General features: G+C 39.0%; 1 long non-coding RNA gene across 1 annotated transcript; it reads left to right on the top strand.

The window, feature by feature from the left end:
- Positions 1-105321: 105321 nt before the first annotated feature.
- Positions 105322-110198, top strand: LOC121499045. Its single transcript, XR_005989987.1, has 2 exons — positions 105322-106148; positions 110053-110198. It is a non-coding gene; the product is annotated as an uncharacterized LOC121499045 (long non-coding RNA).
- Positions 110199-288358: the final 178160 nt, after the last annotated feature.

Raw genomic sequence — 288358 nt, 5'->3', positions numbered from 1 at the left:
TATGATATCAGGGTTCTTGCCAAGAATAAGCAGTTTACAGGGACCCACTAGCAGTCAAGTTGTGGACTGAATGGGATCGCTAACATTATGTCTGTCACCAGCTCCATTCAACAAGTAGGAAAATGTCAGGACAGTGATGGGGCCCCTGGCGGTGACCAGAGGTGGGAGGTTGGGGTGGGGATGAAGGAATACTATTATTTCCTGCTTTTTCCACTAATGAAATAATAAATTATTCTCTTTCATATTAAAGAGCTTAACATTGAGCACTCATGTGAAGATCCCTTGTAGGGGGGTTTGGGAGAATTGACATTCTCTTAATTTCTCTAGCTAATTTCAAGGAGCAAAAAGACCTTTCACAAGGTATTAACCACTTTACACTTGAGTTAGTCATTTAAATAATATTTTTATGGGGATCCCTGTGTGGCTCAGCGGTTTGGCACCTGCCTTTGGCCCAGGGTGTGATCCTGGAGTCCCGGGATGGAGTCCCGCACTGGGCTCCGGGCATGGAGCCTGCTTCTCCCTCTGCCTGTGTCTCTGCCTCTCCCTCTCTCTGTGTCTATCATAAATAAATAAATAAATAAATAAATAAATAAATAAATCTTTAAAAAATAATATTTTTATCACCCCTACTAGACCATAACTCTCTTAGAGTAAAGAACAAATTATTTTGATGTTCCTTCAAATGCCTACTGCCATTTTTAGTAGAGAATAAGTGTTTGACAGCCATTATTTTTGTCAACAAATGAATAAACAATGAGTGTATCCATTTTCTAAATCTATTGTAACAAAATACCACAAAACTAAATAGCTTAAACAAAAGAAATCTATTTTTTTAAGGATTTTATTTATTTATTCATAAAAGACACAGAAAGAGAGAGGCAGAGTCATAGGCAAAGGAAGAAGCAGGCTCAATGTAGGGAGCACAATGTGGGACTGGAACTCCAGGATAACGCCCTGGGCCAAAGGCAGATGCTCAACTGCTGAGCCACCCAGGCATCTCAAACAAAAGAAATCTATTTTCTCATAGTTCTTGAAGCTAGAAGTCTGAGATCAAGATATCAGCAGTATTGTATTTCTGAGTATCTCTTCACACTTCTCTTTGGAGAAGAGGATGGCCATCTTCTCTCTGTGGTCTTTCATATCATCTTCCCTTTATGTATGTCTCTGTGTCCAAATTTCCCCTTTTGTTAAGGGAATGTCACATTACCTTAGGGCCCACACTAATGCCAACACTTCAACTTGATTTTCTCTATAAATATCTATCACCAAAAAGACTACATTCTGAGGTGCTAGGGATTAGGAATTCAACATAGGAATTTTTGAAGGGACACAATTCAACCTATAACAATGAATAAGTTCTCTAAGATTCCATACACTCTTCTTTTTTCTACTTTCTCCATTTATCAGAAATATTCTAGGGGCACCTGGGTGGCTCAGTTTGTGGGTCATCAACTCTTGATTTTGGCTGAGGTCATGATCTCAGGGTTGTTGGATTGAACTCCATGGGGCTCTGTGCTCAGCACAGAGTCTGCTTGAGATTGTCTTTCTCCTTTTCCCATTGCCCTTCCCTGCTGCTTGTGTGTTCTGTCTCTTTTAGATGAATACATTTTAAAAACCTTTTTTAAAAAAAGATATTCTAGAGCAGTAGAACTAGTTCCGATAGAATAGTTTCAATAAAACTTTCTGTGATGAGGACATGTTTTCTATATGAGCTCTTCTACATGGTAGCTGCTAGCCACATATGGCTATGGAGCACTTGAAATGGGATTATTGTGGCCAAGGAGTTAAATTTTAAATTTCATTTGATCTAACTTAAAAGAGCCACTTTTGGAGAGCACTGTTCTATAAACTGAGAGGTTGAACTAATTATTCATTAAAAGTAAAAAAAAAAAAAAGGTATATTTCTGTGATTTGAAATACATAGATACTATGTGAATTCATATTTGCATTTTTAAAGATTTATTTATTTATTTTAGAGAAAGGAAGAGCATGAGTGGGGTAGGGGGCAGAGAGATAGAGAGAGGGAGAGAGAGAATCTCAAGTGGACTCCCCTGCTAAGCGTGGAGCCCAACAGGGGCTCTAAATCTCATGATCTGGAGATCACAACCTCAGTCAGATATTTAACCCACTGTCCCACCCAGGTGTCCCTGCATGGTTTTTAATATCAGAGGTAAATTAGGAATATGAAAAAAAAAATTAAAAAAAAAATTAGGAATATGTACTCTTCACAGGGCTAAGAATGAGGCAAGGCAGAAAATGGAAGTTCCAAAGCTACAAGCCAGTAAGGGCCAGGTGTTAACAAGTAGATACATTGGCATCAGGGAAGCTGGAGTGCAGGCTTTCTCAAATGCAGCCATTAGACTTCAGTCAGACAAATGTTGGCATCAGGGAAGGTAGTTCCAGTATTCTTGAATCTTCTGATTTCCCACAAAAAGCTAGAAATCTAGGTTTTCATGTGGAATCTTCTGATTCTTTAATGTTGGTAACTGATTTTAAGATTCTCCAGGCAATCTTAATCTGGTTAAACACCAGCAAAACATCTGTTGGCAGGGTATAACCCTGAGACTCCCAGTTTGTGACTTCAGTTTTGGTAAAAACTTCAGAAATTTTCTTAGAAAGACTTTCCTTGATTTTATTAGCTGAAGATAATGGGACTCTCAGAAAACATCAAGTTTTACATGATACTCCTGAACAAAAGTTCTTTTTACACATTCCAATTTAGAGAAAACCAAAATGATGGACATTTGAAACAAATGTATTGTGAATTTCAGGCTTGGCTCTCTTCCAGAAGCTTCCAAAATTTGCACTGTGCTATGATATTCCCAGGACTAGCAGATGTGTTCCTGTCTCTGATCTTTTCCCATCAATTCAATTCAGAGAACAAAAAAGAGGAACCAACAGAAGGAAGATTGGCAATTTGCAGCTTTGCAGATGCTTAGATCTTTCCTTGACATATAAAAACTCTTTAAAAAGGCATAGGGTGGTAAGTGTAGTAAATTCTTTGTCTCCTATAAAAACATTTGTTTTTACTGAGAGAGAGAGAGACAGAAAGACAGACAAACCAAGAAACAGACTTTTAACTATAGAGAACAAACTGATGATTACCAGAAGGGAAGTGGGTAGAGGGATGGGTGAAATAGGTGATGGGGATTAAGGGGGAGCACACGTTGTGATGAGCACTGGGTGATGTATGGAATTGCTGAATCACTGTACTATACACCTGAAATTAATATAATACTCTCTACTAATAATATCAGAATTAAAATAAAATAATATTAAAAACACTGGTTTTTACTTAATTTTTTTTGTTCATAAAATTAGCTTTTCAGCCATTGAGCATTCACCAAGCACCTGCTTCCTGACAGGTCACAGGCAACACGCTGGTGTGGTACCCAGGCCAGGCCAGATATGGCCCCTTCCCACAGCAAGATTCAGAGTTGAGCAGAGTATTTGAACTTGAGCATATCTTCTTCAAGGCATTTCTTCCAATTAGGAGAAGTACTGTGAAATCAAAGTGTTGAGAGGTAGGAGATCCTGCAACAGGAAGCCCTAATGATATCTAGGGGAGTGAATGGGAGTGTGAGCATTAGCTCAGAAAAAGGGGAGGTGGGAGCAGGGAAGACATGGAAGTTCTAGGGAAGGAGATTAGTTGGCAGTATCCAGGAGCTGAAAGCATGCCCAGTGGCTGGCAGGTAGGTGAAAGTAAGCCAGAGTGGGGCTAGACAAGGCTGGTCATGTTGCATGGAGATTTGTAGCTCATGATCAAAGAAAATGGTCTAAGATGCACTCTGTGGCAAAAGCAATAGGCCAAGGAAGGCATCCTGTAGAGGCTATGGGAGAAGAATGGGGCTCTTGCAGCTAAGTGACATGTGAGTAAGGACTAGTCCTCCATGAAGTTCAATCTCAGAGCAAAATGTGCAGCTCCAATGCAAAGCTCTCCTTCTTCAGCAGTTTAGATCTCATTGTGCTGATTCTCACTGGAAGTAATTTTGCTCCCCTGGGAATATTTGACAATGTCTGTAGACATATTTTGTTGTCATGATTTAGGAGGGACGTGCTACTAGCATTTAGTTGGGAAGACGTCAGGGATGTTGCTAAACATCCTATAATGCACAGGGCAGCCCCCATGACAGAGAATGATCAGTTCCAAAACATCAATAACAACAATGTTGTGGAACACCAGGTTAAAGTGAACATAAAGGAATTAGTGGGGATGGGAGTAGGTAGGGGTGTCAGGAAGTAGGGGCAAGGACCATACCTTCAGCTTTATGGCTAAGTTTGCAAACAGAAAATTATATTAAGATACAAAAATTATGTGTTGGCTATTTGCTTCTTTCTTTTCAATCTACCAACTGCCAATGGCGTCTCCCAAAATATCTGGGTTAGGCCAATCAGCCTTATTTACCATAATAATCCTGACTATAATTCTGTCGGCTTTACCTCAAAATAAGAGTTTAAAATATTGACTGAATAAATAAATGAACACCAACTTATTCCCAGAAAATGAAATTTTGCATAATTACAATAACTATTGAGCTACTAATTTGTGCAAGGCACATTCTAAACTTCAACCAAAATCCTTATAAAACCCCACAAGGGAATTAAAAACTATAATTTATAGAGAAAGAAACAGAGGCTCAGCGATGGTAAGCCCCTTGCTGAAGGTCAAACAACAATTGAGTGTATTTGATGCCACAACCTGTTCTTCTTTCATTGTTCTAAAGGGGATTTTGCATTGAGAATGGGATATAAGCCAAATTTGATTTGTCTCACCCATCAGTGGAATCAGGTATGGCTGCATATATGAAAATCCCCAAAGAGTGACCTGCCACAGAAGGATTTTATTTTAATGCATATAAGTCAAGTCCAAGGTAGAATGATTCCAAAGGTATCGGAGGTACAGACTCCTTCTTTCCTACCTATCTGTCCACCTAGCTCCCATTCTCAATACAGGGAGGATCTACAGACCATCACATAGGTAACTGCCAAGCCATCATCCCCAGGCCTTACCTTTCCTCTCTGCTGCCTGCCTTCATCCTTCATCTCTGCTACTTTGTGGAAACCTGACTTGTGCCCTTTTGGAAACTCTCCCTCCTGACATGTAGTTTCCATGCAGATGATTGCAGCTGTAATTTCAGACGTACTTGAGGGCTGCTGGGAGGCAGTCTCCACACTGCCCCCATGATCCTGCCTCCCATGTTCTTATTCACTCAGCCATTCTTCATTCATTTCCGTGGTTATTGAATACCTACTCTATGCTAGGCCCTTTGAAAAGCCCAACAGGTTGTCCATGGTTCCTTTCTTGTGGTGCTTTGGGTCTAGTGGAGGAGCCACAGGCAAATCATAGAGCCATTGTTTATCCAGTTACAGATTTTGGTAAGAACTGTTAGAGAGTTATAAGCACATGAAACAGGAGCCACCTTGGTTGGAAGAGCCAAGAAAGTTTCTCCCAAAGAAGTAAAAGGGATGAGTGGCAGTTAGCTCAGTGAGGATGAAGAAGCATGTTCCAGCAGAGGGAATGATATATATAAGCCATACAAGACGAGAGAGTAGTTTTATACTCCGCATTGCTCACCAGAGACAATAACTCTGCCTTCAAAGAATTATATTTGGGAGAAGAGTATTGACAGTAAACACAAGCAGATAAGATATTTTCTATTACTTACTGATTTAATAGAGAAAATACATTTGTTTGAATGATGGGGAGAAGGTCAGTGTTGCTGGAGTGTAGTGAGCAAGTGGGGAATAGATGAGGATTCATTCTGAGAGGTAGCTAATGGCCACTTGAGTCTTGTGGGTGATGATAAGGTCTTCTGGAGACTCTAGGAAGCCTCTGGGTTTGTTTAAGTAGGAAGATGACATGAGAGGATTTATATTTTAGAAAAATCTCTGAGGTCTGAGTGCAAATCCACCGACTGGATGAGATCTCTGGGTAGCAGAGGCCAGGTGCCAGCCATGAATTCAGAGGACAGAGCTTTACTCTGTGACCTGGACAAGTTACTAAAGTCTAATTCTCCTCACCATATACTGGAGGTTATGATAAGTGCTCCCAGGTTCATGACACCACCTAATGAGATGATACTTTATGCAACATCACACAAAACCTTGCATATGGTCTACACATCAAATACCTCCTCTCTTTCCATCTGATGCCACTCTCCTCTGACAAATACCACAAGGTCTTTAGTGGGCATGTTTTTATCATGAGGTGCCAATTTACTTTTATTTTATTTTTCTTCTTTAAGATTTATTTATTTATTTGAGAGAGAGAGAGTACAAGGGGAGGGGCAGAGGGAGAGGGTCTCAAGAAGATCCTGTGCTGAGCGTAGAGTCCAATGTAGAGCTCAATCTCACGACCCTAAGATTATGACTAGGATGAGTGATGGCTCTATGAGCAGAACACAAGAGTTGATGCCCAATAGACTGTGCCACTGAGGCACCCCTCAAGGTGCCAATTTTAAATGGGGACATAATAGATTAGATGACACATGAGAATCTCAACAGTTTCTCAGAGTCTTAAATAATTCTTAAAAGTGAGGAATATGCTCCTGCTCCATTTGCACTTTGAACTTTCAAAATGTTTTGCAAACAACTTGATATAAGTTTCTAGTACTTCAAAAGCCTCAGCCACCCCCCACTGTCTCTGCAGGCATGTGAAAGGAAGGATTTCCAGAACTGGAAACAAAAAAAGGCTTGGAGGGTCACTATGGGGAATGTGAGATAAAGAATTTCTTCAGAGAGTCTTGTAAAGTCAGTTTCCTTTTATTCCTCTGACATCTCAGCTATATCTGAGCTAAATCTGGTGGGCTTAGACACTGGACCAGCTCCCCATCTTTAGCCCCTGGCTCCAGGTCCTATTATTTTTGTCTTACTCAGAATTCTTGTTCTAGCCTACAAGTCTCCTGCCTTGAACACACTCAAGAAACCCGATGAGCAACTGGCATGAAAAAAAGCAAACCACACTGGATGAAAGCTGCATATCCTATCCACTTGACTGAAATGTATCTTTTAACATTTGAAAGAAATAAAGAAGAATATTCTCTGTATGAAAGAATCAATCCGTTTTAGGGGATCAAAACCCATTATAACAACTACTGGGACCTTGCTTCTATGAAGAGCACTCTGAATGATAATGAGATAGTTCAAAAAAAGTAGGATGATTAGAAGATTGTGGTGACATAAAACTCATGGCCATGGCAATTTTTTCACAGTTGGAACAAGACGATCCTTGAGGGTTTTTTTTCTTTTACTGCTGGACACCAAAGAACACGCCATAATCCAATGTTTCTACATGAAGTTATGTTCAGTCCATGGAGGAGAAAGAAGGTAAAAAGTTGTAAGCAGGAGAGAAATATTTTTTAATTCATAAAGAAATGGAGCTCAATTGAACTGCTAGAAAGATCCTTCCCTGTGATGGGTTGTGCATAGTAAAACAGAGACACATGGAAACTTGTGGAATAGAAGGATTTCTCCAATTTAAAGTATTGTTTAGGGGTCTAGGGGAGGCTGGCATAAATAGATGGCTCTGCCCTCTGCATAGGAAAGTTTACCACACAAAGCCTGGATTATATGAAGAATAAATGAGATAATGCAAGAATCAAAGCTAGATTAAGCTGTGATTGATGATAATTGAAGTTTAGTATAGGGAAAAATTACCAGCCTGTATCTAAGTGTTCATATTTCTATAAATCTTGCTCTAAATTATGATGTATCATCTATACATGCTAGTAATGAACAGACACATAATTTATATTATTCCTTTCACACAGAGATAGATCTCATAGGGAACAGAGGTTTGCTAGTGTGCTAATTTAGGCTTATTTCTCCTGCTTGGTCTTACCTTTGAGCTTGGGAAGTCTGACTAAAGACATCACAATTCATCTGCTGGCAGTTTGCCAACCTGTGTCTTTGGAAAATATATTATGTTCCTTCCGGATAGATCCTGTAAACCTAAAACCTATTAACCATCATGGGCAGCTTGAGCAGTAGAAGAGAACTGCTGAAGTCCAGTATGTTAGAACTGCTCAAAGTCTGATCTGTGGGCCAGAGCTGATGAGAAAAGTGTTGAAAGCAAGCATGTGAGGGCTTTTATAATAGCTTGATTTTGCCATGATACTTAAATTCATTACACAAAATGAGACCAAGTATTACCTGGGATGATCTAAAAACTAAAACAAACAAATAAAAAACAAAATAAATAAGCAAACAAAACAATCACCCCTTCATCTCAAGTGTATAAGAAGAGCCAAGTTAAAGAAACCAACACATTTAGGTCTTTCATCCATTTTAAGTTTATCTTTGTGTTTGATGTAAAAGAATGGTCTAGTTTCATTCTTCTGCATGTGGCTGTCCAATTTTCCCAACACCATTTATTGAAGATACTTTTTTCCATTAGATATTCTTTCCTGCTTTGTTGAAAATTAGTTGACCGTAGAGTTGAGGGCCCATTTCTGGGTTCTCTATTCTACTCCATTGATCTATGTGTCTGTTTTTGTGCCAGTACTATGCTGTCTTGATGATCACAGCTTTGTAATATAGCTTGAAGTCAGGCATTGTGGTGCCCCCAGCTTTGTTTTTGTTTTTGTTTTCAACATCCCTCTGGCTGTTTGAGATCTTTTCTGGTTCTTCCATACAAATCTTAGGATTATTTGTTCCAACTCTGAAAAATGTCCATGGTATTTTGATAGGGATTGCACTGAATGTGTAGACAGTGCTGGGTAGCATAGACATTTCAACAATATTCATTCTTTCGATCCATGAGCATGGAATGATTTCCATCTCTTTGTGTCTTCCTCAATTTCTTTCATAAGTCTTTTGTAGTTTTTAGAGTACGGATCTTTTACCTCTTTGGTTAGGTTTATTCCCAGGTATCTAAGACCTAAATGTGAGACAGGAATCCATCCATCAAAATCCTAGAGAACACAGGATTTCTGGGTTCTTTTTGCAATCTTTTTGACCTTAGCCACAGCAACTTCTTGCAAGACACATCTCTAAAAGTAAGGGAAACAAAGGCAAAAATGAACTTTTGGGACTTCATCAAGATAAAAAGCTTCTGCACAGCAAAGGAAACAGTCAACAAAACTAAAAGGCAACCTATAGAATGGGAGAAGATATTTGCAAATGATATTTCAGATAAAGGGCTGGTATTCAAGATATATAAAGAATTTATTAAACTCTCAACACCCCAAAAAACAAACAATCCAGTCAAGAAATGGGCAGAAGTTGTGAACAGACATTTCTCCAAAGAAGACATACAAATAGCCAACAGATACATGAAAAAATGCTCCGCATCACTTGTATCAGGGAAATACAAATCAAAACCACAATGAGATACCATCTCACACCAGTGAGAATGGTTAAAATCAACAAGACAGGAAACAACAAATGCTGGCGAGGATGTGGAGAAGGGGGAACCCTCTTACACTGTTGGTAGGAATGCAAGCTGGTACAGCCACTCTGGAAAACAGTATGGAAGTTACTCAAGAAGTTAAAAATAGAGCTATCCCATGACCCAGCAATTGCACTACTAAGTATTTACCCCAATAATACAGATGTAGTGAAATGAAGAGGCACCTACACCCCAATGTTCATAGCAGCAATGTCCACAATAGCCAAACTGTGGAATGAGCTGAGATATCCTTTGATAGATGATTGGATAAAGGAAATCTGATCTATCTATCTATCTATCTATCTATCTATGTATAGATATAGATATATATAGATATAGATATAGATATAGATATAGATATATACACGATATATATATATCTATATATATACACACACAATGGAATATTACTCAACCATCAGAAAAGATGAATATCTACTATTTACATCAAAATGGATGGAACTGGATGGTATTAGGCTATGTAAAATAAGTCAATCAGAAGAAGAAAATTATCTTATGGTTTCACTCAAATGTGGAATATAAGAATAATGAAAGTGAACATAAGGGAAGAAGGGGAAACTGAGTAGGGAAAATCAGAGAGGAAGATAAATCATGAAAGGCTTGTAACTCTGGGAAACAAACTGAGGTTTGGGGAGGTGTGTGGGAGGATGGGGTAACTGGGTGATGGGCATTAAGGAAGGCATAAGATGTGATGAGCACTGGATGTTATATGCAACTAATGAATTATTGAAAACTACATCAGAAAATAATGATTTACTATGTGTTGGTAAATTGAATTTAAATTAAAAAGAAAAGAAACCAATATGGTTCACTTTGTCCTTTGATTCTAACACATGGGCAGCCTGATGGGAGTGGTCACCTACTTGCCTGGGCTGGAGTCTTTAGACCTCCACTTGGGAACATGCTAGAGGGAGAAGTAGACTCCCCACTGAGCAGGGAGCTTGACAGAGGGCTCAATCCCAGGACCCTGAGATCATGACCTGAGCTAAAGGCAGATGCTCAATTGACTGAGCCACCCAGGTGCCCTCCAGTAGTTTTTAACTGATTACTATGCACTGGCTATTGTGGGTTCTAGGGCTATAAATACAAAAAAGAAGCTTTCCCTGAATCAAAGAATTTAAAGTCCAGTTGGAAAGACTAATAAATGAGTGATTACAATAGAATTTGAATAAGTCAATAAAACTTTGTTCTATCTTTCCTTCCCTCCTAACCTGTCTTCCAGAAATACTTATTGCTTGCTATTTTAAACACCATGTGTTATGCTGAAGATACAGGGCTGAATAAGGACATTACCTTCCCTCTCACACAGGGATTTTATTTTTGTCAGAAAAAAAGCCATAAACTAGTTAGCCAGAGTTTAACTAATTACTTGTATTAATTGATTAATTATTCAATGAGCCACAATTATTGCAAGGTAAACAGAGCCATGAAACATGTGCTAGAAAAATCTGAACTTGATTCAACTTATGGTGAGGGCAAGTGGGCTGGGTGGGGAAAGTGTCCACGAGGATGGAATTTTGGGCTGAAATCCAAGGGTGAGGGAGATTTATCCCAGTGAAGAGGAGGACAAAAGAGTGTCCTAGGCACAGAGAGCAGCATGTTTGAAGATCCTGTGGCCCAAAGGAAATCAATGTGGCTCAGGTGCTATGAGAGAGGGGCTTATCTTGCAAGCCTAAGACTGTTACAGTCTACATCTTACTTATACCTCTTTGTTCGGCTCTCATTTTATGCTTTCTTTTCTTCTCCATAAATCAAGAAGCCCAAGTAATTGGATTCATCCCTATTCCCTTAATCAGGAGAATGTCTTGCTTTAACAAATGGGAGGCCTTTCTTTCTTCTGGGAACTTCCCTTCTCCCAGTCCATGGCTGGAACCATAGTGATGAATTTTACTACTTCATTCTTGATCACTGGATTAAATTCGAGCATTTAGGGCCACCTAGGTGGTTCAGCAGTTGAGCGGCTGCCTTTGGCTCAGGGTGTGGTCTCAGGGTCCTGGGATAGTCCTGCATCAGGCTCCCCACAGGGAGCCTGCTTCTCCCCCTGTCTGCCTAGGTCTCTGCCTCTCTGTCTCTTATGAATAAATAAATAAAAATCTTAAAAAAAAATAAATTCTCTCATTCAGAAAGGCACCACCTCCTCTGCCCTATCCTTCCTTTGCTTTGGCTAGACAATACTCCTCCTGGTCAATTGTCTCCAATACTAACTAATGCTGAGCCTCCCATCTCTTCTCTTAACAAACCATGTAAATAAAACACCAGGCTGGCCAAAAGAAGTCTTCCTCTCATTGCTGGAAGTGCTGCATTTAGCATTTACCCCAACTCAGGAATTCTAGCCTTTTCCATCAACTTCAATCATCATTTCTCTCTTCAAATATTTTCCCAATTTATAGCAGGTTTTTATGAAATATGGTGAAAAGAGAATATACCTTTGGGTCCAGATCAACAAGAATTCAAATCCAACTCTGACATTTCCTACCTGTGTGACCCTGGGAAAGCAAATCACCCTCTGAGTTTTAGTGTCCTGCTTACTTAGAGGCTTATGAAATGCTTAGTCTCTAGGCTTGTTGTACCCAATGAAGCATTGTAGTGAAAGCATCTAATACTCACTGAATGGTCCTTTTCTTAGCCACCTAGTTTGTGTTTTAAAGCCCATTTAATCGCGATAAAAACTCAGATAGAAAAGACTGCAGTGGCGCAGCAGACAAATTACTAGCAGCTCACATTGTTAATTATAGTCTCAGCCTTCCTCACTGAGGAATCTGATGCAGACACATGTTTTGTCTTTATTAATATTTCATTTAGCCAACATGCTATCACAGAAGCTAGTCTATCTCCATGAACTTCTCTTTAACTTTTTTATTAGCTTATTAATGGGATTGGGGAGATGGATATCATTTAATGGGACATTTCTCCCTCCCTATGAAAAGCATGACATTCGTAAATTAAAGAGGTCATGCATTTGCATCTGGCCGAGGGGGTCATCTGGCTGGCTCTGATTTGTAATTCTAAATTCTGCACTGCTTTGAGGTCTGAAAGTGAGAAAGAGAGAAAGAAAGATAAACCGAGGGCGGGAGAGAAGTCAGAGGGGTGGGGACCTATGGATGAGAAAGTAAAAGCAAAGCTGTCCCTAATATAAGGAGATTAACTCAGTGCAATGTGATCACGTAAGTGTGCATCCTGGAGAAGAAGGGCTGAAAGATCAGGACAATAACCAAGTGTCTTTGAATCGAGCACTTCTAATCTGAAAGGCAGGACAGAAGTTTTGAAGTTAGTACATATGGAGTGCTTCCTGAGTGCTTGTCACTGTGTGAGGGTACAGACTTCAAAAGACATAGTCCTTGACCTAAAAGAATTGCTGATCTGTTGGAGGAGAGGAAATGTCGATACAATATTATCAGAACAATGCACTAAGTGCCATAATGGAAATATATCCTATGATTGTTGATGATGAAGATGTAAAGTCTTTCTGGGGAAGCCAGGAATGACATCACAGAGGAAGTGCCTGACTTAGGTCAGTTCATTAGAAGCAGAGCCTGAGATGGTGACTTATTTAAGGTGTACTCTTAGAGGAACCAGGTAGTTAAAGGAAGTAGGATAGGGCAGGGGAAGCATCATGCAAATATGTGCTTTCAAATTATACCATAGAGGTTATCCTAACTAAGGCAAGGACCAGAGCTTTTATTCACTCTCATAGGTCAATCATTTGCCCTGGGTGGGTTGCTGGGTATATGTGTCACATCGTGGAAGTCTCTAGGGGAGGAGAAGTGGTTCCTAAAAGCCAAGGGCAAGCTTGGGAATAATTAGCATCAGCAGCCACTATCTGCAGCTGTTAATAGTTGAGTGCATCCCATGGAAAAGCAAAAACATGCCCAAATGCCCAAAAAAGTTGGCAGGATTAGTTCTCCTTTGAAGGCATCAGCAGTCAGGTGTGGGTAAAGGAGGGTATGGGCTAGGCAAAAGGGACAAAGCTGAGAGATTGGTGGTGAACAATTGTGGGCTAAGGAGTGAAATCTATCTGGGTTTGAATCCTAATGGTTGCTTACGGACTGACTATATGACCTTCGCAATATATATTACTTTGCCTGGCCTCAGTACCCTCATCTGTTGAATGGGCCTGATAAGACTACCTTTCAGGATTGTTGTGGGAATGAAATGGTAATCATCCCAATTATTACAAATACAAAGTTTTGAAAATCTTGAATCCTATTTTAAGGACTTTGGATTTGATCCACAAAAAAATGATGATGGGATTGATGATGGTGGTAATAATAAAAGCAACAAGAAGAACTAAGAGGTGAAGTAGTAAACCAACACAGTCTTAAAAGGTAGGAAATCTGGGGCAGCCAGGGTTGCTCAGTGGTTTAGCGCTGCCTTCAGCCCAGGGTGTGACCCTGGAGACCTGGGATCAAGTCCCACATCGGGGTCCCTGCAAGGAGCCTGCTTCTCCTTCTGCCTGTGTCTCTGCCTCTCTTTCTCTCTGTGTCTCTCATGAGTAAATAAATAAATAAAATCTTAAAAAAAAGGTAGGAAATTTGCAGGTCTGTACTTGAGAAAGATACTTCAGTCAAATCTGTGGAGAATGAATTGGAGTTAGGAAGAGACGATGCACAGAAGAATGAGCTATGGGGCTCTCTCAATAGATTAGGCAAGAGTTTGAGCTTGGTCACAAGCATGAGTCAGGAAGAGGCTAAACCAGGACCAGAGCAAAGACAACAAAATCCCATAACAACAGGGCTCAAACAGCATGCCTCGGGCTCTGCTGCCACTCAGATGAGCCACTCCGACTACATCTGGTATAAAGGCAATAGAGAGGGGTGCCTGGGTGGCTTAGTCGGTTGGGCAGCCAGGTCTTGATTTCAGCTCAGGCCATGATCTTGAGATCAAGGGTCCTGGGATTGAGGCCCATGTTGGGCTTCACACTCAGTGCAGAGTCTGCTGGAGATTCTCTCCCTCTTCCTCTGCCCCTCCCCCTTTCATGTGCACGCTCTTTCTCTCTCTCAAATCATTAAATAAATCTTAAAAAAAAATAAAGGCAGTAGAGAGTGGCATCGTGCTCTGGATAAGACCTTTTATTAATGGGAAATTGGTTTGTGGATGCAAGTTGCCCTTGGTAAGCATGATTTCAATGATGCTCCTAAGCCTTCTCTGTCACTTATATTGAGTTTCTGTGTACGCTAATTCATTAATAAAGGGACAAAGAAGAAATATGATCATACTTTACTCTCACCATTATCTGGAAGAGTTTTGTGATGAAACTCATTGAGCATAATGAAACTGCTGTTTCTGCAGAAAGCCCATCTCTATATAGATTGGCCTTGGTTATAATCCTTGATGAAAATGGGGAAACATACTGTATTAAGTTGGTTTTAAAAAGGCCCTCTAGTGTGACCCTGCTGTGGAGAAAATCAATAGACACATCTCAAAAGATAAATACAAATAAAAAAATCCTGCTCAACTTTGCTGAATTTCTACCTGTCCTCAGAAGTAAGATGGTTAGAAGAAATCTCATTACCTCTAGACTATACTGAGTTCAATTTAGTGATGTGCCATGTCCCTTCCAGCTCTAACATTCTGACTCTGTGACTTCCCAAACTATATTTATATAAGGAAGCTAACAGTTTTAACATTTACTGAGCCATTAGTCTGTGGCAGGCATTGTGTTAACCACTCTATAGGTGGTATCTTATTTAGATTTTGTGGTACTATAAATGCAATATGTATTATTGCAATTCCCATTTTACAGATGGGGATACTAAGGATAGATGAAGTCAAACAGAGAGGGAGGGGGGAGGACTGAGATCAGGAATCCAAACTATGAACTCTAATTTCAGTTCACTGCCTCTTCCTTTCACTCATTTCTAAAGATGCGAATCTGTTGATATTCAGAAAAAAATCCTCCACCTGGTCCCTTAGCAGATATTCATTAAAAGCCTTGGATGTTTCATAATCTCACTGGTGTTCCATGAACTGTCACAGTGCTTACTCTTGTGATGGGCCTCAGAGACATGATCTCTAGCATCCTGTGCTATTCTGTACTGGTTTAATGGGTGGGATTCATCACCTCAGTCACAGTAACAGCCTAAATAGTAAGACCTGTTTCCTACTTCTGTGTTTTCCTCACACCATCCATCAACAACTTGAGGCAGCAAGGACTCAAAAGTAAATATTTTTCTGTCAAATCAAAATTTTTTTGGAGTAATTTGACTGTAGCATGGCAGATCCTGTTGTAGTTTCCTCACTGTTGAAGGTAGATAACCCCAAGGATTTATCCTAGAGGGAGGGGTAGCCAACAAGAAATCGCTACAAACATTTTGAAGGATAGCACCCTACATCACAGGATCTTAAATACAAATCTAAGTAGAAAATTTAGATAAGTTTCCTTGATAAGTATAGATGTCCATTTATGTTGTAATTCCACCACTATGTAATGAGTGCCTATTTATGAGCTGAGGATGTTACTAAGAGCTGTCATGCAATGGTAAGTAAATACATACAGTATTAGCCTTACATAGCTTATCATCTAGTAGGCAAAAAAAATAAACAGAAAGTTACTTATATGTATTTTTTTGAATTCTATATGGCATGTTTGTATATTGGTGCATGCATCTTGATAGATAAATATGAATTTACCTAACATATGAAACATATAACACATACTAGTATATCTACTCATTCAACAAATATTTATTGATCATTTGCTATAGTAATTGTCTTGTAGACAATCCTTACAAGTGACATACTCTTCTGTTTCTGGGGCAAGAGGCTTGTTTTTATGGACACCATGTCAGATTAAATACAGAAATATGTGTACTGCCTCCAAGATTTAACTTCCATACACCTTTGTTTGCATCCTAGCTCCCAGAAGTTACTGGATAAGTGACTTTGGGTACATTATTTAATCTCTACTTCATCTCACCTGTAAAGTAAAAATGATAATAGTGCACATCTTAGAGTGTTTCTGTAAGGATTGAAAAATATATTCTATGTTAAAAGGCTTAGTTCAGGCACACTGAAAGCCTTTAATCCCTGCCAGCTATTATTATTTAAAACTGGAGAAGTTGGATGGAAAGGAGAGGAGTGGATGCCTAGCAGTAGTTACTGTCTGATGGTTTTTTGCTGGAGACCTCTCAGAGACAACTTCCAGATTCTTCACTTCATCCTCTCTCTCCAGGAGGAATACAGCACTCCAGTGAGTGGGATTTGAATAGGTACTATCTTTTCCACATTACCATGGAGCTACCACTCACCTATGAGCATACAGACAGAGCTCCAAGTGGTTGAAAAAAAAACCTCTATTTCTAGAAAGCTAGAAATTTCCTTGAGCACCTTCCACATTAGACTTTCAGAACTGGGTTGGTGGCAGATGTTAAGGGGAGTCCTAAAGGACAGGTAAGCAGATCCAGAACAACTCTCAGAGCTGGAGGTAAATGTTTTTTACCTGGGTGATTGGCTTGCTAGGTTTCTGAGACACGACATGAAGAACAAGGAGCCAAAATTTACTTGTTGAGCCTAGAAATCACTAACTGCTTTCTACAACCAGAGAAGTGAATTAAGTTCACGTTAGTGCAAGTTTTAATACTTGACACGCAGGTATATGTTTTCCTTCTTGCTGTCCAAAGCCATCTAACCTCTGAATGGCCATTTGGACTTCTCTTAATGCAGTTTGAACTTTGTAGATAGTAGCAGAGTTGTGTGTGTGTGTGTGTGTGTGTGTGTGTGTGTGACTGTATGTCTTAGCCCCACAGTAGGTCCCAGAAATAAGTTCCTTAAGCCTGTCCATCTTTGTATTTCTGTTGTTTGTAGTATGGGACTGGCACTTACTAGGCACTCCATAAGATGTCATTATTACTATTTGTTGAGTTGATGAAAAAGTGACTTTAACCCACAGTGGCTCTGTATTATTTATAAGATCAAGTTTAATGACCTCACTTTGGCAGTCATGCTTTCTTGTGGTTTGAGGAATGGGAAAGTCACGTCTTGAATATCTAGTTTTTCTACCTTTCCCACCCTAAATGAACCTTCTCTAAAGAACTTCCTCCCTTTTCAGATGCAACCAACTCACTCTCTCCTCCATGTTATTTTCTTCTTAGATTTGTCAGTTTGAAAAAGCAAACTGATCTCCCCAGCCTCCATCCAGGTACTCTCACATTTGGAAGGGAAATGCCACACCCTGATTTTTCAGCTCACACTGATCACCTCTTTTCTAAACTTAATTACTAAATATCTGTCTCTATCTCATGTTGCAGCATTTGTTAATATAGACCATTTTCTTCCCTCCTTAATATTTAAAATTATATTTACCCATCTAGATCGTAGGCTTCCTGAAGGCCAGAATCAATATTTCTTTTTCCTAGAACCTTCTTCCACTGTCCCCATAGCACCTAGGTAATATCAGGCATAGAGAAGCACAGTAATTAGAGATTTGTTAGAGATTCTTTCCTTGTGTAAAAATAAGGTGGAGGAGATAGAGATGCAAAGAGAGAGAGAAACATTTTCCTGGAAAAGAAAATATCCTATTTCCTGTGCCAAGTAGTTTTCTTGTTAATAGTATTCCACTCTCGAAACTCCCTATTCAAGGATGGAGTACCTATTACGATCATCTGCATAAATAATATATGCTAAAATGCTTCTCTGTGCCACAAATATTGACCTAGTTTAATAATTGATGATAGACTCCAATACTGCCCTGGAACCATGCTGACACAGGTTTATGCCCTTGCTGCGGGCTTATATTTATAGCTTTTGTTTTCTTAAGCCTGAGATTTACCTAAATTTCTTTATGGAAGGATATTTTTCCCCCGAGGCTCTAATATGATACTGGAAACTGAATTCAGTAAGGCACATATGGTACAGATGAAAGGGAGGAATCTCACTCCATCCTCATAAAGAGAGCTGAGCTTCCTTCCTTTAAATCATGTTCCTGACATGTTCCTATTTGTATTATAATTTTCAAGACCTCTCTATTGCCAAAAAAATAATACGAACAGCTGAAATTTCATGAACATTTACTAAGTGCCAGGTTCACTTTATAGCCTTTATTATATGGTCTCATTTAATCCTCAGAAGAATTCCATGAGGGAAGCACTATGATGATGTCTATCCTACAGAGGAAAAAAAAATGGAATGGAGGAGATTCAGTGCTATGTGAAACACACCTATCGAGATGCAATGTTTTGATGGCCATGTCAACAGTCTGAATCAAAACCTTATGTTCTAGATAACTATGATAAACTGACTTTGTATTTGTATATCCATGTAATGAAAAATGGCTGGTTTTTCTTTCTAATTGCCTATTCTTTTGGGAACAGCCCTTCGCTTTTCCTTTAGAAACCATCACTCTTGAGCTTTCTGTCCACAGTCAGTACTTAGTAAATAATTTAATGATGGGTCTTTGACCCAAGTCCAGTGTGAGAATGATTACCAAAAATGATCTAAATTTTCCACCTTCCCTGTATCCATGCCCTTTGCAATATGACTTTGAAGTTCTTACCACTACATCCCTCCCTTCAATATGCAATATCTTTGTGACTTAATGTGATCAATAGAACGCAGCAGAAGTGATGTGTTAATCTTTTTTAAAAATTTTTATTTATTTATGATAGTCACAGAGAGATAGAGAGAGAGGCAGAGACACAGGCAGAGGGAGAAGCAGGCTCCATGCACCAGGAGCCCGACGTGGGATTCGATCCCGGGTCTCCAGGATCGCACCCTGGGCCAAAGGCAGGCGCCAAACCCCTGCGCCACCCATCCCTGATGTGTTAATCTTAAATCTAAACCTCAAAGTAGAGAAGTCCGGGTGGTTCAGCGGTTTAGTGCCACCTTCAGCTCAGGGTGTGATCCTGGAGACCTAGGATTGAGTCCCATGTCAGGCTCCCTGCATGGAGCCTGCTTCTCTCTCTGCCTCTCTCTCTCTCTGTGTCTCTCATGAATAAATAAATAAAACCCTAAAAAAAAAAAAAAAAACCTCAAAGTGTCTTATGAATCTCTACCTTCTCTCTTAGAATCATGCCTCTGCCGTGAAAACCGTCTGAGCTAAGTTGCTGAAGGAGAGAGAATGTGGTTGTTCTAGTTACATTTACTCTAGGATACTCAGTCTGCCATTGCCCAAGTATTCAGAGAGCCCACACAAGATCAGCAGAGCCAGCTGTCCCATAGTCTATGTCAGATGTACCATGAGCCCATCTGACCCTAACAGAACCACCATGCCCATTTGCAGACTCATTAACAAGAATGAGTTATCATTGTCATTTAACGTTTTAGAGTGATGCATTATGAAGCAATAGCTAACTAATAATATATCTGCCTAGTAGAGATCTCCTGAAATTTTTGCTATAGTTATTAAGAATTATCATCTATTCACTGATATTGCTGAACTATTAGGATTTAAGCTGAAACTGTTGGTGGTCTTCTCCACCTGAGAAGAAAGAGATTGAAAAAAATTGCCAATGCCGAAGAAATAGATATAAAAGATTAATTAAACACATTTCTGATAATATTCTTTGATCACTTGGATCCACCAATGCCTGAAGCGAGTATATTCTTTTTTTTTTTTTTACATTTATTTAAGTTTTTAATTTAATTCCAGTTAACCTAAAGTGCCATATTAGTTTCAGGTATAGAAAGTAGTCGAAACAACATGAAGCCAGGATATCCTTGAATTTTCTTGTAACATAGCTAATAAATTCTCATTGTTTTCATTTTTACATTTTTGCTCAAAGAACTTTGATTTGGCTGTCTTTTATTAAGCAAGAGTTCTGATTAATATGATCACTGTAGACTTCACCATGGCTTTAATAAACATCATTCAATCCTTTATCTTTCTTTGTCCTTCTACTCACACATGTTTTCATCGGAGAATATCCTCTACTCAGCCTTATCCATATTTTTATCATTTGATGTCCAAACCTTACTTGAAAATCTTATGGAAATGAGCTGAAGGAGTCAAAATGGGGTTAATTAGCAAAAGCCAGAATGGAAGTAGTTAAGAACGAAGTAGGTGGATGCCATACCTGGAAACAGACATAAGCCAAGGTCTAACTCATTAATTCATATGCTGAACAAAAAGTTATTGAGTAACTCTGCATATTCAGGACTGTGCTAGGTCCTGGGAATATAGAGGCAAGGCAAACAATTTCCTGCTCCCAGGAAGCTATGTTTTAGGGAGGAGACAGATACACATAATGAATAAATAAGTGAATGGATAAGATAATTTCAGACAAGGACACATGGTTTATCATCAACACAGTGAGGCAGAAGAAGGAAAGTGACTCATGTGGGACTGGACTGGATGGAAGCCTCAGAGCCCCTTTCCCCCAAGGAGTGATTTTGATCAGAGACCAGGAGAATGAGAAGCAGTCAGCTTAAAATAATCTGGGGCGGGGATGGGTATTTCAGGCAGAGATAAATCTTCTGTGTTTGAGATGTTGAGATGGACATAAGTTTTTGTGTCTTGAGGACCAGGGAAAAAGTGTAATAAAGTGAAGGGAGTGTGGGAGGGCTTGCCAAGAGCTGAGACTGGGGACGCGACCACAGTCTTTCAGCCATAGTTAATGGGAGTGTGTGGAATTTATCCTGAGTATGAAGGAAAGCTGTGTAGGGTTTTTAGTACCGGAATGACAGGATTAATTTTATAGGTTTAAGTTATAAAAGCTATATGAAGAGTGGATTTTCAGGTCAAAATGATCACAGAGAGAGATTTGTGAAAAGGTTTTAAGGCACTTCAAGCAAGAGTTGTTGGTGCAAACAGACTGCAGAGGAAGCCAAATCTATAGATGAGATGAGGATTTGTATCAGGGCTGCCACATAGTAGAAGGAAGAGACAAGGAATTATCAGTAGAGCCTGACTATACACACACACACACACACACACACACACAAACACACCCAACACAGTCACACAAACACAGACATCCAGACACACAGACATGGACACAGACACACACACAACTAAATATCATTGCTAATCATATTGAGTTTATTTTTTTAAAGATGTTGTTTATTTATTCAGAGAGAGAGAGAGAGAGAGAGAGAGGCAGAGACACAGGCAGAGGGAGAAGCAGGCTCCATGCAGGGAGCCTGACGTGGGACTTGATCCTGATCTCCAGGATCACACCCTGGGCTGAAGGCAGTGCTAAATTGCTGAGCAACCCGGGCTGCCATCATATTGAGTTTAAAATCAAATAAAATCACCTACATTTTAAAAACTAACTAAGCAGTTATTTTAAACTTCTATTATGCTTTTTCATTTCTAGATGAAATAAATTTATGATAAATATCCGGGACATTCAGACTCATATATATACATATATTTAGCTTTATGAAATTAGAATGGTTATATGTCTATTTTTATCTAATTTTTCACATGACATTGAATTTATCCATTCAATGAATATTTATTGAATGCCTATTATCTGCCAAACACTTTCTTAAGAATTGATGTTGAAAGCAGGAGACAAAAGAAACAAAACTTATCATGACCCTCCTGGAGTATACATACCAGTTTGGAGAGACAAAAATAAAGGTGATAAATAGAATATATAGATTGTAGGTGGTGATAGGAGCTAAGGGGAAATGAGAGACTCCTAACTCTTGGAAATGAACAAGGGATAGTGGAAGGGGAGGTAGGTGGAGGGATGGGGTGACTGGGTGACAGGCGCTGAGGGGGGCACTGGACAGGATGAGCACTGGGTGTTATGCTATATGTTGGCAAATAGAACTCCAATTAAAAAATATACAAAAAAATAATGTAAAAAAAAGAGTATTGGGAAGGGTTGACAGTTTTAGAGATGGAGGCATGGAATATTTCCATTATCTTAAATAATTAACCAAAAAATACTTTAATGGTTCCTCAATATCCATATGCTAACTAAACTTTAAAGTCCTATTTTATTTTATTTTTTTTTAAATTTTTATTTATTTATGATAGTCACAGAGAGACACAGAGAGAGGCAGAGACATAGGCAGAGGGAGAAGCAGGCTCCATGCACCGGGAGCCTGATGTGGGATTCGATCCCGGGTCTCCAGGATCACGCCCTGGGCCAAAGGCAAGCGCCAAACCACTGCGCCACCCAGGGATCCCCTAAAGTCCTATTTTAATAAGAGTATATATTCATTATATTTAATATTCCTATTGAATTTGTACATTTTGATTGCTCTTAATTTTCTTTATTAAATACAATTATATATACTTTTCTACAGACACCTAGGTTTCTCATATTTCCTTAATCATGAGCTTACTTAAGGCTCTTGAAACCTGCACCAAACTACCTTCCACAGAGAAGTTATAATCTGTATTCCAAGTATCAGTATTTGAGAATGTCTTACTGCTGTATATTCAGCAGGGCTCTTGCTTCATGAGACTAGATGCAAGAAAACATTGTCAACTCAACTCTAAAAGGCCTTACTACCTGTTGAGTTTTGAGCTAGGAAAGTTTATACGATCCACCGAGCTCATTATCAGCATTTTATAGAGGGAAAATTGAGAACCAGGAGAAAGAAGTGACTTGGCTAGATCATCAGAGAATTATCAAATCTTTAGACTATATTCTGGATTATCTACTTCCCAGTCCAAGACTAGTTTTACTCCTTGATTTAATCATTCCCATCAAGCAGGCAGACCTTAAAGTATTCAAAAGAATTTCCCACAAGAGCAACAAAATTGCTTTTGATATAGCACCTCAAGGTCTATGTACAATGGTGCTTCTTACTCTTTTCTATGACAAAATAATTTATATTGAATGATCCAGGCAGCTATCCCGTGCTCAGCACCAAGGAGAGCTCCAGCAAGCCTTGGCCCTTGATGTTCTTCAGACTTCGAAGCTTGTTTCTTTAATAATTTAGTATTGTCAATCTTTGTTTCTGTCTTTGCGGAAGAATTTTCAAAGCCTTAAGAAAGATGATCTATTGATATTAGTCCTGGTCCCTTAGAATAGTCATAGATTTCAGAGACTGCTAACTGTTCATTCACGTCAGAGTGGGCCATGGAACTGGATTCCTGCTAATGGAATATGAGCAGAAACGATGTGTACCACCACCAAGTCTGAGACATAAAAATTCCATGAACATTCTTTTAAGCTCTTTCAGAACTTTTGTGGTGGTGGCACTCAGAAGAAACTTGGAAGTGGCATGTTGAACATGACAGAGCCATCGCAGACTTGGGCTCTAAGGTGGCTGAGTGTAGAAGAGCCACTGCTAACCTGGATACCCCACCCTGGGAATGAGAAAGAAATCTTATTCTGCAAGCCATTGAATTCTTGAGTTATTTTTATTGGAGTATTTTACAATAGTTTACAGACCTTTCCTTGACATGTTTCTCTTGTTTTCAATACAAATGCTTTCTGCATTTGTTTGAAATTCCCCCAAATATTTGATATTCACACTTGACTATTTTTCAAATTTTATCTCCTTCCTTACACTTCCTGCATATTTATGTCAGCAGGTAATGCATGTAAAATAGTGTAGTCACCTAACAGCCTCTTTGTCTCTTACCCCACACATTTATCATCACACCTATCTTTTAATTTCTTATCTTCTCCTTCCTTCTTCTTCCAGAAGAGATACACTTATACCCATACTCTCAATTCCATCTCTTCTCACCCCTTCCATCGAGAGAACTTGATATAACAATGATCTGCTGTTTTTATCATAGCACCCACCTTTCGTTCTACGTTGCACCCAAACTTTCTGTCTACCACAATGTTTTGCTTTTCATGGTCAAATCCATCTGCTGCCCTCTTCTTTCTCTTTTCACTGCTATCTTTACCTCTATCCTATCTCCATTCACCACCAAACTATGAGAAAGACCAATCCATGCCTCCTGCATTGACTTTCAACAGAATATTCTCCTTGTCCTTGAGACCTGGTGTGATCCATGCTTTCTAGGCTGGAATGGCGTTGCAGTCATTATTAGTGGCACTTTCTCAGCTCTACTCTTCTTGACCTTTCTCTGCCTTTTGACCTTGTACATCATTTTTTTTCCTAATAAGATCTCTTCTTTTGTCTTTAAGTTAATGTCACTCTCCAGTTTTTCTACATGTTTTTGTTTATTCTTGACTGTTCTTCACCCTCTGGTTTTATGCTAAGTGCATATGTTTTCTAAGGACAAGACTTCAGCACCCATGAGTTGTCCTCTCTTTCCAAGACTATTAATCCTGGTGCTCTGGTCATATTGAAGTAATTGTTGGGCTTCAAATTTGCACAATTTCTGTGACATTGCTTTTGTTATTTCCTCTTGCCTTCATTTCCCAAATATTTACTGTAATCATACCCCTTCTTCCACTTACCAATTAAATGTTATAGCCTCTATGAATCTTTCTCTGGGTATTCCAGATGAAAATCCTATCTCTGCCTGAATTTTTTTTTTGTATCTTGTGTATATCTCTATTATGAAATATTTTATAATGTGGTAATTTGAATAGAGCCAGACACATAGTTGGCACTCACAGAGTATCTCTTTCTTGAAAGAAATAATAGAACAAAAGAAAGATCCAAAGGTACTTTTTCCCAGGATCATTCCGTGAAATTGCAACCAAATAGCACATGCACAACCTGTGACTATCAGGATTCTGAGTTAAATTACAGTTTACCTCACAAGGCCTCATGCATCAAGCTCTGGGTGTGTTCTGTGGCATTTTCTCTCTCTCATTCTCTCTCTCTCTCTCTCCCTCTTTTTTTTTCTTTTTGAGAATGATGAATCAGACTCATCATGGTATTCAATTAATTCCACACAGCTGACTCCTGAGGGAGTTTGTTCCCAATGTCCTCTAACTGATGATCAATCATGCTCTTGTGGTTGGTACCCAAGGCGGCAGGCAGCAGGCTTGTGACATGCTCCAGGTTGTCGAACAGAATGTGTCCCCATCCAAGCAGGAAAGGTTCCTATGACCTTTGATGGCATTTGAGAGAAGTCATTTGCTCTGGCTTTTCTGAGGCCATATTGATCTCTGCCCAGGATTCAATTTTAGACAAACAGGCGACATAATTTATGTAAACTGGGCAGGTAATTAAACTCTCCTCCCAGGCAAAAAGGTCAGAGCAGAATATTTAAAGTTTCATTTCTAAGTGGAAGCAGTTAGCTAAAAAAAGAGAAAGAAATCTCACTGGGATTGTCATGTTGCCAGCTGATATCCTATAAATTATATGACCCAGATTATTTTCCTAAGAATAGGTCTGAATTCTCTTTACTGAAGGAATTATAAAAGGTGAAAATACTCATGAAGCACCAAGTTTGCATATTCAAAATGACTGAGGGTAGGGCGCTTAGTACTCCATTGTGATGAAACAGTTAATAACTTTTTCAAAATGATATCGAAAAAAGTTTCAAATTTAAGTAAAAGTTGTAAGTACAACATGAAGAATTTCCTTTATTTTCCCCTTGAATTAGTTGAGTATAATTTGTTTACATGGTGTCCCATTACCCTCAAATAGTTCAGTTTTCATTTTCTATAACCAAGAACATTCTCCTGTATAATCACAGAACAACTGTCAAAATCAGAAGGTAACATTGATATTTTCTGCCTAATTGTCAGACACCATTTAAATTTCTCTAATTACAACAAAAGGATGTAGTTGAATGTTGTATTTAGATATTGTCTTTTTTTGTTTCTTTTAGTCTATCACAATTCCTCAGTCTTCCTTTGACTATCATGACCTTGATATTCTTTAAAGAGTATAGACCGGGATCCCTGGGTGGCGCAGTGGTTTAGCGCCTGCCTTTGGCCCAGGGCGCGATCCTGGAGACCCGGGATCGAATCCCACGTCTGGCTCCCGGTGCATGGAGCCTGCTTCTCCCTCTGCCTGTGTCTCTGCCTCTTTCTCTCTCTCTCTCTGTGACTATCATAAATAAATGAAAATTAAAAAAAAATAAAGAGTATAGACCAGTTATTTTGTAGAACATCTCTTGATTTGATTTTGTCTGCTGGATCTTCATTATTAGGTTTGCAATATGCACCTTTGATGGGAATATCACTGAAGTGATACTGTGTCCTCATTTTTTCCCTCTTTTCTCAGGACATGCATGATTTGCACTTGTCCCATTACTAGCAATGCTACTTTGACCACTTTATTAAGTGGATTCTTCTAGACTTCTCCATTGTAAAATTATTCCTTTTTCCTTTATGGTTAATACATTTTTTGAAGGGACGTACTGTGTATGAAACTATGTAAATATCCCACTACTCATCAACCTTTCAACTTATTCATTGGTATATTTATATTAGTATAGACACTTGGATTCTTCTTTTATTCAATAGCTCATAATCCATTACTCTTATTAATTTTTGATGCTCTAATTGTCCGTGATTTGACTAGTGGGAGCCCTTTTAAGCTGGCTTATGTATCCTCTTGATATGTCCCCATCCATCTTTGAAAACTTTCATATGTTCTGGCTAATAAAGATGCTCCAGGCTCATTTTATATTTTTCTTGTGCCAACCCTGGAAACAGCCATTTCTCCAAGAAACTCTGACTCCTTTTAGTGAAAAAACTATTTATAAAGCAAGACAGGAGTGTTATGTGTGATAACTGTTGGAATGATGCTGTTGGAATGATGCTGCTCTTAGGTCTTTTGGGTGGACAGCACTGGGGATTATACCTATATACCCTAGATATGCATATGCACACATTTACATCTTATGCACTACTGTATGCATCTGTTTATATTAAAAACCATGGGATTGGGACGCCTGAGTGGCTCAGCAGTTAAAGCATCTGCCTTTGGCTCAGGGCGTGATCCGGGGGTCCTGGGATCGAGTCCCACATCAGACTCCCTGCATGGAGCCTGCTTCTCCCTTTGCCTCTCTATCTCTCTGTGTCTCTCATGAATAAATGAATAAAAAATCTAAAAAAAAAAACCCAAACAAACAAACATGGGATTACATCCATACCTACAATTTCAATTCAACACTACAGGGTTCATTGTGGTTTTCTCACATTTTATATATTGAACTCTCTTTTTTTAATAGTGAGAACCCTGACTTCATTTTTCTTAATGCATTTATTTATTTGATCTTGCCTATTATCTGTAGCCTATCTCCTGTGAGATTGACTCCCCTTAATTTTGCAAAGACCGTCTGTTCATCCTTGCTCTTATATCCTCCACTGGACCATGCCGTTGCCAATCCCTGATCCTTCATGGACACCCTTTTCAACCTGCCCAGGTTCTGACACACCTGTCTGCCACCATTGCTCCTCTCATTGCATAGATGCCCTCCTCATGTTGCTTGGGCTTCAGTACCCCAGGCTGTGCTACTACTGTTGCCCTTTCACTGCAGAGATACCTTCTCCTGGCTGCTTAGGCTCTGATACCCTGCATTGGGCCACCCTGGGCCCCCTATGTAGAAACTTTCTCCACCTCTTCCACGCTCTGATGCTGTGTAGAGGATAATCCTCTACATGAATGCTTCCTTACACTTCTCGAGCTCTGACATCCCAAGCCCAGTTGCCAATATAATTATCCCTCTATGCACATACTCCCCTTGCTCTGCTCAGGCTCAATAATCCTGAAGATAACATATACAAATGCCTTCCAGAACCCATTCATTTCTGACATCCCATTGTAAGCTGCCCCTTTATTAGAGTGTCCTCCAAAAGTTGAGTGAACTCCAGCCCTCTGCGTTGGGCATCCCTGCAAGGCAGACATCTTCTTTATTCTGCTCAGGCTCCACATCCTGTGTAAACCACCTCTCCCTGGCCCTTGCACCACAGACACTTTTCTTACTCAGCCATACATTTTCACTAAATCATTTAGAAAGGGAACAGGAAGAGAAATTGATATTTTTAGAGAAGTTATTATGTTTTTAATTTGAAAATGAATTTGACCTTTTTTTTCCAGTTAAAAAAATTCTGACATATTTGTCAGAACTTGGTCCTCAAAAAACTAGGATATTCTGGCATGGATTTCTATTTTCCAAAATAATTATTTTGTTATCTTATGGTCCAATAAAAGCATCTGGTTTCTATAATCCTCCTAGGTAAGTATGATCTTCTGACGTTATGATATTAAGATCTATAAAATCAGTGTTCCCAGCAGAAAACAGATGGCACATGGAAATTAGGAAAATTTAAGTAGAGTCTAATAAAGAGACTATTTGTAAAGCTGTGGGCTAGGCAAAAAAATCATGTGGACCTTGGAGTAGTAACCACAGAGAGACACCACTATCCTTGTGCCTTGTGTCTTCGGATACCTGCTCACAATCTTGTGGCCCTATCACTGCATCCAAATCTCAGCATGGGTGGGCTGTGCTAGCTCCCTTCTTAGTGAGCCACACAGCATCTGGTCTCATCAATGCTAAATCTTTCCAAGCTACTCTGTGTGATCAGAAGTCTTCTTTTCCTTAGAGAGTATGGTTTCTCTTGATTCTATTCCATTATTTTCCCCTGCTCTGTGATTTCCTCTGCAGTTAGTTCTCCAAGGTCCAGTTCCTCACATATTAAAAGAATAAATAAGGAGATAGAAAGGGGGAAAAAGCAGCTGTGCAACATCTGAGAAATCCTTTCCTCTTTCCTGAATTAGTCTGGTTTTCAAGGTGATCATGTCCCTGTAGACGTAAGCAAATAACACTCTATTCTGAAACTCAGAGCTTGACAGTGATGTCTTTCTTTTGAGCATCGTTAGGTAGAGAATGGCTGTAAGGCAACCAGAAGCAATCAGGGCTTATTAGGACTCAACATATGTTTGCTTAAAATTTCACATAAATTCTACATTACATGTAGAAGCTGTCAGGTCAGTATTATCATCTCTATTTCACAGGTGAGGAAACTGGGGCTTAAAAAAGCTCAATAATTTGCCTGAAGACACAGAGCTTGTCACAAGTCTGGGATTCAAACCTAGCTTTGTCTGACTAGAAATACATTCTTTTTTCACTCTAGCATGTCGTTGACCCATCTTCCTCAAAATATATGACATAGTATAAGAAACTGTAATTTACTCACACAATAAATGCTTTCATAATTGCTAACACAGATCACAAAATAATAGCTTATTGTGAAAACTGGAATCATTTTACTCCTGTGCATACAAGCTAATGACATTTTCTTGTCATAGCCCTTTATTTTGGCATTCTAATTTCAGCTGTTTAAAATGTGGAATAAGTAGTTCAGTTTGCTTAAACTGCTGTACACATTGCTGATTGATCTGGAGTCAAATTTCCAATAATTGGGAAGCATATCCATCCATATTGCTAACTCAGTGGTCACTAGCCAGAAGAAGGCACAGCCAAGTGTTTGAGAATTGGTGGCCACCGTTGAGGTGTACCACTGAGATAGCTCTTCAAGCAAAAATATGGTATTCAGTTATAAGGAGTAGAGTCAAATGATATCCTTCAGCTGTAACACTGGCTATAGGATTTTAGCGAGGTCACGCTCTTCTGGGAAGTTAGGACCAGGCCATTTTGCCCACTGGTGGCTGGTATGTATGGGGGAAGGGCATAACTCTGACAGTCTGTGCTCTGGAGCTCCGTAAGGAATGCTTGAGACTTTGTCAGGTCTGCATTGCAGTCCAAGGCACTACCTGCCTGCTCCTCCTTTCTCTTTTTATGTTTTATAGCCTTGCTCCCTACCACTCACTCTATAAGCTTCTGGCACTTGCAGCTTTGCCTGACAATCTCATTCCTAGAGATCTCATTCGGCACAGAGCTACTAAAGAGAACTTAAAAAAAAATCTAAGCTTTATATAACAATAAATAATGCTTCGCTTATTGAGCATATGTTGTGTTTCAGGAACTAAGTCCTGGGAACATGAAGATGGATGAAACATGGTTCCTGCCCTCAAAGATCACACATTCTAACAAAGAGGATAGACACGTACACACTAAACAATTATAATGTGAGAAGCATAGCAATGCAGGAAGGCTTAAGCTATGTGACATCATAAAGAAGAGAAACTCAACTCTCTTTAGGAGGAATGATTAGAAAATTTCACCAAGAATTCAGGGGTAAATTAACTTCCATCATTTTGCTACATGTTGCTCTTTTTTTTTTACCTATATAATGAAAAATTTCTTATTTATTTCTTTTTGTTTATTAAAAGTTTAGAAGCTGAAGTGCAAACTTGAGACAATTTACAAATATGTAATAGCTCATATTTGTAGGGTCCTAGAAATGTCTGTCTTTAATGGGGTCACCAAAATCCTTAGATGCAGATAGTGTCATTATGGGATATGACAGGAATTGGGATTGGGACACAAATCTTTGAGGAAAATTTACTGATTTTGTCAACTGGATTCAGTGCAAGTGATTCACATCTTCTGTATCCTAGTTTTCTTGTTGAAGTGAACAAGTGATGCTAGGCGATCACAATACCCAGTGGTTGAAGTGTCTGAAAAGTGCTCTGTTCATGAAGAAATAACACCCACATGAAGAATATTAAACCATTGTCAATCAGATCATGCTTTGAATCTATTTCCCCAATGACACTCTCATTAGAAGTTTAAAAATCATTAATTATGTTTATCCTGAAGAAATTATATATTGATTGATGGGAACACTTATTTCCCCAAAAGAGAAAAAAATATGAGGCTCTTAAAAAGGTTTATTTATGACTATATTTCAGTGAAGTAGAAAAGCAGCAGAAACATCTGTGTCTTGAGTGACTAGTCCACAGGACCAATAGTGAAGTCATAATAAAGAGAGATTTTACAAAGTATTTTTACTTTAAAATAAAGTTTTATTTTGGAATAACTAAATTTATAGAAGAGTTGCAGAGATGATACAGAAAGATCCATGTACTCTCTTCCCTGGTTCCCATAATGTTAACTTTTTACATTAACATGGTATGTTTTTCAAATTGGTAAAACTTCTATTAACTAAACTCCAGACTCTTCCAGGATCCATCTAATCTGTGGTACCATACTGTAAGTAGTTGTTGTGTTTCCTTAGTCCCTTCTGGTCAGTGACAGTTTTTCAATCTTTCCTTGTTTTCCATGACCATGACAATTTTAAGGAGTACTAGTCAAGTATTTTGTAGAAAGTACCCCAGTTTTTGTTAGATTGGACTTTCTCTCATTATTAGATTGGGATTATGGGTCTTGAGAAAGAATAGCACAGATATGAAACGCCCTTTTCATCACATCAGGGTGGATGATATCATTGTGATGTAACCATGATCATTTGGCTAAAGTGGTGTTTCCCAGATTTCTCCCCCAAAGTTACTACTTTCCCACTTCCTATACCCTGCTCTTCAGATCTGAGTCACTAAGTCCAGTCCACAGTGGGGGGGGGGGGGAGTAGAAATTAAGCTTCGTTTCCCTTGGTGGGGGAGGTATCTACTTAGTCTTTCACTTTAAAATATTTCCCATATTTTTTATTCAGAGCCACAAAGGGAGGAGTCGAGGATATCAAAATAGGTTCCTGGCAGTGCTCTGTGTCTCCTAAAGGTTCACCAGTGACTCAGGCTGTTCCTGCATGGACCTGACCATGGGACCTTTCCAGTTAGCCTAACTACAGGGTGGGAGCAGTAGGCACAGTCACACAGGGGTCCCTGCCACCTCTTGTCCCAAGGTATCCAGGTCCTCTAGGCATGTGTGAACTGGCTGCCTGAGCCCAGTGGGCCATCTTCCTGTAGCAAGGAGCTCCCTGCACTGCACTCCTGATGTGGAATGGGGAAGGACATTTGAGTTGGATCCCTATGGACCTGTGCTGGGAGGATATAGGGAACCTCCATGGGCGGCAGGTGTCTTAGGTGTGTCTCAGGTGTGGAATCTCAGCCCTGCCCTAGATAGCAAAGCTAAGGAGTTCCTTGGGATCTGGCTGTGGGAGACAAGACAAATGTGTTTTGGAACTGGGTAGACCTTGCATCACTATGTTTTCCCCAGACTCACAAAGGGAGGGTAAGCATCCATTCCTCAAGTCCTGGGGAACCATACCAGGTTGCCTGGATATTGAGGTTCTGTGGCTGGCACAAGAGCTGTTCACTTGCACACCAGCCCCAGGCCCTCTTGGCCCTCACCTACCAGGTCATCTTCTAGGGGCAGCCAGTTCCTCACACTGTGCCATTAATGAGGACGTTTGGATGGTGGTTAGACTCAAACTCCACTTGGCCCAGTTGTCCTTAGGGGACTAGGAGCCTGTCTGGTAATCCCCCCAAAAAGCAGGAACAGAGCATCAAAGTAGAACAACAGCATGAATCCAGAAATGCTGCATCATTGGAAAGATTTAGAATAATAGTAACGGTAAATGCTTCCATTCATTGAGGTGAGGGGGAGGTCTATTAAAATTTTGTAGGGTCTGTACCATATGCCTTGTATATATTTTCTCTAATTTTAATCACATGCTAAATGTTTCTAGTTATCTGAGGACATGGAGACTCAGGGAGGTCTCATCTTTTGAGCCAAAGCCTTTTAAATAGCGACCTAAGCAAGGGTCAAAGCTGGGGCTACCAGGCTCAATCTATCAAGTAACCTTATGGTATCAGAGGAGGTAAGATGAGTCAGTGTGATAGCCATGTGTCAGGAATCTAGAGACCCTACCCAGCAAAATCCAGTGGGAACAGGGCTATTTTGAAAGGTAGCGTATGTTTATTCTACAAACCTTACCATAGGGTTGAATTGAAGCAGCCAATTCAGGCTAGAAGCAATGACCTATCTAGAAGGAAAGTTAAGGCAGGCCAAACCTGCTTATTTTCCATGCAACTAGATCATTCCCTTTTCCCTACCCCCATCTTTCTCTGTTCATCTATCATCGCACTTATCAGATACTGTTATTTCAAACATCATGCCTATTTCTCTAACATACACCCAGGGGTGCTAAAACAGCAGTGTTCATGCCTTGTAGCCCTGTAGCTCACTGTGGCATAGCATGGGGCCAGTGCTTCCTAGCTGCTCAAGCAATGTTTACTGAATAAATGTATGAATAATTATATATGAAATTTATTGATATATCAGTGCCTAATTATATGTTCTAGTCCCATTAAATTATTTCTTTACATTTCACATCAAGTATTATTTATAGTGAACTGACATTAAGATCATGCAGAAGAGATCAGCCTTCTCTGTATTAGCTGTAGATAGAGTTTATGTGCAATCCACACTGGTACTTCAGGGTCGCCAGTAGAAGTGAGGTCTCAGCTGGCCTGGATGAGTGGGAGTTTGTCAGAATGGGTTTGCCCCTTGGAGAGTTAGCAGTAGTTATGTCATATTGGTGTTAATCACATGAGTAGCACTGTGGTTCTGCTTCTTAAAACCTCTACACTAGCTACCCCAGTGACCCCTCTTCCTGTTCATTTAACCTTCTTACCAGAAAATATGCTTTAAATATATGGTTATAGCATATCTTTGCATGTTTGGATTTAAATCAATTTAGATTCATAATCTGTAAAGTTTTTATTAGCATTGGTATAATTGCTGGACGTTATTCCATTCCCAGCACTAGTATTATTAAATGGTTAGGATGCATTTAATTTATTTTTGCTTACTTAATCTTAAGCATATTTGTGGATTTTTTTTTTTGGTCTGAAGTTGTAGTCATAGAAACAGTAATGATAATCCAATGTATGTATAGAAGATAGCATATTTTATAAGAACTATTACATATATTAGCTCTTGAGGATAGTAGTATAAAGCCATGTGCATTAAGAGATTTGAATGAGGTCATTATCAAGGTCTCTTGATCTGTTTAAGGATGGGTAATTATACTTTTTCATATAAATATACTTTGATGATAGTGATTATGAAGCCTCTTAAAACATTCTCAATATGCTAAGTGATGTGAAAAATGTATCCCTAATGAAACCAATTCCTGAAAATAATTTCTTTCTGTGGTGGTATAGTGTGTGCTCCACCTGTCTGATCATCCCTGGAAGGGGGAGGCTGAAGGACACTGCTGGCCTGGCAGGCTATGGGTGGAAGTTCCTAGCAGGTGCCATGGTAGCATGCTTCTTAGTCTTGGATATGAAGACTGAAACCATTGTGCTGCTATTAAGTACATTGAAGAGAAATGCTTTATAGCTTATAAAGCAAGCTCTTAATGTTTTGGTGGCCAAGTTAACTGGAGTGATTAGAAGACTCTCTGCTATGAGAATCAGTCAATGCAACGAGTTGATGGAAGCTGAGGCCCAGCTGAGAAGCATGTGTAGGCAGGCAGAGTTTGGGAGCGATTTCAGGGTGAGGATGCAAATGAGTGGTATTTGCATCCAGCACTAGGAGCCTCTGCTTTAGACTCTCCAGGAATACTTAAAGGCATCATCCTCAACCTGGTTTCATGTTAGAAACGGCTAGGTTGGTTTTGCCAATATACAGATTGCTGAGCTTCACCTCCTAGATTCCTGTCCAATTGGTCTAGGATTGACTATTGGTATTTTTGAGAGTTCCACAAGAGACTTGATCAGTTGAGAACCACTAATCAAAAATAACATTTAACTTACAGTACTTGTCAATTCTATCTGTTGTTTCATAAGCACATGGATATTTTTGGTGGTTTCTTGGGGAAAGTGGGTAATTAATAAAGTCAATATACTTTGCTGAATTTTTGATGCATCATGAGGTAGGTAAAATGGCAGTGAAGAACTCTTGCTTTGGTCCATTTAGTACTAATGACTTCTGGTGTGATGAGTTCTTAGTGTGTGAGCTCCTCAGGGAAAAGGGGCTGCTTCAGGCGGAATCAGGGTAGGGAACAGATGGTACACTCAAATTGGGTACTTCGAGGAAAGTTTAAATACATATTTACAAACATGTTAGCAGACTGCACAGAAATCCCAGGAATAATCACCACCTTGGGAGGTTTTGGCATTCTTGGGCTGATGGGGAAAAGGGAAGGAAAGGGCTATGACAGTCAGGAAAGGGCTATGACCCTCAGTCGAAGGAGGCACTTAGCCTCTATCTATCCTGAGGAGATAGAGCCATGGGAATGTAGTCCTTGACCACATTCTCCTCCTTTTCTCTAATCTCTTACTGATGCTCCCCATTGGTCAGACCCAATCAGAATCTAGGAAGCAAGAATAGCCATTGATACAGTACATGTAGGTTTACCTTGTAGGACACAGATTAGGGAGCATGTGGGGAGTGGGGGAAGTGAAACTAGAAGAGCCAGTGGAAAATAGCCATATACTTGGACCAAGGGCTTTTCATCTATGTGATCCCTTCCACCTAGATACCTATAGTGGTTCATATATATAATATCCTCAGCAAGAACCATGTGAATTATTGCAATCAATGGCAAATGAAGTTACAAGAGAAGGAAAAGTAACATTTATTGGCTACCTTCCATGTGTCAGGTGTCCTGTTTAGTTTCATTGAAGCTCACAAGAACTCAGTGAAATGAGTTATTATTATTGGCATTATACAGTTGAGAAAACAGCAAGTCAGAGACATTGAGTAAGTTAATGTAAGGCTGCATGACAAGTCAGTGGTGGAGCAGGAATTCCAGCCTAGAGTTGGCTGTCTTTCCACTATGTGGCCCTTTTACTCTGAATAGAAACACAGGTCATAACCACAGGAAATCTTGAGCAATCTCTCTGTGATGAGGCAGATGTAAAGACCTATTTATTCAATTCACTCTCTTAGGTTCCAGGGCTCCAGATGTTTAGAGATTGTTCCTGTCCTCACAGAGCTAGTAATCTCATATATATGGCCATCATCTGTGGCAAGGTTACTGTACAAGTGGCCCATGGTTTAAATAGAAGCCATAATTCGTAATTAATTCATCATATTCTTTCCATTTATTCATTCCCTCAGTAGTGGTAGGCATTGTTCAAGACCTGGGCAGTGCAGATGTACATAATCTAGCTGTACACAGAACCCACACCTTTGTCGGAACAAACAAACAATGAGATAAACAAGAAGAATAGAGGGTATGGTAAGTGTTATGCAGAGGGTTGAAATAGATGATATGATAAAGAGTAACGATGGGTCTCTAAGTCAGTTTGGGTAGTTAGGAAAAGCTCTTTTGAGGGGCTTTCATTTAAGGTAAAATCTTCATGGTCTGAAGGAATCAGTTCTGACGAAAATCAAGGGCAATATGATTTCCCACAGAGGGAACAGCTAGTGGAGAGTCTCTGAGGCACGAATTCTAGGGAACAAAAGAAGTTTGAAGAAGCTGAAGCCTGGTGAGCTGAGAGAAGAGTTATGACATATGAAATTGGAAAAGTATGCAAGGGCTAGATCACACAGAAGTGAATAACCCATCCAAGGCTGACAGGAAGCCACTGTAACACGTGGAGCAGAGGTGTGGTGGGGTGACCTGACGCACTGTTGAAAAGTATTAAGTTAGCTGCTGTCTTGATAGTAGACCACAGAGGGAAGGTGTGGGATGTGAAAGATCCTCTAGAGGATGATTGAAAGGATAGAGCAGGAGGACTGGAAGCCTGGTCTAGGGTGATAGTAGCAGAGGGAGAGAGAAAAAAGTAGATTCAGGCTGTGATCTACAAGTACGTGAGGTCAAGCAGACTTGGTGATTTATCAGATGTGAGAGATGCAGGAAACAGCCCTTTAGGATGAGCTCATTGCGATGTGAAAGATGAGGCAAGGAGTGAACTGAAATATAGTTCATGAATGAATGAGGACAGAAATCCGGAATTTTGGTTTTGCCATTTAACTTTGAAATGCTAGTCAGAAGTCTAAAGGGAGGTGCCACATTAGTAGTTGGATACAGATAGCTGGAAGGTTAGGGCTGGGGACACATTTTGGGGCTAGCTGACATACAGACCCTATGAGAGCCAGACCCTAAGGAGAAGACCCAAGAAGAGGTCACAAAGAGAGAAGACACAGAGTCATGGACCGAACCCTGGGGGGTTCCAACATTTTGAAGACAAGCAGAAGATCAACCAGCAGAGAATGACAAGGAGTCACTTTTATAAAATGTTTTAAGATCCTGACATTTCAGGATAGAGCAGATTTTTTACCTGCAGAAAGAACTATTGAAATCATACGCACAGACTTGGAGACAAGACATCCTTCTCTGCCCAGCACTGCACTGTGAGCTGTACAGGGGACTATAACTCCTTTTACTCATTTTCATAACACTGGATTATACTTGTAAGTACATGATAGTTTACAAGACATTATAGAATACATCAGTTTCTTTTTAACAGTCTCCGGTGTGTGGGAGTTAGGTGTCATAATCCTTTATTTCACATTTGGGAGAGGTCACATGACTCTCCTCACTTCTCCCCAAAGCTGGGAAGGGCAGCAGGAATTTAGATAGAGCACAGGATGCCAGTTTCCTTTCACCCCATTGTCTTTTCACCAACTCAAATTCTTCAATTCTCCCTTTAAGTGAGCTTTATGAACGGCATGCGGTGTGGGTTAACTGCATTGCAGAAGGCTCTGCTTGCTTTCTAGCTCCATCACAGAAAAGTGGACATGTGGGACTTGCCTTTCTAAGGCTCAATTAGCCATGCTGCTTCCTGTGCAGGCTACCATTTTGCTGTGTCACAGAAGAACAGTGAATGTCAGCTTTGAGGCACAGGGGCTTTGTTTCAATTCTGGTTCTGCCATTCATGATATGTATGATATCACAGGAGTCATTTAACTTCTCGGAGCCTCTGTTTCCTCATGGATGAAATAAAGATAATGCCAATCCGTAATGAATATTTATTGATATTGCTGCCTTGCATCCATTCTTTGCCCTCCCATTCCACTCTATGGCCACAAATCACAATTTTGTTTTGATGGTCCCAGCCCACTCTATCCTCAATTCTGGTGCTTTGGAGGAACCATCTCTAATCCTCTCCTCTAGAGTGCAACAAATGACCTGGGTGAAGGCTAGGTTTGAAGCAGTAAAACCAGGCTTTCCATCCCTCAGGCTTTGATAATTGGCTTAAGGCTGGTCAAGTGATTAAAGTCAGGCCAAAGATAATCAAGGGAATGTAGAGCTGAGGTGTCTTTTCTGGGCTAATGGAAAAATAAATTCCCGTTCCTGCTGGATTGGGTGCTATGTTTGTGAGTTTGAGCTAATGAGAGTCACCATGGCAGATCAGAAAATATAATCTATCTAGAAGATGCAGGTTGAGAAAGAGGTTTTGGGGTTGTCATTTGAGTCCTCGGTTGGGCCATGTTTGAAGACCTTGGATTCTGCCCTGGACCTTCATATAAGTTAACAAATTCTCTTTATTATTTGTATGTGTCTGAGTTGGATTTTCTGGCACTTGCAAGTATAAGAGTTTAAACTGATAAAATTATCTCAAAGAGTTGTATCAAGGATAAAATTAATAATTATGAGAAGCACTAATTCAAAGGACACTCTTGATAAAGCAATTATAGTGATTTCTTTTTTTTTAAATATTTTATTTATTTATTCATGAGAGACAGAGAGAGAGACAGAGAGAGAGAGAGAGAGAGAGAGGCAGAGGCACAGGCAGAGGAAGAAGCAGGCTCCATGCAGGGAGCCTGATGTGGGACTCGATCCTGGGACTCCAAGATCATGCCCTGGGCCAAAGGCAGGCACTAAACTGCTGAGCAACCCAGGTGAGCCACCCATCACAATCCCAATTATTATGATTTCATCTTTAGTTTCCTTTAAATACTACACTCTTTCCATGATAACAATTGTAGTGGTCTCAAAAATTAAAAGCAATAAAGAACCAGGTGGCACAGGTTTGTGGGTGTTTTTCAAAGTTCAAAGCATTGAGTCAAAATGCCAGTTACTCTGATGCAGACTGACTATCCATCATCAGAAGTACGTACACAGAGAACACACACGCAGAAATGTACAAGACTCTACAAATTTTCATCCTCATATCCAACGAATATGTAAGTCTCCCTGAGGTGAGAAAGAAAAGAACAAAATGGGGCATATCATATCAGATTAATTCAGTGGAGTGTCCAAAGTAGATTATGCTAATTCCAGGAGTAATTTTTAATATTTGTAATGTAATATGTTATTTGATAAGATTGTGAAACCTTCTGACAGCTTATTAGCTGATGCCATTAAAACCAAATGTCAACTTTATCAACTGCTGTCAGTGAAATTAGCAATGAAACAGTCTCCAAGGAATGGAGGTTCAATTTGTGTTGGCTAATGGTATGAATAATCACTTGGATTTATATAGCACCTTTCCTCTGAAGGGTTTAAAGAGTTTACATACATCTATCCTCACCATACCCCTGAATAGAAAGAAGGGACCAAATTTATTGCCCCTACGTGGTTTGTGGTCACTTTACAGCACTGAGTTCACAAAGCTAGTGCTCACAATAAGGTTTATATCGCCCCAGTTGCTTTGCTTGCAGTTAGGATATAATGCAATGAAATGTGGAGAGATGCTCACATAAAAGAATGATAATAGGAAAAAGAAGATGGAGTGCTTTTTCACTTTATTGTACCTAAAAATTAAAGCGTAACTGTTGTTAGGAATAATCACAAAGAGATAAGAAAATAAGCAGAAATAAGTGCGACATTAGAATGAATTTTGGAGAAATGGAAAGCAGAGTCAGAGACTTTTACAGCAGGAAGAGACTTTAGAGAAAATGGAATTCAGTGCTCCCATTGAAGCATTTAATTTGGTGCCCCTTTTTACATTTTTTCCCAAGTATTCCTTCAACCTCCTGGTGATGGTATTCCAGTTTTCATTTGGGAGTCACATTTTCTCACTCTCTGTCCATGCAGTTTGTTGGTGGGGGCAGGGGCGGGGAAGGGTGAAACGAATCCTGATTCTCAGAGTGGGACAGGACCCAGATGTGGTTGATCAGAGAACTGCACTCCCTGTCTATCCCTGTTTTAGGGATAAACATGCAATCCCATCAGGGCAATGAGAGGAATACATGCAACTTCTCCTGAAACTGTCAGGAAAGAGATTGTGTGTATGTGTATGTAAATTGCTAAATCTGTTAAAATGTAAGCCTGGTTATCTTGCCTCCATGATAGGAGAACCTGACTGGGAAAGAAACCAATATGGGTGAAAGAAGAGCTGTGAGGGAGAAAAAAAGTATGATTCTTAGTGACCCCATTTTAGCATAAGGGTCCAGCTCTGTGTGGACCCTTATGCCTTTCATATGAGCCAAACTGAATGGACTTTGAATATCTGCCTCAAAGAGAACTTCTACATGTGGTGCCTACTAAACCTTCAGTGTCAACCTAAGTTGTTCTTCTCCAGGAGAGGCACGTTATCAGGATGAGCTAGGGTTGGTTGTGATAACAAACACTCCTGAAATCTCAGTGCTTTAAAACTACAAGTTTCTTTTTCTTTTTCTCTGGTTTACACATAAAAGTCTCTAGTGAGTGGGCTAGAGGCTCCATTTTTGTATGTTCTTACCCAGGGTTTCAGCCATCATTCAAAGAATTTGTGATTCCTATAGCAAATGAAGAGAATGAGAGACAGAGACAGAGAAGGACAGACACACACACACAGAAAGAGAGAGAGAGAGGGGAGAGAGAGAGAGAGAGAGAGAGGCAGATAGCACATAGGCTTAAAGCTACCACTTGAAAGGAGAATAAATTACTTGTTATAAATAACTTACTGAATCTATGAGTATTCATGTTTAAAATCTTAGAATTTCAGGAGTTTGTACAATTTTAAATATCTATAGTCATAGAACAGTCCCTGGATATAAAATGTACCTATAGCGTGTTGTTGACCCATGATTTTTAGCTGTTAACATCACTAAAAAGACTCTTTCTCTGGCTACTGAGTTAGCCATTTTGCCAGCTGTCCTTTGCATTCCTTTCTAGCCACTCAATTTCTTCTTAGGATTAATGAAATAAAGAGAAGTCTCTGGACTCCCACATCTCAGTAAAAATAAGAAGTAAGGAAATTCTATAGCAGCATCTCACACTGGACTCAGCATGGAATCCTCAATTAACTTTTCCCAAATCAGAAAGTCATAGTTTTCCTTTTTTCAACAAGAGGCTGTCTCTACTTCCCTCAGGTATTTGCCTAAAGCATGATGCAGTGCTGAGATCTGCTTACACACTAAGAAGCAATTTCCTTCCAATTTCATATCCTGGATTCTATGTTGGATGGGAAAAAAAAATTTTTTTGTAGCTACAAATCCCAAGCTAATTATGGCATAAGTTTAAGAAGCATTTAAACACTGGATCAGATGGAAAATAAGTATCATATGTAGAATTTGTAAATGATCCTTAGGCAACATGTGGCTATTTCCTAAAGAGAGAGGAGACAGAGACAAAAAATTACCAAGACGCAATTTTTCATTGAATTGACTGTACTTTGTGGAGTTTGCATTTGGAAACTAGCCAGTGATTATCATGATCTGCAAATAAAAATGTACTTGAAGATGGAAACTAAAGGAAAGGAATATGAACCCATTTTTATTCCAAGTTAATTTTGGCAGAAACTGGTTTAGATGCTCACTTTTCCTGTTTTCATTTCAGAAAACAGGAAGATTATATTCCTATCCTCTTTTGCAATTCATCTGGGCCTACATGACTGATTTTTGAACAATGGAATGTGAACCAAAGTCGTGTATACTATTTGGGGGCCTGACCATAAAATTCCCCTACTAATCACATATTTTGTCCCCCACTCCACTGGTGATGGTGGAGGTCACATTTTCAAAATGGTGATACCTTGAGTTGCAAGGAGTTGGGAATCACTAAATCATTGTTTAGAGGAAAGCTACTCAGGAGAGCCACAGATCTCAGCAAGAAATAAGCCTATGTGCTAAGCCACTGAGTTTTTTTGTTTGTTGGTTTTAGCTTTCTTTCTTTCTTTCTCTCTCTCTCTCTCTCTCTCTCTATATATATATATATATATATATATATATACATACACATCTAGGGTAACCTTTTCCTCTAAATACATCAGAATATATAGAAACAATCTCAATCATTTTATAGTAATTGCTACCTTGGATTGCAATGACAGAGGAGTACCAAAAAGGGCACTTAAATCTGATGAAGTAGTCAGAAAAGTCATCCTGGATAAGGTGACAGTTCAGCATTCTTATAGTAAGAGAAGGCAAAGAGAAAGGGCATACCATGCAGAGAGAAAGCAGCCTGTGGGAGGACACGCAAGCATGAACTAGCCCAAGGGAACTTGGAGAATTGCTAGATGACTCATATGAAGAGAGACATTATTATCTCTTTCCCCATATAGGGATATAATGATGCTAGTAAGGAAATTATTATCATTCCCTTTTTGCAAATGAGGAAATAGAAGTAGATAGTAATAAAAAAAAAGTAAAAAAAAAAAAAGTAACAGGGTGATATGTGATGAAGCCAGGATCTGAATCCATGCCTAGAAAATCTGAGATGAAATTGGTGTTTGGGACATCACAAACAGGAAGGCTCCTGGAGTCTTTACCACTGATCCACAATATTTTCTGTTAATCCCTATTCCAGGGATAATCAGTTCCTTATTTTCAGACTGTTCTCTTGAAATTACAGTCTAGGAATAGTAAGCTTCTATCTTACCTCCAGAGTAGAGTATGTGTTAGTTTCCTTTTGCTGCTATAACAAATTATCACAATTTAGTGGCTTAAACAACATAAATTTATAATTGTACCGTTAGGGGGGTGATGAATTCAACCCAGGTCTTTCTGGGCTAAAATCGAGGTATCAGTAAGTAATGCTGGTTCTTTCCTTAAGGCTCTAGTGAAGAATCTGTTTCCTTGCCTTTCCAGCAATCCATGTCCTTTGATTCATTGTCCCCTTCATCCATGTTCAGAGCCAGCAATGTTGTATCTCCTTGACCATAATCTCCATAATCACATCTCTCTTTGATCAGAGCTGAGAAGGGTTCTCTGCTTTTAGAGTTCCATGTGACTAGATTAGGTCTACCTGTATAATCCAGGATAACCTCTCTACCTCAAGATTCTGGGAATTAGGCATCTTTGGGGGCAGTGGACATTATTCTTTCTATCACAGATATCAAAGTCAGTGTTTACAATGAATTTGTATATATAATAAAATTACTGTGAGAAATTCTATAGGAACAAGAGTACTTCTATCTATGAGGAAACTTCAGATCCCCACACTGACTCAGATTGTGATACTTTCCTCATAATTCATTACCCACAGCTACTCTACTCATCTCCTAGAAAACAACAATTGTTTCCTGAGCACTCAAAAGGTTTGTATAACAGTCCTGAGGACTAACTTAGGGACTAGTCTTTCTAATTGAACCCTTGAATCAGAATGAGCTTACCTACAATTTTCTCTATTTCCTAAAAACAAATCCTCTGTATTTCTTCATTCCTGTCCTTATAATTCATATTCAATTTAAAAAAAACCCTCTTCGGGGGTGAGGGTGACTGGATGATGGACACTGAGGGGGCACTTGATGGGATGAGCACTGGGTGTTATTCTATATGTTGGCAAATTGAACACCAATAAAAAATAAATTTAAAAAAGACAAAAAAAATAAAAAGTAAAAAACCCCTCTTCTTGTAGACACCAGGTATCAGAAGTCTAATTCACAGGAAGGGGTTGAGATTGCCTCATAAATTTTTTATTTATGAAAAATGCAATTTTGGAAGTGTCTGTGTGAATATGTGCCACTGTTTCAAAACATAGCAATTAATCCATGTAGGTGTAAGCACTGTGCATTTGGCTACCTTGGTGCATCAGAAAGGACTGAAGTATGAAAATCGAATTGAGGGCACAAATTAAAAATATGATAATGGGAATACAACAGGCTAATTTTGGGACATCTTTAATTAGACTTAATCCCATTCAATGGTAGTCTTTGAGCATAGCACTTTTTTGAGCTAGAGACTTTTTTCCAAGAAAAATGTTCATATTTGCATAACCCTAATACATTGCCTGTGATTCCAAAGGAATTATAATTTTTGAAGTCCACACATGGATTCCTATGTTTTAAGAACTTTCATTCTACCTTAACACCTGGGCTTGGATTTGCTTGAAAAATTCTATGTTGCAATCTAAAAATATGTTTCCAATTCTCCAAGATTTGTGAATATTAAATTCTGAGAACACAGGACTGGTTACATGATAATTCAGCCAAAAATGCAACCCACATGGCTTTTCACTTGAATAATGCTTTGGAAAAAATTCTGATAAAGTTTCTTCTGACATCCCCAGGGATGGAGTTTTGACAAGTGCTGCCGAGAATGACATTATTGGCAGATGAATTGTAGAATGAGTTGAGTAGCCATACTTAAAGAATATTAACAATGGCTCAGTGTCACAGAGGAGAAGCATCTGGAATGGAGACTGCGGACTAAGGACTACTTAATAGTTTTGTCTGTTGCTCAGGAGATGCCATAGAAGGGATGCATATGGAATATAAATATTATACAATTCAAAATGACTTTAACAAATTAAAGTGCTGGAAGAAACCAATGAGATGAATTAGAAAATTGGATTCCAACATTTAGGATGATGATATGAATTACATTAATGGAAACACATTGAATAGATTGCCATCTTTTGCACTGGCCAGACCACTTCCGAGGATACTGTTGGCATTTCTGCCCAAAAGACATCAATAAATTGGAGCATGTGCTAATGTGAGCATCTAATATGGTGTGTGGTGTGGGGTCAGGGTGAATCTGGTCTGGAAAACATGAAGATTGGCTTTAGGAAGCAGGGGATCTTTTCCAAAAGTAAAGAAAACTAAGGAGAGCAACAGACCTATTAAATAATTGCAGTGAATCTATGTTGTGAGAGGCTCTTGATGGTGAACCTCTAGCTTATGTAATGGAAGTAATGAGGAAATACTTTAATCTGTTCTGAGGGGGAAAAAAGTCTTCATGAGGTTCTTCACTATGCACTAATTCGTCTGGGTGTCTGGTGGGGTCTCATTGTGGTTTGCGTGTAATCTTTGGATAGCCATTGACCAGGTTTGCTACAGAATAATGTTAACATCCTATGGGTGTTTAGATGGAGGGCTTCTAAGATCCTGAGGTTCTAGATTCCAATACTTTGTATCTGTGATTTATTGTTAGCTTTAACACTTCAGTTGAGTAAGAGGGACACTAAAGGTATTAACGGCACTGGCAGCAAAATGATATGTAAATAATGATTCTCACATTTTAGTATTTATTGTTCTGTAGTCTTGTTATAGGATGTATTAGCTTTATTAGAACCAGATATTTGATAAATACTTCTAATAAAATAACTGTTCTTTATTGAGTGCTTGTATATGCCAGATGTTTACATAACTCCTGTGAGGTAGACATGCCACTATTTCTGATGTATAGAATTTACATAAAAGGGCGAACAAATGTATACATACATGGCAGGACTAAGATTCAAAACTTAGATGTTTAACCAATCTGCCATATTAATGACTCTTAATTTTTCTGGGACTTAAATTTCCTGAGGCTGTAACACAGTGAGCTTGGCATGCATAGTCTTTGAGTCTCTATTTCTATCCACTTATTGCGGGTTATTTTTGCTGCTTGAATTCTTTAAATTTTAATAGGGCCAATACAGATGCCTGAACTTGACAAACATTTGAAAAGCAAACATCAATGAAAAACATATAAAATCCTTTAGTGGACTCTCAGGAGTTTTCCTAAGTGAATCAGAGGAAGCTGAGAGAGGGACATCCAGCTGACCATTAGCACACACTTTGAAAAGAGTCACAGATGTGATGCTTTATAAAGTAGATTTGCATTCGTTAAAGGTCACTCTCCACTGAGTATTTGCACTTATATCTAAGACAGAAGAAGGCCACTCTACCTCATTCCTCCAATTTGTCTGTTCCATGATCAATATCAGAGTCTAGACTAGGATGGCTACAGAATCTTACTGCTGCTTAATTTCCCATAAGATTAACTGGACTTCCTGAAACATCTGGGGTAGGCAGTAGAGGGAAGTGCATCAGAGTGACAAATGTCCTTATGCCACATTAAGATGCACAATTAACGAAGCTGAGTGCTTCCTGTTATTTTTACACTCTATTCTACTGGGATCTCTCTGCAAAATGTTTATATCTTATTTACCAAATAAAGGAAATGTTACAAGAGTGAGTCACAAAGCCCTGCATTTGAAGAAAAATCAAAGATGTATTTGGCATTTCATACTCTGTCTAGCAACAGTCTGAAAGTGTCTCCCTCCTTACCAGCATTTCTAGCTCTGATGGAGCCTCTTATCTTCCATCTGAAGGTTCTGCTCAGTGTCAGCCTGGAACACCAGGGTAATCTTTGTTCAAGGGGCTGTTAAAAGCCCCAGTATGCAGTACTAAGTTCCTCCTGCTGCTGGTCCTATCCTACCTTTGGTCTTCAGTCCCAGTGACTTGCCTGAGATCATGTTCTACTTTTTAACTAATGTTTAGGTACTTAGATCTCTTCTTTTCCCCTATGTCTGAATCCCAGTGTCTTTGAAAAATAGATCCTTGGGGCTCCAGGTCCAGGTATACATAGACATTTCATCCATTTTATAAAAATACATTGTGAAGGTGTGGGAATTCAGTGATGAACAAGATAGAGACATTTTCTCATTGCATGGAGCTTTGGATCTAGTGGAAGGAGACAAAAATAAACATATTAACCAAATAAACAAGATGAACAAGATGGTTAAGAGAGACCTCTTTGAGGAGGTGGCAGCTGAGCAGACACTCAATGAGCTAAGGGAACAAGTGTGCAAAGAAATGAAAGAAGGTATTTAAGGTGAAAGACAGTGAAAACAAAGTGAATGAAGAAGTCTATACTTGGTGTGTTTGAAAAAAACTCTAAGTCCAGTGTAACTTAAAAAGGGGCAGATTGGGAATGAGTGAAGCAGGAGATGTAGCATAGCCCACGGCTCTGACCTGCATCAGTAAGTCTTGAGTGCCCAGGTATTCTTTTTTTCAAAAGCTCCCAGATGGATTTGAGTACAACTGGTGTAGAACCTCCTGTTCCAGTGAAGTACAAAGAGATTGCTGGAACCAGACACTGACCAACTCATCTGTCTACATTTAGATTTTTTCCTTGACCTTCATTAGCCTTAGAATGAACAAATGTTTAGCTCCGACTCAATTTATATCTTCATCTTTCTTCACTTTCCCTCTTGTGGACTCCATTTCAATCTTCTGGAACTTCTGAAAATTGCAAATATGACTTTATGTGTGTTCCTTCCACCTGGAATTTTTTCACCCCCACTCCGCTGCAGATCTTAGATTAAGTGTCACTTCCCCTACAAGCTTTCCCTGACTTTGCTCAGACCAAGTTCGTCCTCCCACATTTTCTCTCCCAAAGCCCCCTGCATAATTCCTTTCTGATAATCATCATATCTGTAAGTTTATGTAATTCTGTATTTTCCTCTGCACTGTGAGTTCCATATTTGTTTTCTTTCCTTCAGTATCCCTTATGCTTAGCACCTGGTCTGGCAGGTGAGAGAATGTAAATGACTCATTTGACATCAAATAATTAGTAAGCGGTGGAGTTGAGATTTACATCTCAGCACTTTAACTCCAGAGACCATACCACCTGACTTTTATGCTGTATTGTTTCCTTTGAATAAATGCCCATATTTTGATTCCTCCTATGCATTGACCCATATGCCTTTCTGAAGTTTGCACCTCTTACTTTTTTCTGGCCTCTACAAATAACCTTGATTATAAAATTAGCCTGTTTTGTGTCTGATATCTAATGGATTTTTTCCCTCCTCCCACTGCTAGCATGGCATCTATTATTTTTTTTTAAGGTTGAGTTGCTCAGACTCCCTGGGTTTTGTCCAAGGTCACACAATTGGAAAACAGGAAAGGCCACTTTCATATCCAACTTAATTTGAGTTTCAATTCCAGCTCCATTACGTTCCAACAGTGTTACCTAGATAATTTCTTTGCCTTTGTTAGTATGAATAGAGATACATCACTGGCAGCTGTGAAGAGTGAGTATGCCAGTGTAGGCTGAGTAACTATAACAGGTCCCTGTACATAGATGGTACTCGAATGTTAACAATAATTAATAACAAAATCCCAGATTTACCTGCTAGTTCAACTGCTTATCTGACATCTCCACTTGGTCACATATCTTAAACTCAACTTAGTATCTTCTCTGTCCTCTTATAAATGCTCTTTATTCAGTGTCTTCTGTTCAATAAATGGCACCACCATCCATTCAATTAGCCAAGGTGATTCAATCTTCTTTCTCAATTCCCATTCCTTCTCTTTCTGCCCCTCCCCATTCTCTCTGCCTCTAATAAAGAAATAAAATCCTTAAAAAAAAATAAAACACTTCAATGATTTCCCCTTACTTTCGTAATAAAACCCTAGATCTTTTGCTGGTTTGTATTTCCATGCATGATCTGGCTTATGTCTCCCTTTCAAAACTCATTCCTCACCATCATCATGCTTTTTTGCTTTCATCCTATCTACTACATTCCAGACACCCTGGGGTCCTTTCCTTCCTCTAGATAAACTGAACAGTACTGTTCTCTGTACTTTCCCATGTGGTGTTCTCCCTTTCTGATGGGTCCCTGTTTTTTTCTGAGTCAGGTCTTTACTACTCAACTTTAAATCCCAACTTAACAGTCCTTTCTTGGATGGAAGATCTCTGGAATCTTTAGACTAGACTCATTAGGTTATTCTATTATATCATCTTAAAGCAGTCTATATTTTTCAACAACATATTTCAGTTACGTTTTTGAATATCTTTTTCTTTAGCTAGATATTAGAACTCACGAGGTCACAGATTATAATTGCTTTGTCCTCAAATCTTCAACCCCTAGCTGTGCCTGATGAATGGCAAACACTCAATAGTACATGAATGAACAAAAAGGGAATTATGTCTGAAGATGTTACTTTGTAAAATTGCTGACAGGGTTATTACTTCCGGTTTGTCTCTTGTGTGTTACTTAATTCCAAGAGTCACCCTCCATCTTCTCATTGTTGTGTTTTATTTTTATGATGATTTTTCAGTAGATAACAAGTAAAGTACCTGAGGAAGGAATCCTGTATTCATAAGAATAGGTTAAATTGGGCTATAATAACAATACTTACATTTCAGTGGCTTAACCAAAAGTTTGTTTCCTGTTCATATGCAGTATGTTGTAGGTCCAGGGTCACTCTTCTGTGTAGCAGCCTTCCATTTTGTGTGATCCCAGGATGCTTTGATTTTTGCCACTGCCATTTGGTACCTCCATAATTGCTGAGTAGAGGAAGAATACACTGCAGGGTTGCATATTAAGCTTTAATTAGGGTGATTTGGAAGAAGCACAGAGGACTTGTCTCCAGGACCATTGACCAGCGTAGTTATATTTCTCTGCCTAACTGTAAGTGGGACAGTGTGTAATCTTCTATATTCATAGTGAGAGGGAAAAACTGAAAATGAATGAACATTAAATATCTCTAACATAAGTTCTTTAACCTAATTTGTACAAATTTGCCCTTTGGACTAATGGGATGGATTGTTAAAGACTTAAGCCATTGCTATGTCTACACTATAATTTTCTTGGGGTTGGGAAAGTCATCTCGTACACCAGAACAAGTGTGAGAGAACACTTGGCTCTCTAGGCAATAGGTACTCAGGATGATACCAAAGTTGAAGGAAGCCTTGAAAGGATTAAGTAACATTTCACCAAACAGCAACTTCCTACAGGGCTTTTGCAGAAGGCTGGGCAAGGGTTTTTCTGTATTAAGTTAAGGCATGATATATCTGGTCAAATATCATTGAACTCGCTATCACTTGAACTGAGATCAAATGTCCAATTCCACTAACTTGACTGTGAGGACTAAGTTGCTTAATATTCCTCAGCCTGCTTCCACATCTGTAAAAAAAAGAAATATTATACCTGTCCTGCCTTCTCTCACAGACTCATCTGGACAATCAAATGAGATGGAGTATTTTTGTGAAGAGTGGACTCTTTGTCATCATAGGTTGAATAGGTAGGAAAACACTACATAAATTCTAAAGACAATATAAATATATAACATGCCATTATTTTTATAATAATTATTAGGGAAAAGGAAAATGAATCCGGAGTAGAAGGAAGGATCAGAGTGATTCCCTTTTGAGTATTCACCTGAGGGTATCTCCCTTGATTTGTATTCCTAGAAGGAAGAATGTGAAGGCCTATGTGTTTAAGACATATTGACTCCATCCCACATTTGCATATTATGGATTGCCACTAGTATGCATTGAGTGAAAATCTTTATGAAAAAAAATGTTGCTGTTGCAGCAAGCTGTATCCTGGCAGCTTTTATTCACCCTTTTCTAAGTATTTCAGCCTTTGTAGGCTTGAGATAGGAAAAAAAAAAAGGTAAATATTTCAAATAAAGAGCTTTAGGCTGCCATATTAAAACGACAACCAAAAAATGCAATGTGCAGGCCTTGTTTAATCCTGAGGTACATATACCAACTGAAAAAGACATCTTCTGGATTATCAGAGAAATTCGAATATGGACTGTGTCTAAGACAAAATTAAGTGATTGCTGTTACTTCTATTAGGTACACTACTGTCATGGTGTTAGGGAAACCATATAAACAAAACATGACCTTATCATCCAGAAATTCATACCGCAGCATTTACACATGAAATGATGTGGCATTTGGGATTGGCTTTAAACTAATCCACCAAGCAAAGAAACAAACAAACAAAATTAGGGAGGTGCTAATAAGTGAGAGGTGATAGCAGAATAATAATTATTGTTGAAGCTTAGTGACTGATACAAGGGAATTTAGTGGAGTACTCTTTTTCATGTTAGAAAATGTCTATTATAAAAAACTTCAAAAATTCCCATGTAAGAGGATGAAGTCATTCTGGGGATATGGAAGAGCTTCTAGAAAGCCTTTGTGAACAATCAAGTACTTTTGGAAACTTATCATAAGCAACTCATGCCAAGAAGGGGATTGTTGCACTTCACCCTGGAACCCATTCTTTTTGTGAGTGTGACTGAAAGATAAAATCCAAATGTGTGATCACAGGAGAAGTGATGTATTAGAAAAATACAGTCTGTTCTAATTCATAGAGGGGGAAGAGGAAAAAAGTGATGAGAAACAGACAGCTGGTCCTCAATCACTAAAACTAATTTGAAACTCAAGCTTTTCTCTGGTCAACCCTCTTTCTTCCCTATGCTGGCCCCCCACCAAAGATTCTTGAATGGCCTGACATCCTGTGGACCTATTTATTCAAATATCTGTGAGTATAATCATATGGTTACTCGACCCACAAATATTCCTTTGTTAGAGAGATGCAGACAAATGGTTCATCCAATGCTGTAGAAAAATCTAAAGTTTCTAGAAATGACAAACAGAGCTGAAAAGTATATTAGTGGTAACTAATTAATTAATTGGTTCATTCATTCATTCAACCAAATTTGAGTGCCTACATGTGCCAGGCCCTGTGCTAGACATTGGGACTCAAATGATGGATCCCTCATGAGGTTTACAGAGTAATGACACAGAGACCCTCCATTTTGTTATAAATTAAGAAGTGGAGGACCAAAGAAGGAAATTGATGACTCTGTGTGTATGTGTGTGTGTGTGTGTGTGTGTATAATCACACAGTAGGGAAAAACAGATATTTATGCCACAACACAACCACAAAAACAAAACAACAATCATGATCCACACATGCATATAATCTTACAACCAGACTGAGCTATTTTTCTGTTCCCTAAATGTATCACCCAATTTGATGTCTTCACATCTATTTTGCTGCCTGATTTGGCTTCCTTCCTTCCTATTCAAGAAGGCTAACTCCTCTTCATTCTTCAAAACCTGAAGTACATGTCATTCTTTCAATCTTGCTGTGATGCTCCCTTTCTTGCTACCCAGAGAGATTATATCCTCTCTCATTTGTATTCCCATAGCACTCTGTTCAGACATGTGTTGTAGCACTTGCGACCTGTGCTGTCACTTTTTTGTTTATATGTCTGGCTTTCTTGCTGAACTCTGAAACTCTCAAAGGCAGAGTCTATATCTCATGCATCACTGTAACATCAATGCCTAAGACAGTGACTGACTCATGGTAGGTGATCAATAGGTGTGTATTAAATAAATGAATGGATGAATTAATAAATCATATCAAATGAGCCTCTTTGATATAAAAGTTTACTCCCCCAAGAGCAGTATACAACGGTTCCTTCAGCCAAAGTCATAAGATTTCAAAGTTGGAGAAGATCTTACAGATCATCTATCCCAAACCCATAATTTAGCTTTGGAGTACGTGCATATTATGGACTGGGCTTTCCTGGTTGGCATAGAATGAATTGCCTTGTTATGCTTTGATTGCTCTAATGATTCCGTGTTAACAGATTCAGAGAGAAAATAGGAGCCTGGACATATGAGGGGGGAGCTGCAGGGAGAAGCCCAGGCAAAGTTAAATGTTTACAAAGAAACTTATCTGCCTCAGGGAAAATGGTCACTATCTTAATGAACTCCGTGCTTAATACTGAGGGCCCCTCCCCCAAATCCTCATTCCCTTAACCTTCTTTACTCTAAGGTTTCCATGTACTTATTAATTTTAAACAGTCACTATCACTTACTTATTGATCATACCCATTGTTTAATATCTTCTGGCTCTTGATTTGGTGTTCCTTTCTTGGTATACATTTATACCTCACCACCTGATTATATTCCTAGCAAGCACTGAGTTTTTGGAAGCTGTGTAGCATAATGCTCTGGAACAGTGCTTATCAAACCATCTTTGGTGAAAGACTTGTCCTTAAATTTCCAATTACTAATCAATCCATGTGTGGTCATATTGTGCATGATTAGCATGTTTCCTACTCCATATGCATCTCACCATATTCAACTGGTGGTTCAACACCACCAAAACTGCTCTATACACCATTCACTGAAAGAAGTCTGTAGATTACACTCTTGGATGCTAGGCTAATAGCAAATTGCTGTAAAATTTCCTAGAGATTACCCTCAATTTCTATAATTGCCTCATCACATTCTACTAAAAGGCATGAATAGGCAGCAGTCTCCAGACCACACTCTGGGGAGCAATGGACTCCTGAGTCCGTTGGCCTAGGTTTGAGTCCTAGGTCTACCTTTTCCCAGCAGTATGGCCTTGGACAAGTTTTCTTAGCCTTTCTGGGTCTGGGCTTCCTCCTCTGCAAAATGGAGATGATGATAGTGGTTCCCATAGAAGACTGTTGTAAAGATGACATGAGTTTATGCACGAGAACAGTGCCTGGCACAGAGTCAGTGTTCAATAAATATCAGCTCTTATTGTTCCCACTTGACCTTTTCTTAATCAGGAACACTCTCTTCATCTCATGGTTACTGAATTTTACAGCCAAGAGTCATTCTTGGAGTACAAGAGAAGGCAGCAGTTGGGAGCATGTGGGGGAGGGTAGCAGGACACGCATCAAGGGCTTGAGAGGGAGATGGTCCCTCTGTTTCTTTCCTCTGTCCCTTTAAGCATTAGTAGAGGGCACTTTGTGCCTCAAGCAGGAGAAGGAATGAGGACATATTATTTTAGCTTTGAGTGACTGAAGAGGAAAAGAGGTGTTTTTCTTGGCCTAGAGATTCTTAGAGATCTCTCCATTTTTCAATGAAGTTTTCACTTCTAGGTGAAATTCAGCTTGTCCCAAAAGAAGTGAGAATGTGAATTAGGTGAGAGCCAGAGAGTTTTCCAGAGATTTCAAAATTCCAGCTTTTATCTTGACTTCATGGCCATTGCCCTGAGTTAGCACCTCTTTGGGGAGACACTATTTTGAATCGTTAGTATTGTGCTGAGAGGTGATAATGCAGAACGTCCCTGGGAGATGGCATTTCTCCAACTTTGATAAACATCTATTTGTTGAATGGATCTGTGTATATAAGCCCAGCCCACTTCCTAAAGAATATTTAATAAACACACCACTTTGACATATTGAACATTTCGAATAGATAAAAGAGAATAGTCAAGTAATAAATGAGGAGGAAATAAAGTCTGTTTACTAAGCTACTTTGTGTTTGATGGATGACTCAACCAAAATTATACACACATACATATTCATATTATAAACTCTTGCATAGCACTTACTATGTTCTAAGGCACGGTTCTAGGTTTTTATATGACTTAACCAATTTAACCCCTTTAAAGGCCACAGATACCAATATTATCTCTATTTAAAGATGAAGAAACTTAATCACAAATAGGTTAAGTGATTTTCCAAGGTAACTCATGTAGTAAGTGGCAGAGCTGGGATTTGAACTCAGTCTAGTGCTAATACTCTTGTTCTTAACCACCCTACATACAGAATGGTTAGGGCTCCACTTAAGGCAAAGTGTACTGAAAGAAGTAGAATGATGTCATTGTCGGGTAAAAAGAGGTTGGCCATTTGGTATACGTGATGTGTATCAAAACTCTGAATGAGTTAGTCCCTGATTCTGAATCTTAGTTTGCCAATCTTATAAATGGATGATTTGATAAGACCATTCTTTGGAGGCTTTTCTCACCACCACGCCCTTGGCTGTTTTGTCTCTAACCACTACCACTGTTTGCTTCGCAGCACCTCTGCTTTGTTCCATCATCTCTCCTTTGCCTGACACTTCTTCCCTTTCCTGTTTGCTCCCATTTATTGCCCTACTTCTGCTGCCACTGGCTGGAAGGAACGTTGCAAGTCGTTTCTGCATGAAAGACAATAAATGCACTGGACGCAATCCTGAGAAATCAACACGTGTAAGGATTCACAAATGGGGCAAAATTAAAGGCCACCTACCTCTTCATTATGCCAGTCCTCCAGAGCTGGTATGCAAGCCCCCCTCCCACCTCTCCTCACCTCCCACAGAAATATCACAGGAAAGTCCAGGATAGAGAATAATGGGAAGATGACTTAAAGAAGACCTAAATTAATAGAAGGGAAGGGAGAAGAAATGGGTAGGAAATATCAGAAAGGAAGACAGAACATGAAGACTCCTAACTCTGAGAAACGAACTAGGGGTGGTGGAAGGGGAGGAGGGCGGGGGGTGGGGGTGAATGGGTGATGGGCACTGAGGGGGGCACTTGACGGGATGAGCACTGGGTGTTATTCTGTATGTTGGCAAATTGAACACCAATAAAAAATAAATTTATTATTAAAAAAAAAAAAAAGAAGACCTAAATTATGGTATCCTCCAAAAAGCTGAGACAGTGTTCATTTGACTCACCAATACATCCCCAATGCAGGGAGTAGTGTCTGCTATATCCTAAACACTCAATAAATATTTATGTTATAAAGAAGGTCACCTAGCTCCACTCCTACCCTGTGCATAATCTCCCCCTTTATAATTGCTATCAGTATCTATATAGCTCTATAGATTTTTAAATCCCTTTCATACCTATCATCTCATATATTTCCAACCATCTTACTCATTCTTGGTGCTAGTGCATCAAGATAAACTGGGCTCCCCTCACTTCCTATTTTTTAAGAGTAATTCCCTCTGCAACAGAAAAAATTCCTATCACCCCACTCCTTCCCCTCTCCCACCTAAAGCAGGTCAGGGACTCAATTCAAGAAATTTTTTTCTGAGAATCTTGTGGGTCTCAAGTACTCTACCTTTGTGTTAAAAAGCCAAGGAGGGGACACCTGGGTAGCTCAGTGGCTGAGTGCCTGCCATTGGCTCAGGTCATGATCCTGGGGTCCTGGGATTGAGTCTCTCCCTCTACCTATGTCTCTGCCTCTCTCTGTGTCTCTCATGAATAAATAAATAAAATATTTTTAATAAGTCAAGTTGAATAGAACAGCCAACAACCTCAGCAGATAGCAGGGACTTAAAGAGCCGGGAAAGGGAGAGAACACGTAGATTTACTCCTCTTCTTTAGTCATCACAGTGTGCAGAGTGCTTGCAAAAATAGATGTGACTCACATGGGAATTGACCACACAGCAGAGTGGAACTCTGGTAGTCTGTCTTGGTAATGATGGTAGGAAAGAAGGAACTTTGGATGCTTCCTGTGGCACACATCAGAAATGAACAGTTCAGTGTATTCAGGAGAATATTTAAGTCATGTCTTCTTTTCCATTAACAATGGCTGACAGTGGACATCGATGGATGCTCTGGTTTATTAGAAATACATGTTAAGTAGTTTCTAAGAATTATAAACTCCCCTTTTTAAGCCAGAGATGTGCATTGGCAACATTGCATATAGCTATGGGCTTAACTCAGTTGGTACCTTCTTAGAAAGTGGGAAGTGGGTACAATGGTATGGGATGATATCAAGTCACATAGACACTCACTCATGCTGAATCAAGACCCTGAAAAGATAAAAGTTTGGGACAGGAATTATTTTTTTCAAGAATCATCCTAGTTCTCCATGGCTTAATCAAGTTGACAGAGGATAGGTCTTTATTTCTCCAAGTGAATTTTTCTCACATAATGGAAATTCAACCATGAAAAAGTGTATTCTTAGGTTTGGGCTTCTTTTTGGGGTTGGGCCCAGTTTAACAAGGGATATATCCTTGAGGGGGTGTTCATAAAGAAAAGAGGAACAAGCATTTTCTGATGCCTGTGAATCAGGGGCTGTATGGATATAAGCTTACTTAATGTTTAAAATTCTGTAAATGATGAAACAGATGTTTCAAGTGATTATGTCACTTGCCCCAGGGTCCAGCAGTAAACAGTATGTGATGGAGTGAGCATTTGGACCCTAGGATTATTGATTGTTTCATCATACCATATTGCGCCCCCAATATGTCCATGTGATTGAGTTTATATGTCTCTTTATCTTGTAAAAGAAACTCAGCTAAATAAAGACATAGGATACCTAGTGAGAGTGGGATGAAAAGAAGGGAAGTGGAAGATATTCCATTCTTCTGTCTTCCCACTCAGCAGAATGCCAGTCTCAGGATGGAGTTATAATCTCTTCTCAACTCTCAAACCTGGGAAAATGATTATCACCAACTCAGACTCTGTGAACCCCCACACTTTCCATCAGTCCTTTGGCCAGCTCTTTCTCATTTTCTCTAGTGACTCCTGCAAACTTTTATCATTCTCTCCAAGAACCTTAATTTACTTCTTCTCAGCAAATCACTACCATGGAGACCAAGAAAAATGAAAATTTTCAGTGTTCTTCTAGGAAGAGTTACATTGCTATTTCACTCACTTCCTTTCTTCCTTTCTTTTCTTCAGTCTTAGAATGTGACGGTTCCCATTATATGGTTTCATTCACTTGGGGAATATAAAAAATAGTGAAAGAGATTAAAGGGGAAAGGAGAGAAAATGAGTGGGAAATATCAGAGAGGGAGACAGAACATGAGAGACTCCTAACTCTGGAAAATGAACAAGGGGTAGTGGAAGGGGTGGTTCGTGGGGGGGACGAGGTGACTGGGTGACGGGCACTGAAGGGCACTTGATGGGATGACCACTGGGTGTTATACTATATGTTGGCAAATCGAACTCTAATAAAAAAAATATATACAAAAAAAAAAAAAAAAAAAGAATGTGAGGTTTCCTTCCTCAGGTTCAACATTAATTTGGCCTTATGTGCCCTTGACCTCACTCCTTCTACTTTTAGCTCTGGGAACCTATTAAGTTCTGCTCTGAAGATTATTTCCTCTTTTTCTTAGATTCCCAACTTCTCCTTCTGGTTGCTTCTTCACTCCACCTTTTCCTTTTCCAGTACTCAACTATCATGAAAATATGGTCCCTCAGTAAGGTGCCATTCGTCACTGTCCAGACTCCCTTATCTCATTCACTTTCTACTTCACTTCTAATTCACTCACTTCTCCACTGACTTTTATCTGCATTTGCCTACCCCATTTTTTGTTGGAACTGCTTTCAGTGAAATACTAATTTTCTCTCTATCCTTCTGCCCCTCCCCCAGCTCGTGCTCTCTCTCTCACTCATTCTCTCTTTCAAATAAAAATAAAATCTTTTAAAAAAATAAAGGAATTGAAGGCTGGTTTAGATGGATGTAAGGAGACACATAATGGGACCTGTAATCACCTGGGGAAGGGTGTGGGTGAAGGGAATTTTTCCAAGGGAGTAAAATACTTCCTTCCAATCCATGGCCAATGTGAAACTACTTGCCTTATAATTTTGCCTAGGATTGGCCTTGACACTGCCTATGTCTTAAATAACCCTCAAATTGAAGGGAGATAGCAAATCACTAGGTGTGATTAAGAACCTTTTAAAGGGGCAAAGTTCAGAGGGAACAAAAACGTTCTGCACAAACCATAAACAGTTATGGTCCTTCGGCCTTTTTTATTCATGATTGTTAATCAGCTCCTTGCCTGAGGATGGAAGGTGTAATGTTTGTGCACATGCTAATCAAACTGTGCCAAAAGTTAGGCTCACACGAGACTTAGCCTTCTGCAAAGTAAACATAGGCCGTTACTGGTTATCAACTCAACTACAAAGAGTTCTAAGCCAAGTACTATTGATCCAAGTAAAAGAGATAAAACCTGAAGGACTTAGTGTGCATGTTCTTTGGCTTGGGGCAACTTCCGTCTCTCCCATTTCACATTTCACAGCACCATAAAATGAACTATGCAATGGCCCACGTGAACACAGCTGCCACTGACTTTGCCAATAACAACAGCTCTGAGAGGCTGAAGGTGAGAAGTAGGTACAATATTGGCATTGTAAGAAGAGTATGGGCAGTACAGTCAGACAGGTCTATTTCTGCAAATATTATTATAGTGTTATTACCTCTTTTCCACTCTGGTGCCTGTCCACTGCCCTGATCTTTGTATATTCTGAAGCTATTTTTTTTAAGGTGTATACAAATTTAGGATTTGTATAATCATCTTGCTGAACTGAATCTTTTATCATTATAACTTTTCTTTATTAAAAAAATAATCTCTAGTGATATTTCTTGCCTTAAAATTGATCCTGGCTCCGTCTGAAACTAATACAACCATATCAGCTTTCTTCTGGTGTTCTCATGGAAGAGTTTTTCTTGTCTTTTCACTTCCAACTTGTAATTTCCTTTTAAGTGTTTCATAAACAGCATATCATTGGATTTTTTAAAAATCTAAGCTGATAATTTTTGTCATTGAATTGGAATGAGTCATCCATTTACATTTAATGTAATTAGGGGCTTGTGCTTACATCTTGCTATTTGTTTTCTACTTGTCCTATCTCTTGGCCCATTATTCCTTTTTTTTTGTTTGTTTTTTTTTTTTGGACCATTATTCCTCCCATTATTCCTCCTGAATTACCTTCTTCTGGATTAATTTTGCGTTTTAAAAACTTACTCTGTGTTATCCCCACCGGTTTTTGGACAGATTATGGTTGTCCCTCAGAAGTTTATCTATTTAGCCTCCTACCCAAATAACATCAAAATATGGCCAGTGTCTTCAGAGGAAAACCCACTGGATGCTTGCAGCAGGTTTTTTTGTCTATTGGGATTTTGTGTACTATGTCAAGACTATGGTCCCAGCCTCTGGGCTCCCCAGCACTAACCTCAGCCTTCTCTAGCTCCTCTAGATTCCAGTGTGTACTACCAGCCCCCAGAGGCTGCCAAACCTCCAAAGGCTTCTTTTTCCCTGCCTAGAGGCTATCAGTTCAGGCCAAGCCCAGTCCTTTGTTCCTGTCCAAAATTAGCAAGTGTTTTGAGAGAAGAAAATGATAGGCAATCTCAGTTTACCTAAGAAGGACTGTTTTCTCTATAATTATCGCTCATCTAGTCCTCTTTGCTCCCCCAGATTGCTAATGTACTTAAAGTTGTGATTTTTCAGGCAATTTGTCATTTTTATCTTTTCTAGCCATTTTTAGTAGGAGTAGCAGCCTACTAATACCGCCCCAGAAATGGAAGTTCCCATTATTATTAATATTACACATCTGAGATGTATAGGCATATATCAGAGGTTAAGTGGGCTGGGCTGGATTCAGATTGCTTAGTTTGAATTCCAGTTCTGCCATGGAGGCTTTGTTTGGTCCTGGCAAATGATTTATCCACTGGGTCTCTATTACTTCTCTTGTAAAATTTGAATAATGATGGAACTTGTCCCATAGGGTCACTATGACCCTAGGAGGATGTAATAACATAGTGAATGTCAAATATTTCACATGATGCCTTGTACATAATAAATGTCCAAAATGTAAGCCACTATTAGAATGTATTGATTACATTAGTTCAGAGCCCGGAAATCACTGGCTTTGAATCAGACACTACTTAGGAATGGTGTGGCTTTGAGTGACTTATTTAATCTCTTTGTGGCTCCATTGCCTCATTGTGAAACATTGGATTAGTAATAATATTTCATAAGGATTTAATTTCTCATTTTGTAGAGGCTCGGGTTTGAGTCATAGGGATTATGAGCCAGGAACATCTATCACTCTTGCAGTCATTCTCAAATGCTGGTCTGTAATGCTGTTCATGACCAAGACCCATGTCATGGGTCTGCAGATGGGCTAAGGTTTCAGATAAATTTCTAACTTAATTGAATGAATAGCATTCAGGGCATTGTTTCCATTCTCACATATGAGAATAGATTTCTAACAATGGTGTTCCATATCAAGTTGCATTTGCTAGTTCTACTTTATGTGAGTGTTGAATTGGATGCCCAATTTCCCAACAAACATTGAAAACAATTACACCTTTTTTACATCAGGATTTCTCTGTATCTTCATACATCTGTGTTCGCTTCAGAGCTGTAGTTCCTTTGGAAAGACTGTATTTTATTCTGAGATTATGTTCTTTCAACTTTAAAAAAATTAAGAATAGCATTGCTTTATGGAATGATACTAGATAGTGGTTGTGAGTGTTTTATTTTAAATGATTTTGTTTAGGGGCATCTGGATGGCTCAGTTAGTTGAGCATCTGACTCTTGGTTTTGGCTTGGGTCGTGATCTTAGGTTGGGGGATCAAGCTCCATTACTTTTAAGCACATATGTATCAGACATCACATGGTTGACTTTTAAGTACTTTTGTTACAAATGGGAGAAACTGAGGCCCAGAGGATTTGAATGATCTGTTTGAAATCTCACAATCGATGTTGAAGTCTGAAAAAAAGCCTGATTCTATGACTTCCTCATGGTTTTAAGGCAAATACATGGTCTGGTTTCTGTCCTCTAGGCAAGGCAAATGTAAAAGAAGGTAGTAAATCTTTTCCCTTCCCTGGCACATTTCTCCCCTGTCCCAGAGGCTGTATCACAAAATTTTCCTGCTCCTTATTGACTTCTGAACTTAAATCATGCCCCTGCTCCATCTCTTGGCCTTTAGGAGCTCAGCCACTCTCCCGCCTCTCTGGAGGCAGCCAATTAAAGGTCTGGATTCTAGCACCTGGTTCTTACCAATGGTTCCAGGAGGAGCACAGAAGACATTCTGTCAGACTTGCCCTGGACTTCAATGGCCTTCTATTTTTTCTGTCATCGGCACAGACTGTTCATCTGGTTCGCGCATACTTTGTGGTTTTACTCCTGTAGAACCTGGAGCCATGGTAATAAAGTCAGTTTTCACGGAAGCAGTGGATTGAATGTGACTCTTTCAATGAAGCTCAGAATCACAACACTTACTTGTCTCTTGATGTCGACAGCTGCATTTTTCTGGAAGGGCTCTCTGGCTTCCATGTGTTTTATTGACATGGGCCTCACACGATGACATAGTTCTGATCATTGAAAATCAACTACTACACACTAGATCCTAGAAGATCCCTTTCTCAGCACTGTATGAACTTAGACTTGTTAATTTTCAAACAGGAATATCAACATGTATTTGGTTCAATTCCTTTTCTTTGATGCAGTAGGCTATTATTAGCCTTGTTTGGTTGATGAGCAAAGTGAGATTGACCAAGATAAAGATTCCCCAGAAGATTCAAATAAGTGGTGGGAAAGAAGAAAGTGAAAATCCTTGTTTTCAAATATTTTAGCAATGAACCCTTCTCTCAAAGTAAATTTTATGTGGAAACCCAAGTTTTGGTACCTGTTAAATTAGCATGCCATTATTTCAGAAAGTCTAACTTAGTACATTTATTTTACTACCAACAAATGAAAAAATCCTGAAACTGTTTTGATGAAATAAATATGTGAGTTCGCAGATCTGAGATGATAGCTGTTCATACCTGTGTCAGCGCTCAACTTACTTTTGGTCTTTGTTTCTTGTTTTGGTTTTGCAGTATCAAGCAGGCCTCTATTCATATGAGAACATAGATATAAAAGTTATAGTAAGAGAAGGACTTGCCTTACAAACATTGTACATTCTTTGCTTAAACTGACTAACAAGCCTCACAGGGCATTGGTTCTTTTCTACTCTAAGCTGAATCACTAACAATGTATAGCTACTACCCATATTCCTTATTACAGACACACAACAGTTAGAGGAGCCAAAACCTACTAATAAAAATAAAACACAAATGCTAAAATAAAAATGTGATGCTCTGGTGTTTCATGTAATGCATATATACTTTTTATTAGACCACCTACACCATGCTGCATTCAAAGTAGGCTCTGAGAACTTAGAGCCCTGCCTGGCATTTAATGGAGTGCAGTATATGTGTGCTTCTTTGTGCCGTTTTAGCCAAGCAGATGTGTACAGGCCTGAATACCAAGAAGAAGAAATTCCAAGTAAAATACTTTCTAAATAATGATATAATTTCACCAAGTTCAGCCTATGTTAGAGCGAGGAGAGAAACTCTTAAGTTCTGTACAAAAACTTGTTAACTCAGTTGAAGGAAACACATCAGAGGGTCTCTGAGAGTTTAAAATTTAAGTAACATGTTTAACTGCACTGGTTCTTGTAGTTTTTAAAAATAGTAAATATGGTACAAGTATTTGGGTCAAATATTGCAGAACTTCTGAGACACCCCAAATTCTGGCCTATGGCTTATGCAGCTTTTTATGATCTGGCTCTTGCCTATGCACCATCTATCCCCCTCTGCAACACTCTTCCCTGTATCTGCAGCATAGTGAGCCTTTTCCACATGAAGGCCTTTGGATTGGCTGTTGCTTTTTGTACTTGAAACACTCCTTGACTTCTGTGATTGCTTCCTTCTGAATCTTTAGTTCTCCATGCAAATACCCCTCCAAAGAATTACTCCTTCCCTAATAGTCCTCCCTCCATCAGCCACTCCCCATCACATCACCCTGTTAAATCCTAACACTCACTGCATACCTTTTTACTTACTTGGTGCATGTCTTCCCAAATTTATACCTCAATTTATCTGGACAGTCCTGGTACATGGCTGATGTTCTGAGTGATTTATATTATTGCCCCTTTTATTCACTCGAGTGTGTCATTTTCGACAATAAATTATGTGGCCACTTTAGCCATGCCTATTTTATTGAAAGCCTCATTCCCTAATCCCAACATGTACATGGTATATAATACATGCTTAACAAGCCTTTGCTGAAATGAAAGTGTCCTGGATTGGGAATCATGTGTCCTGGGTTCTAGTCCCAGGTGCAATCATTAGTGAGACTAATAGCCCTAAATGATCAGCAGCACAGCAGGTGCAAGCTTTAGCAGACAACATCCCTAAATAAGTTCCATCAGCATGTCTTCTGTCATATGAGGCAGATAACAGAGTACTTTCAGGCAAAATGGTTCTGTCTCTAGAGATTTATGTAGAAGTTCAAAGTTAATTAATGGTCCAAAGCTTACATTGACACAGAAGTAGAGTTTGACTTATAATAAGGAAGAATTATCAGAGGCAGGCGAACCTCATGAGGCAGTGAATGCCTGCTGCTGGGAATGCTCACTCAACTCTCCTGGGCAGTGTATTCCCATGGAAAAAATGCTAGTTTGTACATTCTAATCCTGGGCTGTCAGTTAATAGCTGTGACAATCTCTCGGAGACCAAGACTTCTCATGTGTAATATGTAGAATGTGACTGTGATCCTTCCTATCAGATCCTCATGTTTTCTAAGTTTGCTGTTAATTATGAAAGAGTTGATGAAGTATTTTACTACTGTTAAGTATAAGTGACAAAACCGGCTGTTGACACACCAGTAAAAAGGTGGGCCAATGTAATGTAATTCACCCAGGATGGCTGGCTGCATTTCAGGTCTAGGGATTGAGGGGTCAGGTGAACCATGTAAGGAGCAGAGACAAAACCTTTAAAAACCCCATAGACAGAGACAAGTCTGTTCCCGCCTCTTATGTCCCAATTTTGGACTCGGTAAAATGGGTGTAATAATAGTTGTTTTGCTTCCGTCCCAAGATCAAAGGAGGATTCCATATGTGAAGGTTGCTTGTGGCTGAGGAAGCACTATGGAAATATGAGAGCCTTGAGGTGTGGCACAAATCCAGGTGGGGGCTCTTACGTGTCCAGGCAGGAGCCCTGTGGAAACATTCAGGGGTGAATGAATATCCCTTTCTCCAATGTGATAAAGTTGGAGACATGATTCATATGGACCTAAGGAGCCTTGAAAAATGAAAGTGTAAAAATAAGTGTCTATGTGGATGGTGGGAATAAGGTAGAGTGAAAAGGCAAGTGATATTTTTTAATATGTGCTCTGCCAGTTTCCTTTATGGTGACAATCTCATTTAACTTAACCTGCATACAAAGCTAAAGAGAGAGGCATTATTATCCTCCTACTAGAGATAAAGAAACTAAGGCTCAGAGAGCTTACGTAACTTGTCCCACATGTTGTAGGTCATGGTCAGGCCTGCTCAAGTCCCCAAGATGCAGAGAGAGAATTAGTAATCAGAATTATGTGAATTATGGCATCATGAGAATCTGCTTTGTTTGTTGGGTCAACCTGATGGGTTAATGTGCCCCTCCTCTAACTTAATAATAAACACAGCTAGCCTTCCCTTTTCGTACTCCTCTGATATCAGGGCTTGCTCACCTGTCATGGGACCACCCAGCTTCAGGCCCACTTGGGAGGAAAGCAAGCACAAGGAATTTTATCCCTTCAACTATATCTTTGTCTTGTGTACCATTCAAAAACTTGTTTACTTGTTTAGTGACAGGAGTAACTTTACACTGGTCCCAGTCAACATTCTTGGCAATCTTGGGACCCAAACCAGTGTTCTGTGGTTTCGTTTAGGCATAAGGGCACACAGATAGTAGGTGACAGAACCAGAATGCCACCTCATTTCCACTGAAATCCCTCACCCATGCTCTAGCTGTGCCATCATTCATCTCCCTCAGAGTGATCTGCAGAAGGATAGGCTCTACTCCGTAGATGATTCTTCCCTTAATCACAAAAGATAGTTATGGGGATTCTAGTTCTTTAAAAATCTCTCAAACCCATGTTAGTTTGTAGAATCAGGTTACATTAGTAGTAGGCAGAGTATTTGCAGATCTGGTCCCAAAGAAGAATTGAGTCTGAATTAAATACAAATTATTGCTGTTCTTTAAATATTGTCTTTTTTTGTTGGCAAAGAAGATGGAATTGATGACTAACTAGTTCTTTCATCGTCAAGCTCTATTATTTTTTCATGATGACCTCAGAGTAGCCATGACATTTATGATCTTATTCATATGGGCTTCTAGCCCAGAAACACAGGGGAATGAATATTTCCCTAAACTGAATAATGCTGATGACTTTCAAGCACCTCACTGCCTCCTAAAAATGTAAACTTTTTCTTATTATTAATAGATTTTTTTAATTTACATCCATGTTTCATTTATTCCTTCCCTGCCACTGAATAACCTTATGGTTTCCTCCTCCCTCCCATGGCATCTCCAAAAATTGGGAAATTGGTTTTCAAAGTGCTTCTGAAATTATTACTGGTGCAGGTAGAAAGAGCATGCACCTGAGGATGAGACAGACCTGGGGTTAGAGCTCCAGCCTGAAGCTCCAGCTGTGTGTCCTTGGGTGTAGTCCTTATCCTCTCAGGCCTTCCATGGCCTCAGCCATAAAATGCTGATTATTAGATCTACCTCAGTATCACGATGCTTAGCTTTTGTTTGTGTTCAGTAAACAGTATATCTATTCTCTGATAACCTCAGAGACTACTAAGTGATCTGTGTGGCACTTTTTCCTGCATTGGTAGTCTTCATCGTGACCGGGCCAGATATTGATTTATTATTTAATTGAATAAAATTCATTTAAATTTCATTTAACATTTTATGTTTATTGCACAATAATACATCTTCATATTTAAGAATATTAAGATTGCACAGACATACATAAACTGAAAAGTAAATCCCTCCTTACCTACCCTGAACACTTACACCTAAGTGCTACTTTTTTTTTTTTTTAAGATTCACCCATTTATTTGAGAAAGAGAGAGCATGTACAAGCACTCTTATGTGGGGGTTTGGGAAAGAAGAGCAGAAGAAGATGGGGAGGGAGTGAAGAAGACTTTCCGCTGAGCATGGAGCCCATGGTGAGGCTGAACAAAGGGATGGGGCTCCATCTCACAACCCTGAGATCATGTCCCGAGCTGAAATCAGGAGTCTGACATTTAGCCTATTGAGCCCCCAGGCACACCCCTAATGCTACTTCTTAAAAATGACCACAGTTAACAGTTTCATATAGAACTTTCAAGAAAATTGCAATGTATATATGTGTTTAAATATGGATATATTCTTTTCAGTCAACTATAATCACTTACTATAGCTGTTCTCCAATTTTTTCACTTAATTCATGTACCTGAGTTATTTCTAAAAGTTCATACAAATTTACCTCATTCTTTTTAATATCCTCACAGTATTTCATTATATAATCACATCTTTTTTTTAAAAGATTTTATTTATTCATGAGAGACACAGAGAGAGAGAGAGAGAGAGAGAGAGAGGCAGAGGGAGAAGCAGGCTCCATGCAGGGAGCCTGATCTGGGACTCGATACCAGGGACTCCGGATCACGCCCTGAGCCGAAGGCAGTGCTAAACCACTGAGCCACCCAGGGATCCCCTATAATCACATATTTATTGAATAACATATACTTTATCGAAAGATTTTATTTATTTATTTGAAAGAGAGAGAACAGGAGCAGTGGGGAGGGATAGAGGGAAAAAGGAGAAAGAGAGAGAGAGCCCCAGTGATCAGGGAACTCAAAGTGAGGCTTGATCCCAGGACCCTGAGATCATGACCTGAGCTGAAGGCAGACACTTAACTGACTGAGCCACCCAGGCATCCCAAGTATATTTCATTTTTTTATGTGGATTAACAATACTGTTCAATGTTTACTTTTGAGGTCAGTGTGCTGGTTTTTTGAAACAAATTTCAGTTCAAACTCTGGATCCACTTCCAGCATTAGTGAACTTAAGCTTTTCTGAGACTTGGTCTTCCAATCTATAATCAGGATAAGGCCAGCTACTTCAGGAATCATAAAGTTTGGATTAGATCATCTAGCATATGACCAACTTATAGTAAGTTTCCAATAAATATCAATGATAGTAATGATAATGTCATTGCTCTCATTTAAGGACAGTCTTTGAGGACTTTGAGGAAGGACAGGGAGCAATGACTTCTGCGGGATGTTGTGGTTGTCACTGTTGCTCTCTCTGGTGTCCAACAGGAGAAGGCTGTGTAAGTAAACTACGGGTCTTCACCATTCTAAGGAATTTCAGACAGAAACATTTTGAGGCCACATAACATACTGTATTTTTCATTATGTGCAATTATTTTGCTCCTCTGCTTGCCTGGGAGGTACTGAGGGTAAAAAAAGGGATGTATCTTTTCACATCCCTGGCCCCTGACATGTAGTGAGAGATATTATAATAAGAGCTGTGGTCTTGGTGGTGGTGGTGTTGGTGGTGGCACTCGAGGAAGAAGAAATCTTTGTAAGAAGAGGTAATATGTACTTAAAACTTACTCTCTGTGTAGGGTTTTGCCTTAATTATCTGAGTTTCATCACATTGCCTAACTTTTGGGTATCTCTGTTACTACACTGGTAAAACAGGGATAATTGCAGAGCTATCTTAGGGCTTGGTTAAGATTTTAATGAAATATTACATGGTAAGGGTTTAGAATGGGACTGAGCACATACATGATGAGCACCCAACATGCACACTGAAGTTCAGTAAAGTATAGAGGTGCCCGCAAGGGAACCCGTGGTGTGGACATGGCAGTCTGAACTCAGAGTCATTCCCTTCATTACTGAAGCTGCTTCCTCCCCTTGGGTACAGTACATATGAATTACATGAATCACTGAGAAATCCTGCCTTTGCAGAGAAAAGAAATTAGATTTAGGATAGACAAATGACTCAACTATATCCGATATTGGAAATTTTCAGTATCCTCCACATTCGAGGTATTGGGGTGCTCTCCACTACTATAAGTAGTGCAGTTTTTGGGTTCTGGCGTAGGGACATTGGGGGCTGGAGAGCATCGGGATCAGGTGTGCAAGTTTCTGTGTTCCATCTGTGTTACTTTGGACCAATTTCCCTTCCTATGTCTTACCTTCTTCATCTGTACAATTAGGGACTCCCTTTCTATAATCTCTAAATTCCTCACCATGTTTACTATGCTTTGTTTCATGAATCACACGTATCTGACCTCCTATCCAGTGAGACCTGCAACTCACAAACCTCATCTTCTTTCACGGCTCATTTGCCAGTTGTCTTCAGCAATCAGTGAGATGATTTTCCTGTTCAGGTTAACCTGAACAAAGATATACTGGTTACATGCAGTTCCTTCTCCCCACAGGATTGGACTGGGAAAAGTGCCTTTCTGTTTTCTGAGTCCTGATCTCTTGACTCTGGACCTCTCAAAAAGGCCAAGCCTTCCTGCAATGAATAGTCTCTGAGCAGCCTGTCCTGGTGACATCAACCCCAGTTTTTTGATACTATGACGCAGCCATCTTTAAATGGTTCACACCTGTTGTTACTATATGCGTGGCTAAGGCTTGGATGCTTTGACATCAAAACAAGAATGGTTGCTGGGAGACAGAACAAAGCGGTAGCATTCGTGGACACTTGTGTCGGTATTGCAGAATGCTCAGCAACATGTCAATTCAGACAGCCTAGAGGCACATTAGGGAGGCAACCGAATGAAACGTGGAATCAAAATGCATCTAAAAGAAAGTCTTAGACTCCTACTGTCAAAGAGGACTGAAATAGTGATCAGCCACTTCAACTACTATTTGCAATGCTTGAATCCCCTTTAACATATTCCAGCCAAAGATGTGTCAAGCTCCTGTTGAGATATCCCCTGGGATGGGAACCTCACTTCCTCATGAGATTCTTGTAAAGTCTAGACAATTCTATTAGCGAGAACGTGTCCCTATAATGACCTGAAGTCTTTTGACCTTCATACAATTCCAGATACATCCCCTCAGACACAGAGCTGAATTCTACTCAGTCTTCCATATGGCGGCTCTCAATTCTTCCCAACTAATTTCTTCACCCTAAGACATTTCCCTCCTATCTAAATATATCCTTTCACCATTTCGCATGGGACATGATTTCAAACCCTGTCCCAGTTAAGACAGAGACCATAGCCAATTAGGAAAACAAAATCCTATATACTTGTTTATTAATTCAGCCAGTCATTAAACATAAATATCTTATGTGTGTGCAATAGCCAAGGCAATTTGCAGGATATAGATATGAATCATATTTTGTCTCTTTCAGCAGGTTGTCTCAACTTTGTCAACTTTTACTCGCTGTGTGACATTGCATGACTCATTTAACCTTTCCGAATCTCAGTTTTCTCATCTCTAAAATGTGGATAAATTGAACAGCCTGTCAGGGTGGTTGTAAGGATCAAATACAATAAAGTATGTGACGCTCTCAGCAAACTGTGAAGTGCCATAAGAACGTTGAACATCCTGATTAGAGGTGAGAAGAAGATCACAACTGTCATGTTAGATAGAAAAGGATCAATATCATAAAAGAGTTATCAACAATGTGGTGAGATTGATGCACTGAATGTAACTAGACATTAAAATCCAAGGGAGGCCCTCCTAAGTCAAGTCCAAATTAGGAATCTGTTATGTGCACTTCCAAGTCCACAAAATTAACCCACAGCAAAAGAAGTAATGATGACTCTAGGGGAGAATGGCAGAAACTTTTATTGTACCATAATCCAAATGCAGAAATGACTGTATTCAAAATACTTTCCATGAGGCAAATGGAAGCAAAATACTTTGGAAGGTGGCTTAAAAATAAATGCTTGTGTGCCTTTATGATATATGTCTATTTCTGCCTACATGCACCTGTGCATGTGCTTTTTCAGTGGCATTCAGGCTACATGCTCCCCTCTCCCGAATCACGTATAGTATAACAGCCAGTAGCCTGGCAAGAGCTCTGCAGACTATTTTGAAAGGCAATCAGTGGCCTCCTTGTTGGAATGCCCCTGGCTCTGGGCTAAAATCCTTTGCATGGTCTCTGACTGATTTGTATCCATGGCAAGAGCTGGAGCTATCCCCAGGGAGTCAGGAGGTTATAAGCAGATGGTTAGATAATATCTTTTTAAAAATGAGACACTTTTCTGAGTACAAAGGATGATTTCGATTATTGTGTCAGGATAACGGGTAGATACAGGGACTATCCCAGGCAAACCGGGATGTGTGTTTTAGGGAATGAGCTTTAGAGTTAGTCTAGACCAGTTTTCTCCTTCATCTCTGTCCTTACTTGTGTCACCATCAGCAAATCATAGAACCATTCTAAGACTCTTTCTTCATTTGCTAAATTGGGTCAGTAATATTTATTTGTTTATTGACAATTTTAATTAATTTATGGAAATTTATTTATTTATTTGAGAGAGCTTTAGTGGGGGGAGGGGCAAGCAAGCAGCCTCCCCACTGAGTGGGTAGCCTGATATGCGACTTGATCCCAGAACCCTGAGATCATGACCCAAGCCTAAATCACATGCCTAACCCACTAAGGTTACAGGTGCCCCAGTAATATACATGTTAAGGTTGTGTTCTAAGTACTGAATAACATACCATGTAGAGCAGTGACTGCCTCAGTCATGATAGCTTATGGGCTTTTGAAGTCTATTGATGCTCCTTCTTTCTCATCTCTCTTTCTCATCCTTTCTTCCTGCCAGCCTGCTCTCCTTAGTCTTCTTGTGGTAAAGCTGAGGCCAAGGGTTAGCAGCCTCATGCTGAATCCATCCATGGTAGGGACTCTGACATGCAGGCTCAGGAGTAGACCGACGGCAAGAAAGAAAGGAGATTCTGTGGGAAGGAGGTCAGCTGAAGGTTAGGACCCTTCATTTATTGGAATGTGAACATTGAGTAGGTACAACACAGACCATGAAAAAGGAGAAAGGCAGTATCAACATGAAAGGCTGGGATTATTTTAACCACCTACTCATCATTCAAAAATATGAGTACCTCCTGGGTCTCTGACCCTGTGCTAGATAAGGGAAGTATGGTGGTAGGTGCAGATGGGACAGGTGGATTCTTCCCTTATGAAATTAATAATCTTGACTTCCAAGAGCCTTAAGTGACCCTAAAGTGCTCCATGAATCTAAACAAAGAGGAAAAGCAATGACAATTAAACAAGCATGATTAAGGCAGTTTCTTCTTGCTGACATATTTGCATTTATTGATAAAATCACAGATGCATCTATGACAGCATTTCACTGTTTTGTGGGAGGGAGATTCTATGACAAAAGGTGTTATTGTTAAATACTATCAGCTCAAGTAACATCCTCTAATCTAGGGATTGACAAAATATTTTGTTTTTATAAATACAGTTTTTTTGGAACTCAGTCACACCAATTTCTATATTTATGGTCTATGGCTGCTTTTTCTATGCAGCAGAATTGAATAATTGGGATGGAGACTCTTTGGTCCACACATCTAAAATGCTCACAGGCATTCTAAGACAAAGTTTCCTGATCTTTGCTCAAATGACCTTTGGGTGAGGTCCCAAAACACACTTGTATGGTAAAAAGTTCTGAGAAGTTTTGTACTCAAGAAATCTTTTAATGTTGTTTAACTCAGCATTTCTGTGCAAAGCAGTTCCTAAAATAGTCCTTACTGACTCCTGACTCCTGGCATTCATGCCCTTGTACAATTCTTTCTCTTGAGTGTAAGCTGGACTTTGATTTGCTTTTAACAAATAGAATATGGCTGGAGTAATGAGATGTCACTTTTGAGACTGAGTTCTAAAAAGACCTTGTTTTTTTGTCTGGGGTGCTCTCTGGTTTTCTCAACTGTTCTAGGACCACTGGTTGCCATGTCATTGAGGAAGTCTCTGGTGAAACCAGAAGGTGACCTACAAGCAACATGTGTGTACACTTGGAAGTAGAACTTTTAGGGTTGCCAGCAGCCATGCAGGAGGTAGGAAATGGATTCTTCAGCTCTAGTGGGGTCTTGAGGGGAATGTAGCTATCACTGATAACCTCACTGCCACTTCATGTGATACATTAAGCCAGAAGTGTCTTGCTAGGCAGAGACCAGACTCCTGACCCCCAAAATCTGTGAGGCAATAAGTGTGTGTGGTCCTAAGTTTCTAATCTTTGGAGTTATTTGTTTTATAATAATAGATAATTGCTTCCAATAAAAAATATACAAAAAAATAATAGATAATTATACAATTTCCTGAATTATTTGGCCATTGAAAACATTCCCCACTTTTCTTTTCTGACTCCTCCCTGTAGGTCACCCCATTGCCTTCTCTCAGGATGCCAACTGTCTAGAGAACTCAGTTCAGGAAACAGTAGTATAGAATAATAAATAATTGAATCTTCCAGATATTCTAAACTAACTAGGAATAAAGGTAAATTTTGTTTCCATCCTGGAATTGGATTAGACCCCAAAAGAGTTTGGTTTACTGTCTTTTATTTGATATAGTATTAATAGATAATATTTAAGCAAAAGAATGATTTAGATCAAGGTTCCCATGCCACTATGAAAAAGAAATAAAATTATGGAAATGTATCAAAGATAACAACCGCTTCAGAAAAGAGTATACCATCTCCTGCTCTCTGAAGTCTGGGTTTTCCAGGCTATAGATAAAAACAGAGATGCTGTATGATAGAGTCATACGTTAGTAAGTACTAGCATCTTCCCTGCATCCTCATCCAGACATTGAACCATGCATCATTTTTGTTTATTAGCTCTGGGAAATGTCTCAGTTGTCCTGGAACCTGTTTTGGCTTCTGATTTAGCCCACAGCTGACTCAGTTTCATGACGTTGGTTTTGCTGACTCGTTAATCACATGGGTTAGTGGTCTATTTTTCTCTCCTGTATGACCAAAAAACCTTTTTAATTGAGCTGGTCAACAACAGAGGAGACAAGAGCTCAGAATAAATGATTCTGGGGAGTTTAAATATTCAGCTCTACCTTTCGTTGCCAGTAGAAGTTGAAGACAAGGACCATCTATTCAATGATATATTTTTATAACAAATTTGTAGTATTCTGTGTATCCTGAGTATTCTGTGCCCAGAGCTGGGGATGCAAAAAAGCCCGAATTTCTTGTAGTTAGGGATGTTAGCTCATTCCTAAGTGGGCCCCACATCAACTCAAAAGAATGTGCAGTTTGGAATTAGACAAGAGTGGTTTTGCATTCCAATTTCACCATTTGCTAATTGTCTGGACTTAGACAAGAGGCTCAGTAGCCCAGAGCTCTGTTTCTCCATCTACAAAGGGTATAAAATAATGGCTTTGAGAATTACGAAATATATAAAATGTCTTGCACAGTGGCTGGCTCATAATAAACACTTAGAAATGATCGTTCCTTTTCTTGATTTACTCCCTTATATCCTAGATTTACTCATCACAGTAAAGCACTTATGAGGTCCTTTTTCTTTTTTTTCTTTTTTTAAAAGATTTTATTTATTTATTCATGAGATATACAGAGAGAGAGAGAGAGAGAGAGGCAGAGGGAGAAGCAGGCTCTATGCAGGGAGCCCGACATGGGACTCCATCCCGGGTCTCCAGGATCACGCCCTGGGCTGAAGGCTGTGCTAAACCGCTGAGCCACCCGGGCTGCCCATGAGGTCCATTTTCTACATGGTGCCCTGGATGAGCTGAGCTACTGCTGTTTTGCTAGTACGCACTTGTCATCCTTCTTGCTCTTACTGTGTAGTGTTTTCCCCCTCTAATTGATATATGCTTTTCTACAAATTGTAGCATTTTCCATAAATGACTAGAATGCCGAACAGTTAATAAAAATCTTAACTTGAAGGATTTGTTAATAGTTAAGAAGTTGCCAGAAAGCAATATAGGTCTACAGCAAAGAGGAGAACAAAGTATGGCCTTTGCACCAAATTGGGTCCATTACCAGTTTTTGTAAATAAAGTTTTATTGGACAATACATTTGTTTATGGACTGTCCATAGCTGCTTGCCCAATATAATGACAGAGTTGAGTACTTGTGACAGCCACCATATGGCCCACAAAGCCTAACATATTTACTATCTCGTCTTTTACAGGAAATATTTGATGACCTCTGATCTCAAGAGTTGATTCTTGAGGCAACTTTAGGGGCTAGCCTCTAGCTCTGAACTGAGAAATACTTTTGTGGAAGTAAGTTAGACTCCAGGAAATGATAAATATCAGAATGTGGAGAAGAACAGAGTAGAGGCTCTAGAACTAAGATATACAATTCTAGTGAATGTAGCTAAGGCAAGGGAGCGCGGATACACATGAATTTAGGGATCTGGAATCAAAAGATATAAATTTCTTTCACAGTTCCATCACTTTCTAGTGACGTGATCTTTTGACCATGTGACCTTGAACAAATGACCCTGTTCTTGAAGAATTGGTTTGTCTCTAAAATAAAGATTGCAGTAATTCTTCCTTCAGAGAATTCTTAAGAGTTGATGAGATGAAGTACTTTAGAAACTTTGAAGTTTTATACAAATGTTATTTTTATGTAATTATGACTAGTAATAGGCACTTAAAATATATTTGCTGAGTGCTTTGAATTAACACAAGAGTTTTATCTTTAAGTTTGTTGGTAAATTTCTAGGATTGTACATCACCTATGTTGTTTTAACATGAAGTGTGAGTTAAATTTATTCTTGGCCAAAGTCCCAATTATATATGTTTTTTAACTCAAATGGTGTTTTTGGCTTTTAAATTTTAGACAATGTAGAAAGTCATAAAGTACCATTTATGCTCACTCCATACTGGCAGTAGGATTAATTAAATCTGTAACTCTCTTGCAGAGATTATTTCTTCACTGGGCCTGGAACAACCAGTATGTCTTGGAACCATTAGGGCCATATTGACCTAAAAACTGTTTCACTCTTCCTTAGGTTTAAGGGACCTGATGATACCATGGCACCTCAGGTCAAGTTCTCCATGTCCCTGCCCCGATTGTTCTTCTGGCCTTGAAGCAGGTACACAATGCTCATCACATTGCCTTGCAGGTGTCCACATAGACTATCTTTGGGAAGGAAGGTCCCTGAAGAATCCAGTTGTTTCTACCACAAGGATGGGAGGAGAGGAACAACTCAGCAGTTCAGATGATGATAGAGAAGGAGGTCTGCCTTGAGGGGGACAATGGGGTGAATTTAAATGAAAAAATTACTATTCTGGGAAGATGCTGGCAGGATTCCCAGATTTCCCTTTGTGTGAATGGCATTCGTTTCAATTAGGTTTCCAGCCTGTGATGTGCTCCAGCTGTGATTTGTGCCTGCCATGTCAGTGATTTACTCTCTGCCACTTTTAATCCACACATTTTCAGGGCTGATGACAACACATACGGCCACCTCATTTGCAGTGACTATTGTCATTCTGACATCAAAATGTCATAAAATAAAAAGTGCCCATGGGGACAACTCCTTGCAAGTCTGGGGCATGGGAGGGGATAGGGTACCAGAGAAAGGTACTAGGAAGACCTTTACTCAAGTTCTAAGGCATGCACATTCTGCCCTCTTTGTCTCACATTCATTTATCTCAAATACCCTGTATATGGAAATATTGTAACTATTTTATCGATGAGGAAACTGAGACTCAGGTAAATGACTTGTACACAGCCGCTCAGGTAATAAGTATTCAAACTGGGTAGAGAACTTAGGTTTGTTCGTTATTCTTTACACTCTGTGGGGCTGATGATCCCTGGACTGATCCTTTAGGGTCAAGAGTGTCTTACTGTTCTTCTCTTCCCATTTCTTCTCTCCCTCTCTTCCACTCTTCCTTTTTAGATTGTCTGAGTTCCACCAGACAGTTGGCCCATGCCAACAAAGTCTTTCTTGATAGTGCCAGAGTCTTTCTTTTCTTGGTAGTGCTAGAGTCTTTCTTTCTTGGGAGTGGTTAAGAAAAAAAGCATGGTGGCCCACTCACCACCAAATCCAGAGTCAAGCACTCTATCAGAGTTATTCAACTAACTTATACCCCTGAATTAGTTTATAAGGGAGAGTTTGGTTAACTTTTTCTGTAAAGGGCCAGATAGTAACTATTATGAACTTTGTACATTTGATCTCTGTCACAACTACTCAACTCTGCAGGTAGAGTGCAAAAGCAGCCATGGACAATCTGTAAACTAATGAGCAGGGCTATATTCCAAAAAAATCTTATTTACAAATACATGTGGCAGGCCAGATTTGACCTATGGGCCACAATTTGCTGACCTGAGTATTAGAATGTTTGCAGCTCTAAGTAGCCAAAATGGGATTTCTCTGTAGTCTATGGCAGATAGGCAGGACAAAAGCAAGGAGAGTGTCTGGAGGAACATTGGCATTGGTACCTTCAGAGAGTCCCTGCTCCTCTGGTCTTTGTGTTATGAGATGGAAGGGATGCTCATGGGAGACCACAACAGCCAACACCAGGAACAACTGCCCTCATGAGGCTAAATATGCAGAGGTCAGCTGATGGGCCTCAGTGATCAGAGCCAAACTTGGAGTTAAACCTGAGAACTTGAACAGACATCGAAGAGAAAGTAAAATAAACAAGAAGCTGTCCACGATGGAGGTGGTGGAGGAGTTTAGGGAATCAATGTAGATGTAAAAGTAAAGCCACATGAACTGTCTTCTCTGACACCAAAGTAAAACTGACTTCGAAAGACAGTATACACTTCTTTGTCCTGTGTTGTAGGCAGCTAGGACACATTTGCCCATCTATCCAATCACCCGCCCACTCACTCACTGACTCATTGATTTATAGATTCATACTAGTCTTATTACTTACTTACCATGTGTCAAAGACTTGCATTTCAGGTCTCTGCCCTTGAGGACTTTGCATCTGATGGCATGGGTCTGACAAATAACTAACAAATGCAGTTACACCTTGTGGGTGCCATGATAGAACTTTAAGTGAATAAAAGAGGCTCAGGGAAGTTAGCAGCTGCCTAAGGTTACATTACAGGGCTGATCCACGTTCACAAACCAGGAAGGAATTCAGTTTATGATGCACTCTGTTGAAGTTTACCCTGGAACCAGTAAATAGGTAGGAAGAATGCTGCTTTGGTTTCTATGGGGAGAAGTTCAAGGATTAATACCTTCTGCAAAGAGTAGGTGTCCCACCTGGTTGGAAACATGAAGAAACTGAAGGCTTCCTGCTTTTTTTGCCATTAGACTGTAGGAGGTGGCTGTGCCATTCAGACTTCCATGTATTTTGTTTCTGTGGCACCACAGGGCCATCATCCAACATGGTCACACACTCCCACATGATTCATGAGTTTTTCATGAGAAATGAATAAAGCATATTCATTTTGGTGCTTTTGCTACATACAGCTCCATCATTATTATCAACATTGATATCTCTCAGCTAAGATTTGTACAGGGCTTTAGTATTTTCAAAATATTTTTATGTATATCATCCCTTTTTTTCTGATCCTCACAGGAATCCTATGAAATTGGATGAAGAAATTCAGGTTTGGGGTCATTAAGTAGCTTAACCAAGTTCACTCATCTTACGCCTGGTTCCCCAGTTCTGGCTTCTGTGAATCCATCATGCCAATTTCAGCTCTTTCTTTCTCACTTACAGCTATTAAATGAGCATAAGGAAGCCTTATTTTTCCAAGATAATACACAAGGGTGGGGAAGATAGAGCACTGTGAACTTAAAGTCGGGAGGGAAATCAATTGCTGGGGATTTACTCTATCAGCCTCAGCCCTCCAAGTGGGCAGGGCACATTAGTGGTCATAAATGTGAGCTAATCCTCTCTCAGACCCTGGGAGATTGTAAAAGGATGGCCTGAAGTGGTGGGGAGATTTTGAAACCCCTAAGCAAAGAGAATGGATCCAGCAATGTCACTATTTTGGCCTGGAGATGGCATTAAACTTGTGAAGAAAGTATGTCAACTAATAGTTTCTAAGTATACTCGATTAACATTGTGCTCTATCCTAGGGATCAGAAAAAGAAGGGAGTAGATATAAATTTATAGGATTTTCAGACTTCCTTACGGTCAGCAGTATTTTCCCATAATTACCACATTGAGCCCCTCCATCCAGATACTTTTCAAAGTATTATTATTAATTCTAAGTAGGTTATCACCATCTTTATAGAGTATGTAGGACACGAGGCTTAGTGAGTGCAAAACATGTTCACATTCATCCATAAGTGATGGAGTGGAGATTTGCCTCATTCTCAGTTCTATGCAAGGCCATTATCTTCTGGACCTATTTCTTTCTCCACCAAAATGCATACTTGTCAGTGTACCTCAGTGACTAGTCAGGTAAGCCTTTGTCTTTAGCTCGGGTCATGATCCCCTGGTCCTGGGATCAAGCCCCTAGTAGGGCTCTTTGCTTAGTGGGGAGCCTGCTTCTCCCTCTCCTTCTGCCCTTTCCTCTTGCTTATGCTCACTCTCTCTCGCTCTCTCTCACTCTTGAGTGCATGCACAAGGTCACTTTCTGTGTGTCTTTCTCTCAAATAAAGAAAATCTTTATTAAAAAAAAAAAACTTATTTGTGTTTTATCCAGATGAGAAGAGGTCTCTGTCCTTTCTGAGTCCCAGCCATTCTCATTGCTACAGGCAGTGTCTGCACACAGTCTATCTCACAGAGTGGCCTGGGCATATCTCTGATGCCTGACACATACTCAGAAATGTCCAGTACGTGTTGTCATGGAAGTGTGAGTGGGAAACTGATACATGAATTAATGGACGGAAGCCATGGGTGTGTCATTGCCCTGGACCGCAGTATCTAATGGACGATGGGCATTGCTTTTGTGCTCCTCTGGGGACCATTTTTTAAATCTTTAATTGTCAGAGCTGGGAGAGGTCTGAGGTCACCTAATTGAACCTCATGATATTGCGGACAAGAAAAAATGAAGTGACATTAGGGAGCCCTATTTACCTAGGGCCACACAAGTTTGTTCAGCTCGGTAGCCATTGGTCACATTTTATAAATATGTTCAGAGGTACAGATGGTCATAAGTTTGACTAGTTCACTGGGATATAATATTCATGGTGCCTGAAACTTGCATTAGACCTATTAATAATGGATGGAATGATTGAATGAATGAGTAAATTCATTCCTATTCCCTGCGAATAATTCTAAGGCCATGCCTTACTGAGTGAAAGTCATCCTATCATAATTACCAGGAAGAGCAAGATGTGTCTGGGTGTCCATCTAGAAAGGGATAGCCTTAGAACCCACTTTTCTAATATTTAAGGATTCATCAATTTCTGGATACAGTGGGACACCTACGTGGCTTAGTGGTTGAGCGTCTGCCTTTTAGCCCAGGGTGTGATCCTGGGGTCCTGGGATTGAGTCCCACGTCGGGCTCCCTGCATGGAGCCTGCTTCTCCCTCTGCCTGTGTCTCTGCCTCTCTCTCTCTTTCTCTGTGTCTCTCATGAATAAATAAATAAAATCTTTTTAAAAAATTCTGGATACAGTAAGCCCTGGCTGACAGGTACAAGTCTCTCCTACATGGATTTTAAAACCTTCTCAGAGCCACCTCATTTGGCAAGATGTTAAAAATCCTTCCCTCTCTTCCTTCCTTTCTTTCTTCCTTCCTTTCTTTCTTTCTTTCTTTCTTTCTTTCTTTCTTTCTTTCTTTCTTCTTTCTTTCTTTCTTTCTTTCTTTCTTTCTTTCTTTCTTCTTTCTTTTTCTTTTCTTCTTTCTTTCTTTCTTTTTCTCTTCTTCCTCTTCTCCTTCCTTCCTTCCTTCCTTCCTTCCTTCCTTCCTTCCTTCCTTCCTTCCTTTCCTTTCTTATCTTTCTTTCCTTCTTATTTACTGTCCTCTTCTGCTTTTTTGATCCCTGCAGAATTCTTGAAGACCCGGCTTCCCCCTTCAGAAAATTATTTGCCTCTTCACACAGAAATGCAATCACAGTGCCTGGTTACATTTCTCAGGAGCTTACCTGGAACAAAAGTACCTCTGTGTAAGCTAAGTAAATAAAGAAACTTCCTTTTTTTCTGATTATTTTTCTGGGCATTTTAATGCTGCAGGGAAACAATTTAGTTCCCATGACCCTGAAACTGCGACATGAGCAGTCAACAGAAATATGGGTCCAGGACAAGGCCGAAACTCCCTTCCCTGAGAGCTTCAGAATAACCCATCTGCACCAGTGAAGTCAATCTGTGTATTCTTTCAAATTGCAGATGGGTCTGTCCTGGAAATCAAACAATCAACCTTTTACAAATAATGGATCAAGTGTGTCCACATAAGAGAGCTGAACAGGGGATACACACAGGGGCTGGAGGAGTGGCTTCTGCTCTGTCACCATTATTTCCTATTTGTGTGACCATGGAAGGAAGGTCCTTATGAGCTCTCTAGGCTGCGATTTCCTTATTTATAAAGTGGAGATGAGTATTATCACCTGTGAACAGAACTAGCACTGTATGAGGCATCTGGTTGGTCCCTGTTTTGATTTCAACTTGGGTATGAAATTTTGGGGAATTAGATGTCAACAGAATGAACAGTAGGCAAGTGTGACATCAGGCAAGTGGACTAGCTGCACCTTTGGATCTGTTTCCACACCTATATCCAGAGGAGTTTACATGAGGTGATTTGAGAGTCCTTCAAATTGTAGTAATTATGTGAAAATTATAGTATATGGAAAGCATTATATATATATATGTATATGTGTGTGTGCATTTGTATATATTGATTATATATACGCATATTAGCTCTTTTCATACTCTGCATGCTCTGAGATTTAGGTAACGTTGTCTCCACTGTACAGGGGAAGGAGGTAAGGTTAGGAGAGAGTAAATGGACATCCAAAGTCACAACATTGAAAAGCAAAACTACAGGGATGTATATCAGATCCAGAAGACTTGCAGGACCACAAGTGGACCCACCATATGATGCTCAGAGATAGCACCATAGTGGAATCTGTGGCAACGTTGGGGCCAATCCTTAGGCACTTTGCATCCCATGCCAGCCTCTCATTGATTCTAACACTGCCCTCTGTTCTGTTAACAAAACAAAACAAAACAAAAACAAAAGAGAGAGAGAGAGAGAGAGAGAGAGAGAGAAGGACAGGAAAGAAAGGAAACAAAATGCCCCAAATGGAGTCATTTCCCCCTAAGACAGCAAACCAATCTACCAGAGAAATGTGACCTTTTAACAGTCAGTTGAAAATGTTCTGATCTGCACAAGGGAGGTCCTCTGCATGATAAAAAACCCTGCTGTTCTCTTCTCCCCAAAAGAAGAGGAAACAATCATTTTTTTCTCCTTTGCTAACACAACACTTTGTACAACTCAAAGTATCTCTTTCCTTGCTAGATGGGATGCTCCCCAGTTCCAGGTTTGCTTAAGAAAGCCAAATTAGATCTCCAAATTTATTCAGTTGAGTTTTGTTTTTTTAAACACTACTTAGGTCAGTCTTCTGGCACCTAGAGAAAATTAAATAGTCTATAAATTTTTCCTTGTTATTAATTTAAACCAGTAACTAATGAGTCGGTTTGAGCCCCAAGTCAGTGTGTGCGTGATGTCACTCACTAATTTACTCCCAGAGCCCACCGACAGGGACACAAAGTGGGGGCTCAGTACCTCCTGCCTTGAATTGAGTTTACTTATATTTTGTCCACCTATTTTCCACTCCTCTCTTTGTGGCCTCTTTACCATTGGCCTACTTTTTGGAATGTACCAAATCTTAAAGTAGAAGTAGCTACAGGGTCATTTATTTTAATACTTTCATGTTATAAGAGGGAGTTTGAATTCCTCAGATGGCAAAAGAAGTCCTTTCTTTAGTGCAGAGTTCTTCCTACCCCAACACCTTAGCTCAGCAAGACTGCTCATCCCTCAGTCCCACTGCCCTGATCCCCACTGCCGCTCCCATTCCTAGCAACTGACAGGCAGCAGGTGGCAAACAATTTGTTGGTCTCACAACGTTAGAGTTGATGGGGCTATTTCTTTATCTTTTTTTAAGATTTTATTTATTTATTTATTTTAGAGAGAGCAGGGGAGAGAAAGAGCTAGAGAGATGAGAGAGCAAAAGCAGGGGAAGTGACAGAGGGAGAAGGAGAAGCAGGCTGTCTGTTGAGCAGCGAATCTAATGTGGGGCTTGGTGAGCTCTGGGACCATAACCAGAGCTGAAGCCAGTTGCTTAATCCATTGAGCCCCCCAGGCTCCTTGGGGCTATTTCTGCATTATATCAGGTGGGTTAGTGGGCTGCAGGGCTGGGGACTCCTGACTGTTGCCTACTAAGTGTCTTTGACTTTATTTTGAAAGCCTACTGTGATGTAATTTATATATAAGAAATACATATTTGGTCTTCCACCTGGGTTCCTGGCACAGAGCTCCTAAAACTCTTGGAATTTCCTACGTGTGTAGAGCAATTAAGGTGTCTTTTGTGATGCGAATGAGGTGATTTTTGGTAGCTTTTTAAGTAACTTAGGGGTTGGGGCTAGAGGATCGGAAATTCCATTCCCCTCCCCACTCCCAACCACCACTTGGGGCAGCAGAAGGGTGGCTTAAGGTTGAGTTCATCACCAATGGCCAATGGTTTAATCATTTGTGCCTACAAAATGAAGCCTCCGTAAAAACCCCAAAGAACAGGGTTCAGAAAGCTTCCAGATTGGTGAACACATGGAGATGGGAGTGAGTAATGCATCTGGAAAGGCATAGAAGCTCTGGGCTGATTTCTCTGCACATTGCCCTGGGCATCTCTTCCATATGGCTCTTCTTGACTTATAGCCTGTTATAATAAATTGGTAATCTAGTGAATATAGTGTTTCTGAGTTCTGTGAGCTGCTCTAGCAAATTAATTGAACCAAGGACAGGGTGGAGGGGTAGTCATTGGAACCTCTGATTTCTAGCCAGTGGCTCAGAAGCACGGGTGACAATCTGGACTTGCAATTGGCATCTGAATTTGGGTGCTGGGTAGAGCTGAACCCTTCACCTATGGAATCTGTGCTTTTTCCTGGTAGGTAGCTTCAGAGTTGAATTTAATTGTACGAAACTCAGCTGTTGTCAGAGAATAGCTTGGATGTGTGGGGACCTCCCTCCTCAGCCATCATATGATTTGGGTGCAGAACTCTTCCCTCCCCAGTCAAATGGGGCAATTGCAAGAATCAGCCAAGGGAGATGTGCTACCCACAGCATAGGAGGGCCCTGGGGAACAGGAATGGGAAGAATCAAATAAGAAGAAAAACATGGAGGCTAATATTTTATTCATTGTCTCTAGTAGAAACCCTCAGTCGGCCACGTTATAGCAAGACAAATTTGGCCCTGAGATACATGTCACCAAAAAAAAAAAAAAAAAAAAAAAAGTTGAAATTGGGCTATGGCCAATGAAGAATGTGTATCTGGGGTCCCCAGGGAGAGATGTGGGGACAAAAATCTAATTGCAGCTTTCTGAGGAGTTAACCAAAGGCACTGGAGATGAAACCACACTGAGCGGAAGAAAGGAAGGAGCACTGATGGAGTACTTACCATGCTTCCAGCCTGCACAACGCGGACACTAAGCCCATGAGGCTGCAAACCCAGATCCTCAACTGTCCAGTTCTATAACCCAGTAATTGATTTAATCTTCCAGTGCATCATAAAGTTTTTATGAGGCTTAAATGAGATGAATCAAATAAAGGTCTTAGAACACTAGTAGCATGGAGTAGCGCTTGTGAAGTTTTATCTCTCATTATGATGGGACTTTTTTGCAATGTATGTGTGATACGGGGGCTCTGTGGCTGTCTCTGTGACAAGAGTGCTACTGGCATTTGGAGTTTAGCTTCCAGAAATGTTTATTGTCCTATAGTGTTTGCAGCAGACCTTCCCGGAAGGGGATTTCCCCACCCCAAATGTCAACAGCACCCTTGTTGAGAAACACAGAGCTAGGTCCTATAGTATGGGTTGCATCATTTTTAATCATTACCAAATACTGTAAGGTCAGTTATTATTACCTCTAATTTGTAGATGAGGTAAGTGAGATTTTCAAGGACTTGCCCAAGGTCAAGAAGCTATTAATTAGCATTGCTCCTTTCAAATTCAGATTTTTGTCTCTAAAATGAATGTTCTTTTTGCTGCACTCTGCTTTCTTGATTACAGGCATCCAGATCTTAGTGTTCAAGTCCTTCTGAAAAATGGAAAATTGGGGGTGAGTCAGTTTTCCTATCATAATTTGAATAGGAATATCCTAATTGGGTGGGAAAAAATAGCTAATTTACTGAGCGATCGTTGAAGTTTGCAGCTTCAGCTGTAGGAGAAGCTGCTCATTAGAGAGGAGAGAAGTTGTCTCACTAATAACGAGTCTCTCCTCTACCAGGAGCCTCTTCTATCAGAGCTGGTGTGCACACACAGTAGAGATGCCCCTGGGCATCCACACTGGCTGCCAGAGAACATTATGAGCTTCCCATATAGGGATTCTGGAAACTGAACAAATGTGTGGAGACCTCTGGTAATTAAATCTAGGGCCTAACATATCAGTTTGGTGCGGCTGGGAGCAATAGAGGAAGTCAAATCTGAGGGATCTATATTTTTCTCAGATTTTTTTTTTAAATCTGGAACATTGCCTCCAAAGAATAGCCACCGCCTTCCCAGTGCCAGAAAGATCTCTTGGATAGGGTGGAAAGCATTACCCAGCATCTGATTTGGTCTGTGTTTACATTTATTTATTCACTTAACAAATACTTCTTTATTCAAGGGCAATACATTGTGCCAAGAGTTAACATGTTACTGTCTTCAGGGAGTTTAGGATTTCACGAGAGGCACACTAAAGAAATGATGGCAATCCACTGTGAGAGGATAGGTGGCCAAGGGCTTCCAAGGTGCAAAGGGTGGCATAAAAAGCAGGAGAGGCTGAGCCCCACAGGAGAGGCTTCCCTCTGTCAGGTGGCCATGAGGAGGGACTTTGCAGGAAGAGAGGAGAGCAATTGCAACAGGAAGAAACGGAAGGGGATCAGCTCCAAGTCACTTGGTGAGATGTGAGTAAGAGTGTGAGGGCGAAGTGGAGAAGTTTAAGGCTGGAAAGTGAGCAGGGGCTGGGGGGGAGGACTTTGTTGAAGAGTTTGCCTTTTATTTGGCGGTTAACAGAGAGCCTGTGGCAATTTAAGAAGATGATAAATAAAATAAAATTGGGATAAACTATAGCATTTGATACAGAAAAGAAAAAGTACCAGGATCTGCCCTTCTCTCCATGTGTTCCCATCACTATCTAATCAACCTGTGGACTCTTCTTTCTGGTTGTCTCTCTTTGACTTCTTGGCATCCCCTCTGTGGTTCCCTAAGCTAAACTCCCATCTTTTTTGAATCTGCAATACAACACCCTCACAATTACTCTCTCCTTCCCTTAATCCATCTTCCATTTACAAAGCTTTCTAAGTCAGAAATACCAGGAAATTGGCATTAGGTACAAGCTAGGAGCTCAATGCACATTTTTTGACAGATGCAAATAAATGACAACCAAAACTCACGTAGTAATTTATAACTGACACATCATATCTATACCTTTTATGTTTTCTAACTGTCCCATGTTGGTTGTGTTCATCAAGGACTAAACATTGTGAGAAAGACCATGAACAGATACAGTGAACAAAATGGAACATAGGGAAGAGTTAAAGATTCCAGACAGCAGTACCGGGAGGTAAGATGTTAAATGTGGGTATGGAAGGAGGTGCCTCAATAAGGGTTTAGTACAGTTTTTTGAAATATTGTGAGACATGGAATTGCGTTCCCTCAAAATTCATACGTTGAAAATCTAACTGCTGGTACTTCAGAATGGGATCTCACTTGGAAATCGAGTAGTTAGTTATAGATGCATTAGTTAAGCTGCAATTATACTGCAGTGGAGTAGGCCCCTGATCCAGTATGACTGGTGTCCTTATACAGGGGAGACTTGGACACAGGGAAGTTCATAGAAGACAATGGGAGGAGACACAGGGAAAAGACAGCCCTCTACAGCCAAGGAGAGAACCCCAAAACATATCCCTCCCTCATCACCCTCAGAAGGAGCCAACCCTGCCAACATCTTGACATTGAGCTCCTGGCCTCCAGAATTGCGAGATAATAAATGTCTGTTGTGTAAGCCACACAGTTTGTGGTATTTTGTTATGGCAGCCCTAGGAAACCATACAGAGTATTAAGGTATTATGATGTTAGACCTTGGATGGTTGCTCCAGGTGGCTGCCTCTAGTGGGTACTGTTGGTACTTCACTCTTACTCACTGAGATGCCTTTTCACATTTCTTCCAGAACTGCCCCCACTTCACTGGGCTATACCTTCCTTGTGGAGGCTAGCACTCAGGCTACCAGTAAAGCTTGTAGTTCTGGGGAGGCAGTCTCTTGGAGTTAATAGCCTCCCTCCCTCCCTCCACCCAGGGTCTCTTGACCAATGACTGAAGGGCGTGGGAATAGGAATAACCAGCTTTCTGGGCTCTGAAGTGGAATCTATACTCTAGAGATTTTCCTGTAGGATAAGAATGAATCTCCCTTCCCTAGGATTTCATCTGAGATCTCCTTCTTGCCCTGTTTCCCTCATTCTTTTACCAAATTCTCCCAGAAGTAAAAATTGATGCCCTCATAAATCACTTGCATCTGGATCCTCATTTCAGGATCAGCTTCTGGGGACTGCAGCCTAAGACAATATTGACTCTCTCCAGCACCTAAAACAACTAAAGTTGGCAGTATGAAGGCTATGATATTTCCCTGAATAAGGGAGTGAGGTTGCTTAGTGTCAGCCATGGTCATAGTTGAAAAAGCAGCATGGCCAGATGGTGTGTCCCTTAGAAGACAGAGCTTTTGTACAAGAATGAAGAAGATAACATATGAGAATGGCAAAAGACCCTTAGAAGAATGTCAACACAACCTCTATATCCTTGGTACCTGAGAAGTCATCTTTTATTGAGAATAATATGAGCAGAGGAGCCCAGCTGGCTGAGTCAATAGAGCATGTGACTCTTGATCTCAGGGTTGTGAGTTCGAGCCCCACAGTGGGTGTAGAGATTACTTAAAAATAAAATATTAAAAAAGGATAAAAACATGAGCATAGTTGTAAGCATGATACAAACATATGTCACGGCAGGTAGGTTTAATAGCTCACACATTCTGATCCTTAGCATATCGCTTTCGTATCTTCTCATTGTGTTCCAAAAGAATAAGGCAACTCATGTAAAAAAAAAAAATGACTTTTTCACCTGCAGATTTTGGCTTAGTATTAGTTAAATGCCTTGGAATGTAAAGTGATTTTTTTTTCTTTCTTGAAAATGTCTAAATGCTGTGTTGATAAATGTCAGAGAGAATAACGAATATGATGGAATGTGCCGAGGATAATGGGAGTTACCTGCCAGTTCACCTGAACCATGACTTGTCTACATTTAGCAAGAATAATGAATGTCATTTAATACAGCACCTTTACAGAGAAGGGACTCAAAACACTTTTCAAAGCAAATATTAAAATGCTGAATTATGCAATAAAGACATAGATTTAAGTAGATAATAATAGATCACACATTTACAAAAGCACACAATGTAGCTGAGGGTACATGTACTTAAATATGCATCATATTGTTATTTGGTAGAAGATTGAACATAGGAAGAGAGGTTGACGTGGAATAAGGAAAACAAAGATTATATAGAGAGATTTAATAGCAATTTTAATGAATAGAGCTGGCACAAGAGACTGCAAAGGGCAGGGGAGCCAGAGTCACACAGAACACAGTGTGATCCACCTTGGATGAGGTGGGCGACTTTAAACAAGTCAGGTAACCTATTTGAGCTTTAATCTCTCTATGTATGTAACATGAGTTAATATTATCTGCTTTATGGGGTTTTCATGGGGAATTCATAAGATAATATATATTTTAGCAGGTGCTCAATAAAAGATAGCTTTTTAAAATATTATCCTTATTATCAATGAGATGGAATAACCACAGCCACCTTCTACTCACTCATAAGTGACATACCATTCTAAAATAGTTAATAATCCATCTCTCTCTATTCCAGGGAATATAGTCATAATTCATATATAGAGCTTGAGGGAAAAGAAACCCCTAAATTTATCTAATCCAACCACCTTAATTTTACACATACGGCAATTGAGGCCCAATAAGGTGAAATGATTCGTTCACAATCACACATAATTGTAACTATTATTTTGTTCCTGAGACTCTGCCCCACACTTTAGGTGCATTACTATCTTTGATTTTTATGATGAGTTTACGAGAGAGGTATTCTTATTTGTCCCTGAAGAAAGTGAGGCACAGAGAGAGGAAATCATTTGCCTAAAAATCACACAGCTGTCAGGTGGGTGGCACAGCTGGGTTTTCAACCTCGTCCCGCTGACTCCTAAACAGGTGCCTTCCAAGTCCCTATCTCCCCTCCCACCTTCGCACCCAAGGGACTTCCGCTGAATTTCCATAGGGGTCAGAAAGCAGCTCAGGTCTTACTTTATTGGTACGCAAGCAAGCAGGTTGCTGGTTGCTTCTGTCATTTCTTCTTTCCTAGAGATTTTTGTGTTTCCTGGGGGTTAGAAGGTTGGGAGGCTGCTGTAAATAGCACTTTCTCATGTTTTGCTAGACATAGGAACTTAGACTAAGGGTCTTTTCAGTCACCTTCACTCTCCTTCAACTCTGAGCCAAGGGCTTGAGTCAGAAATCCAGGTTCTTATTTGTGTCTTTAGGCATGTCTTAAAGACATTCTGAGACTCAGCTTCCAAATATGAATAATGGGGTTGTAACAATATGGCTAATAATACCAGTTCCATGCAGCTTTCATGAGCATCAAGTAATATACGTAAAAATGATTTGAAAACTGAGAAGTGCTTTGTTTTTTAAAATGTCAAACAGAAGGTGATACTTATAATGAGTCTTCAGATAATCCATATTTTATGAGTGAGATGTGTTTGCTAGTCCACCAACCATAGGGCACAAATTCAAGAAACAATTACTCTGTTGAATTCTTAGAAGTAATTATGGCTATGCAGTTTTTAAAATACAGGAGAGAGGTAAGATATCAGTTGCTTTGAAATGGTGGCTCTTAAAATGATAGTTAAGGACACAGAACCTTCACATCAGGTCACCAATATGACTTTCTAAACCAGCAAAATCCTTGGCAGCAACTTCTTCCAATAAGTCAGCATGTCAAAAGAAACAATGGCCCTTCCCATGGAACAGCAACAAAACCACTGAACTCTCCAAGGTGGACTTGGAACAGAAATCTCCAGGACAACCTCGATACACCTCATTCCTTTTTCATTCATCGAGGGCAAGTACGAGGGGTGATGGAATTCCTTCCACCTAGTCAAGAGGCTCACCAATCCAGAACGACCCTCAGAGACACAGATAAGAGAGTGAATTAATTGCCCATTGTAAATATCAGTCTCTTTTGGCCAAGACACCAACCGTTACTCTGCGATGTGAATAGTATGAAGAATTTTTATTTGGACTAGAACCCAGGAAGCAAGTAAAAACCCTAATAGATCATTTCAGATTCCTGATAACAATCAAAGTGGGATGGTTTGCTACTGAAAATTCAAGAGAAACCAGATCAACTGTGGGATGTTTTCAATTTCATAGATTTCAGAGATGAAAGGAACTTATATATCATCCTGTCCAACCTCCTTGTTTCACCCAGGAGCGAATGTGGACCCAAGAGGCAAGGTGACTTGTCCAAGGGCATACAACTAATTATATGACAAAAATGGGCCTAATTGCTGGTCTCTTTTCTCTTCTCATTGTTTTTTCCACAATACAGTATGGTCTCTCTAATTATTAATTATGACCTGGCATTGCATTATCCATTATATATTTATTGAGTGCTTACTATGTGCTTAGCTCTGTTTTCAAGACTAGTTCTAGGAAAAAAAAATGACTTCAGTAAACAATAAAGAACCATTTATTAATACATACTATTTTGTTTGATCCTCACGACGGCACTGTGAATCTGCAGTAATTATCCCTATTGCAAATGAGGAAACCCAAATTTGCTTGTGGTCACACAGCTAATTATTAGCAAAGCCGTGATTCAAATTGAAGCTGACCCTATATTCTTGGCTTATCACCCTACATCACGTTGCCTTTCCCAGTCTGGATCTTTCTTTCTTCACGTCCTGTACCCCCTTACATACTTATTTCCCTAGGGCCTTTTTCTAATCTGGTTGTCAGGGAAGAACCATGATCTTGAACACTTACAAAGCCCTTGATCTCAGGCAGCTGACATTCTGGAAAGCAAAAACCATAAACAAATACGTGTGCAATATTTTTCAGTTTGGATTAAGACTTAAAAGAAAACAAAAAGCAGCAAAAAGAAGAAGTAGACTGTCTGGAGCAGAGGTTATTTTAGGTGGGAGGGTCAGAGAAGGTCCCTCTGAGGGGACAATCCTTGAGCAGAAGCTGAGTATGGCAAATCGAGGGATGGAGATAGGAAGCTGGGCAATGGGCCCAGTGATCACAAAGGGAGATTTTGGGGAAGAGTCAGCATATTGTGGTGGTTAAGAGCGCACACTCTAATGCCAATGTTCTTGGCATTAAATATCTACTAGACCATTTATTGGCCGAATTGAGCATGTTCACTCAATTCTCTGGGCCTCAGTCCCTCTTCTCTAAAATGGAGCTAATAATAGTTCTCACTTCTAGGGTTATGTGAGGATTAATAGAAAACAATGTCCGGTACACAATAAATGAAATATCAGTTGTTTTCTTTTCTGTCTCTTTAGCTCTAAATAATAGATCCATCATCCCTTTAATTTCATATCATTGGCCTCGATTCTATTTCCACACTTTAAAAAAAAAAGCAGGACTTTTTTTTTTAACATTTTTATCTTTTCAATAAAATATTATGAGGAAGGCCAATAAAATAGATAAAAAGGAAGCTGTTCTGGTTGACTTGAGGGAGTGGCAGCCAGACACACTGCCTGCTCAGCTCCACCCTTGCCCCCATGGTGGTCCTGAGGAGGCCCTGTGCTTCAGCAGAACAGCTAATAATATCCCACTTGACACAATGACTGGCACGAAATAGGGGCTGAACATGCGATTGTTAAAAGAATGTTGAAAACTGCAAAATACAGCCTCTTGGTCTTTCATTTTTTTGAGAAAAGAGATTACTAGGCCATACCACACATAGCCATCCTTCTGAGGTGGATGTGGAGGGTTGTTTATTTAGTGCAGGCTTAGTCATGAGTTCAGAACATTCTGTGGGTTTTACTGGAACTTGATATCATGGCTCATCCCTACACAGATCACTCTGGCTAAGGCTGCCAGTGACCTCCCCTGGGGCAATGACTGGGATTCTCAGGCTCTTTGAGATGAGAGGGCCTCCTGCTTCTCCTTTAGCCTCAGAGATAGATAGGCATTGTGGTCTCCTTATGCCAAGGGGCCAAGCACTGCAGGCCTAAAAGGCCTTGGCCGGTGTGTTCGGTGCCCTGAGGCAGACCTTCCCATGTTAGTAGAAACTAGAAAGTGTGCTACTTTGGATATATAGAAATTATCTCCATCACCTGGAGATCAAGTTATGTTTTTATTCCTTTTGTATGTATTATTTATATGCTGCTATAAATTTGGGTGTGGTTAGATCAAATACAGGTCTGTTGTTGAGGGTTTGTTGGTCTCTTGCCTGTTTACTTCAGTTCACCTCACCACAGCACTCACTAAACCCTCTTTTCTTCAGAGTTTCTGAACCTCACTGTGTCCCGGGAAAGATACTCATATTTATAGAAGATGCTACTTATGTGCCAGCCAGACGATAGCCACTTTTAACTACAGAAACTTGTTTAGTACCCTCAATAAGCTCATGAGGAAGAGAGTGTCCTCTCTCTTTAGAAAAAAAAAAAAAAAAAGGAGACCCAACAACATTAAATAAGTCACTCAAGGGCATCATGGGTGGCTCAGCGGTTTAGCGCCGACTTCAGCCCAGGGCATGATCCTGGAGACCCAGGATGGAGTCCTACATCGGACTCCCTGCATGGAGCCTGCTTCTCCCTCTGCCTGTGTCTCTGTCTCTCTCTCTCTTTCTCTCATGAATAAATAAATAAAATCTTTAAAAAAATAAAAAAAAATAAGTCACTCAAGGTCACAGAGTGAATGAATGAGAGTCATTTCAAACCAAATTCAAAAGTAGACCCAAAAATCTCTTTTCTTTCCACTATGCTGTGCTCTAATAAAATCCATCTAATTAAAAAAAAGTCTGGTGTTCAGTTTGCTCCTCCATGAAATAGTCACATTTTTTAGACCTGAGGTTTACTTACCAAATGAATTTTTAGATGGAATAATTTCAGGGACAGTGCGTGTGTGGAGACAGAGAACAAGGCAAACAAAATAAGTAAGAAATTATGTGTGAGACAATCAGACAAGTGCATTCCTCTTTTTGGTCCTCGTTTTCCACAACTGTAACATTTCCAGTGTTCCATCCAGCTCTTCTCACTGAGCATCTCCTATGTGAAGGGAAACACACTATTTTCTTCTTTCTTTCACCCACTTGTGTTTAAAGACCTTTGTTTCTCTAGAAGCCAAACCAAGTCTGACAGAGAAATGAGGTGGGACACTTGTTATATAAACCTTGTAGTGTAGATTCTGGGGGCACACACTATTAAGGAAGCTGGTGGACCTGAAGGGAAGTTATTTTGTGGTGAGCATATTTTCCTGGGATGAATTTCTTGAGTGATGTTGGGGATTGGAATGACTCTCTATGTTCGCTTATTATTAGCCCCCCCTACCCTAGAGACTTAAACATAGATGACGGATGAGAGGTTGCCTGGGTGGGTAAGAAACAACAATGTGAGTGAATGAGACTATGTTCACTGTGCCTCAGGGATAGAATTTTGAAAGATGCTATGGCCAGGGCCAGTGTGAACCTCTAGCTGAGGAGAAATTAGGCAGCAAGTGTTGAGCATGGTGGAGGTTTCCAGAAGGCAATGCTAAAAGTGTGGGCAAAGATTAATAGTGAATTAGTAAGAGGAATGAGAAGGTGGTCCAAACCATCCAAAGAGCAAAGTCTAAACAACAAGGTCTGAGATTGGACCAAGAGATCATCTTTATAAAGATGGAGCAGAAGTCTGTGCCTGTCGTGGATAGTGTGGGAAACTGTGGTTTAAAGATCATACTGGGGAAAAAAAAAGATCATACTGGGGCCAAATTAGGCCAATACATACTTATTTATTACTTAGTGGTTTAGGAAATCTTTTTTATGGAAACAATATTTATAGGTGGAAAGAACTGTAGCAACTACCTGCTTTAACTCCTTTTATGATACAGGAACTACTTCAAAACCAACATTCTTCAAAACTTCTAAAAATGGTGAACATTTCCACTATTCTTTAGACTTTCCTAATCCTTTGAAGGCCATAGGGTTAAGACCACAGGATGCAGGGTAAGTCAGATGGACTTGGGATGCCAACCATGACCCTCAGTAACTGGATGGCTTTGAGCAAAAACTAATCTTTATGAGCCTTAGTTTCTTTAAAAGAAATTGCAATTCTTTTACTTTAGAGGGGATGTTGCGAAGATTAAAAAAGATGTTTATAAATTGTTTAGCACATGACTAGCACAAAACAGTGCCCAATAAATGTTAACATCTAATACTATATTTATGTAAATATATTTCATTTTGATTCTGTAAGTATCCTACAAGGCTATTATTAGCTCATTTTACATGTGAGCAGATTGAGCCAAAGAGAATTTGAAAGAAATTGATCATGGTAACAGCATGTAAGTAGAAAAGTTGGGAAATAAACCCAAGTTTCTGCAGTTATAATGTCTATGTTTTTGATTAAGTCTTAGTGCGTCCCATGTTGAGTACAATTCTGCTTTCCAGCAACTGGGAAGCAATATAATACAGTCCTTAAGGACATGGGATAATACAGTTCATCCAGTACTGTGAAAATTAATGAGATAATAAAAATAAAATGCCTTGCACATCAGGTATATGCTATTCACTTGTACAAAATTTCTGTGTATTTTTCCATCCATCACTCTCAACAGAGCCTGGTACTGAGCAGGTAGTCAGCAAGTGGGGGCTTACTATCCAACGGCATACACTTTGAGTTTTGGAGCATCCAAGCTCTGTGAATACAGATATGAGAGGGCATTTATCGTGTCTTTCCCCAATCTCTTCTTAAGGTGATGTGTTGCTGGTTCTCTCACCTTCCTCCCAGCTTTTTCTCATGTCTTCACACCCAGGGTCACCGTGGGAGAAAGCCAAAGGAAAAAGTCACAGGCTTGTTCTGAGCCCTGGCTCCTCCCACCCCCTGGTCACCTAGCTTTATTTCCGTTTCCTAAACAAGACACAGTTTGTGAGCCACTGCTCTGATTTCCCCTTCTACTCTTAAGAGGAGACAAGTTTAAAGCCAAGTTGAAGAATTTAACCTAGGTGAGGCCTACGGAGTGGAACATTTGATGAACCAGTAACACTTCGAGTGCAGCCTGAGCACCACACATTTGCAATGGGAAGTGGTTTTTCAGATCCCTTCAGAAGAGCTGCCTCATTCAAATCTTCTAGCTTAATAAGGTATTAGCTTCTGTTTACTCCTCAACTTTAGTTGTATATTCTGAGACCTGTTAATCCCAATCACTCTTTCTCTTCCAATGTTAAAAAATATAACATTGTTGTCATGTAAAAATGGCATGGCAAATTACATGGGAGTGACAATTTCCCAAAGGAGGTAGGAAGTTATTGCCCTTGCAGTTCTAGTACACCTAACATGCCGGAGGGTCAGAGAGCTTTACTCTATAAATATGTGGAGGGAGATTAGGAAATGCTGTCTGAATCCTAAGGTCAGGCAACTCTACTTAGAAGTTCTCTAAGGCCTGGGTCCCAGAGGAGGCCCACATGCCTTCTGTCATAGAATGAAATCCCATTGCTTCCATATTGAGAGAACTCTACTATCTAGAATTTGGGATGCATAGCTCTTAATATGCAAATAGCTAAGATTCTTTCATTTATTCATATACTCATTTGGCGAATTTCCTGATACTAATCAACATTTATTGAGGTTATTTTTCCTCTTTTTTTTTTGTTGTTGTTGTTTGTTTGTTTTTGTTTTTTTGTTTGTTTTTATTACACAATGTGCTGGGTTTTTATTTTTCCCTACAAATTATTTTATTTCATTTACATTACACCTGTAAGAGGTAGTTATTGGTATCACCATTTTAAATGAGAAAACTGGAACTTAGAATATGTATTACTCACTAGTACTCCTAATGGCAATTGTTCAAACTTTCCAATATTCATGTTCATTACCAAATTAATAAAAAAGCTAAAATCCAAGTCCATAAAGAATTCAGTCTCCTGGATGATATAGCTAGCTGGCTAGCTAAATAAGGGAAGTATACTTTGAAATTTAACTTTTAATAACATAAAGAACACAGAAAGCTAGGCAGTATAGCCTCACAGCAAATACATATAAATGTGGTTAAGATAAGCAAAAGTTCAAAAGAATGATAAATCTTTACTCCAAATTAAGAAGAACCTCAAATTGGTCATGGTAGAAAATATGTAAGTTTACATTGTGGCAACTTGTAAATGGATACTGGATACAGAATAGGCTCTTATGGTTAATGGCTGAGATTTGAATGCCCCCATGTGACTAGAAAGATCAAAGCTTAAGCCTAAGTATAGTACAAAGTGAAGCTTTTATTTTGCAGACAGGATTCTGTGAGGGGTTCTACTTATATTTACAGGGTCCTAGGTGGAAAAAAAATGTGTCCCATGAGAAATCAAAACTTAAGGCTATACCACTTGAGGTTACAGGTTCTGAGTTTACAGTTCCCAAGCAGAGTTGCTGGTATAAAAATTATAGATCCATGAACAAACGGGATGTCATGATGGAAGAAAATAAAAAACATTTCCACCTTGGCCCAAGTGATTCCAAAAGAGAAAGAAACAACCTCCATGAAGAAAAGCTCACAATCACCAATTATAAACCATTTGAGGAAAGATACACCATGAGGCAAGCCAGCAAACACAGTCACTAGGGAGACACCAAGAATTCAATATAATAGAATAATTTGAGAGAGGCTATAAAATAAAAAAAAAAATAATACATTAAAGAGAAATGAAAAGAAATTATAATCAATATGAAAGAAGAGTGTACTAGGTATAAAATGCCATGTATTTTATAAAATGCAAACACACACAATTTCTCAAGATATAGCTGTGAGGGTTTCATAGAAAATTAGATAAAGATAAAATAATTAGTGAATATAAATCTGAAGAAATTACGTGACATGTGGCTCAGTAAAAATAAAGATACAGAAAATAGGAAAGAAAGATGAAAAGATATGGAGGGTAGAATGTGTTTCCTAACATACATCTAGTAGGCTATCCAAAAAAGTGAAAATAGAGGGAGGTGAGTGATATTCTAAAAGATCATGCCTTGGAAGTATCCCAAATAAAAGAAGCATATGAGTCTTCGGAATAAAGAAGCACACTGTATTCCAAGAGCAACAAAAGCTACAAACTTCAATTAGAAACATAGTGGAGAGATACAAACACCAAACACAGATAGTTTTAAAAGCTACCAGAGAGAAAAGACAGATAGCTATGAAGATACAACAGTTAGACTGTCAGGAGCAGTGGATGCAAGAAACCAGTGAAATAATATTTGCAATGTGCTACAGAGATGAATAAGAGAAATGCCAAGAGCAATAACAAACAAATAGAGAATCATGTAGAAGCATCTAAACATGACTTGATTGTAGAAAACAACATAACGATGATTAATAGAGGTGTTGCAAGCAGGATGGAATTAAAATACTAGTTATCAATACCTTGGTAGTTAAGAAGGGGTGATGGGAGTTTAAGTGTGCTAAAATGCTAGATTTGGGGAAAAAGAGGCTAATGTATTGTAAACGTTGACCTTGCTAAGTCGATGTTGAGTGGGATGATATTAAGGATAATCTCTAAAGAATAGCATAGAAACAAGAATGTTTAAATCAGTGGAGCGTGAAGAGGATTGTGTCAATATGAAAGGAAGGCAGGGAGGGGGAAAAGAAGAAAAGAAAGGAAGTTAGAAAGCACGAAATAATATCAATAGATAGAATACAGAGGCCAGGATTAGACTAAATTATAATGGAGACTACATGAAAAATCATCAGGAATGAATGGACTAGCCAACAAGTAGTACTAGAGAAACTGACCATTCAAATTGCAGTAAGTACAAAATAAATGAGGTCCTTACCTCGTAACATCCACAAAAACAGTTTCCAGGCGAATTAAGAACCCAAAGGTGAACAACAAAACTTTAAAACTTGTAAAAGAAAAAGTAAGAAATTATGTTTAGTTTTTGGCTAGTAAGGAAGATGTTTTGTTTTCTTTTGTTTTTGTTTTTGTCTTACATAAAGCACACAAAAACCAAACCGTAAAGAAAAAGACTGATTAATTCTGGAAACCTGGAATTTCAGAGTTCTTGCCCAACCAGTGGACCAACATCAAAATGAAAAGACAGGTGGGTACAAATCAATAGCAAATCATATCCTTGAGAAAAAAGTGGTACAAAAAATAAATAGAGGAAAAACAACCTAGTTTTAGAATAGGCAGGTTCTTTGAGCTGGAATCTTATGAAAAAAGAGACAAAAATGGGCCATAAACAATAAAATTCCATTTCACAACTTTTAGTGATAGTACAGTTTTAAAAAAATACGAAGTGTTGGTGAGGATGCGGAGAAATAGCAACTCTCATTTGCTGTCAGCAGGAGTTTAGGTTGGAGTCTGATTTGCACAGCAATTTGGCAATAACCATATATCTGGAGAGAGCACACCATGCCTATTATGTGACTCCTCACTCAGGCAGATCAGGAGACTTGACCTCACTCCTGGGTCTAGGGGTGGCTCAGTTTGAAATTCTGTGTATTAGAAAGAGATGGGTGGAAATTCTTCCACCTGCCCATAGAACTGCTACAGGACTTAAAAGTGTCCAATTAGACAAGAGTCAGGACCTTTATTTGGTGCATTCCTCCTTGCCTTTTGTGAGCTAGGAAGCATGCATCCCCAGCAGCCAATGCCAGTCATTTTTGGACCACGAGAGGAGGAACTGGCCAATGACAGAGCCAATGCTGAGCAGCTGGAGCTGAGAAATGGAGAGAAAGCAATTCTTGATCTTATTTTGAGTCACCACATAAAGCCTCTCCTAAAATTAGTTATCTCTGGACTTTTCAGTCATATGAACCAAAAAACTGTCCTGTGCTATTTAAGTCATTTTGAAATGTTTTCTCCCTTGTAACTACAACCACTAGCACCCTGAAATGAGTAGGATCTAACTAGATTCGAGGAAAAGAGATTAACCCAAACAAGTGGGATTAAATGGATATTGTGTTAAACATATATTTTGCTTTGCTTTGAGGATGTTCTCTTTTGAGCATGTATTCCCCAAGCTTATTTTTTTCTTTTTATTTTTTTTCCCAAGCTTATTTTTTTCACACTTAATTTTTACTGCTTCTTTCCTCCATAGAGTGTATGTGCCATATCTATCTTGCTCACCACCATATACACAGAGCCCAGTTAAGTGCCAGGCACATGACAGGTGCTTAGTAAATACTTGCTGAACTAATGTTGAATGAAAAACAATGTGTTTACTTGTCCAGTGATACCCACTTATTAAGTATTAATGCTGAAATATGAATCCATGTCTGTATTGATGACTGAATATTTAAAATAATATTTTAAAGTATTTTACCTAAAAAAAATCACACAAAGTTGGTAGGCAGGATCAAAACCAACAGTTGGCAAAATCCATACAGAGCAGGATTGACTGGACATCCTGTTGAGCCCATGGGCCAAGAGGCAGATTCTGGGAAATAGCCAGAGCAGTGCCAGGAGGAAAGACATAGCTTAACAAAGCCATAGGACAACTGAGCTTCTGAATTCATTCACATACTTATTTATTCAGGAGAAAACAGGGATTGGGACTTACATACATATGACTTACTCTGTGCCACAAACTCCACTAAAGACTTGACTTGTATATTGTTAAATTCTCATGACAACCCCCCTCCCCGCGGTGGGCAATGTGATACAGCCTAACACCTAGTAAATACTCAAATTATTGAGTGGTAGTAATTAGATAAATGAGTAAATCCAAATCTTGTGATGTGTGGGTTTTTTGTTGTTGTTGTTCTTTTCTTCTTTCTTTCTTTCTTTCTTTCTTTCTTTCTTTCTTTCTTTCTTTCTTTCTTTCTTTCTTTCTTTCTTTTTTTGCCTATCATGTTACTTACCATGAAGATTGTTTGGGTGCTTCTCAGGAGCCAGCAAAGTGGAAAGCAATTGCTGAAGAAACAAGCATAATCCTGGCCGATGGTGTTCCATTGATCTGGAACACCTTTATTGGAGCTTCTTGTGCACAATGCTTTAGAAGTCCCACCTGATACTCCTAACAAAGTTTAAATCACGGAGAGAATGATGAATCCAACTTGTGTGTGACTTCTGCTTTGATAAATAAAGATTTTTGGAACATGGAATTGACAGACAAGTGAGGACGGATAATGGAGCCAATTAAAATATAAAATATTTAGTTAATAGTGGTTAATCAAATTAATTTTAAAGGAGCAGAACAGTTATAGCCTAGAAAGGAGGCTGTTTCCATAATCAGGTGCTTGAGAATCTGTCCCAGAAATTGTCAACAGGAATGAAGAAGGACAAATACAGCCTTATGAGACTATAGAAGGAATATACTAGAGTTAGTGGCATTGCCACAGGCAATAAAGTTTAATAGATACGATTGCTGTTGGTTGAGTTAAACATCCAAGTTATTACCCTCTGTCCTCCACTTAACCTTTAAACTTAAATTTCCAATCTATAAGTGAAGATAATAAGATTCAGCTTATAGGAATAGAGTGCCAAAAACATAACCTGGAACATAATAAATGCTTGATAAATATTACCTGATGTTATTGTTTAGGAGGTCTAAGAAAAAGGATATGTCAACAAGGACAGCCCAATCTGAGTATAAATAAGGGAAGAATGCTACAATATAGAAAGAATTGGAGAGATAGTAAGATTTGGGCAGGAGAGGATATTTTGGGTGTGTGGATTTAAATTTAGCATATGTTGGCAGCTACTGTGTGCTTAGCTCTGAACCAGTCTCAGGGATGCTTAGAGAGAACATATAGGACATAGCTTGCAGAGGCAGGTGCACACAAGGGCTAACAGTTTGGGCTTCAGAGTCAGAATGTCTAGTTTTGAATTCCTGTTGTGTCATTTACCAGCATTTTATTTTTCTCTCCAGTCTCATCTGAAAAAAGGGGACGAAACCATGCCTAGGTTCTTGAGAAACTTAAAGATAATTTATACAAAGTGCTTACAATCCTGCCTGGCAAATACTAAGAAATGTGTAGGGGTAATAATAATAGAAGTATGAATATAAGTAAGAGTCGTCATAGTAACAGTATTAACATCTGAATGACTACCTGATGGGCAGGTGAGAGGCTCAAAGCAACAGGATACATTTTGCAGAAGGTAACACAGAGGTCAGAAAGGAGCCGTAGTTGTGAATTGTCTTTTCCACGGTGAGAAAAGAGGCATGGGGATGGGGATCTGAGAGGAGGAGAAAAACAGCCAGTGCTGAGAGCAAACGGACCAACAGAAAGAAGAGTGGAAAAGAATGCAGGAAAGAGCAAATGCCTGAGAACAGAGTAAAAATGTTTCTACAACGGGGAACCAATACCAATGGAATCTAATGTCACTGGATGGTCAAGGAACTTGAGACTTGAGGTGTGATCTGGGGCAAGTTTCAGGGGAGTTTAGGAACTGTGGTGGGGCAGGGATTGGACTATCAGTGGATAGAGCAGGGGACACTGATTGGAAGGTTGAATGAGTTGGTAGCTTAAAAGTGTCACACGGGTAGAAGTATCACCAGGATGAGAGACACCACGGTTCCCCATGCATTCAGACCTCGGTGGTGTGGTATGCCAGCTGGGCCACCTACTCAGTGACCATGAGAGTGGGCTCTGTTCCCTTCCGTGGCACATCAGTGGTCTCCCGGCCTCCCTTGCACTTAGGAGTGGCCAGGTGCCAGAGCTGTAGACCACGGATGGGAGCTGAGTCATGTGTACCACTCAGGCTTGGCCCATGAGAATTTTCCTTAGACAATCCTCTTGCTCCTTCTCTGTCCTCAGCTGAATGGGAGAACTCCAAGGACATAGAGGAGGACAGATCCACAGGCAGATGGTGCCTTGGTCTTTGAATAACTACATGAGGGCATTGTCCTGCCCCTACAGTGTCACCAGACCATGACATGAGTGGGAAATAAAATATTATTATATTAAAAATAACTACTCTGAACCTCTGTTTCTTCATTCGTCAAGTAGGGCTAGTAATAGCTACTTACCTGACTATCTTTCTCTTTTTCCTTGCTAATGGGACCCTAATCACCATAGGTTAATTGGCATTCTTTTGCTTTGAGGGAGTCTGGGTTCCTCTTCAGCTCTAGCCAGGAAATGGGGTGTGTGTGTTTGTATGTGGATATGTGTGTGTGCACACACATGCCCTGGATAGTTTAAGTCAATTGTGGCAGCCCCCCCCCAACCCTTGCCTGTGAATGACTCAATAATGGGTTTAGATCAGTAAGACATGGAGAGAAGTCTTCTGGGGAGTTTCTGGGAAATTCTCCTCATTCTCCTGTGTGTGTGTGTGTGTGTGTGTGTGAAATTTTCCCAATTCTGAAAAAAAGGACTCAGAGATTGACAATTATTCTCCTTTTCTAATTGTGCACATTATTATGTGAGGATGTGATGCCTGGAGCTTTAACAGCCACCTTGTGCTCATTATGAGAAAAATCTGAAAGCAAACACTGACAGGCTCAAGATGGCAGATTCCTGAGATTTGTGGGGCCAATCCTGGAGGCATCCTACCACCAGAAATGTTTGAGGTGAGACTGTGATATTTTCTTTTATTTATGCCATTCCTAGTTGGTTCCTTCATTATCTATGTCAAAAGTATACTAACCGGGATTTGGGTTAGGATTGAATCAGTAAAGACATAAGAATTGCAAACCATGTGGTAGGCGAGCAAGAATGTTATAATAACCGCCGTGATCGTCACCATGGAAGCCTGGACCTCCTGACCCCAGCCCAATACTTGAGACCTCATTACCTCCCTGATTTCAACACCCGAGAAATAAAATCTTTCGGGCTGTGACACAACATGCTCCAAGGGCGGGACAATGGCCAGAGAAAGACAACCAGAGCGTTGACTCTTTTGGAAACTGAGGTTGGAGGAGATTTAATTATTGATGGCCCTGGGATGTGTCTTTCAGGTAATGAGACCTTTGAAGGGTACAGCGAAACCTTTGGATAACAGGTGTCCCATACAAATAATGGTATTACTAGCTGGATAATATTTAACAAACACTCCCTCCTTATCACCAGTAATCCAAGGCAATAGCATAGAATATTACAGTCCATGACAAGCGGCAGGTGGGGAGAGTGTGGCCTGCTTCTGTTATTTCTAGTAATTGATAAATAAGGATAGACGCTGAGCCTCTGGCCGTCCTGCTTCCCGCCTTCATTCAGGTTGTTGAGAAAGATGAATGTTGCTTTAAGAAAGATAATGCCTGTATAAAGACTGTCTTCATCCTCCCAGAACCCAATAAAGGGAATCAAATCAGATATGCGGGATGAGGAACTAGATGAAATGAGAGGCTATTTTCTTGCCATTGAATGACAATAAGACTGATACGAATAACAATAATAGTATCTCAAAGAGGATGAGAAAAGGGGAATGAGAATTTTTCTTTGCCAGTTTCCTCTTTATCTGTGTCTTTCGTATATAATCTCTTTAAATATGATGCTCACACCAGGGAAGGAGCCTCCATTATCCACACTTAACAGATGAGGAACCGACATTGAGATCACAATCAGAAAGTACAGATGAAGGACTTAAAGCCAGGTCCCTGAGTCCAAATACCATGTCGCTTGTGTTTAATTAACCACACTGCCTTTCATTTCTTTCTCTCTGTGACTAGACTCTTGGGTGGCCAGAGCCGAAGGTCTCAGAAATGACAGTCTTCGTCCCCTCCCATGGACTGTCTGAGGGGTGAGAAGGTGCATCCAGGAGGAGCCAGGTTTGTAGGGTCAGAGAACACCTGGCTCTGACCAGGTTTTGACTAAACGCTACAAAAGCTTTGTAATCTGGGAAAAGTGATTCTCTCAGCCTCTGTTTCTTTAGTTTTAAAAGCAAAGAGAGGGGGGATCCCTGGGTGGCGCAGTGGTTTGGTGCCTGCCTTTGGCCCAGGGCGCGATCCTGGAGACCCGGGATCGAATCCCACATCAGGCTCCCGGTGCATGGAGCCTGCTTCTCCCTCTGCCTGTGTCTCTGCCTCTCTCTCTCTCTCTCTGTGACTATCATAAATAAATAAAAAAAAAAATTAAAAAAATTAAAAAAAAAATAATAAAAACAAAGAGACAGGCAGCTGAGTGGCCCATTTGGTTAAGCATCTGCCTTGGGCTCAGGTCCTGATCCCAGGACCCTGGGATCGAGCCCCACATCAGACTCCCTGCACAGGGGGGAGCCTGCTTCTCTCCCTTTGCCTGCTACTCCTCCTGCTTCCACTCTCTCTTTGTCAAATAAATAATAAAATCTTAAAAAAATAAAAGCAACGAGATTTTACGAGATTATATCTCAGATTTATATTATATTGTCGTAATTGCTTCTTCTGTTTTGTTTCCTACCAGCTGACCCTGAAGATAAAGGAAAAGAAAAAAAAAAAAAGAAAGAAACTAAGAGGGAGAAATACTCCTAGTCACTTGTGCTACTTATGCCTGTCCGATGTAGGTGTTTTCCTAATCTGCATAAATATATAAAGGTACTTGTGAATGTCACTTTCCATATATATTATAAGCCACACGTCCTAATTATACAGAACGGAATGGTTTAGCCATGAGGACTTCTCTGTACCACAAAGCTAACATCAATAGAAGGAGGCCTATAAACACTCAAAATCAAATCAATCCAGAAGCTGTCCATTGGATGATTGGATGCGCATCTGCTCTGTTCCAAACTCTTCTGCCTCTGTCGTTCTTATGGAAAATGGACCTACTATGATCCCTCCTCATGCCCCAGACTGAAAACCTCGCTGGACCTCTGACATTTTTCCTTAGGATAAATTGGATTTCCTTCAGCACCACCCTACCCCCCTTCCCTTCCTCCAGAAACATGCAGCCCCAACACTCCAGGCTAATGCAGGGCCTCTTCCTCCCCCTTGAGTGGCACTTCTGCGGGGATCTGTCCAGGTTACAAACCACGCCTGCTTTGCAGGGACACATGTTTCTCATTTATTCTGCAGAACAATCATCTCAGACAGGGATTGACAGTCCCGTTTCAAGGATAGGGAAACAGACTCTGAGAGATTCGGTCCCACATCAAAACGGATGGTGCTTCTGAGAAGTTAACCTAATTTCCCAGCCTGCCCATCCTTATGCTCTAACACATCTCTGCGAATCTGATGCAATGCACTGTTATCCTGGATGACAATCTGATTTTTCTTGCCATCGAATGACATTGAATGACAAAGCTACGAACCTTTGGATAAACTGACCTCTTTTCATGATCCATTCAATGTTTTCTACCTCAGTTCCCCATGTATTAAAAAGACAGAAAGTAATAAGGCTAAGTTACCTATGTTTGGTCTGTTGAAGTAGGTTGAATTCTTCTGGACTGAGATGAATGCAAATTGCCTTGTTATTTCACTAATTAATAATGTCTGCTTGGAAATGCGACTATTACTGCACAATAAATGATAAGCCTTGTAATTATGGATGACAGTAATTGCTTCTTTTTTTGGCCCTTAACTTCATCCTAGTTTATCTTCCCGAGTTACAGCTACCTCTATAGGGGTCAGGAAAACATTTTTTTAAGAATCAAAACAATAGGTTCCTTTCCCAGGGGTTTGGAAATTGATGAATCATCTTACTCTGCGTGCAGCATTCAAACTAACTGCGTGCTTGACACACAGGCGGAAAAGTGGGCTCTTTGAAATTTGAGCCGAGTACAGATCATGTCACCTGGCTGGCGGGTGACCTGTTCCACTCGCCATCTGACCCCCTGTGCCCAACGTCACCTGGAGCCTGAAATCTGGAAGCAGAAAGTCCTTGACTGGAGTCAGCGGAGAGAAAATCATCACCTGCTTGGGCACAAACATGCCTGAGGACTGCGTCACTGTTTGTTAAGTGGGATCAGCTAATAGTTGCACAGCGGGCCTTCAAAGTGCTGCGGTGGGGCTGATGAAGTTTCTGTAAATGCACGGCCTGTGTGGAGGCCTTGGACTTTGAATCTCAAGCGCTGGGAGCATTTTGAGCTTGTCACAGGCTCTCTGGTGAACTCTATTTGGTTAAGCTGCTCAGGAAAAGAATCAACTTCATTTCCACCACCTTCATCTGGGTCCCTCTACTCCAGCCACATTTCTGCCTCAGGGCTTTGGCACATGCTGTTCCTTCTGCCTCGACACCATTCCCCCTGCCTGGACACCTTTCCCGCCTTCTGCCTGGACCCCCTCCTCCCCCTGCCCCGGATAACAACCTGGCTTGTTCTTATGTTTCACTGAGTTACCTACTTACAAATCACCTCCTTAGAAACCTTCCACGCTGCTCTCTTTCTCCTCATCCTGCCTTATATTTCGTCATAGCATGTGATTTCTATTTTACTTAGGTATTGGAGCAGTAGTCCATGGTTAGTCTGTTCGACCAGAACATAAGTTTCTTGAGAGGAGAAGAAGCCACATTGCTTTTGTCTACCGCTCTGTCCCAGTGTCTACAGTAGGACCTGATCTATCGTAGACCCTCAAGACTTATTTCTTGAATAAATGAACGAAGGAAGGAATGATTTTCTGATTACAAGTGGACAACTTACAAAGAGAAAAATAAACTAGCCAAGTTCAATAGCCATTTAGTGGCAGAGTTAGTATTAATACTTTGATTTCCTGACTCATAAACCAGGTTTTTTTTTTTTCCTTCCATATGACACCGTTCTCCAAATATTTGGCAACTAAGACATCCCTTGAGGAACAATTTATTCACCAATCTTTAGCCACTTCACGTCTACAGCACCAACTAGAACTTCACAAGGGTAAGTGCTTATTAACCAAATTCTTACTGAGTTCATCTGTTGCACAAAACTCCTTCAAAAGCAAAGGAGATTAAAGTTACTTAAACTATTACGTTTTTAAAACATTTTTAAAATAAATGGTTATAAATATTTACTGTATAAATGTAGGTGTACATAAAGTATAAGTGAAATAAGTATTGCAATCTTACACAGAAGTAGACTTCTCGGTATATTTAATATTTGTTTAATAATTGCAATCATGCTATATGCAAAATTTTCTAATCGGTATTTTTGTGAGTTATATTTTAGACATGTTCCGATGTCACTAAAACTAACATTTTAGAGACTGACTATATTCTGATATCTGGGTGTGCCATAATTTTACTTAACCATTTTCTTACTTTTGATAATTAAGGTTATTTCCATTTTTTATTTATTAGATTTCTAGATTTGGGTTCTTTTATATTTCTGAGTTCAGTTATTGTATTAACATTTCCATACTTGTCAAAACTAGGCAGAGAATGAGTTGTTGTCCACAGTCTTACCAAAAATGCTACATATAATCTACAAAAAATCCTGGACTGCAAGCTCAAAGCTTCTCTTTGAATCAATCAACATTGAAGGTTTCACTCATCTGCATTTCTAGTCTTTGAGGGTTGGTGTGGAAGGTGGGAACATGTGGACAGTGGAGCTGGACACAGTGACCAATTTGAGAGCAAAGAGAGGCTTGGGTTGTTTACTCTTCTGTCCTGTGTGTGTGATTCTGGCCTGTGTAGCAAGAGGGATGAAAATCCAGACTCACGTTTGTGGCGCCTACAGACCTCTGCACTTCAATGATTGTGACACGAGTTGTACTGGGTTGTCGTCAACATGACTCAGCCCCAGAGTCAAACTTGGCAGCTCTGCAAAGCCAGGGTTTGGTCCTACCTGTCATGACAGTGGAGAAGGGAAGAACCCCAAAGGGTCTCTTGGTCTGAACAAGAACCCTGTGTTCAGAGTGTGGCCTGATCTGGTGGGATATTCCAGTCATAATTCTGGTTAGTGACGCTTGCCACATACCTACTATGCTTGTAAAGCTCCAATTGATGCTACCACTCCCTGTAGCTTTGCACCAGTATTAATTGCTGCCATTGGTGGAGTATCTCCTTTGTACCAGTGTGCCACATGTCAGGCTTGGTATGCTACTACCAGATAGTGGCAGGCTATCTTCTTTTACCCTAAGAACAAGTCCTGAAGGCAAGTGTTATTGCTACATTTTCCAAATAAAGACATGGAAGTTCAGAGAAGTTAAGGAAGGGGTTCAACGTCACACAGAGCTGGGATTTAAAACTTGATTATTTGAGATCAAAGTCTAGGTATCACTGCATACCTCTGGTTCTGCAGAGTGGGAGTCTTAACTTCTACTCAATTCCCATAATTCTTGGGACAAGTGTCATGAGATATACTGGATTAGATTTATCCATTCAACAACGATCCCATTAACTGCCCACTTAGTGAGTATTTACTTTGTGCCAGCTTCTCTGCTAGTTTCCACTGAGAATAAACTATACTCCTGGTCTTAAAAGAGGAAGAGGATAAACACAGAGAAAATTGTGGATGACTTAAGCCTCCATCCTTAGGACCTAGAATACTATATTCACCACAGGAACTAGCTCTTCATGGAGACTCAATAAATATTTGTAGAAGAAAAGAAGGAACAAAGGACGGGTAATACATTATAAAGGGCTTAAATCCTCGTCTAAAGGTGTGGAATCTGCTCTCAGCTTTATTTTGTATTTGCTATGCAACCTTTGATATTTTTGCTTATTACTTAGACTCTCTCAGCCTGCGTCCTTATTTGTAAATAGGAAGATGATTATCTTTGCCTGATTCCACTCATAGGATTTGTGTGGATCCAGTAGATCAGATGATCAGCTATGGGTATCAGAGCTACTAAAAAAAAGTCAACATCATCTTTCAAAGTGTCAGGAATTATTATATTTGTTAGTCAATTCAACTGACCTATGTTTACTGAGTACCGCATGTCAGGTGTTGGACTAAGGGCTTTACAAATGCCACACAATTGTCCTTTCAATAACGGGGTTGGGTTGGTGTGAACAGCTTAGGAGGGCTGTCTGAGATGACACAGCAAGTGAGGGCAGAAGGAGGAGTCACATCCCCATGTGCCCATGGTGATGCCACAGCTTTTCATGGTTGCTCGGTTATGGATCCCAGTGGCTTTAGGTAAAAGACATCCCACCAGAGGCATTTCTTTAGGAAGGGAAATTAAGCACTGGTTCTGACAGCTACCTACTGAGTTAGAATCGGCCACAGGCAATCAATTCACTTGCTGGAAGTCGACCTAGGCTGCAGAGCTTCACAAACACAAGAGACTTTGTTACCTTCAAGCCTTCACCTTTCAAATCCTTTTAGTTCTGAATCCAAAGCCATCCCGTCTTAGTTGTGTCTGCTCGGTCCCTGCCTCTGATTTGCTGGAAGTGAGGGTGAGAGTGGGGAGGGAAGGATCTATGAATGTTGTCTATGGAATTTCACTCAGGTGCCCAGAGCATCTAGTAGGGAAGTGCAGTCCTGAAATTTTTGCATAAAAATGGCTTCCTTCTGATACTATGTGTGAGGCTCTTTCCAGGCTCACATTCTTTCTTCTTAAGCTTCTGCAATCCTCTCTTGAGTAATTCCACTGCTCCTATCACTCTGCTCTAGCTCACCCTCCAAATTGCCACCCAAGTGTTCTTTGTTGGACACAGTTGAGCCTCTCACCTTCCCTACTAGAGGTCATGGAGCTCCTTTATTTCATCTCACCCTCTCAAATCTTCCCTCATCCCCAGCCAATGCCTACATGCCCAAACCTCTTGTTGGTCCTTGAATTCTCCATCACATTTTTCAGATCTCTTTGTTCATCCTATTACCTGGATCTGGACTCTATTTCCGTTTTCCATTTTGCTTGGTCATCTGCTATTCCTTAAAGTCAAGAAGACCAGGCATCAGCTTTGTGTGTGTGGTATTTCCAGATGGCACTATGTTGCTTCTTGCTCCGTGCTCTTTTTTTAAAATTTTTTTTAAATTTATTTATGATAGTCACACAAAGAATGAGAGAGAGAGAGAGAGAGAGAGAGAGAGGCAGAGACACAGGCAGAGGGAGAAGCAGACTCCATGCACCGGGAGCCCGATGTGGGATTCGATCCTGGGTCTCCAGGATCGTGCTCTGGGCCAAAGGCAGGCGCCAAACCGCTGCGCCACCCAGGGATCCCTTGCTCTGTGCTCTTGTAGTACATTCTCCTTAAGCCAATTCTGACACACCTCCCATTTTACTGTCATGCTTTCTATATGTGGTTGTCCTTCCTGCTTGGCCAGAGCTCTGTACATACAGGGATGGTGTCACACTCATTTTCATATACTTGTTGCTAGTGTGGTGCCTGGTACATAGTAGGTACTCAATATATGCCTGCCAAGTTTAACTGAATCAAGAGTCCCAGAGATGAAGAGTAGCCGACAATTGTATAAAACTTGGGGAAGAATCTGAGTAGTCTTCAGCAATTATCAATGAATGACAATTTTTTAAATAATGGCCTTCATGTTGGCTTATAAAGGGTAAGTTAAAAAAAAAAAAGGATAAGTTTTGGAGTATTAGAATACCTGAAGCAAAACAACCTAAACAAATGCAAATGAAAATTTTTATTTTTAATCTAATAAAAGAGGGGGAACTAAAGGAGGGGGGACTAAACTCCCCTCAACCCTGGACTTTCCAAGAAGCCAGATTCTAATTATGTATTTAATTAACCTCTATCCCCTGTGGTTTCTTTTGATGACTTTCTGTTTGAAGGGCTTTACAACCTTGAATATTCCTGACATGGTGATTGGTGTTGGCTTAGATAGATTGATTTGCAGATTCTCTAGAATTGCCATTAAAGTTGTGTTTCTTCATTAGGTTTCCAGCTATCACCTCAGTCTCTCCACCTCCAGGTCCTGCCACCAACAAGGAAATGGAAGGGAAGAGGAAATGGAAAAGGAGAAAGAGAAAGAGGAAGACTTGTGATACTTCTGAATTCATTTTAACAATTCACAACAAACCCATTTTTTGTGGTTAATATCACGAGTTTTTCAAATGTCTCATTACTTACTGCTGGATTGCCTTAAATACTTTGAGCACCAATGGATGAGAATAGCTCAGACTCCTGCCAACACCATATATTCTCATTTGACTTAAAAAAATAAGTATAAATCCTATTTAATTGGTTTATCCTTATATTTATTTGAATACTCACAAGTTAAAGATTTTTCCATATCTTTCTTAGCCAATCATATTTCCAATTTTATGAGTTGTCAGTTCACAGGATGAAATAGGTTTTAGTGCAAAGACCATCATCTTCAGAGATTTACAGCTAAGGAATTTCTTAAAACACACAAGAGTTTCATTGTACCTGGATAAAATTATTATTCTCAGTGTAAAATAAGATGAGTCTCTCTAATAAGGATCTCTGCTTTCAGAATGGAAGCATGGTCATTGTACTCATACTAGGTGCCAGAGCAGCATTATAGTTACCTAAAGTTACTGAAGACATAGTTCCTCAATTCCTAGCACTCACAATCGCATAGAAAGACACAACACAATCCATTGCAGTATATAATGATAGGTGCTAGGATAGAGCAGCCACATTGTGCTATGGAGTCAAGAAAACAGTCATCTGAGTAAGACACAGTGAGAGGAAGGATAAGGCTCCAAAGAGAGCAGTGCTTAAAGTAATGTAGGGAGAGGGGAGGAAGTGGGGGAATAAATGAGGCAAAATCTTCAGGACTTGGGAGTGGAGGTTGAAGCGATGTGTTAATTTCCAGGTTTCTGGATTCTTCTCCCTTTCTAAGTCCCTTTATCTTTCTCTTCCCCACATGTGCGACAGGCAGGAGTTAGTTGTTTGGAATAAACCTTAATGAAGTAGGGATTGCTTTTGGCAGGTAAACACAACAATGTTATCTAAGACAGGTGATAATTAACAACAAAATATTTTACTTATTTTATTTTTTTAAGGGATTTATTTATTTATTCATGAGAGACACACAGAGAGAGGCAGAGACATAGGCAGAGGGAGAAGGAGTCTCCCTGCAGGGAACCCGATGTGGGACTGGATCCGGGATCCTGGGATGAGGACCTGAGCGAAGGCAGTCACCCAACCACTGAGCCACCCAAGCATCCCAACAAAAATATTTTAAAGAGGGTTTTTGGGCTATGTCACTGCTCTACTCCAAAGAACGTGAGGTCCAGGGAAAAACTGAAAATTGCCAATTTGGACCTTGAACTTAAGGAATATCCACTGTGCTTTGTAAGATGTTCAATGATATCCCTGTTCTCCACCCACTAAATATCAGTAGCAGGCCTACCCAGTTGTAACAAACAAAAATGTCCCCAGACATTTTCAGATGTGCTCTGGAGAGAAACACTGACCTAGAGGGAAATGCAGGGGATGTGGCATTCTCAAGGCAGGCACTACTTGTGCCACTTGAAGGCAAGAAACGTGATGACAAGCAGGGCAAGACTGCTGTGTCTGGATCCTGGAACCCCAGGGGATTGGCAGCACTAGGTGACATAACAAGGTAGGGGTAGGCAGATCATGCAAAACCTCAAGCGTGTGGAGACGTTAGAGAGGTGAGATGAATAACATATACAGGATTCTCTCATGACAGAAGATCAATGCTTAAGAATGTACCCATTTTTTCCCTTCTAAAGTCCATTTACCTGGTTATAGTAATGGACCCACACTGTTGGCAAACTGTCAGCATAATTTCCATCGTGGATCACACAGTCCCTATAGAATCTGTACATTTTATTGGGTCTTTTATATTACTGCTAATGATATTTCACTTTCAAACTTCACTCAAGAGCTTTTTTTAAAAAAAACCCTCCATTTGCAATCTGTTAATCTTTCAGCTACAATATTTTTTTTTTTTTGTATTTTGCCTTTTCTTCTGCATTCCTCACACGTATTAAATCGGACAAGATGGCTTGACCATTACCCTCTCTGGGAGCCAACATATAATCGCAAAGGCTTTCCAGAGTCATATCTTATCTCTTCAGCCACCTTCCTTTCCCCATGGATTTGCTGTTCATATCCCCAAAGAAACAGATGGACATTTTATATTTTCTCCTGTCATTCATTTGCTTGTATCTTATTATCATGAACTTACCGTGTAATGGCTGATGTGGCATCTTGGAAATGTGACCCTCTATAGGAAAGATGACACTTCTTCATGATTACGTCAAATCTACCTTAAGAGACAGTGCTAATTAGAGTACTCCTCTAGCAGTCCATTTGTTTTAAATTCATCTTTTTTCCATGTCCCCACACATTCCACCTCTTCATTCTTCTTAGTCATTTCAGACTGTTTTCTAAAAATCTACCTTGAGCCTCATTGGGGGAAGGTTTCCCTCTCATTCATCTCTACCTACAGCTAAGAGATTGTTTCCCATTAATTGAATTCGTTATTGCTAAGTGTCTCTTCTCCTGTGCCACAGGGACCACAGGACACAGGGACCTGTGTCCACAGGGACCATCACAATTGGGATAAAGTGAGTTTTTCAGGGCTGGTAGGGATCTGATTTTGGAGCTAAATTAGGGCATAAGCAGTAAGTTCCTCTTTCTGAGAAATTATTTGTAAGGAGTGAAAGATACTTACAGATACTTTTCCCCAAGTCCTATAAAATTACATATGATTGGTGTAGATAACTATGGTAAATGTGACCAGGTGGGCATAAGACCCTAGAATCCAGGCAACATCAAATCTAAGGTGAGTATAAGCATAGGTAAAGTGGTACAGGAGAAAAAAAAAAGAGAAGGCTCTTTATTATGCATAACCAAGACAGCTTTCATAAGTGGCCCCAAAACATATGTAGTTCATCATCCTTCCATCCATCTCATTCATCCTTCCATACATCCACCCATTTAATATTTATTGGAAGCCTAAATAAGCCATCAATGAAGCCATGTACTGCACCTGTCAAACTCAGTGAGTTCGTAATTTACTCAGGAAGGAGAGGATATATACAAGCTTAGCAGTACTCAATTCGAAACATTCCTCTGAATGTGTCCCACCAAAAGACAAGTATGAACTTTTGGATACTCAATGTAGTCAGACACTTCATAAAAACAAGCAACCGGAGGAAGCTGGGTGGCTTAGTCAGTTACGTGTGTGCCTTCAGCTCAGGTCATGATCTGGGACTGAGCCCTATGACAGGTCCCCTGTTCAGAGGGGAGCCTGCTTCTCCCTCACCCTCTGCCCTTCCCCCCACTTGTGCTCTCTATTTCTAATAAATAAATAAAATCTTTAAAAAAACAAGCAACCAAAGAAAAGAGGGGGTTACAAACAATGAAAATTCCTTTTCACTCATTGGATTGGTTTAAAGAATGGTGAAGTCACTCTAATTTTTTTGTAAATATGCTAGCTTCCTCTGACTTTTATCAGTATTTTTAAGTAAGCTCTATACCTAATATGGGACTTGAACTCACAACCTCAAGATCAAGGATCACATACTCTATCTACTGAGCCAGTCAGGTGCCCCATAGCTTCCTCTGATTTTTAGCAAAGAAAAAACAAAAGTCCAGAGTAAAGTTTAACAATCAAATAGGTGGAGTCAAGAACTACTTAGAAACCCTCTGAGTTTTATTAATTGAGATTATAAGGGAGCTGGGCGAGAAATCCCTTCCCTTTTTGACATTTTCCCTTTCCTCAAAGGACATTCATGCCTGTTGCAATCATGGGGAGTATTACAAAGCAGAGGTGTGTGGTGCTTATGAGAACATAGAATAAGTAGATTTGAGAACTGAAAGATAATTGGAATTGACTAGATGAGGATGGAAAGAATGCAATCCAGGCAACAGAAATAGCATGTGCAAGAGCCCTGAGGTTGGATGGAATTTGGTGTATTCCAGTTTGGGAAAGGCCACTGTGACTGGAAGGTTGAAAATAAGAGGAAGAAAATGCTGAAAATGTAAGCTATGACTATTATAAATTCAATGGAAAATGCTCCAAGTATTTTAAGCTTGAGAATGTTTGAAGTTGAAGAGAACCATTTCAACAGGGTAGAAGGGATGGAAAGAATGGGTTGAACACTGAATCAAGGACACAGAATTTAGTTGGAGAGAGAAAGTAAGGCTAGGAAGAGCATAGCGATGGCATGTTGGGGGAAAGCCTTCCTTTAGACTTGACCTGTGACTGGAAGAACACATAAATTTTAGATGGTAAAGAGGCAAGAGAGTGTTTTCACAGGGGCCTTAGTTTTTTTCACCCATAGTGGTCAAGGAGGGAAGTAACATTGTCCAAGCTTTTTATGTACATTTCCTATATGTCCCACTTGAACCTTGCAAGAAGAGAAAGCTAAAGAGGCAATCCATGCTTGACCTGAGAGTCCCATGGAAAGACCCTTAATGAGTACCATCTCAACCAGGAGGAAAAGAAGGGGAAATGGAGTAGATGATTTTCAAAGTCTATGTGTCTTTTTGAAAGATGCATATTCCTCAGAGATAGGTCTGGGCACAAACATTGCATGGTTCTCCTCATTTTTATAATTCACTAAATCTCTATCATCTTTCATTACGCTGGTTTTTTAGCAGAGAAACTTCAAGACTTTGTTTTAATCCACTGCATAGCGCGCACAATTATATGTCTATTTATCTTATCTTTGACCTCCTACTTTAATTAATTTCCAAATAGCATTAGGCAGAAATTGCCATCCCACCTTATCATTTGCTTTCTACCCACTCAGATTATAGTAGCTCACTCATTGGTTGGTACCAGCCAATCAGTAAAAAGGTTGAGGTAGAGCGCTGCTCCGGCAAATGGACAGGTAGGGTAAGAAGATGCAGGGTTAGCTCTTTCTGTCTCCATTGCCAACAACCATATCAAGGCTATTTCATGTGTCTGAGCAAAAAAGACATTTCTGAGCAATTTCCTAATTTTTTTCTGAGCCTGGGCATGGAGTTTCATTCACTGATCAGCTTTTGCAGAATGATTAGGAGCAATGATTAGTTTCCCAGAGAAATTTTAATTATAGTTTTCTCTTTTATCTAATAACTTGCTCTGTATTGGATATGGCTAAAAGTAGTTTCCTTAGAAACATTAGTCACTTTTCCCAGTTTCCTTTAGTAGCCATATCTGTGATAAAACTAGTACATATATTTTTATTGTAAGTTTAACAGTTAAATCACAGGCTTTAGAATGTAGTTACCTTGGTTTAATTCCTCAATGCACTACTTAATTATTATTTTAAAAATAACCAAATTGCTTAAACTCTCTAAGCCTCAGTTTCCTCATCAGTAAAATGTAAAAAGTGATAATTCATATCTCATAGAGTTTTGGTAATATTTGAATAAAATAAGTACATATAGTTTCCCTAATAAAGCTAGCTATTGTTGCTCTTTGGGGTTTTGCTGTTGTTTAAAAGATTTCATTTTTAAGCTGTCTCTGCACCCAACATGGGGCTCAAACTTCTAACCTCAAAGTCAAGAGTTGCACACTCTATGGATTAAGCTAACCAGCTACCCCTATTGTTGCTTTTTGTAACACACACACACATACACACACATATAGAAATGAATAAGCACAAAGAAATATGTATCTGAGCCTACTTACAAAGCAATGCATTATCCAGGCACATCTAGGAAAGTGGAAGGCAGCCAAGAAAAAGCTTCTGTGTTTCAGTAATTGAAGGTTTAATGAAGACCCACCATGTGACACCTAAGGTCTTAGTAGTTGAATAAGTCCTAACTTTCACCCTCAAGGAGTTTAAGTTCTAACAGAAAAGCCAGGAAACACTGTAACAAGAAATAGGAGGAGGAGAAAGAAAAGAATAGGATAGGAAGAAGGCGAAGGGAGAAGAAGATAGGGAGGGTGGCCGAGGAGAGGGAGGGAAGGAAGAGAATTGGCCTCTGGAGCTGGCTTTCCCTTAGAAGAAAATCCATTTTCTACTTGTATGAAAAATCAAGATCCCAGACTAAAAATTTGACTTGAGTTGAATTGAAGAAACCATGATTTTAAAACCTCTCCTTGTTCATTATGTCAATAGTAACAACAATCTACACTTACGGAGCTTTCCCCTGGGCACCAGACACTGTGTTAAGTGCTTTGTAAGTAATAACCCACTTAAACTTCACAACAACCCGGAGAAAGTTCCTAGTACTTCCCTTTTACAGATGAGAAAACTGAGACTGAACTGCATGAAGCATCTTGTGAAGGAAAGAAAGGCTGGTGAGGATAGCATGTCTAAGGTTGCGTGATGTTTGGGAATTGGGACTTGAGAATCCAAAGGAGTGAAAGTGCAGAGTGAGTTGGAACAAGTAAATGTAATAGCCTCCATCACGTTTTCAAAATTCTTGGACAAATTGAACAGGTCATGGAGTAACCCCAGAACTTGGGATGGTTGTTCATGGCATGTTAATTCTATTTGAATGGAGTCATTCTGGTTGTACCAACCACTATAGCACAAAGTAGCACATGTCATGACAGTGGCAGGCCCAGGGGGCCAGACAGACATGTATAAGGTAGGCTTAGCCAAGCCTGACATCCTTAGAGAGAAGCTTGGATGTGACTTCAAGGATGAGCAGAAACTCCCCAGGCAGAGAATTGGTGATAGTAAGCAGGACGTTTCAGGTAGGGCGGATGGCATTGGCAAAGGCTTGGTATGAAATAGGTTGGTGTGATGGAAGCCATAACTAGGCAGGCAAAATGAATGCTACCAAATTAATTGTTTAAAGTTAAACTATACACCTAAGGAAGAACCCAGAAATCCTTATTCATATGCTAATTATCTATTTTCTGGAAAATTCAGGCAACTGAATTCTCTACTTTCCTAAGCTTCAGTGAATGATAGATGAGGAAGAGAACATGATATTGGAGACAAGTACTCTCAAAGGAAGTTGGAAAATGTTAAAATCATAAAATCAGACATAAAAATTTAAAATAATAGACTAGCTATATAATACATAGATGGACTTGCAAACTCCAGCAGAACCACTGTTTCACTTGACAGTATCATAATGATGTGCTCTAGTCCAATGTTATGGACTGAATGTTTAGGTTAAGTGGGGTCATGAGGGTGGGGCCTCCATAACGAGATTAGTGTCCTTATAAGAAGAAGAGGAGGGGCACCTGGGTGGCTCAGTTGGTTCAGTGTCTGCCTTTGACTCAGGTCATGATCTCAGGGTGCTGGGATGGAGCCCTGCATTGGGCTCCCTGCTCAGTGGGGAGTGAGCACTTCTTCCTTGAAGTGCTCCCTGCTCAGTGGGGAGTGAGCACTTCTTCCTTGGCCCCTCTCCTCCAACTTCTCACTTGTGCTCTGTGCTATCTCTTATACTCTGTCTCTCTCAAATAAATACAAATAAAATTTTTAAAAAAATAAAAAGAAGAGGAGGAGACCAGAGAGCACTCTCTCACTCATGTGGGGACACAGTAGGAAGGCAGACATCTGCGAAGCAAGAAGAAGACCCTTCCTCACCAAGAACCTGACCGTGCTGCCACCCTGATGTTAAACTTCCAAGCCTCCAGAACTGTGAGAAATAAATGTCTGCTGTTTGAGCAGTTCAGTTAATGGTATTGACTGCAGCAGCTGAAGCTCTAAGACACCTAATTCCCCTCCAATGCAAGAATGGTTTCTGAAATAGTCATAGAGCATGGTGAACCATTCATGTCTTAATGTGTGCCAGTGATGGTTAACATCACTTTAGCAGGTTTGGGAGCTGGGAAAGGAGATGCTCAGATACCTCTCAGGTTTTTTAATTTGGGAGCAAGTAGAAGGTGCTCTATCAATGGAAAGGTGCTGGCTTAAGTTTGAAGTACCTTATAGGATAACCAGGCAGAGATATCCAGTGGGCACTGGGACATGTAAAGCTCAGGGAGAGATCTTAGAGAGCAATTTGGATTTGGGAAATCAGTGGCTGATAGCAAGTCATGGGAACAATGAGAGGGGAGAAGTCTGCCTAAGAGGCTATAATTATTCAATGACAAGGGATGTCAGCCAGACTCTGAGTTCTAAAGAATGCCAACACCAGGCCATTGAGAAAACCCACTAGGACAGTACGTTGGCCTTCCAGCATTTAGGCCCTCCTTCTGATACCCAGCAGCTTTGGTAGGTACTTAATGCTGGTGTCCTAAAATAAATAGATATTTTGGGTCCAGAGGAGAGAGGAACTTTCACCTTATTTTAGCATCTGTAATTCTATTAAAGTAACTTATGTCTATATTAATGTTTCAGCAGCCATAGTCTGCTGTTGACTCATTTTGAATTTTTAGTCAAACTAAAACCCCTGAGTTATGTTCTCAGTAACTGTTATAAAGAGCCAAGTTTCTGTAACTCATGGTAGTGCAAATGGTTTTTGACCTTACATGCAAGTCTTGTCTGAATTAATGGTTTCATCCTGTGTTCTTTGGTTACTGAGGTCATCAAGAAAAGAAAATGATGTTATGTTTTATTTCTTCGATGTAAGAAGTCAGGTACATGTTGAACATGAATTATCATCCAAAATACTCTTAATGAAAAGCTGTGGTTTAAAGAGTCAGGTCTCAATTATCTAGGTGATTACAAAAATATTTATCATTCTTTACTTAGTTCATTCTCTAAATACATGCTAAAAGTTGGCTACTTACCAGGCACTGTACTAGGGACTGAGTATTCAAGAGTATAAACAATCCAATCTCTTTTCCCATGAGGTTTATTCTCAGGTGGGGAAGATAAACATTAAGCAAGTGAATAGAAATATAAAATCATTATAGGTACCATGAAAAGAAAAGCACAGGCTTCTAAGAGAAAGAATGACAGGGGATCTCCATTAGATGGGTGAGTCAGGGCAGTCTTCTGAAGAAGTGGTGTTAAGCTAGAACTGAAGTATGAGTTGGTCTCAGCTAAATGAAGATGGGATGGAGGGGCAAGGCTTCAAGACAGACTGGGGCAGGTGCAAGATCCAGAGGCAGGAGCATGCTACTGTTTCTGATGTCCCAAACGAAGGTTAAAACATCTGCATGGCAGCAAGGGAGTAACCCTTGGTGGGACTGGTAAGTGAGGGGGCAACCAGATCATCTAGCCTGGTACATCATTTAAGGGTCATTTTTTGTTTGTTTGTTTGTTCGTTTTTTGTCAAATGCAACAGGAAGCCCTTGAAGGATTTTCAGCCAGAAAGTACATTTTTTTGTTTAAGATGGCCCTGGGGCATCAGTTGAAAGGTCATTGCCAAAGTTCAGGTGAATGATGCTGATGGTTGCCCTTGAATGGTGGCAGCAGAGGTGGGGAAATTCGTGATAGGCTTTGGCAGGAAGTGTTGGGGAAGACATAACTAATGATGGCCAGGTTTGGAGACTGTTCAGCCAGGTGAATGGAGATAACAAAGAAAGGGAAAACAAGGGTAGTAATAGGTTTAGCAAGGGAGGTCTAGATTTCCAACATGGACATGTATAGTGTGAAAGCCTGTTAGTTGTACTACTAGTATTAAATGTAAGAAATCATATTTCTGGTTGGGGATATATGTTTTAGAGGCCTTGACATGAAATGAAATTTAAAACCCATAGATGAGGTTGTGTAGGAGACAATGCAGATCAAGACTTGGCTTGAGATCAATGCTTTGGGAATACCAACATTTAGAAATGGTGTAAAAGGGCTTAGCTGGCCAAAGCAATAGGAGAAGGAAGAAAAGGAAAGAGAGAAGGAACACCTGGAACATGGTTTCTTAGAAGAGAAGAGAAATAGGTTTCAAGAAGGAGGGTGCCATTAAATGCTAAGAGGTCAAGTAAATTTTGTGGCATTAAGTGCTTCTATCATAGAAGGGAAGTCCTTGTGATTGGACATGCCTTTACTTACTTGTGGGTCCCTAGACCTTGCCTCGTGTTCTCATATAGCAGATTCACAATAGGTATTTGCTAAATCAATGAATAAGATTGCAAAATCATATTGTCTGTCACAATTTGCAGAATGGCTTTTAATGCATAATTAAAACTCACAATCACAAGGCAAGAGTCCTGTTTTCCAAACGAAGGATTTTCTTCCTGGAGAAATTAAGTTTCTTGCCAAAAGTCAGATGCCTAGTGGTGTGGTTTGTGACCAGAATGACTCTATTGCTCTGTACGAACATCCCAATTCATGAGGGGGTGATGAATAAACAAAGTCACATAGCTAGAAATTAACATAGATTAGTACATATTATGTTCACATATGTTAAGATATATATCTTGGAGTGTATTTGTATATGGCCATGTGTCTATGTGTATCTATCTACCCCAAAATTGAAAATACAATGGAAGACAAAAACCTTGGGGTTGGCAGTCAGCTCACAGAGATGGAGGCCCTATTTCTTAGTATCAGGGGGAATAGGATCCTAAATAGTGTAGTCTGGGTGTCGAGACAGTTGATGAAGAAGAGGTGGAGAGTCTGAAAATGGACAATTGGAGAGGGTTGACAGTGAGAGACCAGCAGCCATCAGGATGAAAGAACTGTCCATTGCTCCTATGGACATTGTACAGAAGACAGACTCAACACGTCCTTGGAGTAGAAGGTATTGAACTGTACCTCCAGGATTCTAGGCACACTCACACATGGAAAACAGGTGCAGCTGCAGTGAGTTCACAGAGTGAGCACAACGACCTAGGGTGAGGGGATTAGTCATTCTTCGCCTTCTTTGTCTCACGTTGTTCATTTGCTGTTGACAACGGTTAACGGAAGGAAGGATTATCCCTCCCACTATGACTTCCAGTTCCCATCACATCTGAAAACCCACATTAACCAGCCCCAAACGGGGAATGTGGGACTTGCAGGACATCTAAGATTCAGGAAGTTTTGCTTCAGTTCAATAGATTTTATCATGACTTCTGCAATCTCCTTTCTCCTGATTCCTTTGCAGCTGATTTGGGAGTGAACAAGCTCGTAAAGAAGTTCTTCCCTTTCAGACTCATATTTAAAAAGAGAAGATCCTCATGATCTTTTGTCTGTAGGAGGGTAAGAATTTATTATTTCCCAGAATTTTGATTTCTGTATAGTCTAGCAGAGAATCACAGAATGGAACATAGAAAGTCCCTTCACGGCTCTTGGAACCTACGTTCTTAGAAGATGTAGTCTGTAGCTCATACATTAGATGTTTCCAAATTCATGATTTGAAATAAAGGATCCTCCTGATACTTTTGGATAAGTAGATATGTTTGAAATAGGCTCAGCAGAATCTATACTCTGTGGGCTCTTAATGGCTTCACAGGTATGGGTCATGTTTTCCCAGCTATGTCTTTAATGACTTGAGCAGTGAGACTGTGTTGTGACACAAAAGGAGCCCTGTCATTCTTTGAGATATTATCTTTAAAATGCGGAACATAGCATGCAATGATAGACTGTAATGCAGACAGCATTTCCCAGCAAGTGTTGAGTCCTGTGAGTGAGTTCTTATAAAAAGGATTCCACTGGTAAAATGTTTGGGATAGCATCCAACCATAGGCTCACCTTGGCTAATATGAAATCTCATTCTTGGTGCCAAGAAAATCTTATGTTTAAGAAACCAGTTAATTTTGCTCCATTCCATGCTTTCCAAATTACTCTGCCCATAGGACTTTTGGGTTGTTTTCGATTTCTTCCTTCAGTAGGAATGTGTTTGATTGAAAAGGGATTTGGCAAGTACAACTAGTGACTGCCCTGGGAAGACTTGGGTTCAAATCCCTGTTCTGTCATTTTTTTAGGTTGCTGCCCTAACTACTGAGAATAGAGTGAGTTCAAGCAAGTCACTTTAACCTCTGAAGCTCATGGAAATAGTAATGCATGCCTCAGCAATCATTTCAAGGATTAAATGAGGTAATGTAAGTGAAATCCAATCATTAGTATCTGGCACACAGCAAAGCATGATGACAAACTCACTTAGCTAAATCTGAATCTGAATCACGGCACTGAAGGAATCAAAATAAAAACAAGCCAACAAAAGGCACTTCTCACAACAATGAAGCCTCAGTGGCACCCATACCGCGATCGCATATCACTGTTTACTGTCTAATTCTTTGAAACAGGTGCATGCAGTAGAGATGCTTAAGTAACCGGGTACATGTTCTTGAGCACTTTCAGCCTTATTGTTAAGCTAGATTAGTGAGGTAGACTGAAAGCCAGACCTCTGCATTGAACTTTCTTGAGGAAAAGCATCTGGAACTGGAGAGCTAGAAAAGCTGTTCAAGTATTTTCCTGGGAGATGCAAATCGTTTTCTGAATGCCAAATAGAAACATCATGACACTCCATTAAAACTGATGTCGGGCAACAGGAAAAAAAAAAAACAAAAACCAAACAAAAAAACAAACCCAACACAAGACATTTGCTAAGGAAGCTCTTGTGGCCTGACAGATTCAAGTTTAAAAGGAAGTTTGACTTCCGGCTCTCTTTCACTTTTAAAATAAGTGAATGCATTATTTTTTAACCAGCAAGGAACTGATTTTCCATCTACTTCTAAACAGAATATCCTTACACTAGGGAAATCCAAGTCAACCCTGTATTTGAAAATTAGCATATGTTTACCAGACTTCCGACCAGAGTGGAAATCCCTAACTGATCTTTTAACTGCACAGCACAATTTTGTCTTTGGAAAAAAAAAAAAAAAAGAACCAGCTTTCTGGGAAGGGTTATCTTGTCCCAGCCTAAAACTGGAACACATTAGTCACCTTCATACCTTATTAAAAACTAGCAAAACAATGGGTAAAAGAAAATCTCCTGGTCCACTTAATTTGACTAGAAATTGTCAGCTTCCTGAGAACAAGAGGAGAGGTTGGATTCAATGGGTGAAAACTTAGTAACAACTTACACCTTCAGGTATTTCCAATAAAAAGGGGGCGATATTTACTCCAGACAGCTCTGGAGTCTGGAGGATATGACTCAGATTCATAAACTACCTCAGACACTTTATTTAGAGGCCATGAATGTGAAATGGGACATTCAGCATTGTTCCAATCAACAACAACCCATATTAGATACATGAAATGCATCTGAGGAGAAAGCTGAAGCAAGTCTGAAATAGGAGTTTCCTCTACTGATGCAGTTTGAAGCTACTTTGTGATGAAAATGGGTCCAAACTATGAACATATCTAAGCACTTTAAAATAGGGGCTCATGAATTGGTTTTAGGAACAAATGGTCTTGACCTAAAACTACTGAGAAGTGTCATTGCTCAAGTATCCGATTTAGACAAATGATAAACTATGACATCAGAGTCTGAGGAAAGGAGAAGAGAGAGAGGAGGGGATAGTATTTATTTAGCACCTTCTGTGTTACCTAGAGGCACTGTGTTCATTTGCACGCCTGCTGTCATTAATCTCTATTACCACAGGATGAGGTGGGCATCATCATTGCTGTTTTAAAGACAGAAAGAGAAGAAGCAACTGGGTCAAGATTACTCAGGGAAAAGATTCAAATTCAATGCTTCCGATTGTAAAACCAGGGTTTTTCTCTTCTCTCAGTTACATCCGACATGTGTTTTATAAATCAGAGGTCTGGGTGTTATTTAGTAGGATAGCATTCTTGTCCATTTCCTTGAGTTACTTCAACAGGTCTCCATTCTTCTAAATTAAAGAAAAGGATAATAGCTAACACTACTTAATGACAGAAATTGTGCGAGAAACTTTGCAGAGACAGTCTGCTTTATTCTCTGTGCAAAGCCTATGACAAGTTCTAGCTCTCATTCTGCAGATGGGGAAAACAGAAGCTCATGACACACTTTGCCCAGCATAACATAGTTCAGAAGTGGCAAGACCAGGATTTGGGTCCAGACAATCTGATTCTAGATTTGCTTCCTCGGCCAGTATGCTGATGTTAAGTATACACGCATCCTCTATAGGTTTGGTTTTTAAAATTGCTCCAGACTTGTTTATTCAGAGGTATAGACCATGGAATCGATGAGGAACCTCATGCTTTTTCCACACACGGGCTATGGCTATCTACTTTCTAAATGATAAGGTTTGATTCTCAGAATATAGTTGCTTTGCAGTTGAGTGGCTCATTTTGGTTAATGGATTGTCATTAAGATGATGAACCCACAAGTCAAAGCTAGTGACCAGTATCTTTATGTATGTATATTGGCAGATCAACCATAAAAATATTTCAAATATGGGTCACCTGGGTGGCTTCAGTGGTTGAGCATCTGCCTTTGGCTCAGGTTGTGATCCTGGAGTCTTGAGATCGAGTCCTGCTCCCTCTGGGAGCCTGCTTCTCCCTCTGCCTATGTCTCTGCCTCCCTGGTATCTCTCATGGATAAATAAATAAATCTTAACATTTTTTTCTAATATTGTTTGCTATAAAAGGCCAGTGGACTGCTGTAGGTAGCTTGGATACACATTCCGATATACTAGGCCTTAACTGCATGTGTGATGACCTATATATAGTAGAAATGAGGAATATGCTCTCTTTAGAACTCTACAACAGAAAGCTTTATCAACATAAATTACATGAAACACAAAGGCTTCAAATTCAACTCTAAATAAGCCAGTCTCTCATTTACTTGGATACATTTATCATCATTCTTAAATATTATCAGTAACAGCTAAAGTGCTACTATAATCTCATTAAAATATTTCAGCTCAAATCATTTGGAGACTCATGTAGACCTCAGTTGTCCCTAGAGTTTGTGTAAGAACAAGAAAGACCTACTGTTTCTTCTTGAAAAGGTGTTGCCATTCTTTCTCCACCAAACACCAAAGGGAAAATACAGTTGTACATTTCTGTCTTCACACTGACAGCAAAACCCAGGTCTTAGTCATACAGTGATTTTTTTTCTTAGATTTTATTTATTTATTTGAGAGACAGAGAGAATGAGCAGGGAGGAGGGACAGAGAGAGTGGAAGAGGGAGAGGGGGAAGCAGACTCCCTGCTGAGCAGGGAGCCCAATACCAGGCTTGATCCCAGGACCCTGAAATTATGACCTGAATTGAAGGCAGACACTTAACTGACTGAGCCACCCAGGTGCCCCAAAGAGAGATTTTCAATACTTTAACAGAACACAGAGAAATATGTTCTCCAACAGGAGTCTAGTTAATAGAAACTCTGTTCGGTGTTTCTAATAGTTTATTTTTAAAATGGTTTATCTTTTAATATGTGGATTTGCCTCTAGAAGGAGCCTGGAGCTTTTCTAACTCATTTTCTTTTTTTCAAAGATTCTAAGTGATTTTCTCAAAATGGCCACAATGTTTTCATCCAAATTTCCCCTCATGGACAACCGGGAGCCCACAGCCTTGGTCTGTGGAGGGTACTCGGGAGGCCAGGTAGAGCATGCCAGGGAAGAACTGGCCTCTGATTCTGAGGTGCAGAGCTGAGGAGAAGCCAGAACCTGGGTTTGGAGTGAAAGCATGCCCAGGAAACATGACAAGTTCCTAAATGTCTGTCCAAGAAGATAATCCTGATGAAAAAAGTTAAATGTTAAAAAAAAAGTTAAATCTGCAGCAAGGACCAGCCAGGCTTGGCGTGCAGGGACTGAGCAGATGCCCTGAGCCAGGGTTAGCAGCAGAACTGAGGCCTTCCCAGTTAAGTTAACATATTTTAACAAGACTTGCAGGTTGGCCACAAGCTTGTTTAGACATTCCCAACTGTAAACACACCCAAATGTAATTGAACAGAAATTAGACAAAATTCTATGCTACATCTGTCACAAGTTGAATCTTCACCTACCAATTCTCTGCTTACCAGAACCCTTCCATCACATTTTTGCACTGAGATGTAACGCCCTGATACATTGCTGCCCTGCACTCACAAGTTCAACTGTGTGTCTCTCTGGTCCTTCCCACAACGCCAATACAAAGAACTCAGAGATGGAAAAGGTTATTCGTCACTGCTTATGTGGCATTCTAAACAGAAGAGAGAGTGTGGGGAGTTTTGTTTCTTAAATATAACAGTTTGTTTTGGTGAAATTACTATAACTTTTAAGTCTCTTTTATTGTGTTCCAAAATCTGAGCAATTCTTTTAATTAACATAATTGTTTTTGTTTTTCAATTACACGTATATGTTTCGTAAGCAACCCAGTCATTTTCTCTGCATTAAGTAATATGGTCATTTTCTCTGCACTTGGACAGGTCTGGGCCCCAGATAGACAAGAATAAATGTCCAACTGATTCTAACCAGTTCCCTGCATGCAGCGGTACTCATGTGTGGAACAACTAACCAGTTCAACTCAAGAACACTAAGATTCCTTGGAAAAATGAAATCCATAGATTATAGCAAAATTCCTTTGCAGTTCATACGTTAGCTCCTTTCCTAAGACTTTATACTTGTAACTCTTGTCCAGAAGCTTACGGATTCAGAAAAAAAAAAAATCAGGCTTTAGTGTCACCACTGAAATAAGATGGGGAAATAGTTATATTTGTCATCAAAAGTTCTGAGATCAAAATTCATTTTCCCCAGTTACAGACTGTATCAACGTGAAAAGGTCACATTATCTCTCTGAATCTTTACTACCTAATCAATCAGATAAGGGCAACAATCCTTTCTTTTTCTTCACTATCCCATAAGATTGCTCCTTACAGCAACTAAAATACTATCAAATAGTTCAGGACGTTGGAAAGCAAGAGGCAAATATAAGTAATATTTATTGTATTTTCTCCTCTTGCTATTTCATCAAAAAAGATAAAGTACACAACATCCTCAAATGGCTAAAAGGTAGTTGGTGGGAGTCAGGATCAGGGCTGCCACAGTACAGCTGCACAGTCTGTACACTGCACAGCTAGGGCCATCAAGATGAGATTGAGAGGGGCTGCTCTAACCTGAGGTCCACTGCCACCGACAAATACCCTGGCATGGGACTGTTTTACCTATTTTTCCTAATTAACCCAAAAGGACTATTTGTGTTAACAGAAACCTGGATGGTACCAGAGAAATCAGTGCTCTGTAGCCTTAATATATTTATAATTAAGTAATGTTTAAAAATATATTCATAATACCATTCAGTTATGCACATCTCAAAGTAAGAAATTAGAGTCAGGAAATGTGGATTCTAGCCCTGGCTTTGCTGGAAATCACCATTCAAGCAACTTCCCTAGTTATGTTGGGCTTCCATGCCCTCATTTGTAAAATGAAGACGTTAATTCTATCTCATCTGGATAGTTTGATGCAAGCATGTTTCTTTAACATTCAGAAAATGTAGACATGTTCTTCATTCAGCGGATGGTCGGCCGTCATCTCATCCAGTTATTTTCCTTACTTAAAAATTTCTGACAAGCTGTGATTGGTTCCTAAGAACAATACGCCCAATATTTAAAATGCAGAAAGTTCCCGTAGTCAGCCCCCAGCAGGTGCAACAGAGGCCTGGCCCGGGTTCTTTACCCAGGGCCAAAGACTCACATCTACCTTCTACATTCTCCCTTACTCATCCCACTAAAAAATTGCTCACTGGCTATTGTGTAAAAGATAATTGATTTAATTATTTTCACCTAAATAAACAAAGCCAAACATCACACGATGGGGATTAGCCGCCGGCACCTCCAAGGCCCGAAGTTCTGTGGCACCCACTTTAAATTGCACGTTAAACAGTAGGGTCACAAAACTGTGAAGGGGGTGGGGGAACGGGCCTTATGGATCAAGTTCAGCTTCCCTGTTGCATAGAGAAGGTACAGGTAGGGGTCCAGGGGGCTCCTTGGAGAGCCGGGGCTGCCCTGAATCACTCTGTCCTGAGTGGTAGCAGGTGAATCAGAAACCTGAACAGCTGACTTAGGTGTATTGCTCTTCCAATGACGTCATGTTTGGCTTTGCCAATTACATCCTCTTGCTCACAAAGCTCGTCGACCTCGCAGGGCCGCATCTAGGGTCTTTGGGCAACTTAGGAACAGCAGCCCTTCCTCTGGGAGATCAGACCCCTGGACACACAGCTTTGTGAATAGGCTGTGAAGCTGGCTTGCGAGCTTTTCATCATTTGTACCAAAGTTGTTTCTAACCCAGGGCCTTCGTGCCGACTGTTTCCTCTTCTCTGAAGCACGTTTCTCTCCACAGATTTTCTAGAGGGCTCCTTCTCTTCCTTGGAACTGTTTCTCAAATGCCACCTCTTCTGAGAAGCTGGTATCTACCACTGCGTCTGAAATCATTGACTCTGCCATTATTCTCTATGTCTTGATGGTGCTTTCCCCCCAAAGCTCTTATCAATCCTCAATATTGTTGTATTACTTATTTTTGTGCTTAGTAATTGTCCCTTTTTCTCCACTTCAATGTGACTTTCAAGAAAATAAGAACTTTTTTTCTTGCATCTACCACTCTGCTGGAATGGTTCCTTGGAGCGTGCCTGGCACATAGTAGGTGCTCAATGCATATTGCTGAATGGGCGAATGAATGAATGAGTTCATGAGGGAGATAATCTTTGTAGTTTCCAGATGGTTTTTCTCCTATTCTCTTTTGGTCAGTAAACTGGTCGATTTGGGTGCTTCTAAGAAATTAGATTAGCATAATTCAACCTCAGTTTGACACTTTTAAAATGTCAACTCCCTCTTTTTCTCTTAACGATAAGTCATTCTTGCTCTTTTTACTTTTTTTTGCAAGGCAGTCCAGTGTATGTAGCGTGAAGTACTGCAAGTTTCTTCTTGAGACATACAACAGATTCAGAGTTCGACATGCTGTTTGTGCATCATATCTGTTTCAAATTGGTTAACTTTGAAAAGAAACTTCAGGAGATTTCACCTTGTCTTTATTAAAGTTATTTCTACTTGTTGATACTGGGTTTATATTGCTCTGCTGATGAGGATGCTCTGAAGCCAGAACTGTTTTTTGTTTTGTTTTGTTTTTTTTTATATCCATGGAGGTCTCTGCAAATGGTGTTATGCTAATTACATTGTCTACTTTAAGCCCAAAATATTGATGGATAGTGGGTTAAGGGTACCAGCGGAAAAGTACTGGCAGGACTTCTTACCTATTATGACATTTTTATTTAGCTCAGTCTTTATTTTCCAATCTACTTTCTTTAGAGTCACTTCATCTAAGGGGTTATTATTCATAGTACGAACATTTTTTTCCCCCTGTGGCAGAGAGAAGAGTCTAGAGATTGCATCTGATAGAAAGGTAAATTCAGAAGCAATCCAAGCCAGACTCTGGCCTCTGTGCAGAGCCAAATCCATCAAACAGAGATGATGAGAGAACAAAGTATACTCTTTAATTAGTTCCTACCCACAAAGAATGGTGTTCAAGGCAGAAGGAAATACTTGGGTCCTCCTTGCAAGTGTCTTCTTGTCTCTCAGGGATTTCCCATAATCTTCAGGAGACATTTGCTTGCAGATTAGGTCTTTTCTTATTTTAATTTGATGTAAGTTTTATGGTCTGTGCTTTTTTTACAAAAAGATTTTATTTATTTATTTCAGAGAGAGAGAACATGATGGGGGGAAGAGCAGAAGCGGACTCCTCACTGAGCTGGGAGCACAACATGGAGCTCCATCCCAGGACCCCGAGATGCTTAACCAACTGAGTCACCCAGGTGCCCCGTATGTGCTTTTTTTTTTTTTTTTTAATTAAAGACCCAGTTTACTTAGCCATTCATAAGGCTGGATAGGAAGGTTCTCAAAAGGCAAAAAGTATACTTAATCAATATTCAGAATTTATACAGGACCTAGAGTAGCTTCTGGCACGTAGTAGAGGCTCTCTAAGCATTTGTTAATGAATGAATCTATCAATGAATGCATGAATGAGCAAATAAAGTAAATCAGTGAATTCATTCTAACTACTTGATTATTTATAGCAAAGACTTAATAAAAGAAGACTCTCTATATAGTTACTTAGATCTATCTCATCCTCTCATCTCAAACAGGAGTTATTCCAGAGCTCCTAATAGAACCAGTTGGGGCCTCTGTTGGTATTGCAATGACTTCAACCCAGGCCTGCTCCCATCTTTTCCTTCCAGGTAGGTTTCCCATATGGACCCCCTAGTAAACTTGTGTTTAGATCTCTGGTGCAGAGTCTGATTCCAATAAACCCAACGTAAGGCATCACTCTGAGACTCAATTTTTTCAGTTTTTTTTTAAGATTTATTTATTTATTCATGAGAGACAGAGAGAGAGAAAGAGAGAGAGAGAGAGTCAGAGGGAGAAGCAGGATCCCGATGCAAGGAGCCCGATGTGCGACTCGATCCCAGGTCTCCAGGATCACACACTGGGCCGAAGGTGGCACTAAACTGTTGAGCCACCCGGGCTGCCCAATTTTTTTCAGTTTTTAAAATAGAAGACTCTACTTACCCTAGAGGGTTGTTGTAAAGATCACAAGAGAAGTATAGAACAGAAATGCCATAGTTGGGCCACCAGTGGATGTTAATTTATTTTCCTTTCTTTTCTTCACAACCTGGACCACACGTTAAGTCTCTTGCTGCCATAAAATAAGTGGCAGGCACATAGTCGTAACATGAATAAAATATGTCATAGTCCCCATGTGTCTTTTCTTTAGCCTGTAGAGTGATGACACAGGTGAAGGCTAAGATGCCCAAACACCAGGCCATCTTGTGTGCATCTGTAAAGGAAACCTCTGAGTTTGATTCTCACAGTGTTTGTTGGCAGTAGGTTTGAGTTTCTCTTTTTTATTAAAAGTTCAACAATCACACCAGAAAGGACGACAAAATTTTTCTCTTTCCCTTTTCTGAGGCCTCAGAACAGCTTCCATCAAAAGAGAAACTGAGTCAGTTACCTGCCTCAGTTGTAGTTGTGAGGCTGTCCTAAGAATCATTTGGTGCTTCTGTTTACCTGTATTCTCAAGCGTGACATTACGTCTGCCTCTAAAGCAAAGCCACTTGGCAGGGGTGCCAAGCCAGCTTTTCCAACTCCCCAGTGCTGATTCTCCTTTGAGGGCAAGCTGAAATGTTCACTGAGCTTCCCTATTGCATGGTAGGCAACAGCTTTCACCAATGACACTTGACCCTGTTTGTCTTATGTATTGCATTTAATCTTTGATTACTGGATTTTAGAGACCATGAATCTCTATGTCTTAATTCCCCTCTCTGTAATGTGGAGTTAGATACTCTTTGGTGATGAAACTGTGGAATATTTTGTTAATATATTGTTTCAATGTAGACATAGATTCACTTACATGTACATTCCTTTTTCAATGGATGCTTGATGCTAGAAGAAAAAGGATAAGAACAGTTAGATCCACTAGATAGTGAGCATCATTCATGTGCCAGGGCCATATATCTGGTATTAGCTGACTGACTATTTGTTAAAATAATGTTACGTAAAAGGAAACCTATCCCAACAAAAGGCTTACAAACAATAAGCATTTGTTTTCACAGTCCGTCATGGGATTTGACTACCATTTGGCTGATCTAGGCTGGGCTTGGCAGTGTGGCTCTGCTTCAGGCTGTGGATTTGCTGGGCTTGGCTCCAAGAGGTAGATTCAATGCATGTCTGCCTTCGGTGTGTTTCCTCTGGAGCCTGTAATAAAGGGGACATGATACCTAAGCAACCCATCCCCAACAGGAAAATACGACCCCAACCTGCAATTCTTTGGTGCTATCTGCTGTTCTCTATCATAACCCATTTGTAATATACGGCAGTTGTCCATATACCTGCAATTTTCAAAGGCAATCGGTCTTATTCTTCCCGGGATCCATTATATCTTGGAAATTGTCTGGTGCACAAAAGGTGCTCAATAAGTGTTTTTGAGTTAACAGACGCATAAGTGAATATAATCTACATAAATCTATACCAATACCTCCTAAAAGGATTGTGCTAAAATGATGAATGGTTGAGTTACAATTTGTAATTAGGACAAGCTTGACCTGCTGAGGCAGTTGCTGAATCCTTTGAAGTTGACATGATGGAGCACAAATGACAAATGGCCCTTCGCGTCAGCATTAGTGTCATCCACCGGGCGGAATGGACCACTGACTTGACCTAGTATGTTTTCTTTTTGTATTCATTCATGGGAACCTGATGAAGTAATTGAGAGAGTTCGGCAGGCATGGCTTGGAGTCCTTAAAACACTGTATTTGGAATTATTAAGGGGAAACTATTTGTTATCTATGAAGTATTAAGCAAGAAACTATTCCAGTAACTCACTCAATGACCGCCTGGAGAGCAGTTCACACACAACTTCATAAAGGCAAACAGAAGAGTACCAAGAGCTGGCTTGCAGAATCCCAGCTGCAATGAGAGGTGTTCAGAAATGGCAACGGGAGTTTTGGAAATTGCACACCCTCCTTCAACTTTTAGAAGCCAGTGATGCTGGGCATGTCATTTTACAACTTTGGGTGTCAATTTTGTCATTTGTAAAAGGAATCTAGTAACATGTATGTATTAGGTTGATCACGCAGATGAGACAGGACGATGAATGTTGCAGTACCTGGTGGATTCTTCCATTATTATTATTATTATTATTATTATTATTATTATTTTGATGGAAAGCCATTTTCTTTGTAAAGTTTGAAATCAGCTTTTTTTTTTGTAGAATTTAGAGGAAACTGGTATTCTCTTCATTTAACTTTTCTTTTGTCATTATCTTGGTTTGCTACAGAAGTATTAAAAACTCTTTTAGTAGTTGTCTATTTACCCAAAGTCAACCTATTATCTCTATGATTTGAGTCAGTGGCATTAAACTGTTTATTAAGGGATCTGACTTCTTAATTGACGATGCCCGGGTTCCATGGCTCAGTTTCCTCACATGACTTTACTCTTCAGGGCTTACTGAAGTTGTAAGAGTCTACAAATCCCGCACCTCCCCATCTAACCACTTATCACTCCCTTCTTTCCTGCTTGCACATGCATCCATCCATAATTCCAGCAGAGACACTTTCATGCTGCTCACAAATGGTCTTTTTACAGTAAGTGGATCATATGTATTAACTTGAGGTGATAGGTAAACAACTAAAATTAGCCAGGACACTGCTGAAATGCATGCAGTGGGGATCAACACTACTACAGTGGGTGAGAGATATCTGCACATTATTATAGAATAAAGTACATCATTTGACCAAATAAAATCGAACTGGCAGCAAAGCATACACAACATGCTTTGAGCTAACCCCAAATTGGAAAATTCACACGAAATAAGCAAGTGAGTTAGAGGGTTATTATTTGTACTCATTACAGATATGTATGAGAGAATGATGTTTCTCGAGCTCCCACTTTCATTTCCACTGCTCCTGCCAGCATCTTACTCTAGATCTTTAGGAATTCTCTGCTGGGGATTACAACAGCCTTCTAGTCGACTTCCTGTTTTCTTAGCCATCCCTCTTTGGTGCAATTCACCATCCATTCCGGTGATCTTTGAAGATAGAAATTTGATTCTAAAAATCCACTTAAAGATGTTTCCCTTCCCTTTAGGCTAAAGAACAAATCTCTTAGCAGAGCACACGTTACTATTCTGGCCCCATTTATCCTCATTTCTCACAGCTCTACCACCTACACCAAAATAGTGGTGAATTAAACTTCTTACTATTCCCTGTGTTTCCTTATGGCTCTGTGCCTTTCCACAAGCTCTTTGCCATGTAGGAAACAGTCTTTCCCCATTAACACAGCTAAATCCTATTTGATCATCAAATGCCCTCTCCTCCAGGAAGCCACCCTTGATTCATCATTATGTGTCTGAACTCCCTCAGCCAGTCTATTATAGGGCTCTCTCCCTTTGCTTCAAAGTCACCCTCACTAACCTTGCTTGATGCTTAACATGCTGTTCTGTAATTATCTGAAAAAATGTTTCCATCTCTCCCAGTCCACCATGACCAGTTGAGTGCAAAGGTCCCTGGGCCTCACATAGTGCCTGGCACGTGTCAGGCATTTATCAAACGTTTGTTGAGTGAACAATGTGAATGAACTTTTTAAAGCAGCAGCAATTTGGTTGTCACACACAAAATTTCAAATAAGAAAGAGAATTATCATACAGGATGATTTGTCTGAGTGCTTTGTTTCCCTGTCATAGTATGTCAGGGATCAAAGGGTAGCATTTTCTCCTCTTCGAACTGAAAATAGCTTTGTTTTTACTGCTTTTTCGTCCCTCATATTAGAGGGAGCTTTCATGGTAGACTTTAATATGACTTGACTGTCTCTGTATTCATATCCCTTGATACCTTGCTTTTCACCATAAGTCAGTAAGATCAAAATCTTCTCCTAATTATCTTCACTACCTGCTGAAATATTTGCTGCTGGGAATGTGTCAGTTGCTCAACAATTATGCTGGTGGTAACGGCACACATTCCCATGAGGCAGGGTGGTGATGCCCCAACTTCAAAGGGCCTGTGCCAAGCGGTGATGTATATTGTAGTTCAATTAAAGCGTAATTAGAGTGGCATGCTGTGTTCTGACTTCTGCTTGTATCGCAGAGAATGGATCCCAATAGTTCACACTGTCACCCTTACAGCAGCTCCAGAGTTACGCAAGGGGTGGCTCTCTGACTCCTCCGGTGTCCGTCTGCCTGAAGATGGCACGGGGTGTGGCTGGAGCCAGATTTATTTCAGTGTATGTGTGATGAGCTACTGCTTTGTGCCAGGCCCAGAAGTGGTCTGAGGTACAATATTTCATGGATTCCTGGCAGCAAGTGTGAATTCTCTTTTTTCAGAGGGGTTAGCTAAGGTTCAGAAAGGTTGTATGACATGCCCCAAATCATGAGATTTGTCATTCATAGAGTGTGTATCAAGAAAGATTGTATGACATGCCCCAAATCGTGAGATGTCATTCAGGGAGTCTGTATCAATTAGCAAGTTTCCTCACTTCTGAGATTCAGTGTTTTCTTCTGAAAGCGAATTAATGCCTTCACTGCTGGTCTCTATGTAGTTTGCCATAAAACATGCATGCACACACAGACATGTGTGCAAATGTATATGTATGTATGTATCTATTTATCTATGTATGTATCTATCTATCTCAAGTGGAGTAATCAACAGAATAGGTCCTCAGTAATTATCTTGTAATTGTTGGCATTTTCTTTCCCCTGCCACTGCCTCCAAAGCAGGTGAACACTTAGCCTCCCAGTTTCTTTATGCCTTATGATACGTTGACTTTTGTGAACTTGCTTTCCATTCTGTCAAGAAGCAAGTGGAATTATCACCAATATTTGGTAGTTTCTTAAGGAGACAAGAAGGGCACATGGAGACTCGGTTTCTCTTATATATCTTGTATTTTCACAGTGGAGGCCCCAAGAATGGTATATTTGAGGGGGTGTTTGGAGGAGATCATCTGAGCTGTCTTAAATGGCTTATTTTTCTGGTCCCCCCTCCCCACCCGGTAGCCCTGAGCTGATTCATCATGGTCAAGAACATAGAAGCAGGAGTTAGAAAAGTATGAGTGTAACTTCCAGCTCTGACACTTGTGTGTCACACACTTACAGTTGTGTAAGCTTAAGAAAGTTACAAAACTTATCTAAGCTTCAGTTCTTTCTTCTGCAAAATGGGAATGAGAATAGCGCTTGCTTCATCAGGCTATTGAAAGGATCAAATGAGATAATGCAGATGGAGTGCCTGTCACCTTCTCAGACCCAATAAATATCATTATTATTATTATTAGCAGCACTATTACTATAACTTTCTTTCCCTGTGTCCTTCAATTTCCTCTTTTCTGACGCATGCACACTCTCAACTCAACCTCAAACCCACCCCAAATGTTCCAATATTCTTTAAGTTTTCACCATGCAGTAGAGCAAGTAAGTAAAAGTACAGGCTGAATGCAAATTAGCTCTGAAATCCATGACACCCCTACCTTTGCATCTCCAGTATATGCACATTGCAAAGGCCCAAGCCACCTCGGACAAGTCCCTAGTAATAATAGACACAATGGAAACGGTAACATAGTCTTTGAGCCTTTTGGAAAGCAAGGTTTCCAAGTCATTGCAATAAACTGAATTTGGGGGTCTATAGGGTGTTATCAGTGAGCAGTATCAAACCTTCAGAATCATCAGCAAAAAATGAGGTTGAGTTGGATGGGAGAATGCTCTGCATATGATTCTATCACTTCCTATCTCAAAGTGAATCAACAACAATATCAGAGTGGTTCCTGTACCAGTGTTTGGGTGTAGCAGTATGTCAACAGACCCATACCATAGAATTCTGCTCATGTTTCAACCGTGAGGTAGAGTATTAAACTTACTTAGATCTTGATATGCAAATTTAAACACTGTGAGGGAGCACAAGAACAGCAATGGAGGGTAAAAGAGAAATCAGAAGGAAGTGAGGGAGGAGGGACAGACAAACAGAGATGGTTGTCGTGCAAATACCTGGTATTGCAGGACAATTTTCTAAGTATTTGTTATCTGTTAAGAACTTTTCATTTCCCCTTTATATCTACTATACCCTTTCAGCAAAGGATATTTTTAAAAAATTCCAAACCCTCATTGAATTCTCCTAAGTGCTATTAACATTGAGAGAAAAAGATACTCAGTTTTTAAAGAATTATAGTAGGCCATTAGACATGTGAATTGTTGGCAAATTTTCAAATATTCCAGATTTACAGTAAAAACCCCAGTTTTCTGGAAATAAGTGATTCCAAGGGGCCAAGTTTTGCTAACAACTTTGCATTTGGTCTCTTAAGTGCCAAAGATATATTTTATTATTGAATGTATATTCCTTTTTATATCCTGAGTACATCCTGGCCTTGTGAAGCTATGATGAAGACTTTCTCAAGAACAAAGTATTGTGACAAGAACCTTGACTCAGTTGCCAACAGAGGCTGACCAATAAGATGATCTAGAGAGGCATGGAGGCCACCAGAGAACAGGAGAGAGCTCTTCAATGGCAGAGGCTATGGCTATTAGCTTCAGTCCATTTTTTCCATACCAAAACGGCGAGGAAGGGGTCGAGAAGGGACATAATATTCTATAGACCTCATGCTATCTGGCATACAACATGTATTTTTCATTTATGTGCCTGTTTCTCTTCTCCTTCCTCAACTTGGGGCACTTAATACATATGTATTGAATACACTTTAAACATCTCAAAGGAAGATAATAATATTTCATATATAAGGTAGATGTAAAAACATACAATGCGGTAGATACAGGTTTTTGACCTTGCTACCTTCCTTCCCTTTTCTCTACTTATTTGGCAAATAAGTATTGAAAGTCAAATGAGATAAAATGTTTGGAAGAATAGGGAGGATAATGCACCTTGAAAGGACTGGTCAAAAATGACAGCGCTAGGAGAAGTGATAAGAGAGTTAGCAGGTCCAAATCATTTGGGACTTTCTGGCCATTTTAAGAAGATGAGAAGCCATTGGAAGTTATTGAGCAGAAGAGTAACATAATCTGACTTACATCAAAAAGAATTACTCAGGGTGTGTTAAGAATGGAACACAAATGGCAAGGCAGAAACAGGAGAAAAATTGGGAGGTATTTCAGGCAGCCATGTGAGCAAAGAAGATGGGTGACAGCAGTGCAATAGTAAGAACCAGCCATGTTCTGGATAGATTCTGAAGATAAAAATTCTAAGACTTGCTGATGGACTGGATATTAAGTGTAAAGAGGAAAGAAAGATAAAGCCAAGGTATTTTGCCTGAGTGATGGAAGGATAAAGTTGCCATGAACTATTTTGTGTAAGTTGTGATAAGAGCAGGTTGAGAAGAGATGAGGTTAGGGATTTGATTTTGGCTGTGCTAAATTTGATATGCTATTAAAACACCCAAATGGAGATATCAAGTCAGTATGTATATATGTCAATCTGGTGTTTGGAGGATTGATTAGGTCTGAGCTAGAAATATAGCAGTAGTAGAAATACAGCAGTTATCAGCATGTAGATGGAATTTTAAGCTCTGCATCTAGCTAGATCAATTGAGGAAGTTTAGGTAAAGAAAAGGTCTAGGGACTGAGCTTTGGGGAGCTTCACCTATTATAGGTGTTGAAGGAAAGAATAAGTGGGGAAAATGTGATTGATGCGGGAAGATACCCAGGAGAGTGTTTCCCTGGAAGCTAAGTAAAGACAGTGCTTTAAGAAGGTGAGTGATTAACTGTGTCAAGCAGCATAGGTCAACTAAGATGAGAGCCAAGAATGGCTATTGGATTTAGTAAACAAAGGTCATTAGTGATCTTGATCAAAATTATCTGATGAAGACCAGTTGGGAAGAGTTCCAGACCGAAAGTGAGATGAACTAAAGGTATAGTTTTCTATAAAGGGGGCAAGAGAAATGATACAAATGTGGGACCAAGAAATGGAAACAATTTATTTTACAGCACATTCACTGCTGATGGGAATGAATCAGTAGAGCTGGAATGCAGGAGAAGGAAAATTTACTAGAATGAAGTCCTTGAACAAGTACAGAATAGGAACTCTAGGCCACAAGTGGAGGATCTTGAATTTGAGTCCAGACAGTTCTTTCACAGTAATACAAAGAATGATGGAATTTATGAGCTCAGAAACCGTAGATGGTAGGTGATGGTACGGGTGTGAAGTCTCTTCTGGTGGCTTCTACTTTCACTGAAACAGGAGGAAAGGTGACTTGCTGAGACTAAGGATGGGGGAGGAATTGGAAGTGTAAGAAGAGAGGAGGGAGATAGTTGTCTAGAACACTGGAAGAATGGACAGACTATGGAAATGTCCTTGGATCATCAGGTGGTCCTTATGACCCACTTGAAATTAGCAGTTATATATTTAAAATGAGATGAGTTAGTATGGTATGTATTTTTCACAAGATATTTCAGCAGCCATGAGTATAGGCATGGAATTGGCAGAGCATTGAATTTAATGACAGTTTGAGATTTTCTCCAGGTAATTACAAAAGAAAGATCATGCATAAGAGATTTACACTGAACACGATCTCAGTGATGAACCATGGAATCTAAGCTCACAAGTGCTTACTGAGAGCCTGGGTTGCATTATACAGAATTTGGGGGATGGAGAGATGAATAGACATGGTACTTGCTCTGAAAGAAGGGTCTCATAGTCTAAGACATCATGTTGTCATATTTTCACACTACCTATAGTATTGACCTAATTTCTTTAATTTTATACATGTTTTATCTTAATAAATTTATTTGAAAAGAAATTTTTGTGTCTCAATGCAATGGAAAACCAGTTTCACCTGCAAGAAATAGAAGATAAATGTTTAACTCAATACAATGAAAACGGTAATAGGACTGAATTTCCAAGCCAGCTACTTTGTGTGCTGCAGTCTCTGAGCCTGGATTTCCTGTCTCTTTGATAAATAAAGGAGATTATCAGGCACAGGGGTTGTTAAGGGCATACTAGCACAACACTTACAGTTTCTTCTTAAAATTATCAGAAGGAAGGATCAAGGAGAATGAGGAGAACTTTCTCCACCTTGAATGCCATACTAAATGAGTTTGTCACTCATTAAAAAATAAAGCTTAGGAATCAGGAGATGTCTTTAAGATGAGTGTTCATAGAATTATGTCATAGCTGAGTTAGATGCTAGTCTGCAAGAGGTGGGGTCTAGAAGAAGTGAACCACGTGTTTATGGATTTCTTCATTCTCTTTGGCTACAGATGGCCATAGAAGTTTTTGCCACCAGGTTGGGTTTCGTATCATTCTCTTCAGTGAGCCTTGGTTTGGACATTTACTTTATCTGTCCTATTTAGTTTGATTTGCACCTCTGTATTAGAAGAAAGAATGTGGAGGTAACAAGACTAGTTAAGAGGAAGTGACCCAAGTTAGAACCCATAATGTCTAAACTACATTGAGATGGAGAGGAAGAGCAAGAATTAAGATATTTGATTGTAGAACCTAAAGGGTGGAGAGATCCACAGACCAGGTGGAAGTACTTAAGTGGAGGAAGCACCCTAAGATGACAGGGCAGTTCTCTGATATTTAAGAGTAGATGGAATGTGAAGTGTGATTTAAGTTACTTTTATGTTGTCAAACTTTGAAGTACTTTAAATGGAAAGAGGCTTTTCTGGCTTACTTTCTGCCTCTTGCCTGCATTCCAGACAGGTGAAATTGCCAGATATTTAAGTTTTGTATTTATAAGGCATGTCTAAGCTGTGAGTTAAATATTAAAACATAAATGAAATTGCTTCTCATTTAAATTATAGATTTGTAATAAAGACCTACCTTGAGATTTGGTGTGAGAAATCTACCACTTGGTAGTAAGCTCCATGAAGGTAGCAATAATGTCTGTTGCTCAATAAATAGTTATTGAATAAATGAAAAAACTTCCAAATCTTGCAATGTTACATTTTTACTGTTTGAACTCGATCACTCCACTACATTTATTTTTTCTGTTAGAAAATATTTATTGAAAATTACTTTCTGCCAGGCATTATGCTAGGCACTGGGGTATAGTTTATGATCAAACTGAAATATTCTGTTTCCACCAATCTTTTCTAGAAGATGAGGTAAAGCTTAATCAAATAACTGCATAAACAAGTGTAAGATTCCAACTGTTATTATGTGCATTCATTCATTAATTCAGTAATTATTTTGGGACCCATTATGTACTGGCCACTCTCTTCTAAACACTAGGGAAGCAGCAGTGAACAAATTAGGTAAAACTTCCCATCATCATGAAGAAAACATTCCTTTTTCTTTTTTAAAAAATATTTTATTTTTGTTGGCAAGTTAAATGTAAATTAAAAAAATATTTTATTTTTTTATTTGAGAGAGAGAGAGCACTATCAAGGAAGAGAGTTAAAGGGAAAGGGAGAAGCAGACTCCTCACTGAGCAGGATGCCTGATGCCTTATGGGGCTCAATTGTAGGACTCCGAGGTCATGACCTGAGCCCTAGGCAGCTGCTTAACTGACTGAGTCACCCTGGTGCCCCATGAAGATGACATTCTAAGGGAAGGGGCTAAATAGTAAACCAGATTAACTAGTAAGCAGGAAAAGGTACAGGAGTGTAAATGAGGCCATGCTTTTAGATAAGATGCCCTGGAAGAGGATTCAATGGGAAGAATTTCACATTCTTTTGAATAAGAATGTGAAAGAAGAAGTGAGCTATTTAGCCTTTCTGCCTCTTCCATCTCAAAAATAAGCATAATATTGTGCAGAAACCAGGGTTGTTGTGATGATGAAATGAGCCCATATAAGGGAAAGCTTCTAAACTTGTGCCTGGAGCTCAGTAAGCAGTAAGCACTGGTTCCTAACTGGATGAATCTCCGCATTCCCTGTCTTCAGACGAGGTACTGAAATCTGGTTCACATGTGTGTGCATTTGTCCTACATTGTTCCATCTAACTTTTAAAACAAATAAATCAGCCTCCCCCACTTGCTCTCAATGCGATAAGTAATATTTGCTTGCAACCAATATATTTTGCACTTAGGCATGCTTCTATTTATTCACCCCATTTAGCTGCACAGCCCTGAAGAAGTCAGGATGCGATCTACTCTTTGGTGGTGGGAGGCATTGCTTGAGATGTATAGAAAAGTAACACAAATGAGATCTGGTGGCAGTTCTAGGTCAGGATGAAAAACATCCTGAACCACTTTCCCCTGTGTGGGTTCCAGGAGTGTCTGTATCTGGGAGTCATGAATTGAACAGTGCATTGGCTTGCTGGGTGACCTTGGTAGGATGCATAACCCTCTTAGATCTCCATTTTCTCATCTGTGCAACAAAGGGAGTACTAACCTTCTCTGACCCCTCAAAAGTGTTAGGAGGGGGAAATAAGTTAATGTTTGGAAAGGCCTGTGTGACCCTTGGAGCCAAGACATTATCAAAGTACAAAGTAAATTACAGGGACTGTTTGCTATCCCATTAGTAACTCAAATAGTACAAGGGGCTCCTCTTGTCAAGTCCTTGTAAGTCAAGCCTGTAATACAGACTTGTTTTTTTTTTTTTTTTTTTTTCCACCAGGACAAAAATGGAAATAAAGGAGTTGGAAACTCTTTCTCCTCTGACTCGTTTTTTAAAATGTTCGACTGTGGAAATTCTTAGGGGCACTGACAAGTTCCCTCCCCTAGGAACACCCTGTCCGATTCCCTCATCAAGCCCTGGAATCCTGGAAACAAGATAAATTTGGGACTTGGAGCCTGGACCCAAGGCTTTAGGACTTTTGTGATTTTAGCCAAATCACTCAGTGTCCCTGATGCTCTTGTTTCTGGGCATGTAAAATGAGAATCCTCCTCTCCCCCTCCTACTCGTGACACCTTCTTGGTTATCATGTCTCCTTAATATAACTAAATAGTTAAAATACAAAGACTGTCAATTTTTATTATGTTAAGTACTCTGTTGATACTAGCTGTTTAAATCCCCACAAAAACTCTATGAAGTATGGTCAGTTATTTTCCATAATTTTCATAGAAAAAAATTGAAGGTGTGCAGAGTTCATTTACCCATAGTTACAAAACTCAAAGGCAGGAAGGCTAGATTTCCCCACAGATCTATCTGATTCAAGGTCAGAAAGCCAAACTTAAGGCCTTCTACGCTCTAGTCATCTTTGTAGACACTTGACCTGGCACAAAGTGGATCAGCACTCCCAGTGTTATACACCTACAGAATGAATATGCTTTGTGACTTTTAGAACATTATTTAAATGATGATTTTAAGATCAATACTCATATTTCCATCAGCCTTTTGTGCAAGACAACAAACACTGAGACATCGGACACATCTGCCTATTTATCACTGGGAATTTGCAGTAATAATTCATTTCTAGCTGAGATGAAAAGAGGGAGGGTTAGTACATGCCTGTACTGGGCTTATACTTGGATCTCCAAAGGTTTATTCAGGCTCTTTCCAACCTATCAGCCTATGGTGCTAAACCAATTATAATGATCATAATCTGCCACTTCTTTCCCAGCACAATTTCATACTAATAAGGAGTAGAGGTTTGGCAGTTGTGTAGTGAGAGAGGGATTGGTGGTAAGGGCCAATGGAAGTACAAGACATATAGCTCCTGATAGACCATTTTCAGCAATTGTCAAAAATCTTTCAGACACTAACTGTCCTCTAGTATTGAAGTGTGACTCGCACTCCAAGCTACACAACGGTTGGCCAAGTACTTGGAATGGAAGTCCAGTATGTCTACCTTTCCTAGCTGCTTAGAAGCAAAGACCAAATCTAACTACATGTCTATGAGAGAGAGGAAGAGGCCACTATTTGAAGCTCTTATTTCAACGGATACTTAATTTTTTCTTAACTCTCCTAAGACAGTTGTGGAATCGTCATTAAACTTTGTTAATGTTGCCTCTAAGAACTGTGCATTTTACTGGGGTGCCCAGGGACAGGACAAAAGGAGTTATGAAGAGGGATCATTATGGTGTGCCTGTGTGTTTCAGTCAATTAAGTGTCCGATTCTTGATCTTGGCTCAGGTCTTGATTTCACAGTCATGAGCTTGAGCCCCACATTGGGATCTATGCTGGGAGTGGAGCCTACATAAAAAAAAAAAAAAATAGCACATGCTTTGGAAGCCATGTTGGTCTAATTTCAAGGCTTCTTCTGCAATAATATTCATGCTGTACTGGAATGAAGAAAGTAGACGTAAACCCAGTCAAAACAAGTTTTACTTCACTGCAGAAACATCTCAAATACATAAAATTGAGTGTTAGAGGATTCAAAGAGATGAAAGAGGTTTTTTCCTGCTTTTTTTCTCATTTCCAAGGAAACTAAATATCAGTTTTAAATGGTTTCCCAGCCTCCAAGCTTAGACTTCCCCTCCCATCTTCCAAAAAGTGGTATCTTATTATGTGAATAGTAAGCTCACATAAATTAAGCAAAATTCATCCTTCCTAAGGGGAGAAAAATCAAATAGTTTAGGCTAGTTCCTCTACCACTCCACTAAATGTAGTAATCTCTAGAATAATCTTCTGGGCTACTGAATAGGGTGTCACATACAGAAAGAGCGATACATCCTTTATTAGAATAAAAATGAAAACAGAACTAGGAAAACTGGGTCTACTGTCTTCAAATGATGAATATACATTTTCAAAGTGGCCCTGAACCTTTCTAGTCCATTTTCAACATAATTTGATGAAACACATTTTTATGTCACATGCTTACTTTAGAACTTTATATTTCAGAAAAATGCAATCCTTCAACACTGCCTCCAAAATTATATTCCAAAGGGCAAGTTGGACTGAATGTTTCCCTAATCAATACTTTCTCATTCATTCATTCCACAAATATTTAATAAACACCTATTATTCTGAAAGGTGCTGGATATACAACAGAAAATATAATAGAGAAAGATCCTTTCTCCCATTGAACTTTTAACCCAGTGGAGGAAGTCATAGATAAATAAATACATGCGTTCATCACCAAGATGACACCACATAGTCGAAAACATTAAGGAACAGTGTCAAGGAAAAAAAATCAATTACAGATTGAGCCTCAAGGGGTGTCCTTTCTGAGAAGATGGTATTTGAGTTGAGATTTAATTGATGGTTGGTGGAAAGGACACAGCCACATGAACATATGATAAAGAAGATGGTAGGAGGTGTGAATGATTGCCAAGCCCCCAAAGCAAGAAGGAGTTTGACTTGTTGGAGAAGCAGACAGATCAGCAGAGGTGGAGCTTCAGAATGATTGGCTACTGGTAAACTCTCTCAGCATATAAAACGCTGCTTGATGTGACACCACCTGGCATTCCAAGCCCATCTCTAAACACTTCTCTTCTACTCTACCCTCTAGTTTTGTTGACTGCTTGGAGACCCAGCGTGCATGTACCAGGCTGTTCATATCTCCATTGATCACTATACGTTGCTCTCTCTGTCTGAAATGTGCTTCTCCACCCAGGTCACTCCATGGATCTTACTCATCTTTCAAGATAAATCTTCCCTTCCATATCTGTGGAATCACAGATAGGGAATGATTGATTGCCCAAATTTTCCAGAAGTCTATCACTATCAAAATGCTTTGTCACTTCTTTTAGAGCCCATGTTCTAATTGAGTATTCTCTTGTGCTCTACTTTGACTGTAATCAAATTCAGCATAACATTTTAGGTTGCAGACTCCAGAAAAATATGCACCTTTTCTGCATCTAGTACAGAAATATAGATAACTATTAAATAAATGAACCAATCATTTTTCCCTCTCTTCCTTCCTTCCTTCCTTCCTTCCTTCCTTCCTTCCTTCCTCCTGTTCATTTTAACCAAATTTAGGTATCATCCATAATACCTTCCTTTCCTCATTCCCTGCAACCATGTTGTCAGGAAATTGTGCTTCATTTAGCCACCGCTACAAACACCTGTGGCACTGTCCTATCCCTTCAGCAGGTATGATTTTGGCAATCCAATCTCCTTACTCCTTATGCACCGAGGAATTTCTCCCCAGTTTTTTTTTATATTGTTCCCTCTTCCCTCTTCAGAACTCACAGTGAGGCTGTCCTAGGCTACCCTACTATATGCAACATACCATCACGTCACCATTTATTTCATAAGATTTATCAAAATATTATATTATATGCTTGTTTACTGTTTATTGTCTACTCTTTCTCATTTTAATATAGACCATTGAGGAAAGCTTGGACTTTGTATGTTTTACTCTCCATTGCGTCCCAGAACCCAACATCACATTTGGCATAAGTAAGTGAATGAATGAAAATGTACATGAGTGCCTGTAATGTGTCAGGCTCTGTGTTAGGCAATAGGAACACAAAAATATTAATTCTGGCCTTTGACTCTGAGGCCCTTCTCCCTTCCTTGTAAATCTAGCTTTTCTGCCTTTCTTCTTTCTCACATAGTTTTTGAGAGAATGTTGTGTAGTGAGGTGAGTTAGAATCTTGTGTTAATGCCCTAGAGCAGAGGTCATGGGGCTCATCGGGAGAGGAACCAGTTGTCTGTGTCCTTAAAGGAGCTCCTAACCTAAAGTGCTTATTTTATAGTCACCTGGTTTTGATAATAAGGTGGTATGAATGGGTTAGATCACATATATCCCTTAATTAGCATTTATCACAGGATATTGTGGTTAATGGTTTAAATACCCACCTTCTCTACTAGACTCTGAGAATCTCTGGGGCAAGCACTGCATCATATCTATTCCTTTACTACTCTTCATCTAGTACTGCCATATGTGTTTTAATTTTTGTTTCCCCTGAAACAACCACAACAAGTATGGCACCAAGTTAATTGTTTTTCAGAGCATGTAGGAAACTTTAGAGATTATGTGTGCTTCACCTAATATTTCAGATGAGAAAAATGATGAGAAGGATTACATTCAAAGTAAATGGCAGAGACAAAACTGATTTGGTTCCAAGCCTTGCCTACTTTTCTAGTTCAAAGTTGCATTTTATTTGAGAGAAAAAACACTTGGGAGTTGTGCTAGGTGCAGGAGCTTTTGCTCTCATGTGGCAAGGCAACAAAGAGATGAGAAATGAGTGTTGAGCTGGCATAAAGATGTGATGCTTCATCTACTCATGGCATATGTCAATCTGACAGCAAGGAAATCCTGCATACTCTGAAACTCACTGGCAACAGGAGCTGAGAGCTGTCACTAGCTTAATCCATTTGGTGATGTTGGGGAAGAACATTCCCTTCTGGACACTGCTTTATTTGCAATAACAATAAAGAAGTAGATCTGAAAACAACTTGGAGGGAGGCAGAGTAGCAATCCCATCCCATATGAGGTCCATAAGGTTAATATTTTCAAAGAATTGGCATAGAGTATGTAATGATTAACTTTATATGTTAACTTGACTGGGCCACAGGGTGCCTATACCTGGATGTATCTGTGATTCTGTTTCTGGAAGAGATTCACATTTGAATTGGTAGACTGAGTAAAACAGAGTAAAGACTAAGTAAATCATTATGTGGGGTGGCCTTAGTCTTTTGAGGGCCTGGATAAGACCAAAAGACATAAGAAGGGAGAATTCTTTTTCTGCCTGACTGTTGAAATAAAACATGGATCTTTTCCTTCTCTCAGACTGGAATTTATACCATTGTTTCTCCTGGTTCTCAAGCCTCCAAATTTGGACTGAAGCTATACCATTGGTTTCCCCAGGTCTCTGGCTTGTTGAAAGCTGATTGTAGAACTTCCTAGCTTTCATCCTTGTATGAAACAATTCCTTATGATAAATCTTGTTGTTCATTCTGTCTCTCTGGATAACTCTAATACATAGCATTTCTAATTCTTTAATAACCAATAAGCATTACAGGTGATATATGTTAAATGAAACACTCAACTATTAGCATACTCCTATTTTCCTGATTCTTAATAAAAACCATATTTAATTACTTGATTTTCTTAAGATATTTGAGAAACAATGATTAAAAGAAAAGCCATTGGGCACCTGGGTCAGTGGTTGAGTGTCTGCCTTTGGCTCAGGTCGTGATCCCAAGTTCCTGGGATCAAGTCCCATATCGGGTTCCCCACGGGGAGCCTGCTTCTCCCTCTGCCTATGTCTCTGCCTCTCTCTCTCTGTCTCTCATGAATAAATAAATACAATATTTTAAAAAAATAAAATAAAAGAGAAGCCATAAATAGTGAGGAGCCCAACACATATTGAACACCCCTTTTGGGGGGAACTGCTTTCCAACCACAGCTTGATGGTCATTTATATAATATCTTGGGTAAGAATTCTTCACCCAAACTTTAATGTCAGTTCCCTATAGGTCTTAATGCATTATTTTAGTGTTTCATTAGTCAGAATTCACTTATAGCTCAACAGCTCATAGTCTTGACCTTTTATCTCTGGGCTACTAATGTACTCCTGGGCCCTTTGTGAAGCCTTTTGGATGGCTTAACTATGATTTGCCCACAAAGATCAGACAGCAGAGTTGTGGAGACCTCCCAACCTGGTCTGGGCAACCCTTCCTTCTTAAAAACTGTTGTGTTAGCCCAAACAATGTGCAGTCAAGCCCATGTTCACACATTACACAAAATGTCATCAGTAAGCATCTTCACTCTCTAGATCAGATTCTACCTTGTTCTGGGCTTACATTTTTGTTTATGACAGAGGGAAATAGGCATTGGCACTTAAATTTGCCATTCCCTTCTCACCTAAAACAGTCTTTTTGTTGTTATGTTATCTTACTCTTATTTGCACAAATACTCTGTAGATTTGGAGCTCAGATTTCCTAGTAAACGTATTTTTGTTTCTGTCAAGAAGCATCCTTGGCCAAATGCTGAGTTCCCACTACCCATAGCTTATAATAACACTCTATGTTCAAACCTCTAAGACTTACTACACCAAAGGACATGCTTCGATTCAGAAATCTCTTTTTGTCACACAACAAAACCTGCTTGCCTAACTTTTGTCTTCTATTCAGCTTAACATCCTATTTGGAAGCCAAAAGTTGAATATTGACTATTTCTCCTTTTCCCTTCCATCATCCTAATCTTTCTGGGGACAAATGAATGTCTCTAGTTGTATTGAGAGAAAGGAAATACCAGGAGGATAAAAGTTCCAACAAGATTTTCTTAAATCTTGTCAAAATTATAGAAATCATTTATAAAATAGCCTAAAGTAAAAGTTAACTGTATACCTTTTGTAATTCACTCATTTCATTTGACCATTTCAATTGTATTACAAACCCTTTGAAGTAAGATGAATTTCCATTACAAATTTGAACTCAATGCAGTTTAAATCCATTCAACACAGTCACAATCAACAAACACTATGGAGTGCCTGTTATATGTATCAGATCTGTGCTAGGTTTTGGGAAGACTGATTAAGGAGGTCCTTTCATCTTCTTTAAACACTCTCATCATGTGAGTAAATAAGACTCATAAACAAATAAATTACCTAACAAATTAAAAAGTTCAGTAGGTTTATTTCAAAGAATATAGACAAGGCCATAGCAGATGTCTTTGACTTCTATAAGAAAATACACTGTCAAGGCACAGAGAAGGGAGAGTCTGAGAGGTTCAATGATAATACTTCAAAGGAAGCAGTGTCTGAGCTGGATCGTAAAGGATGACTCATTAAGTGCACAATAAGGGGGAGTCTTTCCAGGCAGAGGGGAGAAAAATGTAAAAAATGGCCAACACATACTTCGGATGAAGAGTCATTTGACTTGACTCACCATATGTACTCACAAAAGGCAAATAACTTTTTATGTACTGGTTAAATGCTGAGTACTGACAATGTAAAGAGCAAAACTCAGTCCCTTCTCTCAGAACATCTAGTCTGGGCACAGGAGAGGGGAGACAGATGAAGTTAATAATAACAATTGAGATAACCACAGGGGTCTATGGGAAAATACAGGAAGGAGGCTGGATTATGCATTGCATTTTCTAGGTAGACTGCAAGACTGCTCATGCCTTTCTCGACCTGTAGGTCATATTACTTGGAAGGTAGGTTGGAGGGAAATGACCTTTTTAGAAGGAGTGTCACTTAATGGAGAACAGTCTAGCCAGAGACACTTAAGTAGGGCAATCGGGGGTGGATTGACACAGTCCACAACTGGCCAGCTTTTCTAATATCCTGATTTTTGTAAGCCATCACTTCCCATCACCGTTTGGTGTCATGTTGGGTGGTTTTCTTTCCTTTAAAACAAAGACAACTTAGGAAGATAAATATGTGCAGAAAACTAAAGAATTAATCAACTTTAGGGAGAAGAATCATTTATGGACATCTCATTCATTACAAAATTACTCATTTGGCGTCTAAGATTACTTAGACTCTTAAAACTCCACTTTCTGGAAGGACGGTATTCACAAATGAATTTCGTAGCCACAGACACAGGAAAATGTTTAACCTCCATAAGAAAATGCACTATATTCTATAATAATTTATCTGCAGGACCAGAACTAGACTCTACTAGTTTCCTATTTCCCAATCTTGTGCTTGTTCTCCTCGTTGATACTTTAAGAAGTTCTGAAAAACAACAACAAAAATCCCTGCATTCTATATAAACGTTGCTTATGGGCTACTTATATGCAGAGGAAATAAAACAATAGTTATTATTTTTATGCAATGTATATATTACAAGTACTTATCTGAGTACCTGATATATATAAAATCACTTAGTCTTCAGAACTAGTTTATAAGGCATGAACTATTATTTTCTCTGTTTTAAAGATTATAAACTGAAACCCAGAAAAGTGAAGACTCTTAACTATAGTAACACAGCTACTAAAATGATCAAATCTGGGCGGCAAATTCTAGAAGTTCTCCTCCAAAGCACTACCTTATGCCACCATTTTAATGTTCTTGTAACAACTGAGCACAGAATTTGGATATTTTTGAAATACTTCCTGATTCATGAGGTGCTATTAGGAAGTGCTTTGGCTTATTTAGGGATATGGAAGGACTGAGATCTCAAGGTCTCTAGAATTTGGATGAGAGGAAGCAGACTGGAGTCCGGAGTTCCAAAAGGGATTAGGTCAATGGAAAGTCATCACAAATAGAAAGGAGAATCAGTCCCAGAGCACTGCTGCAGAGTTCTAAGGATATACACTGGGCCTTGAGTGAACACTGAACTAGGGGCAGATGATGAGGTTGGTGTCATAAGACTTCAGGAAAATAGGCTATTTGAGTAGGTTAGCTTTGAAACCCAGTGGGGCTTAGTAGGATGGTATTGTTCACTAAGAAGGAAAAAGAACACAGAAGTAAGAAAGCATGCAAGTATATAAAGATGAAGGTAGGATGATTTCATGGAACAAGAAGGTGAGATCATTACATGCTTTCAGTTCATGGGGGAATATTCCAGGGGAGATAGATTTTCACCAAAGTCTAAATCAATATTGTACAAATATCAATGGAGGGGGCCTATTTGGTGTAGAGTTAGGGCCTGACTTTAAAGGTGGGTAGAGATTCAGGGATCTTGGGCAGGCTAATACTCTGGCACTCCTTCAAAAATACATTTGTTACACATTTTTTTAGTTTATTATGAGAGATTTAACCCCAATCTTATATACCCGCTCAACAACAAAAATGCCTCATGCTTCACCAAATCCATATTTATCATACAGCAGTAGAGACAACACATTTTTCTGTTATTTGAGCATGCTGTGGAGTGAGTTCATAACTCCTCTTACACTCTGTGAAGCTGACCAAAGACCATTTCCAACCATTGTAGAGCATTCTCAGAAAATGATAAGAATGAATATAATTCTGTTTGGTGACATTTTCAATGAGGTTGAAAGCCCCCTTGAGAATGGAGCTCCCAGCAAGTCCTCAGCTAGAATTCTGTAAAATAGAGATCTCACAATGGCAGGTTCTAGTTCTGGACAGGTCCAGAAAAATCCACGTGGGTTGAGCCATTTATTTCCCTTGCATGGACCCAGCTACTTTATCCATAAAGTGAGGCTGTTGAAAGAAGCTAGACACAAAAAACACATAATATATGACCATTGATATCAAATCCAGAAAGGCAAATCCATACAGATGGAAAATAGATTAGTTCTTGCCAGAGGCTGGAAAGAGGGGAAAATGAGAAGTGACTGCTAATGCGTATAGACTTACTTTTTAGGGTGATAAAATTGTTCTCTAGTTAGTGGTGACAGTTGCACAACTGTGTGAAAATACTAAAAACAATTAGATTGTATACATTAAAAATAGGAATGTTATGGTATGAGAATAATATTTAGATGAAAAAAAGATATAAAGGCCTTTTCTAGTGTTGACATTTTACAAATTTTCACAAGATTGTTTTTTAACTGAATTCAACCTGGAACATAGTAGAAAGTAAAAACAAAAATGAAAACAAAAACAAAAGCCAAGGAAAAACCATTTTCTGGTTCAGTCTTCTCTTTGCTCCTGGATTGCAGACCGCAATTTTTGATGCTTCAGCCAATTGTTGGCTTTCCTAGCAGCGAAAACTTGATAATTGTTGGCAAATTTGCCAGATGGGCAACTTCAGGAACAAGGGAAGACATTCCCCTGGATGTGGGCCTTAAGAAATGAAAGATAAGTATATTTATCTCAGTGGGCTTCGGTCCCATTTTAGAGAGTAGTTTGAACTTGAATTCAAGTGATTTGGCTAAGATACAAATAGCACACATTATATGCAAATTTCCCAAGCATATGAACACAATCACATTCACAGTTGGAAGAAAGTGAATCAAAATCTATATATAACTGCACAATCACTTATTATGCTAAAAATACCCTCTTTCAAGACACATCTTTTTTTCCAGTGGTTGGAAAATAACTTTGTACTATGCCCTCTGTGGCACTAATGATCAATTGTAAAATTATGGCATAAAATTTTAATCTGCTATCTTTTTCCCCTCTGAGCAATTGATTCTTGAAAGCAGAGAAACAGAACCTGTCTCCTGTTTCCAGGCCTTTGAGCAAAAATGATCATTTTAAACACCTGTTTTGGTTTTAAAAATGGTAAAATTCAAGAGTAGGCATGGTGATACGTGTCTCCTAGCTGTGCAGTATTTCCTACACTTGGGTCTGGGGGAAACAGCCACTTGGGTGGGAGCTGGGAAGCTTTTATTTGTTGTTTTAGATCATCACCCATGGCTGGAATTGATGCAGTTCAGGGAAGAGGCAACATTTCCCCTTAGCGCATGCCTCAAAGCTCTACTGCTAATAAAGTTCAGTGCCCAGAGAAGGAGAAAACAAAATGAATACCAGGCTTTTTATCTTCTTAACTCTCCTCACACCCATTTGGCTTTATCTTCCTTCTCTGATGATGGAGGCAATCAAAACAACTTTATGGCCTATAAAGATGTTTTCCATGCTGTTTTTCGAGGAACGCTGGTGTATATGAGATTTTGGAAATGTATGTATGCTTGGAAAAATATATTTTCCTTATCCAAAAAAAAAAAAAAATCAGAAAGCCTGGATATGATTTCCTGGGAAGCTAGGAGCCTGTGGGAGTGTGGGTAGTGGCATGTGGTTGCGGCAGAGTGCTGTGTTGGGCTGGAGGTTGATAACGTATATCAGCATATTAGAAATCTTAAGAAACCTACAGGGCACTGGTTTCCCAAGAAATCCTGCCTGGGAAAGTAACCTGAAATTTAAAAATCTTGAGTCTTATCCTGGTACATAATGTCTATGAAGATGCTAAAACTTATCTTTCTTACTTTATCAAGTCATCAAGAATCACTTTCAGACACTATACTGATCTCACTTTCAATGAATATTTTCCTTGAAATTGGGAAAGTTTTTCTTTTGTGTCACTTCCAAGTATTCTTATCTACCCTCCTAACTTCAGAACTACAACGAAAGCCATGTTTTCTGCATGGTTAATTATTCCTACTTACAGCTAATACACAATCCCAGATCTCAGTGATTAAATACAACAAAAGTTTATTTCCTCCTTATATTCAATGTGATGTGGATTGGATGCTTCTCCTCCAAAGAGTAACTTAAGGATTCAAGGTCCTTCTGCCACTTAGCTCCACTATACTTGGGGGCTTTTCACATCCAGCATCACAGATGGGATGAGATAGTAGATCGAAGTTTTTATGAGAGATTTTCAGGACAGCTATCATCCTGCTAACATGGGGTAGGTGGAGAATGTTCCTTTTTTAGGCTCTGATTTTAATCCCTGGTCAAAGAACTCCCTTGTCCTTTGTGTCTCATGGTCTCTAGCTCCACCCTTATAGGGTCTTCTCTTTGTTCAATAGTCTTTCTGGGGACATCTGAAGTGGGTGCTAGAGAGCACATCATTCTTAGGGGCTTTGAAACTTGACTCCTGCTTATGATTGGTTAGGGTCTCAAAGGTTGCCTCAAGTCTTTTTTTTTTTTTTAAAGACTTATTTATTTATTTTAGAGAGAGAGAGCATGAATGAGAGGGGCAGAGAAAGAGGGAGAGAGAATCTCAGGCAGACTCTCCTCTGAGCATGAAGCCTGACATGGGGCTCCATCTTGCCATCCTGAGATCACAACCCAAGCTGAAACTAAGAATGAGTTGCTTAACCGACTATGCCACCCAGGGGCCCCTGAAAGGTTGCCTCAATCTTAAAGTCAAAAGACATTTTCAATGATTTTGTGATTTCTCTGCAAAAACAGTTCTTTCAACAGCTTAATAATTTCTAACCTCATTACTTCTCAGTCAGTTTTGTGTCCAGGAACCACAACCTGAATCTTTCCTTAGATATAATTCTCAGACCTGCTTTATTGCTTTGCTTTTCCATCTCTTCACCTCCTTCTCTTCAATAGTGCTTCCCTGAAGCTCCTGGGATTGAATTGGGTTGATTGAATCAGGATTGATCATTGCCCTGTGTGGCTTCATCTACCTAAAAAGTTTTTCTGAGATGGAGTATTTCCAGGTATTTAAAAATTTCCTATCTAGGGATGCCTGGGTGGCTCAGTGGTTGGGCATCTGCCTTTGGCTCAGGTCATGATCCCTGGGTCTTGGGATCAAGTCCCATATCAGGCTCTATCACAAGCAGCCTTCTTTTCCCTCTGCCTATGCCTCTGCCTCTTTCTCTGTCTCTCATAATAAATAAATAAAATCTTAAAAAAAGAAAAATCTCCTATCTTACTGTTTTTCTTTGGGGGGGTCTACACTCTGTTAACATTTCCAGCTCTGAAAAGACCTTAAATTTCTGGACTTTCTTGTTTCTGCCTGCAAACTATCTAATTCTCTTGTGAATTCATATCCTAAAATATCTTACCAAAAGCAGTCATTGGTAGCCAACATGCACTACAAAGTTTCTGCTTTCCAAGCTTTTCCTTTAAAAAAAAAAAAGATTTATTTATTTATTCATGATAGATACAGAGAGAGAGGCAGAGACAAGCAGAGGAGAAGCAGGCTCTTCGCAGGAGCCCGATGTGGGACTCGATCCCGGATCCTGGGATCACGACCCGAGCCGACGACCCCAGCCGAAGGCAGTCAACTGCTGAGCCACCCAGGTGTCCCTTTCCATTAGAGTGGATGGTTGACTAGGTGTGTGAGCCGTATCCCAAATAACCATCGGTAGGAGTTAAACCAATTTTTTTTTTTTTTACAACTGCATCATCTGGAGTGCCATCCTTCCAGCCTTCTGTGTTGATACCTATCTCTTAATGCTTAACCAACGCCAACTTATTTTAGTTCTTTGTCATGGTAGCATTCCACTTCAAAGACTGATTTCTGTATGGAGTTATACAATCAGCAGTCCTGAAATCTCAGTGATTTAACACAACTAAAAAGTGGAATTCTCCCCGGTGTCAGAGATTGTTGCAGATTGGATGGCTTTCTAGGTTTTCCTTAAAGAGAAGGATTCAGGATTCTTTTCATGTGACTGCCATTCCCACCTCCTTTTATTTTTGCCATTTGGGCAGGAAGAGAGTGTGAGTTGAGGACCCTGAGATTTTAAGGACTAGGCTTAGAAATGCTGCATATCACTTCTGCTCATTTCACTTTGCCCCAAAAGGATTCTAGGAAATGTAATCATTCTTTATTCTTGGGAAAAAGAAGAGAGATGAGGAGCATCCAGTTGTTTGCTCTCATGTTCCCAAACTCATCTATCTCTGACCTGGATGGTTTCTTGAATTGAAAATAGATATTAAACAATGGCTAATATTTACATGACATTGTAGCTTACAAAGTGGTCTTACGCCTCTTATATTATTTGATCCTCAAAGCATATTTTGTGTGATATGTATTCTTATCCTTCCCTCACAGACCATAGCACTGAGGCTCGTGAATTTAATCTTTTCATATTTATCAAGCTTCTACTATATGCTAAGTACTCTTCATGGTATTAGTGACATAAAATTAACTCAAAAACAGTCTCTGTTCTATTGCTTATGCTCTACTGTCAGAAACAGATATTAATTGAATAATAACATCAATAAATGAGCATTTACAAATGAGATCAGTGTTCTGTAATATATGTGATTGTGAAAAATATATATATATTAAAAAACAGCTCAAAAGATAGAGTGATGAAAATATTTAAAAATTGGATTATGGTGATGGTTAACACTACTGTGTAAATATACTAAAAAAACATTAAATTGTATACTTTAAATGAGTGGATTTTATAATATTTAAATTATCTCTCAGTAAAGTTGTCAAACAACAGAAAAGAAATATATGCAGGAAGAAATGCAAGGCCAATTTATCCATGCCAAATGAATCATACAGACTGTAAACACGTCAATCAAAAGAATGAAAAAGTACTAGACTTTTCAGTCAGGTCTTCAATCAGTTTCCCTAGACTTTTTTCTTGATAAATCAAGAAATGTAAAGAGACGAGGTTCAAAAGGAAAATCCATGCCACCTTTTTATTTTTAAATTTCATCCCATGCTTGGAGAAAATGATGTTAATAACACAATAGAAGCCACATTTTTCCTTGATGACTTCTTCCAAAGCAGAAACAAATATTGGTACAGTAAGATGTCCACTACGCATTTCTTAGCAAGAAATAGACACTAAAAGCAAAGACAAAACAAAACATAGAAAAACAAAGTCTAAATGAGGGGCCCATGGAAACCTGATACTTAAAAATGATCTGGAGTAAATAAGGGAAGGAAGAAGAGTGCTCTGAATGGAGAGGTGTGTGTATATGCAAAGGAACAATTAAAATACCAAGAGGTGGCTTGTGTGCAGGATCACAAAGCATAAGCAGTGATCAGACCAAAGATGCCAGAAGGCCTATGGACCAATTTAAGATTTTTAATCCTCAACCCTGCCAGTCTCCGCCACCCCACCTCTCCACCTGAAATGACAAACTATTGAAAGCTTTTAAAGTGGAGAGGCAAGGTTAGTTTTGGGAAGAACATTTTCTCCCCTAGTAGAGTCCATCTCTATAATTTAAGTTACGTATCTAAATTCAAGTGGTTGGGCTGGAACATCCAACTCAAAGCATCTGACTATGGAGGCCACTAGCTAGCACAAAGTGTACTTGGGACAAACCAAGTCGGCTGAGCTGGCACTTACAAAGGCCTTGGTGAGGCCTGCCCTACCAGGGAGCTGAATACTCTTGGTGATGCAAGAAAAATATTCAGAAGCACATGACCACAAAAAGCAAGTATAATTTTCTTATTGTGCCAATAATGTGGATCTTTGAGAGCTGAGACTGCTTCCATCAAAAGGTAGAGAGTGTAAGATCCCAGTGTGCTGATGAACAAGCCCTCACACAACATGGTCTGTCCCATCTCAAACTCAGGGCACATCTCTGATCAACCAGTGTGACATTGGAACTGTGTGTCTGCCTACTGGTGTCTTCATCTGAATATACTTTTCACAGCTTGTTTTCCTGTTCAGTATTAAACCAAACCAAAAGTGCACTTTCCAAATCTACATCTCTATTGTAGTTGTGACTAATAGGCAACCTGTTTAAAATAGCATGACCATATTTGTCATGTTCAGCTGGCACCAGTTCTGACTAATCAGTGTCCATGCTGTATCAGTTAACTTTTTTCCCTGGGCAGTCTTCAATCTGATAGCAGCCTCTGTGAATCCATCTAAACTCAACCTGGTTGTGAAGTTGGGGCATAGATTATCATTCATTAAAAGACTCTGCCTTCTTTCCCTTTCTCTCCAAAGATCCCAGTGTGCACTGGTAGAGGCCTCCTACATAGTTGATAGGCTGGGTGGAGCAATTTAAGAGGAGTGCAGAGAAATAATGGAAATCACGTAGTAGCCAAAAGCCCTGCGAAACTTTTCTGAATCGAGATCTTATACCCAGACATGCAGTAAAGGGGGTTTCCCACTTCTACCCCAACAATCCTGGGAAATTCTTCAAAGCTGCCCAGGCTCATATCTGCTTCATGACTGAGGTCTGTAAGCGTGGGGACCATTTTTCCTTCACAGGCAGTTCGAAGATAAAAAGTAAAGGGGCCTTCTACTTATAAAGATCCTATAGATACTGAGGTTGGAACATTACACATATGATCATACTTAATTTTCATAACAAAGCTGTGTGAATATATGAGTCCTCATTTTATTAATGAGAAACTTTACTGTCGGGCAGTTAATTAACATAGTAAAGATCGCACAAGTGGAAATTCAGTATGGAGATTCAAACCCAGATCTTTCTAATACCCAGCCTGCTTTTACTTACTCAACACTGACTCTTCTTAAATATACTTTGATAAATGAAAAACAAATTGCATAATTTGATCTTGGTAAGATCATAGGTCTACCTAGCGTTGGAACTGGGCTTCTGGAAGTATCTGTTGAGTTGTATCTTCTTGTATAAGTCATTTCAAGTGCTTTGGGAGCAGGAAAATGAAATCCAAAATGAGGGGGCAATTATCTCATTCAAACTGTTGACACTTAAACACAATGGAACAGGGCTGATTTCTAAGCAAATATATCAGAACTTACCAATATCAATGACAACCAAGTCCTCATCAAACTGGTAATCTTGCTTGGAAAGATGCCCACTGGTCCCAGTGGTGCTGGGTGGCAGCAGAGAATGAGTATGGGGGGATCCCTGGGTGGCTCGATGGTTTGGTGCTGCCTTCCGCCCAGGGTGTGATCCTGGGGACCCGGGATTGAGTCCCCACATCAGGCTCCCTGCATGGCGCCTGCTTCTCCCTCGACAATACTGATTGCTCTGGCTGAAATGGCTTTCATTTTTTTATTGCCTTTATGAGATTTTACTCATCCTTCATGATCTAACAGAAATATCACTTCTTCCATGCCATCTTCTCTCCTCCCCAAATCAAGTTGATTACTTTTATTTCTTTGCCCTAACCATACTCTGGGCACACCTCTATGGTCAAAGATTCCAGTTTCAAACTACTCAGTGCCTACATTTGGCATTTCACATGTGATCATGCCTGGCTCATCAATGGAACAGAATTGCCTGAAGGTATATTATAAGAAGGTTGAGGTGCCTGCTGGAAGATAATTCAACCAAACAAGGAAGCCAAGGAAAGCATCTTGTTTTGGCCTTGGAACAAGAAGAACACTATAGTATGGTGTCTGCCACTAGGATTTCCCCCACATTTTCCCCACATCCCAGTCCCATTCTTTAGAGATAGGATTGGACTTAATTAAAGATAGATTTCATCTTTGCAAGATCATATTGACTGGTCATGCCTGCCTGAACAATGGGGTAATGTTTTACATTTGTAGCCAGGCTCAGTGTAAAGGAGTCTTGTGATTGATTAATGAAGTCTACCAGCCTCTTAGAAAAAGAAGAGTGGCCACACACATATGCACATTTACCATTCCTGGACCAGGTGATTTCTAAGTCCACACTTAGTCCTGAAAGTTTATGAATACGGTTTAATCAAATCTGACCTCTATTAATGCTTCACAAATTATTCTGAGGTCTACATTATGAAGATCAGTGTCAATGAAGTATTGATTAATGGAGATTTCTGTGTGACTGACTGTTGTATAAACCAGTTTTGTCTGTTCTTATTCTTAGGCTGCATCCACATTTAGCACTTCACAGAACAGGTTTATTAACTAAGTTATCTAATGTCATTATTTTTTTACTATGCATGATGAAATCCCATCTGCTTCATTTTGGTTTAATTTGAAAGACACTAGGTACTGTTCAGTATGCAAAATGCTAAGGGCACACTGATGAATAACACCACTGCCTTTATTAAATGTGTTCCCTAGCATTTTTAGTAACACATACATGGAAACAAATGAATAGAATTTAGTTTGAGGTGTGCAATCACAGAAGTTTCCACGAAAATTGAAGAGAAAGATTGACTACATCAAAGGATCTGAAGCCAGAATTCACAAAAAGCAGTCAGAAGAGTAAATATTTTTCAAGGACTCTTGTTTACTATTTTAAGAAAAATTCAAAAATTCTACACAATGGTGTATCTGTTTGTTCTAATTTTTAGGGTTGGGTTTTTTTTTCTCTCTTAAAAATCTTCAAATATAGGGGCACCTGGATGGCTCAGTCCATTAAGTGTCTGCCTTTGACTTAGGTTATGTTCTCAAGAGTCCTGAGATCGAGCCCCACATTGGGCTCCCTGCTCAGCGGGAAGTCTGCTTCTCCCTCTCTCTCTCTCTCTCTCTCTCTCTCTGCCCCTCCCACTGTTTGTTCTCTCTCTCTCTCTCAAATAAAATACTTTTAAGGGATCCCTGGGTGGCGCAGCGGTTTGGCGCCTGCCTTTGGCCCAGGGCGCGATCCTGGAGACCCGGGATCGAATCCCATATCAGGCTCCCGGTGCATGGAGCCTGCTTCTCCCTCCGCCTGTGTCTCTGCCTCTCTCTCTCTGTGACTATCATAAATAAATAAAAATTAAAAAAAAAATACTTTTAAAAACCTTCAAGTGTAATTGGTGAGCAAAAAAAGATGTGCCAATTTCCTACATGGATACCCAGGACTTTCATAAACCTATAAGAGTACATAGACCCAACTGAAGAAGCAAGGATGATTCCAGCAGGGAAGAACTATGCCATGCACAAGGAAAAAGCTGTCAGTCTTGTTTTGTCAAGGAAAATAAGGAAAAGCTTCATATCTGAAATCAGATCTGAGTGGAGAGCAAGGAAAGTAATTAATTGAGGAAAAAAAGAGCCTGTGTCAAGGCATTACACTGAGGTATTAAGTAGCAAAGCTTACCCAGGAAAATGCAAATAGTTTTATACCATTGGATGTGAAGTTTCCAGACAGATAGAGCATGGCATGAATAAGGCTTGAGAGAGAGGGAAGAGCCAATATGTGCAGTAACCAATTCTGTTAGAAGTAATCACATTCTTTCTAGATATGTATTTTTCATTAAATGGATAATTGTTCTCTTCCTTCTTGTTTGATTTCTCACTCACAGACCAAAAGGGAGGTCAGGTAGAAGCATGTTTTGGGTTTTTTTTCTTTTTGTTTTTACACTTCACTCATAAACTATACTTCAAAACCAAATCATCCGTGGCAAACCTCTGCTTGGCCTTGGCCACCTATCAAAGACCTTCTCTCTTTCATGATCAATGACTCTTCTGATGCTGGACCTGAGCCAGAAAGAAATCCCCAATGAAAGAAAAAGGCAGCAATGGGGTGAGACCAAAATGTCCCAACAAGAGTGCAGGTTGAGGGTTTATTCTTACTAAGTAAGGATAATTTGTTGAATGACCCCACATATGGGAGGCAATGTTCTCTGAAAGTCACTGAATAACTCATCTTCTGTGTTTAACCTCCTGATCCTTTGGGGGAAATATTTACAACAGAGAGTTCGGCTGTGCTGTAGGAAAACCAGCTCTTCTTTGAGAGTGTTTGAGGACCAAAAACCTTTGATGGTGACCTCCCAGCCTCCTTCGACACCCCACCACAGTGGCAGCCTTCTTTATTTACTGGTTCTGGTTCTCACCAAAAAGAGCTCAAAGAGGCCTTCACATGTACAGGATTAGAAGCAACAATATTTCTCTCCCTGAAAACGAAAAGGAGTTCAGAAAACCTTTGTGATGTGCATGATCTTTGAAGTCTTCCTGTAAATTTTCCTCAGATGGAATCATGGGATATATTTGTGAATTCTTTTGGATTATTCTTGTATTTTAGGCAATCTAGCGATAGTTACAGCAAAGATGGTGCTGGAAGAGGCGGGGATTGTCAATAGTACTGTTTCCACAGGAGTGAGATCTCAAAAAGTATGTGACTCTCATGAGAGCTTCTATGTACTGTACCTTAGTCTCTGACTTCCAGCCTCCAGACCATGAGAAAATGAAATCAATGCTGTTTAAATCAGCCAATCTGTGGTCCTCTGTTATGGCAGCCCTAGAGAATGAATACGGATTTTGCTACTGGGAAGAGGGTCCTGCTATAACAAATACCTAAAAATGTGAAAGTGGCTTTGGAACTGGTATGGGTGGAAGTCAGAAGAGTTTTGAGGTGTATGCTAAAAATCCTAGGTCTCCTTGAAGAGACTGTTGGTAGAAATATAGACATTCAAGCTGCTTCTGATGAGATGCCAGATAGAAATGAGGACCCTGTCATTGGACCCTGGAGTAAAGATGATCATGTTCTAAAGTGGCAAAGAACCTAGCTGAAGTGTGCCCTATGTTTTGCAAAAGGTAGACATTGTGAGCAAAAGACTTGGCTATTTAGCTGAGGATATTTCTAAGCAAAGCATCAAAGGTGTGGCCAGGTTTCTCCTTGCTGCTTACAGTAAAATGCCAGAGAAGAGAGATAAATGGAAGAAGAAACTATTAAGCAAAAAGAAGCCAGAACATGAAGATTTGGAAAAATCTAAGCCTATCCATACTGTAAAGAATGAGAAATCATGTTCTGGAGAGAGCTGGGCTATCATTTGATAAAGCATTTGTAAGATCCATTCAGCCATCTCCACAGAAGCCTGGAACAGAGCTGGGGCTATACCAGCAGAAACACTGCTGGCTGGGACAGCATGGGATACAGAGCAGATAAAGGGAAGGAAAGCAGTCAGACCTCTGAAAGTCTACAAGATGTGATGATAAGAGCTATGTGGCTATGAACACAATTTACCCTTCAAGGAAAGGGGTGAATGCTCCCAAGGAGATGCAGAGATTGGCAGGACTGCCACCAAAGTGGCAGAAAAAAGAGAGAGAGCATGCATGCATGCATGAGAGCATTATTCTCAAGCCTTAAAATGTCACGTAATTTGCCCTGCTAGGTTTCAGATTTGCTTGGGACTCATGATTCTTCTCTTCTCTCCAATTTCTCTCTTTTGAAACAAGAATATCTACCTTATGCCAGTCCCACCATTATATTTTGGAAGCAGATAACTTGTCTGGTTTCACAAGTTCACAGCTAGAGAGGAATGTTTTGATGCACATGCACAAGGGGGGGAAAAGAAAAAAGAACATGAAGACATAGCAAGGAGGTGGCTACCTGCAAGCAAAGAGAGAGACCTCAGGCTGAACCATACCAGCATGTTGACCTTAGACTCCTAGCCTCCAGAACTGTGAGAAAATAAATTTCTCCTGCTTATCTCCATAAATGAAGATATCAGTTTATGGATTTTATTGTGGCAGCCCTAGCAAATTAATATGCCTCTTGTTTGCTAATCTCTAATTACACAACCAATTACCAAATTATGCCATTTTTTACGCCTTAAAATCTCTTCATGAATTCACCCACTACTTTTGGTCCAAAAGTCACCACCATTTCTAAGATTATTACATTGTTTCTTGCCTGGCTAAGAGAGGTAGTCTCTTAATAAGTCATCAGGCTTCTTACCTTCCTTCCCTATAATCTATTTGCTTTCATCATGATAATGTTACTCAAAATCCATTGGTTAAAACCCTATAGAGTCTAAAAGTTTTCTTTGTGACATGAGCCTGCACATTTGACATAACTATGAGTTCCCCATGGCTCTTGCCTCTTTCTTCCTTTCTGGCTTTCTTTCTCTCCAGTGGTCCCTTCACTCTCCATGCTGCATCTCCAGAGCACTTTTTACAGTCTCTCCAAAGAGCAACAACATTTGGTCCATTTTCTCTGCCATTGGCATTTCTCTTAACCTCTGATGCCCACAACAAGGGTAGTTTGTCACGTGATACACTTCCACGGCATCTTCACAGATATCCCCTGTGAGCATGTTCATGATACATCATTGTAATCCGCATTCATTCTAGACTGGCTGAGATCCTGGAAGACTAGGAAAGTAGCCCCAATTTCTTTGGTTTTCCTGTACTTGACTAGTTAAGCAGGGAAAAACTTTCTGCATTTTAATCTGGTTTGCAGCAATAAGGGAAGAAAAGAATAAGTTGTCTGATTAAACTAATTGAGAAGTTAACCCAATCCTATGCTCATCATCTGAGTGATACGATCCCTCATACTCAATCTATAATTACCATGTGACACTTCCCTGTGGCTCAGATTCCACATGAAGGTATGGTCGGAAGCACATGGAAAGTGAAGCCTGGGAAAAGTGAGGGATACCCAGGCCTCAGAATTTCCTGGTCAAGTGAAATAAACCATAGAAGTCAAAAGGATGTTCTCTTTCTGGGGATGTTGCCTGGACAAGGTTTCCCATAGCTCAAGGAGACACAATTCATGCTTTCTTTCAATGACAGTCCATACATATTTGCTTATAATTCTACCTTCCTTGGTCTAGAATTCTCTCTTTAGACTAGAGCTATCATAGGTCATTCTCTAACTCAAACAAGCAAAACTTCTGATGACCTGTTTGAGTGTCAGGAAGTCTGCAAGGGTTAGAACAATACGTGAAACAGACACTATCCTTGAACTGTGGGGATTTTACTCTTTATAAATCATTTTATAAAGGCATTGTTTTATGTATTCTCCAAACTACCACAGTAAGCAGATGTTGAAATGGAAGCTAAAGCAGCCAAGTGAATTGCTCAGGCTCATGGAGATAATGTAATGGAAGGAGCTGGGATTGCAGAAAGTTCTACTGACCCAGCTCCTGTGTTCTTTCCACTGCCCTGCTGTGCCTCTATATAAATGAATCTCATCCTTCCTGGGGGATGCAGTGATTTTTACCTATGCTGACAACCAGGAGAGGGGAACAATCTCTCAAAATGATTGAAGATGGATTTAAGTGAAGCATTCTGAAGAATCAGAACCAGGTCTGGCTCTATCTTTCTTACCATTAAAAAAAAAAAAGGCACTAATTTATAAAATTCAATGAGGTAGAAATAACTAGAACTGAGTGTATCCAATTTTCTCTTAATTCCTGGGCACTTGAGAAAAATTTCTATCAGGTTGGGACCAGGACACTAGCTCTGCCCAATGGACTGTGAAGAAAAGTGACAAGATATACCCTGCTTTAGTGGTATCCTTAAGAAGAACCAGTAGATAGGAAAGAACTTACCTTGAAAACAGAATTACCATAGAATCAGTTAATATAAGTAAAGAAAAGGTGAGAGGGTCACCAAACCTGTGAAGAACTGTAAAAATATATATGTAATTGAGCATAGGATCCAGATCCTCGAATTATTCTATTCAAATAGTATTACTGTGGGGGTACCTGGGTGGCTTAGGCATTAAGTACCTGCCTTTAGCTCAGATCATGATCCCTGGGATTGATCCCCAACTTGGGCTCCAAGCCCAGCCTCGGGTTCCAAGCCCAGCATTGGACTCCTTGTGTGTCAGCCTCCTTGCTCAGTAGGAGCCTATTTTTCCCTCTCCTTCCTGCTTTCTACTACTCTCTGTCTCTGTCTCAAATAAATAAATAAAATCTTTAAAAATAAATAAATAAATTAGCAAGGATTATATATCTTTTAAAAAAACAAAACAAAACCATTAGTCCTACTGGGTTGGAGTTAGCCCAATGAGGTTGTGATTATGGTGGAAATGTTTCCAACTTCCTGAAATGTGCTTGTTTAAAATACATGCTTAATTTATAATTCCACCAAGTGTAAAATCAAGACATAAAATATTTGGAAATACTGTTACTACACAGAATAATTTGGGAAACATAGACTTTTATAAAGGAAGTACCAACTAACTACTTTTGTTTATAGTGTTTACTCATTTTGTGATCACAATATTAAATTTTAAAAATTAAACATTGATTCTGAGGGATGCCTGGGTGGCTTAGTTGGGTAGCTGACTCTTGATTTTGGCAGGGGTCATGATTTCGAGGTGGTGGGATCTTCCCACATTGGAATCCATGCTCAGTGGGGAGTTTGCTGGGAGATTCTTTCTCCCTGTCCATCTCTCTCTGCTATTTCCCCTACTCCCATGCTCTCTCTCTCTCTAAAATAAATAAATAAATAAATAAATAAATAAATAAATAAATAAATAAATATCTTTAAAAAAAAGCATTGATTTTGGTATAATTGTAGACTTTATGCAGTTGTAACAAATAAATTCCATGTAACCTTTACCCAGTTACCCTAATGCTGGTCACTTACAAAACCATGTGAAATATCAAAGATAGGATATTGACATTGTTACAGTCAAGGACAAGACATTTCCATCACCACAAGAATCCTTCATCGTTCCTTCTTTTTTTTTTTTTCATCCTTCCTTCTTATAGCCACACCCACTTCTACCTTTCATCCCATCCTTAACCTGTGACAACCTCTGATCATTCCCATTTCTTTAATTCTGGGATGCCAAGACTCATGTGAATTTCTCTTTACCCATATACTTGCATATGCTTTTCTTCTTTCTTCCTGATATCCCAAAGTTTCTTTCTTTTAAATTTTTAAAAATTATTTCTTTCACCAAAGTGAAATGGGTGTTTTAGAAGGTGGAGCAGAAAAATAAGGATTGTGTCTGGCACATAATAGAAGTCTAGCCCACCGTGTAATGAACCTCTCTAGCTGCACTCAGGGAAAGAGAAGTTTTCCTACAACTGCTTTCCAAACAGAGGGTAACTGGTCTTGTTTTACTTCTGCTGGGATGGGAACAGTCTTCTGTAATTTCGGTTCGATAAACACAGTATTTATAATTTTGGTTTAGAAGGAGGGAAAGGCATTTTCCTCTGAGCCATTTGTAGAAGCTAATCAAGAGAACAAGGGCCCATGACTTATTTACTCTGCCTGACCCAACCATGTCACCCAAGTATCTTGGCCCCAGATGGTAGACAAAACCAACGAGTGTTATTATGTTTCCAGCATTCTATCAATTTCACTCTTAAATATTCACACATTGAGGCCTTTTAACCATCCAACGTGTTTGAGCTCAAAGGCAAACCGCTCAGAACTGATTTGTCTAGGGGGACACCCAAAACAACAGGCTTTTCTTTTTGTGTTTCCTTTCTGTTGAGTTCCTAGGGAACTCATCACCACAGCACTCTATTGAGTCTTAAGGTCCCTAGCTTGTTTCCCTTCTCTCCATCTTTTCAAGTAATCTTATTTTTGTTTTGTATATAATATGCATGGGTTTCATTGTACTTAGTAAGAGGAATAAGGAAAAATGCATCACCTCCATCTTCCCAGAACTGGGTTCATACCATTTGTTTTTATTACAAAGAGGGATATCACTGTTTCTTTTCTCTTGCTTGCTTAGTTCCCTTTTGTTCCCTTCCCTTGCCTCTTCTTTTCATCTGTTTCTCTACTTGCCTTGTTTTTTTCTCTCCTTCTTTTCCTTCTCCTTCTTCTCTTCTCTGTTTCCCCTGTTCAAATTCTTCTTTATTTTGCATTTTATATAGGCTCTGTGTGCCCATATGTTATTTTATTTTAATATTCATTTTATAGAAGGGAACTAATATCTAAGTGGAAACCATGGTGGCCTTCTGGTTCTTTTTTCTTTGTCTCAATATGTGCAAAACTGAATTATTGGTTAGGGACTCACAACCAGAATAATTTTATTTTTTCAAGTCTGTTTGGGCCTGCATTCCCTTCTTTTACATATAGTCACAACATTTCATTTCGTTTCCCAGGTAATTCTCCAGAAACTTTCAGCAAAATAATTTATCTGCCATAGAAAGAAAATGGGATTGGGACTGATATTGAGCTGGGTTTGAATCCTGGTTCTTTAATTTTTTAGTTGTGTGATTTATGGCAAGTAATATAATTTCATTGGTTAGATTTATTTTAAGTAAATTGGGGGATTTCATGGCATTAATGCTTGCAAATTATCAAACACAATTCCTGTTATATAGTGAGCACTCAATAAATATTTGTGAAATCTGGGTTTATTAATGGTTGGTGCTCCTCAGTCTCCAAAGGCCAATTTATCCAATCTGGCTATCTGTCTGTAGGATTAGTATTTACTTACTTTTGTTGTTGTTATTTTGTGAGTATTATTACAGAGTTATCTGTGTGTTGGATGAAGAGGTCTCCGAAATAATTGAAAGAATTCATTGATCATCAAGCCCCATTTTAGCAAAACAAGTCCCTAAACAAATATTCCCTTGATTAATAAAGGAATACTTCCTAAACAAATACTCTTAACCTCTCATTTATGATGCTATGATTGTCATCAGATCCATGTCAAGTGTGGCATATTGTTAGCATGCTTTGCTTTTTATTTGCTTATGGCAGAAAGACTGCTCAAAGAAAGTCTAGATAATGGTTGATAATGGTTGATTTGAGACAAAATCACTTCGACCCTTATCATTTCATGAGAAAAATAGCTCAAGTAGGGATTAGTTCAGAAAATTAGTTCTTGCGGTTGTTTATCTCTGGTATCAGTTCATTCTGGATTGATGAGTTAAGTGTAAGAAAAAATACAAAGGTCAGTTTAAAATTTCAAATACATAGAGAAAATGGTTTCATTATTTAAAATCTAGTCATAGTGGTGAAAGCTAAATTCTTATCAGTTAGAAAAAGAATTTCCAATTTGTTTCTCCAATATTTTTTGTAAATTATTTTTTTGACTTGTATTTACCTAAAACATCTTGTATTTTTAATAAAATAAAACCATGGTGTAAACTGTAATTTAAAAATTGTATTTTTCCATCTCATTCCTTCTCTGTACCCCAGAGCAACCATTTTCACTTATACTTGTGTTTTCTTAGGTGGTTTTAGCTCATACTAACTATGCAGGTCAGAAAATCATTTCTTGATTTATGAACATTATATATTTTCTATTGATTTTGTATATTGACGAGGAGAGGATTTATCATGCTTATCAACTTCCTTATCTGCTACTATCATCACAGTATCATAATATAATTTACAATTAAATTAATATTTGGTATTTTTAATTTTTCTGAATGTGTATTATTCATTACTAATCCAAAATTGTGATTGGTTACTTTTGAGTAACTTATCTCCCTGTAGCTATTTTTTGGTTGCTTGGGCTTTTTTTTTTTTTTTTTTTTAATGTTTTCTCCATCAACATTTCTTCTTAAGCTATTAACAGTTACATAAAACCTTTCTGTATATTCCTTTCCTTGTGGTCAAGCTTATCAGATATTCCCTCATTTCCATTTTCTTCAGAAAGATATCCCCCCAGAAAAACTCCTTCCTAATGTCTTACTCTGGAATTGTTTCTAGGTTATCCTGGGACTTCCTTGTATCTTTACTCTGGAGTACATCTCCTACTTTGGAATAATTTTGTGAATTTACATGTAATATATATAGTTTTGTAAATTTGTTTTTTATACAGTGGTCATATTTTGATTTATCATTTTACCAAGTAACTATAGATTGAAAAAAATTTTTGAATAGAATTTTAAAGACATTCACCTATTATGTTCTAGATTCTAGTGTTATTTTTGATAAGTCTGATGCCATCCTATTCCTGATCTAAACATGAAGACTTTTATACTGTCCTGAAAATATTAGAATTTTTCTCTTTTCACTATTACTCTAATTTTCATGGAGATGTGCTTTGGTATACATCTTTTCTCATTTTGTTCTTGCATTTCAGAAACACATTCTTCCATTCTGAAATATTTTCTTGATTCATTTTCATTTTTATAATTTTCTCTCTTCTATTTTGTTTCTTTTCTTCTTGTAAAACTCCAGTAATTTGATATTGGAGATCTTGGGATTATTAACCAGATTTATTTGTTCTGTCTTCCACTCCTGCATTTTGTTTGTTTATTTACTTTTTTGTAAGATTACATCAATTTTAGTTTCTAAATATAATATGATTATAATATGATTCTTTTTAGCTGCCAAAATGTTAATTTAAAAGAGTTCTTATTATCTGATTATTCTTTTTATATAGCAGCTATCCTTCACCCATGTATAAATTATCTTTTTTTCATCTAAGAATAATAATTATACATTTTTAAAATATTTTATTTTTTCAGCTCTCTGTATTATCTTTTTCCTCCAACCTTCTTCTTTTTTCCTATTTCTTTTGGTCTTTGTGTTTCTAATTGGAAGGCTCTCCTTGTTTATTGGCTTAGCTCTTCACTGATATTTGAGAATGAGGTGCTAGAAAGTTTATGAGAAGTTCTCTGTGCAGGGATTAGATTTGTCAACTAGTAAACTTTTGAATGAGATGGGATGGTAAGAACCAGGTTATTTCACTGAGGTATATCCAAATAACTACAGTTGGCAAGTAGTTATTTTCAGGGGCTATTTAGTTTTTCCAGAGAACACTCTACCCATCTCCTGTTTGAGAAAGACAGGACTGGGGTGGGGGTCAGGTGAAGGGAGTAGATGGGAGTAGATGGTGGTGGTAAATTCTACTCATGTTCTTGGACTTTAGCAAAGGAAGAGTGCTGAAAGCTCTCTTTATTATACTGAATCTTTCTGATTTCATCTTCTGAATTTGGTATCCTTGGATCTAATGTATCCAAGGTTCAATGTATCCACAGAATGAATCTCCATCCATAGTGGGGTAGAAATTTCACATCATGTTGGAAATAAGGACACAGTCATTTTGGTGTTTAATAGCCCTGGTTTGGTCTCCCAGTGAATCCCCTTATTTTGACCTCTTATTTACTCTTACATTTAATAACACATGGTACTGATAATTTTTAAGGCTTCCTGTATTCTTTTTTTTTTAAAAGATTTTATTTTTTTATTCATGAAAGACAGGGAGAGAGAGAGAGAGAGGCAGAAACACAGGCAGAGGGAGAGAGCCATGTAGAAAGCCCGATGTGGAACTCGATCCTGGGACTACAGGATCATGCCCTGGGCCGAAGGCAGGCACTAAACTGCTGAGCCACCCAGGGATCCTAGACTTTCTGTATTCTTTTCCCTAAATTATCTCACTCCTCAATGATTTTACTCTTTATAGGTATTTGCTGTTCAATTTCTCTAATTATTTCTTCCATTCAGTTTCAATCTTTTTCAAATTCATTGTTCTTTCTTTCTTTCATACTTTTTTCAAAACTTTCTTCCATTTTTTTTTGTCTTTAGAGTTTATAGCTTTGTTTTGAAAAATAATGGCATTCACTTATTCAGTCATGTGTAGTTAAAAATCTTTCTAAGCTGCTAAAAGAGAATCATTTTTAAGGTATTGGTTTTTTTTTTAATTCTAAGATTTGAATGGTAGATATTAGGTTAAAAGGAATATGCATTCATGTTCTCCATAGAGATTTGACAAAGGTCATTGATATTTTGAGTAATTCTCTCTCTAGATTGACAATGAAACATTTTTGGATTAGAAAATGCTTTAGTATGATATCCTCCTTTACTCGACCTAAAAACTGAAAAATAGAATTTAAATCAAAAGAGCTTGATAAATTCTGCCACCAATCTAAATTTTTATGTCAGAATTCTGATGTCATGGCTGACATCATCTCCTTTTACCCCATCCAATCAATCATCAAGCAACATTGATTTTTCTTATATCTTGAATCTGTCTGGTTATTACTTTCTCCAAAGCCAGTCATGAAGTCCAAATCACTAACATTTTTGTCAAGATTTTTGACATAGCCATCCAAGTGAAAGGCTTTCCCTCTTTTCACCTATTCATCATTTGGTAGTCAGAGCCATCATTTTAAACTACTGATAGGCTCATGTTATAATCTTAAGGAAAATAATAATAATAATTTACAGCTGCCTCTTCCTCTTAGTATATATACCAAATGCTTATCATCATCCATAGGGTCCTGTGTGGTCTGAACTCAGCTGAATTCTCAACTCCATCTGTCCCCTCTGGCTTTGTTGACCTTATTCTAGTACCTGCTATGTTACAATCTTCTCTCTAGCTCAGGACCTTCACTCAGTTATTTTGCCTAGAACCACTAAATTCTCAGAAACTCTATCCCTTGCATACTTAGCATTCAGGGTCATTACTTGATAGAGCAAGAGGTCAGGTCCAGAGGAAATCCTGGAACACTTGGCAGAAGTTTTTCAAGCCTCATCTCTATCTTTTACAAGCTGTGTTATTGTGAGTCACTTATAAGCTCTTATGGGACAGTGCATTAGTTCATCATGGGTAGTTTAATAAAATAATGGATGTAAAGTGTTTATCACAGTACCTGGCAAAAATACATATTTAATGCATAGTCTTTCCTTTCTCATTTCTTTTTTTTTTTTTTTTTCTGTTGAAGTGTCAACAGCTATTTGCTGAAGGCATGAAAGTTTGGAGAAAGTTTCATGTACAGTAAGAAACACTATGTATACACCCGTAACCAAATGTACCATGTGCCAAGCAACAAACCCTTAAGACTTTTTTATTTTATTTTATTTTATTTTATTTTATTTTATTTTATTTTATTTTATTTTAGAGAGTCAGTACTCATGAGCAGAGGAGAGGGGTACGGGAGAGGGAGAGAGAATCTTAAGCAGACTCCATGCTCAGTGTGGAGCCTTACGTGAGGCTGGACCTCACAACCCTGAGATCATGACCTGAGCTAAAATCAAGAATCAGATGCATAACTGACTAAGCTACTCAGGGCCCTAAAACCCTTAAGACTTTTGAAGGAAAGTTATCCATAAATGTGGGTTACTCTATTTAGAAGTCAGAGCAAAAATGTTAATGATAACGACAATGCTAGTGCTGACTTTCACATTTACAGAACACATTTATTTTCAAAGAACTACCCAAGCTTTTTGTAAAAGACAAGGAAAAGTTTGAAGTGAAAATTTATGATATGTTGATTACAAATTTATAAACATAAAGAAATAATGGCTAAATGTGGATTCCTCTGGGGTGGGGAGCCATTATTTTAGAGGGCCCTTTGCTTTACTAATTTAACATGAGCCTGGCTCAGAGAGAAGTTCACTGAGAACTTTCCTCAGGCCACCCCAATGCCTAAGACAACTCATCAAATACTACTCTCACATGAGGTTGAGAGATAATTCTTGGCCAAAAAACAATTCTTGCTAAAAAATATCTTGCTTCCCTGAAGTGTGTTATATGACATTCCCTATGGTTCACAAAGCTTTTTGTCATTTTCTTCACCTTCCTGTCAAAGGTGTCATGGTACCATCTGTTCCCCCAAACACAATGCTGACCATAGGAGTGAATTAATAGCACAGAATACAGACTTGGATCAATTACTTTAGGTTTGTCACACCCATTTCCAAGTTTTATAACAATCTTTCCTTGATTGTACAATCTAAGTTGAAAAACTCTGATTCTAGAATTTCATTGTAGCTCTATTCCAAAATACTTATGATGTATTTACGTACATTACTCATTACTATTATTTTTCCAAAACCCCACTTTCCCTATTAACCCTCCTCGGAGCATCAGCTTGCAGATTTAACAAACTGTAATGTGACAGAGGTATATTATTCCTACTGATGTGATGTTAGCAGAAACCACGTAGAGACCATATTCTCTAATAATAAGGTTTTTTTGCTTTCTAATTTTTATCTCCTTTAAAGAAATCATACTTTTTACATAAGCATTTAATTATATTTCATATACTTTAATATAAATTTGATTTTAAGAGTTTCAACACTATTCATCCCTAGGAAAAGGATGGAATTTCCCAGAAAAATCTAAAAAATTTTGTTCCATTACTATCTTGGGTAATTTCCCACTATTGGCTATTAAATATGAAGAAAATATAAACTAAATTTCAGTGTGTCTTTAAATTTAGTGCAACAAAGCAAAAAAAAAGATATGAGATGTATTCTAAATTCAAACTCTGCTTTCGTACAAAATGTACTATCGATCATTTTAAAAATTATTATTTAGTGCTTTTTTTCTTCTCCATTAAGTTCAAATTTCAAAAGTCCCAGTTATGTGAAAGTGGTAAGAGAGGGTAAAGAAAGTACACGGAGATAAAAATAGGTGATTTCCTCAGGACCCTCTAGGACATACAGCTGACCTCCTTCTTCAGCAGGTAAAGACCTGGACACACAGAAGGCACTTGAAGAGTTAAGGTCAACAATTCTCTTTGCTTAGGGTCTTTACAGTTTTTCTTCTGACTACTTATTTTTTCATCTATAGAGTATCTTACCAGTCATTTAACCGTTATCATATTCAGATTAGAAAAAAAAAATCTACGTTAGAGGCAACAAAGATGGGAAGGATCTTGATCACTACATTCTCACTTCTCATTCTCTGTGTTTGAACAGGCCTGAAGATGCAATTCAGCAGAACAGTGAGACTGGGGAAAAACCCGCTCTCAATTTAAAACAGTATACAGCTGTAGGCGAAATTAAGCTGAAACGAACAAATAGGGAGTGGCAAAAAATAGTACACACATCATGAAGATTACCTACCCCGTGAATGGGTGTTCTATTCAATTAAACAACATAATTATATTCCATGATATTTTACAGGGGGGCAGGTCTCAACAGGCTAAGATATATTATTAAGGTGTTGATCTAGAGTAAGGGCTAGTTAAACAGATATGTCCTCTCTTGAGCACCAGAATCCTGCCTGAATCACCACAGGGTCCAATTGGCTCAGATCTCGCATCTTCAAGTTAGCAAACGTGATTTCTTAAGTGAGGTCTTCAAAAAGAAAAAAAAAAAAATTCTTGATAATAGCAACTCATGTCATTTATTAAACACTTTTATGTGGCAAACATTATTCTAAGTTCTTTGTGTATATAATCTTTTTTCATCCTCACCCCAGTTCTGGAAATCTAGAGGTAAGTGTTATCTTTATTTTACAGTTGGAAACCATTGGGAAAAATGAGTCTTGGAGACACTAAGTCATTTGTCTTACTGATTCTAAAGCCAAATTTCCAAAGTTATGCCAATGTCTGCTACAGTCCACACTTAAACACGCAGCCTTTAGTATTCAGATACATTGGCAAGAGAAGGCCTGGGATTAATGTATATTCCTTATCACTAGGGAGTATTAGGGAAGTGCAGCTTTACTTCAGTTTAACTAAAATTTATTGTGCATCTACTCCATAGTAAGCTCTGAGTTTTGCACAGGGGGAAAGAGATGGATTACAGAAGATCTTCACTTTGAGGAGATCACATTAACATCTCAAAGATGGATTTGAAAATGGACAATTACATTCCAATGTGGAAAATGGAATGAGAGGTGTCTGGGTTTCACCCAGGACTGGCCCTGACCCTTTATCACTATCCCTGGGGCTTCATTCTTGGCCATTTCCATGCTGTAGCATTCCAGCCCTACACGCTGTTTTTTTTTTTTTTTAATTTTTTTTTTATTATTTATTTATGATAGTCATACAGAGAGAGAGAGAGAGAGAGAGAGAGAGAGAGGCAGAGACATAGACAGAGGGAGAAGCAGGCTCCATGCACCAGGAGCCTGACGTGGGATTCGATTCCTGGTCTCCAGGATCGTGCCCTGGGCCAAAGGCAGGCGCCAAACCGCTGCGCCACCCAGGGATCCCCCTACAGGCTGTTAATCGAGTATTTTTACCAAGTGAGTGAGATATTCAAGGCAAAGAAATGACCAAACCAGAGACTAGTCAGGAGCTCAGCATCTAGGCACATGATGATCTTCCTAGATCTGAGACCCACACCTGACTGGCTATTTCCTTCTGTCGGTGGTGACTCTTCATAGAGATTTCTATGCTTCCGTATGTTCAACTTGCTCAATCAATTTCAATCTTCAAGGTCATCTTCATTTATTATTGTCATAGCTGCTTTGATTCCTTTTTAGCTCTTTCACTAATCTATAAAAATAATGAAGGGTTTGTGCTCTCCTTGACTCCACCCCTATTCTGAGAAACACCTGCTACAACAAATATCCTTCCTCTGCAGTGGGAAGTATTTTGTAAACTTCCTCTGCTTTTTGCCCAGAGACGGCAACTTTTACATGAAGCAAGCTTTCTCAATTCCCTTAGAAGCCCCAAGTCGGCCATCAAATGCCTCCCAGGACAGTTTCAAATTAAGAATTATCTTCCTGCAGCCTCCTTGAGATCTTGTTAATGTATTGTTTCAAGCCCATTTATTTCTGATATTTTGGAGCAAGGCTCTGTGTCTCTTGCTTCCTTAGTCTTTGTTAACGTGGGTCACTTGGTTAATTAAAAAAACAAGGCAAGTGTCCTTCATATTTTCAAAGTAAATAAAGTATATGAGATTATTCATTGCAGCTTCCTTTTTCAAAAAGTGCTTTCTTCAAAGTGTTCCTGAGAGGGATATATGTGTGTCTTATCTCTCATTTGAAATTTTGAGTTTTGACTTGGTGACAATTTGCTACGTGATCCTGGGAAAGAGATTTTAACTCTCATGACCTCAGCCTGCCCATTTTTACAACGAAGTTTAGGTGAGGTGCTCTCTAAGTTTTATTTCAGCAGTAACATTTGGTTATTTTATTGTTTGAAATCAAGGATCATTTCTTGGGAAGTTCTCTGAAAGCACAACCTAACTTGCACCAGTTCGCAGCCAGCATAGACTAGATACAAATAACAACAAATTTATAGGTTTACAATATCTCAGAGTTCAAAGAGACTGTCAAGGTCATGGAGCCCAACCCCCTATGGTGATACCTGAATCCCTTCTACAACATCCCCACCAAGTGGCCAACCCGTCTACAGGTGAACACCTCTACCAGACCTCACCACCTCTTAAATCAACCATTTTTTTCTCTGGGTTATTATAAGATTTTTCTCCAGTTATTTCAAAATATGATCCTCTGCATTTCCCATTAGTAGATCTGAATTTTACCACTTATGACTTCATTCAAAAGTGTAATTCCTTTTTCACATAACATTCCTTTAGATGCTTGAAAATGACAACACAAATATCCTTGTCTCCAAGATAAACAACTAGTTCTTGAAAGCATTTCTGCTATAGTATGGCTCCGAGTATGTTCCTAATTTCAATCACTTTCCTTCTTAATTTGACCCAGACTGTCAATGCCATTCTTACCGGCCTGCAGAACTGATCAAATGTCTGACATAATCTTTGATGACAGAATTTGAAAATTGACTTTTAGAGAGAAAGAAAGATAATCTGATAATAGATTATCACTGTAATCTGAGCAAAAGTGACAGGGACCTCTGCAAAGACAAAGGGTATTACTAATAGCTGATGGATATTTTGCATGTTTTAAATGTATTATCACAAGTAATATAATCACGGAGCCCTTCCCATTCATTTTAGAGTTTAAGTTACTTATACAAAATTAGTATGAGATAGGCCTGGAATTCCAACATATTTTCTGTGGCTCAAATATCCATCAGTATTCTTCAAGTGGAAGGAAGATTTCAAACATATGGTATGGGAAGAATTCCACTCCACAGATAAATGGGCAGGATAGAATAATTTGCCCCTCATTGGTTTTGAAGAGGAACTGGTTTTTGAAAATTCTGTAGGAAATGGCTGCCTAGATTAGCTATACGGAAATGTCATAAATAAATAAATAAATTAATTAATTAATTAATAAAGTGGCAAAATGTTTTCATGCCCCCTTGTAGAAAGGACATCGAGTTCTGTGTCAGTGTGTAGTCACCCTTCTCCAAAGATACTTCTGTTCTTGCTGCAGGAGGCTAAGAGAGGACATTGGAGTGATGCTTTTGGCTTACTTACTGCAGGAAGGTACTGGAAATGAGTAGCCCACAGCAGCCCCAACTGCTGGATAAACACTTTTGTGTGTATCTTTTTGAGTAGTGGTTCTCAGTCTCACCTGCTTCTTTTTTCTTGGAGGGTATAATAGACCAACCATCACTTGGGCAGCTCCCCCACACCAAGTACAGCAAAGCCTGCATTTTCTAGGAACATCCTCTGTTCTGCAATCAATCTTCAAAATAACAAAGCAAATTTTCAAGAGATGTCCTTGAGTTGCAGGGCAGAGAGAATAGTGTTTAAGATGACATACAGGGGTGGAAACGGGCTCCTAAACCTAACAGATGTCTGATTTGTGACACATGACTGAATCATATCTATGAGTAGTTTGGAGGCTCAAAGGGGAATATTATGTGAGCCAATATATATGAAGTGTTTAGAATGTTAACTAGTGTAGAGCAAATATTCAATAAATGGCAATGACAGTCACAAGAATTATTACTGGTTCAGCTACTTCATTTGGGGAAAAATAAAGATATCTTGGTCATATGGTAGAGTAGAACTCTGGATGGAACCTGAGTAAGTCAGGGAGGTGGGAGTTGACTCGGCTTTGCAGAAAGAGCAATTCACCTCACAAAGCAATGGTAGGGGGTTGGGAGTGAGCATCCCAACGTGGAGAGAGGTGTGCTTGGACTTGGTCTATGACTGTTCTCTGCCTTTAAACTCACCAAGCTTGCCAGGGAGATTTTTGCTCAATACACTCAATGATGTGGTCAGACTTCATCATGACAGTTCCCAAAATACTTCAAAGAAGTATTCCAGGCCATCTTCAAAGCAAGACTGTGAGGACTCTAGATCAGAATGAGAGGATGGCTAGGCTTCATCAGTGTGAACTGCTGCATGTGGGCAGTGGGCAGCACAAGGAGTCTTTGTCTTTGTTTCCTTAGCATCCCTCTGGGCTGATACAGTAATAAATGACAAACTCCCTATCAGATCTCTGAACACAGTCAGCCAGCACTTCCCTCTCTCTGAGTTCTAGTCTGGGATTTAAATCTTCAAATGCCTCCAGTCACCAACAGGTGGCATAAATTTGTGAGCCAAGATAGGCATAACACAAAGGGGGTACATTGCTTGGGTTGGTAGCCATTGGCCCTGCTTGATTACCTTCTGTTTACTAAATACCTTGGGACCCAAAGCAAACCAACAAAAAGTTGACCCCTAGGCTTCCCAATGGTGATCTCTTTGCAGGCCTTCGTCTCCCTCTCTCTGTTCCCATTGCTAAATCCATACCCTCCTGTATTTCTACAAGGCAGAAATTTCCCCACCACACAGGGAAATAAAAGAGTGTGCTTTGGAGTAGGGAAGCCCTGGATTCAAAGCCACTTCCAGGCCATATAATGTTACTCAAGATCTCCAAGACTTTTGTTTTCTTCATAATAACTCCTGCCTTAAAGAGTTTACGTACGTATCACCTGCACATAGCGAACAGTCAATATAACAATTACTTCCATTACTGTTATTTTTACTTTGTGAAATGAACGGATAGTGTGATTGAGACTTTGGGCACCAGTTGGAGTATTCCAGAGTCTCTGGGTGGACAATGTGTGTTTCACTTTCCAATCATCTAACACATCAACACATTCAAGGGCATAGGCTGTATGAGTTTGCATCATTCCCTGGAGCACAACCACTCCCTGCCCCACCCCTCCATAAGTTGGAAGTGTCCCCTGCTCATGTCTGGCCTCCTGGCCTAAAGACTTGCAATCATTCCCTGGGGTAGAGATGCTGACCTCTAAAGTCCCCTCAAAAAATATAAAGACCATTTTAGCATCCACCCTCACATTAATACAAAAGAATTTGGCTGATGCCTAAGAATGAGCAAGTTTTGCAAGAAAGTGGAGGTGGGGGAGGAGGTAGGGGAAGACCCTAGAGAGGTATAAATGACAAGGAGGATGTGGTCACTGGATGTCAGGGCAGTTTTCAATCAAGAAGGGCATGAAAGAAGGAGCACAGGTGATCCTTCCTGTGGAAGGAGGGTAGTTCTCTGTGGTGAGTCACCTGTCTGGGGTTCCCCCAAATCATAAACACCCAATGGAAACTACAAACCCTTAAATATAGAGGCTGTGTGGAAATGTGACCAGAAGTCCCAACACCCCTGTGCTCATCTTGCTTGCCCCTGGTTTACCTACCATGAGATACCGGACATGAGGATTCATGTTGGAGTACTTTTCTCATTGGTCCACTGGAGTGGCTGTGTGTTTGAGGAGGGAGGGTTATTGTCCTGTTCTAGTGTGATTTTGCCCTGACAGAAGAGGAATAGAAAACGAGACTGAGAAAGACTAACCAGTCAGTCAGGGAGCTCAGACCCAGCCCTATCCTCCTGCATGTTCTTGACCTGAGAAACCCAGAGCAGAGTAGAACACACCCCCATTCTGGAGGCACCTGTAGTCTACTCAGGGAGGCAGCCAAGAAAATGGACCACAGCACTGCAGTACACTGGGAACATGGTGTGATAAATGCCACAGCAGAGGGGGGCCCCAAGGATAAGCCTTGTCTGTACATTTGGCCTAGGGAAAGGGGAAGCGAGAGACTGTCAGAAGATTCCAGGTGGCCACTCTACTCTGCTTCCTACAAGTCTTCATCAGAGCCCATCTGTGCCTGGTGCCCAGAGTAGAGGTAGGCCTAGACCTTTCCCCTCTTCTTATTGCTATCCCCACATAAATTCACATTCTCCCTTGAGAAAAAGACATCCTTAGTAAAGGAAAATGCCACTCCAAGAAGGGTAATAGGACATTTTCCCCAGAGTGAGAATTTAGTAAGAGTCTGAAATTTCTAGAATTTTCCAAACCTGTGATTTTTATTTCTTGCCTACTTCTTCATAATGACTATGACGTGAATGATGATGATGGTGCTGATGAAGCAACATCAGCAAGTACAATAATGATGATGATGATGATGATGAAGATGATGGTCTACCAATACTAAAAACAAAGATGTAGTTAAGTCCTTACCATGTGCCAAGAGCTTTGCATGCTTTATATGAGACAATATTTCTGTTATTATTCCACTTTTACAAATGAAGAATTTAACAAATAGGCTTTGTTAAGAGCACAGAATTCTATAATAGGAGGGACTCTGTTCAAACTCAGGTGTATGATTTCAGAGTCTGAGCTCTAAACTGCTCTCTGCCTGGTCCCTGTGTGGCTTCGTCTTACACTCTTGCTCTCCTGTGCTGGTCTTTGAGGGAAGCAGGCAAGGTAGTTGGAAGATATGGGCTTTACTCTACTCTAACAAAAGGATGCTCCAATGGAGGAACTGAGGGTGGTGCATTTGAAGAACAGAGAGCAAAACAGACCACTGGGATCAGGAGGAGAAAGTAATGCATCTCTTGAGAGTGGTCTCTGACCACTCAGTGACCCAGGCAAGGAGAACTGATCTAGTTGGTGTTGCACAGAGCATGAGACAGCAGCTAATAAAAAGGAAGTGATCTGGATAGTTTATTCCCATGCACAGGCCCACCCATCCTCTCACAGGGGCAAAGGAGAAGGAAAGGTACAGTTTGGAAGGATTTCTGCTAGTGATTGCAACCTACTCTTTAGGACTCCACTATCCCTCTGGTGTTTACAGTTCCACTTCCCTTTCCAGCTTCTTCCATTCTCTGTAGAACTTAGCTATTTCCAAAAATCAGTCAGTTAGCCACTTTAAGTAGCTGCAAATGTTAAAAATTGCAAAGCATCTATCCTGTCTCACTGGCCTCACAGGTGCCATGAGCTTTCATTATAGACTCAGAATGGAAGAAGGAGCTCTAGAGAAAAGGCAGGCAGCTTTGCAGCCTTCTTCCCCCTTGGTCTGGCCCTGTTCCACCTCTTCTCTTGCAAACTGCACGGGGCTGTTTCATCATGACCCCCATTTTATAACATTTCTTTCAAATATTTGCTTAATGAAATTCCCGCCAATAAATGAGGTTTATCTGGAACTTGAAGATGATTGAAACAGAGAGTTTGGGGCTCTTTGGAGGCTTTTGGGTTTTTGTGAGCTGGAGTGCTATATATAGTTGTTGCTTTTAAGTTCCTATATACAGCGAAACACAGTTTCCTGCTTTCTCTGAAAAAGGCGCTTGCACTCACAAGCTGGGGCCCAGTCACCCAGAAATACCTACATCCAGATCAGCATGGGTTAGTCTCATGCGGGGGAGAATGGAATCCTCTTCCCTTCCACGACCTCTTGGTTCAGCCCCCACTATCCTTATTCAATCTTCTTCCACAAAGTTTCTCTGAATTACTGTTTTAATGAGGGAGATACAAAGTGCTATTAAATAGGAGGAAAACAGAACCTCTACCTGCCTTCCCCTGAGCTCATGCTGAGTGCTTTTCTAATGTTGAGTACCCACTTTTTCACTGGTTTTGAATAAATACCTGCAGAATGGAGACTCCTGGCCAAGCAGGCAGAGAAAAAGCAGCTCACATTCCAACATTATATTCAAGCTGTGTGACCTTGGCCAAGTTCCTTTTGTTTCCTCATTTGTACATGAGGTCATGGGAAGATTAAAAAAGATACGTGGAAATGTTAGCAGTAAGCAACTTATGATTAAGAGCTTGGTGTTATGTGAACATCTTTGAAATTATTCTACATCTTATGCACTGGGTGCTCAGTAAATATTGCCACCAACACCAAAGGCCACATTTTTCATGCATTTTTTTTTTTCAGAATGTGTGATTTGCATGGGTGGTAAATAAGTTCCTGAAATAGCTGAACCTTTTATTTAAGTAGTTTTTTAAAAAGATTAGCTATTGATCATATTAACTTTGGTTATTTGATGAAGATATGTTTGTCAGGTTTCTCCATGTAAAGTTACTATCTTTCATCTGAGATTATTAAAGTTTGTGGAGAAAACATTACCAAGAGCGGGATGAACCATGTGAGTCCTAATGAGATGCGCCAAGGTCACTTGCGATGTTCCTGCCCAAAATGCATAAAGCAAATCAAGCCACTAGGAGATATTAGACAAACCCAAACTGAGGAGCTGTCTACAGTTACTGACTGGTATTCTCCAAAAGGGTCAGTGTTATGCAAGAGTGTAAGGCTAAGGAACCATCCCCAAATAAGGAAACCTAGAGACATCGCATGTAGATGCAGTATGTGATCCTGAATCGGAGAATGAATGAGGAAAACTTGTTCTAAGATATTATAGGGATTACTGGTGACATTTGACTGTGATCCAAAGGCTAATTAATAACATTATGCCAATGTTAAATTTCCTGATTTTCGTGTACCATGGTTGTAGAGGTGAATGTCCTTGCTCTTAGGAAGTACACACTGAAGAATTTACCAGTATAGGGGCAAGATGTATGCAGCTTGTTTATATAGGGGCAAGATGTATGCAGCTTGTTTATATATATATATATAAACCATATACACCACCCATATATATATATATGGGATGCGTGGGGGATGGAAATGAAAAGACAAATATGGCATATTTTAACAACTGTTGAACCTGGTGAAGAGTATGTAGTGGCTTCTTTTTGGTATGATTCTTATAAATAAACTTTCTGTGAGTTTGAATTTAATTTAAAAAAAGTTGATACAATCAGATTAGAAATCAACCGTTCAGGAGAGAAAAGCTGCTAAATTGCAAAATCAAATTCCTACATTCCTTAAGAGTGCAAAGGAGTTGAGCCTTGTTTTCATGAATTCTGTTGACTGAAATCAGTGATGTCATCACCATGATAATCCTCACAAGAAGTGTATAATTATAGCTTCTCTGTCCCAGATGGTGACTGGGGTGGGGTGAGAATCCAAAGAAAACTCAAACATCTTATTGGCGCTCTTCTCATCAAGTTTTGAACAAAGTTGCATAACAAGACACTATTCAAGCATTCACTCATATATCTAATCGAGATTTGTTGCACATCCATATTTCAACACTCTGTTCGTTCCTGGAACAAAGACGTGAGAAATATCTTTCCCTTCGCTTAAGGAGTTTATGCTTCTGATGGGGAGACAATCATGTCATCAGTAGCAATAATCCAGAGTGGCAGGGATTACAGTAGAAGCAGACATAAGCTCCTACTAAGGAGGAAGGAACCAGGAGAGTATAGCACGTCTTCATAAGAGATTGACACTCACATCAGAGGAGTACGGTAGTAGATAGAAAAGAGCCTTTCAGATAGGGTAAAAGATGGTGCTCGAACAATCACAGTATATTTGCAAAAGGTAAATCACTTGATATTGATAGAATCGAGGGTGTGTAAGGGAATGAAAGTAGAAACTGTGGAAAGAGCTTTGTGCAAAGAGGTTTTTTTTTTTTTTTCCCCTTCACACTAGAGTTTGGAAGATTTCAGTATTCCCTTTATGACCCAAGTACCAGACATCTGAGTGTCCCAAATCCTACAGCTGATGGCTGGTCTCGATTTTCCTCTAATGTTGAGACCAGTAGGCTCAAGCTCCTGTCTGCATACATTAAAAGCCAAGCCATGATACATCCTACTATTAGCTCTGCTTGGGTTCCTATTGGGGAAGGTCACACATTACCCCTATTTATTCGCATTCTTCCTTTGTTCCAAGGTTTTTTCTGGATCTTGATCTCACTAGTGTCTTGTCATTTGTGGCTCTTAACTTCCTAGCTTCAATCAACCCAAATGTGGCACCTCTTCTTCTTTTCTTGTTTTGATTCAAGATTCAGAGAGAAAGAAAAAAGTGGTTTTGTGGTAGTATACAGAAAACCATGGGAAATTAATAATGAGGTCTCAACTTTCCAGAGTTCTACAGACTCACTCCTCACAGGGCATTCTCACTGGCTGGAGTTTTCCTCATGGTCTCTCTGGCTGCACACGAGCCAGGCCCTCACTCTCTTCATACACTCCTCTCTCTCTTCCATTTCCTGGACTCCTCTCTACCTCTATTTTAGGCCAACATGAAAGACTTCTTAGAGTTTTTCCATTTGTGCACAGAATAATTTATTTTTCACCCAAACTCTCAGCTCTGCCAATCTTTAAAAATATAAAAAGTTATTACGCTTTTCTCTTAAACAAAGGGCCATCTATCTGGGGTTTTCAACTTTTGACAGCCAAAGAATTGGTGGAAGCTTTGGCATTACAATCTTTCCTTTTATATGATTCAATATCTGGATGTGGCTTCACTTGTGTTTGGAAGGAAGGGAACAGTATAAAGATTTATCCCTCCACCAGTGTGCATTATTTTACCCCATGGAGGGCAAATGTTGTTATAATTAATTATCTTTTTTTTTTCACCACAATTTTCCCTTCTGGCAAGAAGGGCTTTTGTGAGGCAAAGTTCATGAACAAATAACTCAGCTCTACTTGGATAGCTCAATTGTAGGATATTTAATACTTCTCAAGACAGTTATTCCATCACTGGAAAAAAGAGCAAACTGCATTATCCTTGAAAATAGTCATATGATTAGTATTGAAAATATACTGGATGCTGTATGGCAAGGGTCAATATACTAGTCTACAGGTAAAATACAGCCCGGTCCTTTTAATATGACCCATATTTTTAAAAACTATTTCAAAAATATCAAAAGGAGAACACTTCATCACATGAAAATTATATGAAATTTGAATGCTAGTTGTCTTCATCAAGTTTTGCTGAGACACAGCCAAGCCCATTTGTTTACCCATCATCTATAGCTGATTTCTCCACAGTGGAAGAGTGGAGTAGTTGTAATAGAAACCCTAAGGTCCACAGAATCTAATATAGTTATTCTCTGGTCCTTCACAGACCACTGCTGTGGATGATGTAAAATTGAGGAGTTACTACCTTTGAGCCCGGCTTTCAAGAGTAATTGTTAAAGATATTATACAATCTGCAAAGCTCTCATCTTATGACTAGTTTTTGACTTGTGTTGCTTGAATCTGCAAGTCTATTCAACTCTAAAGAGAATGTATGCCTGTTTGTAAGTATTCATAACCATAAAATTCACGTGTGTGAATGTATGCATGTATGCCAATGTTGGAGATACATATGTATGGATTTGTAACAACCAATTAATTTAAATGTACAATATGAACAATTTAGATCTCCCTGCATAATAATTTTCATTGATGATCGAGGTTGGATAAAATTACTCAGTATAAAATGACAGATTAAACTTTTAAAATCATGTTGCTTTTAAATAGATAATCAGATGCTCATTTATTTTTTGTGGTACCTGCTGTTGTATGTCCATTTCTTAATTTCTTAAGTAAACAAACGTGTTAGACCCCGTTTTTCTTATGAGTGTGACTTCATATTTCATATAATTATTTTCATTTTGGGTTTATGATGCTGACTTTGTTGCACTCAGAGAAATAAAAACAATTTCATTTCTGTGCCACCTTTAACAGATCACTTGGATCACAGATTAATATGTGTGTGATCCTCTTTATTAAGATAATGGCTTTGTCAAATGTCACTGAATTCTTTCAAGGATAGGACAAGTTTCCTATTTCAGTAAGCTCTCCCTTGCCTATTTCAGTGAAGCCAGTCTAGCTCTGGGAAATGATTCAGAAGCCAAGTATTTTGCAAAGAAATATAGATCTACAACTTCTATGTGTGGGGGGATAAGAGCCGATGGTTTCCATCTCCTATCACAGGGGTAGTGGAGTCTCTCAAAGAAGGAAGGAAGAAACAGGGAAGCATAGTGGAAGGAGAACCAGGCAGGGAGTAGGAAATTTGCCTCACTGCTGTTTGACTCAGCACTGAGGCCTTAGCAGAAGTATTTGATTTCTTGGTCTTCAATTTCCCCATTTGAAAATCAAGGTATTAATCAAAATCAATAATTTTCATGTTTTGTAAAGTAGTGAGCACTTTGATGAAGTGAAATCCTATGTTGCAAGACTGAAAAATGAGAGAAGCGGAGTGGAACTGACCTGGTGGAAGGAAGGAGCCACTGGGCCTTCACTCAACCCTTGGGTAGTATATCTAGAAGCTACTCTTCAGAGCTGAGGTCTCTCCAGAACAGCTTGGCAGACTATTGTCTGAGTTGCCTTGTTCTGCTCCAATTAATCTGTGGTTCTATGGATAACAGTTACCATATGAATTGTTTGTATATGCATTAATGCATTGAATTTGCTATAAAAAAAAAGAATAATAGTGTGTCCTCTTAAATGATCAAGCATTCCTATTGCAGGAATATTTTATTTTCATTTACTATGCCAGGTAAATGCCATGGACAGAGATGGAGGGTCAGTCATCTCAACTCCAGTCACTGTTAATGGGAGTCACCCAGACATGGTAATCACAAAAGAGATTCGGTGTGTTTGGGTTGTGTGATTGACTCTGCATTTTCACATCTGTCTCCCCTATTACTCTCAGTGCTATGAGGGAAGGGTCTATATCTTAATATTCTTTTCCCAGTGCCTGGTGATAGAGAATGCCCTAGAAATTTCAATAAATGAATATATAAATGAGAGACGCTAAGCTCACTGTACAGATGTCAAATTGGTCTATGAAGAGTGAAGGGTTAGCTAGGAAATATGAGAGCAAAACCTATCCACTGGACAACTGAGGATGAAAGTTAGTGAGCAGTAAGCTTCCTGGACAGAAAGTTCCATTCCTGAATTAACTCCACTTGTCACCTTGGGTTCCCTTCTATAAATCTTCATTTGATAGAGAAAAACCACACAATCTCTAAATTTCCTCCCAACACTGATATCCCATAAAACTAAGATTAAATTGATTCAGGAAATGATCCTTTTAAAGTGATTCTCATCAACTATTCAAGTAGCTACTGTGAATCTCTACTTCCCAAATCCCTCCATCTGCAAACTTCATTTGTTTTCTCTAGTACAGCCCTGCAGGGACTGAGGGGAAACATCAAGTGATCTTGGACCCCTCTTAAGACATTGTCCATCTTCTCCACCATCCAATGAGGCCCTTCACCTTGCTTTGTGTAACTGGGTTCCCCATTCTGGGGGGTTCAAGGACTAAGGCCACACAAAAATGTTAACATCAGATGACAACTGTGACCTTAAATTGTTGGAGGAGCTTTCCCTTGTTTGTGACATCCATGTGAGAGGAATTGCAAAAATGGAGAACTGTAGAAACATCTAGAATTTTATCAAAGAAATTGTGCTGGATAGATGATATCAATAGTTATAACCGTTGAGGTTGTTTGGGGACAAACAACCAAAACTCCCTCTGATGTTGCAGCATCACCAATTTCACATTATACTCTAGGAATGCAAAGAAATGAAAGATCTCTTATTTTAGCATAACTCAACTAAGATAGGCTCTGAGCCCTAATCTTCTGGGTAGGAAGAAAAAACTTGCTAGCTAATAACACCTCAGATTTTACAATACAAATGAAATGCCTAATAATTTGGTTTTTTAAAAAATATTTTTAAATTTATTCATTTGAGAGAGTGAGAGCACGAGCAAGGAGGAGGATTAGAGGGAAAGGGAGAAATGGACATAGACTCCCCACCAAGCAAGGAGCTCAACATGGGGCTTGATCCCAGGATCTCCGGATCAAGACCTGAGCCAAAGGCAGCTTCTTAACCAACTGAGCCACCCAGATGCACCAAGATGCCTAATAGTTAAGTAATCATTTGAAAGTAAACTATTAATATTTGACCTCTCCACCCATTCCTCTTTCTTTCTTCTCAAGATGGCACCTAGATGGATCAGAAAGCTTTCCCAGCTTTTGTGAGAAGGAGGGGAGCTTTGGAGCCATTTGTAGGTCCTTGTCCTACCCTCTAGTTGTTACTGGCTTTGATGGAGATGATGCCTCTTTGCAGGTGGCTATTATCTGTGTCAGTGCATTCTCTGCAGAATGAATGTTCTGGCATACTTTGTTATTCTGCATTGGTCAGCATCCCAGCTGAGTTTAAATCCTAGCTGAACCACTTCATAGCTACGCAATCTTAATCAAGTTATTTGTCCTGTCTTTAGTTTTTTTCTTCTGTAAAAAGGAAAGTATTTTGAGGGTTCAATGAAATAACAGAAGCTCAATGTTTGGCATATAGTAAGCACTGAATAAATGTTAACTATTATTATGGAAATTGATACTAGGCAGAGTAAACAGCAAATTTAGGGGCACAGCAGGATGGAATTGTATGTTAACTCTTATTGTTAATCCTTTTTAAAGATCTAGGTTTTCTAGCCTCAAGGTTGGTTTCAAACACACTAGACTAAGTGACATTTTGTGGGCTTTAGGTATCTCCAAATATTGAGCATCAGCCTAAGTACATTTCTCAAGCTTTTCTAACATCAGGCTTTAAAGCCAGGAACCAGACAGTTATTGATAAGCGATCAAGCCAATACATTTTTTGAGAAACTCAAGAAGCAAGGTACTTTCATCTTTACTCTGTCTGGCTTTCAATCACTTCCTTACAGATCTTGAGACCTGATACTAATTTCACAGCATTCAAGGGTGAGAAAAGATCATTCCAATACTGACTGTTAAAAAAAAAAAAGAAAAAAAAAAAAAAAACAGCCGTAAAGGGACTTCTAGCTGCCAGTCGATTATACTTTCTAAATTAATCATGTTCAATATGTATACATCTGCATTGGTGGTTTCATTGGCCAAGAAGTGTATATTCCCTTACGAGGAGCTCTGCAGCGCTTGTGCTCACTTAGTCATTCTGTTCGCAAGGATTTCACATTTTTGATTTTCAAAGATCTTGGCCTTTATTCTTATTAGACCTCTAGTCAAACAGTTCTTTCATTTCGAGTGGGTGTTTCATGAACCCTAGCAGGTACTCCACAATTATAACTTTTATCTTTCAACAAACATTTAGTAGCATCTATAATGTGATGGGCTTTATGTCATGAATTGAGAATGCACACATTAAGAAACACAACTATTCAGACTTGCTTGACTGTGAGGAGCTACTATGGTGGAGTTTGTGACTTTAGGAAGTCCTTGGAGGTTGTTTGATTCAACCGATGGTAGAAAAGATGCCCTCTATGTTGTCTTGATCATTTCCCTCCAGTTGTTGTCCCACTTTTCTTCTTTTCTCACCACTTTTAAAGAGTTTTCTCTGTGTGTTTCTCTATTTTCTCACCTCCCACTCCATTCTGGCTTCTGCTTCCATCGCTTCTTGGAAATGAATGTCCAGAAGATCTCATTGATATACAAATCTCCAGTTCCATGCAATCTCTGCACCTTTACTTGGCTTCTGAGCAATATTGGTCCCTATGCTCCTCCTTTGACTTGCCTGTTGCAATATTCCCATTTCCACCTGCACCTTTGGTCACTACTTTTAAAACCCTCTCCCAGGGATCCCTGGGTGGCGCAGCGGTTTGGCGCCTGCCTTTGGCCCAGGGCGCGATCCTGGAGACCCGGGATCGAATCCCACATCAGGCTCCCTGTGCATGGAGCCTGTTTCTCCCTCCGCCTGTGTCTCTGCCTCTCTCTCTCTCTCTCTGTGACTATCATAAATAAATAAAAATAAATTAAAAAAAAAAAAAAGAAATGTTTAAAACCCTCTCCCAGTTATTATTCCTCCACTAAATAGATATCAGAAAACTCAGGGTTCCTCGTGGCTATCTTGTCACTGCAGTCTAGGACTTCTCCCTAGGTCACATTTTCTGTGCCCTATGGCATCACTAACACCTCAAAGGCTATGACTTTTTGGACTGATGCTTCTTCTAATGTACATCATTTTTCCCAAGCTCTAGACTTCTACCTGAATATCCAAACATTGATTTGACATTTTAGACTAGATCTTGGACAGTTAAATGCAATCCTATGTATCCCAGAGTGACCTCATAATTTTTCCCAGATAATATTCTCCATCTCTAGCATTTTCTATCTCAATAAGTGGCATCTACAGCCTCCCACTTACTTATGTTTGTTACCTCCGTCATCTTGGACATTTTCTTCAGCCTCAGATGTACATCTAATGATATTAAAATCTAGGTAAGACCTCTTCTAAGTAGTTTTTGAATCCAACCACTTATTTACATCTTCACTGTTGTAATCTTAATCCAAGATACCACATCTTTCTCATAGGAGCTTTCCAGAATCTTCTAACAGATCTTCATCCTTCTCTTGTTCCTCTTCTTCTTAGTCTCCTGACATGAGAGATCTTTTAAATGCTCTGTGGCCCTGTAACTCCTCTCATTAAAACCCTCCAATGATGTCCTATTATTCTTAGAATATAGACCATCCTTTAAGTGGCTTGTAGTGCTTGCGTGTTCTGGTCCCTCCTTAATACCACAGCTTCATCTCATACCATCTGTTTCCTCCTTCGTGTCCTCTAAATCATTTGGATCCTCATTCACCCACAGTACTTGAAATTAATTCCTATCCTACCATTCCATATGATATTCTCCTTTCTAGTTGACTCTTGCTCCTGTCATGTCTTGGCCAAAATTATTTCCTCAGTGAGGCTTCTTCCAATACTCAGACCAGATAACATCTCTCTTTTGCGTGCTTTCACTTTATAATATATTTTTTTGCAATTATAAACATATGGTAATTTATACGATGATATGTCTTACTCTGTTTCTCTAATAGACAATAAGAACTATGAAAGCAGGGAGTCTATTTATATTACACATTTTTCCATCTTCATCACTAGCACAGTGTAAAGTCGTCTGATAAATGAATGAACGAGCTGGACATACAGTTTCTGCTTAAATGTTTTAAGTTGCAAACAGAAAACTGCATTTTTTTCCTCGTTACTTCACCTCTACGTCCTTCACTACTGTGGGGTGAATAATCCCTGATAGTTTTCTTGTAATGAGTAAATAGACTTCGCATCTGGAGTGTGTGAAATTCTCTGGGAACACTAGTTCAGATCATGTCAGACAAATGAGTGGAAGTATGCAAGTGGACATGGGTAAGGTCGGTTCCGGCAGTTTGCAACCCTCTACATGTCACTTCCTAAATAGAGGACTATGGTTACAAAGTCAGCAACCTGAGGATCAAGACTGGGAAAAAAGTGGGGAGAGTGTCCATGGATTAATTTCAATATGTCCCTACTTGAAGAAGAGCACATTTACTAGTGCTGTGCTCTAGGAAGAAGCATGGCTGGACCTCTGAACCTTTTCCCCACTAGTTGACTGAGTGAGGCTCGAACAACTATTTTCTGAGGCCCCAAAGCAAAATGGAATATTGAGTCTGCAGGGTAACCAGCCTGGTACTCAACATTTTTGTTCTCTATGATAACGTTGATCAGAAGAGCCAAAGACACAATTTAAACACAACCTTCATTCAATTAATTCACCTAAAATAATTTTCCTTTTCAAGGACTGTGGTGAGACCCACAGAAGAATGCTAGAACAGACAAACCTCAGCACATCTGGTGCTCTTCCTCACACCCCCGCAGAAGGGAGGGCCAGGTGCCTTTCTAGGAAACAGAATTTTCTGAATTGTTCTGTTGTCATATTATTACTTAATGGCAGCAGTAGCCAAAAATAATTTGAAGAACATGGGTTATAAATAGCCACCCACATACCTACCTAAAACATAAACTTGTAAGAATTCTTCCTTCTACCAATTATCTGTCCCTTTCCTCCCTCTCTCTTTAAAATGTATCGGTTTTATACATGGATGCACAAATAAACATCATCCTCACCACCCTCCACCCCCTCTCTGACTCAGTAAGCAGTTTATTTTGTTTGAACTACATTATGAAGGAAAGTAAAAGTTGAGAAAAGGCAGTGTAGGACAGGACTGATGAGGCTTTAGAGTCAGATGGACTTCTTTTGAATCATGAGCCATCTTGCATGCAATGTGATCTTGGCTTGAGCCAAGTGGCTCTTTGAGATTCTATTCCTCATCTATGCAAATGGGGGTTAATGGTAATACACCCATCATTGGGAGCTGTTTTCCATCTAACCACATAGATGACTTCAGTAGTACAGTATCTGACACATGGTAAGTGCTCACTACATATTATTATTAATATTATTAATTATTAGTAATATTATTAACTATATTTTATCATTTAGAAATATTATTTTATTAATATTATCACTAATTAATATTTAACAATAATCTAACATATTCCTTTCTAATTAATTTGCTTTTGACAGTCCAACAGTAGCCATTGATTAATAATACCCTAGCAAGCAAAGGGATCTAATTTCTTTAAGCAGCAGTCATGTATCCTTCCAAGACCATCTCTCCCCTGCTTTCTTTCTTCATCTGCCCACAGTCATAGAAGACTGGAGGTGACACAAATTCTCCCTTTGGCAGGCATCACTGGATGACTCTGAGGAACACCAGTGTTGCAAAGGGGCAGAGCTCATTTTATCAATTTATTTCTACCTCTGAGGTTTGATCACTCCAATTTTAAATGCATTCCTGCAAAAATATGTCATTGGACATTTTCCACATACAAGGCCCTGTTTGGGTTGAATTGTGTCCCTTAAAGATTCACATGCTGAAGTCTTAACCCCAATATCTCAGAATGTGACCTTATCTGAAAATAGGGTCTCTATATATGTGATGAGTTAAGGTAAAATATTAAGGTGAGCTCTAATCCAATATGACTAGCATCCTTATAAAAAGGGAATATTCAGGCACAGAGATACACATACTGGAAGAACACCACGTGAAGAGGAAGGCAGAGATCAGGGGGATGCTTCTGCAGGCCAAGGAATACCCAAGACTACCAGCAAGCCATCAGAAACTAACAGAGAAGCATGGAATAGCCTCTTTCCAGAAGTCACTGCTGTGGCACGCCACTCCCACTGTTTCCATCTCTCAGGTGCTCTGGGTTCCATCAAGCTGGAACTTCTGAAACTTCTAGATCTTTGGTCTTAGTTCTTCTCTCCGGAATAATACATATTAAAGTCTAACCTCTCGTCCTCCTTCCAATCCCTCAGACAATTGAAAATCAATAAGAAGTGACTCCTCTTCTGGAGATTATACCAAGCTGCAGACTGAGGTGACTTCAGGATCGGTTCATTCTGATTGACGATACTCATTTCATCTCCAGGACACTGTTGTAAAGGAGACATTATTTACATGATACAGTAAGGAACCTGATGCTGGGTGAGGCAAAGTGATTTGTCTGGCATCACACAACCGAGAAGTCCCAACTACGGATCCATGCACTCATGTGTCTGACACTAACATCCAGGTTATGATTCCACAAACCTGGAAGTGAACTGTTTTCAATGGTAAGTCTAATATACCCTCTGGCTCTAACCTTAATTCTTGCATTCATAACAACTGGGGCCCTACCCCACCCAAACAAGGTCTATTCAACAACAGCAGGCACCAGCTGCTGGCATATGGCATTGGGTGCCAATAGATCTGATAGTGCTAGGCAAAACAGCCTTGATTGGCAGCTGTTCCCTTGTCCAGCTGTCCCACAGATGGGGAGATGAGCAGCAAAGTGGCCTAGCTGGCACCATATAGATCGACTTCTTTATGTGATTTAAATGTCATAGCAATGAAACTGGTGAGTAATGTTGTCTCTAAAATTGAGGCAGGCCTACACAATTATCCAAAATCCCACCCTCTGTTAAGCAATAGGAAAAAAAACTGGTTTCAAGGTGAGATGTCTGGGTTTCACCCTAAATCTGTCATTGATCTGCTATGTAAACTCTGGCTAGTCACTTGGATTCTAAGAGTTCAATTTTCTTATTTACAAAAACCCTTCACAGTTTTGTGTGATGATCAAATGTCAGGATGTGTTTGAAAGTCATTTAAAATGTAAAAAGTACAATAAAGAATAAACACATAAGAATTTTAGGTACTTGAGCAATTTTAGGTACAAGAGCAATTACCTGGGTAACAGAAGGAAAAGTGGAGCATTTGGGTAAAATTACAAAAGAAGACCCCCACAAAAGGACTCATGGTCCTGTGTAGAGATTTGTAGACCACACATCTACAGTAAATAACAGAGCATTGAGTTTTTATGGTATTGATTTGTCACTTGTTTTGCTAGTATTTTCAGAAAGTACAGAATTTTTTTTTTCATTTTTACTGTGGTTTGTTTTTCCTATTGTGTACCCTGACTTCAACTGTAAGATTAAAGCCCTTCTTTATAAACTTTATAGAGATGGGAGTGGTGTCATTACTAAGGAACAAATAAGATGCAAATGTATTGCAATTCAGCAACTATTTTAATGGAACAATGGATTACTTCTGAAAGATTGTGGGGAATAGTTTTGACTCACAGGCTTGAAGAATGTGATGCCAATTAGTTGCCTCTGCTGTAAGCATAAAATGATAGAGTTTGGTGGGACTCACAAAATTAATCCAAAAATCTCATTAGAAGAAGAAACTCCTATTCAAAGAGACAGGATGGAAAAAAGAGAACAGACATTTAGGAAGCATCTCAGACCTTTCTTGCTACCCATGACTAAATGTGATTTGTTCGATTTTTAACTTCCCATTAGAATTTGTCCATTTTCTTATGGTATTCATGTGTGCATGCATGCGTGTGTGCATGTTAGCATGCCTAAGCCTCTATTTGGGAACAGCCAAAACCCTTTATATTTAAAGAATGAATCTGGTGCCCTTCAGGCAAAGATTAGGGGCTTTCTCAGCAAAACATTAGAGTTGTCACTGACCAAATGGATCAATGTGAGACATAGAGCAGTTGGGTATTTCACAGGACAAGATTCTCGCTTGTGGTACTTATCACCATGTGTATGTTAATCTCTCCCTGTAGGTGGAAAGTCCATTGTAGGTGGCCACAGTTTTTGTTTTACATTATCAGATTTAATACTCACATCAGTTCTACAGTTTCAATAATATTGACTAACATCATCATGCCACAGGTCTGCTGTGTTACCTCTTTCCTGTGTGTTATCCTTTCAACATGGCATCATTCCTTGTGTGTTTACCCATCATATTGGCTAGAGAGCCTGACTTGCCCTATGGGCCACAAGAGAAAATAGGATCATCAGGAAGGAAGGAAGGAAGGAAGGAAGGAAATAAGATAGGTCCTATTTCCCAAGAACTTGAGGGAAGCAGCATTAGAATACAGAAATAACACTTGATAAAGACTCAGGAAATGTGTGTCTATCATCTGTAAGACTTCCAGTGATTCTTAAATACCGTCTATGACTCTTAATGCCAAAACATGCATTTTTACTAGTTCCTGAATGAATAAGGATTTACTGTGCCCAGACAGATTCATATTGCTATGTAAATAAACACACCAAAACTTAGCTTAAAACAACCATTTATTTAGCTCGAGATTCTGTGGCTTAGTGGAGTGGTTCTTGTCTGAATTGGCCTTGATAAACCCTGCTAGGCTTTATCAAGGGTTTATAGCTGGCTGATAAGTCACTTTGTGGATGATGATCTAGGATGGCCTCACTTATATGTCTGGCAGTTGGCATCCTGTCACCTAGAGTAATAGGGATGATGGAGCCTGTGTCCTTCATCATTCAGCAGGCTACATGGTCTTATTCTCACGGTAGAGATTTCTAAGACCAGAAAGGGGAATCTGCATGTGATGCTTCTAGAAGATCCAAGGTACCAAAGAGTCCTCTAAGCCTATCATGTTCAGATGCTTTTTTCTAAACCACTGCCCATTGCCTGTTGTACAAAGTCCACATTGCTCACCTTGACATTCAGTGCCCTACACATCATGGATCCTACTTTACTTTCCTATCTTTCATCTCTGCCCTGTGCCATTTTCCAATTTAGACATTTTTGTGTAGCTGAATTGCACAATTCGTATTTTCTAAGTAGCACATCTCCCTTCCTTCTGGGTTTTCTCATGGTCTTCCCTGTATCCAAGTACTCTCTCTTCTGATTTCCTCTTACTGGAACTGCTGCCTTTCTAAGACCTAAAAAAATGCAAACCCTATGCATATCCTTTAACTTGTTTTGTAATGTTTGTGTGATTTTCTCACTTTGGACTCTTACAGCATGGTTTGCAATAATCATATAGCTCTTAGTACATACTCCCTGCATAATAGACTGAAGCTCTCTTGCATACAAAGATAGTATTTCCTTTTATTTTGTACCTTCCGTAATACCTAGAATAATGTTCAAAACACACTTAGCAAAGGGAAAAAAATGTTTGCTGTCTGTTGACTTGAAATGAATTGAAAATTCAAATTACCTAAGAGGGTATTTTCTTATGTTTTTGAAACTAAGCTTGTTTACCATGATGTATCTCTTCATAAGAGTCTTTGACTGTATTTTTTATATAGCAACAAAAAATATGACTATGTAGATAGCATTTTCCATCCCTCCCACAAAAACAACTTCAAGGCCATTTGTGAGAGAAGGTAGGAGGTGAAGCAAAATCATTTGTCTGGAGTTACAAAGGTGTTGTCCTGTTTCCCTGAAACCATAGACTGACTCATTCCTGCTCTTCGGGCTATCATGCCCCATGCTCATCTCCCCTGAAGACTTCTCCTCCTCCTCCTGAAATAATAGCAATACTTGATCTTCACTGACTTCCACATTTGAAAACTCTGAGCAGCCGCAGTGTCATGTGAAACATTTGGCAGCTAGCAGTGAATGCCCCCCACACACTGTTTTCAGGCCCCAGTTGGAGTTATTGTTCTAACTCGGTCATTTCCTGCCTTTGGGAGTTGATAGAGGGTGAGCCTCCACATTCTCAGACATTCTCTTAACAGTGGAGACCTTGGACCTTGCACACATTCATATACACATTCACACACCCACACAACTCACTCAATACTCATACACACACACTCACACACACTCAATGCTCAGACTTACATTCTCACTCACACACCCCCACACACACACACTCACTCAATATTCACACATTCTCACACATTCATGTACACATTCTCAATGCTCAATATATATATTTGGATCTATAAGAAGAACAATATTAAAATCATAATGGTTTTCACTTATGAATTTCCTGCTCCTAATTGTGCCACTCACTTTACTTATATTTTCTTATTTAAAACCCCTTGAGATAAGAATTATAATCACTAGGCATCATTTTACCCTATAAAAAATTGAAGTTCTGATAACTGAATGGATTGTCTTTTTCTATTTTATGTTTTAGTTACTGGTTTGTGTATCCTTGTCCTGTTTTTTAATAACTTGAGAAAGGAGCTATACTGTAATATTCATATATGTAACCTTCATACTGAGCATAAGGTAAGGCTCTGATAACTATGTGTTAAATAAATAAGTGAAGTATCCTTGGTAATAAAGTATCTTTCTTTCCTGAGCGTCATTGTATGGAAGAATATGCAATGGGTTCTGAGCTCTTCTATTGTCACTAACACTGTGGTAAAGGCATTTTGCCAAATGTGAGTTAAAAGTCACATTTTGATGTTAAAACCACTCCTTAATAACCAAATAATGAAACCACAAAGGCTTCGGATGTTTTGTCCTACCAGTTTCAGTAGATCACATCTTTCCTTTCCCAGAGTTTAATACTCCCTCGAACTTACACTGGCTGGGTTAGGTTCCAATTTTCAGAATCCATTGGTAACCCAAAGAGAGAGCATGAGAAAGCTCTGTGAGCTTCCCCTGAATATGACATGAACTTAAAAGAAAATGGATTGCCATCCCTGGGGTCTACCCTGGTCCCGCACAAAGAGATACCAACAATCTTTTGTAGGAGATACTCATTCATCTTAGTAGGGCAGAACCACATTCCCAATCTTGTGTAAGAGGGAAAGAGAAGATGCCACCAGATGTGAGTAGAGCAACTGGACCAGACACACAGAAAAAAGTCCAGTGGGTTGGGGTATGACTATGAAATATCAGAACTCCAAATATGTTCACATTCCCCACTGTCACACCCAGATCTTGGCAGGAAGTCTGTGAATTTAGGAATAGAGAAGGGAGAACTGGCAACAAGTAGTAAGGATAATCCCTGGAGAAACAAAATTGCATAATCTTTTATCCTGCAATTCCTTCTTAAATGATTCCTTTCCAGGAAAGAAATCATAATTTAGGGTCTTCAGCCAATCAGAACACATAAGTAGAGACACCTGTGTTGTATAGATTGTAGATAGACCTTATAAAGTAATTGACTTGTTGTTTTATGAATCCTTGGCTTTGTCGTTCAAAAAGCTAATGTATTCAGAGAATACTTGTTAAATGGAAATATTTTCTTACTAAAATTCTCTTCATTTGGTGGAAAATTAATGTCCTACATGTCAATGACTACATTTAGAATGGATTAGATGTCACATTAAAAACCTGCTGAGTTCTATGCCTTGAAAGTCAGCAATGTAGGTACTACACATACAAATAGCAACCATGGCACTTGGGTGGCTTAGTCGGTTAAGCATCCGACTCTTGATTTTGGTCCAGGTCATGATCTCAGGCTTGTTGGATTGAAACCTGCATCAGGCTACACACTCAGCACTGAGTCTGCTCAAGATTCTCTATCTCTTGCCTCTGCTCTTCCCCTGATTGTTCTCTCTCTCTCTCTCTTTCTCTCCCTCTCTCTCTGTCAAATAAATAAATCTTTAAAAAAACAAAATAAAAACAGTTACCATTTCTCGAATATTTGTGTGATATTAGGTACTCCTAAGGCACATTCCTACTATATAACAGACATTTAAACAAGCCATCTCCAATCCTTGCAAGAGAGTGATGAAATACACATTACTCAGCCACCCAATCCCATTTAACTATGGGAAAATAGAGGATTAATAACTTATGAAAATGACTAAGCTAGTGAGTATGATGCAGTGCCAGAACTAGAACTTAGAACTGGAGAAATCTCAAAATCACATCACCTTTTATGGGAATCACCAGCATCAGAGTTAGACTCTGTGCCAGCTACCAAGGGATGATATTTTGAAAGCGTCAGTAGGAACGATTGGCATGACACAGCATGACCTTCTTTTCAGCCCATGTCCCTGGTGGCTCTTTCTCTTTAGAGATAAGCCAATCCAGTCTCCATTCTGGACACATGGGGAATTCTAAGCTACTTTTTGAGAGTGATGTAAGCACAAGGATATTTTTGGTAACTAATAGTAAAAAGTTAGGCAATGAGAAGCACAAATGTAACTAAAGTGGGAAGTTAATTAGTAATCCAGCACTATTGTAAAATAACAAGGCAGGAGATATTACTTCAAGAAGACAGTACAAACTCTATTATATGCTGTGTTTTCTACTATATAAAAATGAAAAAGAGGAGGAGGTACAGAGAGAGGGAGTGTGAAGGAGAAAGAAGCATGAGTGAATAAAAGGTGCTAAGTAAAGTCATAGCGGTCAAATGTAGGGCTTACGATGTCTTCATTTCCATTCCAGCTATGCAAAATGATACTTGAGCCATTTACTTAAGCGTTCCCGGCCTTGGTCTCCTCAAGGAGAGGAGTACATTCCCCATGGGGGCTACTCTGACAGTAAATACAGAAGACAATCTAGTGATAGTTAAGGGTAACACGGGACTGAGGGGTCAAATTCTTGGCTCTACCACTTCATTTCTTCACATATAAAATGAGAGCAACAATATATAGTTTAGTTTTGCATATAGTTTTTGTGGGAATCACCTCCATCCATATGGAACAGTACCCAACAGGACCTAAAGGACCATGTATGCTTGCTAAGTAATAAATAGAAACAATGTAGGTAAAACCCACCATTCAGTTTCTGGCACACTGTAAAAGCTTCTCTAGATGTTAGCCTTGATGGTAATTCATGTCTCAGGATGGCATTCTGTGATATTAATGGAGACTCACCTCATTTTATTAGAACAACCAAACCATAACCAAGGCCATGACTTTTTAATCTTGAGGTGACTTTATGTCTTTTCTCAGACTTCACTCCTTTGGGGAAGGCATTAACTGCAGATCCTAGATACTGGTATGCTGAGATTCCAAAAATCAGAGCATATTGTTTCTAATGTTATCATGCCTTTAAGCCAATGATCAAAATTCCAGTTGTTCTTCCACTCTGGTCCTTATGTTTTATATTTATAGAATGAAAAGAACACCTACCCCCTCAAATGTTTAAAACACTAGAAAAATTTAACATCACAAATGAAAGTTCATGATAAGACAAATAGTTACTGAGGGCTGTATTATTTTCAGTTAGTCTATAGAGCAGTAAAGAGTGTGGGTAAGTTTAGAAATAAAAGCACTTGGGCTAGTATCCTTGTTCTACTTCATCTCCTTGGCACCCAGTTTCTACATTTGTAAAACTGTGAAAATATAGAACTTCGTGAAATTAAATGAGCTAATACAGGGAAAAGCTTAGAACAGTGCCTTACGTACCATAAACACTCAAGAACTGTTAGGTCTAATTCTTAGTCTAGGCTAGTATGTTAAAATTAATATTGTTTGATGGGTTAGAAGATGTGAGTTCAGATATGGACATGGCCACTACCCAAGGACATCTACATATTTTCATTTACAAAATAGAAATGTAAATGCAAAAATCCTTTCAAGCTCTAGCCATGTACAATCTCTTGCTTGTATTTTACTTAGGTACTTCCAACCCTTTCCAGAAATAGGTGCTACAAAACTGGAAAAAAAACAAACAAACACATACTAATCTAGTAGCTGAGAAGGTAGCATAGTAGAGACATAGTCACTGTACTTTAAAGATGTTTTTTATGTGTATAAACTCATTAATGTTTTTTCAGGATTAAAATAATAAAAACTTGAAACCAACCCAAGCTTTGCATTTCTCATTATGAGAAAAAAATTTCCTGCAGTTGAACTATATGACATTAAATGACACATGGTGAAAATTTTAGAGTAGGCCCATAATCCTCTGAGTGACTCATAATGTGTTTTCTAGAAGAAAAAACTGTCCTGTAAACCAAGATAGGCCTTCTGAGAAAATGAGAGAACAGAGGTCTTGCACTACTTTTGGAGATCTGGAAAGCCTGCTCAAGAGGACTCCTTTCTAAGTGGTGGTCACCCCTTAAGCCTCCTGAACCTCCATTCACATTACTTAATTCTTATGTTTTATTTAGAAAATAATGGACACATAACATATAAAAAGAAACCCAGGGAGTTTTATGGCAATGACCTAAATATATACATGTACCAGCAAAACGATTTAGCATATTATAATGTTTACTTCTCATCCTTATTGGGTTTAGAACCAAAAATTTTAAAGGTACAGTTGAAATCTCTCTGCTCTTCACCCTATTGTCCTCATCCTTCCACTGGATCCAGTGGGCAATGTGTCTCACATGCACAGTGGAGCAGAATACTTTTACTTCATCAGTGAGAATAGGAAAAGCCCGGTTCCAAAAAAGAAAAAAAGAAAAAGAAAAAGGAAAAAGCCTGGTTCCATTTCATACATTTGCATAGGCTGTTTTTTGTGAGCAAATCAAAGTTAAAAATTAAATTTTACATTTTGGACATTTATTTATTTATTTTTAAAAGGTTTTATTTATTCATGAGAGACACACAGAGAAGCAGAGACACAGGCAGAGGGAGAAGCAGGCTCCCTGTGAGAAACCTGATGTGGGACTCAATCCCAGGACCCCGAAATCACAACCTGAGCCAAAGGCAGACACTCAACCACTGAGCCACCCAGGTGCCCATGAAGAGTGATTTATATTGGTACAAATACTAGGTTGAACTGCATATGATTGCTGATTATCAAATAATTTTGACTGTAAACATAGCAACCTAATGTGAGGAGACATAGTTCACCAATTTCACTGTTTAATTCGCCGTTTCACAACTTTTAGAATACATCTCCCCAATGTTACACATTCAACTTGATTCCATTTTTTTTTTATGATTATAAACTGTCATAAGATCTGTTAACAGTTTGGTTTGTCACGGTTTCATGAATTCTGGCAAAAAAACGTGAGGTGCTTGCAGAAGAGACAAAGGACTTTATTACTCATGGGACCATGAGCATCATAAGAATTAGCATATTTGCAACAATTTCCCTTATCTCTCAGTTCCATGTGAACAAACTACAGGAGCCCAGGTGGAGACTCTGCACATAGTAGATTTTGGATCGTAACCGAGGAACCCTGAGCTTAGGGAACCTGAATTTTTTATAATGCGCTGTGAGCAACTATGCCTGATCTTTGTCCCAGGGTGACATTACTTTTTTGTGCTGGATAGTAAGCAAGCCTGCCCTCTGCAGACACTAGCTCTTTCTCTTTTGTTCACCTTACAACATCCTTGACAAGTTAATTTGGAATGAGGGCAGTTTATGCCTCTGCTTGCAAGATGTGCAGAAACCTGAAAACCCATGAGTAATTGTCTCCTGATAATCCTCTGGTCCATCTGGGGTCCATAGGTGCCCTTCATTGGGACAGATATCTAAATATAAGATGACTAGGTATATCACATCTGTGCATCAACACTGGTATTCAAATACTGATAAATTTCTCTACAAGGTAGTTAAACTAATTTTCACTCTTGTCGTCAGTTTAAGATCTTTGCCTCTACCTGTTTTTCCTCAGGATCTTATTCTTTCCTAACTGACAGACGTATCTCATTTTTGTAATGTTTATTTATCCAATTGCTAACCAAGATCCAAGATTATGTTTTTATCTTGATTAGGCATTTGAGTCTCCTCATCTGTAATTTCCTTTTTATACGCTCTAGAAGGTTTTTCTTTTCTATTTTTTTCTTTTCTGTTTATAGTTTATCAATATTTTGTTGACCTGGAGATGTTTCATGCATTCTACATACTGATCCCTTTTTATTTAAAAATTTACAGTTATCTTTTCTCTACTAATTACTTGATCTTAGTTATATTTGTCATGTGTTTTATGGCATATTTTTATTTTTATGTAAATTAACTGTCAATCTGTTGTTTACTTATGGTTTGTGGTTTTTCTTAACATAATGTAACATCTTGCCCAGTGTAATAAATGTATTCATTATATTTTCTTCTACAGGTTTAAAATATGCATATGTAGGTCTTTCGTAATGATGAAATCTGTCTTGGGGTAATACGTAAGATAGATATCGGATTTCATTCCTTAAAATATAGATAGCAACATGCTTCAGTACCATTTGTTGACAATTCTATTTTTTCCCACTGATTTTTGAGGAGACTGTCTCTCTCATATAGTGAGTGTTGACATCTAACAAGATAATCCAACTCAATCTTATTTTTCTATCTTATTTTTGTTCAAAAGTGCTTGGGTGACTCTTAAGCCTTTATAATTCCACATGCATTTGAGGATAATCATTCTTGATACCAAATGATATGATTTAATTGTGATAATTTTTCTATACTTCTTACCAATTTTTGGACTCCCTTAATTATTACTTTTTGAGATAAGTGAGTCAAAGTCTACTGTGATCAAAAATTGGCCATATTGGTCAATTGCTATTTGCATTCTGAAAACTTTAGCCATGTGAATCTTGAGACTATATTGTCACTTGTGAATATATGGTTATTATATGTTCTTAGAGCTTTATTTCCTTTTATCACTAAACCATATCCCTCCTGTTATTTCTTTCTGTCTTCATACCTAGTTTGTTTTATTCTCTGTTACTATATTCAATTACTATTACTATATCACTATAAAGTCAACGCTTTTCATTGCTGGTTGAGACAACTTTTTTGATGCTTTTTACTCTTCACATTCTCTCATACTGTTTAAATGTATCTTCTGGCAATAACTCAGCTAATTTTCTGTTAATTTATTTTTAACTTTACTTTTCTATGTGTTTGTTATGGATTAAATTACGTTTCCCTCAAATTCATATGCCAAAATCCCTAACCTCCAAAGTGCCTACATTTGGAGACAGAACCTTTAAAGAAATAATTAAGGTAAAGAGGTCATAAGGATGGAGCCCTAATCCAATATGACTAGTGTCCTCATAAATATTAGAAGAGGAAGAGTCACAAAGAAAAGGCCATGTGAAGTTAGAGAGAAGACATAGATAATTACAAACCAAAAAAAGAGGCCTCAAGAGACATCAAACCTGCCAACATCTTGGTCTTAGAATTCCACTTTCCAGAACTGTGAGAAATTAATTTGTGTGATTATAGCAGTCCTAGATAACTAATACATATTTTAAGCTTATTTTTTATGTCGGGGGCCTAAATAATCCTAAATAAAAAGCACCTTTCTTTATTATCAACGTTCTGAAAAATTGAGGAATATATCAAATGAATAGCCAGATGAGGTTTTAAAAATCTCTTTTGTTACTCACCACAGCCAATGGAAAGAATCCCATTTTGAGAACAGACAAGTGGACTTGCTAATATGGTACGCTGTGAATAAACACACTTTTTTACCATGTCCTACCAGTATAGACTGGAGCAGTCTTCCCTAAATGGGGGTTGCTGGGGATGGGGAGAACTAAAATATGCTTTCTGTGGACTATGAAAAGAAGAGGTGCTCTCCTTCCCAAGCTCAGAAAGTCTGCTTATTCTTTCTAAATTGTCCAATCAGATAATTCACTCCACATAAGGAAAGAAGAAATAATGGGAGTATAGAAAAGAAATTACTCCTTGTGAAATTATTTTGGAGAAAACTGATATAAACAATTATGTATAAATTGTTCAGTTCAATTACTCATTTCTCTGGAGCAAATGCCCAGAAATATAATTTATGGGTCATACAGGATTTGAATGCTTAGTTTTCTTTTACTTTTTTTTTTTTTAAAGGATTTTATTTATTTATTCATGAGAGACACACGAAGAGAGTCAGAAATGTAGACAGAGGCAGAAGTAGGCCCCCAACAGGGAGCCTTATGCAGGACTCCATCCCAGGACACCAGGATCACACCCTGAGCTGAGGGCAGATGCTCAACCACTGAGCCACCCAGGCGTTCTGAAACTGTCACACTGTTTTCTAGTTGGCTGTACCTTTTTATGTTCCCATGTGACATGTGAGTGATCCAGTTTCTCTGCATCTTTGCCAGCATTTGTTGTTGCCACTATTCATTTTTTAAGCCATTTTAACAGGTGTAATAGAAACATCTTATTGTGATTTTAATCTGCATGTTTCCAATGGCAAATTATGTTGAACACTTTTTCATATGCATATCCCCATCAGTGAAATGTCTTCTAAATTTTTTTTTTATTTATTTATGATAGTCACAGAGAGAGAGAGAGAGAGAGAGGCAGAGACATAGGCAGAGGGAAAAGCAGGCCCCATGCACCGGGAGCCCGATGTGGGATTCGATCCCGGGTCTCCAGGATCGCGCCCTGGGCCAAAGGCAGGCAACAAACCACTGCGCCACCCAGGGATCCCAGTGAAATGTCTTCTATATTTTGTTCATTTTCCAATTGCATTGTTTGCATTTTATTTTTGAGCTGTGATATATATCTTTTAGATAAGTATATGTAAAAGATATATATGCTTGATATATATATATATTAGACATTATATATATTTGAGGTATACATATAATACTACATATAGTCAAGATACTAGTCCTAACACATATGGTTTATAAACATTTTCCCCTGCTCTGTAGCTTTTATTTCCATCCTCCTTTTTTTTTATTCATTCATTATAGACAGAGAGAGAGACATAGGCAGAGGGAGAAGCAGGCTCCCTACAGGGAGCTGGATGCAGGATTCGATCCCAGGCCTCCAGGATCATGCCTTGAGCTGAAGGCAGATGCTCAAATGCTGAGCCACCCAGGCGTCCCTCTTTCCATCCTCTTAACAGGGTCCTCTGGCAAAAAAAGGTCTTAAATATTGGTGAAGTCCAAGTTATCCGTTTTTAAATAAATATTGCTCTGGGTTTCAAATCTAGAACCTTTAACTAGCACTATATCTTGACGATTCTATTCTATTTTCTTCTCAAAGTATTATAGTTGGATGCTTTACATTTCATCTGGTGGTCCATTTTGAGTTAAATGTCTACAAGATATAAGACTTAGGTGGAGGTTCATTTTTTGTCTATCAATGTCCATTGGCCACTGCACAGTTTCTTGAGATGGCTATCTTTCCTTGGTATTTTTGTCAAAATTCGATTGGCCATATTTGTGTTGTTCTATTTCTGAGTTCCCCCATTCTGTTAGTCTTTGTCTCTTCTGCCAGCTATACACATTCTTGATTATTACAGCTGTATAAGAAGTTCAGGTTGATTGGTTTCCTCTGCTTTATTTTCTTTTTCTAGATTGTTTTAGCTATTCTGATTCCTTTTCCTTTCCATATAAACCGTAGGATGATCTTGTCTATTTCTATAAAAACTCTTAGGGGAATTTTGGTAGGAATTACCTCAAACATTCATATCAATTTGGAAAGGATTTATGTCTTTTCTATGTTGAGTCTCAGATCTTCTGGTACTGTTCTGGCAGGGGAAGGAGGGGCCGCTGCCTCATGACTGTCAGGGGGAAATAGAAGTCCAGGTTTCCCACTTGGCACCTGTTGACACCTAAAGGGAAGCTTCTTGTTGCTGCTGGACCATGGTGGGAAAGTTGGCTCCTATGGGGTCTCACTGACACTGTGGTGGGGATGGTCTTATTACTACTGAGTGATAGTAGAAGGTCCTGACTTCATTAGGCCTCCTATGATACAACCCCAGTGAGAAGGGTAAAAGTACCTTGTTCTGCCATGATAGAGGTGCCAGTAAAGGGAGGCCTTATTACTGGCCAACATGGACAAGAGTTCAGGATCCCTACTTGGCCTTCTCTAACACCACCTCAACAAGAGTGTGGAGTAGAAATCCGAGCTCACCATTGAAACTCGCTAGCTTGAGAGTGAGGGGCAATATTTTATGCTTTCCCTGGCTAAATAGAGTGGCTGATACCTAAAAGTGTTCTATTTGTTAAGCTGCCCATTTCTTCATCCCGTGACTAGAGAGAGCAGCCTTCTATTGAGGCTTATTTTTTTTTAATTTTTATTTATTTATGATAGTCACAGAGAGAGAGAGAGAGAGAGAGAGGGGCAGAGACACAGGCAGAGGGAGAAGCAGGCTCCATGCACTGGGAGCCCGATGTGGGACTCCATCCCGGGTCTCCAGGATCGCGCCCTGGGCCAAAGGCAGGCGCCAAACCGTTGCGCCACCCAGGGACCCCCTGAGGCTTATTTTTCATCTATACCTATTGGTGTTTCTAATTTTCTAGGTTATCTAGCTTCAAGGCTGGAATACGTGATTTAAAACAAAGGCACTTACCATCTTTTCATTCCTAGGGCTCTGTGGTCCCCAGCAAGTCTGTTTTTTTTTTTTTTTTCTCTCCCAAATTCAGTATCTTTATGTTTGTTTTATACATGTTGTCCAAGGTTTAACTGCACTTATCAGGAGTGATAGGGAAAAGTATATCTATCTATTCCATCTTCCAGGAAATGCAAATCCCTTTCTTGATTTTTAAAGAATCTAAAGAGTTAAAAATACACACAAGATTATCACTCAGAAAAATATTGCAGACAACCCTTTGTGTCAGTACATACAGATGTTCCCTGGCCCACACACAGCAAATTTGGAAAACAAGCTAATCTCTAGCCCCCCTAAAGCAATTATCACTAGCAAAACTATGTTCCCAGAACATACTATTTACCATCGCCAAAAAGCATAGCAGAAACTCAATAATATGTGGATGAAAGAGAAAAATCTTGGTAGGGTCTCACCAGAATGCCAGTCAGTTGATGCCAAGTTGCTGGAATTCATGACTTGTACATTTAAACTCAGTTGGGAGAAATTTCCTACCTACATTTTAGCACTATGCATCCACCTATTTCAGAAGGAAATCTACCTATATATAATTTCTTTCTGGAAGAGTCTCTGGTTTCCATCCTGTCTTCAGATGATGATGAACAGCCCTAAATCCTTTACTAAAACTATTTCTTGGAAGCAGAGTTTTCCTCTCTCAAGGCCATAGCCCTCTAGGGAGCCCTGGCCTGGATAATGATGGACTCGTGTAGGCACAGAAAGTCCCAGTGTCTTGCTGCAGTTGGAGACAGCTCTGAATGGCTCTGTGAGGTCTCAGATGTAGCCACACTCTCCATCACTTTCTCTGCCTTCCACATGTCCCTATAAGTGTATCTATCTGTGGATAAACTTTCTCCATGCATTGTTCATATTAAACTATTGCTTTTAGGGAAAGCAGTTTAAGACACTCTTAATTTTCTTTTCTCTCTTGAGCCTTGCATTTTTCTTTATTGTTCTGAATTGAATGCAAAACAACATCCACATTCATTTGTAAGCAGAGGATTTTGTTCTTGCGCCTTAGTAATTCTTTTACAACTATCCAGTATAGAATATTTTGGCATGGGATGCCTGGGTGGCTCAGCAGTGAGGTGTCTACCTTTGGCTCAAGGTGTGATCCTGGAGTCCCAGGATCGAGTCCCACATCGGGCTCCCTCCATGGAGCCTGCTTCTCCCTCTGCCTGTGCCTCTCTCTCTCTCTGTGTGTTTCTCATGAATAAATAAATATATTTTTTAAGAATAATATTTTGGCTTAATATATCTGCTTCTCCAGTTTTCTCTCTCATGTGTTCTGTTTTGTTTTGTTTTGTTCTGTTCTGTTTTTTGTTTTTTTTTTCATAAATCAGGCTCAGTCAAGCTAGAATACACCTCACTCATTTATCCAACAAACATGTTTTAAGCAGTCACTAGGTATAGATATCAGGAACCTCTGCAACCTACCACATAGGATATTTGGGAAATTAAATGGGCCAGTGTAAACAATATGTCAAGTACAGCGTCTGATACCAAGCAATTTTTCAAGGAATAGAAAGCCATTTACTTTGCTTTTTCCACATCTTGTCTCTGACTACAGGAAAAATAAACTAACCTCGTCATTATTTGGTAATTGTGATTCTTGGTTACCTTTGGAAAGGGAAGGCTAAGGAGTGGGTATTAAAGGAAGTAGCATCTATGGCTTGGTCTCTGGGTCAGACTGTCCTAATCATCTTTTCCCAGCCAGGCTGTCCATTGCCACAAGTGAACAATTCTGTTGTAAAGAGACTTGAGTGACCAAACTCTGCAATTTCTCTGGAATTTTACTTTAAATATCTCTTCTGAAGGAAATGAGAAAATGTTGTTGCAGTAAAGTCATTGTCTGGGAGCTGTCGTTGGTGGATATCCTGGTTTCTGGTACCTTTATAGTTGTCTCACGCTGTTCCAAAACCTGAGAACTAGCTGAAGAACTTTGACGTGAGCTAAGCCTTCCACTCCAGGACTTGCCTGTGGAAGACCTTTTTATCAGAATAGGCATTCAACTAAATTTCCTGAGTTCCTATTCTGTGCCAGGCAACCTGCTGGTCCCTGGAAATGGATAGTTGCTAAAGATTGGCCCCAACAGAATGAGTTGCAGTGCATACTCTAGTTGGACACATGGACAAATATGAGTAGCAGCACAGTGTGGAAGGTCTATAGGAGCAAGAAGCCCAGGGGATTATGGCACCACTGAGTAACCAGAAGAGACAGATGAATCTCATCACTCTGGTCTGGAACAGACCACAAAAGGCCATTTGATAGCAAAGTAAGCTTGCTCTTTCTAGGTGAATCTCAAAGGGATTATGGGACACTGATTTAGTGGAATGGACAATGGACATAAGCTTTGATTTAGACACACTTGAGCCTCAATACAAAATCTACTTTTTAGCTGTTGATTTGTAATTTTGTTTTTTTTTTTAAAGATTTTATTTATTGATTGATGAAAAACACAGAGGGAGAGGCAGAGACATAGACAGAGGGAAATGTAGGCTCCTCACAGGGAGCTGGATGAGGGACTCGATCTCCAGACCAGGATTATGCCCTGAGCTGAAGGCAGACCGTCAACCACTAAGCCACCCAGGCATCCCCGGTTTGCAACTTTGGGAGCTCCCTGGGTGAATCTGAAACTGGCCGCCACACAGAAGGAAGGGAGAGATTGATGAAAGAGGCACCACACCGCAGGCAGGAAGGTGGCAGTTTTAATAAGCAAGGGGACTTAGATATGAAATTTGCCTTGGGCCTCACAAGACCAGTAGCTTTCTGTGTCTACCCACCAGAAAAGTTTAATGGGGTTCAGATGGTCTCAAGGACACCTTACACTCTCAAGTCTGCTTCTTTAAACAAGCTCCTAGTGTGGAAGTGGTGGACAAATGTACAGTCCAGGGACAGGGGAGGAGGTTAGGAGCCTCTGAGTGCCCTGGGGTCAGCAGTGGTTACATCCTCCTGATAACCTCTAACATCAACTGTGTGAATTTCTTACTACCTTTTTCTCTTTTTTCCTTATCTATACCAGGGACATAATATTGCCCATTAAAGTTGTCTTTTGTTAGAATTAACTGTGTAATATATGATGGGGATGTATTAAGCATGTGGTAAATGGTAATAGCTACCAATATCCGAGCATGGCACAGTCTCTGAGAAGAGTTTTTTATGTGGACATAAGTTAGAATCTCAGATTTTCCTTTCAGCACCATTTGACCCTCAAGAATCAAATAACTTCTATGAGGCTCAATTTCTCCATTCGAAAATGGAGATAGTATATTGTAAAGCATTTGAAATATAAGATCTGCTTGACAAATATCACTCTCCTACTGTGAATCTTTCATGAAATGATTTATCTAGATGTATTTTGAAACTCTGTGTCTTTAATCCATATTGAGTCTCTTACTTTTTTGGCCCATAGGGTTTCTCTTCTGCTTCCACCTGAGTAGAGAATGTCAGAGAATCACATTTTGTCCCAGTGGGGATATTGTCTAGATGTCGATATCCTCGTTCACTGAGAATCCACAATGAGGGAACCAATAATAGTCTTGGAGGAAGGGACTACATGCTTTGTTTTGGAGACTATTCTTCCTCTGTTCTTTCCATGTATATACCCATGACCTTGGAGATGGCTCAATTATTCTATTCTAATGAACTCAGTTACTTTAAAGTTCTGGAAAATATGCATAATACTGTGTCTGTATATGTACCTTTGTGTGCTATGTATGTGTGAAGACTTTGTGTGTGATGATGCAGATTAGGAGAAACATAGGCACAGAACATAGTTCTCTTGGTCTACTTTCTTGACTTTCAACATGGTATGTAGGCTTCTGGTGACCCCAGTATGGTCCTACAGCATATGAGCTGCCCAAGGAGAAACTCTCCTGTCTTTAACCCTCTTACCTCCTGTACCTCTTACTGCATTTTACACTTAATTCCTCTCCCCACCTTATGGAATATCAATGTCCTTCACCTCCAAAATCTTTAAGGATCAATACAAATGCCACTTTTTTCCTAATAACTTAATACTTTAGTCTTAGAAATGAATATTCAAAAAAAGAGAAATGAATATTCAGTCTTTAATTTGAATTATGATTAAATATTTACTTCACTTGCTCTACTAGATTGCAAGTTTTTGAAGATAGGAACTTTGCCTGATGCAGCTCTTTATTGATCACACAGCTCAAAAAACACTCAATTAAAATAGAAATTAAAATATATTGAGTAAAGCAATATTTCTGGGAGACCAGTAAAAAGAAAGTTATCTTATGATAAAATTAGAGACAGTGTTAAAAATCAATCTCATGATCAATTCTGATCAAAAAGCTGTACCACCCTGCAGGGTAACTGTTGGTATATATATCTCCACTTATCTCTGGGATAGGAATTTTTGTTCTTGGAAGGAGGTGGTGTTGGAGGGGAAATGGTGTTGATTATTCTGCATCCCCAGAGACAATACATAAAAGGTTGCCAATCACTATGTGTTGAATGAGTGAATGAATGTTGTCAGTGTTACTCCTCTCAGCCAAGACCAAGCTACAGAAGAGTAGGAACACTCTTTTTTTTTTTTTAAAGAGTTATTTATTTATTTTAGGGAAAGAAAGAGAGAGAGAGAGAGAGAGAGAGAGAGAGAACAAGCAAGAGGGGCAGAGGGAGAGAGATAAAGAATCTCAAGTAGACTCTGTGTTGAGCGTGGAGTTTATCAGAAGTCTCAATCTCATGACTCCGAGATTACAACCTGAGCCAAAACCAAGAGTTGAATGCTTAACTGACTGAGCCATCCAGGAGCCCTGAGAGTAGGGATACCCTTACTCCCAGGCAAACAGCAACATGGCTTTACTGAGACACTAAGTGCTTTGTTCTTTTCCAGAAACGGTGAACCTTGGTCTTCCTCCTCTAGCTTTTCCTTTCTATTTTTTAATTTAAATTCAATTAGCCAGCATATAGTTTCAGATGTACAGTTCAACAATTTATCAGTTGTGTATAAGACTCAATGCTGGGGCATCTGGGTGGCTCAGTGAATGAGCATCTCAGGGTGTGATCCTGGGGTTCTGGGACCTAGTCACACATCGGGTTCCCTGCAGGGAGCCTGCTTCTCTCTGCCTATGTCTCTGCCTCTCTCTGTGTATCTCTCACGAATAAATAAATAAAATCTTAAAAAAAAAAGAGAGAGAGAGACCCAGTGCTCATCACATCACATGTCCCCGTAATGCCCATCACCCAGTTACCCCACTTCCCCACCCATCTCTGCTCCAGCAACCCTCAGTTGGTTTCCCTTATATTTTCTAATCTTTTGCACAAAAGGAGCAAGGACCAGAAAGCTAGCCAGAATTAAGATTGCAGCGTTAATCCTCAAGGCTCAAATCTGATTAAATCAATGTGTAATCATAAAAAGCTTTTGAGGATAAAACTATCTAACTCTGACTCTGTCAGAGCTTTTGACTTGCTGAGTGACCTTGAACAGGTCACTTTCCTTCTCTGATTATCTATGTCTTGTTTGTAAAATAAAGTTTCTTTGGCAGAGATATTAAGTTTCTTTCTGGACAGCGAAATAAGACAGTTTGCAGGGTAATTAGAGAATAATTAAGCTTTCTGGAATAAAATTATCAATAGAAAAAAATGATAATGCTTGGAAACAATTAACTTCATTGAAACAGTGGGTTCAGCACACCCCTCATGAGTTCAGGAAAATGGCTTGTACATTTAGACACACTCTGACACTAATTTACGACACTATAGAAAGATAGCATCTGTTGAAGTTTTGGGGGGGAAATCAAAACTGATACTCATTTTCAATGGCAGGAAAATATGATCATGGTAATTATGGCATAATTATGAAGCCCTAAATTTAATTTTAGCATCTGGGTATAAGAAAGCATGGAAAACCAATATAAAGGAAGAGAAAAACACATCTTTCCAAAAATAATGGAGCCATAAGAAATAATAGGATTGGTTTATAAAAACACAAATTCATTATTCACAGACCTGATTATACACACTACCCCTCCAATTTTTCTTTGTGAGAAATATTCAATTTTCAGACCAAAAAATAGATGAATAATTCTTTTTAAAAAAGATTTTTGTTTATTCATTTATTTGAGGGAAGGAGTGGAAGAGGGAAGAGAGAGCATGCACCTGAGTGGGGGTGGGGTGGGGGTGGGTGGGTATGTTGATGCCCATACATTGTTCAATTTAAAAATGAATTTGTGGGGCAGCCAAGGTGGCTCAGCAGTTTAGCGCTGCCTTCGGCCCAAGGCCTGATCCTGGAGACCCAGGATCGAGTCCCGCATAGGGCTCCCCACATGGAGCTGCTTCTCCCTCTGCCTGTGTCTCTGCCTCTCTCTCTCTCTGTGTGTGTCTCTCATGAATAAATAAACAAAATCTTTAAAAAACTGAATTTGTGAACCAAAGAATAAAACAACTGCACATTTGTACGTAAGGAAGAATAATTCCTGATGCTCAGTATTGGTAGACATGTGAGCAAAAGGAGGAAATTTGGAGGAAGGAAGAGAAATATCCAGCAGAATATGAATTTGTATCCTTAATCCTTCACTTAGTTTTTAGATTACTTATTAGGCTGTATTCTTGGCCTCTCATTATCTTCAAATTGGAATAATAATACTTATTCATTCATAAGATTATTATAAGGAATGATGATAATGTATGTAAAGCACCCATCAGTGTTAGACAAATACTAGATGTTCATTAATTAAATATTTTGTCTTTTCCCAATGAAGAGAGTGTTTCTTACAATACAGTCTTCTAACCAACTGCTTGCATCTGAATCACCTGGTTTGCTTCTTAAAAGTAGGGATGCCTTGGGACGTCTGGGTGGCTCAGTCATTTAGGCTTGGTTTTGGCTCAGGTCATGATCTCAGGGTCCTGGTTGAGGTTGAACTGAGTGGGTAGCCTGATGTGAGGTCCTGGGATTGAGCCCTGTATTGGGCTGCACACTCAGCTCAGATTCTTTCTCCCTCACCCTCTGCCCACCCCCGCTTTGCACGCACTATCTCTCAAATAAATAAATAACTATTTAAAAAATTAAAAAATGAATTCAAAAGAGTGGGGATGCCTTATAAAATAAGAGACCTCCTTACTTGATTTTTCCTGGCCTCTAGACTTTCACAGGTAGCTGACCTACCAAATGATCTTTTCTTATTTTTTCTGGGATTAAAATCAATGTTCTTATCACCAGTTCCCACCAATTTCAGCCATCCTTTTGATTATATTTGGTATTCATACAACTGTGGATGACCAGAGGGACAGATAACCTCCCACGCCATAGTTAGCAGGGGAAGACATTTTCATACATACTTACTCATTACTCAGGGTAAAGGACTCACATGAGTTTTCTGAGAATTCAGTTCTTCAGACAAAATGATAAAACTAAGTTTAAAGATCAAATAAAGATCAAGACAGTGGAGAATTGTTCATTTTTTCTAGTCTATTGCCAGCCCACTGGCCTCAACGTTTGGGATCTTTAGTATCTTTATTATAAATGATAGTACATTCTTGTGATTAGAAAACATTCTTTACAAAACCAATAAAAACCCATATATAAATTCAAACACTCATAGACACACACATAAAAGCAATGACATTTTTGTAAATTAGTTCATAAAAAATTTAAGCTCTTCATACTTGTAATTTAGAATTTCTTGTTTTTTATTTTTTATTTTTTTTTTGTCTTGAGCAACTGATTCCATTTTGAGCAAAAAAAAAATGTTTTCAAGAACATCTTTTCTTCTCCACCCACCCAATAGATTGGCTTTGTGGGTTTTCCTTCCTTTCACTCATCATGAGATGACCCTGTACAACAGAGCCAGAGATGTAAAACGGGGCACTCTTTTAAATCTTACAAATTTTTTCCACATCTGCTGTTTTCCCCACTGCAGGCTGATGTCTTTATCCCCAAGCATAAGTGATTATAACATCAAAAGTTATGAAGAGAAGGCAAAGAAATGATGTTATTTCAAGACAAAAGTGATTCTTAATTTTTAAGAAATTTTTAACATACGCAAGTTTCCCAAAAGGGACAGGAAATGTCACGAAGTTTCAACCACCCTAAAATTGGATGATATTTTTTTCTTTGTGAAGTAACATCCTCAACCTCAGTGGTAAAAATTCATTTCTTGAAGTGCTATCTGATTTGGATACAGATGCCAGGAGTCTGAAGCAGGGTAACTGGTTGTAGGGTCCATCCACAGCACACTTACTTAAAGAGGGGGTTGGGTTCCCTCCTCTCTTCTGCTGGAAGGTCATTTGCTGGCTCCCACTCACTGAAAAATTGGCTTTCTCTCAGTGTCAAAGTATTTAAAGGTTTCTTTTAGATGAAGATTTTTCCCAGTCCTCAACAAGGCCCCTGGCCTTTACTTGGGCTCCATTCAAGCCAGATTTACATTGTACTGTCAGAAACTACACACAAAGCAAAACGGCAAAACAAAGCCTCCTTAATCCATTTTCTGCCTTGAGGTACTTAGGAAGTTCCAAGGCCTCACATTATTTAGGTTCTCTCTTTTCTTCTAGTCTCTCTTGTCTCATTCATTTTTTCATCCATTCATTTCATCATGCCTGCTTTCAGCAAATATTCATTGCCGCAATTTGCAAGACTACATGTTCAGGCTCCTGATGGTCACGATAGAGAAGTGATGGTAATTTGGTGATGGTGATGATGGGGTCAATGACAAACATTTGGAGATCATTTCAGCTAATAGTACCCCTTATATGGCTTCATCTTATCCTCACCATACCTCGTGACTTTGGCTGTTCAGACTCATCTTCTCCATTTCACAGATAAGAAAGCTTTCCAAGTCACATGAGACTTGAGGGGAGCCAAGATTTCAACTCACATCTCTACTCCAATTACTATGTTTCCTTGTGTAACATGTGAAGGGTCATAATATTGAAAAGGGTTTGTTCTTGTCCTCAGAAAGCTTATAGCCAAATAACTTGGTACCTAAAGAAAAGGAAGCAGTGAAAATCAGGTATATCTTAGATGTAAACAAATATCCATTGTATTCTATGTTACTTTTAATGCCTACTTTTTCATCTCACACAAGTACCCTTCTCAGTATTTCAGGAAATGTTTTTATTCTTGCTTCACAATCTTCATGTTTTTTTTCCTCCTCAAGTTTGTTTGTTTGTTTGTTTTTGCTTTGTCTTTTTTTTTTTTTTTTAAGCGTGAGAGCACATGCACATGGGGTGGGAGGGGCAGAAGGGGAGGAAGAGAAGATCTCAAGCAGACTCCTGATGAGTGTGGAGCCTGATGCTAGGCTCCATCCCAGAAAACTGAGATCATGATCTCAGCCAATATCAGTTGGATGTTGAACCAACTGAGCCACCCAGGTGCTCCTCTCCTCCTCATGTTTAATTCATGCCTAAAGTCACTCTGCTATATGAATCCATTTCTTGCTTCCATATGCTAGCCTTCAACATCTTGTTTAGTACAGTATTTGTACTCTGTACTATGCAATTCAACTGTATATGCAATATCATTGCATAGTATACAGTTGAACATATGTATATCATAGTATGTTAGTTATCACAATGGGATGGACTGGAAATATAAATAGCATATTACATTTTTAGATGATTGTGTTCACGTGACCTCACAGAAGCCTCAAGTTAGCCCTCTGGAGTAGCTTTGGTGATCCATGCCATATAGGTGAAGAGATGAGGTTCTGTAAATTTAGGTGATTTCCCAAGATTATGAAATGAATAACAACTTACTGATCAAGCTGTGAAGAGTAAATAAGTTGAGTATATGAAAACTGTAAGCATAGTGTCAGAGATGTGGTAAGTACTCAGTAAATATGGGGTAGACAAGTAGAGATTCAGAAACTTGAACCCAGATTTTCTGGAATTTCTATTTTGTCTGTAGTACAACTATGTATAATTTCTAAGCTTGCCCCAAACTCAATGCTTATCTTCAATTTCATTTCTGAAACAATCATATTAGCTTCATATGATGTGAACAGATTTTTATAAGAATACAAATATGTAGATAGACTATGCCACTTTCATGACCCACACACATGGCAGGAAACATTCCAGGAATCAAATACTGGCTTCTTTCTTCTAGCATTATATGTAGACAGAACAGTTCCCCACACGCAGTAGTCTGAGAACACACCAGCAAACTACTGTAACCATCTTGTTAGTCAAAAATCTACTTCTATCTAAGCTCTGTAATTTCAATTGTTTAAAGAATTCAGTATACCTAGGTGACTCTAACAATATCTTCAATCACAAAAGTCTCTGATTTAAGGATAATTTTACACAAACCTTTATCTTTCATTTCTCTGTACCTCTGCTATAGTCTAATTGTTTGTGTGCCCCCAAAATTCACATTTGAAATCCTAACTCTTGGGTGCCTTGGTGGCTCAGTGGTTGAGCACCTGCCTTTGGCTCAGGTCATGATACTGGCATTCACAGATTGAGTTCTGCATCAGGCTCCCCGCAGGGAGCCTGCTTCTTCCTCTGCCTATGTCTCTGTCTCTCATGAGAGACAAAAAAAAAAAAAAAAAAAAATCCTAACTTTCAATGCAATGGTATTAGGAGGTGGGCCTGTGGGAGGTGGTCAAGTCATGATGGTGGAACCTTCATGAATAAGTTTAGTATCCTCATAAAGGAGACCCCAGAGAGCCACCTAGTCCCTTCTGCCATGTGAAGACACAATGAAAAATCTATGTCCTTGTTGACACCCTAATCTTGAATTTTTAGTCTCCAGAACTGTGAGAAATAAATTTCTGGTTTTTATTAGCTACCCAGTCTGTTGTATTTTGTTATTAGCAGTCTGAGAGGACTAAGACAAACTCCAAAGTGGCTAAGTTACTACCAGGTACATAATAACTGTACAAAGGACTCTTGATGAGGAATAAAAGAAAATCAGACAAAAATAATAATCTCCAAATATTTATTGAATGTTAGTATATGGCAAGCACTGGCTAGATTTTCAAAATATAAGGAGACTCACATGGAGCTTCCCAGAAAGCAAACATTAACTAAATAAAACTATATGGAATATGTTCTCAAGTCACAAGGGAATTAAGCCAGAAATTATTAACAAAAAGATAACTATAAAATGCCAAGGGGATTCTAGAAAGTGGTAATTACCACAATATAGATTTTGAATATCTCAGAATCTCTACATAAAAGAGAGGGAACAACAAGATAATAAATAAGATAATAAACCCAATACCCATGGGCAACATGAACAACAAAACCAGGTGACAAATATTCTATGAACCCCAAAATACCAGCAAGTCAAGAAATATCATATAGCTTAAAGACCTGCATGGTATCAGCATCTACCTAGAAGCAGCAGAAGGAAGTAAAGGGATGTCTGACAGCACAGAGAATAGGAGAATGCCAAGGAGCCCATAGGTGTTCCCTGGGAAGTGACAGCTAAGACTTGGTATGATTTCCCCCATTCCAGGAGTAGATGTGTACAAATGTCTGCTTTAAGAGGATGGATCATTCTAGGTTTCGTGAATTCTCAAAACTCACCATCCAGGACTCTTTTCTAGGACATGGCTCTACAGTGAAAATAAACTTCTAGAACTTGAACCAAGATAGAGAAGGATCAGAGAAAGGAGAGACAGTCCAGAAAAATGTAGGGCAGGGGAAAGGAGCCATGAAATCCCAGAAAGCAAACTGTCATTTTGTTTAACATTACCTGAAAAAAAGTCAAAGAGGGAGTAAATTTCAAAATGCTACCCTGTGGTGGAAGGGGAGGAGGGCGGGGAGTGGGGGGAATGGGTGACGGGCACTGAGAGGGACACTTGACGGGATGAGCACTGGGTGTTATTCTGTATGTTGGTAAATTGAACACCAATGAAAATTAATTTATTAAAAAAATGCTACCCTGAATCTTACTACCCTCTAAAATTTCATAAAAATTAATTTTGCACAAAAATGAGCAATAGTAAAGTGTTGAGGGCATATCCCATGCCAAACTGTTATAAGAAAAAATTGGAAGAACCACAAAGTCCCTACAGATAATAAAATTATACCAGAAAATTATATACATGAAACAGATAAACACTGTAGGCTTCTATTTCAAAACTAACTAAAAGACCTGAAGAAACTTTTACAAGACATAAAAATAACAATATAAATCAAATTTAGGAAAAAAGTAAGACATGGGGTAGAAAATCTCAGGAGAAAATCTGAAATTTTAAAAATATTAACATCAGAAATGAACTCTAAACCAGAAGGTACACAAAAATGAACAAATGAAATGTTCTGTTATGACTTCCTATTCCACCATTTCATGGTACCAGCATAAAATGGTGATTTGGCCCAGTACAGCAAGGTAAAGAACAGACCAGCCTCATGTGTTCATTTTTTATAGAAGAATAATAACACTGCAGGAAGGAAATTTCTTAGAAGCCGATATGGACACTTTATAGATGGTTGTCCAACCCTTGCTCACTAGCACTTGTGTGCGGCAGAGTGAAAATAATGAAATTGTAAGCAATATCTACAGTTTCCCTCTCTGTAAATTCTTGCATAGTTGCTCAGAGAGCTATGACAGTAGAACGAGTGATTGGGAACTTAGAGTTGAAGACACAACAAAGTGTGACTTTCATGAGCTGTGTGAACATAGGCACATGGCTGGCCCCCAGTAATTTCATATACTATGGGGGAATATAATCATTGGCCTCACAGCATAGTTCTAAAGATAAAAGGAAGAAGTCATCAAATATTTAACAAAGTGCTTGGCCTCTGCTAAATGGTCAATAAATGTTAACTATGCCTATTATTACTTTCTAATACATAGAGAGCCCTCAACCTGGTAGCTGGCAAGTAGAGCAATTTGCTGTGTTCAGGGCATTGTGTTAGGAAAACACAAAGCAGTAGTTACCATAATGAACGTATAAATACATTTTTTATTATTAGGTTCCTGTAGTTTTGACAAGGATCTTACTAAAATAGTGTGGAGATTCGGGTTTGTCATAGTTTGCTTCCATCCTGAATATATTATCTAACCATTTTGGCTTTGTTCTCTTTTTCCATAAAATAGGAATAGTGATCATTGCTTCACTGGGGAGAAATGCATCAGCAAGGGATGGAAAACATGATAAGACGAAGCTTTAGGAGAAAAAGGAAACCTCAAAGCACCTGGGGCTAGAGCAGTCAGTTGAGCACCCAACTCTTGGTTCAGGCTCAGGTTTGTGATCTCGGGGTTGTGATCTGGGAATCATGAGATCAAGCCCCAGGTCAGGCTCCATACTCAGTGCAGAGTCTGCTTGAGATTCTCTCTCTCCCTTTGGCTTTCCCGCTCATGCTCCTTCTCTCTCTCTCTCTCATTAATGAATAAATAAATCTTTAATAAAAAAAAAAAAGAGAGAAAGGAAGCCTAAACAGGAAAAATAAGGACTTTATGGTACAGAGTAGCTTTTGAATTCTGGTGGAAAGGAATCTTAGGCTTGAAAAGGAAAATTGGAATGATGCTCCTCCTCACTGCTGAATTTTGTATATACTCTTTATAAAAGCAGAAATATGTTGTGTTTTTTATACACATAAATTATGTATATATACAGCCATACATACAGTATATATCTTGACACATAAATATGCAACATATAATAGAACATTTTCTATATTATTGTATATTTACATATAAAACAAAATTGTATATCATATGTAAAATGTAAGTATATAATATATATAAGTATTATACATCACTTGGCCACTTTTGCTACTAGATTCTCAAGTCTTTGAATGCAGGGGCTATTGTGTTCCCTTTGTGTTCTTTGGGCTGCTCAGGGAATGTGTACTGATGAATGAAGGAAGGAATACACAGAAGCTGGAATTATACATTTTTATTGCCATTGCAGTCCGCGAAGAATGAAAAATCGGGGTTGATGACAGTGCTCAGGCCCTGGAGTAGGATTTATTTGCTGCTTAATAAACTTTACACAAGCAATTAACCTCCCCAGTTCTCCATTTTCTCCTCTATAAAATTGGGTTATTACTAAAAATTCTTCTTAACATAGTTTGGGGTTCAATTAGAATACGTTAAATATTAGAATTCTGAAGCATTATGCAAATGTGAGGCATCATTATCATAATTATTATAACAATGTTGTTTTTATTCTTAATTGCTACATCTATTGCTCTGCAGACATCGCTTCTCTTATCTTCCCCAGGGTGCTGGTGTACCAGGATATGCCTCTTTAGAAAAGAAGGGTATGTTTGCTCTAAAGAAACAGAACTTTCTACCTTGGCATTTTCAGAAAGGCTGTACATGCACAGCCACTTAATGACCTCATCAGCAGCTTCCACACTTGTGGTAGAGTTTGCTATGTGCCTCCCAGTATCCTTTTGTTCCTTATTAATGCAACTTCCAAATTTTCGCTGGCACATGTCTACTCAGAATAAAGACTGACTTTTTTTTTACCTCTTTGTGGCTAACTATGATTGCATGCCTACGCTTTGGTGCATTTTCTGTAAATGGAAATGAGTAGACTACTTTTAGGAAATGTTCTTAAAGGGGTATCCTCTTCTTCCTCCCTCCTGCCTGGATTGCAAACATAACGCTTGTACTTGAGCAGCCATCCTGAGCTGGGAGATGGAAACCATGTGCAAACAATCTTGAAGCTATACAGTAGACAGATCCTGGGTCCCTGACACTGAGTAGCCCCATGCCATCTGAATTGGTGAGCCTTCCAAAGAAAGTAAACAGGACAGGGATTCTTTCTAGACACTTTCTGGCTCCCCACCTACTCCTCATTATGAATGTTTCTGCTATAATCTGGAATCTCTTGTCTAATCTACTGCTCATATCAGAAGTCTGTTGGAAGCCTGTAACAGATTTGATACCTTGGAGCCCAGGTTAACTTTTGCAGTGAGGTTTATAAACAAATTCCAAAAGTAGTCTTTTTGGTTAGAGAACACAAAAACTCTTGCAGAGCTACCTCAAAGTGGAAAGTTGCCTTCTTAAAATCCCTTCTCTTTGATGATCTATGCTGCTGTCAGGGGGAATGGCCACAGGGGAAATGTTAAATATGGATGGAATCTTTTGGATTACAGGGAGTAGTTAAGCCAGCTGACCTGAGGGTCATTCATGACAGCCAGAGAGACTTGGGGCAAGTCCTTGTAGGAACTGGAGGTACCAGCCCTGGAAGCACAGCTCACTCTACTTGGAACCACAAAGTAGAAAAGAGATTATGGTTCATTGGAGAGAAAGTCCAATTTGAGAAAAGACTGGATGAGGAGCATCCCATGAGGCTTTTCCTGCTCTGGCTACCAATACAAGACACTCAGAGAATGGCCACTCAGGAAAGATTGCTTGCTTTTTGTAGAATAAAGTTTTAGTTCCTATTCTGCTGCTAATTGGACAAGCTATTTGACCTTTCTAGGTCTCAGCCCTCCAATTCTTAAAGTGGGGGTGATAATAACACTTATTTCTAGGGTAGTATTAGTGTGAAATTATACCCTGCATTAAAATTTTTTAGAAACTCTAAAATCCTATATAAATTTAGATGTTTTTTAAAAAAGAAAATTGTCTCTACATTATTGCCTTTAAAATATGCAAAAGTATTAAGATTTTGTTTCTATAAAGCAGTACTCATTTCCTCACTGTGTAATAGTTAAGATTCATTTAATTTCAAAGGACAGGAAACCTACTAATTTAAGTTAAAGAGACTACGTATTAAAAGGATACAGGGGGATTATGGAATTCAATCTCAGAGATGCATCTGGAATGAGGGATGTAAATGTAAAGACCCCCTTTCTCTCCTTTCACTTCTCTTTGCTTGTTTGCCTCATTTTTTTCTTTCTTCAAACTTCCTTCCTCTGCTTCTCTGGTCTACATGGTGGGAAACATAGCTGACACAGTGGTTTCCAGTCTTATGTTTTATATTTTATAATCCAAGATACATAAAGATATATCTAAGAAATATTTTTAATTTCAAAATTTAATCGAATTAGGATTAAATAGCTCTTGGAACAAGTGCCACTCCTAAACAAATCAACTGTGGTCAGGGGTTAGGATCTTGCAAAACCGCTGTCACCACTACAACTATGTCAATATTGTCAGGTAAATGGCCAGTCCCAGAAGAGGGGCCCTTCTGCAGTGTTGGTAAAATAAAAGGAACTCACTGTATCCTCATTTTTTTTTTCTGTATAATAAAGTGGTCAATCTTAGAGCACAATTATACCTGTCTCCTGGGACTCAATATATTATATTTTTTATTGTTAGCTACATTTAATTATCATATGAATACTTAAAATAATGCTCAAGTCCAGTTTTAAAAATTATTTTTATTGATTTAATTCTTATTATTTTTATTGGTTTAATTCTTATAAAATCAATCACTTTAAAGTGAAAGAATTCAGTGACATTTAATACACTCACAATATGTGTGACCACCACATCTGTCTTGTTGCAAAAAATCTTTATCACTATAGAATAAACCCCTTTACCTATTAAACAGTTAATCACCATTATCCCCTCATCTTGATTCCTGGTAGCCACTGATCCACATTCTATTTCTATAGATTTAATTGTATCATAGATGATAGATAGATAGATGATAGATGATAGATAGATGATAGATAGATAGATAGATAGATAGATAGATAGATAGATAGATAATAGAGTATTCTGGAAATAGAGATAGTTTTACTTTATGTATAGTTACCATTCCATTGGCTCACTGATCTGGTTCTTTTCCTGAGTACCATATTTAAAATCTATAAATCTTATCTTTCTCCTAGATGAAGATGTAGGCCTCTATGAGATAACTTTAGTGATATCTTCTTATCTTGGCACCGTTTTCTTTCTCATACACATACATGTAGACAGATACATGGACATACACAGACATACACACACATAGACTCAAGCACATAAACATTCCTCACTATAGTTTCCTGGACACTATTATTTTAGCAGTTATTAAGCATTTCAGGGATCATGAGTGATGACCATAGTTATAAAATGTATGGCTACAAACTTTGATAAGAACTAAAGTTAAGGGGCACCTGGGTGACTTGGTCATGATCTCCGGGTCCTGGGTTCAAGCCCCAAGTCAAGCTGCCTGCTCAGGAAAGAGTCTGCCTCTCCCTCTGCCTGTCCCCATGCTCGCTGTCTCTTAATCTCTCTCACACATGAATAAATAAAATATTTTTTTAAAGAAAAAGAACTATAAAATTATAAAGTAAGCTTCTATGCAATAACATTAATGAGGAGTTCTTAGACTTGCAAGATAAGAAAGGAGTTTTTTGCCTGTTTTCTCCATTTCATTTCCTGTGTCACTCATGTCCTCTGTTCTTATTTCCTTTTTCATCACTTTGATCAGAGGAAACGGTTAGAACTACCATAGAAGGGTCAAGAAGGTATATTAAATTTTTTATCTTTCCAACCTTAATCTGTCTCCTATACTCTTGATTCCCCTATAAAACAAAAAGTTGAGTATGTGCGTGACTAAATTTGCTCGTCATGTTAGTTGTTAAGGAAACACTCAAAATAGGGAGTAGTCCACCAAAAATGAAGTCTGGGAGATGAAGGAGAATATGTGATACTAGAGGTCCTTGGAAACATAAACAAGAGGCCTCTTGGAAGTCAGCAGGATTTCTCTGGAGTTGGAATCATTTCTCTCCTGTGTATAACATTGCAAAATGCACTGAGTTTCACAATCACTATGTGGTTTACTGTGAAGTCACTGGTGGCCTCTACTTCCCAAATCACTTCCCAGTGAACACTTTGATCCTCTATGATATCAGTCTCTTGAGCCACTAATTGCTTCCAAGTGAATTTTGGCTTGCCAAGAGTCTGGGTGGTGTCTCCCATCTGATACAGTTCTTTGCACTTATATATTTACTTCCAAATTCCTCTTAATATTTTACCAATGAAATTCTACTTATACAATAGAGTTACAAGATATAAAATAGTCTCTAAAACTGGTTACCTGGGGTCTTCCTTGGTACACACAGTAGCTGACTTCCAAGGAAGCACACTAAAGTCACAAGGCTCTACAATTCTGTTTTACATCTTGAGGGAAATTTCTCTCTACCTGTATGGATTTTAAGGTAAAGGTAGGAAAAAAAAATGTGAAAGATTTGAGAATAATTTGAAGAAAGTAGTTATATAAGTCCCAGGCTTTTTAACTCTATGGAGAGTTTGAATTCACCATTAACTAGTCCTCTTCTGATGTATACTTTTAACTAGTGACCATTCTATTGTGTTTTCCAAATACTTGTCCAGTTGGTTGTATTCTCTCTCTCTCTCCTCCCTCTCTCTCTCTCCCTCCCTTCATGCCCTCCCCAATATGATTGTGCTAGCATTGACCCACTTTTGGTGCACCCTAGAATCTTAAATTGTTTCTCAATTTCTAATCACTTTTCCACTCTCATTTTCAGGCATCAAATTCTTAATCTGCTAAATGAGCATACTAATGCTTATGTCTTGTGGTTTTGCAAGGATCAAATGAAGCAAACTTCAACAATATCTATGAAAGCTCCTAATGAATTTTTTGGCACATAGTTGTCACTCAGTAAACATTGCTTTCCTTCCTTGATCCTCAGGATCACCTCCCCATGTTAGTCACAATTGTCTTCCTAAGACAAAAATTTGATTATCTCTCTACTGTCCTCAAAGAAAACCAGTGGCTTATTATTATTACTCGAGAAAGGAAATTCAAACTACTTGGCATGACAGGCCTTCATGATCTGACCTAGTGTATGTTGCTATTTCACTATGCTGGTTTTCCATAATGCATCTCCATCCTGGACACCACAAATTATGTTTAAATGTTGGACATTCTCACGTCTCTGTGCTTTTGCATAGGTTGTTCCTTCTGTCTACAATAAGCTCTATTTCACTACTATCTTAAACTCTTCTTTCTGTTGAAGGAACTGTCTTCCTAACTTTGGCACTTGGTAAACTCATTTGTTCTTTGGGTCCTGCTTCAAGTTCATCTCTCTTCCTATGTCTTTTCAGAACTCCTGGTCCTTGCCAACTGCTCACAGAGATGCCATTGTTTATCATTACCTTGATACTTAGCACACTGAATTATCACTACTGGTTTGCATTCTGAGTTCCTAACAAGGCTGAGAGGTCCTAGAGAACCAACAATTCATTTTACTCATCTTTATGTCTCCATTGCTTAGATTTGTGTGTGACAGTTCACAATGGTCCCCAAATCCATATTGAGCAAATACGTATTTTTATTTTATATTACACCTATCCACCCAGTTGATATAATTGAGTCTATGCCATATGTCAGGCACAAGGCTAGATTCTGTGAAAGAGCACAGACAAATAAAAATAGATCTTCTCTCAGGAAATTTAAAGTCCAGTTGGGAACATAACAAACATTTCACATGCCTACAACAGAGAATGGATAGTGTCAAACTACTTCCAGAAAGAGAAGAGTAAAGCTCTCCAAATGATGAAGTAGACATACTGAATAATGTTTATAGATCAATCAGCAAGTAGCCCTGAGTCCCAACAAACTTGCCACTCACACTATTATTGTATTTAAAACTAATGATATTCTACTGCTTTGGAGATTTGGGGCCTACCCTTTGGATATCTTGACAATAATCCATAGAAAGGTGACAGGAAAATTTTGCTTCTGTCCTAGAAAAAGGACAATATCACATTCATCTTGTTTTCCTAGACTGTACAGTCTAGTCCATTGCCGTTACTTAAATTTTGTTGAAATAGCTTAGATTGCTAACTTAATGAGATAATTGTGGAGCTCCAATACAAATAATTTAAAGGTGATTTAAATTGCTTTGAATTAGTGACTTTGTCAAAATTTTAAAGAACAAAATCTACAGCTCAAGCTTTCATTTATTCAACAATTTAATCATTTTTATCAGCCGGTCATTGTCTTAGTTTGAATTAACATGACAAATACCATAAACTGGGTGACCTAAACAACAGAAATTTCCTTTTCACAGTTCTGGAGGTTAGGAAGTCCAAGATCAGGATATCAGCATGGTTGGGTTTGGTGAAGACCTTTTTTTCTGGCTTGCTGACTTCTTATTGTGTCTTCTCGTGATGAAGAAAGTGATAGAGAGAGAGAGAGAGCTGAAGGTTCCACTCTTATGACCTAATTACTTTCTGAGGATCCCATATCCAAATACCATCACATTAAAGAGTAAGGTTTCAACATATGAATACTGGGAGGAATACAGTCAATCCATAGCAATCTGTATTTATTTATTCATGCAGTAAGTCAATAAATGTTAGTTAAACTAGCTCTTCCTGGGATGCCTGGGTGGCTTAGTGGTTGAGCATCTGCCTTCAGCTCAGGATGTGATCCTGGAGTTCCACATCGGGCTCCCCGTAGGGAGCCTGCTTCTCCCTCTGCCTATGTCTCTGCCTCTCTCTGTGTGTCTCTCATGAATAAATAAATAGAATCTTTCTTAAAACAAAACAAAACAAAACTAGTTCTTCCTATTCCTAGTCTTTAATAACTCTCTTGTTCTTGTGTGTTACACTTCATTCCCCAACTAAATTTTAAGCCCCCTAAGGGCAAGGTCCTCGTCTCTCTCTTATATTGAGCTGAGAAGACATTCCATGCTAGAATTTTCTTGATAACTTCCCACTTTTCTCTAAACTATGACAGCAGCTCAAGCTACAAACATAGACTTAAAATGGATTCCTATTTATAAAAATCAGAATTGATCAGACAGACTGGTTTCTGTTTCATCTCCATGGAAACTTTTATTTTTCCTGGCTGTCGATGAGGAAGCACCATGGTGGGGGGATGACATAGCCTTGGAACAGCTCTCCTTTCAGGTTGGAGCACTTACTCAGAAGGCTCTGGCATGTGTGCTGAAGTCCCCAGCACTGGGAATGTTAAGAAACTCATAAATACAGATTTTTTGAAGGCATAAGATTAAACAAATGTCAGCCTTGCAAGGCCATGCTCTTTCAGCAGAAGAGAGACACAATGTAAACAAAGAGCTTGAAGGTGAAAATGAAATCTTAGAACAGAAAGAGAACATAAAAGATGGATTCATAACAAATTAGGGTGGGGGAGGAGGAGGAAAGCAAGGGTGCAAGGCACCGAACAACTGGAAGGCTGTAGAAAGGAAAGTCAATAGATCATTTAAAACCTGTGAGTTATTTGCTTCCTGATTCAAGGAGGCCAACGATAGAGGATTCAACCTAGTTTCATAAACACTTATTAATGGTGGGGGAGGATGTAGGAAGAGTAGGTGGGAGAGGAGATTGGAACAGAGTGGGCTCCGGGTTGTGAAAATGGGAAGTTTGGAGAAGAAGTGCTGTACACTGTGTATTGTACTGACCTTTCTATGCATTTAATATTACTGAGTTCTTACCTTGAATCTCTGAAGGAGGTAATGCAGTTCTCATTTGATAGAAGAGGAAACGGATACTTGAGGACTAAGCAACTTTTCCAATCACACAGTCAGTGTCAGAATCTAGCTCCCAATATAGGTGTGTCTGATTCCAAAATCTATGTCCTATGCACAACCCCATTTTATCACCATGCCTCGCTCAGTGCATTGTGATAGAATCTGAGGGTGGGAAATAAAATTAAGAATACAAAGCAAGTTTTTACTTTTAAAGAAGTGTTCTGGACACTTCTTAAGAAAAGAAAGGCATGTAAATGATGAGCCAAATCTCATGATAAAATGAAACATGTGCTTGGGTACATATAAACAATGCACTGAGGATCATAGGTAAAAGAGCATCTCATTGAGATTCTCGTAAGGGTTAAGAAGTGCTATCTAGGAAAAAAAAAAAAAAAGAAGTGCTATCTGGGAATATTGATGTTTATGGACCTAAATGAAAAGATTTTGGATTAAGTCTAACACATGAGGAGGGGGAAGGGTTTATCATTCACAGAACATGGGAATAAGATTGGAAAGATTGCTTGCAATCAGACCATGGGAATCCTTGAATATAAACCTAGGCTGTTTGGATTCCATACTCTATGAAATGGGGATCAACAGAAGAAATTTGAGGAAGGGGGAGAGGTGGTCTTTTACACAGAGATCTAGGGCAAAATCCTGCCTCAAGAACAGCTAAAGCTTACTTTATGATTAAAGAACAATAGAAAGGCCTCTGCTTCCAGATTCCTATTCCTTCCACACCCTTAGCCTGGAACTTTCTTCTTTCGTATTTAATGTTTGTAACAAGTAATCTAACATTATAAACTAGAAGTTTCATTATTGTAATTTCTCACCCGTTAGAGACCCAGAAGTGTCACAAGACTCCACATCTCTACTTACTTGGGATAAATAATATTTAAATAATAATTACTAAACAATTATTTACCAAAATATTTACTACTTGCTAAAACAAGAAGAGGGTCAGCTATCTGGCAATGTGGTAGAAGGTAGAAAAGAGCTACAATGTACTGGGTTCAGAATCATAACTCCAGACCCTAGGAACCCTTGAAGGGATCAAGGTAAAGACCCCAAACCTAGAAAAACTGTGATGCCGGGCAGGTACTTATGTATAAGAATTGGTTATAAATGAAGATCTTGAAGCTAGAGCTTAGGAACTTGAAATAGAATCCATGGTTTGACCTGAAGAATGAGGTACATTTAAATCTATAAGCAAAGAGAATATCTCCAGTTTTAGGGTCACATGATGAGAGAAGCAAAAAATTAGGCTAATTCTTGCAATGCAAAGAGGCACCAAAGGTTATTATTATTTTTTTTTATTTTTTTTTCAAAGGTTATTATAAAATAATAAGCCTGGATTTGATTTGTATTTCCCTGATGGCAAGTGATGCGGAGCATTTTCCCATGTGCTTGTTGGCCATGTGTATGTCTTCTTTGGTGAAGTTTCTGTTCATGTCTTTTGCCCATTTCATGACTGGGTAGTTTGTTTCTTTGCCGTTGAGTTTGATAAGTTCTATATAGATCTATATAGATCTAATAGATCTATATAGATCTATATAGATCTTGGATACTAGCCCTTTATCTGAGAGGTCATTTGCAAATATCTTCTCCTGTTCTGTAGGTTGTCTTTTAGTTTTGTTTTGATTGTTCCTTTTGCTGTGCAGAAGCTTTTTATCTTGATTAAGTCCCAATAGTTCATTTTTGCTTTTGTTTCCCTTCCCTTCATGGATGTGTCTTGCAAGAATTTGTTGCCGCCAAGTTCAAAAAAGGTGTTGCCTGTGTTCTCCTCTAGGATTTTGATGGATTCTTGTGTCACATTTAGATCTTTATCCATTTTGAGTTTATCTTTGTGTATGGTATAAGAGAATGGTCTAGTTTCATTCTTCTGCACGTGGCTGTCCAATTTTCCCAGCACCATCTATTGAAGAGACTGTCTTTTCTCCAGTGGATAGTCCTCACACCAATGAGAATGGGGAAAATTAACAAGACAGGAAACCACAAATGTTGGAAAGGATGTGGAGAAAGGGGAACACTCTTGCATTGTTGGTGGGAATGGGAACTGGTATAGTCACTCTGGAAAACCGTGTGGAGGTTCCTCAAAGAGTTAAAAATAGAGCTACCCTATGTCCCCACAATTTCACTGTACCCCAAAGATACAGATGCAGTGAAAGACAGATACACCTGCACCCCAATGTTTCTAGCAGCAATGTCCACAATAGCCAAACTGTGGAAGGAGCCTTGGTGTCCATTGAAAGATGAGTGGATAAAGAAGATGTGGTCTAGATATACCATGGAATATTACTCAGCCTTTAGAAATGATGAATACCCACCATTTGCTTCAATGTGGATGGACCTGGAGGGTATTATGCTGAGTGAAGTAAGTCAATCAGAGAAGGACAAACACTATATGGTTTCATTCCTATGAGGAATATAAAAAATAGTGAAAGGGATTGAAGGGGAAAGGAGAAAAAATGGGTGGGAAATATCAGAGAGGATGACAGAACATGAGAGACTCCTAACTCTGGGACATGAACAAGTGGAAGTGGAAGGGGAGGTGGGAGGGGGGACGGGGTGACTGGGTGACAAGCACTGAGGGAAGCACTTGACGGGATGAGCACTGGGTGTTGTATTATATGTTGGCAAATTGAACTCCAATAAAAAAATATACAAAAAAACACTGATTCATACCAATCAGAAATACAAATACATATATATAATATATATATATATATATATATATATATATATATATATATATATAATAAACCTGGAAAATCAAAAGCAGGAACATAAAGAATGAGAAGGAATTCTGAGAAAAATCACCTTGCACTCCACTACTGGTTTTAGAGCTCTTTTTGGAAAAGTTAAGAGTCTGTGGAGTACCTAGATGTGAGAAAGAACAATGCATATGAATTAGTCTTTTTAATAGAAATTTCTAATGAATCAAAAAAGGAAACCATGATAGGTTATAGGATAGGACTTCAAAGTTTGGAAATCAAAGAAGAAGCTTGTTCTCAGAGATGCTTAATCCCAATATTTTTTTATGCCTCGGTGACTTTCCTTACAGTATAAGAAAGATGTCATGTTTGCTAGCAACTAGATACAGGCTTGATTACCAGCTTTGCCCATTACTTCGTTTGTTATTTGATCTAATTCCTTAATGTGCAAAATGGGAATAAAAATACTTAACTCATAAACTGGTTGAGAGAATTCTAATGAAATAGTTTACCTGAAATCCAAATGTTAATAGAGATAAACAGACTGTGACAAGCAGTCTCTAAGACCATACCCACCTGTCGATGTTCATACCCTTTTATAATCCTCTCCCTTGGGTATGGAATGATTTGACAGCATGTCTTCAAACAATAGAATGTGACAAAGGCATGGAATAGCATTTCCTTGACCAGGTTGCATAAAATTAGGATTTCTATTTTGCTAACAGACTTTCTCCCTTGATGACCTTGATGAAAAAGTTACCAAATGTAGAGGTCCATGTGGAAAAAAACCAAAAAAACAAAACAAAACAAAAAACAAAAAACAAAGACAAACTGCTGCCAATAGCTTGCAAGCAACTTAGGCCACTAATGTAATAGCATGCAAAGAATTGAATTCTGTCAATAATTGGTGAGCTTGGAAGAAGATCTACTATTCCCTGGTTAAGCCTTCAGATGAGAACCAGCCCTGGCCAATACCTTGACTGTAGCCTGTGGTAACTAATGCTGTATGTACACTTGGCAAGGCTATGGTGCCTCGTTGTTTATCAAACACCAACCTAGAGGTTTTTTGTGTGAGTAATTTTTAGATGGGATTAACATTAAAATTGGTAGACTTTGAGTAAAGGTTAACTTTTAAAAAAATTAGAATTCGAATAAAGTAAATCACCCTCCATAGTGTGGGTGGGCCTCAATTAGTTAAAGGCCTTAACTGAGCAAGGACTAGGGTCCCCCTAAGAAATGGAATTATTCACAAGACTGCAACATAGAAACCTTGCTTATTTTGCAGTCTATTGTCCTGTGGAATTTGGATTCAAGACTGCAACTCTTGCATGAATTTCCAGCCTGCCAGATTTCAGAATTGCCAGCCTTCACAATTGTATGAGACAAGTCCTTAGCATAAATCCCTCTCTGCCTCCCTCCCCCTCTCTCTCTAAATATGAGAGACCTTGAGGCAGAGGAACCAGCTAAGTTAGCCGGTATTCCTGACTCATAAAAATGATTAAATGGTAAATGTGTGTTGCTTTAAGCCTCTGTGTTTCTGTAATCTGTTATGCAGCAAATATGCATTGAGAGATTCTTAAATCTTGATTCATAATAAGTATCCTATATCCAGTGGGAAATCTTGTGCCCTACCCAAGTTTTGTGTGACTTCTGGGTTGTGGCATATTTACATTCTATTTGCTATTGGCTATGAGTTCTGGCTTCCATCAAACTCTGCTCATGCTCATCTCACTCCTTGTCTAGTCTATCTGTTTCAAACTAAGTAATTATAAAACACACCTTTCTTTGGTATACTCTCAAAATCATTCATACAAGGTATTAGTGTGCATCCTTACTAAAATTTTTTTGGAATATAATGGCTTATGTCAAAGCAGTATAAACAATATAACTTTAGCAATCAGACATTTTAATTCATATTTTTAAATACTATCTTCATATTGTTCTGCCATCTTGAATTTCTTTTTGGCCACTTTTCTCTGTGGATTCCAAATTCCTGTGAGGTTATTTAGGACCTCTATTTCCTTTTCTCTAAGCACTAATTTAATACTCATCTATCTTGTAGCGTTTAATCTGTTTTGAGGCCTTTACCTTGCTTATTCAAAGTGATCCATCAAGATATTTCCCTAAACAAAGAGTTTCATTCCTAAGAGAAGCTCTACCTTCAGTAGGTAAAATAGTTTCTTTACTTTGCTATGCATGTAAAGTTCCCGGAAGAGCCACACAGAGAAAGCAAATATTTGACAGATATTAGTGTTCCTTTTTTTCTCTCTCTCTCTTACTATTAATCTGCTATCTCCCAGGGATTTATGATGCATATGAGGCCAGACAAATGTTGTTAGGGACCTGGTGCCTCACAAGTTTTACCTACACAGAGAAGGCTATCTAAAGCAGTCCTTTTCAACTTCTGTATCATAAAGGATCAGCTCTTTTCTTCTCTAAGAAAATGTCCAATACACAATAGTTGATGGATACTTTTGCAAATCCAATAAGAGTAAATGTTAAACTAAGGATCTTGAGCTTTGTCCTTTGAACTTTGAGAAGCCATTGAAAAGTTTTCATTTGAAGAAACACACAATCAATCAGAGCTTTAGTGAAATCATTCTGGCAGCAGAGTGAAAGATGCATGATGTATCTTGAGGTCCCTGGGGAGCTCATGGATGGTGACCCAGGATGGAGAGGAAGAGAAGGAAAAGCGGAATGATATTTGGAAGGTCTACCTGGCAGGATTCATCCTCATTAGAGAAAAGAAGAATGGATGATTGAGCAAAGCCAAGGAAAGTAGAGGTCAGGATTTAGGCCATGATATCCTGCCTCTGCCTGAGATGAAATTGCCCTAACTTTCTAGAGCCTCCTAACCAGTCTCCCTGCCTTTATTCCTAACTCTGCCCAACAACTTTTTTTATACTCCAGAATAATTCTGATTACATTGTTACTCTACTTAAAATCTTCAGTGCTTTCCACTGCCTTCGAGAAAAAGAAAAACATATGGATTACAAGGCCTCATGGTGATGTCCGCTTGTTTCTTTACATCAAAATTTTCTAATCATATATGAAAGTATTTTAAAATATTTTAAAAAACTGATGCCAGGACTTTCCAAAAGACTGAATAACCCCTTAATCTCCACTGCTTCTCCAAACTCTATTTTAAAAGATAGGGAAAAAATTTTAAGGCATAAATTCACAAAGGGAGGAGAGGCAAAAAAATATTAGCAAAATAATGTGGCAGTGATATTTTGCAGGACTGAAATCCAAGTGAGAAATACCAGGATCTTGAAAACAAGCTATTTTATACCACAAAATTCCAGAAAGTTTCAGAGGTTCAAAAATCAGATACTTCTGAAAGTCATCTCAGAATGATTGCTTAAAAACTGTATAGAAAATGTGGCAGCCCAGGTGCCTCAGCAGTTTAGCACCTGCGCTCAGCCCATGGTGTGATCCTGGGGTCCTGGGATTGAGTCCCACATCAGGCTTCCTGCATGGAGCCTGCTTCTTTCTTTGCCTGTGTCTCTGCCTCTCTCTCTCTGTGTGTCTCTCATGAATAAATAAATAAAATCTTAAAAAGAAACTGTATAGAAAAAGTCAGACCTATAGATATCTTCTCCTCTCTCACATAATAGGCACCTTCCCTTTTCCCAACTCACAGAAGAATGGAGGTATAGTGTCTAGAGAGGTTGACCTAGAAGAACAGTTATAAGCTGACAGTGGAAAATGAAACAGAAAACAAATTTAAATACCTTACAATGATATCCTCTTCCTTCATGAAGCAACAAATCAGTGGGAATTAGGCCTTAACCTTCAAGGAAGTGTTGGTGAATTCCTTTATGGGGTATCTGACCAGCCAAACAGAAAAGAAGTACAAATAATGACATGTGGGAATCCCTCAACACTGAACAATCTGCATCTTCCTATAAAGAAATCCATCAGTCAACAAGGCTGACCCATGCACAGTGAGTTTAAAGCAGCTTTTACTTTTTGATACATACTTATGAACAAACAGAAATGCAAAGATAATATGGCATTTGAAGATCAAGCAATATTATTTTACCATATTAGTAGGATAAAGGAGAAAAAACACATCTTAAGAAATGAAAAAGAAGTATTTGTGAACAAATTGTCTGCAAACTACATGTACAAAAAAAATCCTACAAATATTATATATTATGGTTTGTTACTGAATGCTTCTCAGGAAGAATGGAAATAAGAGAAGGATGACCACTCCCATCACTTCTTTTCAACAACAAACAAGATGCTAGTCATTTGTAAAAGAAACAAATTATATATCATTGAAAAGAAAATGAGTAAAACATCCATGCAAAATATTCAAAAATAATGTTATCATGTACATAAAAAATTCTAAGGACTCTGCAAAAAGTTTTATGAAGTAATAACTGAGTTTATTGTTTATACAACAAAAAATCAATATATAAAAAGCAATGGCATATTTATACTAGTATAGAGTATTTATTTTTAATAAATAATTGGGAAAAATCTTAAATATTTTACAGTAGCATCAAAAAATATAAAATACTTTGGAATAAGTTTTACAAAACATATGAAATATCTATATACCAAAAGCTATAAAACAGGAAAAAAAAAAAAAAGAAAAGATAGTGTATAGCTATACCATATTCATGGATTGGAATACTTAATATTGTCAAGATGTCAATTCTTTTCAGGTTGACATACAGATTCAATGTAACTCCAATAAAATACCAGCTGGCTATTTTTAAATAAGATTTGACAAGTGGGTGGTTTGCTTTTTTAAAAAAGATTTTATTTATTCATAAGACACAGAGAGAGGGAGAGAGGCAGACACATAAACAGAGGGATAAGTAGGTTCCTCACAGGGAGCCTGATGTGGGACTCAATCCCCTGACCTGGAATCACACCTGAGCCAAAGGCAGATGCTCAACTGCAAAGCCACCCAGGCATCCCAACAAGTGGGTTTTAAAATTAATATTGAAAATCAGAGGACTTGTATAACATATCTAAACAAATTTTTAAAAGAATAGCCTCAGAAAACTCACCTGTTTACTCACTCTAAAAATGCTGTAATCAAGAACAGTATGGTATTGGTATAAGGATACATATATATATATCAACAGAGCAAAATAGAAGATACAGAAACAGACTCTCACACATATTGTCAATTGGTTTTACAAAATTCACCCAGGTATGTGAATGTGGGAAATACAATCCTTTCAACAAAATGGTAGTAGAAAAACTAGATAGCTATAGAAAAACAAGAGATAATACTTAGCTTGTACCTCATACTATACATAAAAGTTAACTCAAAATGGGTCATAGATTTATAAGCAAACTAAAATTATAAAACTTATAGAATAAAATAAAGGAGAAAACATTCACAAACTTGGAATAAGCCAAGATTTCTTGGACCTGACCCCAAAATAATCACAAAGGAAAAATAAGTAATAAATTGGACTTCATTAGAATTATAAATGTCTCTCCTTTGAAAGAAGCTATTAAGGAACTGGAAAAATAAACCACTGTTTGGGGGAAATTTTTCCCAGTGCCTATATCTAATGAAAAATCGATATCAAGAACATATAAATAACTCTTACAACTCAATTATTAAAAGTCTAACTACCCAAAGTACTTCAACAACAACAAAAAAAAAGTACTTCAACAAACAATATAAGGACATAGGAATGATCAATAAACATATTAAAAAATGCTCAGCATTGCTAGTCCTTGGGAAAGTGGCAGTTAAAATCACAATGAGATACCACTAAGCATACATTTAAAAGGCTGGAATTAAAAGACTGACAATACTAAGTATTGGTGAAGATATAGAGCAGCTAAACTTCTAGGAGTATGAAATGGTACCACTATTCTAAAATCATTTTGGTAGTTTCTTTTTTTTTTTAAGATTTTATTTATTCATTCATTTTCCCAACTCACAGAAGAATGGAGGTATAGTGTCTAGAGAGGTTGACCTAGAAGATTTTATTTATTCATTCAGGATCACGATCTGGGCTGAAGGTGGCACTAAACCGCTGAGCCACCTGGGCTGCCCAATACCCTTCCTTTAAAAAAAGATAAAAAATAAATTTTATAAGATATAATTCACATTTTGACTATACAGTTCAATGAGCTTGATCAATATATATATATGTATATATATATATATATACATATATATATATTGATGTACCCACTCCAATCAAAATATAGAACATTTACATCAGCTCTAGAAATTTCCTCATTTCCCTTTGAGATCAACTCTCTTCTATTCCTGCCCCTAGGCAAGCATTGTTCTATCATTATAAATTAGTTTTGCCTATTCTAGAATTTCATATAAATGGACTCATACAGCATGTTTTCTTGTGTCTGGTTTATTTCACTCAGTGTGATGTTTTTGAGATTTATCCTGATTGTTTGCATGTATTACTCATTATCCCTATTATTAAACAATTTTCATTGTAAGGATATACCACAGTTGGTTTATCTATTCATATACTGATGACATTTGTGTTGTTTCCAGGTAGGGCAATTATAATAAAGCTGCTATAAACACCCATGGACAGGATTTTGTGTGAATATGTGTTTTTATTTCTCTTAGGTAAATACCTAGAAATGGAATAGCTGTGTTATATTTAAGTATATGTTTAACTTTATGAGAAACTGCCAAAATGGGATGCCTGGGCGGCTCAGCAGTTGAGCATCTGCCTTTGACTCAGGGCCTGATCCTGGGGTCTGGGATCAAGTCATACATTGGGCTTATGCAGGAGCCTGCTTCTCCCTCTGCCTGTGTCTCTGCCTCTCTCTGTCTCTCTCTGTCTATCATGAATAAATAAATACAATCTTAAAAAAAAATGAAGGAAGGGTATTATGAAAGGAAAAATTTGCCAAACATGTAGGGTATGTTTCCAGATTCTTAGTAGGTATCAATTAATATTTGTGATTTGCTTAATTACATAAGATATATGTAATGTGTTTAGCATAGTTCTTGGTACAGAGAAGATGCTTAATTAACTGTTTATAGAACAAATGTTGGATGGGTACGTTAATTGCTAATGTCCATTAATTCCCACCTGTCATGAGTTTATAGATGTTTAGGAAAAGGAAATTAATCAAAAGCTTATAAAAATACAATCTCCCTTTCTTCTACGGAGGTTTGTCTCTTGGCCTGGAGCAAAGGCTGGGTAGAGGAACCTACTGGAAATTCTGGTGCAGTTGACCAGGTAGCAAATTAAGCTACTACATAAAGAAGAACAGCCCCAAGGCTCAAAGATGAGAAAATACAGGTAGTTAACAAGGTAAAATCTGGCTAATAGTGTGGGACCAAAGAACAGAAAGAGCCTACTTAATGCAAAGCAGCTTCCTGAAAGGAAGCTCAGAGCTTGATAGAATGCCCTACAAGGCTGATGTCAATGATCTGAGCCTCAGATAGGAGAGAGGCCTGGGCCTGAGCCATTTAATAGTTCCATCCTCTTTTGAAGACCTGAAAGAGCCTTCTAAAGCTTCCTGCTCAACTCCTATTTGATAATTGAGGAAATGAAGGCCCAGAGAAAGGAAATGACCTACTCATTGGTGCATAGGCATGGAGGCGCAATTGTCCCCAAACCACCTATATTTGCATTACCTTTCATGCCCAAAGAGCACAAAGAGAAAAATCTTTCAAATCAAATCAAATGTGCATTCTCCTTGCCATTCTCAATGGTTGTATTTGCTTGTTGAGTGCAAATGACAATCAAACCATTTCAGAACTACATCCATAGTGTCTGAAAATAGGCAGTTTCTGATTGGCTCAGTTTATGTCAGAAATCCTGTTCTTTTGACTTTTCTCCCTATAAACTGAATTGTGGCCCCTTTGGAGGAATGGGGGCCTGAATTCCTGGGGTTAAATATAAAAAAGAAACCATTCAGTGCCCCAGGTTATTTCAAAAAGGCTTTGGCTCTCCAGATTATTGCAGTGACATGTTCCTCAAAGGGAAGTGTCCTCTGGCACCGAGCTGAGCCTGAATTAGCTTCAGCTGGCTTCCAGCTGACACCAGTTGCAGGCAGTTTTCAAAGTCTCAATCTATTCCAATTATTGAACTCCATTCTTGTTTTCTGCTTATAGGTGTTATCTATTTATAGTATGTTGCTGTTATAATTAAAACCTAATTTTTATATTTTACTACAAATATTATATACTTATTTATAACATCCAATGAACATCCTCACTTCCTCAAATACCTTATCTTACCACACATTGAGTAGGTGCTATATGTGGCCGAGAGCCTACTCAGACAATAATTGCATTTTTTTCCCTTAATTTCCCCAAGTGATCCATTGGAGACTAATACTTTCAGCTCTTTGGTATTGCTTTAAGAACTGGATATTGCTACAATAGATGACCACTAAGGCACCATGGTAAAGTTAAAAAAAAAAAAAAAGCTCTATATTAGGAGTCAAGTGTCTGAAGGAGGTTGGGATAGGCAACAGATGATCTTCAGGTTCCAAAGGGAAAAGAACAAAGCACCTGTCTTAGTCAGGTGCTACCCTCCTGACCTAAGCACTTCCCAAAGGCCCCACCTCCTAAGACTATCACATTGGGTGTTAGGATTTCAAAAAATGAGGCCCCAGGTGGGCAGGAGGGGAACACAAACATGAAGACCATAGCAGCAACCATTGTTTATTGAGTACTGGTTATATGTTTGACACGTATGCTCAATTATAAACTTTAAGTGACATAAGGACAGCTTATACCTATTTTATTTATTTTTTATACTGATGTTCATCATTGTACCTGACACATCTTAGTTGTGTAACAATTTCAAAATGAATGAATGAATCGATGAAGGTAATATTTTTTATTTTATATTTTCAGATTGGGAATTAGGCTTTAAAATGTTAGGTAAGGGGTGCCTGGGTGGCTCAGTCGGTTAAGCATGTGGCTCAGGTCATGATCCCAGGGTCCTAGGGATTGAGTCCCGAGTCAGGTTCCCTGCTCAGTGGGGAGCCTGCTTGTCCCTCTGCCTCTGCCCTGGTTTGTGCTCTCTCTCTCTCAAGTAAATAAATAAAATCTTTAAAAAAAATGTTAGGTAACTTGTTCAAAATCATACAGCTGTTGTGCAAAAAATCTTAGGGTAAAATTATGAATGGTCTCCTGGATCCAAATTGTACACTTTTCACCACACCATGGACTTTTAGTCAACTAGTGGATAATTCCTTAGGTTCTAATTCAGGAGAAGTTTGGTAAAATTGAATTGCAATGTAAGGAGCAGAATTAATCTGAATTATGTTTTAAAAAGTTGACTCAAGTAGCCTTGCAGAGGACTTTGGTGGGCGGTTGGGGAAGGAGAATACAGCACTAGCTTAGGCAGGAGGTAATAATGTCTTGAGCTAGGTGCTTATGTTACACATGGAGGAGCATAGACAACTCGGATGAGTTGTGAAGTCAATCAAGAAGACTTACTGATGAACTACAGGTACAGAAGAAGAGAAGAACCTGGTTTTATTTCAGGCTTTTGGTTTCAAATACTGAATGAATGGTGTTTTGAAAGTCTGAGAGAAGAACTTTTGCAAGGTAGAGAATCAAGAGTTTAGTTTTGAACATGTAACTTTGAAATGCACATTAGATAATGTTAGGTAGAGATGTGGAAGGGTCTGCTAGACACATGAGACGAGAATTCTGGAAAGAGGTGAGACTGGGAGACATATTTAGGAGTCTTTGACATTTACAGACTGTTTATGCTTTGGGACCCTAACTGTAAAGGCCTCTTCAGAAAACTGGTACATGGTAGTTAGACAACCACAACATACTTGACAAGAACACTCAAAGTGTTCTCAAAGTATGCCCTCAAAGTGACTCGGTCTGATGACTGCTTCCCAGGTTTGGCAGAAGGGTTGAAAGCAAAAACAGTCTTTACCGAGAATTCCTTCTGGCGCAAGATCAGATTTAAAAAATAGCAGAGTACACTTAGCTATAGACTTAGGCAGACTGAGAGTAGACTCAACCACTACAAGGCTTAGAGAAATTACAATGAGCTTTTGGGTTAGTCAAAACATAATAACCATATCAAAAGTTCAGATATGTGCAGCTGAATATGATGACTTATTTTCTCCTTCTTTCTTTCTTTCTTTCTTTCTTTCTTTCTTTCTTTCTTTCTTTCTTTCTTTCTTTCCTTCTTTCTTCTTTCTTTCTTTCTTTCTTTTCTTTCTTCTTTCTTTTCTTTCTTTTCTTTCTTCTTTCTTTTTTCTTTCTTTCTTTCTTTCTTTCTTTCTTTCTTTCTTTCTTTCTTTCTTTCTTTCTTTCTTTCTTTCTTTCTTTCTTTTCTTTCTTTTCCTATCCCAGAAAAGAAAAAAAAACGTCCACACCCCACACCCTGGAGATTTGGTGTACTGAAGCTTCTGGCCCCACCATTTATTTTGCACTGGAGAGCTAACTGTATCACACTGCAGTGATTCACCTGCTGTCTGCCTCCCCCATATACTCTGGGATCCTTGATGGCAGGAATAAATACCTCTTTACTATATACCAAGCCTTGCGAAGTCTCTGGAGAATGATATGGAAATAGTCAGTGTGAGTTGATGAATCCAATGAGTACTTGAAAAGATTAATGTTCAAAATATCTAATGGGAAAATACAATATAAAATAAAAATAATTATTTTATGAAATTCTATTTCTAGAACAGTATTGAGCCCCTGCATTGGTAACGTTATAAGATACACTGACTACTATTTTTCTTGCCACCAATTTTTACCTCACTTCCCTTTCTATCAGAACAAAGGATTTTATACGTACCAAATAAGCTCATGGTGTTATGTTTCTTCAAATCTAAACCCATGGCATCCTGTCCTCGAGCTAACCATTTGGACAAGTCAGTCATTACTGGTGACTAAATCTGACCATTCTTCTTGATCTCTTTCTTTAGAGCCCAAGAGCAGATGAGGACATTCTCTCTCCCAAATCAGGGATTGCCTTATTTTATGCCCAGGTTATTGACATGTCATTCAGGAGAAAGCCCCAATAGATTGAGGTAATTTTCTAGACATACAAGTAAGTGAGGCCAACAAATAACTTCAAAAAATTATAAGAAAAATTTTCCAGAGGACCCTATATCTTAACCTTTAGTTTATATATTCTTAATTTAGGCCATTCATAAACATCTTAAAAGTAGAATGCTATTCTTTTTTTTCGGGGGACAACTGAGTTTTGGAGAAGTGACATCTCTAAAGTAGTGAAACAGATATAATTTTGAATTCTGCATTTTTTTATGCCAATGTACCTGTTAAACATATTGTCCACTCTGTGTAAGCTTAGTGAATATTCAGTGTTTGCAATTTTCTTTACCTCTGGCTGGTTTCCTAAAGTGATTAAACATACAACCTTAAAAAAAAGACATGTTTACTCTTTTAAGGTATAAGACTTTAGGGAGTGAAGAGGAAACTCAAGCAACTGATAGATGGTAGAAAATATAAAAAAGATGTATTGAAACCAGAAATATTGGAAGAAAAATAGTAGGATAAATAACTACAGATAACTAACCAGCAGATGGATATGCAATTTCCTGACATTTATAGCTAGTTTTTCTTGATTTGTAGAGCAGTCTCTAAAAAGAGATTCTAGGCATATATTCTTGTAGCATTTTAGTCATAGACAAGAATGACTTTAAAAGGAGGGTGTTAAATATTACAACACATTTCTAATGGAGGTATGTTCCAAAAACAAAATTAGGAGATATGTCTTTCATTCAAGTTTGTCAAGTCTATTGGCATAGCAATACCATGATCAGTGGAAGTCTATGCTGAAGGCAAGAGCTTGCTCAAATGTGCATTCTAGAATATACCATTTGCTACTTAATAAAAAGACACCCTTTCTAGTGCCTAGGTTGTTTGATCAGGGAAAGCAAACCAAGATACAAATAAACTTGCTGAATATTTAAAAAAATACTATAGAAATTAAGTCAATGCTGATTAAGAGCCTAAAACTTGAACAAATTGAAAAGTAGATTGTATATGAACTAAGTAATGCAATGCTGCTTGAGGAAGGGGATTTTTCTGAAAAGAATAGACCAATGTTTTCTTATAACTGTATAATTTAATTCAAGATGCAGATGGTACCTTTTGTTTTTATTTACTGTCAGAAGATAGGTTGGTGTATTTGTTCAAAATTAAGAAATGTGGGAACATCTGGCTAAAAGGTGATGACTTCATCATTTGGCCATTCTCCTGAAACACATTTAAGTTTATTGTATTTGAGATTTAAAATTCTTTGGTTTTCTTTGGGGGGTCCGGGTAGCTGAGTCAGTTAAATGTCTGACTCTTGAGTTCAGGTCATGATCTCAGCATCCTGGGGTCAAACCCCATGTTGGACTCCATGCTCAGTGGGGAGTCTAGTTGAGGAGTCTCTCTGTGGCTCTCCTTCTGCAACCCACCCCCGCAAAAACAAACAAATCTTTAAAAAAAATTATTCAATATTGTGATTTGGGATCTTGTAGTTGGTGGAAAAGCTTTTCCTGAGTTCAAAAGGGAAATCAAATCTGGTAGACATTATAGCAAAAGGTAAAGTGGTGACTAATGACACTTCCATTCTCCTTTTCTACTTCTTAACCAAGAACATCAAGGTCCTGACTTTATCATGGAAGATATGGGAAGGAAGTAATTGTGGAAAGAAGATAGAAAAATATGGATATTCCTCACTATATAGGAGGGACACACATGAAGGGAACACACTTATACCCACAGATCATCTCCCTAACAAGATGGATCCCCTAGAGCTATATTGGATCAGGAAGCAATTTGGACATGAACAATGAAAGAAGTAATTTTAAGGGCCTAAACACCTAAAATAAAATTCATTTTTGTTAATGTGAATTTTTAGATACTTTTCTATGAATTCAAGTGTGAGTGGGTTTTAATTGATCAGAATTTACTGCCAGAGCTATAAGATAAACTTTTTTTCTTCAATAAAGAGGTACTACAAAGCCTTTTGCATTATGTGTAGACATAGTTAATAAATCATTATCAACCTCTATTCAAAGGAATGGTTAAAAGGCACACAGTGAGTAAGGAGCCTAGTTGGTTACTTTTGTAACAAACCAGGAGATAAATGATGGTGACTTTCATTAAGGGAGTAGCATTATAGATGGAAACAAATAGCTGGATTTAAGATATAATTAGGAGCTAGTATAAATGGAATCCATCTATTTGGATGGATGAAGAAAATGGAATCCATCTGTTTGGAGGATGAAGAGAAAGGAGGAATAAAGAATGGAAAGGGAGCATTTGGCTTAGGCACCGAGATAGAAGAAGGTAAATGAAATAAATAGAATGCCATTTGCTGAGACAGGAAAGAAGAGGAAGAATATAGGATATTTTGGAATTGCAAAAGATAGAGAGTTGAATTAACCAGATCTTATGGACATGTCTTTATTCAAGGACACCTCTTTCAAAAATAGAGAAATAGCCTGGATGTGGTATATACTTTAATTATTCTTAGAAACCTTCCTTTAAAGTCTTTAAATTGAGAAGATATGTTATATCCTGGAACCTTTATTATCTCATGAAACTATAAGGTGAGTAGTCATATCCTCATATTAAAGATGATGTATGGAAAACATTGCTCCCTTTTCAGGTCATACAGTTTTCTAGCATTTGAGGTACTGACATGTAAAACAGTAATGAGACTTTCTGTATTTTATTCAAGAGGTATCCTACAAAACAAATGAGTTCAAATTTTGGGTAAATAGCTTAGGTATAATATGAAAGAGCAATATTTAATCATTAGAGCTATCTAATAATGGTTTGGGTTTTCAGAGAATCACAAAATAAGGTGAATAACATCACCTGGGTTACAATAGGTAAAGAAGCTTTCTTCATGTGAAGGAAGATGGGATTAGATTATCTCTGGATCTAGATGGAATATTCTAGTAGTCATACCCAATTCCTCCACTATGTGCGGGAACTTCCCATATTTACTATGGGGGGAAGCTTTCCATAAATTATTTTATTAACCTCCCGAAAATCTCATTATTATTATTATCATCATCATCATCATCATCATCATCATCATCTGCATTTTACACTTAAAGAAACCCAAGCACAGGTAAGCAAGGTAAATTGTTTAAGTTGTCACATAGCTCTTAAGTGTTGGAGCCAAAATTTCAACTGAGTTTGCCTTATTGGAAGAGTTTCTCAACCTCAACACTATGAACATTTTGATTTGGAGAATTCCTTGTTATGGGAGCTGCCTGGTGCATTGTAGAATATTTAATAGCATCCCTGACCTCTACCCACTAAATGCCAGCACCACCTCCTTTCCCAAGTAGTGACAACCAAAAATGCTCTAGACACTGCCAACTGTTCCTTGGGGACAGAACTCCCCCAAATTGATTGAGAACTAAATACTGTTGTGCCTCAGTCCAATGTTATCACTTCTGTTCCTTATACCCAACCATAGACCTCTATAAATTCATGCTGTTCACATAGAATTTCCTTCTCCTTTTTACTAAACAGTTATTTCTGTAATATAAAAAGCCTGCACTAGTTTTATAATTTGGAATTCTTTTAACTCACTTTTCAAGAAAATAGGAAGCTCTCCATATCATAGAGAAATAAGTTGAAAGGAATAGACTCCACAAATTACTGCTATTATTGTTGCTGATATAATTAATCATCAACTTATCCTATTGTTATTTTTGTTCTAATGTAGACATGACCAGACAGGACTTAATTTTACCTTAACAGCACCATTGTCCACATGATTGGGTTCATTGGGGTTCAGTATAGTTCTGAGCTTGGCTGTTCATTTGAAGGCTATGGCACATCACACCAGGAATAAACTGTTCTCCTTGTCTATCCACATTTGGCTGCAAAGTTTTTGTTCCATTATCAGTTGATGTCTGCCTTTATCCAGAAAGCTATCTAGTACAATATTTGAACTACTTTTAATCTCATAAAAATTAATAAAAAAGAGTCAAAATATTAACTGAGAATGATGGGGTCATATTATGAAATGAAAAATATAATTTGTTAAATAGTCAACTTAAGACAATCCATTTGTGTGACTGTCTAACAATATGAAATAATGGGATGCCCATTGGGAAATCCATCCCAATCCATTGGGATCCCAATGGGAAATAATGGGAAGTTAATTAATATTAACTTCTGTTTTCTCCCAACAAGACAGTTTGTAAAATATTTGACCAAGGAAGATTTAAGGGAATGTTTCTGGTCATTTATTAAATCTCTTTTTTGGAGGGGGAAGGATAACTGAATTCTAAGACAATTACATAAGGTCTTTTGAAACTCAACTTATAGACATCTTTTTTATGAATGTTATTTGAGTAAGATTCAAGGGACATTAAATTGGGGAAATCAGACCATAGAGTATCAAAGGCAACTTGCTGACAATTTCCCACACTGGGCTATCTCTTACTCAATAGGGAAGTCTAATATACTCATGCTCACAGTGGTTCCACCATGCTCTGAGAGATGGCTCCTCAATATGCATGCACTGGTGATCACAACCTACTCCACACTGACTGTGGCAAGTCATCCTGAGCTCTACCCCAAAGCTATAGCAGCACTGATCAGTTCTTACTTCAAACATCCTCATGATTTTCAATCACTAATCCAACATTCGCTGAGGGCCTATGATGTACTGAACATTCTTCTAAGAGCTGAGACGTTATAGATCAATATACTATAGTCCTTGACTTCAAAGGGCATTCAGTAAAATGGAAGAAACAGAAAGAAAACCAACAACTAAAGTCATTTGTCCAGTGGGATGGTGGAGGTAAGGGTGGAATGCTGAGGGGCCCAGAGGAGGACCGTCTTTTACAAACCGTGAGAAGATGCTCTGGGAAGTTTGGAGGAGTCTGAGCAGAGTCTAGAGGGACCAATGGGACTTGGCTAAAGAAGGGAAGGCAGATAATCCCAAAGGGAGTAACAAGTAAAGGTCCGGAGTGTAATGAGAGCATGGGGCAGTGAGAGAACCATGAGCAACACTGGATTAAAGAATGAGTGGTGGTCGTTGGGGAGGTGACTGGGAAGGAGCCAGGTCATGAATGTACTCTGTGTAACTTCCCCCTTGGTTCTCAGCATTTAGAAGAATAGTTCTCAACCTTGGCTGAATATTCCAGCCATCTGGGGCTTTTAAAATATAACTGATATCGGTACCCACCCCCAGAATTTTTTATTTAATTAGTCTGGAGTGAAGCATGGATATCACAGAAAATAAATTCACACATTCCAAATGGCAGAGTACTGACTCTCTAAGCTATGAGAAGCAGAATGTCTCTCTCGTTTTTTTTCTCTCTTTCTTTCCTTCCTTCTCTCACCATCAAAAGGCATTTTGGGTCTGTATAGCTAGAAACCACTGTGGATTTCAAAACATTGTTGAAATTTGTAAAAGGAAAGAAATGAGGAACTATGCTACATACAGACAGAAAAATTCAATAACATTCAGTCATTTAGTCAGTTCAGTTAACAAATAACCAAAGAGAGTCTCTGTGGTCTGTTCACTCATCTACACTCTAACGATAGAGCAATAAACAAAAGAGCAAAATCCTTCCTCTCCATTAGAATACATTTTAAAGGGACATTAGAAAAAATACACAAATGGTAAATATGTAATATGTCAAATAGTGTAAAAGATCTTGAAGAAAAATGAAGCAGGAATAAGGGAAAAGATAGTGACTAAGGAAGTAATTCAGACAAGAATTTTAGAAATGGCTTCTCTGGAGATGAATTTAGGTAAAGACTTAATGAGAAGAAGGAGACATCTATGAGAACATAGGGAAAAGGACAACACCTAGCACAGGAAACCTGAGTGCAAAGGCCCTGAGGTTAGCACATTTAAGGAAGAACAAAGAAGGTGTGATTGTATAGAGTGAATATGGGAATAGGGGGAGGAAATAAGGTTGGTCATATGATGAATGACCTTGTAGGTCATGATAAGAGATGGATTTTATTCGAAGCATGATGGGAAGATGAAAAACAGGTTAAAAATGTAATTAATGTAATTGGACTACTTAATTTATAATATAAAGAACAGAATGAACTTTATCAGGTAAGAGTGGAAAATGAAAGGCCAGTTAGAAAAACTATTGCTTTGGTCCAGGCAAAAAACAATGGGTTGTAGAATATACTAGGAGGTAGCATAGGAGGTAGAGAGGAAAGATCAGTCTTGGGTTATACTTATTGGTAGAGATACCAGGATTAGCTATTTGATAATGAATATGAAAATAGTATAGAAGGACATTTATCAGTGTGGAGATGTGGATGAAGAGTTTGGTTTGGGAAAAATTAATATTTAATCTTTAGAAGACATCCAAGCAAAGATGCCAAGTTGGAAGTTTAAGTATAAACTGCCAAAGATCAGGGCTGGAAGAAAAAAATGTGAGTTAATCAATTTACAGCTACTGTTTAAAAAGCATGAGCCCTTGGGCCCCCTGGTGGCTCAGAGGTTTAGCGCCACTTTCAGCCCAGGATGTTATCCTGGAGACCCGGGATTGAGTCCCACGTCGGGCTCCTTACATGGAGCCTGCTTCTCCCTCTGCCTGTGTCTCTGCTTCTCTGTCTCATGAATAAATAAATAAAATCTTAAAAAAAAAAAAAGATGAACCCTAATCAAGAGGAGGTCTGCAAGGGAGCTCAGAAATACTTGACCTCTCAGAGATTGAAGTTCTAATCCCCAGGGTTACAGTATTTGGGAAGGTAATTAGGTTTGGATGAGGTCATGGGTCCTATGATGACATTAGTGTCTTTATAAGAAAAGGAAGAAATCAAAGCATTCTCTCTTCTCTCTACCTAGTGAGGATACAGGGAGAAGGCAGATTTCCGCAAGCCAGAAAGAAGGACCTCACCAAAAAGTAAATTTGCTAGCTTCTTGGTCTTGGACCTCCCAGCCTCTAGGTATGTAAGGAAAAAAATGTTTATTGTTTAAGTCATCCAATCTATGTTATTTAATTGTCACAGACCTGGCAGTCTAAGACACATAAAGTCTCTTATCATGGGGTGAATGGTATGTTCTGTTTCCAGATTATGGTCTGGAGTATGGACAGAGAATTTTAATTTCACTGACATAGAGTTTTGCCATCTAAGTATCATCATAAGCAGAATAATGGCTCCACAAAGACATCTTGTCCTGATCCCAGGAAATTGTGATTATATGATGTTACATGACAAAGGGGAAATTAAGGTTGTAGATGGAATTAAAATGAGTTGTGACCTGGAGATGGAGATTATTGTGGATTATCTGAGTAGGCAATGTCATCCCAAAGGTCTTTATAATTGAGAAGGTCAGAGCCTTGTGATATGAAAGGGCCTTGCTCAGACACTGCTGACTCTGAACATGGAGGCTGCAGGAGGATGGAACACAGACAGACTCTGGTGGAAAGGCTGGAAAGGCAAGGAAACTGATTCTCCCATAAAACCTCAAAAGGAAATGCAGCCCTGCTGACACCTGGATTTCAGCCTATGAGATCCACTTTTTTTTTTTTTTTTTAATTCTGATGTGTGGAATTGAACTGTAAGATAATTGAATTTGTGTTGTTTTAAGGCACTGAATGGGTGGTAATTTGTGCTAGCAGCAATAGAGAACTAATATAAGTGCCCCGGAAAGAGAGAGAGGCAAGCATGTAATTATAATCATGGAACATGGAATAAATGACATATGGAGGGACATAGGATCAGGAGAGGACCGATGACAGTAAAGAGTGATAGGTAGGATCCCACCTACCATGCACTAGAGTCATCAGCAAGGTAAAAGTATTTCTGGAAAGGTAGCACCAGAAGAAGCTGGAAAGACAGGAGGCACTGGTCAGGCAAAGAGAAGCTTGAAGTTGAGATTCTTTTTTTGGGGGGAGGGATACTGTCAGTAATGGCCTAGGGTTGGGTAAATGAAGGTGAATGGCTAAGTAAGGAGAATAAGATCATGAAAAGAAGACAGGTAATTGGGCAGAGCCACCTACATGAATATGAAAATCACCAACAAGGATTACAACAACAGTCATGGGAGAGGAATGCCATGGGGCAGGAGGTGGGGTTGGGGTGGGGTGGGGTGGGTGGTAGATGCTAACTAATAGTTCGTAAATGAGGAGGAAAAACCCAGGAGTTCTGTGTTTGAGGTATAAAGTAACAGCTAAAGTCATCTGATAGTATCTTTCTCAAATGACATGGGCATTTTAGACAGAAAGGAAGGTAGATAGTGAGAAGTGGGAGTAATAGGACATCTACCCCATGTATAGATCCACTAAGTATGTGGAAAGTGAGTTGTCTCCAACTGGTAGAACTTTAGAGGAAGTAATATCCTCAGGTTTAGTTTATAAGGAATATGTTAATGACAAAATTCTCAAATGTATTATGGAAAGGCCTGAGGAATCAGGGATGGTGTGAGATTAGATCAGATTAAAGAAAGGGTTATTGGGTTGAAAGCCTGGAAATGAGCTGTGGGTTCTTTTCAAATTAGTCTATATATTCCAATCAATTTTCCAGTAGTATTTTTTTCATGGACCTTGACAAAAATGTTACCAAGTCATATGGGAGAATAGTTGTCCAAGAATAGCTGAGAAAATTCTGCCAAAGAACAAGGATGTTATCTTCGCCCCAGCAGATATAAAGACTTATTTTTAAGTTGCATTAGTTAAAACAGTGTAAGATTGATAAAAGGAACCAAATACACACTGCCAAGAGACAGACCCTTGCATGTAAGGCGATTGTTGAGGTGACATTACAAATTAATGGGGAAAATGAACTTTTCAAAAATAAAATGGGGAAGTGACTATTCCATATTTAAAACAAAATTTATCCCCATCAGGGAAATACAAATCAAAACCACAATGAGACACCACCTCACACCAGTCAGAATGGCTAAAATTAACAATTCAGGAAACAATAGATGTTGGCAAGGATGTGGAGAAAGGGAAACCCTCTTACACAGTTGGTGGGAATGAAAACTGGTGCAGCCACTCTGGAAAACAGTATGGAGTTTCCTCAAAAAGTTAAAAATAGAGCTACCCTATGGCCCAGGAATTGCACTTCTAGGTATTCAAAAGGGACACATGCATCCCAATATTTACAGCAGCAATGTCCAAAGTAGGTAAAATATGGAAAAAGCCTAGTTGTCCATCAACATATGAATGGATAAAGATGTGAGATATCTACATCTATATATCATGGAATGTTACTCAGCCATCAAAAAGAATGTAATCTTGCCATTTGCAATGATGTGGCCAGAACTAGAGGGCATTATGCTAAGCAAAATAAGTCAGAGAAAGACAAATACCATATGATTTCATTCAAATGTAGAATTTAAGAAAGAAAACAGATGAACATAAGGAAAGGGAAAGAAAAATAAAATAAAAACAGAGAGATGCAAACCATAAGAGATGCTGAACTCTAGGAAACAAAGTGAGGGTTGTCGGGAGGTGGGGGGTAGGCAATGAGGTAATTGGGTGATGGACATGTAGGAGGGGCACATGATGTACTGCTGAGCACTGGGTGTTATATGTAACTGATGAACCAGTAAATTCTACCCCTGAAACTAACGATACGCTATATGCTAACTAAATTGAACTTAAATAATAAAAAAATCCCAAAATCATGCTATATTAAAAATTATTCCAGGTGGTTTAAAAACTGAAGACCCTAATGATAGAGAAAAGACTTCAAAACCATTTGAAATAAAAAAAAAAAACACGTATCAAATGTTTATATGTACTTTATTGCTCTGAGGTAATTCTTAAGAAACAATATCTGGCCTTCTCAATAAGGCAGTCTTATTCAGCAGAGAGATAATGGCACAATTTTCTGGTTGACCAAAACCCTGTGTTATTGACAAAGAATGACAATTCTTTGGATGACAGGATGCAACAAAGCATTTCCCTACCTTCTTGTAATTAGTAGATCTATTCCATTTCCCATAGCAATGAATGCAACAGCCACGAGCTAGGATGCTTAGTTGAATTGCTGAAGCACAAAAAGATGTGAAGTTTCCTTTCAAATTCTTGCAAGAAGTTAAGGGTCCTGATTTTCTGGGGTTTTGTCTCAAGTATCACCAGAATGATTTAAGGAGAAGGTAGAGGAATATATGTCAAGGCCTTATGATATTATTTTGGAGCGGAAGTCCCCTGTCCTGAACATCAGTATCTGGGAATACCCAGATGAAGCAGGGGACTTTAGGTAGAATAAAGGGACTCGAAACTTGTCTATTTAAGAAAATATTAAGATTTTACTTATTTATTCATGAGACACAGAAAGAGAGGCAGAGACACAGAGGTTGAAGCAGGCTCCCTGCAGGGGGCCCAATGTGGGACCTGCTCCAAGGACCCCGGGATCATGACCTGAGCCAAAGGCAGATGCTCTAGCAAGGAGCCACCCAGGTGCCCCAAGAGACTTGTCAATTTAGAAAGAAGACGGAAAGACTGGTGAAGGACTGGCCTTCACACAGGGCTCATTACCTCCCTCAGCCTCAGCTAATTAAGTGACAATATTTCTTGCCTTACCTGTCACACAAGGTTGTTTGGGGGAGTCAAAATCACTTTGAAAAGCATTTCTTAAAATATAATTACTGTTTGCAAAACAAGCACCAGACACTAAGGGAGAAACCAAGATGAATAAAACCTACCCCTTACTCTCAACAGACATCCAGTTGGAAAGCCAGGCTTGGAAAATATTGCCAGGTAGCATCATGTGAAATAAGAAACAGAAAAACAAACAAAGTCATTAGGATAACAAATCCGGAAGCTCTATTTAAACCGCAACTGCTTTCCAAATTAAGGGATGATTATGATAATCATGACCATCTAATTTATGTCAAGTAGCCAGGACTAGAGAATCTGTAGCTTCTTTCTCTATTCTAAAATGTCAAAAGTCAGTTTTCCTGAAAGGCTAAAAGATCTATGTCCATTATCTTAGGACAAATCAGACTTCTTGCCTAATAAAGCAGCTTGTTAAAGTTCTATGAAGAAAAGGATACTGAACTGTCCACATCTTGGTCAACAATACCAACTTTTCCTTTTTGAAATATTGCACTGCAAGAGACAATGATCCCACTTGATTGAAAACAGATTTGTAGATTTGCAAGGCCAAAACAATAATTTATAAAAAGCCTCAGTCATTCTATTAAAACCACTGACGTTGAAATGAAAATACCATGTCTGTGTGCTTCAGACATGTTTCTTACTCAGCAGTCTCACCCCCTTCCACTTGGGCCAAAAGGACAATCTGTTCTCAACAGCCTGAGAAGTCTTTTTGTCATTTTGCAAACTTGCAAAAAGAAAAAAAAAAAAAAAAAGACACCAAGTGCTTGGCTTTGTGAGAAAAGATTGTGGTGAAAATTTTCACACGTTTCCCTCTCCTTGCATAAATTTTCAGTGTTGCGCGCTTCCAGGGGTGTGGGAAATTGAGCTGAAATGCTCTGATTCTATATTGGCTCGGTAATTCAAACCAGATTACCTACCTTTATTTGGCTTTAGTCTGTTATATGCACAGTGCGTCTACACAACGCTGTTTCAAGTACCACTGCCGAGAAATGGTTTCTTGACTGCAAATCACACTTTCCCAATGTGACTGTTAACCTTTTTAAGGGAAAATCTTCTAGTTTATGCTCATGTTGGGTCCTCTCACTCTGCTTGTCAAAGTGTCAGTGTATCCATTGCTGGTATTTAATAAATGCAATTGCTGACAGGCAGAGACTTTGATTTGCTCAATGTTGGTCAGAGCCGCAGGGAGCACCACCTGGTTAGATGGCCAAGCTAGCCCCCTCTAAGCTAGACTGACTTGGTAACCCCATGTGGCAGATGAGAAAAGTAAGGCTTTGAGAAGTCTACAGTCCTTCCAATAACTAGTCGTCTAGTTTTGGGCAAAAAATCTAGTTTCCTTCCTGGTGCTCTTTTATTCCCTTTACTTATCTAGATCATATGCTTCAGCAAGGACAAACATACCGCATTAACTCATAGACCAGTGTGATTCACGTCCCCGGATTTTTTCTTTCAATGTCGTTGCTCTTCTTAGGCACACATTTTCCATACAAGTAACTAATTATGTTCTACCTTTGACAGCTTTTCTATAATTACCTTGATGTTATATAATAACTTTTTAAGTATTTAATTCTTATCTACCCTTGAAGATGGGTATTACATCTTTTCATTTATTCTATAGAATTTTGCAAAGTGCTTGGCATACCATAAATATTCAAAGGTATTTCTTGCTTGATAATCTAGTTCTTTTTCTGTGAACCCATGCTGAACCACAAATATTCAGGGTTCACAATGGACCTCTGAGATAGTGCTGTGGAAGATGAACATGAGGCCCAGACAAACTGAGGGGCTTTCCACACACAGCTCCCTCTACCATGGGTGACAGATAAGGACCGAATAGCTTCCTTCCCCTTGTCAAGCCAATGCTTTTTCTATTACTTTCTATTGCCTATGCTGTGACTTAACACACTAAGGGTGAAGGGTACTCATGATTCTCCAGACTGGTACTCTGTACCTTCTGTCTTGTTAGGTAAACATAAGAGATTTTTTTAAAAAGGTTTATTCATTTATTTGAGAGAGAGAGAGAGAGAGAGAGAGAGAGCATGTGCACTCATGCACAGTGAAGAAGAAGCAGAGAGAATCTCTTTTTTTAATAATAAATTTATTTTTTATTGGTGTTCAATTTGCCAACATACAGAATAACACCCAGTGCTCATCCCGTCAAGTGCTCCCCTCAGTGCCCGTCACCCATTCACCCCCACCCCCCGCCCTCCTCTCCTTCTACCACCCCTAGTTCGTTTCTCAGTTAGGAGTCTTCCATGTTCTGTCTCCCTTTCTGATATTTCCTACCCATTTCTTCTCCCTTCCCTTCTATTCCCTTTCACTATTATTTATATTCCCCAAATGAATGAGAACATATAATGTTTGTCCTTCTCCGATTGACTTATTTCACTCAGCATAATACCCTCCAGTTCCATCCACGTTGAAGCAAATGGTGGGTATTTGTCATTTCTAATGGCTGAGGAATATTCCATTGTATACATAGACCACATCTTCTTTATCCATTCATCTTTTGATGGTCATCTAGGCTCCTTCCACAGTTTGGCTATTGTGGACATTGCTGCTAGAAACATCGGGGTGCAGGTGTCCCGGTGTTTCATTGCATCTGTATCTTTGGGGTAAATTCCCAACAGTGCAATTGCTGGGTCGTAGGGAAGGTCTATTTTTAACTCTTTGAGGAACCTCCACACAGTTTTCCAGAGTGGCTACACCATTTCACATTCCCACCAACAGTATAAGAGAGTTCCCTTTTCAGAGAGAGAGAATCTCAAGTAGACTCCCCGCTGGGCATGAACCCAACGTGGGGCTCAATTCCATGATCCTGAGATCATGACCTGAATTAAAATCAAAAGTCAGAGGCTCAACTGACTGAGCCATCCAGGTGCCCCAAAGAGACTTTTGATCAATGGACTGGTCATGAGAAATCTAGTTCTGATAGCCCCTATCACATCATTGGTGAAAGGAAGCTGTCTGTAACCCAAGACAGCTTTTGGTGTCAGGGTGCTGATACTCTTGGCTGCCTGGATTCTGAGAGGCTACAGATGGGATCAGCTAGGAGCTCACCAGGGACTTGTGAAGCTTTTTAACAAAGCCTTCATCCTCTTCTTCAGCAACTCTGGCCCCTAGCATCGCCATAACCAAGAGAGTCAAGAAGAGATGGAACAGTCAGGGGTGGGGAATCAGCAGCCAGTGGGCCATATGGAAATATTTGGGGATTAGGAACAGTGCCACATGTGCTCAGCTCATTCTGGATGAAGCATTTATCTCCCTGCAGTGAAGAGGAAATCGTTTACAGTGACTCACTTGGGAGGAAGTAAGCATGGCCTGAATCAATCCAGCTCCATCTCTGTCACTTTCTGGAAGTGGGCAGCCATGACCACTCATCATTAATTAACCACAGAGTACATATCAGGTATCATTTTCCGTAATAAAGTTGTTTTGGATGGGTGGGAGAGAAGAGATGCTACCCTGAGTGAATAAGGAACAAAGTACTTTCTCCTCCTATAATAATTGACTCTATTGTGAGCTAGGTAAATGTATATTTATTTTATTCAATTCTTACAAGGATCCTATGAGGTAGGCATTGTTCTCGTGTTACAGAGGAGAAGAAACATGAGGCTCATCAAGATAGATACCTACATCGAAGGCTAAAAACGAGGAATGATAAAAGTGGGATATGAACTCAGATCTGTCAGATTCACAGCTCATGCTCCTTCCATTCTGTTGAAGATGTGTGTTAGTCACTGTTCAATCAGAAAAGCAGAACCGCTAGATAGTGTAAATACATCCATAATAAGAGATCTGCCCAATTCTGCAGCTGGTAAAATAATATCTGCAAGGTTATCGTCTTTGTATCTAATACTAGATACTAGTATTATATTAGGTCCAATACTAGACCTTGACACCCACAAGGCAGATATTGGAGAGAGAAAATAGAGATGAAGTGGGGGAGAGGAAGGGCAAGCTGGAAGCCAAAAATACAAGTTGGAACTCAAGAAAGAGACAGAAAGAGCTCTCATTGCCTCTGACCTTGACGGTGTAGGTGTCCTACAGAAAATGCTAATGCCTCTCATCACAGAGCTAAGCACACACACCTGGTCCAGGAGATGGATACGCTTAGGAAGAAGCCAGGGGAAGCTGGAGTAGTTTTTAGACTATTTGTTGCCTCGTACTGACAAGGGGAGCCATAAGGTGAGGGACGTCCTGTGTAATCTACAATATGGTGCTGGCACCCTTCCAATCTTGTGCAAGAATCTTTGTTGGGCCCCCACTAACCAGAATTATTCTGGAAAAAGAATTTTTGGGAAACGTAGTTTATCCTAGCCAAGTTAATACATTATAAAGCCACCATAATGTTTTTTTGTGTGGTGACAGAGCTCTGATCTGGTTCTAAATATCTTAACCAGACCACAATGGAATCCAATAAACTTAACCTCCTGGTAGGCTTTCCTGGATCCTAAAATAGGTCCTAAGTCCTTTTGTTTTGTGTTATAGCCTGTTTCTTTGCTTTCCAACCCTGTTTCCAATGTTCCCACCTCCCATCCACTACCTAGAACATCACACTTAAAATGTCCTATTGCTCCTCTGGTACTAATCTAGTTTCTTCTCCTAAGTCTCTATTTGCTCTTGCCTCTTGGATGACAGCTGCTTTGATCTGTTACTGTTACTGTTGTTATTGTTATTTTTATTGTTAGAGGGCTCTGGTTCCCATGAGACATTTATGGCCAACTTTGTATTATGCTGTTTGCTTTCTCTTCCCATTCCAACAAAGAGAGAAGCCCTACAAGGAGCAGAATGTACTGTCGCTCCAGGGGACCAATTTATATAGAGGAGTACAAATCCCACTTGTACCTCACACAGGAACGAGTTTAAGATATGGCTTTTATAAACAGACGCTTGGATCTCAGTGAGGGGATTTGAAAAGTCAAACATGCTGAGGCCATGACTATAAAAGTAAAATTACAAGGCTCAGGAACCTTTCCAGAGACAGGCTTATTTCAAACATTGCTATCTCGTAGGTGTTATTCTTAGCAGAACACGGGTTCATGTTGGCTTTCATTTTGACATCCAGCTGGGGTGAGAGTCACGCAGTAGCTTCATCAGACTGCAGAGGAATTCATTACAACACACTCCCGGATTTTCTTTGAGTCTTATCATGGCCTGTGAACCCCTCCCCTTCCTCCACCTACAAAGCCCTCAGTCATCTCTGTGCATTTGTTTATTCAATCAGTAAAAATGGATCAGGTGTTTATGCTGTGCCAGGTACTGTGCCGGGTTCCCCAAATACACAGATAGATAGGACAGAGCCCTGCCCTCAAGACTTAGAAATAAAAGAAAGAGAGAAAATAATCCAACACACTTAATAATGTGCTATGGATGCCATCCCAGAATTCTGGACGAGGGAGCAAGGGTACACACAGCAGGGAGAGAGCGATTCCCAGGGCGATGAAGAGGGTGTAGTCAAGCCTTCACTAAAGAGATGGGCATTAGACAAATGTTCAATGATTAGACAACTTTATCAAATCAGATGCATCTCCTACTTCACATCCATTTGGGGGTTCAGGGTCGTGTCTTCAATTCTCAGATCTGTGGCACTGAGACACACTCATGTTTTCACATTGACTTCCCCTCATCCTCTGCTTTTTCTGTCTGACCTTGATGAGCTTATTTGAGAGGCCATGCAGCAAATGCTTGTGTTCAAATCCCAACTCTGCCATCTGCCACCATGTCATGCTTAGGAAGCTATTTCACCTTTGTGCCTTTATTTCCTCATGTAAGAAATGAGGCTAATAATAGTATGCACCTTATAGGGTTGTTGAGAGGATTAATGAAAATAAATAGAAGTACTTAGAATATTGTTGACACCTGGTAAGCACTATAGACATGTTTATCATTAATAAGACATTTTCTTCTTTAATTTGATGTAGAGACAAGGGTGGTGGTTTAGAATTGCTCTTTCTATCATTCTTCGAAGACTGGATGATTTCCAAGAAGCAGCGTAACTCTGGACAAGTCATTTAATCCCTTGAGCCTCAGTTTACCTAGCTATATAAAATTTAAACTTAAAGAATACTTACTTTGTGTCAGGCATTCTATAAACTCTCACAAATAGCATTTCATTGTATCTTCGCAATAGCTCAGTGAGATGGATATGTTTTTATTTGCAAATGCAAAAAAAAAAAAAGAGCGAGATACAGGTGCCTGTCTCCAGAGACCATCAGCTCAACCCCTCAACCAAAGTCTCTCTCAGAGTGCTATAATTCTTATCCTACTTAAGGGACTGTGTGCAATGACTTATGTTTACCAGCTCATTCAGTTCTCAAAACAATGGTTCCCCCCACCACCATTATTACTTTTTTTGTCCTGTTTTATAGATATGCAAACTAAGAGAGCATGCAAACTAAGTAGCATGATCTGCAGAACAGAATTAAAAACCATATCTGCATTCAGGTTTATGTGAGTCCAACCCTGGCGTCATTATCTGCTGAGTTATGCTATTTTTCCCTAGGTTGGAGTGGAGTCGGGGAGCGATCACAGACATAGACATCTACTAGTAATTCTGCAAATCACCCCAGGAAACTTACAGGTTCTCTGAAGGCCAGTCATACAACCGTGGAAGCCCCCACACTGTGCTCTCATTCCTTCTTTTACACAACTCTAACCAAACATTCATTAAGCTTCACTGTGTTGATTTTGCTAGGAAAGCAGACTTTTTCAAAGTTCACCTATTTTTTTTTTTTCCCACAGAACCCTCAGTTCTTCCTGAAATACTGGCTTTCTTCTCATTTCTCCAGATTTAGAGAGAGTTCTTGGACTTGGTGAATTCTGTTTCCTTCTAGATATGAACTTCAATCTCTTGGACTGGAGGAACCCTCTAAATCTAATGCAGTAATTTACTACCTTAGGTCTTTCATTTTTAGACCCAAAAGTGATCTCCTTCCTTTATATTTTTTACCTTAGATCAGGAATTAGCAGACTATAGCACCCAGGCCAAATCTGGCCTGTTGCCTGTTCTTTCCTAAATACAGTTTTATTGGGGCACAACTACATTCCTTTATGTATCATCTGCGGCTGCTTTCACACTACCATTGCGGAGTATCTGTGACACAGACTGCGTGGTCCACAAGGCCTAAAAGATGCACTGCCTGACTCTTTACAGAACAAGTTTGCTAACCAGCCCTGGGTGGGGCCCAGAAATGTATCTCACCTCACTTGGACTGGATTTTGGGAGGCAGCGTGGTAAAATGGAAATAGACTGTTTTGAATTAAAACCACAAAACAATGCTTGGCCAGCTGTGTAATCACAGTAATATCCCAGAGTCGACTTTGCCATTTGTAGAGTGAGACTTGAAGGAGATGGCATGGGGTTAATGATGATGACGGTGACCGAGGTAGATATCCATGCCAGAGAAGGACATACTTGGAGCAATGACCATGGAGGCTGCTGCATAAAAGACCTCCCATTTGTGTTAACTACGATTATGGGAATATTGAATCATCACTGAAACCACTCTTAAGCCCTTCTCTTCTTTATTACCAGCAGTGCCTTGTTCAGCCTCTTCTCATCTCTTACCCTCTTGGTGTCTTGCCCTACTCCAATTCATTCTGAGACAATGAGTTTCACTCCTAAAGCATAACTAACTGGTCATTTTAAAACCTCTAGCTTAAGAACCTTTAGCAGATCTCCACTGTCCAGAGAAGAGCATGCAAATTCCTCAGTGCTTGTTACTCTAATACATAGAAAATCCCAGCTGGCTCCCTGTGCTCTCCTTTCTCCCGTGCACAGCCCCCACACTCAAGCTGTGCAAAGCAATCCCCACTCCGATCTTGCCTCTATCTCTGTTTCAATGCACCTTCTCTGCCTAGAGGGCCAGCTACTCCCCTTGTCTGGACTTTGAAATCTTACCCACTCTGGATGGTCCCAATACTAGTTACATATAGAGGATAGCAGGAGACTGTTGCTTGAAATTCAGTAAAAACAAAGTTTGCATGCAGTTGGTGTTTAATAAATGCTTCCTGCATCAAATTTGCCATGAAAAAAAAAATCCTATAATTCGGGAGCCCAGAATTCCCCGGGAATCTCCTAAGTGAAAGCCGTCATCACCCTGCGTTTCCCACAAAGTTTTCATGACTCCATCCAAGTGGAAACTGCCTTCTCTTCTTCCCGGAAGCTCTTTCCATTGCCTGAACCCCTTTTCCTCCTCCAGAGCCCTGCACTGCAGTGTGGAAGGCGCTGCTCAGGCTGCAGGATGCTGGGGGCGGGTAGCATGTTTCTCGCCGCAAAGACAAAGACTAAATTGTTTACTGCCTCTCCTCCAAAAAAGATGATGCAAGATGGGCCTGTGTGCTTGGCGGATGGGCATCTGGACAAACGAAGGAGGATAAACATCTTTTGTTTGCAAATTAAAATAGGAGGAATGGGTCAAAAAGTGCAGAGACCCCACCCTCCTTGTCTGCATCTTGGACCTCCCTCCTCTTTGACTTATCACAGAAAGGTCTGCACTTTGGAGCTAGTAAATCTGCTTGGCAGGTAATCGCTACCCATCCACCAGCTGCTGCCTTGGCAGAAGACGCATAGCCATCGCCATGGCAACACACAGGCAGGCAAACGGCGAGTAGGCCTGGCTCCGGGCCAAGGTAATCCGATGGCACTGGGCTTTGTTAATAGAAAGAGCAAAGCAGGCCAGAGCCTTGCCTCTGCCTCTGCCTCTGCTCTGCCTCTGCCAGTAAAGGCTGGACGGGAGAGGAGTGCAGGGCTAATTAACCGGCCAGACCAGCTGTTGGCTGCCGCTTGCCAAATCCGACAAGTGGCCCGGGCTTTCTCTATCCCTAACCCTTGTCATCTTCCAGGGAGGCTGGGCCCTGGGGGAACAAGAGCCTTTTCTCGATGATGTCATCTGAGTATTTGTAGAACTTCCTCTTTGTGGGAAAGTTCTCTGGCAAAGTATAAAGGGATTAGACTTCCCTCGGAAGACCCCTTGGCCTTTTGAATTTTGAAGAAAGATTTTTCTAGATGAGAAAGGAGGGGTGGTGGTGAGGGGGATGGGTTATCCATATTTGAGGTCATGCGTTAGGTGCCTAATCTGAAGCAACTTTCAGAGAGGGACATTAACAATGCAAAATCTCTCATCAGCTGGAACAAGGCAAGGACGGTCTTCAATTAGGAAAAATTGATTATCCTAGTAAGACTGTTTGTGAAGGAAAGGGAGTTAATGTATTGAGTATCTAGCATATGACAGATCACTCACATATACAAAATGCCTGCAAAGTAGTGTCTATGATCATATTGTGCAGATGAGGAAAGTGAATGAGGACGGAGCTTGTCAAGGTCACAGAGCTGAACGTGCCTGAGTTTACAGTCTAGACTGGTCCCAAGTGCACATTCCTTCTTTCAGCCCACATTACAGTGACCACCACTACACTCACATATCTGACATCCTGAAGAATATCTGGTTTTGCAGGAATAAACAATCCTGACAAAGGATTTTTAAAAAATTTATCAATAAATGCATAGTGAAACTTTACAAAGATAAACAATTTAGCTTTGTGTGACTTCTACTTAAGATCATAGCCAGCCCTACACCGAGTGCCTGTGTACTAGGCATTTTGTGTACATTATTATTATGTAAAGATTCTAACCTCGTTTATGAATGAAGCAAAACAAGCCTTAGAGAGCCAAAGCGCAGCAAGTGAAAAAAAAATTGTGTGATAACAGAGTTGATCAGACTGGAAAATCTGGGACACTTGGTGGCTATATATGGTTGTAGCCTTGAAGTTTTAACAAGCAGGTACCTGGGATAAAGCCAGGAAGGAAGGGCAACTTTCCTGTGACTGACAGGTAGAAGGAGGGCAAGAGGGAAGGCAGTGGAAAGTCTAAAACATGCTTGCCTTTTGCCCCAGAAGCTCCATCTGTATCCAGAAAACACTCAGGATCAATCTCTCTGAGGTTGGCTATTATTTTCCCAAATATAAATAGCACTCCCAGTGGGAAAGAAGTCAGGGTAGACTTGCGGGGAAAGGTCATGACCAAGAAGGAATGATGTTCTAGTCCTTTTCATGGCTTCTACTTGAAGCATTTACACAGAGAACCATGGAACATCAGCTGAGGAATGGCATGGAAGGCTCATTCTACCTACCTCACGTCAGTCTCTCCATCTCCCTTATTTCAGTTAAGGCAGTGCTCTCCCTTGAATGGGAGATGTTATAACCTCCAGGCCACATGACAAACTGAGATGTAGGAAATGGTGAATTGACTTCCTTGAGGAAGAACTAGAACAAGAGGACATATCTCCTCCTCCTTAGTCTTCGTTCTTTCCAGTTTTCCAGGAGAGCACATATAATTCCATGCTAAATACCTTACCTCTTTGGATCTCAATTGTCTTTCTTGTATAGACTATCCATTGATAATATTTGCATTTAAATATTGTTGTTGGGATCAAATATAACATACAAAATGCCCAACATCCGCATTGCTTAGTGTCTCAAAAGCATTCAAACAAGCTGAAGTGTTATTTAATGCAGATATTGCTGTCTAACCAGAGTAATCCAGCATCACTTATGAGGTAGACTAGAGAGCTACCATTGTAGAAACACGGGCTATATTGACTTGTGCAAGGTCATGCCTGGCACTTTGGATTTTCCTTCTGCTGAGAAGACCTACTTAACTCTTGACCTTTCCATTCCTCCTATTGCAGTGGAGTTGAAGCTCCTTCATCATAGAATTATCTCTTGGACTGAGATAGATCAAAGCCGTGGGTGTGGCCTAATGAAGGACCATTAGTAGGAAATTAAGGCAGACCCTGAAATATTCTAGAGCATCCTTTCACACAAAGACTATTACCTTTCCTTCCTTCCCTCTTGCTGCCTAAGTTGAGGAAGCTCATGCACACTCTCGCCTTCCTTCTAACCTATTATAATGTTGTTTCCCTACAGCACGACTGAGGCACATACCCTTCCTGGATAGAGGTCCTGCATAAAACTTGGTTCATGAAGAAGCTTTTGCCACTCACCAATCTGTTGCAGAGATTGTTTTTTGTCATTTCCCTAGAGTAGAAACAATGTAAGGCACAAGTTGATGTTTAACATATTTCTGATGCCCTAATTGCCCTCATTCTTCTGTTAAAGAGAAAGAGAAGAAGAAAATCTCTAGGCTGTGGAGAATAATATCCTATGAGTGTGTCTTACAACCCTAGACTAGTTGATCTTACCTTTACTACTCTTGCCTTTATAGAAACCATAGAACTCCCTCAGTCAAGGTCTGCCTTTTCACATTCTTGACTTTTTCCCTGAAACCCCCACCCTGCCCTGCCCTGCCCTGCCCTTACACACACACACACACACACACACACACACACACACACACACATGCATGATCCAGGTGACAAAACCTGAGGAATACTGCTTTTCATCACTGCATTGAGAACTGGAATAATAGAGTTAAAAATAAAAGCATACAATTACATAGCTCTATATGGTATGTTTTAGCTTAACTCCTATCTCATGCCTACTAGTAGCAAGAGACCTGGATTCCAGTCCTGCTTCTTAAACCATCTATAGTTCACTGTGTGGCTTTGAGTAAAGCCTTTTCCCTCAGCAGGAATCAATTCCCTCATCTATTAAGTGGAAAGCTTTAATCATACTCTCTTAAGCGTCCTGGGATTGGATTGTGTGATCACTTCTTTCTTTGCATCTGTCATTGAGTTTTCTGTGTAAAATGTAACTTGAGGAAAACTCTCTGTGAATCTGCATTCCAAGCTATCCTAAATATGGCAAAGCAAAGCCATTTCCTGTTAAGTTTCCTTGGAAGCATAAAAAAGCAGAGATTGTGACTTCTCAGCTAAGTACATTTTTTCCCCAGACCTACTCGAGGGAGGATGGGATGGGAACACTGTGTCAGACAAAATCAAAACGTACCACACAAGTGGAGCCCTCGGCTAATCCAAACAAAATGACGGGGGTGGATGGTCAAAGCCTGAACAATTTTAATGCAGGCATGAAGATAGGCCACACAGTTAGATCAGAATTTAAATAACCTCACTTCACATGTTCCATTTTAAATCCCCCCTCACAAGCACTTAAAAAAAACTTCCAAATGTTTCATTTGGGGAAGCAGATGCCCCTGAAAATGAAGACCATTCCCCTATTGTCTTTTCCTTTCTCCCTTCCCTGGAGTTAACTGCTTGCTGTCCAGGACTGGGAATTCTGACAGCGGATGCTTCCTCTCTAAAGAGAGGAAGAGTGGCTCACTGTTTTGGCCTGGCTGTCATATGACATGAGCTTAAGTAGGTAACATGTTCATGGGATGGGCTTTGCCAGACAGTCCCAAATACAGACAAGAAAGTAAAGATGTTTGTCAGCAGCTACATGAGGCACCATCCAATCAGTCAAGACTCATTGAGCATCTTCTTGACTCCAGGGACCTGCAATGAAGTGGTAAATAAAACAGTATAGTCTCTGCCCTTATGGAGTTTAAATGTCATTTAAATGTAGACAGAGGAAAAATTTAAAGTACAAGTGAGGAAAGCATAGCTTGCTCCTGGAGAAACAGTGCCAATTCATTTGTCCAAAAAGGCAAGGTGGGATCATAAGTGAACCATGAATTTGAAGCTTAGAAATGAGTAGCTTGAAAAAAATTAAAAAAAAAAAAGAAAGAAATGAGTAGCTTGACATGTGGAAGAATAAAGAATAAGTATAGCAAGCTGTCCAGAACCAAGATAGGGAAGAAAGTAAGAATATTGAAGGCCCACTTCTCATGGTGCAAGCAGAGTGGTTAAAACTAGACTGAATAACTTGAAGGATTCTATTGAATAAAAGAACAGACAGCCTACAAACAACTCCTCCTTGCTTTATTTTTTTTAATTTTTAAAAGATTTTATTTATTTATTAATGAGAGACAAAGAGAGAGAGAGAGAGAGAGAGAGAGAGGCAGATACACAGGCAGAGGGTGAAGCAAGCTCCCTGCAGGGAGCCCGACGTGGGACTCGATCCCAGGTCTCCAGGATCACGCCCTGGGCTGAAGGTGGCGTTAAACCGCTGAGCCACCCTGCCCCCCTCTTTGCTTTATTTTTTATTCTGCCAATCCAGATTCTTTTTTAACTTTTAAATTACATATTTTTAATATGTTTAATTTTTATATACTCATATTTATCCTCCTTCTTTCCTTTCCATAATTATGCTCTGATACTCTTCTCCACATACACAGATCAAGTGGATGCCAAAATATTTTTTTTAGCTGCCAAAATGTGTTCACAAGTGGCTTTGCAACTATTTTCATAGGTAGTGTAGCTTTTGGCATTAATTTTATGAAGGACTTCTGCAAATAAGAATATAACTACAGGAGAGTGAGTAAGATAAAGGATGATTTAGAAATTATCGTCATTTCAAACAACTTTGTTGGAGCCAAGGATGATGTTCCAGGAAAATAAAAGGTTTGAAGATTTGGAGGTGGTGAAGCATGGCAGCTGCCTCCAAAGGGCTGATGGAATGATATGTGAATAAGGGATTAGTCACATGAGGATAAATGGTGGGGAGTTATAAGAAGAAAGCTATTGATTTAATCTAAGGTAGAATGTATATACAGAAAGAAATATACAATATTGTCATGAGTTCACTCAAGAGATATATTTATGCATAAACAAAGGATGAGGAGCAATGTGACCCATGATTCCTGCAGTGGGCACTGTGGTGAGCCACCCACATCTCTCAACAATGGAGAATTTGTCTTCAGCTATAAGTTCTTCCAAGGATTGCCTTAGTTCTAAAGACCACCTCAGGGAACTTTCCCAGGACAGCTCATACTCAATGACCAAATGATGTGGGGACTTAAAAGCCTGACTCGACTTGAAATAACTCTGGAGAGCCAGTCTAACTTCAGCTCTTATCATGAGGTCAGATAAGGATTTTGAGATTGCACGGTGGCTTGACCGCTTCCCTTCTCAATCCTACTTCTTCCTCTTCCCATTAATGGCTATTGATTCCAAGGACTTGACTTAAAATATCCTGTGCATTTACTCCAACTTTATCTCATAGTCTGTTTCCCAAGAAATCCAGTAAATAACACTTAACACATCAAAGTAAAAGATGTTTTCTTTTTTGGTAATTGCAACTATTTGAATATGATTGAGAAATTAAGGACTTCCATTTTATTTTCTCCTATCACTCTTTAAGGGCCATGTCCCTTCCTCCTTCCCTCTATCTTCTCTCTTATTTTTATTTTCTCCTTTCTCTTTTCTCTCCTGTCATTGCCTTTTCTTGACTTGGTTCAAGATAACTGGGGCAAGATTGAACATGAGCTCTCATTATCTCAGGATTGTTAGAATAAGCCCAAAGCAAAAACGATTTTCAGGACCATGGGCAGCAACACCTCTGCCACCCTTCCCACCCCCAACTTTTTTACTCTTTCAATAGCTATGACAAGCAGACTGAGAGAACTCTCTGTCTGTGACATTGATACTGCTGATGTGGCTCCTGCTTTAGGATGAATAGATTAGTCTTCTGAGTTGGTATCCAACTTGGAGAGTTTATGATTCTGGGCTTGAATTTCTCTTGTATTCTGCAACCCTTTCCTTAGCAGCCCAGCCTAGGTATTAGATTTATGTATTAATAAAACTGAGACCATGAGTGTCTCTGTTGGACAATTCTTATTGAATCACTGCAAACCATTTATGATATTTTGGTACATTGCTGTCTGGCTTGCTTAACCAATAAAGACACCTGAAGAGTAAATTATACCTTTACATACATCACACGAAGCAATTAAATTTCTTACTCTAATGTTGAAATGTATCATTTGCTCCTCCAATAATGGATTTTAGTTAAAATTTCAACATAGAGACTGTAGAACAACTCCCATCACCTTTGCCTATAATTAAATAAAATATATCATAGAAAAGGAGACAGAGGACCCTTAAGAACCACTAGTCTAAAAGTTTCTTGAAGGCAAAGATCTTACCCTTCTTGATCACCACTGTATGGCTAGAATAACTAGAAAAAATGAATTTTAAAACAATAATAAAATTTTAAAAGTTGAACCCGGTTGAATAAAAGGGTCTAAGTGTGGGAAATAAGCAAAAATACTTATTTTAAGGGAAGCTTTTTTTCTGCTCAGAGGGGACAAAACCAAAGTTCTGTGCTATTGACATGAAGATAGAGTTTAAATGTGTCACAAACTCAGAGCAAAGAACACAGTTACTCTGTCTTCCAAAAGGAGCTTTTGTTGATAAAGTGCTGCCTCAAACTTCACAGAGGAGATATTACTTTTGCCCAGGGGATGGGAAACTGTCCTTGAGGGAATGAAGGTTAACTTGAGGTACTGTTCTCAGGGATTCTCTTTCATATGGGTTGAGAAATGGTCAAGATGACCAGTCGAGTAGGACAGCCCCTACTGTCCCTATGCCTTAGGTAAAGACCTTAAAAATAGTAAAGCCATTGCAAACAGCCTTGCTTTAAGACTACCACTAATAGCAAAATAATCACAAGAAGAAAATAAGAATTATAAAAATGGCTTCTGTTAAGTGTCCATATTATAGATCAAGCACTACTAGAAGCATTTTACAACACTTAATCCTCCTACCAACTCCTGTGATGTATTATTATCCTCCTTTTATAAGTATGACAACTCAGACTAGGTTGTCAATTAAATTACTTGTTCAAAGCCAAGAAGTAAAAAACAAAATGAAATTTTATTGAATCAATGTATATATCCCATAATCTTTATGAACTGTATAGCAAATCGTCTAAAATTAATTTTTCAGATAATGATTGAAATAGCATAGAATTTTTGGAAATTAAAGCAATGGCTTGGGTTTTCTACACAGATCATGTTGAACCTTGGTCTAAAAATCTGAAAATCTAGGATGTAGCCCCTCTCTGTCATTAATAGTGGCAAAAATATGGGACAACTTTCCCATATTTTTCTCTGTCTCACTGTAAAGTTACCTGGAAGGTGTTTCTTGGGCATTTATAAAAATAATAGTGTCTGAACATCACCATCAGACAAGAAATACTGAACAAATCTCCTAAGTAAAATAAAAAGAGAATTATTCATCCTGGTTTGTTTAAAACCAGCATGATAAAAATGGGTTCAAAAAATACACTTCAAGAGTGCCTGAGTGGTTCAAGTGGTTAAACGTCTGAGTTCAGCTCAGATCATGATCCCAGAGTCCCAAGATCAAGCTTCATGTTAGGCTTCCTGCTCATCAAGGAGTTTACTTCTTCTCTTTCAATCTCTCTCTCTCTCTCTCTCTCTTCACTCCTTCTCTCTCAAGTAAATAGATAAAATCTTTCTAAAAAATATGCTTCAGCACATTCATTGACTATATTGGTTTTCTACCTGGATCAAATGAATTGAAAATTTTTCACACCACCGTGACCCTCCTGCCCCCCACCCCCAAATCCCTGTGTAGACAGGGATATAAGTAGGATTCCCACCTTTGTGATTGATAAGCACTAGACTCAGTGCCCAAGAGCTGGACTGGTTGTGGGTTGATGGGTCAATCTTTTCACTTCTGTGGGCTCCATTTCCTTCTTTTGAATGAGACAACAACCCATAAATAATCCGTAAGGCTTCTTTCAGCAATGAACTCTTTGATTCTGAGTCACAATAGACATTATTATAAATTCTTCAAAAATATGTTCCTTTGATCATTTTCTAGAAACTTCTTATATTATTGAAAATGCAGCCAGACCAAATTAATACACTAATTAATGAATTTTTTTCAACAAGTCTATTGAATGCCTGCTATGTACAGCATGTTGCCATAAGTAGGCTCAAGGGCTAACATGGTAAAAACAACAAACACTCCTATCTTCATGAAACCTTACTTCTGCTAGAAGGAGATGGACAATGGGCAAGCAAACAAGTAAAATAAAAACTGTACTACATAATGAAAAGTTAAATAAAGTAGGGAAACAAGGTGGGCAGTATGGAAGTAGGGATGGATTTTTTTTCACATAAGGAAGCATTTATTTGAGGTTTAACATGAAATCATACAAATAAAATTTGTATAAACACAAATCCACATCGAGTCATAACACAGATAGCAAAAGACAAAGTAAAAACAAAGAGAACTAATTGGCAGCTATATACAGTTGGATACGGTTGTGTCTTTTACACTAGAAAGTCTTTTACAAAATAATCATCTTAGGTCAACAGAAGACCAATCTTCAGTGTCGTCCTGCAAGATGGGTTAACTTTAAGCAATCTCCTCCTGTTTTCTCCAATGTCCTCCTTTAGTATGGCTGGTAATTGTTTTGGTGATTGCCACCCCCTCGAGACACCTTGCCGTAAGTGCTCTGTTGTCCACTGTAGTCTGCATATCCCTGTCCATATCCATAGTTCCCACAGTTTAAATAGTCACAGGACATCTCACTGACCAGGTGCTAGATGAGAGATAGTAGGGCCAATGGAGCAAGTGAACTACACATCTTGGAGGAAAGAGCTTGCTAAGCAGAAGGTGTGCAATGCAAGGGCCCTGACACAGAAGCAGCTTGGTGAGACCAAGGAAAGCAAGACCAAGGTGCTTACAATTTGAGTAACAGATGGTGTGATGTGACGTAAGTGAGGCTTTGGCTGCTCCAGTGAAAAGATTTGGAAATAAGACAAGAGTAAAAGCAAGATGGCCATGTTGACAGCCCTTTTATAAAGGAGTGCTGTGTGGAAGTGACTGACTCATAGGTAGCGTGCCTGGGTGCTCTCCATCAAAGGTAAGTCTGCAGAGTTTATTCTTAGGTATGAGACAAACACCTGCTGTACTTCTCCAGATAAGGTTTGATCATGGCTTTTTGAAAAATACGTGGGATTTTAAAAACAGTAGGAGATAAGGTTATCAGTCATTCATAAATTCCTCTTTAGATTTAGAGCAGGGGGAAGTCTTAAACCATGTTAAGTCATATACCACAAACAAGAAGTTAATATGACTACTTTATAAAAGACCAAAAGCCTGATTTTTTAAGAATGAGGAAAATCATTAACAGATAAATCACAGAAAATCTTCAAGGGCAAAAGACCAAAAGCCTGATTTTTTTAAAAATGGGAAAAACCATTAACAGATAAATCACAGAAAATCTATAAAAATAACCTTTAAATATATGAAAAGATGTTCAATCTCAATCATAATAAGCACTAAGCTACCATTTTCACCTACCAGATTGGCAAAAATTCAAAAATATAATAATATATTTCATTGGCAAGGCTGTTGGGAAACAGGAACTCTCATTCATTATAGGTGGGAATATAAACTCATACAAACATTTTGGAAAGAAATTTGGCAATAATGCACAAAACTACATTTTTGCTTAACTTTGCCTCCTCAAACCCACTTTTAGGAATTTATCGTAAAATTGTACTTCCAATAGAAAAGAGTTTTCCTTGGAACATTATTTATAACTGCAAAATACTGGAAACAATCTGAATGTCCAGTACCTTGGAGAGTGATTGGATAAACTTCGGTACATCCACACAATGGAGTCCTATACACTTGTAAAAAGAAGAAGGAAAATTTTTCTATAATGATGTGGAGTAGTTTCTAGAATATGTTGCCCGGTGAAAAACACAAAGTGTATAAGATGATCTATAGTATGCCACCCTTCTTGTAAGAAAGAAGATAAAGGAAACTAAATATGCACCTACTCAAATATGCAGAATTACAGGAAGGATAAACCAGAAACTAATATGATTGGTACCCACAGGGAGTGGGTAGCAACAGGGTAAAAAGAGAGGATGAATAGGAATAAGGGGTAAGGAGTGGGAGATACAGTCTCTGAATATATCTTTCCATAAGATATTTTAAAACTTTTTGAATTTTCATATACTCAAAAATATGTATAAGTGGTTAAAATCAGGCTGCAGGGAAAACCCAACAGGATGTAAATAGTAACAAATAAACCTAACTGTATTATAACAGAACAGCATTACCACACCAATACACATGGAGAAACAAAAAACTAACCTAAGTTACTTTGAAAATAGTATTTTGACTGTATACTAAGGCTAAAAGACAAGAAGAGCCCAGAACAAAGGTTATCAATACATACTACAATAGTACTGCTATTATATATTAGTGTTTAGTAGTATATATTACCAGCAGTAAATTTATTTTCACAAGGACATCTGTTAACAATTCTGAAATGTGATGTGTATTCTAAGACCAACCAAATAGGTAAATATACTTTGGATAATGAAAGAACCAGGTTTCTCACCATCAGAGAAAGGATTTATAAATATGGAAAGGAATATAGCAAGAATAAATCCTGTGATTCCTGTGATGTTGAATTAGGATACAAAATATCGGTATGACCTCATAATTGTTAATACATATACACAGGTAGTGATATAAATAGATATAAATGTGTATACAAAACAGAATGTATACCTGATTCTTCCTCTCATCCCTGAGTGAGACTCAGTGCATGTGGTACCTCAACAGCAACTAGCACACCTAACACCCGCATATTGGTTTCCAAATAACATTATCCAACAAAAACAACAGGTGCTTTTTGGAGAAATGGCTGATTCCAGGGCTGATGCAAGGGAGGACAGGATGGAGCTCATTAGCAAACTGTCTAGCTTAAAACTCAACATGAATATTCACACAATGGAAATCTGAAAACAAAAGTCATAGCTTTGTTTTTCTTTTTTTTCTTTTATTTCTTTTTGAGAATCAGTTTACCAGCATATCTTGTGGTATCAGAGTAAGAATATGCTTTACAAATTGTGGTACCATTTTGAAAGGATCCAGGAGCCAATCTGGAGGTCCTAATGGTCCAATCAGGATCAATATCTATAATAAAATAAATACTGACTGTAATGGGTTATAACTCTCATAGACTAAACATCCATGAGTTCATACGGATATAAACTTTTTAAAAGAATGATGAAACAAATGGAGAAGGGAAAATTATCTCTTATAGCAGAATTTTAATTAATAAAAGTACAAGAAATAATAGAAATAGAAAATCACCGTTTGGGGAACACGGCAGTAATAATTGTAGCATGGAAGATTCATGAAGGTAATAAAATTAATGGGTGAAAGTATGATGAGGAACAGGTTATTTGCATAGTCTCAAGATAGCTCCCCACAAAGTAGTTACTAAATACAAAGGGGAAAATTATTAACTTCATGGGGAAGAAATCTGGCAGATACAACCCTATGCAAGTGTTCTTATTAAATTGTCATTTATAAGAAGACATCAATATTATGCATCTCCTTGGCGATGGTCTTTTTACCATACATGAATACCCAAATGTAACCGTAGGGAAAAATCAAACGAACCGAAAATGAGGGATACTCTACAAAATAACTACCCAGGACTCTTAAAAAAAGTGTCAAGTCATGAAGGACAAAGGCTAGATTGAAGGAATAAGAAGACATGATGTCCAAATGCAATATGGAATCTGGACTGGGTCCTGGACTGAAAAAGGACTTTAGTGGGACAACTGGTAAAATTTGCATAAGTCTATAGATTAGATAATGTCATTGTCCCAGCATTAACTTCCTGGTTTGATCATTTTACCATAATTATATAGGAAATTAACATTTGGAAAAACTGGGTGAAGGGTATATGGGAACTCTGCAACATTTTTGTAAGTCTAAAATTATTTTTAAAGTAAAAGTCAAAATTTAAAAATAAGTGAAATTAATATAAAAATAAACCATTAATATTCTCTCCCATCCAAATATCTTGCTAGAGAATCCCCTTGAGATAACTGCTATCATCAATTTGGTATATTTTAAAATGTACAATTCAGTGGTCATGAATAGGTACATATATTTTTATACCATTTTTTTGTTGTTGCATCTAAAGTTCAGAATGGCAGGCTTATGCTTGTTTTATTCACTGCAAAATCCTCAGCACCAAAAAAAATTACTATTTGGCACGTATCTCTCAATATAGAATATCTCAATATCCATCCATTAAATAGATTAGCAGCAGATATGGGTTTATATCTTAATCCTGTCATTTGTTAGCTATGTGATTTTGCAAAGATTGTTTAACTTCCCTGAGTCTTGGTTTTGTCATCAGGAAAATGGGCATATCTTTGCCCAGCTCACAAGGTCATTTCGAGGTTTAATGAGGCACATGTAGCAGAGGGCCTGGTCCACAGTAAACATTCCATCAGTACTGGAAAAACTCCTATTAAAACTTTTCTAGTTATTTCAAAGTGATCATATTAGATCTGCATCCAGTATGCTCTTCGTATTTTTATCATTTTGGCCCCTGAATTTGAGTCCACCACACTACTATTAAAATAGCAACTTCTCTGCTTTAGTGAAGTTTTCATGAATCCCCTACCTCTTAGCTAGATTTATTTTGACTTCCCCATCCTGCAGGTTAAATTGGCTCGATAATCCTTAGATGTAACAGTATTATGATTGTGTAGGTTCTGTCTTACAAAATCCTTTATATCCAAGATGGTTTAGGGGGAATTGGGAGACAGGGCAGAGACTCATCATTTTTCAGGACCTTCCTCTACACTGAGCCCGGTGATTTGAGATTGTTGTTTCCATGAATCCTGTGAAGTAAGAATGATGCCCGTCTTAGGAAACTCAGGAAACTGAATGTCAGGCAGGCCAGGTATCCTGGCAGCATCACATAAGGCTAGAAGATAAAGTCAATAAATTGGTAAGGTAAAAATAAAAATGCAGGGATCCCTGGGTGGCTCAGTGGTTTAGCGCCTGCCTTCAGCCCAGGGCGTGATCCTGGAGTCCTGGGATCGAGTCCCACACCGGGCTCCCTGCATGGAGCCTGCTTCTCCCTCTGCCTGTGTCTCTGCCTCTCTCTCTCTCTCTCTCTCTCTCTGTCTCTCATGAATAAATAAAATCTTTAAAAATAAATAAATAAATAAATAAATAATACAAACAAACTGGAAGCACTTGAATAGACAAAAACAGTTACCTATCACAGTCTATATTCCTACACCAATAAAGGTAGGAATTTGGGGGGGGGTCTTCCCCCCTTACATTCTACTTTTGCATATACCTGCATGTCTCCTCTTTTTCAACTGGAACCTTTGTTATGGTCCTACTGGGGGAGAACCATGTCTTTTGTTTTTGTTTTTGTTTTTTTACAAATGTATTAATGATTCACTCTGTCTGATATGCACCACAGCAGAGCTCTTATTGGGCAGCTTTTGACTCAGGCACTATGTGTACAATATTTCTGAAAGATGATTTCAAAAAATGTAGCCCCCTCCTTCACCCCCCTTTCGTTTCTCTTTAGTCCAGTGGATGGAATCTCTCCATCTAGGACTTACCTTCTTTTTTTTTTTTTTTAAGATTTTATTTATTTATTCATGATAGTCACACACAGAGAGAGAGAGAGAGGCAGAGACACAGGGAGAGGGAGAAGCAGGCTCCATGCAGGGAGCCCGACGTGGGATTCAATCCCAGGTCTCCAGGATCGCGCCCTGGGCCAAAGGCAGTCGCTAAACCGCTGCAGCCACCCAGGGATCCCTAGGACTTACCTTCTTAAGAGCCAGCAGAGATGGTTTGTGCTGGGGACCCAAGGTCAAAGATCTGGATCTTGCAGTCTGAGGAGAGGCAGTGATTTCTCTGTGCAAAAGCTATTCATTCCCTTGACCCTTCTCTGTCTTCACTGCACACTTGGTGTTACTGGTCTGTGGCTGCTTTTCCAACTGTTTGCCTTGAATATCTACTAACTATTTCTAGCACTCTTTTTAACAGTTCACACATCTCTTTCCATATACTAACTCATTCCATACGCCCTAGCAGCCTGTGAAGTAATTATTATGAACCACATTTTATAGGTAAATGTGGAGCCTTAGAAGGGTGATTATTTGCCTCAAGACCAGTGGCTCACATGTGGACTGTCAAGATTTGGGACTTGAGAGTATAGCTCTTTTGAACACACTCTGGCCCTCCGAACATAACTACCTCACACATAACCTAGAGCAGACATCCCGAACTCATCTAAACAGCAGGTCTGGCTCTAGAATGTAGTCTCCAACACTGAGAGCTTTGTCCCTTTCTGATGGAACTGTAGGTTTCGAGCTACAGAAAATTTGAAGGTAGGGTAGAGGTTCTAATGAGCAATTGTCACCACTATGTCTCCATTTGTTGGCCCCTTAATTTTGAGAGCAGCTTCATCTTTTTGTCCTGGGCTTTATGCAGCTCTTCTCTCTCCCTTTCTTGCAAGAGGAAAGATGAGAAAACTCTTCTACAAACAGAATGGACACTAAGTAATGCAAGGAAGATAGTTACTGATGCCATCCGTTCCTTTCCCACTCTCTCCAAGGAGAGGATAGAGAAGTGCGGGAGAAGACAAGAAACTATATTGAAGAGGACCTGCTCAGCATGAAGAGCTGTTATGTACTCAAAGAATATCCAGGGCAAATCTGCTTTCTTTGCCCTGGTAACTTTTGGGGAAAAATACAGTTCAACTGTTGAGATAACTATTTGTGCTTTAGCTATGTCTCTCAGCACTAAATAATTAGTTCTAATGATTTTTCCAATGGAATTTTTTTTCCCAGCAGTGAAGGAAACAAGGGATTGGGTCACAGAGAAAAATCTAAGCAGAAGTTTAAAAGGCTGTTATTTAAAGAACTGACACTGGAGAAGTTTCAACTTCACTATCCACTCCGGCATTTGGAGATACATTAGCCTTTTGATGTGACTGTTCTGCCGACCAGTTCCAGTGTATCCAAGTGCCCCCTGATACTCTGAATATGAAGAAAGATATACTTTATTGAACCCATCCTCATTTCACCTGACAACTTGGCCACCAATTCACTGTTTGAACACTTAACAAGAATAACAATTGCAGTGGAACCCATGGAGAAGATATTAGTTGGAGGAACAGATTGTAATGAATAACCCAGCCTTTGTCATCACAACCCTAGGGAGCACTATGCATGTTGGCTGTGCTTATCCTGGAAATAATGATTTTTTATTTTATTTTTCTCTTGTTTGAGAAAGCAAATGGTCCACATAGCATTTTGAGTTGGGCTGAATGACCTCAGCATTGTCTTTTGAAGCAGGATAGCTTATGCAGCCTCTGGGTCAGATGACTGGTGGATTCTGCCTAGAGCTTCTGTGTATAAAACAGAAGAGCCACTGGAAAGCCCATTATGTTTCTCTGTGAGCCATCTTGCTCAGTGGGCGATCAGCCAGCCCTCTGCCTGTAATGCTGTTACAGCTACTGTTAGTCACTAGAGGCTAGAGAAATGAGACCGGCGGTACCTACTAGACAGGCCGACTTCTTCAATTTAGCTCTTGATTTTTGTCTTAGGTCCTCAATTAGTGAAAGTGTGTCCCTGGAGAAGGTATAAATCAGCCTCACAAATGAATGCATCACAGTGGCATGGGAACACAAAGAAAGCAGACTGGAAGCATGTTAGCATCAGAGTGAACAAGGACCAGGCTTACTCCCCTTGTACTTCCTTATAAGGGTATAGCTGACCTTGGGAATGACTGTAAAGTTCAGTTCAGTTTAGCTCAACAGACATTTATTGAGGTTTGTTATCTGCTGTGATCCAAGCTGGGATCTGACAGTAATAGTATGAGAACAGATAATAGCAATGATTAATATGTATTTAGCACTTTCTACTTGCTAGACAATGCTGAGAACATTAAGTGTGCTATCTCATTTAATCCTTACATTTAATCCTTACAGCAATTCTGTAAAATACATACTGTTAATGACCTAGGAGACCAGGGATTAGAATGAGCAAGGCTTTGCCCACGGGCATTTGGCTCAAAAAAAGGGTGACTAGGATTCCAAGTTGGGTCTGATTTCTTAACATTGCTCATGCTGGCTCTGGCGGATTGTTAACTGTTTACCAAAATCCATTTCTAAGTCTTCCTGAGCCTTTTTTTTTTTTTTTGCAACGAGGTCTAGCTATATGTGCCCTCTAGCTGGTAGATTGTTAACAGAAATGATGTGTACCTAGTATCAAGGCTTTAAAGAAGAGGTGTGCTTCCTGCAGGACTTCTTTCTCATTTCATAGTCTGAATGTCAATGAAAATAGTGCTCTGGAATAGTAGATCACAAGATTGAAGGAGCCAAGGTCCCCAAATCACTGCACAGAGGAAAAGCACAAGCCAACCAGGAACACCCACTTTAGACTGTTATGTAACCAAGAAAGAATTTTACCCTAATTATTGCACTGCCTAATACAAATATAAATAAGTCATAGGTTTTATCTTTGAGTCAAGGTTATTTTAAATCTAATTTTAAAGAGCATATTCTTATGTCTTGAATATTTTTGACTTCCAACACATACATTATTTTCTTAGAATGCTTTCTCCTAACAAAGCTCTCAACTCTGGGGGAGAGACTGAGCTTATAAAAGAAATATTTGAGGAAATAAAAATGTTGATCTTGGATAACAGGGAAAGAGCTAGGACAAGATGGTCATTATTTTCAAATGAAGGGTTACCAAGTATAAGATTCATTAGCCTTAGTTTCTGTGTCCCTAAGAAACTGGAACTAATGGAAGAAGATTTAGAGAGTCAAGTGTTAATTCATTATAATTTTGTGAGTCTTTGAATCAAATTCTGTGATTCCATGTTCCTAAATCTCCAGGTTTCTTCATGAGGTAATGGTTCAATGTATGTGTCTCAGAGAGAAAAAGATGACTAGATTTCTCCATTTGAGGACAGCTTTGGTTGGAATGAGAGCTGATACCATTACAGAGATTTTGTCAAGTGTGAGGACTAAGGAAATCATTGTGGATGGTGACCCATTTTGCTGACCCAGATACACGGCCTGTTTATGTGTAATTGAAATGAAAACCTAGGAAAAACCATGATTGATCAAAAAAGAGAAACCTTGTCAGAATAAGAGTGGAGCTAAAGAAGTTCCTTTTGAAACATCTAGTTCACTTTTTAAGAGGTGTTTATGAATTTCTTGCAAGATGTTTTCCTGACCTAAATAGCCCATCTTCTAAGATTTTCAAGCAACATATGCTTTGTTTGCTTTATTTAGGATTCATTCCATTAAACGCCTGAACCTATGTTTTTGTGAAGCTTTATTTCCTAGCAGATATTACAGTTATTCATCACATTTTCTTGCATATTCTAGATTGCTCTTTTCTCCTCCCATTCTCATTTTGTCCCCTCCCCCTGTCTCTCACTGAGTCATAAGTTGGTTCTCCAGATTCCAGAACTAGAACATTTGAAATACTGTATCCAAAATAGCTTGGAGCCAGAGGGTGAGAATGAGAACAAGAGATAAATTTAGGCATTAATCCCAAAGGTCCAGAGGAAAGGAATGGAATATAATTTGATCATGAAGAGAGAGAAAGAATTGCAACAGGACTAAATAGAGAGTCCTAGTAATTACTATAACAGACATGGAGTTTTTGATATTGTCTTTATTGGTCTTTAGCTACTTGAGTTATAAGTGGACCAGCATTGGTAAAAAGTTGAACACTATGAATAACGTAGTATTCATTTAGATGATAAGCAGAGATATGACCATGACATCCGTGCATTTGTGGAGCTTACATTCAGGGAGAGAGGTCATGAGTGATGAGGACAAGAAAAGAACATTTTCCTATGGAGATCAGGTCTCTGAATACGGTAGAGGTGAAGGTGTCAGGGAATGATTGGTTGTGTGGTTGGGGGTGTTCTACCTAGAGAGGAAGATCAGAGATAGAGACACTTGAGCTGAGCCCTCCAAGACAAGAAGGAACCAGATGCACAAAGAGCAAGGATAAAGGCACTCTAGTCGAAGGGAAGAGCAAGAGCAGGTCTTTGATGCAGAGATGAAAATAGGCTATCACCCAAGGAGAGGCGACAACATGTGAGCAAGGAGGAGTTGGCACCAAGAGAAACCAGAGAGGCAGAGTGGGGCAGTTTACTCAGGGCCTGGCAGAGCACGGTAAAAATTGTACTACAATATTCCCTGTCATTTTTTTCTTTCTCTTCTCTCATATTATTTGGTGTTGCTCAAAGTTAAACTGTAGCATTTCGCTCTTATTTATTCTTTACCTTTTTTCTCTCTCTCATCTCTCCTGTCCATATCTCCTTCTTTGACAGGGATTCGCACTGATTGCCTTCCCTTCCCACTCTCCCCCATAAGTTACTAATCAGTTACTCTTGAGAACAATAGTGGGAACACACTCCTCTTCCCCTGGTGATTGTGGATTCCACCTGTAACAGGATCCCCCTGACTCTGCTAGGGAGTTCCCCTTTACCTCTGCAGCCTGGGGTCTTACCCCTCCTCTGAGTCTCAAGTGAAATGAGTTCCTATGTACTTAGTGAAGCAGTCAGTCATCCATGACCTTTTCCATTTGAGTTCTGATATCACACACACGTTTTGGGCACCTTAATGCATGTTATTGATTGTTCACAATAGTCCTTTAAGATAAGTATTATTATTCCTATTTTTACAGATAAGAAAACATCCAGATGCTTTCCCAACATTACACAGACAGGAAGTTGCAGAACTGGGGTATGAATGCAGGTGTTTTTAAATTTCTTTGATGCTCAATCAAGCTCATACTTAAATTTTATATAGCTATTCAACATTCAACTTATTTTTTGCTAGTCTTCCTGTTTTGATGGTAAATCATAGAGTGGAGACTGTCCATCTACCATTTTTCTTTCTCATATCTATGCTTTCTCCATGAATCACTGACTCTTTTTGGTATATGCTTAGTTTTCCTGTAACTCTGATATTCTTTAAGCTCACCAAGAAACATTTAGTGCATCTTTCTCTGCACTCTCTACAAGCCTTCTAATTACCTTATCAGATTACCATGATCAGGGCAGCCTGGGTGGCTTAGCAGTTTGGTACCTGCCTTTGGCCCAGTGCATGATCCTGGAGACCTGGGATCGAGTCCCACATCGGGCTCCCTGCATGGAGCCTGCTTGTGTCTCTGCCTCTCTCTCTCTCTCTCTCTCTCTCTCTCTCTCTGTGTGTGTCTCATGAATGAATAAATAAATAAAAATCCTTTTAAAAAATTTTTAAAAAAAGATTACCATGATCATTTTTTTATCTCTCTTCCTCTTCCAGTTAGTCTCTAGCCTGTGTTGTCCAACCATTGCCACACACCATGTGTGGCTCTCCAGCATCTACAATATGGTTAGTATGTTTAAGGAACTGAAGTTTAATTTTATTGTTCTTGATAAACTTACATTTAAAAATTAAAGCAGCATAAAATTGTTTTCCATTAAATACAACTTTATTATACTGGTATGAAACATTTCACTCTTTAATTATTGAAAATCAAACATCTGAATGGAGATGGACTCTACATATAAAATATATATGGATTTCACAGACTTACTAAGGAAGGGAATGCAAGCTATCTCATTAGCAATTCATTGTATTGATGACTCTTGGAAATGATCATTTTTTGGACATACTAAGCTAAATATAATTATTATAAAATTTATTTCACCTATTTCTTTGACTATTGTAAACGTTTCTACTAGAAAATTTAGAATAATGTGTATGATTTACACTATATTTCTGTTGAACACTGATCCTGTTGGAATTCAAAGATAGGGATCATGCTCTGTTTATCTTTGTAATCTCAGACTCTGGTATGTGCCAAGTGCATAGTAGGTACTCAAAATAAGTGATTTGAATGAGTGAGTCAATGAACGAATAACTGCTTCTTCTTTTAATATTTAGCATGCTGGGATCCTTGGGTGGCTCAGCGGTTTAGCACCTGCCTTTGGCCCGGGGCGTGATCCTGGAGTCCCAGGATCAAGTCCCATGTCAGGCTCCCTACATGGAGCCTGTTCCTCCCTCTGCCTGTGTCTCTGCCTCTCTGTCTCTCTCTCCCTCACTCTCTCTCTCTCTCTCTGTCTCTCATGAATAAATAAATAGAATCTTAAAAAATATATTTGGCATGCTGCTTGACATGTAGGAGGCAGTCAAAACACATTAGGTTTTCAATTGGTCTGTTGATCACAGGTGTAGATAAAGGCATTTTAGCCAAAAGAAAGTAAAACTTTTATCCCTTTCTTCTGGTCAGCATTTTTGACTTCCAGACCTGTTTTTAAAGGAATATAAACATAAACTCAGAAAAAAAGAAAAGAGAAGCAAAACCCATGATCTGCTACAGTAAAAATTATTAGAATTTTTTCTGTCCTTATTATTAAAACACAGGATGAGGTTTTAAGGAACTTAACCATCTGCCTTCTTTATCTGATTCCAACAAGCACATTTTTTCCACTTTTTATATATTTGACAATTAAGCTGTCTCCTACAAATGAGAAATATGTTTAATGCAGCAACACTGGTCATTTCCTTATTTTTACCCACAAATAGCTTTTATTAAATCAAAGTTGTTTCTTATTATCAATAGCATTTTAGAATCATGGGATAAGGGCAAGGTCAATGGAGATTCAAGACCAATATATTTGCATAAACATAATAGAATATTTGTGAAATAGCACATCTTTCGAATGAGATGGATCTTTCAAGGTTCCTCCAGGATTTGTTTGTGATGAACAGGTATATATAAAACCAGATTAATGGGATCCAAAGCAGATCAAAGGAAAGTAGAATGAAATCTTAAGGAGACCTGGGCTGGTTTAATTGGGGGAGGATTCTAAGTAGTGATGCAGTTGCTTAGAAACTGTTTTGGTATATTTCCAATAGATAAAATCCAACCCAGTGCAATCCCTTTCCTGATCTGATTTTTTTCCTCCTTTATCTTCATCTCCCACCACATTCCCTGCCTCACACTCTATGTTTGAACATATCCTATTACTCATACTCCTAAAATACATGTGATAACTTCAACTATTGTGTCTCTGACCAATTTTTCCTTTTCCCAAAGGGCCTTTCTTTTGATTGAGCAGTAGGAAAATTACTGTTCTTGTTTGAGATGAAGTTCAAGCTTACCTTCCTTTATGGGGACTTCTCTGAGCTCTCAGATCTGGCCCATCTTGAACATAATTATATTATAGAGAGTCCATAAGTTATTCTTTTCCTCATCCCTCTAACAGAAACAATTTTTGAGTTTCACGAAGATAGGAACCATGCATTATTCAACTCGATTTCTCTAGAAAAATTGTTCCCCAAATTGGATTCACAATAGAATCACCTAAAGAGCTTAACACAAAAAGCAAACAAACAAATACTATGCTGAGACCACCTGAAACTGGGTATTAAGTCAGAATCTCTGTGAGTAGGGCCAAGGAATCAGTACTTTTAAGTTATCTGGTGATTCCAATATATACTTGGGTTGAGAAGCATTAATCTATAGCACAGCACAGGGCAGGAGTTTATGCATGTTCACAGATTTAACTTAAACTGAAGATTAAAGGGAACCATAGCAAATTGTAATGGGGATTTAGCATAAACCAAGGTTTCTCAACATTATACTGAAAATATTTCTTATATGTACTAAGACAAAAACTAAAATGAAAAGTCTGATGTAAGAATTACAAATATTCCACTCTACATTTTAAGAACAAAGATCACCTATTCTCTTAGCAACTTTCAAGTATGCAATATAGTATTGTTAACTATAGCCATCATGCTGTACATTAGATCTCTGTGACTTATTTATTTTATATCTGGAAGTTTATACCTTTTGATCCTCTTTACCCATCTTCTACTCCCACCTCTGCCGAACACCAAATAAATAAATAAATAAATAAATAAATAAATAAATAAATATGTACGGTGACAAGTGTTAACTACACTTATTGTGGTGATAATTTCATAATATATACAAATATTGATGTGCCTGGGTGGCTTAGTCAGTTAAGCATTTGCCTTCAGCTCAGGTCATGATCTCAGGGAACTGAGATCAAGCCCCGAATCGAGCTCTCTATTCAATGAGAAGTCTGCTCCTCCCTCTTCCTTTTCCTCCCTGCTCATATGTTCTCTCTCTCATGCATGTGTGCTCTCTATCTCTCAAATGAATAAATGAAATCTTTAAGAATATATATATACAAATATTTAAACATCACGTTTTACACCTGAAATTAATGTAATGCTGTATGTCAACTATAACTCAATTTAAAAAAATAAGAAGAACTGAGATCATGGAACTGAGAACATTTTACTCATCTGTGAAATAAACAGAATGTACTATTTGGTCTTAGCATCTTTTCAAGTCTAAGCAAAAAATACCATAATCATAAGACAGAAAACTAAGACAGAAAACCTCTTATTGACCTCCTAGTTTTCTTATTTTACAAATGACTGGATAATGTGATGTGTCCAATGCTTCACGACTTCCAAAGCACTTTCATAAACATTATCTCAGAAAACTCCATCAAGTAGAGTTGACTATCCCCATTTAGCAGATCAGAAAGCTGAAACTATTGCAGGTATTATATGATGGACCAAAGATTATGCACATAACTGTCTCCTGTCTGCCACATCATTTGTCATTTGTATGTCCCCGGAGAAGAGGAAGAGAAACCCGAGGAAGCTCTTAAGAGCTTTTAATAACAGTAACATGAAGGCATTCATTTTTCATTTTTACTGTGCATAGAATCAGAGAAGTGGATATGATTCATTATCAGCACATTGACGTAATTGTAATTTCCATTCTCATGTTCTGATTAGTATTGTCCTCTTTCATCCATATCCCCTTCCCTACCCTAATCACATCATCAAGGTCCAGTCATGAATCTCTTATTTCCTTATTCCTACCTTTTATCAAGACTCTCTTATCAATACCTACACATGGAAAGTAGTTTGCAGGTAACACATGTGCTTATATTTCCATGTTGCTTCTCAGGGAACCATGCAACAACTTCTGTGGCAGGCATTGTCATTTTTTTTTAAATTTTTATTTATTTATGATAGTCACACGAGAGAGAGAGAGAGAGAGGCAGAGACACAGGCAGAGGGAGAAGCAGGCTCCATGCACTGGGATCCTGTCGTGGGATTCGATCCCGGGTCTCCAGGATCGCGCCCTGGGCCAAAGGCAGGCGCCAAACCGCTGCGCCACCCAGGGATCCCCAGGCATTGTCATTTTTATCACAAGTTTATACATTAAAAATATAAGGCCAAAAAGTGAATTGATTTAAACACAGTCAAATAACTGGATTATTGCAGAGGTAGAGCGTCTCTGGTCGGAAGTTTGAAATCTCATCTTCTCTCCATCATTCTATACTGCCTCATGAGAGTGATCTACACTATCTGATAAGGTACATGCCTGGCAAAAAAGAGACTTTTGGCCAAATATAAGCAGCAGAGCCAGATCATAGTAAGGTAATATGGAACATTTTGACATGGTAACCAAAATTATAATTTGGTCTATATGATAGATTATTTTAACATTTACAAATATTCACTTCCTTCCCCTTGTAGAAGGAAGGACCACTCCACTAATACTTAGCTTGGTTGTTTGATTTCCTTTGGCCATTAGAATGTAAATAGATGTCATATCCAAGTTTTAAATATGACTGTGCAGCTGTATTTGACTTTATGCCTTCAGCTGCTAACATAGCATGTAGCAGATGTGGGCTGTTGCCTCAATCATGACCCCAAAGTAAGAAAACATATGGAGCATAAGCAAGCAGAGTTTAAGTAGTAACTGACATGTAATCTGATGGGGGGGGGGGGGCTTGTCGTTATAAAGCCACTGAAATTTGGGGATTGTTGTTAAGCAGCAAAACTGACTCATACAGCCAACTTCTCATAGACCAAGCAGATCTTCAAAATATATTGTGCATATGAAACATAAAGTATTTTTAAATACCAAAGTGGTATATGACTTTAGGGAAGATACATAACCATTCTGTACTTCCCTTGGAAATGTTCACCGATTTAGTTATAGGCAAGGGATAGGAAAAAAAAAGTAAAAATTAGATGTATCTTCTAGTTATTAACAAATGTTAATTAAGACTCCTTGGCTGCAAAGTAAGCGTTGTGAAATGCGAAGACTTCATTGGAATGATAAATTTTAAAACATTACCATTATGACCAGAGCAGTTTGAGGCCAAACTTAGTAAGATTAAAATTTCCTTTTAAATCATTCTAAATTTTAAAACTATATCATTAGCACAGTATTATCCATATGCTTTTCTCAACTATTTAATTACAGAGGAGGCAGTTAAGCAGATCAAGAGACTCTATTAACAGACAAACCCAAAAGCAAATATGATGAAATGTAATTACAGGGAGTAAATGATCTGGAGTTTCCCAGAGCCTCCTGGAACTCAAGAAAGGTTCTAAACATGATTTATGCCACAGCAAAGTGAACTGGTACTTAGCACTCTCTGTAGTGGAGAGGGATACCACATTTGGATAAAGTAACCATTTCTTGAATGATCTACTTGCATGTCAAAAAGTTAGGATTTATTCAATTGAAATTATATTTTTGAACACTTCTTTTGATATGAATATGAACTACTAAAATAGCATTAATTTTAGAGTTTTCTGGCTAAGAAAAATATTTTTAAAGAAATCAGATTTTTAAAGAAATTAGAAGTTATATGCTTTTGTCTTATGGTCAATATACATTGTGATTTTCTTGCCTTGTTTTTAACACAGTAATGAAGTACATAAACAACACGGTAGGGGTGGGTCACGAGATTAAGAAAAAACTGTGGGATTCAGAAGAAGCATCTCATTTTAGAATCATCCATTCACAGGCCTGGGTGGAATACGTTACTGTTCTAACTCATTTGGCCAATTTGCTCTGTTCCTTGATTTTAGTAAGTAATGAACAAATATAGGTCTTTCAGACTCCACAGATCTAAAATGATGACAAGAAGAATAAATGGATAGATGCCTGATTGGATAAATGATTAAGAAACTAGTGTGTATCATTTGTGTTCAGTGAGTGTGTATCTATCTATGTATCTAAGCATACACTTAAAGGTGGATTACAAAAAACAGTGTGTGCTAATGCTACTAATGTCAATGAAATCATCTAAACTTCAATGTAAGAAATTGTTTTCTGAAAAGCTGAGCTTCAATTGTTTTTGCACATTAGTTTTAAATGTGAAAATGTAAGATCACAATATAAATGATCACAGGATATTAAAATTGGAAAACCCACACGTTTTCCTAATTCAGCTTCTTACTTAAGAATCCTTCGCAATTTATCCTTGGAAAAAACAGCTCTTTGTTCCCTATTTAAGTAATATGTTTATCCCCTTCAAAAGCAGTCCTTTCATTGTAAGACATCAGCAAGTTTTCTTTCACATTGAGCCAAATCTATGTCTTTGTAAACCCCACCCAGTAGTGTGGTTCCCTATTGAAAAGTTACTCAACTTTTTTTTCTCCATATTTTATACAATGGATACCATTATGGCTTTCCTTAATTCTTTGCTCCAAAATAAACTTCTCTATTTCCTTTGATAATTCTTCAAATCTTCTTTATCATAAGAATAATTTTTTAAAGAAAATATTTTCATAAAATAACTAATCATTTTGTAACATCCTTAGTGAGTTTACTTTGGTAATACTAAGCTTCTCTATAAAGCAAAATAATAGCAAGTTCATAATTTGTTCAAAATATTTTCTTCATCCTAATATATGAAATTTGCAAATCTTTAAGAGGCTATGCTCTGTTCTTAAATTCTCCTTACTTTTAAATTGTGGATGATGTTATTCTTCTTGGAATTATGCACTCTTAGAGGATCTTGAATAGACATTTATTACAGTCTGGGGCAGCAAGCAGAAACCAATATAGGTGTTTTCAAAAGGTAAAGATTTAAAATAGGAATAGTTGTTTCTAAATGTTGAAATGACTGAAAAAAATCTGAGGAACAAACCAAATGGTGAAGCAGTAACCTGCTATGGTATGCTCCTCCACTGAAGAAGGAAGGGGAATAAGAGCCCACTGCAATTGAGTTCAAGAACAAACTGCCACTCTCGGAGCATTCAACAACCAGAAAGTCAGAATCAGGAATCAACCACCATGGATTCTGGAGCTTAGAGTCCTTCCCACTGCCACCACCACCACTGCTTCTCAAAAACCATACATCTGGAAAATGGACACTGATTCCTCCCAACTTTGCTTGCCAGATAGAAACTTTCCAGAGGAAGATATCTCTGCTATGGTTTTGCCTTTCCAGACTCGCATGAGTGTGTTGAATAAGTGGAACTTCACTTGCATCCAGGTCCTGAGCTCCTAGAGCCTCTGAAAAAAGGTAGTCTGTAGCCTTCTGTGCTCATCAGTACAGGTCACACACTAAAAGATGGTGGGAATGGATGCTAAGCCTTCATTGGTCCCATCCTGAGCAGTAACTAGGCACTTAGTCATAAATAAAATGTAAAATAAGACCAACATTGATTGAATACCAGATGTGTTTGAGGCATTATGTTAGCTACTTTGCGTATTCACTAAATCTTCAAAATCCTGTGGTTAGGTATTATCTTCATTCGGGGAACAGAAAACAGCTTCAAAGAGTAAGTGATTTGTTCAGGTCTGTCCAGCTGCTAAAGGCTGATCCATATTTACATTTGTTCCTCTGTCTTCAAGCTCAAGAATATTTGTTCCCTGTCATGCTTTTTCTTTTGAGAAAGAACTTACTGGGAATATGGTAAAACATCCCATTCCATCACCAGGTAATTTTGACTATTATAAAAAGTTCTTCATTATTATTGAGTCTAAATCTCATTTTTCTACACTCAACTTCTTGGGATGAGATTCAGTGATTCCAGTGTACCTTTTACAGAGTAACACTGCGTGGCTGTGTGCTTTATCAATTTTATTGTTTCTTTTTCTTTCCTTTTTTGGAGGTTCTTCCAGCCTACTTTGAGCTAGGATCACAATTAATGCTATAAATAAATGAACCTCCATCAAAGTTTCTAGCTCAAGTCCATGTTTATGAGTCAACATTTTATTATGAAGTGTGGTTGCTCTTAAGTTACCCAAGCCAGGCAACGCAAATGTATGAAGGAATCTGGGGAGACAATGGATATAAAACAAACCATTGATTTCTTTTGTAAGTTCTTCAGAGAAGATGTATTGTATCTATTAGGGGTTATAGCCCATCACACTGTAAGCTTCTCCAGGAGAGGGGGAAAAAAACAAAAACAAAAACAAAAACAATGATTTGTTCCCTGGAGAGAAATATAACTGCTAGTGACTGGTGGAATGAGCCACGTGGATTGCAAGCATTTCTCCCTGCAATTACAGTGCAACAAATGCTCTAAGCTAATAAGCAGACAAATGACTGTTGCAATCT

The sequence above is a fragment of the Vulpes lagopus genome, chromosome 9, assembly GCF_018345385.1.
Source record: "Vulpes lagopus strain Blue_001 chromosome 9, ASM1834538v1, whole genome shotgun sequence".
In the NCBI taxonomy this organism is placed as follows: Eukaryota; Metazoa; Chordata; class Mammalia; order Carnivora; family Canidae; genus Vulpes; species Vulpes lagopus.
This window is presented reverse-complemented; position numbering and strand designations above follow the sequence as displayed.